We start from the raw sequence: 261296 nt of genomic DNA, 5'->3' as shown, positions 1-261296 counted from the left end.
ATTCGACACTGAAGTTTTACAGTGTCTCTTATAGCAAGAGTGTTATTTAATCACAATGTCCCCTTCAACAATTCAGTTTTAAAATAACTGAATATTAAATTAATTCCCCAGAGAGATCTAAAATACGTAGTTTCTCAACTGATTAATGAGTAAAACTTTTACAATTTTTCTATGACTCTAGCCTCATTAAACTCAAATGAAATGTCCCCAAATGCTTATAGCTATATAATCCAAAGGCTATTTGATGGTTAGAATTGAATATTAATTATATGTGTAGGACCATAGACTGCTGGACAGTCTCTATCCTGTTTTCATAACTGAGGTATTTCTGAATTTAAAGGACAGGAAATGAATCATAATCTGTAATTTTGTGAACATGGGTAATTATGCATTTGTAAGTGGTAGCTCACAATACAATTCAAAGGCTAGGTAGTGGCATTTTTAATGGGTTCTCTCTTAATTTCACATGATAAATTAAAACTTCTTCATCAGGAAAAGAAAATTATATTCTGGTTCTCAACTAGCTACAACCAATTAGACAATTCATGAGACCAACCTGTTGGTTAAAAAAATGGGCAGCTGAAGAATGACTACCTATAAAACCAGGATGACCAAAAAGATGATTTCAGGGATATCTTGAGAACATTTCATCTATCACAAGGCAACAAAACAGCCACCAAACAGATTTAGGTCCTTCTTGCTAGAAAAAGTTATGAAATAACCTCTGTTTTAAGATATAGTCATGGGGGTCGGCGCTGTGGCGCAGCGGGATAACGCCCTGACCTGAAGCTCCAGCATCCCATATGGGCACCGGTTCTAGTACCAGCTGCTCCACTTCCGATCCAGCTCCCTACTATGGCCTGGGAAAGCAGTAGAAGATGGCCGAAGTCCTTGGGCCCCTGCACCTGTGTGGGAGACCCGGAGGAAGCTCTTGGTTCCTGGCTTTGGATTGGCGCAGTTCCAGCCATTGTGGCCAATTAGGGAGTGCACCAACGGATGGAAGACCTCTCTCTCTCTCTCTCTCTTTCTCTCTGTCTCTCCTCTCTCTGTGTAACTCTTTCAAATAAATAAATTTTAAAAAAAGGTATAGTCATGGTGATACGAATAGTAATGTAAGTGGAAAAGTGGGGAGAAGAAAATCTTAAGCAGTAAAATAAGGAAAACAGCCTTCACTTCCCACACTTTAGTCAAAATAGGACTGGGATGGGGCTGGCGCTGTGGCGCAGTAGGTTAATCCTCTGCCCCTGGGGCCTGCATCTCATATCAATGCTGGTTCAATTCCTGGTTGCTCCTCTTCTGATCCAGCTCTCTGCTATGGCCTAGGAAAGCAGAAGAAGATGGCCCAAGTGCTTGTGCCCCTGCACCCATGTGGGGGACCCAGAAGAAGCTCCTGGCTCCTGGCTTCAGATTGGCTCAGCTCCAGCCATTGCAGCAGTTTGGGGAGTGAACCAGCAGATGGAAGGCCTTTCTCTCTGTCTCTCCCTCTCACTGTTTGTAACTCTATCTCTCAAATAAATAAATAAAATCTTTTAAAAAAATAGGACTAGGAGAAGAGTCACATATTATGCTCAGGAAGGAGCTCCAACAAATGGGACACCTTGGGTCCTTCAGCATCTAAGTGATCAAAGCTTTCAATCACCCATAGTAACTTAAACATTAGCTACTTAAGTAACAAAAATCTGGAAATTATCATTTTCATACAAATGTTTGAATATGCATATTCTAATTAGTTATATTGGCTTGCCTGTCTAAAAATAAAATAAAATCACGATAGCTCATTGTCTTTCATTGTACAGGGGAGAATTCCAAATTTACACATGCTTAAAACTTGTACATCCCGAAGTATAATACCAAGGAAGACTTGTTGTGTTGTCTTTTGTTTGAAGGACTTCCTGGAAGAAAAACAAAATTGATTTGGCCTAGCACTTCTCTGAATCCTTGTGGTTGAAGGAACTGAATGGCACCCAGTACAGGCTGCAGTCAGTGGAGTCTATACAGAAGGCGGTTCCACCAGCCAAGCAAATCAGTGAAGAAATTAATTACCCAGCACAGATGAAAGCAGCATAAACAAAAGAAAAAGAGGGGGAATTTCTCAGAGGGAATCCAAGCTAGTACAAGCATAACAAAAACAAGTGTGTCAAATTCAGGGGCTGAAAGTGGATTTCTTTAAGGCACAGTTTAAACTAATCAAAGGGAATTTTTCACGATGTAGGTATAGTGCTGGAAGCTAGAGAAATGGAATAAAGATACAAGGTTGGACTGTATGATATAAAAATTCATTAAATAAATTGTCTGCTAGAGTGTACTGAATGGTATGGAATTAATATGCTGCAAAAAAAAAAAATTCCTAGTCATTTTGTTTACTCTCAAAATGCCACTTCAGAATTCAAGGTCAAGCTTAAATTTGCACTTTTCTTCTCTAAAGCAGATGGAAGGGCCAGATCTTCAGCACCAGTTTGGAATGCAGCTTGTTCAAAAGTCCTGCTGTCATGCTTAAGGAAGTCACTTTTTCAGGGTTGGCCAGCTGAGTAGGCATTTGTCATGCAGAGAGCTGAAACAGAATAGGATCCATGGAAAGAGCATTAAGAGCACAGAATCAGACCATGTGGCAGTAACCATGCCCTGCTGCGAAGCAATAGCAGCACCTGGGAGAAAATGAGTCATTGTGAATGGAAGAATATGTGTCACAGGAAGAATGGGGAAAAGACACTGAACAAACCGTGATCACAGCCTTATCACAGATGGATTCTAAAAAGAATTGCATGAAACAGACACATTGCTTACCCATACACATACATCTGCACAACACATACACAAATTGTTGAATACTGTCACCATAAGCACCTCTAACAGATATCACATACAGAAGAAAAAGCAAGGACAAAAGGCACTCTTCAACAACTATGCCTCATAGCAACATGGCCAAAGAAATCTCTGTTTCAGTGGCATTTTCTCTTTAGGTGTTCTCTTGGATTTCTTCAAAAGTTCAATTAAATTTTAAGTATAAGTTACCTCTCATCAAGGAATTAGAACAGGATTTTCAGTTTATGAGTCTCTATTTCTATGACTAACTAGACAGATAGACAATGAACAAAAGACTTTGTCTACTGTTTCATTCATTCCCTCATTTGCTTATTCATTCAACCAATATTTATTGAGAATCCAGCAGAAGTTGACACTGTGCACACCTCTACATGCCCAGCGATGAGCCTTATAGTTATACTTTCTACCCTCTTAAAATTGACATCCTGGTAGAGAAATATTATCAAGATTAAGAACTAAAAATGGAAAACTACCATGACAGAGAACAACTGGGTATGAGAACACAATGGACTTGATCTGCTCTACAGAGACAGGAAAGGTTTTCCTCAGTAAATGTCAATTTACCTGCACTCCAAAGGATGATATAAGTGTTTTTAGGAACAGTCAGTTTGGCATGATTCCTCTCTCTGAGGTAAGCCTTGCTTTTCTTTTTTTCTAAAATATATAATGTGATAGATGTACCAAAGCAGCAAGAGAGACACCAGCTGAAAGTGTTATGTGCCTTTACACCCTCTCAAATAACAATGATGTTACTCACTGCTTAGAGCTTCCTATACAAAGATGAGATTCTGCTAACGTGTTTAACATGCTGGATATTTCTACAAATGCAGGCACTTCTATGTTGCTTGTGGGCTACATACAAAGGGAGGGATGGGAAAAGCATTCTTATTATTTCTTACTATCTTGCCTAAAGGCTAAAATTACCAGAGTTTGCTGATTATGAATCATATTCTCTTATTTCATCCAGGATTCCAAGGAACAAATTCATACCAAAAGACAAATAAGTATAATCTCTAGGTAGAAAAGGCTTTGGGAATGGCATTCTACAAATATTACACTTTCTCTTCTGGGGAAAAAAAATCACATATCTTAGCATAACTTGCTTAAGAACAATAGAGAATGAACACAATTCTAATTTCACCTTTTTTTCCATAAGAAGAAATCACTTTTCATAGCAAAGAAAGAAGGCCCTTAGATCAAAATAGGGTTATTTTTAAAGTTATCCCATGAACATTATCTATTAGTGAAGGAAGCTAAAATGAGAAATGGAGAAGAATATCCAAGGAATAGGAAATATATTTGCAAATGCCCTGGGAAAGAAGAGGAGCTGAAGAAAGGTAATGAGCAGAGACATAAGAAGACAAATAATAGATAAGGCCAAAGAGATGCCTGGTAGTATAGGGCCTTAAGGAAAATGTTAATGGTTTAGATTATCTCCCTTTATACAATGTATATCCACTGAAGGATATTTTGCCAGAAAATAATAGCAGAAGACTTGTATTTTTTAAAGATCACATTTTCTGCAACTAAGAGAAGAGCAAAAGTAAAAACAGGGAAATTTTTTTTAAAATTTATTTATTAATTTTTTTTTTGACAGGCACAGTGGATAGTGAGAGAGAGAGACAGAGAGAAAGGTCTTCCTTTTTGCCATTGGTTCACCCTCCAATGGCCGCTGCGGCTGGCGCACTGCACTAATCCAAAGCCAGGAGCCAGGTGCTTCTCCTGGTCTCCCATGCGGGTGCAGGGCCCAAGCACCTGGGCCATCCTCCACTGTACTCCTGGGCCATAGCAGAGAGCTGGCCTGGAAGAGGGGCAACCGGGATAGAATCCGGCGCCCCGACCGGGACTAGAACCCAGTGTGCCGGTGCCACAAGGTGAAGGATTAGCCTGTTGAGCCACGGCACCGGCCAAAAACAGGGAAATTTTAAGGAACCATCATAATTTTGGTAATAACTAAAGAGGGAGATAATGACAGTTTGGACTTAAAATAGTGTCATAGAGATGAAAAAAGAGATGGATGAAATTAAGCCTACTTGATTATAAATTGGATTATAGGTAATAAAGGAGATGGGGATGTCAAAGATTAATTCTTTGTTTTGAACTTCTTTGCATAAATGGATGAGTAATGGTGGGATTTTTCAGGAGAGGAAAATCCTACTATCAAAAATGGGCCAGTGCTGGCTGTGGGAAGCAAGAGGTATTTAGCATAGAAATGTTGGATCTAAGTTACTTTGGGGATATCCAGGTATATATGTTGGTTGGGAAATTTCATATTTATCTGACAGGTGAGATATGGGTTGAAGGTATTAAATTAGAATTGTGGTGGTAAAGGCATAAGAATGGATGCAATTAGGGAGACAATACAGAGTGATGCTTTTGGGAGGAGGAAGATAGGTAGGCAAAGGAGACAGAGAACATAAAGAACTAAAAAGAACATCAGAAAAGTGGCTCTATGGGAGCCAGGTTTTCATAGAGGCCTAAAATATGCCTTCTACATTAGTGATATGAAAATTGTTTTCACCATAGAAAGATCAGAAATTAGGTCAGAATGTATTGATGAAGGAGGGAGATGTGGATAAATAAAATAAATGTGGATAGTAAATTTTTCAAGAAGTTGGCTGTAAAGGGAAGGCAACAAGGAAGGCTGTTGGAGGGAAAAGTGGAACTCAGGTAGGTTTATGAAAAATATTAATGAATGAGACTTGGTCACATCTCAGTATTGAGTGGGGGGATCCAATTAAGGAGGAAGAGTTGGAGGGGGCATTTGGTCTAGCAGGTACGACTTCTGCTAGGATACCTGCATCTCATATCAGAGGGCCTGTGTTTAAGTCTAGGTTCGACTGGCTAGTGTTCTGCCAATGTGCACACTGTGAGGCAACAGATAATGGCTCAACTAGTTGCATTCCTGCCACTCATATGGACTCCTGTACTGAGTTCCCAGCTCCCAGCTTTGGCCTGATCTAGCTCCAGTGAGGAGTGAACCAGGGAATAGGAGCTCTCTCTTTCTATCCATCTGTCTCTCAAACAAATAATAATAAATTTAATTTTAAAAAGAGGAAAGGATTGAATATACAAAAGTCAGCACTGGATATTGAAAACATCACTTTCCTGAAGCAGAAGATGAAATTATGATGATATGTCTAAGGACTGAATTTAGAAAGGAGGAAATAAAGAAGGAACTTGAGAACTTTCCCCTTGATGGTTTTTATTTTCATTGTAAAGGCAAAGTTACCCAAGACCATGAGAGAAGCGATGGGAGAAATGGATTGGAAGTTTGTAAGAGCTGTGGTTTGAAATAATCTTTGCAAGGAATTAGTAAACAAATTAACCAGAGTAGCATTGATGGAATTGCAGAACATGTTGAAAGCCAAATTGAAGTTTCCTAATCATGAATTGTAGTGGTTAATATTGGCCCCCTGCAAGATTTTTCCAGCAGTTCTTCAACTACCTGAGAATAGACAGAAAATGGAAAGCTAGGAATGAAATTTTCTATGATGTGTATGAAAAAAGATAGAATCATGCTTCCCGTTGCTCAAAAATAAACGAAAAGGGGAAAATGTGGTGGAATGAGAAGGCCATGCCAAGATGGCCACTGGCAAGCGAGTGTCAGTTACTCAGGAATGGCTTTGAAACCCACCTGGCAACGGAGCCTGCCTGGCAACAGGCTTTGATTGGATGGCTTCGGATACTGCCTGGCAACAGGCTGTGATTGGTTAGGGCATAAACAGCCCCTTGACCGGATTGGCTGTCTTGGCTATTTAAGCTGCTGTACCAACTGAAATAAACGAGTCTGTGGGCTGCTTGCCTCTGGCCTGCTTTCACCCGACTCCCAGGGTCTGTGTGGTGACTCCACACCTCTTGCCCCCACCATGCTCCTCATCTCAGAATGAATCCACAGCAACAGGGGCCAGTGCCATGGCACAATAGGTTAATCTTCCGCCTGTGGCGCCGGCATCCCATGTGCTCGCTGGTTCTAGTCCCAGCTGCTCCTGTTCAAATCCAGCTCTCTGCTGTGGCCTGGGAAAGCAGTAGAAGATGGCCCAAGTCCTTGGGCTCCTGATGTGGGAGACCCAGAAGAATCACTTGGCTCCTGGCTTCGGATCGGCACAGCTCCAACCATTGCAGCCATGTGGGGAGTGAACCAATAGAAGGAAGATCTTTCTCTCTCTCTCACTGTCTGTAACTCTACCTCTCAAATAAATAAATAAAATCTTTGAAAAACAGAAAAAAGTTAGAAGTATGAGGTACTCTGGAAGCTTAAAAATAGATGTGGTGATACCATGGATCACAGAATCTAAGTTAGATTGTGCGAAGATCAAACAGGCTAGGGAGCAGAGAGAAACTTGGGCTATTAATACAGTCAATGTCCATGAGTTTGAATTATAATCATAATACAATAAGTGAATAAGAAATCTGGAAAGATAAAAGGCTTTAATCAAATGCCAGATTTTTTATTTAGAAATAGAGAAATTTGGGATGTTTAGAGCTGCTGAATGTGGCTCATCCAGTGAGTAGTTGAGGTGAAATGAAGGAAAAAGTCACTGGAGTAAGAAAGTCCAAAATATGGGAGCCAGGGTTTGGGGTAGATCATGTATTTATATATGATAGCAGGAACTGGAGAAAGAGAATCACTATTAGATCAACACAATGCTCATTAACAAAAGAGAAAAGAATAGGGAGGTATCCAGGCCAGCAAACATAGTATTTAGTGAACCATAATTTTCAACAAATTGGGAATCAAGAATCACACCAATCCTACCTATTGTCCCAGAGGCACATAGAGTAAGTACACCACTACACAAGGAGTAAACACCATTCCCAATGCAACTTCAAAGTCTGAGCCTTCATCACTCCAGACCATCCACATTTGTTCTTCTAAATCTATCATTGTTCTCTGTCAAAAGCTTCTGAAATGTTGCTACCATTTCTTTAAAAATATAAACACTATTCAGTGTTTGAAAGGTTACATTTTTGTGTTAATTAGCCCAAGTCTAAGACAAAGCAGCTACTACAGACCTGCAAGATAGTTTAAGAACACATTTATGGGGCCAGCGCTATGGCGCAGTGGGTTAACACCCTGGCCCGAAGCACCAGCATCCCATATGGGCGCTGGCTCAAGTCCTAGCTGCTCCTCTTCTAATCCAGCACTCTGCTATGGCCTAGGAAAGCAGTGGAAGATGGCCCAAGTCCTTAGGCCCCTGCACCTGCATGGGAGATCCTGAGGAAGCTCCTGGCTCCTGACTTCAGATCTGCGCAGCTCTGGTTGTTGCAGTCATCTGAGGAGTGAACCAGCGGATGGAAGACCTGTCTGTCTCCACCTCTCTCTGTAACTCTATCTTTCAAATAAATAAAATAAATATTTTTTTTTAAAAAAAGCAGCACATTTATGTAACATTCTAACTTTTTGAGAAGTTGAGATCTGGAGCTGACTGTGTGGTGTAATGGGTAAAGCTTCTGCCTGCAGTGATGGCATTCCATATGGGCATTGGTTCAAGTCCTGGATGCTCCACTTCTAATCCAGCTCCCTGCTAATATGCCTGAAAAAGCAGCAGAGGATGGCTCAAAGTCTTGGGCTCCAGAACTCATGGGGGAGACCCAGATGAAGCTCCTGGCTGAGATTTGCCCAGCTCCAGCCATTGCAACCATTTGAGAAGTGAACCAGTGGGTAGAAGATCCCCCTCTCTCTGTCTCTGTCTCTCTCTAACTTTGCCTTAAAAAAATAAATTAATTACATCTTAAAAAAAAGATAGTAAAGTTGATTTTGAGTTTAATTTTTACAGTAAGACTTTCAAATAATATTTATCAAGGATACATATTCACAATCTATTCAGTTGGTATATTTGAATTATATACTCAGTATGTCTATAATAGCATACATTCACACTTTTGCATTTCCAGTTACAATGTCTTAATCATAATGAAAAATAATGAACTCTTCTTTGGTAAATGAGATTAACATTCTCACATGAACTTGAGATATTAAATTATTAATAGCCTCTCAAGGCTTTTGGTTTTTACTCTGATACCTGCAATGCTTTCATAAATGTTTGAGTATTAAAATAAAATACAGGCTCAAAATATAAAAGTTTTTAAAGCTATGTTTTCTGTTATGGTTTCAATATTCTTCAAGATAAGGAAAAACTAACAACAACAAAAGGCCATCACAAATGTCTCATAAGATAAATATTAAGAGGAGCAAAGAACTTAGTGATAATTCAATGTTAGAAAATCATACTGAAAAAGAACAAACTCTCAACATTTTGTTTTGATTATGTGGCATTTATGGCTCATCAGTACAACTTCTTGACAGTTTGCGCTGCCATTAAAGCAATACTAGTCAATGAAAAGTGAAAAACTGAAGCAACTGTGAATTGTCCCCCAAAGACATATAGGTTGAAAAACTTTGATTATACTGTGGCTTTCTATACAAAACGCTGAAGAATTTATCATGAAAAGAAGAAGAAGGATGGAATGAGTTATGCCATTGTTACCTTCAAGGATGAGAATGAAAACAGAGTCCAAAGGAAAAAAGCCCTAAGAAAGGATTTTCAAGAGATGTAGATTATTTACAATTTTTTAAAATGGACTTCAGGTTGTGATAAGGCAAAAAGAAACTAGCACTACATTTATGGAAGAAACGCAATCAAAAGCACATTTGCCTCAAAAGAAATAGTTCTGCAACTGCTAGAAAAGGAATGACATGAGGTGAGAACATTCAGAGAATCTTAGAGAAAAAAGGCAAAGAAAATAAGACTCCTAGGTCTGCAGTAGATGGAACTCACTTACAAGAGAAATGAATGCCAAAGAGTATAAATTACAGAATGGACATTACAATATGAGCTAAGACACACAGGTAGACCCTAAGGAGTCAAAGTGGGAAACAAAAGGAGGAGCTGGCAGAAAGCCTAGAAGTCAAAGCACTGCCATGCAATCGTTGAAAAAGCAAAACCCCTAGGAAGGAAAAGCAAAATAAGTAGCACAGATGTGTAGATAAGGGGGTGAGAGAAGACCACAAAGCTCAAGACATATTTTTTGTTACAAAATTGTAGACTGATTGTGAAAAGATAAAGTGTGAAGGGGCTGGCATCATCTTAGTGGGAAGATTGTCATAAAAGCACCACAAATTGAGCAGCTTATAATACAATCTGGAGAATAGAAGTCTGAGATTAAGGAGTTAGGTCTACTGAAGGCATTTCTCCTTAGTTGTATATGCGTATCTTCTTTGTGTTTCTTCATATGGTATTCGTTTATGTGTGTGATTGTATGTGTGCCTGGGCTCAAATTTTGCCTTTTTGTAGGGACCAGTCATATTAGATGAGGGGACCCCTCTGCTCCAGAATGACCTCACACTTATAACATAACCAATTTTGTCAGCAGTTACTGTATTTATAAACATCTTCACATTGTGGTATTTCTACATATGAGTTTTATGAATAGGCAATTCAATCCATATCAGTGGTCAACAGAGTTGCTAGCAGAATGCCAAGCAGCAGAAGGATTTTTGTGTAACCCTGGGGTTTCCTCTGCTTAAAGTTTAAATATAATCATACTATATTGCCACCCATGCTTTATGGATATTCAAGCCTCCCTAACATTTCAGTGGCATCTTTGGGGGATTATCTTGTCAAGACCAACTCTGGTTTCTGGTTCCTGTTCCCATGTCCTCTCTGTCCTGCACTGTAATGTCCTTGAAATGCAATATTCCACAGTGAAGTTTCACCTCACCTCAGTTAGAATGGCTTTCATACAGAAATCAACAAACAACAAATGCTGGTGAGGATGTAAGGAAAAAGGCACACTAATCCACTGTTGGTGGAAATGTAAACTGGTAAAACCACTATGGAAGGCAATATAGAGATACGTCAGAAATCTGAATATAGATGTACCTTATGACCCAGTCATCCTACTCCTGGGAATTTACCGAAGGGAAATGAAATCAGCATATGAAAGAGTTATCTGTACCCCCGTGTTTACTGCAGCTAAATTCACAATAGCTAAGATATGGAATCAACCCAAACTGAAGACTGGATACAGAAATTACAGATATGTACACCATGGGATATGTACACTACACAGCGATTAAAAAAAAAATTGGTCGTTTGCAACAAAATAGATGAAACTGGAAAATATCATACTTAGTGAAATAAGCCAGTCCTAAAAGGACAAATACCATATGTTCTCCTGGACCTGTGATAGCTAATAGGGCACCTAAAAGGCACTCTATAGAAGTGAAAATGACACTTTTAGAAGCAATGACTTTGAACAGCCCTTGTCTCAACTGTTGAGGAACATTTTTTATGCTATTTGTTGAAATCTTAACATAGAATCAATCATATGTGTATAAAGTTACTTGAAAATAGATCTTAGTGAAAAATAAAAATGGTAATAGGAGAGGGAGGAGGAAGAGGTGTGGGAGAGTGGGCAGGTATGATAGGAAAAATTGCTATGTTCCTGAGGTTGTAATTATGAAATATATGAAGTTTGTATTCCTTAAATAAAAGGTTTCAGGTGGGTGGGGAGAAGTACAATATGCTCCTCACTTCCTTGGTGTCCACTCAGCTAATAAAAGCATAGATAAAGCCCCCCATTAATATAATCATTTTAAGGGAAATGAATGTCACTAGATATCTGAGAGCCATTGTGAGATGAGTGGGGAGATGAGGTGTTTAGATAGCACAGAGACTTAAACTTTCCTCTCATTAAGAGTGTTTCAGGCCAGTCTACAACCAGACTTTCACATTAAGGTTGCTGCCCCCTGATGCCTGGAAAATCTTCAAATAAACCTTTGCGTTGCCAAATCAACCCTGTATTTCCTGCCATCCTCCATGAGTTGGAGTGAGTTACTGGTGGCAACAGAGAAAGACCATGCCACCCCCACTTAGTCACATCTGTCATCTTGGCACTGAAGCAGGGTCACTTATTGCCCTGTGTTGAAGTGGGCCTCTTGTGATTGCAGCTCTGTTTCTGTTTGAGCTTCTCCATCCATGAAGGTTTATCCATAGGTGAGATCCCATACCAAAGACACAACCCATGCTGTCACCCACCATTTCCTTCTTCCCTTTCTTCAACATATAGGATAAAACATATTTACATCACTTTGTGCAAATAACCTTCTGATAAGTCCACCTATGAGTTCAGACTTGTCTGAATCATAGAATATATTTAACTAGAAACTTCTATTTCATTTATTCAGTAAACTTTCTGAAACGGAAGTTTTGACAATGAAAAGCAAGAAAATTCTGTCAAAATGGAAAGAAATTAAAAATGTAAGAAATGTTCTAGGGGATTGAGGATTTTCCTTTTAATGTGTCAAAAAATAGGGAACCTACTAAAATATAAAATTGAAAAAACTCTCAACAGAGAGTACAAAGCCAAAGATTTTAAAGAGCAAATTGCAAGAGCCCAATTGCAAGTACATGTTAGAAAAAAAAATGAATGTAAACTGGAGTGAAATATCAAAGATAATATCCAAGAGGCAATTCTGTCAACACAGTTAAGACTTGATAAGAAAAGAGAGAGAGAAAAAAAGCAAGATTAAAGACATTTCCTACAGACATTTTAAGTATCCAAGAGAATAAAGGGTGATAGTAGGTTTAGGAACTAAAAATACATTGAAGTTAAGCCAGAAGAAAAGAAAGAAAATGATCTTTAGGAGGAGCTCTGCATAGAATTGTTTCCAGAACAAAGCGTAAAGGAACTAGTTCCAAGGGAGGTGTGGTAGATACTATGATACATTACCCACACCCTCCAGCAAGCAATAACGGGGGCCCTTCACCTCCCCTGCCCAGAGTGCTGTGGGCCTTCAGTTGAGAGAACTGGGAAAAGTGCTTTGCCACAACTCAGACGTCTTCCCAGAGCAGCCCGTATCCAATGGCTATTCAGTTAAAGGGCACAATGGTCCAGCTACTTAGGCACAGCTAATGTCAAATCTGAAAGGGCCATGCTAGTCTCAGAGTTCCCTCTTGGGTTGATGGAGGCTGTCATTGGATCTGCCTCACAGCTTGACTTCTCCATCCACCTTATTCTGCTTCCTCCTCTCCCTTTCTTATGTGTTGATACCAAAAGCATTTGTTAATAACATGGCCACTAAATTCCATCTCAGAATTTGTTTTCCTGGGAGCCCAACTGTAAGGTTAAAAAAACCAAGTGAATCTATATGAGACCTAACAGATGAGTAATACAAAGAAGGTGTTAAGAAAATCCCATGTGTTGACAATCTCACAGATTTCTTCCTTGAAACCTCAAGGATTGTCAATAAAGCTTTTGGTTTTCATTGTCATAGGCAAGAAAAGTCAATGTTTAAAGGAATAAATATATTGTCAATAATTTTTTAAAGAGAGAAAAAGGTGATTAGTAGTTGGGGCTATTAACCTTGCTGATGAATCTCTTATACTATTGTGAAGACTGGTGTCTGGGGTAGAAGGATGATGGAAAAGACATGGTGTATCATGAAGAGGGGAAGCATGGCTACCTAGTGTTGCAAGAGAACTAAAGAAGCAAGATATGGAATGTGTGGTTATATACTAGAGGATATATGGGACCCAAGAGCTGAGGGCAGCCAAGTTTCATAACAAGGAGCAAAGAGGAAGGGATCCCTGGTTTTATTTATTTAAAGATTTATTTTACGTATTTAAAAGGTAGAATTACAGAGAGAGGTAGAGAGAGAGAGTTTCCAAAGGCTTCCAAATGGCTACAACGGCCAGGGCTGGGTTGGGCCAAAACCAGGAGCCGGCGGGAGCTTCTTCCTAGTCTCCCACGTGTGTGCAAGGCCCACACACCTGAGCCATCTTCCACTGCTTTCTCAAGTGCATAAGCAGGGAGGTGGATTGGGAGTGGAGCATCCAGGGCTCGAGCCAGCACCCACATGGGATGCTGGTGTCAGAAGCAGCAGCTTAACTCTCTACACCACAGCACCAGCCCCTTGAGCCCCTGGTTTCAATTTATTCTTTTATCTTTTCCAAATTTTTGTTTATATAAACAGTTTATTTTTTAAAGATTTTATTTATGTGAGAGGTAGAGTTTCAGACAGCAAGAAGGAGAGACAGAGAAAGGCCTTCCATCCACTGGTTCACTCCCCAAATGGCTGCAATGGCCAGAGTTGCGCTGGTCTGAAGCCAGAAGCCAGAAGCTTCTTCTGGGTCTCCCACGTGTGTGCAGAGGCCACTTGGATCATCCTCCACTGCTTTCTCAGGCCATAGCAGAGAGCTGAGTTGAAGTGGAGCAGTGAAGTGGAGCAGACTAGAACCGGTACCTATAAGGGATGCTGGCACCGCAGGCAGAAGGTTAACCTACTGCACCATGGTGCCAGCCCCAAGAAACAATTTGTAAGGCTAATTTTCTCTTCTATGGTTGGCTCTGACTGCCACTGAAAAATGTGTTGTATCTGTGACAAATTAAATTCAGATATTAAAAGCATATTTGTTATTAATTATTAATCAATATGAAAAAATAAATGACATGTTGTCCAATGAAACAATATGTTAATGACCTCATTAATATAAAATGATGGGGGCCAGCACTGTGGCACAGTGGGTTGGGGCCCTTGCTTGCATTGCTGGCATTCCATATGGGTACCAGTTCGAGTCCTGGCTGCTCTACTTGCAATCCGGCTCATTGCTGGTGCCCCTGGGAAGGCAGTGGAGGATGGTCCATGTCCTTGGGCCCCTGCATCCATGTGGGAGACCTGGAGGAGGCTTCTAGCTCCTGGCTTTGAATCAGCTCAGCTCTGGCCATCAGGGCCATTTGGACAGTGAACCAGAAGATGGAAGATCTGTGTGTGTGTGTGTGTGTGTGTAGCTGCCTCTCTCTGTATCTCTGTATCTCTGTATCTCTGTATCTTTCAAATAAATAGAATAAATCTTTAAAAAATACAAAATGATATATCACTATGTGTGGACATATGGACAGAGTTGCCTCTTGATATTGGGATTTTCAAGAATTTTTATGCGCTTTTATGTAGTTGAATTTCTATGACATGACACATAACCCATATACTTTTTTTAACTTTTATTTAATGAATATATTTTCCAAAGTACAGCTTATGGATTACAATGGCTTCCCCCCCCATAACTTCCCTCCCACCCCCCGCTCTCTCTCCCCTTCCATTCACATCAAGATTCATTTTCAATTCTCTTTATATACAGAAGATCAGTTTAGTATATATTAAGTAAAGATTTCAACAGTTTGCATCCACACAGAAACACAAAGTGTAAAAATACTGTTTGAGTACTAGTTATAGCATTAAATCACAATGTACAGCATATTAAGGACAGAGATCCTACATGAGGAGTAAGTGCACAGTGACTTCTGTTGTTGACTTAACAAATTGACACTCTTGTTTATGGCGTCAGTAATCACCCTAAGCTCTTGTCATGAGTTGCCAAGGCTATGGAAGCCTTTTGAGTTCGCCAAATCTGATCATATTTGGACAAGGTCATAGTCAAAGTGGAAGTTCTCTCCTCCCTTCAGAGAAAAGTACCTCCTTTGATGACCTGTCTTTCCACTGGGATCTCACTTGCGGAGATCTTTTATTTAGGTTTTTTTTTTTTTTTTCCACTGTGTCTTGGCTTTCCATGCCTGAAATACTCTCATGGGCTTTTCAGCCGGATCCAAATGCCTTAAGGGCTGATTCTGAGGCCAGAGTGCTGTTTAGGACATCCACTATTCCATGAGTCTGCTGTGTATCCCACTTCCCATGTTGGATTGTTCTCTCCCTTCTTTATTCTATCAGTTAGTAATTGTAGACACTAGTCTTGTTTATGTGATCCCTTTGACTCTTAGTCCTGTCATTATGATCAATTGTGAACAGAAATTGTTCACTTGGACTAGTAAGATGGCAATGGTACATGCGACCTTGATGGGATTGAATTGGAATCCCCTGGTGTGTTTCTAACTCTACCATTTGGGGTAAGTCAGCTTGAGCATGTCCCAAATTGTACATCTCTTCCCTCTCTTATTCCCACTCTTATATTTAACAGGGATCACTTGTCAGTTAAGTTTCAACACTTAAGAATAATTGTGTATTAGTTACAGATTTCAACCAATAGTATTAAGTAGAACAAACAGAGAAAAAAATACTAAAAGGGATAAAGTATTAAGTTGTACATCAACAGTGATGACAAGAGCTGATCAAGTCACCATTTCTTACAGTGTCCATTTCACTTCAAAAGGTTTTCTTTTTGGTGCTTGGTTAGTTGTCGCCGATCAGGGAGAACATATGATATTATATTTGTCCCTTTGGGACTGGCTTATTTCACTCAGCATGATGTTTTCCAGATTCCTCCATTTTGTTGCAAATGACTGGATTTCATTGTTTTTGACTGCTGTATAGTATTTTATAGAGTACATATCCCATAATTTCTTTATCCAGTCTACTGTTGATGGGCATTTAGGTCAATTCCAGATCTTAGCTATTGTGAATTGAGCTGCAATAAACATTAAGGTGCAGACCGTTTTTTTGTTTGCCAATTTAATTTCCTTTGGGTAAATTCCAAGGAGTGGGATGGCTGAGTTTTATGGTAGGGTTATATTCAGGTTTCTGAGGAATCTCCAGACAGACTTCCATAGTGGCTTAACCAGTTTGCATTCCCACCAACAATGGGTTTGTGTCCCTTTTTCCCCACATCCTCTCCAGCATCTGTTGTTGGTAGATTTTTGTATGTGAGCCATTCTAACTGGGGTGAGGTGAAACTTCATTGTGGTTTTGATTTGCATTTCCCTGATTGCTAATGATCTTGAACATTTTTTCATGTGCCTATTGGCCATTTGGATTTCCTCTTTTGAAAAATGTCTATTGAAGTCCTTGGCCCATCTCTCAAGTGGGTTGTTTGTTTTGTTGTTGTGGAGTTTCTTGATCTCATTGTAGATTCTGGTTATTAATCCTTTATCTGTTGCATAGTTTGCAAATATTTTTTCCCATTCTGTCAGTTGCCTCTTCACTTTCCTGACTGTTGCTTTTGCAGTACAGAAACTTCTCAATTTGATGCAATCCCAATAGTTAATTTTAGCTTTGACTACCTGTGCCTCCAGATCTTTTCCAAGAAGTCTTTGCCAGTGCCAATATCTTGCAGGGTTTCTCCAATGCTCTCTAATAATTTGATGGTGTCGGGTCATAGATTTAAGTCTTTAATCCATGTTGAGTGAATTTTTGTGTAAGGTATAAGGTAGGGGTCTTCCTTCATGCTTCTGCATGTGGAAATCCAGTTTTCCCAGCACCATTTATTGAATAGACTGTCCTTGCTCCAGGATAGTTTTAGATCCTTGATCAAATATAAGTTGGCTGTAGATGTTTGGATTGATTTCTGGTGTTTCTATTCTGTTCCATTGGTCTATCCATCTGTTTCTGTACCAGTACCATGCTGTTTTGATAACAACTGCCCTGTAGTATGTCCTGAAATCTGGTATTGTGATGCCTCCGGCTTTGTTTTTGTTGTACAAAATTGCTTTAGCTATTCAAGGTCTCTTGTGTCTCCATATGAATTTCAGCATCATTCTTTCTAGATCTGTGAAGAATGTCTTTGGTATCTTGATTGGTATCGCATTGAATCTATAAATTGCTTTTGGGAGAATGGACATTTTGATGATGTTAATTCTTCCAATCCATGAGCATGGAAGAATTTTCCATTTTTTGGTATCCTCTTCTATTTCTTTCTTTAAGATTTTGTAATTCTCATCGTAGAGATCTTTGACGTCCTTGGTTAAGTTTATTCCAAGGTATTTGATTGTTTTTGTAGCTATTGTGAATGGGACTGATCTTAGCATTTCTTTCTCAGCCGTGGCATTGCCTGTGTATACAAAGGCTGTTGATTTTTGTGCATTGATTTTATATCCTGCTACTTTGCCAAACTCTTCTTTGAGTTCCAATAGTCTCTTAGTAGAGTTCTTTGGATCCCCTAAATAAAGAATCATATCGTCTGCAAAGAGGGATAGTTTGACTTCTTCCTTCCCAATTTCTATCCCTTTAATCTCTTTTTCTTGCCTAATGACTCTGGCTAAGACTTCCAGAACTATATTGAAGAGCAGTGATGAGAGTGGGCATCCCTGTCTGGTACCAGATCTCAGTGGAAATGCTTCCAACTTTTCCCCATTCAATTGGATGCTGGCCGTGGATAACCCATATACTTTTTAATATTGAATACATAATGAAATCAAAGAAGATTAAAAAGCAATGAATCAATCTTGGAGTAAAGATTCAAGAATAATAGAAATATGAAAGGAAGAGAATTTGTCAAAAGTGAAGAAATTGAGTTTTTCAGAGGAAAAAATTAAATAAATTTTCGAGAAAGTAAAGCTGTTGAGGACAATCTTTTACAAATATGTTGCATTCCTGCATGGCTAAGGTATTCTGAACAAAAGCTCTTTTGAAGAATAACCAGCTCTGGAAGCTAGAGATGGTGTCATGGAGAGATTTAGAGATGGGCCCTACCAGAGACATTCTAGGGCAATAAAGATAAAAGCCTCTGTTGCAGGTCAAATGGCAGAGAAAGATGACTTCATTTCTTTGTCTCACATGAAAGAATTTCCACGCAGACAAGGCAGAAAGAAAAGCAAGATTTATTTAGATTAGAAACCTCCTGCTGCAGCAATGGGGAGGTGGGACTCCAAGAGAGGCAGACCCCCTGAACTGTGAGCATACAAGTCTTTTAAAGCATACTTTTGGGGAAACAAACAAATAAACAACAAAAAAGCAGAACAGCAGCTAACAATCGGTTAGAAGGTGGAGACAAAACCATCAAAAAGCTGGATTTGTAATCTTGCTTGTCCTGTCTAGCTTGCTCATAAGACAAAAAAACCATCAGAGGGGTGGGATTGGTGACTTCTGTTTTTTACAGTAAAATAGAAACTCAGAAGGGTGGAATTTCCACTCCCTTAATATTCTCATTATAAAACTGGAGGCCCCAAGAGTGGGATAGGCACTAAACATGCAGTGAAATTTGGCTCCTTGATCTTGCTAAAGATAACTTTTGGGGAGAAATAAGCATTTTGCACAATCTCAAGGAGATTTCCCTTTCCTGATTTCCATATAGATCAACCTATCCACCTATTTACTTGTCTGACTCCTCATATCTCTTCTCCAAGTTGGGAGTTGTGACTCAGTGGTTTAACAGCCCCTTTGAATGCATGCATCCCATATCAAAGTGCTGGTTCAAAACAGGCTGCTCTGCTTCTGACCTAGTTCTCTTGCTAGTGCACCCAGGGAGGCAGCAAATGATAGCCATTTTGTTTGTGGCCTTGTCCAGATACTGACGGAGTTTTGTGGATTGAAAAGGCTTCCATAGCCTAGACAGCTCATGTCAAGAGCCTTGGGTGATCACTGATGTTATACTTAAGGGTGTTGATTGTTAAACTAACAACAGGAGTAACTGTGTACTAACTTCCCATGCAGGACCTGCATCCTCAAAGAGCTACAGTATTAGCATTAATGGTATGTTTCCAAAGATTTACCTTGTTCTGGTATGTTATATTCTTATGTACCATAAGTTTTAGTTATGTCTAAGTGTCAGACTCCATTGTCTATATTCTCAGGTGTATCTTCAAAGTTTAAGTGTCTCAAGTGTAAACTCTTGGATACATGTCTCTCTATGATATTCCTATCTCATGTTTTAACATAATGTCAAATACAGAGGACGGAATGGTTAAAAGCCTCAGGACTACTAATGAGACAGTTGTTTCAATGCATCTTATGGTGTGCTAAACCTTTGCCCAAGGGATAATTTCTGCTGCATGTCATCATACCTGGAATCTGGGAGGGTGAGAATACAGAACTACCTAAACAAAAGTCAGGTTTCTAAACTAGAGATAGATTACCTGGGATATGTTCTAACTCTAGGAAAGTGTGCTCTTTCAGTCAAGGGAAGGGAAGCTATTCTATATTTAAAAGGCATCTAAGGATATTTATGAGAATGACAGATTCTGTGGAGTATGAATTCCACAATTTGGATTGCAAGCTTTTGTATATGCTTTGAAAGGTCCTGACGCAGGCACTGTGCTGGACAGGGTAGCAACAAAAGTTGTCCCAAAGAATTAAGGAGCTTCTAACAGAAGCTCCAACATAGGAAATTCCTGAACAAGCCATTCATAGAAAGATCCTCTTCAGATCAGTTGCAGCTTAAATGAAAGGGACCTTGCCAGCGCTGTGGCTCAATAGGCTGATTCTCCGCCTGCGGCACCGGCACACCGGGTTCTAGTCCCGGTCGGGGCGCCGGATTCTGTCCTGGTTGCTCCTCTTCCAGGCCAGCTCTCTGCTGTGGCCCGGGAAGGCAGTGGAGGATGGCCCAAGTCCTTGGGCCCTGCACCCGCATGGGAGACCAGGAGGAAGCACCTGGCTCCTGGCTTCAGATTGGCGCAGTGCACCAGTCGCAGCGCACCGGCCGCAGCTGCCACTGGGGAGTGAACCAATGGAAAAAGGAAGACCTTTCTCTCTGTCTCTCTCTCACTGTCCATTCTGCCTGTCAAAAAAAAAAAAAAAAAAAAAAAAGGAAAAAAGAAAAGGACCTTACCAGGTGCTACTGAACACGACTACCTCAGTGAAATTAGGATTAAACGCCTACCTCTTAGTCTCAGGTGATGTGCCTTCCTATTCCTGTAAGCCAATCAGAGACCTTAAGTACCTCTTGAAGGCAAAAAGGATAAGTAAAGCCTTTATTTTCCTCACATCAAGACCACTGCACGGTAAGGCAGACATGCTGTACCTGCCTCTTTTGATTCTCTCTGGGAATTGTTACTGATAATAAAACCCTTAATGGGTTCTTCTATCATAATTCTCTGTGCTCAAGCTAAACGGGTTTATAATCTACATAAGGGTAGCCAATCACCACTCACTATTTGGGAGTCTGTAAGATATGTTCTTTTCATCTTATAGGGGCACTCCACTTACAATTGGTCTTGTTCCAGTTTTGCTTATACTAATTAACAGACTTATATGTTTCAGAATTCAACAACTTCTAGGAGTAACTGAAAAATACAGGAGACACAGACATTGGTGGTGACCGAGACTGCTCCAGCTCACAAAGTGAATTCCTTAGATGAGATAGGCTGAGACTTCCAGAACCAAGACAGGCAGGGCCTGTACTATACCCTCTTAAGCAGGAAGCAGCTATAGAAGATATGATGATTCTATGCCCTTCAACATCCCTTAGGATTAAGGGAATGGAGTCTCAGGGGAAATGATGTAGGCAGGCATACAGGATAAAATTGATTAGGTTTGTGAGCTGGAAGACCACGCCTTCACCATGTCCCTGTGTGACCTCATGCCCCTACCTGGCCACACCTGTGTGCTTACCTGCAATCAGACTAATTAACCACTCCCCTTTGAAAGTGGATTAAATGTCTGAAGCAAGTAGGCCCGGCCCTTTTTTTGCCCTTTTGCACCATTGCAGATCCTTGCTGCCCCTGCGCCTTTGGGGCTTGTGCCTCAGGCCACCCACTCGGGCCATCCACTCCATGCTCTCCGGCCTGTATGCTCCTCCACAAGGCTGGTTCCTGGTGCTCGGTATGAATCCAGATTTCCTTTTCTTTCTTAGACGGGGCCCTCACTCTCCTATGCATTTCTCTCACTAAATAAAAAGCTTAAAACTTAAAAAAAAAAAAAAATGACAGCCCAAGTACTTGGGTTTTCTGCCATTCTCATGGGAGTCCCGGGTGGAATTCCTGGCTCTTAGCTTCAGCCTGGTCCAGTCTTGGCTGTCGCAGCCATTTGGGAAGTGAACCAACAAATGGAAAGTGTCTCCTTTTCTGTTCTTTTTTGTCTCTTCCCCTCTCTCTGTCATCTGCCTTTCAAATAAATACATATATATTTTTATATTTATTTTTTAAAGGTCTATTTATTTACTTGAAAGTCAGAGTTACACAGAGAAAGAAAGGCAGAGAGAGAGAGGTCTTCCATCTGCTGGTTCACTCCCCAGTTGGCCGCAATGGCCAGAGCTGTGCTGATCTGAAGCCAGAAGCCAGGAGCTTCTTCCGGGCCTCCCACGTGGGTGCAGGGGCCCAAGGAATTGGGCCATCTTCTACTGCTTTCCCAGGCCATAGCATTGAGCTGGATCGGAAGAGGAGTAGCTGGGACTTGAATCGGTGCCCATATGGGATGCCGGCACTGCAGGTACAGCTTTACCTGCTACACCACAGAGCCAGCCCCTATATATATATATATTTTATATATATATAAAAGCTTCTTCTCCACCCAGAAACACTGGCTTATATTTCAGAATAATGATGACTCTCTGCCCCAGAGGGGAGTATGAGAAGATGTACAAGCAGCTCAGTTTAGTTAAAAGATGCCTAATTTGGTGGTTTCTGTCCTGACATACCCTGCTGCACACATGGGTAGCAGCTGGTCCTCATCACATGAATGTGATGTATGTTGAAAGGAATATGGTAACTGATACACAATGATACATTGGCTGCTGATTTTGCTCTGAGTGATAAATGACCTCTTTCTCTTATTCAGGGTTCTTGTGTCCTTCTATCAGCATATGAGGGTACTTCTAAAAGTTTATGGAAAAGTGAAATAAAAACATAAATTTATTTGGGTGCAAAATATTTTAAATCTATGCAGAGTAGTTTTTCATAATATTCGTTTTCCATGAACTTTTTGAAGACCTTTTGTATGTATATAAAATTGGGACAGGCTAATTTGTTATCTTTCAGAAGTAAAATCTTGAGTTTTTTGCAGTTTTTGACTTTTCAGAAACAATGAGCAAATATTGTTGATTTTGAATATAATTATGATGATTCAAGTTAAGTACTGAAGTTTCAAAATCCTCTGTAGCTATTAGGATAAAGATTCAGTAACTCATAGCTATAAACTTAAACTCAAATATAATGAACATTGGCTGCATTATATCTTTCAGGTGTGATATATACTTTAACCATGATTATTCAATAAATAATTATCCAATTTTATTTTTACATGCAGAAAAAATCCCATATATGTCTACATTCTAGTTTATGATAATATTTTTTTCCTCCAGTCTTCTTACTTTCTTTGACCAGCCATGACTTACTTTATTTTGCCCTCGCCCTTCCTGCCCAGTGTCTGCCCTTGATTTTTCTCTCAGTGAGTGTGTTGTGAATGTTGCCTTAAGGGTGTTTGGTACTTTTCCTGCAGCTTTGAGTGTTGGGGTGTTCAGTGTGCTTTATTTTTCTATGACGTGTATTTTTTCAGCCCCTGAAGTTTATCATCTTTGTTCTGTTTCTCAGAAAGGCACAAAACAGCACCAACCAGCACTGACTAATGAGAGTAGGGACTGTCTGTCCCGTTTATCTTCCAGGGCTCCTTTTTCAATCTTGCACTGTGACCTTACTCCAGAGATTATCTTAACCTTTAGAATTCCTCCCAAGTACATCAAGAGAAGGACACATGTTGGGAACATGAATTAAATGTCAAGAATAGCTCTCCTGACAATGTTTCAGATACTCTAACAATGAAAGTAAGCTGTCGAAATTGTCTGTATTCTCCTGTTTGGTCAAGCTGTTCCTTCTCATTTGCTAGTTTTCTTCAAGTTGTGGTCTTACTGTCCACTGTCATAACAAACATTTCTGATTGCCTTATTCACAAGTTCTAAATCAAAATCTACCATAAAGACATTTCCTGGAAAATTGACTATTGTTGCTTAAATGCACATTTATCACAGAGTTCTAACGAACTCCTAGTAAGTTTCTACATTTACATAAGATTAATATGCATCACAACTGTTGCAGTTTCAATGTCTTTGTTTTTTCTTTTCTAGTATTAGTTTTTCTTAACCTCTTCTCTTCCCTGCATTATTTTAACCCTCCAAGTGCTTTTCCTTTGTCAGTTATACTAGTAGGTGGAGTCTTCATTAGATACTATGGCATTGTTTCTAGAACTAGGGTGGGGTGCCCTTGTCTAGTTTGGATCTCTTCCATTGCTGATTCTCATCCTACTCACACTAAATAGTCTAAAACCCAGCATCCCCTTCCATTTTGCTGTTTAACTCTTTCTGCCACCCAGTCAAGTGGGAAAAGGGAAAGTTGTGGAGCATGGAAGTGAGTTACTCACTTCAAATTTCAAGATATTTGAAAGAGATGTTATCTAGATCAGGATAACTCAGACAACCTTCTTTGAAATATCTACTCAAATTTGGTAAGACAAATTTGCCTGTGGCACACATTCAGTGACCCAATCAGTAATTTCTTCTCATCTGATGCTCCATGTAGAGGAGAGAGTGGGGGAAGCAAGTATCTCAGGAGTAATGATTAGCATTGGCCAAGCACAGGAAAGGTGATGTGGAAGTCAGTCCATCGAATCCTAGCTGAGAGCTAAACAAGAACTTCAAGGTGAACTGAAATGGGGATTAGAGGGTCAACAAAAGATGGGAGATAATATAGGAGGAAAATGAAATTCAAAGTGCTTTTGTGAAGGCTGGTTTGGGATAGATCAGTTTGGGTCTTAAGGTGGGAAAGATAAAGCATAAAATACAGATAGATAACCTATGTGGATATGAAAAAGAGTGGCTAGGCAAGCAGGGGTCTTTATCCTGCTTTGTTGCTGTTAATATTCATCTAACTTATTTATTCCCACCTGCTTTTCTCCCTGCACAAGTGTTATGGGAATGGACCCTCAAATTCTGTTGTGGGAATCAAAGTCCTGACTGGGCTCAGAAAGATCCCCAGTCAGACTTAATCCAGGTTCTTGTAAAAATATATCTGAGAGACATAAAGATTGTAAGAAAAAGGGACACAGGACAGAGAAGAGACAGGGTATGAACTTGCAGCCAGAATGAAATTTATTCAGGGAACATAAATTCACAGAAGCGGGTGACCAACTACCAGTGTGCACACAGACCAAACATGTGACAGAGGGTCCAGTCTTCAATGAGCCAATTTTTACATCTTAGGGTAAACTAGTGGTCAGGAGGATGGGTGGGTGACCATAGACAGAGGTGAGTTTCTCCACACAGGTTTTTCAACTTTGGCACCAGCTTTCAAACCTGGAAAGCATGCAGGAAGTGGGGTGGGGAACAAATACTGAAAGGATTTAGGAATAAGGGGTAAATTCTGGATTTCAACTGATGCAGGTGTAAGGAATAAATTCTGATTTTATCTATTTTGGGGCACAGAGCTAGAATGGCTGAGGCTTATGCCATTGTTCCATCAGAGGTGAACAGAAGAGCAGGATTTTTTGAATGGCAAAAGGATAGTTCATACTCAGGCTTGAGTGTGGACAACCTCAACAGAAAGAATTACCCCCACTCATGAAGGGGTGGTCCTTTTTATAGGATGGTCCTTTTTATAGGATAAGAGGTGGTCCTTTTTCTAGGATAAGGGGTGGGGCTGCCAGTTCATGGTGATCTCCAAGAAGGTGTCATGGCACCTGGTCCCTGATATATAGCGAAGCTTAGCTGTAATGATGAGATGTGAGTGCAGTCATGTCGAATCAACATGGAAGGTGACAGGATTAGGGAAGTGCACTTGTTTTGGAGGCTGGAAATCCTTAGCTCCTTGTCCCTAACTGCCTAGCCCACATCACAGTACATATCCCTCCTGTAAAGGAGGAATTTTATTAAGGGAGGGGTTTATAGGATGTACAAGGCATTATACCATGTGACACACAAATCCGATAAGACAGTATTCCCATTTTAGGAATTACCCTATTATAAAGCTTTAGAATCAAGGGCCTGTATTTCCCAAACTGTATGTGTGAAGATCATTACAGAGACAGATCTATAATTACCATGGGTTAAGAATTAAATTCTCATTATTTCCACAGCAAGGGATAATGATTAGAAAGTTCATGAATTAACCTTATGTTTATTGTGGGATTTCTACTTAATTTGTGCTTTAGGCTTTAATTATAAACGGTTTCATATGTCCTATTATGGAATGTTAGGTTGCAAGAAACAGAAACCATCTAGAGATAGCTAAAGAGCAGAGGAATTTTTTTTATATAGAAAGAATCAGAAATTTTCATGGAAACCAAGTACTGGGCTTGAGCAAGGCCTCTGGAGACTGAGAGTCAGAAATACTGTCCACAGCCAAGCTCACTCCTTCCATCTCTCTTGGACCAATGTCTTGGATTCTCATCTCATCTCTTCTATCTGCACATTTGCACATCTGCTTTATTCTTTTCCTTCTCCCAAAAGACCTGCTTTCTCTAGGTCAGTAGGCACAAGGCCACTACAGTCCAGGATTCATTTACTTTCTTTGTAATCTTACAGAAATAAATTAGTGTTTCAGAGACCCTGTTTCAGATTCCCACCAAAGTGATTCCTTTGGACAAATTTGGGTCAACTGTGAACAGCTGGGAAAAATAGCTGTGCCCAGGGGGCAGTATTATGTGGTTCCCTTGCTACCCACTTAACTGGCTACATGGGAACTTACTCTAGAAGGAAGTGGGTAGTAAGGACGGGGCTCTAGGTTATGGAAAATTTAACTGTATAATTATCTGTAGTAGTATGCTTGGGATGCCATAACAGAGTATCATAGTCTGTCAGCTTAAACAATAGAGATTTATTTCCTCAGTTTTGGGTACTCAAAATCAAAGAACAAGATGAGAGTAGGGTTGGGTTTTGATGAGACTTCTCTTGCTGGCTTGCAGATAACCACTTTTTTTTTTTTTTAGCAGATTTTATTTGTTTATTTGAGAAGTAGAGTTACAGACAGAGAGAGGGAGAGAGGGAGAGAGGGAGAGATGGAGAGAAAGGTCTTCCATTACTGATTCACTCCCCAAATGGCTGCAATGGCTGGAACTGGGCAGATTCAAAGCCAGGAGCTGGGAGCTTCTTCCAGGTCTCCCACATGGGTGCAGGGGCCCAAGCACTTGGGCCATCGTCTATTGCTTTCCCAGGCCATAATAGAGAGCTGGATTGGAAGAGAAGAAGCTGAGACTTGAACCAGAACCCATATGGGATGCTGGCACCACAGGCAGAGGCTTAGCCTAATATGTCACACTTCCGGCCAACCACTTTCTTACAGTGTCCTCACAAAGCCTTTCCTCTGTGTATGCTTACAGAGAGAAAGAAATTTCTGAGGCTGGAGCTGTGACGCAGCAGGTTAAAGCCCTGGCCTGAAGAGCCGGCATCCCAAATGGGCACCAGTTTGAGTCCTGGCTGCTCCTCTTCCGATCCAGCTCTCTGCTATGGCCTGGGAAAGCAGCAGAGAATGGCCCAAGTCCTTGGGCCCCTCAACCATGTGGGAGACCTGGAAGAAGTTCCTGGCTCCTGGCTTCAGATTGGCTCAGCTCCAGTCATTGTGGCCATCTGGGGAGTGATGGAAGACCTGTCTGTCTGTCTCTACTTCTCTCTGTAACTCTGTCTTTCAAATAAATAAAATAAATCTTTAAAAGAAAAGGAAAATTTTTGTTGTTTTTTCTCTCTTCAGTATACCAGTCTTAAAGGACAAAAGTTCCACTCTTATGCCCTCATTTATTTTGTTTACTTCTTTAAAGGTCCTATGTTCAAATACAGCCACACTGGGAGTTCGGTGAGGTGGGGAGGGTGACACAGTTCAGTCTATAAAAGGATGCCTTTAGTTTAATTTCTGAGTATGATGCACACTGTTTTACTTACTGGTCACTAATGTTCTAGAACAGTTAAATACTTACTAAACACTAATTCATGGGTTAGTTTTTCTTCCTCCTGACATATTCACACATACACATAATACACACATAGTACTTACTGTCATGTAAAGTCACTTTTCAATTATCCACACTAAGGAAGCTGTATGGTAGATATTCAGACTGCTCAGAAATCAAGAGAATTGTTGCAGTTGTACTATTCTAGTAATCAAGTATCCTCAAGGAAAAAGCAGTATAGCTCAGATAACCTAGAGCTTACCTTTTCCATGCTTTTATATAGACTTACAGTATTTTAATTGAGTAGGAAAAGATGCTCTATTGGAGCCATGTAGATATCTCCACCCTATTTATTTAATAAGGGCAAGTGATACAGACAAGAAAGCATGAAACAAAGCAACAGCAGTGAGTACATATGGTAGGAAAAACTAAGAGAATTCTGTAGTATGTAGAAGTCAAATAAAATATGTCATATTTATCATACCACTCAGAGGACTGCAGCTGAGTTTAACTGGAACCAAAAAGAATTCCCCTCTAAGAAAACACTGCTCAACTTTGTCACTGAAATCCATTCACTCAATGCCCATGATTTATCATTCAACTATTATTTGAATTCAATTCTGAAAACAAAAGTCTCAAAGTATCTCAAAAGATAGTTACTTTATTCTGCTCTCAGCAAATAGTTCTGAACACTTTTGGTCCTCTTAGACCCAGCAATATGGAAATAGTGTCAAGCCGTGTGCCATTCAAAGACTGTCCTATGGAATGCTAAACCAACTCTACTGTGCACATCTGGCTGCCATTGAGAAACTAACATTGACTGAGAACCTACTATTTAGACTTACATTGTTACATTATCTATGCAGAACATTTTTATTTCACATAAAACTATTAATTGACTTCTTCTTAAATATAGAAAAAAAGGAGTAAAGTCTGCTATTTTGTCAAGAAATTACTATAAAATATAAGAAAATAGTGTTAAAATGTTCTCAATTACTCTTTAGTGTGATTTTTGCTGAGAGATAATTCTTTTCAAAAATATTTTTATGTCTATTTATCTTATTTGAAAGGCAGAGTGATAGAGAAGACAGAACGATCTTCCATCTGCTGGCTCACTCCCCAAATTTCCACAATAGCTCTGTCTAGGCCAGACTAAGGCCAGTTTCCAAGAATTCCATGGAGTCTCCCACATGGTTGGCAGGATCCCAAGTACTTGGGCCATCATCTGCCACCCGTCAGGAACATTAGCGGGAATGACAGGTTGGAAGTGCAGAGTAAACAGAACTCAAACTGGCACTCCTATCTTGCAAGTTGGCATTCCAAGTGGTGGCTTAACCCACTGTATCACAGTGACTTCCCCAATAGACAGTTCTTTAAAGCACTGGTTATCATAAAACACATACGAGATTGGTCCAAACTTAGCTAATGTGTTCATTGATGCATTGATGATCATTAGTCCCTTGCCTTGATTCAGTTTTGTCAAAAAAAAAAGTAACTATTTTTATGAACAGCCTACATGTGAAGGCTCAATGGCATCTTTCTCATATTACCTCATTTAATCCTCACAAAACCAACGAAAGGTGAGTACTATTACTTTCATTCCACAGGTCAGAACACTGGTGCTCTGAGACTGAACTTCTTTGCCAGGGTCACACTTGGCTACTTTAAATTCTCAAAACATAACAAAAAGCCACCAGTGATTATGCCCAGAGATGTTCTTTATACAAATAGTGTATGAAGACCTCCAAGATGTTATTCCTCATCTTTCTTCACTTCTGTCACCTAGGAAATGGTAGTACATCAAAGACTATTCGATCTATTTTTCTCTGTTGGTGTTGCAATCGAGGCAAAGCACACACTGAATGGCAGTGCTATCCACTTTGTGTCCTGTCTTAGAGAACATCTTCAAATACAGCTACATCTGAAAAAAATTAGATAGAAACTTCAATAGCTCTGAGTCAGGCCAAATGTTATTATTATAATTTGCAAAGAAGCCTCCAAAACATTTTTTCTGCCTATGTTTAAGGCTTAGGCAGAAACAGAGCTAAGATTTATACCCAAGAATACCAAGTTCAAAATTATGGTTCCCATGACAGTCATAACTTACCCTCAAGCACACAAGTAGTATTTTTAGCTGTTAGGTTATAGTAGGAATGTTACAGCCTAAAATATATGTGTGGTATGTTCAGATTACAGCTAATACAAGATTGGTTAATTTAGGTTTTCTTTTTTCTGTTTGTATTTACACATAAGCCGATTCACTTGAGTGTGACTTTTCTACTTAAAGATGTGTGCATTTCAAATTCAAGTAATTTGCAATTACTTGAAAATTTTAATTAAATTACTTAGAGCTTAAAATAGGAAGACTATGAGCTCAGCACTCCCTGACAGGCAGTGGGAATATGATAACCTCAAGCACATTCGAATGTTTAAGTTAAGGAGACTCAGGAGGAAACAGAGCTATCTTGTTTACAAGGGAGAGAAACATCAAGGTTAAAGCAAACTACACAGGCTAATAAGTATATTTCCTGTCATTGTATTTTATGTTCTAATGATCCTGGTTCATGCATATAAGTAATTCTTGTGAATGTTTTCCCACATTTAGTCATTTTCTAAGTGCATACAATGAAGTTGATGCGGACATTTGATCTTGAGTGCTAGAATGTGCTCATATGTCTGGGCCTGAAAATGGGTTCTAAAGAAGAAATGAGAAAGAGGATATGGACTAAAGGAAGCAATATATATTTAACTTCCCTCATCTATTCAGATTCTTTAGGTACCAGTGGCTACTTTGGGAAAACTGAGTGGACTGGCTTCCGTGAATGATGAAATTATCTGAGTCAGTAGAGATGTACTTGATACATGCCACTTTTTTAAAAAAAAAATTCCTTTTTTAAAAAAATTTACTTATTTATTTGAAAGTCAGAGTTACCCAGAAAGGAGGAGAGGCAGAGAGAGACGCCTTCCATTCACCGGTTTACTCCCCAGTTGGCTGCAACAGCCAGAGCTGTGCCGATCCAAAGCCAGGAGCCAGGAACTTCTTCCGGGTCTCCCACGTGGGTATATTGGCCCAAGGACTTGGGCCATTTTCTACTGCTTTCCCAGGCCATAGCACAGAGCTGAATTGGAAGTGGAGCAGCCGGGTCTCGAAGCGGCACCCAAAACATGATGCCTGCACAGCAGACGGCGGCTTAACTCACTGTGCACCTCCACTTAAATAAATACTGAAGTGTTTTTCAAATTGCAGTTCCCAAGATCAACAGCATTAGCATCACCTGAGAACATAGACATGTTGATTTCTCCAGTCTTTCCTGACATGTACTGAATCATTTAGGGTGGGGACCAGAATTTTGTTTTAAGATGACCTCCAGGTAATTCTGATGCCAGTTAAAGTTTGAGAATTCCTGATTAAAAGAATGAATCCTGAGTATCCACAGAAACATAGAATGCCTATATCAGAAAACTTTTTTGAGATATTTCTGAGAAATAGAAAGCAAACCAGATTGGATTCTCAGAGCAACTTTGTTAGAAAAAAAAGTATAACTCTTATGTGTAAGAGATAAAGTCTTCTAGGAAAAAAGCAGTTTGGGAAAAGGATTATCTTTTCAAGAAAATGGTGAGGTGGTGGTAGAGTAATAGGAGACATAGTGTGGAGAAGCCCTTGGTGATTAATTAGGTAGCTGCATTTCATGTCAGGGTTGACCATTCTCCTCATTTGCTGGTGCCTCCCCCACTCCAGTAATGGTTGCAAGATAACTGCTGAATCTCCAGGCCACTTACTGCATCCCATGAAAATAAAAAAAGAAGTAATAGAGAAAATATCAACAAACTTGGCTAGAGCCACAAACCCATATAAGATTTTATAAATTATAACACCACATAAGTGTACTTCTTATATTTGGAGAGACTTAAGACTATGTTGCACTGGTGAAAGTTTTAAAATATAATTAACAAAATGAAAACTCAATTGATGGACTGAGTAATAGAATGGACAGAGCTGAAAACGAGACTACTGAGTTAGAAAACCAACCTGTGGCCAGGTTGGTGGCATAGCAGGCATACCAGCAACACTGGCATCCCATATGGCCAAATCCTAGCTGCTCCACTTCTGATCCAGTTCCCTGCTAATGGCCTTGGAAAGGCAGAGAAACATGACTCAAGTGTTTGTGCCCTGGCCACCCGTGTGAGAGACCCAGATAAAGCTACTGGCTCCTGGCTTTGACCTGGCTCAGCCCAGCTGTTGTGACCACCTGGGTAATGAACCAGCAAATGGAAGATCTTTCTCCCTCCTTTTCTCTCTCTCTCTCTCTCTCTCTCTCTCTCTCTCTCTCTCTCTCTCTTTCTATCTCTCTGTAACTCTGACTTTCAAATAAAATAAGTAAATCTTTCAAAAAATCAACCTAAAATTATTAGAAAATATTCCATAGCTTAAAGTCTTTATAAATTTCAAGAACGAATGGAAAAATAGCCATGGAGGAATATCTAAACACCAAAGATAAAATTTTTTAAATCCAAAAAACTTTCTGGAGTGGATGTTTAGCCTGATGGTTAAGAAACCCATATCCCAGGGCCAGGCACTATGGCACAGTGGGTTAAAGCCCCTGCCTACAGTGGTGGTATCCCATATGGGCACCAGTTCGAGTCCTGGCTGCTCCACTTCTGATCTAGTTCCTTGTTAATGCACTTGGGAAACCAGCGGAGGATGGCCCAAGTCGTTGGGTCCCTGCACAGGAAGCCCAAAAGAAGCTCCTGGCTCCTGGCTTTGGATCAGCTCAGCTCCAGCCACTGTGGCCAATTGGGGAGTGAACCAACAGATAAAAGGCATTCCTCTTTCTCTACCTCTCTCTGTATTTTATTGGCAAGACCAATAAAATAAGCAAACTTTTGATAATAAGATAAAAGACACACATAAAAATAGCGTTAAGAGGGGTCAGCACTGTGGCGTAGTGGGTAAAGCTACCATTTGCAGTGCCAGCATTCTATATTGGTGCTGGTTTGAATCCCAGCTACTCCACCTCCAATCCATCTCCTGGATAATGCACCTCGAAAAGCAGCGGAGGATGGCCCAGATGCTTGGGCTCCTCACCCACGTGGAAAACTTGGAAGAAGATTCTCTTTCTCTCTCTCTCTTTCCCCCTCTCTGTTGTTCAGACTTATAAGAAAATCATAAGAAATTAAAATGGTGCATGCCTAAGATAAGGATTTCTTTGTAATTACCAGAAAAGATAAAAAATAATTCTGCACACAATAAATCTAAAAATCTAGATCACATAGATGATTTCCATGGGAACAAATTGGACTAAAATACAGACAAATATCTTAATATATCAGTAACCAAAAAATAATTTTGAGGATTAAATTTTAAAACACCCCTACAAGTATACCAAGACTAGATTATTTGAAGGCAAACCTACCAAATAAAGAACAGATCATTTTGTACCATATAAACCAAGCCAAAAGATAGAAAAATTCGAAAAACCTGGCATCCAGTTTTGATATCAAAGCTGAAGTCATAATACAAATAAAATGGGAGGCTTATTTCACTTACAAATATGGATTAAAAGTCACAAATAAGATATCAGCATATAAAATCCATCCCTCTTTGACAAAACATGGTTTACACAAGGAATTCAAGCATGATTCATTATAATAAAGAAGAATTTGGGAAAAATAATGATTACACTTGGAGCTGGAAGGCCTGTGTTCTAGCGTGAGATCATGCAGATCAGTGAGCCTGTCTGCACTGTGGTAATGTTTATGTTTAAAAAACAAATTATGAAAAATAAGATTGGCTGCTCCTCTGGGAGACCACCAAATGCCGGAGGATGCCGGTGCAGCAGGAGGGCCCTGGAATGGGAGGCCTCTGCAGCGGCACGCGGGGCTGTGGTCAGGCCCCCAGCAGAGGACAAGGAGTGGCTCCCCGTCACCAGGCTGGGCCGCCTGGTCAAGGACATAAAGATCAAGTCCATGGAGGAGGTCTACCTCTTCTCCCTGCCCTTCAAGGAGTCTGGATCACTAACTTCTTCCTGGGGGCGGCCCTCAAGGAGGATGTTTTGAGGATCATGCCAGTGCAGAAGCAGACGCAGTCCAGCCAGGGGACCAGGTTCAAGGCATTCATTAGTTGCCATCAGGGACTACACCAGCCATGTTAGCCTGGGCGTGAACTGCTCCAAGGAGGTAATCACCACCATCCAAGGGGCCATCATCCTTGGCAAGCTCTCAATTGTGCTTGTGCCCAGGGGCTAACTGAGGGGAACAAGATCGGCAAACCTCACACCGTGTGTTGAAAGGGGACGAGACGCTGTGGCTCTGTGCTGCTCTGAGTCACTCCTGCTCCCAGAGGCCCTGGCATCGTCTCCATTCCTGTCTCCAAGAAGCTGCTAATGATGGCTGGCATTGATGACTGCCACAGCTCAGCCAGTGGGACACAGCCACCATGGGCAACTTAGGCAGGACCACCTTCAATGCTATCTCCAAGACCTACAGCTAGCTGACCCCCGACCTCTAGAGATTGTGTTCACCGAGTCTCCCTACCAGGAATTCATAGACCATTGTGTGAAGATTCACAGACACTGTGTACAGGATCCAGGTTCCAGCTGTGGCTACAACACAGGTTTTTACACAAGAAAAATAAAGTGAATTAAGCCTTTTTTTAAAAAAGATTGCATGGAGTGGGGATTTTTTTTTTATTATATTACGCTGATCAAGCAAGGGTCATTCAGTTAAATGTCTTAGATAGACACACATTTTTACAAAGGAGAAAATGCCTCCTGAGTCATATTTGTAGGGCCACTCCTATAGTGACACATTAAGATTTCTGAAGTGGAAGAAGAATGAGGATCAAACAGTACTTATGATATGGTGATTACTCAGAACGTGGTTGCAGAAGATAAATAACTAGGGTGAACCTATAGATTAGTAATTGCTACTCAAGCACATTTAATTCTTAGTAGTGAATATACAAATAAAATGAGATAAACCTGACAACCATTAGGTCAAGTAGTTTAGGTCAAGCACTGAAAAAAATGTCTTTACTTTGATACCTTGCAATACTTCCAAAGTATTCCTCTGTAGTTGACCTCTAAGAGATGTTAGTAACAAAATGTTATCAAGCAACTTTACAAAGTATTGTGACATCTATGAATGGAATATCATGCAACCAATAAAAATAAAGTTTATAAAGGATAAAACATATCATTAGAAATAATACCATTAAAATGTTGATTTTTAAGAAGCAGAACATAGAATTGTGAATATAGAGTAGTATCATTGTATTAAAAATATAGATAATTATGTGTAGTTTACATACATATAAAATGCATAATATATGTAAGTGTTCAGTCTTCAACATTTACAGCTATCTGAATTCACTCTTTCCCTGAAAACCAATATAATGCCCTTTTTAATTTTCCTAAACTAGCCAGCCTTTCTCTAATCATCCATTTCTGCATAATCTCTCTCTTTTGACACTACCTTCTTTAAGGGTAGATGTCTTTAGTCCATCACTCTTCAGAGTACCACCAACCTAAAGCTGTTGGTGTGAAGACCTTTGCTAAAAGTTGAGGATTACGGGAGCAATTTCTATAGCACATACAAGAAACTAAAATAACTAGCAGAATAAGGGGAAATTTCCCCATTAAGTCTACTGTAAAGCTACTAAGATTAAAGCATTATGGTGACACATCTAGAATAAAGCAATAGGATAAATATTGTATCTAAATATTAAATTCAACATATGTAAAAATTGAGCATATGATAAGAAAAGTGTTCTGTAACAGTAGGGAAAGAAGACACTCTTCAATGGTCAGCAAGAAAACTAGCAAACTATTTTCTTAAATTAGATGCCAACTCATGTTATATTTCAAAATAAAGTTGGGTTAATATTGATACTGAAAGTGGTAACATTCAACATTAGACGTTAGTAAAAGTGAACATCAGTAAAATCTTGGAGTAAAGGAATTTCTGGGGCTGGTGCTGTGATGCAGTGGATTAAAGCCTCGGCCTGCAGTGCTGGCATCCCATAGTGGTGCTGGTTCAAGCTCCGGCTGCTCCACTTCCAATCCAGCTCCCTCCTAATGTGCCTGGAGAAGCAGCAGAGGGTGGCCCAAGTCCTTGGGTCCCTGCACCCACTTGGGAGACTTGGAGGAAGCTCCTAGCTCCTGGCTTTGAATAGACCCAGCCCTGGCTGTTGCGGCCATTTGGGGAGAGAACCAGCAGATGGAAGATTTCTCTGTTTCTCTCTCTGTTTCTCTCTCTCTCTCTCTCTCTCTGTCTCTGCAACTCTGTCTTTCCAAATAAAATAAATAAATCCTTTAAAAAAAAAAAAAGGAATTTCTGAAACCCAAGAGTAAAACTAGATGCCTTAGAAAGGAACTAGCCAGTACATGTTTAAAAAGCTGTTCAACTAATTAAATAAAAAGACACAAATTTACTTATTTTTTATGTTCATAACATCTAAATAACTGATCGGTTTAAACACCCATCAAAAGAGTTTAGTCAAGTAGTTGTGTTCCTGCTACCCATGTGAGAGATACAGATGGAGTTCCTGGTTTCTAGCTTTGGCTGTCTCAGGCATGTTAGAGTGAAACATTGGGTAGAAGATCTCTTTCCATCTCCTCTCTTGTTCAAATAAACTAAAAATAGATAAATGCAAATTTTAAAATAACTATTATATTTGTACAATTTGACTTATTTTTAAAAGCTCTCAAAAAAGGAAATAGATAAATCTATAGTTGTCTAGTTTTTTTTGTTGTTTTTTTTTTTACTAAAGAAGACTTAGTAGAAATAGAAAATAGTAAGCAAAAGTGCCTCATAATTTCACCCTCCAAGACAATTTCTATTAAGTATTCAGTATGAGGACAGGCATTTGGCTTAGGAGTTTAGATGTCAATAACAATGCCTAGGTCCCACATCAGAGTACCTAGGTTCAACTTCCAACAGTGGCTTCTGATTCCAGTTTCCTGTTAATGCAGACCCTGGGAGGCAGTAGTGATTGCTCAAGTAATTGAGTTCTTGTTGCCCATGAAGGAGGCCTAGATTGAGTTACTGGCTCATAGCACTGAACCCAGCCAATTTGGGCATTTGTTGGTGGACCAGAAGACAGGAAATCTCTCTCTCTCTCTCTCTCTCTCTCTCTCTCTCTCCCCCTCTCTCCCTCTCTCTCCCTCTCTCTCTCTCTGCTTCTCAAAAAAGCATAGTAGATACATCCTTTTGTAATTTGTTACATGTATACATTATTTCTCTAAAAAAATAGCATCATGTCATCAAAATTTTCATGAGATTGGACAATCTCTAGTCCTTCTGATCAGAAAAGTGTAGAGTATTGATTTTCATCAAAATTTTTTGCTTCTTTCCCAGATTAGACCAAGCATTTATTTGCTTTTCATTTTATTCAGCTCTACCTATTTTTTTTTTTTTTTTTGACAGGCAGAGTGGACAGTGAGGTGCTTTCAAGATAAGCTGGCTGTAAGTCATGATACCTTGGCTGGTCTATCCAGAGCTGTCTGACTCATTCACCTAGTCTTGGCTAGGCTCATTTCTGGGATTACATGGTCCAGCACATATTACTGAGGTATACACGGAAATCACTCTATCACTGCCACTAACTGGTTTTGGACTTTAAACAGATCACTTGTCTCTCTGGAACTGTTCTTTCATGCAATCAATTATCTATCAACTTCTGAGTGTCTTTTACACATACAACACTGAATAAATATTGGGAATACTATAGTTAATATGACACAGATCTGCCTTTCAAGAGTGATAGAGAAAGGCAGAGAGGCAAGTAAGCACAAATATAAAATGTGAGAATGAAGAGAAAAGGCAGCCCAAAAGAGTTTGACCACAAGGTTGTCAAATTCCTTTCAAACTTTAAAAATTATGGCTTACCTTAAAGAAAGGAGCTAATTTTCCATCATGTTAGAAATTATATAAGTTTATTCCTCAAAGCACTGAAAAATGGAGATAGAATTTATAAACATGTAACATAGGTTGCCTAATACCTTTTCCAAAGATCCCTCCCAAGGGGTATGAAATTACAAGCAACAAACAACAAAGGCAGAGCTGCCATTGCTAGTCCCTGGCATGTGGGAGGCTCATTGAGTATCTGGTGAAATAACTAATTAATGCCTAACAGGCATAATGCCTTTGGCAAAGGCTAAGCCACAGGAAATGTGACTGATTTTCCAGCGATATGAAAATAATAACAATGAGAACTCCAAAGAATGGAGATAAGTACCAGAGCTCATAGATTTGTAGATGAGTGCTTTGACCTATAAACAAATAAAAAAAAATTCCAAACATGAAATACAGGTGCTTTTCAATTTATGATGAAGTTACATTCCAATAAGCCTATCACAAATTGAACATATCATACACTGAAAATGCACTTGAAACACCTAACCTACTAGCAACACAGTATACTGCGGAACATGGATTTTCCCCTTTGTGATCATCTGACTAACTAGGAGTTTTGACTTGCTGTCTTGACCCAGCATGAAGAGAAGGAATCATGTCACCTATCCATAGCCTAGAAAAAGATCAAAATTCAAAGTCTGGAGTATAGTTTCTACTGAATCCATATTGGTTTGGCACCATTGTAAAGTTGAAAAATCATAAGCAGAAACCATCTGAAATCAACATCTTTTTAAATGTTTATTATTTATTTTTATTTCAAAGTGTGTGTGTGTGTGTGTGTTGGGGGTGGGAAGAGACAGAGACAGAGACAGAGAGAGATCTTCCATTCATTGGTTCACTTCCCAAATGTCCACAACAGCCAAAACCAGGAATTGTCCTGGTCTCCCATGTGAAGGGCAAGGACCCAAGTACTTGAGCCATCATCTGCCTCTCAGGGTACATATTAGCAGGAAGCCGGATGAGAAATAGGGTGGGACTTTAACCCAGGCATTTCAATATGGGATGTGAATGTTCCAACCAGTGGCTTAACTGCTGGCACCATGCCTGCCCCTGTCTGTATCTCTTTACCATTAAGGAGGCATATCACAGACCCCTAATCCAAAGTAGCCATTCATATTTTGCCAAATGATCTACAAATGTCTTTAAGTTAGAAATTTGTGTAGGAACTGACAACAGACTTTTCTGGGTATGCATCACCTTGTTTGGTCTGTCCCATGAATTCCTGGGCTTCCAGGTGTGGGAACCAAGCAGGAAAGTGTTCTGGAAGGGCGGCATACACACGGCAGCTGTCAGGGGAGCAGATTCAGAGCACAGATGTTCAGCTCAGAGCGGCAGATAGAAAGACTGTTTCTGTCTGCCACAGAAATCAGCTGGGATATCTGCTATTCTTGCAAATTGGTCTATATTAAATTTGTAATTCAGGGGCTAAAATTAAAACTAAAACTAAGCCACAATTTCTGGAACTATCTTCAAACATTCAAGTCACAGCAGTACTTCTTTTAATACAGCCAGCCATTTTCTGAGGCTAAAAAGGAATTTCCTCTAAGCAGAAAAGTCTGAAGAGAGTTCTTCAAAGATCCTTGAGGGAAATTTGTCTGAGAGCAAGAAAGGAAAGTTCAAGATGCTTTAGAGACTACACGTACGGAAAAATACTGTAGACTGCCAAGGTGAGGGGAGGTTAGCATAGACAGTACATGAAAATGCACTATTGAGTTAGAAATCCCGCTCAAAACTAAAAGAGCATGAGTGCTATTAAAGATAGCCTTGTAAAACACAGACACAGAACACACACAGGTGCACACATAATACATTACATGAAGGTGAATTAGGCAGGCAAATAGGTTAAAATTGATTAGGTTTGTGAGCTGGAAGAATACACCCTTGCTACGCCCCTGTGTGACCTCATGCCCCTACCTGGCCACACCTGGGTGCCCCCCAGCCAATCAGGTTAATTAACCACTCCCCTTTAAAAGTGGATTAAAAGCCTGAGACACGGTGTGTCCGCCCTTCTCTTTTCCCTGGCCTCTTGCCAGGAAGGGGCTTGCTGTAGCCCTGTACCTCCAGGGCGCATGGCCTTCGGGACACCTGCCCTAGGCTTCCTGGCCTAGATGCTCCTCCACATGGCTGGTTCCTGGTGCTCGGTATGAACCCAGATTTACCTCTCTCTCTTAATAAAGCTCTTACTCTCCTATGCATCCTTCTCACTAAATAAAAGCCTAAAATGTACCGTGCTGCCTCTGATCCAGCTCCCAGCTAAGACGTCTGAGAAATCAGCAGAAGATGGCCCAAGCCCTTGGGTCCCTGTACCCACGTAGGAGACCCAGAGGAAGCTCCTGGCTCCTGCTGGCTCCTGGCTTCAGGCTGACCAGCTCAGGCCATTGTAACCTTCTGGGGAGTGAACCAGCTGATGGAAGATCTCTCTCAGTCTCTCCCTCTCTGTAACTCTGCCTTTCAAATAAATAAAATCATCTTTTTCAAACATAGAAAAAGCTATGCATGGATTTCAAAATTTTATGCACCAAATTCAACTTACCTTCTATTTTCATTTTCCACGAACTTTTAAAAATCCCTTGTGTATACATGTGCATACATATTAATGCAGGAGTGAGAATCAAAATTTTTTAAACTATGGCTGTAGCAACATCCGTTGAGCAACTGTCCTGGTTTATCTGGAACTTAGGGGATCTTGGGACATGGGACTTTTAGTATGAAAATGGGACAATCCTGGGCAAATAGGATGGTTGGTCACCCAGTGTAAGCGTACTATCCCATTGGAAGAGATCCCAGTTGTGTACAACTGAGATAAACTTACTGACACTACACCTGATCTCTAATCCTTGCTATCTGAGAATGTTTGTACCAAATAAGCCCTGGGAGTCCCATGCTTAGTTCCCCAGGTTTCTTATACTTTCTCTTGTCTCTGAGCCTTTACACACACTGCTTCCTCCACCTAGAAAATCCCTTCCTGGTCTAGCTAACGCCTATTACATCCTACAAGAAGACTTCTTGGGGGGGGGGGGTGGTAAGTGGTCAGTGTTGTGACATAGTGGATTAAGCTGTGGCCCACAATATAGGAATTCCATATGAGCACCAGTTCTAGTCCAGCTGCTCCACTTCCCAGCCCAGCTCCCTGCTAATGTGCCTGGGAAGGCAGCAGCAGATGACCCAGATGTGCTAAGATTGAGTTCCAGGCTCCTGACATCAGTCTGACCCAGCCCAGGATGTTGTTGCCATCTTGGGAGTGAACCAGCAGATGGAAGATCGATCTCTCTCTCTCTCTCTGTCTCTCTCTCCCTCCCTCTCTCTCTCTCTCTCTCTCCCTCTCTCTCTGCAACTGCACTTAAATAAATAAATAAATCTGTTTAAAAAAAAAAAAAAGAGGAAGAAGAAAACTTCTTGGCCTTTCAAAAAACTGAATTAGGTAGCTTGCTGAATTTCTTTCCCAGGCAGGACTCCCAAATTACTTATGTACTCCTAGATTTAGGATTTGGGGCGTGGGGGGTGGGGGTTAATCAGAAAGAGGATTCCAAAGAGGCAAGGCTGCTATTCCCAATTTACTTATGAATGAGAAGGAATTGGAAAGCAGGTCTCCAAATTCTAAATCGAATTCAGTAATGGTTGGTAACATTCTCCATGGAGCCACTAAAGCTACCATGGCCTTTTGTTCATGCTTCCAGCCCCTAGGCAGAGCAGAAAAGAATCTGAATCCTATGATTTTAGGCACAAGAATGGGGACCTACTGTTTCTGCAGGTGTGAGCCCCAGCTCTTCTTGTAAAGAAATATTTTTCTTTAGGTTAGTCCATGTTATTTCTGAGAAAATAATTACTGTAAGTCCTCAAGAGCTGTAATTAGTCAATAAAGCACCAGCAAACCTCTAGCCCTTCCAGGTGGGAAGAATGAACCAGAGCAGGAGGACCCCTTGCCTCGCTCCCTCTCTCTCTAGACCCACCAGACCAGGAAGAGTGTCGCTTGAGACTGCAGGATTCAGGAAAAGATCAAAGATGTGACTGCTCCCCTCTGTGGAAAGGAGAAGAGTCACGTAGGAGCCAGGTGAGGCACGGGTGCTAAGTGGGGTAAAACCAGGTCAGGAATGGAGCAATACTCAAAGGGACTGTATCAATTACAGCCTGGGCAGAAAACATAACTTAAGCATACTCACAACAGGAAAATTCAAGAAGACTTGAATGAAGGCCTTATTTACAAAGGTCTGGGCAGGGTGTAGAGAAACCACAAGGGATTAGTACAATTTTGGGGCTGGTACAGCAGGCGTTACTGCTCCTAGGTCTGCCCCTAGAGGCAGAGAGGGCAGCACGAGACATAAGCTTAATCTTTGTGGTAGCAGAACTCAGCCAGCAGGCAGTGACATGCAGAAGGGAGTGGAACTCACCCTCCTTCTCCTTAATCCCCTGCAGATGCTCTCCTAAGCCAAAAGGTATGAAACCGTTCATATAATACAATGTTCTCCTGGTACCCGAGGCTGAGTAGAAAAATGCAGTAGAGAAAGTCTGTATGGCAGAGGATGACCGGCATATGAACATACTTACTATGAAAGGCCAACCGCCTCTAATTTAGTTGTACCAAAAAAATTCAAGATACTTAGGACTTGAATTTTGGCAGTGGTTAAAAGTATTGGCAAGACTGCCTACATCAACATTCTTGTTCTACCATTAACTAGCCAAATTGCTTCACCCCTCCAAAACTTAGCTTACTCAAGTAAATAGGAAATAAGCACAATAATCGTACACACTCCTAGGATTATTGAGGTTCAGTAAAGTACTCAGTATGGTTAGATACATAGCTTGTGCTCAACAAATATTCATTAATTTTCCTGTTATCTCTATTACTATTTCTGATAAATAGTATATACCCTGGGCCACCTGATGTTTTCCTGTTGAAGAGGCTAAAAGTCAAGGGAACAAGGGAAAAAGTAAACGAGTCTTTACTATCCCATTCCTTCCAGCACCAAGCGAAGAAGAGAGTGCTAACACACAGAGGCTGTTGTGGAAGCCAGGACACCCAGAATTCCAGTGATGTCAGAGGAATATTTGCAAGAGAGATGGTGTCACATGCAGGTTAAAAGCTTCCATCTCCAGAAAAGGGTTGAGAAGTTCGCAAATCTCTGTTGAGAAATGAGAACTGCAGCAATTCATTAGTAACCTTAGCATGTGCCTGACAGAGGGAAAACGTCAGATACTTTTAAATCTGTGTAAATTTTGCTTTATAAAACTGGTCTTAATTTAAGTATATTTGCAGAAAATGATGCCATTCGATTTTGTACTTGTGAAGCCAGGATTTTCTCCCTCTTTCACACCATAAGCATAATTCTTTATAATAAAAATTCCTGTTTTGACAACCTGACATAGCTAAGTTTCAAACCAAAAATTAAAATTGGTAAGTTAATAGGATTCTGTGGATCCATGAGCCCTAAGTTCAGTATCAGATATGAATGCAGAAGCAGTGGTGGGGGTTTGGTGCAGTGGTTAAGGTGTCTTGAGATGCTGCGTCCTACATGAGGGTGCCTGGCTTCAGTTCTGGCTCTGCTTCCAATTCCAGCTTCCTGCTAGTGTGCATCATGAAAAGCAGGTGCTTCGGTCCCCGCTACTCATGGGGGAGACCTAGATTGAGTCCCAGTCTCTTTTTTGCCTTGCCCAGCCTTGGCTATTGCAGCCACTGGGGAAGTGAACCAGGGCATGGAGAATCTCTGAGTGTGCCTCTGTGTCTCTCTGCTTTTCACGTAAAAATAAATAGATAAATAAAAATTTTACAAAGGCATGCAAAACTAGAAAACACAGAACGCAATTTCTCCCAGAGGAGCCATGGTTTGGGATGTCCATATCCCACACTGACGTACCTGAATTTGAATTCCAGCTCTGCTCCAGATTCTAGCTTCCTGTCAACTTATTTCATGAGTGGCAGCAAATGATGGCTCAAGGATTTGGGTCCGTGTCACCCACGTGGGAAGACAAAATTGAGGTCTTGGCTTTTGGGCATCTGGGGAGTGAACAAGCAGATGAGAGGTTTGTTTGTCTCTGTCTTTCTCTCTGTGTTTCTCTGCGTCTCAAATAAACAAAGTCAATAAATTAAAAAAAAAAAAATGAGTTGAGGGCAAAGGACTAACATCCAGGATAAGTATAACACATTCCTTGTGCTTAACATTGAAGTCTTTGAATTTTTTGCCTGTTTTAAGAAACTTGAACAGACATTTGTAGGCATTTTTTTTTTTTTTGTGGTTGATTGGCTTTGGGCTTAAAAAATAGCTTTACTGAAATACAATTCACATAGCATATAATCCACTCAATTAAAGTATAAAATTAAGTCATTTAGTATTATGGTACAACCATTACCACAGTCAATTTTACAACATTTTAATTTCCTCAGAAAGAAGTCTTGTACCTTTTAGATATCACTTATTTGTTCCCCATCTTTTCCCCACTCCCAGTCCTAAGCATCCACTAATGTATTTTACCTCTCTATGGATGTATCTACTCAAGACATTTCATACCCATGGAATGATATAATGTTAAGATCTTTTGTGACTGTTTTCTTTCACTTAGCATACTGTTTTCAAGGTTTATCTATGTTTTAACTTGTATTGCTGGTTTATTATTTTAATAGCAAAAAAAACTCTATTGTATTTTGTTTATCCCTCATCAGTTCATGGAACCTGGGTTGTTTCCATCTTTTGGGTAAGATGAGTAATGCTGCTATAAACATTCATATATGAGTTTTTATACGGCCACATGTCTTCCTTTCTCTTGAGTAGATAGCTAGGAATGGAATTGATCGATCATGTGGTAGATCTATGCTTAACTATTTGAGGAACTACCAGATCATTTTCCAAAGTGGCTGCAGCACTTTGCATTCCATGACTCCTTCATTTTTTCCTCCTAGGCTTAGAACTGCTAGCATGGTGCTCAGCTTAATATCTAAGTCAAACAACAAAATATGAGTAGGTCTCTACAACAGTCATATACATAAATAATTTTTCTCCAAAACAAACATTTAGTTCTCACTTCTCCATCCGTTCCAAATGTATATTGACCATTTACAACCAGTCTCCGTGTATCTTGTAAGGATTCAAATAAGAACTGTGTAGCCCTTTGTAGTAGCTCTGTGAGGTACATTCACTTTTTAATTTTATTATCAAACAACAAATGAGATAGGGAGCAAGACCTTGAATATCTCAATTCAACAGATGGCAAAACAAAAACAACACAGGAAAATGTGTAACTTGCCTTAAGACATGTAAGTGAGAGACCAGGAATAATATCACATATTTCAAATATATTTCCTTATTTTCATTTTATTTGAAAGACAGAGAGACTGAGAGAGACAGAGAGACAGCCAGAGGTCTTCCACCTTCCACCTGGTAGTTCATTCCTTAAATGACTACAACAGCAAGAGCTGGGCCAGGCCAAACCCAGGAGCCCAGAACTCCAGCTGGATCTTCCACATAAGTGGCAGGCATCCAACTACTTGAGCCATCATCTGCTGCCTCCCTGGCACATTAGCAGGAAGCTGGATTAGAAACAGAACCAGGACTCAAACCAGGCACTTCAGTGTGGAATGTAAGCATCCCAAGTGGCATCTTAACTACTGCTCCAAAAGCTTGCTCTTATCTCATATTTCAATCTCTTCCTTCAGGAGGTTACAGTTCAGTAGGAATGATAAGATCTTAACTTAAATAACAATGCAAGATGCCTGTGCTATGAGTCAAATGGGTAATGAGCCAAAATGTAGTAAGAAGTTAGTAAGAGGCAATGGCAAATGAGGATGAGGGTATAGTGGAGAGAAAGGAGGAATATGCAAGAGAGACTTTCTGAAGGAAAACAGAAGGTGGCACCAGAGTTGGGCCTTACAGGATGCATAGGAGTTTGATTACAGATGCCACATTTAAAAACAAAACAAAACTGTTTTTTATTCAGTAGCAATAAAGATTGGCAGAGTTTTTTCCAAGGATTTTTGTATTCAATGCAGTGCTTTAGTGACACTCTTACAGTGTTGTATGGAAAAAAGTTAAAAAAAAAAAAAGAGATAATGGAAGTGGAAACATCAGTTTAAAAACTAGAAAAAACAACCCAAGTGCAAAATAACGGAGGTCTAAATCAGAGGTTCTTACCACTAGGTACTTTGTCTCAGGAGACATTTTTGGCCATCATATAGGGGGCAGCACTTCTGGCATCCATTGAGTAGCAACCAGGAATGTAGCTAAACATAGTATAAAATACAGGAGAATATAGCAAAGAATCACTTGGCCCACAAGAAAGTTGAGGAAACCTGTTCTAAATTAAGGAGGTGGCAGTGAAAATAAAAGCAAGTGACAGATGTTAGAATTATTTTCAAGGAAAAAATAGTAGAATTTGTTGATGGATTGAGTCTGTTTGCAAGAGTTAGGGAGTAGATGATTTATAACCTGCATGATTGACAAAATTATAATAATAGCTAAAAATATTTTAAGCTACTTGATAGTAGGAGGAAGAAAGAATGTTTTGAATATATGATGCACTTTTATTTTTAATGTTCTCAGTATCCTTTCTTTAAAAACAATCTCTCCCAAAACTGGCATATGATTTGGGAAGGGAATATGATGCCCTCAACCTCACCCTGAGAGATAAACTCTTTACCTAGTTCTGGCCAATCGGAATCCACCATAGACTTGGACTTAATGATTCTGTAGGGAACATATGTACAAGCTGACCAATGAGAGGTCTCCCTGAAATTTGACATTTGTTTACACATGAAGCCAGAATGTCTGAGAAGGAAATTAACCTAAAGTAGACAGAGCAGAGTGAGAGAATGAGAGCAAGAATGAGAGCAAGAAAGAGAAGCAGAGAGCAAGAGAGAATTGTAGTGATAAAGTTTAAGTGGCTAGATCCAGCTAATGCCTGAAATACTAGTTACATTAAGCCATTACATTTCCTGTTTTAGTTAAGCTAGTTTGAGTTGGATTTCTATTACCTAAAGGAAAGTTTCCTTTTATAACAAAAGGATGAGTTTAGCTTTATATATATGTCAGATGGAAAATCCCTTGAATAGGTATAAATGGTAAAGCACCTAGAATTTAAGGGATTAGATTGTTAGGAGATATATTTAGAAATTATTTCTTTAAGAATGACAGAGTTCAGAGGAAGGAGAATGATTGCAGTCCTTTTGAAATAGGTCTAGTATAGAGAAAAACACTTACAGGGCAGGTTTTTAGTGCAGCAATTAAGATGCTGCTTCGGCTCCCTACATCCCGTACCACAGTACCTGGGTTTGATCCCCAGCTCCACTTCCTTTTCCAACTTCCTGATAACATGCATCATGAGAGTCAGCAAGTGAGGGCTCAAATAGTTGGGTCCCTGCAACCCATGTGGGAGACGCATATTGAGTTCCAGGTTCCTGACTATAGCTTTGCCCAGCCCTGATTGTTGTAGGCATTTGGTGAATGAACCAGTGAATGAGAAATCTCTTTCTGTGTGTTTGACTTTCGACCTTTTAAATAAATAACTTTTAAAATAAAAAATGCAATACTTTATTATCTGTAATAAAATAAATTATAAATTATTAATAATTCTGTTATAAATGGTGATCATTCAGAAATAGTAATCCTAATAGAGACAGGAAATTGGCCATGTGTGAGTTATTTTGAAATATTCATGAGCTCATTATATGTAGAGTAGTTTTGAATTTGTTCACTTGTAATCTATCAATGTGCTCATGCTTTGCGCATATGTACTTAGATATCTTTGCTCTGTTTTCCCTGTTCTGCTCCATATCACAGAGGGTTGGTTTGTGCAAGACACCTTGTCCAGACTTCTTTGCCAACCAGTTAAGCGTCATTGGCAGGCGTTTGGCGTGAAGGAGTTGGGAGAAGCCAGGGTGTGTCTCATCTTCCTTCCTTGCTTTGGCCAGTGTTTCTGATGACCCGCTGCTAAATTCTGGTGAAATCACCTTCTCTTTTTGTCAGTTCAACCCTGGAGGTGCTGGCAAGTGCCTGCTTTTGCTAATCCGTGATTTCACTATTTGCTGTTTGCCCTTTTAGCTGTTCCAATACCTTTGTAACCAGTTCTCCATGTTAAATCCTCTCTTAATTACTTGGTTTGAGTTCTTTTTTCCTGATTGCATTCTGGCTAATCCATTTTGCTCGGTCTCCAATTCAAAATACCAAAACTGAGATGATAAACAGAGGAACAAAAAGAACTCATTGACAATTTTTGAACTTTCAACTCTTTTCTTAAGACTTATTTATTTATGCATTTATTTCAAAGGCAGAGTGACAGAGAGTGAGAGACAGCAAGATGAAGAGAGAGCTCTTCCATCCTCTGGTTCCTACCCCCAAATACATGTAACATCTGGGGCCATGCCAAGCTAAAGCCAGAAGGCTGAAACTCTATCAGGGTCTTCCAGGTGGGTACAGGAGCCCAAGTACTTGGACCATCTTCTGCTGCTTTCCCAGGCACATTTGTAGGAAGCTGGATCAGAAATGGAGCAGCTGGACATGAACCAGCACTCCAGTATCTAATACCAGCATCCCAAAAGGCAGCTTAACCCACTGAGCCACAATGCCAGTCCCCAGACCTTTTTTTAAAAGAAATTCTTCCTTTCTTTAAAAACTATTTATTTTATTTACTTGAGAAGCAGAGTTACAGACAGAGAGAAGGAAGACAGAGAGAGAGAGAGGTCTTCTATTGCTGGTTCACTCCCCAAATGGCCGCAATGGCCAAATCCGGGATGATCTGAAGCCAGGAGCTAGGAGCTTATTCTGGGTCTCCCACACAGGTGCAGGGGCCCAAGCACTTGAGCTATCTTCTACTGCTTTTCCAGGCCATCAGCTGGGAGCTGGATTGGAAGTGGAACAGCCAAGAAAGACTCAAACCAGTGCCCATAGAGGATGCCAGCCTTGCAAGCAGTGGCTTCACCAGCTGCGCCACAACACTGGCTAGACCTTTAATTCAGTTGAGATACACAGAACTATTGTGTTTTACTGATGGATATAGACTATATTTCATAATGAATAAGAAATGTAGTGCCATATATAAGTTAAAAATAACAATATAAAACAGTGTAGATATGAGTTTCAGAGTTCAAAAGAGGGAGATTGATATAAAGCAGATATCAAGAGAAGGCTTAATGGAGGAAAAGAGACCAAAGCTGGCCTTTAAACGATGGAAAACCAAATAGCAGCAAACAGAATTACAGATAACACTATGTGAGCAAAAGGCAGAACGTAAGCAAAGAAGCAGGAAAATGCACTGCATGTTCACGGAAGGCCTGAACTGAACTGAAGCAGAGGCATCAATGGGTAAATTGGTTCACATACTTATGGAAAGGTGACGCTGTGGAGGACTTTCAATTGTAGGAAAAGAACTATGAAATCTAAGGGATGACAGAAACACTGAATGGAAAGACCATGTTATCTAGAAGATGCTGTTGTTTGGATATAGTCTAAGTGTATCCCCCAAGGATTAGAGGCTCTGTCTCCAGTGTGGCAATGCTGAGAGGTTATGTGGGATTTTTAAGAGGTAGCAACTATTGGGAGTTGTTTAGGTCACTGGGAGTATTGCCCTCAGAAGGGAGTAAGTATTTTACATGGGACCCTGACTAGTTCTCTCAGAGGGGTTGTTAAAAAAAGAACAAATGTGTCCTCTGATTCCTGTGCTGACTTCCTGTCTCACCATGTGATCCCTTCTGTACATGCTTCCTCCACTGTGATGCCATGTACATTAAGGCCCTCACCAGAGCCAAGTCAGTGCTGGCACCATGCCCTTAAACCTCCAGAACTGTGAATTAAATAAACTTTTTTTCTTTATGCATTACCTAGCCTCAGTTATTTCATTATAGTAGCAAGAAAATAAACTAACACTGAAGATTTGGGTTTTAGTCCTTCATCCCCTTATGGAACAAGGAGTATAGTACCTACTTTGTAATCTTAAAAGCTTTAGGGTACCAGTTGACTAATTGCAGAGGAGATCATAACAGTTGTCTAAAAATTTAAGATTTTTGCTGTTGTTTTTCAGATTGTTGAATATTTCTTAGACACTCCTATGAATGCAACTTTGTGTTAGGTCTTAGATTATGAGGTCAGTCTAATTTTTTTCCAAGGTCTGATTTACTCCTTCAAAATAAAAAAAAAATGACTCTAGGTTGCATAAGAGTAACCAGAAATGACAGTATTTTTCCCAGCATGTAGTTCTAGAACATGCTTAATTGGATGTAACTCTAACCTAACTAAAATGGGAAAAATGAAGCAATATTTTTAATACAGCATATCAACTGCTTTTAAAGTAAAAGCATACATAAACCCAAGAAAGAACATGCCATTTGAAATTTCATGTATTTTTTGAGAAGGAAAATGAAACATGAATGCAAAGGTTAAAAGTTATTTTAGAATTTATAAATGGGTTAGCTTGACAGATAGCTGATGAAATAAAATTCTACAAACCATTTTATATTACAGTGAATTTGTTTTGTCATGTGTATTATAATTCACATTAGAAAAGCTAGTAATCATTCTACTGTTACCTCAAGGTTTATTGTGGGAAGAATCTGGAGAAGCAATTGCTTAGCTCTTATCCACTGCCAGGAATGAATTACAGTCAGAACAAACAAAAGACTTAATTATAGCCTTTCAGTGAAAGCAGGTACAGTACACGTGGAACTGAAATCTTATCCAAGTCAAATTAAAAAATAATAGTAAGAGAGGGAATAAAAGAAGTGAACTAACTGGAATTTTAGCATTTGGAAGAAAAAGAAATCAAAGTTAATTTCTACCTTTCTATAAATTGATATTGGTAAAAATTAGTGTGGTATTTTGAGTCTTTGAAAGGATTTGCAACTAATTTTGAGTCTATTTTGTTAACTTCCTCCAAAATAATATTTCAGCACTGATAATAAAAAAGGATTATAGTCTATACAGTACTGTGAAATAAAGATATATGTGACTTAAGCATAGATTATACAATATGTAATTTCATTTATGGCGTAAGCTGGGGGTATGGGACTTTTAATAGAAAACACATAAAAAATAAGCCTCTTAACATAAGGTTAGTCAAAGCTTATCAAAGTCATATAATCAGGTCACTTAGTAAAATGAGTAGGTCGGGAAATGAGGAAACATTAATCTAAGGGGCGTTTTCAGTTCTGAGTAATGTCATGGCAAAGCAAGCCAGCTTAATTGTTGTACTTCTACACGATGGTGACACTGAGCCATCCCCTGGGTTTAACAAGGTTTTCAGCTAACCCTTAATTGTTAAGTCATTATAACAACTACTGATGTGTCATTCCTGCTATAATTGCTTTAGGATCTTTTCAGCACTTATTTTGCATTTACTGTTAGTATTAAGAGATGATTACTTCTGTCAACTGCATGTATACATTTGTTGTAAGACATTTTTAAACGCAAGCACAACATGATGGAAATAACCTTCATCTCTTAGTGCTGTGCTAAGGACATTACCTCTTCGCACTCTGAAGGTCAAAAACGACAAAAACAACAAAAGGAGCACATTCAGTCAGTCTGAAAGCAGTTTCATAAAAACCTTGCGAAGAAAAGAAAGCAACAATTTTCACATAGCCAATATGTTGTTAGGAAAGAGAATTTATTTACCTTGGTAACCACTACATCCTCCACCCCTCCTAAAAAAACCTATTCCCCATGTCACTTACATGGCCAAGCTTCTTTCAGCTCAGTCTCATGGCCCACACAGGCTGAGGAGCTGTGGAAAACAGTATCCCTGGAAGGAGGGAGTCACTTCCCTAGCCATATTGGATCTTTCTGTCCTACATCTTAGTAACAAGGGGGCAGCTTGTAAAAAGCCCTTGACAATTACTTTTTCCCCTTCCTACACCTTCTTGAAAAATAATAGTGGTCTTTACCTGGACGAACTTAAATTGAAGTCAGGTAATTTGCATAAATATCTTGATCTCTCTGATTGAGTAGAAGTTTACAGCATCTAACTACAGTTCTTCAGTTGTCAAAATTAAAATACCCATCATCCATAGCTTCTGAGTAATTTATTGCCATGGTAGACTTAAATATAGGTGACAAGATGTAACTGTGAGCTCTACATACTTTGAGAACTTTTCTCTCTTTTTTTTTTTTTGGACAGGCAGAGTTAGACAGTGAGAGAGACAGAGAGAAAGGTCTTTCTTCCGTTGGTTCACCCCCCAAATGGCCGCTACGGCTGGCGTGCTGTGCCAATCCAAAGCCAGGAGCCAGGTGCCTCCTCCTGGTCTCCCATGTGGGTGCAGGGTCCAAGCACTTGGGCCATCCTCCACTGCCTTCCCGGGCCACAGCAGAAAGCTGGCCTGGAAGAGGAGCAACCGGGACAGAACCGGTGCCCCAACCGGGACTAGAACCCGGAATACTGGCACCGCAGGCGAAGATTAGCCTAGTGAACTGCGGCACCGGCCAAGGACTTTTCTCTTATCCATCTTTGGAGGGACTAGAAAATGTCCTCACTCTGACTGCTGGTCAATGCAAACTCACAAACCCCAGGGCTTGTGACAGCACTTCTGGAAAAATAACAAGTTAAATTTTGGCCACAGTGATATATATGTGGACCAGCAGACTGATGTCCCCAGTGAGGGTGTATACCTCTCTCTACAGAGAGGGAAGCTTTTGAAATCCTTTTGATATCAACACTACGCAGTGAACAGTTGGTCTCTTCAGCCTAGAGCTGAAGTTATCTTGTTTTATGGCTGATGTTTCAATTCTTTCCTTAATATGAAAGCAAAATGGATCAATAGAAGTTTTGAAAATTTGTACACAGACATATTTATCAACTAGTCTATTTTATCATCCCTATGAAAGAGTTTAGAAGGCATGCCTTCTCTGATATGAACAATCCAGAAAAGAATGGAGTTAAGATAAACTAGTTGAGGGGCTGGCACTGTGGCATAGCTGGTGAAGCCACCGCCTGCAGTGCTGGCATCCCATATGGGCACTGTTTCATGTCCTGACTTCTCTACTTCCAATCCAGCTCTCTGCTATGGCTCCCCACACCTGTGTGGGAGACCCAGAAGAAGCTCCTGGCTCCTGGCTTCGGATCTGCACAGCTCCCAGCTGTTAGGGCCATCTGGGGAGTGAACCAGTGGATGAAAGACTCCCTCAAATAAATAAATAAATCTTAAAAATAAAATAAAATAAACTGCTTGAAGAGACTTTACATTAAAGAAAAACATAAAGACCTATACTGGCTACCAGGATCTATTTTTTTTTATATCAATGACAAAAAATAATGTGGAATAATGTCAGTAGCTAGCAGAGTGAATACATAGGGACTAAAAAATGAAACCACAACACGGAACTGATGATATCTGAAAGTAAATTAATTTGTGATCCATTTTTTTGAAGAACTTTAAAATTCTCACTCAAGAAAACACCATGCTAAGAGAGTTCCAAAGATTTGTTTCTGTTCCTACTGTAGTAGATCAAAGGCCCTCTATATTTTAAAGAAAGAGAATCAACTTGCAAGACACCAGGAGAATAAGAGAACATTCAGAGATTACACAGCAAGGTCATTCTTGATTGTCACACTTTAAACACACCATTCTAAACACACAATTGTTTTAGACATCATTTTATATGAGAGCAGGTTTTTCTTTTATTGCAAAAGGAAAATAAATTTTTTAAATTCCAAAAATACATTGGAGCAAGTGTATGTATTAGAGGGGGGAAAAATCACATATGGTTTATTGCACTTGACTAAATGCTCTATGAATTTATTTTCTTAACACTACAAGCCAATAAAATGTTTTACTTTGCACCTTCTGGGAAGTCAGTTCAAAGTTAGCAGATGGTTTCACAACAGCCTTGATAGGCACTTTTTCTGATCTCTAACTTTGTGATGGATGAGGTATAATTTTTAACACAAGAATCTTACAGCAGACTGTGACAATAGAAGAAAGAAACAGGTGTTCAGTGACACAAAGACACATAAGATCAAGTTAGACTTGAAACACCATTTCCTTTTTTTTCCTGACTTGAAAGCCAAGAAAGAGGCTTATTCCATTCAGAGGGGAGATTTTGAAGATGAAAATGCAAAGTTAGGAATTTCAGGCTAAACCTGTCTCTCCATCACAGAAAAAAAAAAAAATGAGTTTTATGGCTCTCTAAAAAGATTAAGGGACAGATGAGTTTTTGAGAAAGGCCTGTTAAGGATATGAATTGTAAGGATAGAATACTGTAAGTGTGGCAAATTCTTTTGCTTTTTGTAATGGCGTGGAAAGAGATATATAATTGTATCTGTGGACTGAAAAGGTATTCTAGAGAGTTATGACTGAAGATGAATGTAAAATGTGAGTCTAGCACTGTCTGCTCTTTGCAGCTTCTGCAGGGTTTGATTTGCAAATGCATTTGATTTGGAGAAATTGTACTTTGTAATTTATCACATTGCATAATAGATGATCCAATATTGATTTAGTCGCGTCCCCCATGCTGCTAACTAGATGCATTATGATTTAGTAAAATTACCTAGATTTGGGACAGCAAGGAAGCTGGGATATTAGGGGTAAGGATTGGTTCTATTATAGAATGATGTCTTTGAAGAAAAAAAACTTTCCCTAGAATAATATAAAATGAGCAATGAGTGAAGGCAGTCATAGAATATCTCAGATTTTTTTTTCTTTCATTTGAATCCAAAAATACTTGATGATTGGCATTATCAGTATTACACACATTACTATATTGCATTTCCTGTGGTTTTACTCTCACTTTATTTAATATTCCTTTATAACTTTTAACTCAAAACACAGCATGGAGATGTAGAAAGAAAATCATATGGGTGCATACATAATTCATACCCACCTGAAGGCATAAAAACCATGCTAGATAAAAACAAGTAGTAAGAAAGGTGAACAAGAAGTTAAATTTAAATGTTGTTCAGGTGTGGGGAATAATGCATCCCAGTGGAAATCTAACTGAAGGAGTCTGAAAACTAATACAAAAAATGACATCAGTTTCTCAGTAAAGATGTATGTGACCTTGCTCTTTGGCCAATACAGGGCAATTGAGCTAATTCATCAGGGATTATTATGAACTTGAATAACTTTAGAAACCGGAAGATTGTTAATGTTAGCATATAGAACTGTCAGCTCCATACAAAGAGATTTCCAACTCCATTTACATAGTATTCTTCTTTACCTTCTGGGATAATATTCTGAACTATGCCCATGCTTTTTAAAATTACTTGTCAATCCACTTGCTAACTTCAGTTACAGTGACATTTTGTCTCCAGACTCCAGAATAACAGAGGTTCCCATGCTCAATAAGAGACAGTGACTGTACTTTTTAAAGATAGTGGATGTATTTAAAACACTAAAAATATTTTTTGGGAAAACATTTAATTTGTATTTATTGTCATTTTATTTTGAAAGGCAAAGAGAGACAGAGACACAGAGAGATCTTTCATTCACTGATTCACTCCCCAAATGCCTGCAGCAGTCAGGGCTGGGCCAGGTGAAAATCAGGGGCCTAGAACTCAATCGAGGTCTCCCACAGGTAGAAGGAACCCAAATACTTGAGTCATCATTTGCTGTTTCCCAGGAAGAAAGCAGAGAAGTTGCAACTCAACCAAGTACTCTGATATGGGATGCATATGTCCCAAGCATATGCATAAGCAATGCATATGCCAAATGTGCACCCTGAGAAAAAATTACAAGTGGCTTAGATTGCCATCTTAAAAAGCATTGAACCATTTTGTATGTATTTCTATAGAATTATACTTAATAGAATAGAAACTAATAGTTTATTTCCAAAACATTACACAGTAATCTCAAATTTGAAAAAAAATTACATACATAAATATGAAAGAAGCCAATTTAGTTTTTTCATTTATTAGTTTACACTTCCCTATGTATGTTATCATTACACTATTTATTATATGATAGATTAATGGTAATAATAATAGTTAACATTCATTTAATACTTAGAATATGTCAGGCACTATGTCAAGTACTTTACAAGATTTGTCCCATTTAATCCTTCCAACAACCCCATTAGTTGTCCAAATTTATAGATAAGGAAATGTAGCATAGATGAAAGAATATGTCTAAGAAACCTGTCCAACATGGTTCAATCTGGTAAGTGATGGAGCTGGATTCTAGCATTCTGAATCCTAAATACATATTCTTAAACACTTTATTATTTTCTGAACTATTAAAAAAATTGTCACTGCTCCTATTATTATGAAGCAAAATTAGGTATGTATTGAATCTGTCTCATGTATAGATCTATTGTACTGTAAAAACTTCTATTTTAAGAACAGTTTCACTTATCAAGCCATTGCCTGAAAATATGAATATCAAACACTATGACATTATAGTTTTCCATGCCATTGTCTCCTAATCATAAATCTTACTTTTTTATTTAGCAAATATCTATTGATCACATGTTATGTGCCTGGCTTTTAAGAAATACTAGGGAGGATGATACCGGAAGTAAATTATAGAGATATTTTATCTGGGTAGATGTTTTGGCAAATTTCACTGATATTTGCCAAATAATGTTATTAATAAAATTATATACAATCTGTATCCACTAGTTTTTTCCTTGGACTTCAATCATTCTTCCTTATAGTGAAAAGTGCTTTTGCTCAAGAAAAAGGAAGATCATTTTCAAGTGATTGAAAACTCACATTCCTGTCTAGAATTTCCCTCCCTAAACAAGCTTAGGTTTGTCTCTTAATCACCTTCAGTTTAAGGAATCAATAACCAAGGTGAAAGCAACCATGAGTCCAAAGTAATTTCAGACTCCTCACTGAGGTCCAGTGGGGCACCAACTGCCCTGGCCTAAGGGAAGTGAAAAGGAGAAAAAAAGAGAAGGCGCCAAGGCAAGGACAACAATCATGGCGAGCAACATTAATGCTGCTGAGCGCCACAATTTCCTTTTTCTTTTTTCTAAAGATGTGTTTATTTATTAGAAAGGCAGAGTTACAAAGAGGCAGAGGCAGAGGGGGAGAGAGAGAGAGAGAGATCTTTCCTTCACTGGTTCACTTCCCAAATGGCCACAATGATTAGTGCTGGGCAGATCCGAAGCCAGAAGCCAGGAGCTTCTTTCTCTCACATGGGTGCAGGGGCCCAAAGACTTGGGCCATCTTCCACTGCTTTCCCAGGCACATTAGCAGGAACCTGGATTGGAAGTGGAGCAGCCGAGACTTGAACCGGCGTCCATATGGGATGCCAGTGCTACAGCTGGTGGCTTTACCTGCTATGCCTCACCTCTGGGCCCTCCAAAATTTCTTGCACTGTTCAGTGGCCAACACTTTATTTTAATCCTCCTTTACTCTGTCAAGGATGAAAATACTCTTCCTAGATATTCCTTAATTTGTAAGAGTAGTCTATTCTAAAGAGAAGATGGAAGTGTATCTATGAAAGAGGTTGTGGGAAAATTGGGCGTTTCTCCCCCTAAAAAGGCAATAAAACACAGGAGAAAAACACAAGACAAATAGTCTTTTTCTTTCACACAAAGCAACAAAATCATGTTAAGAATCAAGAGTTCACAAAGTAGTAAAATGTATAGATTCTATGATTTCTTTTCTTTTTAATAAATAAATCAATAATTTGAGAGAGAGAGAAAAAGCGCTCATCCACTGGTTCACTTTCCAAAGGTCTGCAATATCTAGGATTAACCCAGCTAAAGCCAGGAGCCTGGAATGAAATCCAGGTCTCCAACATGAGTGACAGGAATACAAATACTTAAGCTTTCACTGCAAAGTCTGCATTGCTAGGAAGCTGGAATCAGGAGCTGGAGTGAGGAGTTGAACTCAGATAGTCAAATATGGGAAACAGGTGTCTTAACTGCTGGGCCAAATGCCCACCCCAGATTCTAAGCTTTCTTGCTAATTGGTGTCCATTTACTTCTTTGGGAAGGATTGAGGAAAATAACAGAGCCTCTTTGTTCTATTCCATTCCTGCAGATAATGGAGGTTTAAGACTGTGTTTTTTTGTTTGTTTATTTGACAGGTAGAGTTATAGACAGAGAGAGAGAGACAGAGAGAAAGGTCTTCCTTCCATTGATTCACTCCACAAATGGCTGCCACAGCCAGCACTGTGCCGATCCGAAGCCAGGAGCCAGGTACTTCTTCCTGGTCTCCCATACGGGTGTAGGGCCCCAAGCACTTGGGCCATTCTCCACTGCCTTCCTGGGTCACAGCAGAGAGCTGGATTGGAAGAGGAGCAACTGGGACTAGAACCCAGTACCCATATGGGATGCTGGCACCACAGGTGGAGGATTAACCAAGTGAGCCACGGTGCTGGAAGACTGTTTTGATTTTACAGATGAATGTATTCTGACCAGGTCTTAGAAGCTCCAAAATAATAGGTCAGTCTTTGAAAACAAGGACCTTATGGCCGGCGCTGCAGCTGAATAGGCTAATCCTCCACCTGCGGCGCCAGCACCCCGGGTTCTAGTCCCAGTCGGGGCGCCGGATTCTGTCCTGGTTGCTCCTCTTCCAGGCCAGCTCTCTGCTATGGCCCAGGGAGTGAAGTGGAGGATGGCCCAAGTGCTTGGGCCCTGCACCCCATGGGAGACCAGGAGAAGCACCTGGCTACTGCCTTCGGATCTGCATGATGCGCCGGCCGCAGCGCGCCGGCCACGATGGCCATTGGAGGGTGAGCCAACTGCAAAAAGGAAGACCTTTCTCTCTGGCTCTCTCTCTCACTGTCCACTCTGCCTGTCTAAAAAGAAAAAGAAAAAGAAAAGAAAAAAGAGACCTTATAAACACTTTGGAGAACTGTTGAACCTTTTTGTCTTGGAAATGAGCTTTTTGTCCACAAGAAATTAGTCTAAAATACAAATCCCTCCTGACAAAATGAATATGAAAGGAACAATATTCCTAATGTAATCTTTTAAAATTAATTAATTAATTTGAGAGAGAGAGAGAGAGAGATCGTTCATCTGTTGATTCAGTAGGGACTGAAGCAGGCTGGAGCCAGGGTCCCAGAACTCCTTCCCAATCTCCCACATAGGTGGCAGGAATTCAAGCACTAGGGCCATCAGTTCCTGCCTCCCAGGATGCATTATCAGGAAGCAGATCATGAACAGAGGCAGGACCCAATCCCAGGCACACCAGTATGGAATGTGGGGGTCTCAAGCTGCAGCTTAACCCACTGTACACAATGCCTTACCCCCCTCCACCAAAGAATCTTATCATGTTTTTACTTATTCTAACAACATGTTTGCAGTTGAAAGTAAAGTCAGAGGTCATCCAAGGAGGAGTCCACTATAAAACTTGCTAAAAGTAGTCATTTGCTAAACACCATTGATGGTAGGGAATTATAATGCCATAGTCATTTCTTCCTTATAATGAAATAAAGTCTGCCTCTCTTCTTGATTCCACTCAGAGGTATAAGATTGACCTCTTGAAACATCAGAAACTTCTAATCTCTCTGCTATACAACAGTCCTTTCACACTTGAAGATAGCTGCGCAAATATAAGCCTTTATATCCTTGTTTTGCAGAGAAAATAACATGGGTATTGGGGTCAGTCCTAGACACAAAAATCCAGCTCTGTCACAAACCACTTATGCAGAACTGCATATAATATTAAATGTCTTTAAACCTTGTTTTCTTAATGAAAAATGGAGAGAAAACAAAATATTCATCTATATAGTGAGTAAATGGATTAAATGAACTAATATATACAACATACTTTACATTAGAGGTGCTGAATTGTATCTGGTATAATTATTAAAGCTGTAGCCTCAGGTCCCCTCCTCTCATCCTAGTTGTTTTTCTCCTGACACAATAGAGTAGAGCTCTCCGTGCCAATATATTATCATTTTCTGTGAGTTTCATGGACCTACTGTGAGAAGAAAAGCATCACATTGATTTTTGTCTTCTCTCTGGAGTACTGTAGCTTTTTAGAATTAAAAAACTCTCTCAACATATAAGTATTGCTCCATTTTCAGCATTTAAACAGTAACTTGTGTTAGAAAGAAAAGATTCTATAAAAACATTGTTAGTTCTTGACAGTGTTACAGACCCTCAGCCCTAAGTGTGACCCAGAAATGCCTGTACTTACCATTGTATCTTGCTAATATTATCATTTCCTGCAGTCGAAGTGATGTAAGAAGGTTAAGGAAATATGACAATAGATCTTATCAATATCTGTCCTTATGTGTGGTGCTATATTTAACTAACTATTATACTCCAACAGGCTAAGAAGAGTAGAATGAATTACATTATTCATTTGTCCTGGACTGCTACTCCTATTATTGGAAAGTAAAATGGCATTTGGGTTTTGGGAGAGCCAAATCAGATGGTTAACTTATTGACCTTGAAGCTAATGAAAATGTCCAGCAAAAGTACAGATGCATCCATTCAAAAAAAATACTTATTTGGGGGCTACTTGTTATTTGCATTACTCTACATCCTAGGGATACAATTTGAAACAAGACTAACAGGATTCCCTCCCTGAAAAATAAAATTAATAATAGAACTTTAAATAAAGTCAATAGACTCTATAGTGTCCTTTGGTCCATTTCTTTCTTTTAAAAATTTATTTTATTTATTTGGAAGGCAGAGAGACACATGGAAACAGAGGAATGGAGACAGACAGATCTCCAACCACTCCCTAAGTGTCCACAACAGCCAAGACTGGTCTAGGCCACAGGTCTAGTGCATGGGTGGCAGGCACCCAGGTACTTGAGTCATCAGCAGCTGCCTCCCAGGGCATGCATTATCAAGAAACTGGAATCAGGAGCAAAGCCAGAACTGAACCCAGACACTCTTATTTTTTTTAAGATTTTATTTATTTCTTTGAAAGTCAGAGTTACACAGAGAGAGAGGGAGAGGCAGAGAGATAGAGAGGCCTTCCATCCACTGGTTCATTCCCCAGTTGGCCACAACGGCTGGAACTGGGTTGATCCAAAGCCAGGATCCAGGATCCAGGAGCTTCTTCTGGATCTCCCATATTGATGCAGGGGCCCAAGGACATGAGCCATCTTCTACTGCTTTCCCAGGCCATGGCAGAGAGCTGGATCAGAAGTGGAGCAGCCGGGACTCAAACTGGCACCCATATGGGATGCTGGCACTGAAGGCGGCAGCTTTACCTGCTATGCCACAGCACCAGCCCCCAGATACTTTAATATGGGATGCAGATGTCACAAATAGAATCTTAACAACAGCACCAAATGCTTGCCTCCTTAACTCAATTCTGATCAGGAGAATAAATCCAAGAGTCCAAACGGAATGGGAATACACTTTTTTTTTTTTTTTTTTTTTTTGACAGGCAGAGTGGATAGTGAGAGAGAGAGACAGAGAGAAAGGTCTTCCTTTTTGCCGTTGGTTCACCCTCCAATGGCCGCTGCGGCCGGCACATCGTGCTGATCCGAAGCCAGGAGCCAGGTGCTTCTCCTGGTCTCCCATGCGGGTGCAGGGCCCAGGGACTTGGGCCATCCTCCACTGCCTTCCCGGGCCATAGCAGAGAGCTGGCTTGGAAGACACTTTAAAAAAAAATAAATTCATATTTTCCCTGCTCATTTAGTATAAATAAATGCAGAAAAATACACAATATGCAACCTGACATGACTAGATTCTTTCAGCTATTGTGAGGTATAATATGCACTATTTATCCTACTTCATCAGGCATGTCTTTGTAGTATTCAAATTAATGGATACAACTTTAGATATCTTTCTCAAATACTAGTGTTCCTTTGCCAAAGCAAAGCAGTAGTGTGACAAAGACTGTCTTTACTTCACTCTTAATGATGATGTCCAAGAATCAATTCTTGTATACTTTTGTACATGGTATTGTGACAGGGTAGGCTAGGTTGTGACACAGTGGCAAACTCTGAAATCTCAGTGCCTTAAAGCACAAATTTTACTCATTTCTGTCTATGCCATATTTCTATTGCAGGTTGGAAGCAGGACTCTGCTTTTGATAACCACTCATGGATCTTGGCTGGCTAAGAAACTGCCATCTTAAATGTTGTCAATCACAGTGCCAGAGGGAAAACAGGTGTGGTGAGGGAGACACTGCCACTTAAAAGCTTTCACTTTCTCCAGCCTGAGAAATTATTTGCCATACCTAATTCCAAGTGCAAAGGGAAGTATGATTTTACCATGTGTTGAGAAAAAGAAACAATCTGGGTTTTGTAAACCACCATAAGAACAGGAGCATTATCTACTATAGTCTTCCCTCCCAAGGTAATATTACTTCCAGGTGTTCACAGCCTTACTTTGACAATTATGCTCATTGGTGCAATTTATAGCAGTGAGTGCATTAGGAAGTTCTGATGTTATCTGTCAGGCATCATAATAAACCTCTAATGAAACACTTTAGTTCTCTAAACATTAAATATTGGATATTGTACTAATTACATATTTTCTCTGATCATCTATTTTACTTTTTTAATATCAGAGAAATAATTCATTTTATATTTTTGTATTATAGTAATATTGATATAAAATACTTAATTTGGTCTCTGAGAGGTATGAATAAGTCTAAAATCATTTGGGTTTTTCACCTCTGGTTGGAAATTTCTCAACAGCAAATGTGACATTAGTTAACTGCAGTAAGTGATTACTTAGAAATGTTTGGAATTTTTCTAATAAATCCTCATCCATTATCTATCTCATTCATGTTTTTATGAGGAAAAAGTATGAGGCAGACATTGATTTTAACAAGTTAGGATTCAGGAGACTGGCACTTAGCCCAGCATTTTAAAATGCTGCACTGTGGCGTAGCGTGTAAAGCCGCTGTCTGTAGTGCCGCCATCCCATATAGGCGCTGGTTTGAGTCCTGGCTGCTCCACTTCTGATCCAGCTCTCTGATGTGGTCAGGGAAAGCAGTAGAAGATGGCTCAAGTCCTTGGACCCCTGCACCTGCCTAGGAGACATGGAGGAAGCTCCTGATTCCTGGCTTCACATAGGCCCAGCTCCAGCTGTTGCAGCCAACTGGGGAGTGAACCAGCAGATGGAAGTCCTCTCTCTACCTCTCCTCTGTGTAACTCTGACTTTCAAATAAATAAATAAGTCTTTTTTAAAAAATATACTGTTTTGGACGTCAGCATCCCATACCAGAGTGCTGGGTTCAAGTCCCTCCCTCAGTGCTGACCCAGCTTCCTGCTAATGTACACCCTCAGAGGCAGCCAGTGATGGCTCAAGTACTTGGGTCCCTATCACACAGGCAGGAAACCTGGAGTGAGTTCTGGCTCCTGGTTTCAGCTTGGTCCAGCTCAGACCATCATGGGCATTTGTGGAATGAACTAGCAGATTTGAGCTGTCTCTTTCTCCGACTGTTTATTTCTCTGTCTCTCTGCTCTCAAATTAATATGGATAACTAACTAAATACATTTAAAAATGCATTACAATTTAGGAATTTATCGACTGTGGATTATTTTGGTTACCATGAATAGTACATTTCTGTGTACTCTTCTGCTTAGTGTTGAATATGGTACTTACTATTGGAGTACTTATAAATTGAACCACTGCCTGTAACTGTTTGTGAAGTGTCTGGCTAATAGTCTATTCAGGTTTGTCTTTCTTTGATAAAATTTCTGCTGCAAATACCACTGTTTTCTTTATGCTGCTCACCTCTGAAGAACTTGATTTTGATCTTTCTTCCCTGGATTCCAGCAGGCTTTCTGGCTTGTGCCTGTTTTGTTTGCATTGATGCCCTATTGCTCTCATGTTGGATATAAGTGAGTATTTTTCTCTTATTTTTGTTTAATATAGAAGGCTGCACTGTGTACTCTCCTCTGTTCCTTGAACGCATTTCAAACAGTCTTTCAGAACTCCCACATGAGGACGACAATGAAAGTAGTCAGTAATTGCTGATGAAAGCTTTGTAACTTCATCACATAACAAAATTGAATTGTGAAGAACAAAAGCTGGTCCTTTATCTGCCTTTGTATTCTGAGAAGGTTTACAGGGAGCTCAGGTACAGTCAAGTATATTGCTTTTCGAATTCAGTGATTATAAGACAGAATCTGATAAAAATTAACAACATAACATAACAAATTGAATCCTTAGATGACTACAAAATACTATCTTTTATGTATATTTGGTATTCTGTCTCTGAAAGTATAGGGTACTCAGATATTTCAGAACTGAGTTAGTTGAAAAGATTTATCCATCTTTGTACTCATTACCTCCATAAAGTCTCCATAAATTATTCATTACTTATTATGAAATGTTTATATATTTGTGAAGGCTTGAATTATAAGCACTTATTTTGGGGCACAAAGACTGAACTTACATCAACTTATGATTTAGTCAACTTATTTAAGTATTACCTATTACCTTCATTTTGATGCAACTTATACAAATACCATAGGATAAAAAGAAAACAGGGGCTGGTGTTGTGTAGCAGGTTAAGACCCTGCCGGAATCCTATATGATGCTGTTTTGAGTCCTAGCTACTCCACTGCTGATCCAGCTTCCTACTAATGTGCTGGGAAGGTAGCAGAATGATGACCCAAGTACTTGGGCCACTGCCAGCTTTATAGGAGACCAGGATGCAGTTCCTGGTTTCTGGCTTCTTCCTGGCACAGAACTGGCTGTTTCAGCTATGTGTGGAGTAAACCAGTGGATGGAGTTTCTCTCTCTCTCTTTCTGTCACTCTGTCTCTCTCTGTCTCTCCCTCTCTTGCTGTCACTCTAGCTTTCAAATAAACAAAATATTTTTTGAAAAAGAAATATGAAGGAGAGAAATGTCAATTAATATCTATAAAAAGATACAGGAATTATTTGCAAACATTACCCTGAATATGTTGCGACCATAACCATTTCTAAAATGTTTTATTGTGAAATATATTATACAAAGTATTTAGTACACATATAGCTTAAAGAATAGCGATAAAATGCACATGCTTTCTTCTCTACTACCCAAGTTAAGGGGGTGTCTTCAGAAACTTGGACTGAAACTTGAAACTTCACCATTCTTTCTAGTTCTAGAGCTAACCAATATGTTGAAACTTGTGCTAAGTATTCATTTGCCTCTCCTCAAGATTTTACCATGTTTCTTGTTAGGATGTCATCTCCAAATAACATATTGCTTAATTTTGATTGCTTCTTGTACCTAATGTCAGTAGATACAACTATACTATTGGGACAAGTTTTATTTGTTTTGCTTTATGTTCATGACAGCCATCCATGACAACATGTGATTGTGGTGGAACAATTTTTGTTACTTAATAATTGCCATCATATGACTTGGCCACAGACTATTTATCCATTCTCCTATTGATGAATGTTTCTGTTTTCTACTATTAGGAATAATGCCCTATCAACATTCTTTAGCATTCTGTATTCTTGGTCCATTTGTTTAATATAGGATATGCCTAAATGTAAAATTAATAGGTCGTGGGTTATGCACATGTACAACTTTATTAGATAATGTAAAATTGCTTCATTGTACTAGTTTATACTCATGCTAGTAATGACAGTTACTGTTGCTGTATTTCCTCAGTAACTCTAGTAGCATAATACTATGTTTTTTAGCTTTATTGATACAATAGGCACATTATTGCCTTTCCTGTGCATCTCCCTGAATCCTGATGTGGCTCAACATATTTCTTGTTTATGGCCATTTGTTTCTTATCCTCCGAAATGTCTACTCATGTCTTCTCCTTGATTTTTTTATTGTGTTGCATGCATTTTTGAGTATTCTTTCTATTCTAGATATTATTCTTTTTGTCAGTTATATGTATTACAAAAACCTTTTTTCTAGTTTGTCTTTTCATACTCATTAAACTGTATTTTAATCAAAGTTTACAGTGTGAACTAATATATTCCCTTACATCTATTTCACACAATAAATAAATAAAATCAATTCCTTCAACTTTAATTGATGACATTGTTAGTTGTTCATCCACATGGAAATATTAAGGAGTTTCTAATATGGAAAATAACCTTGACTTGTGCTATGGTTACAAATGGTTTTCCCCTCTAAAACTGATGTCGGATTCTAATCCCTCTTGTGAGGTATTAAGAGCAGAAACTTAATTGGACTATGATGCTTAGAGTGGAGCTTTGGGACACGTAATTAGGATTAGACAAGGTCATCAGGGTAAGGCCTCCAATGTTGAATACCAGTGGCTCTATAAGAAGAGAGAGACCACAGACACACATTCTGTCTCTCATTATTGTATGCACTGCACTGCCTGGGGACACAGCCAGCAATAAGACCGTCAGCACATGCGGCCCCAGACCAGAATTGTGAACCAAAATAAACCTCTTTCCTTTACAACTTACCCAGTTAAAGAGTATGTGTGTGTGTGTGTGTGTGTGATATTATCATATTAGCAACAGAAACAGACTAGTACAACATGTTGGGGGGTGGGGAGGAGGCATATTACCCATGCTCTGCATAATAGCCATGACATTATTCTGATTGATCTTCACTTAATGCAGCAGAAAGAAATATGTACCAGGTTTTTAGCATAAGGCTTTCTAATGTGACTGTAAAGATATCACCCCTAATTCAGGTAATGCAATCATTGTCTTGAAATAATCTTTTGTTTGTTTGTTTGTTTAATACCTGTTCAGAGGCCTCAATTTCTCTTTCAAATATCATCATAAATGTTACCATCTTAGTCCCTCCAATCCTTTCTATCATTATCAAATTCAGCAGAACCAAGGTTTACATGCAGAGAATTTCTAGCCCTTACTGTGTATGTTAGAAAGTATATCTCCACTTGTTCTTCCACTCCATTCCTTCCTCTATGCCTCCACTTACAACCCTAAGAATCAATCAATCCCACCAATCAATATGCTCTCTCTGTTAGGTCAACTCACCCATTCATCCTAGTTAAGGGAATAGAATTATTTGAAAAGTAAAATTAGCATCATGACTAAGATGGAGACAACTTAGTACCAGAAGCTGAATTCCAGCTTCAGAGAAGCATGGAGAACATGGTGGTACAATTCCATCAGGCACCCAAACTGCTTAGAATTTTTACCTTCACTCCTAACTTGTTATTACAGCCATTATGGTTCCCTTACACATAATAAAACTTCATTAATCTGGCATTTCACTAATTCGAAAATTATTAGAATTCATGCAGGTGAAGTCTATTCTACTGAAGTTTAATTGTATATCAAGAATAATGGCAAAGATTACAAACAGTATTTCTAGTGTAAAGGAGAATGTTCATGGGGAGGAAAGAGGACATGTTACTGCAAAATTGTTTGTTTATTTATTATGTGCTGAAAATATATGTTAAAGTCAGTCTACCTCTTAGGAAACTCTACTAAGCAATTGTTATATCACTAGAAATAAACGATGGTTTTTAGACTAATTTGATGTTTATTTTCTTCCAAAAATTCCAATATAATTTTTTTAGTTTATTTGAAAGACAGAGTTACAGAGAGAGGTAGAAACAGAGAGAGGTCTTCTATCCGCTGGTTCACTCCCTAGATGGCTGCAACAGCCGGAGCTGCACCAATCCAAAGCCAGGAGCCAGAAGCTTCCTCCGGGTCTCCCATGTGGGTGCAGGGGCCCAAGCACTTGAGCCATCTTCTACTGCTATCCCAGGCCACAGAGAGAGCTGGATCGGAAGAAGAGCAGCCGGGACTTGAACCGGCGCCCATATGGGATGCCAGCGCTCCAGGCCAGGGCTCTAACCTGCTGCACCACAGCGCTGACCCCAACATAATTTTTAATAGACACAAATCCACTGTAATACTCTTTAGTGAATTTAATAAAATGGAAAATAATGTGTTACTTTCAAGATCTAACTGTTAATGTTTTTAATATCCTATGGGTGACCACTCTTAACATAGTTTACCCATAGAAAGTAATTGTGTGAAACTTAAGATGGAAACAGAAATGTCAAAATTTCTCTGATTACCTAATTTACTAGTAATTGATCCTATATTGATTTGATTGCTTTTGTAAGCTATTCTTTTTCATTGTTAATTGTGTAACAAATTACCCAATACTTAGCAGCTTAAAACAACATCTTACATAGTTTCTGAGAGTTAGGGCTCCAAGCAACTTAGCTGGTGATTCTGGTCTGCTGTCATTTAAGTTGTTGTCTCATCTGACTGCCCAGCTGGGGGAGAAGCCACTTTCAGGCTTGTTCACATTGTTATTGGCAGGCCTCAAGTGCTTGGTGGCTGTTGGCTGGAGTCCCTGGTTTCTTGCCACATGAGACTTTCCAGAGGCTGAGTGTCTTCAATATAACAGCTTAATTCCCAAGAGCAAGTGACTCAAGAGAGAAGAGTGACTGTCTAAGATGGAAGACAGTCTTTGTAACATAAAACAATGCGACAGACCATCATTTGTGTGTTCTGCTCAAAGAGACCAACTCTGGAACAAAGTGGAAGGGGACTAAACAAATTAATACTTGGAGGCAGAGATTATCGGGAGTCATTTTGGAAGATTTGCTATCACACTATTTTATCTTTTCAAAAAAAGAATATAAGAGAGGAAAGGGAACATAACATAAGGTGAAGATGTTGGCCGGCGCCGTGGCTTAACAGGCTAATCCTCCGCCTTGCGGTGCCGGCACACCGGGTTCTAGTCCCGGTCAGGGCGCCGGATTCTATCCCGGTTGCCCTTCTTCCAGGCCAGCTCTCTGCTATGGCCCGGGAAGGCAGTGGAGGATGGCCCAGGTGCTTGGGCCCTGCACCCGCGTGGGAGACCAGGAGAGGCACCTGGCTCCTGGCTTCGGATCGGCACGATGCACCAGCCGCAGCGGCCATTGGAGGGTGAACCAACGGCAAAAAGGAAGACCTTTCTCTCTGTCTCTCTCTCACTATCCACTCTGCCTGTAAAAAAAAAAAAAAAAAAAAAAAAAAAGGTGAAGATGTTTACTCAAATACACTGTCCACACACTTATTGCAAAACAATAAAAATATGGTATACAAAAAGAGTGGTTTCTATATTCTTGACTTTGTTTTGGGTTTTCTATTCCAATCCATTGGTCTATCTACTGTGGCATCACCATTATTCTATTTTTTAATTATTATAGTATTCTCCTTGCCAAATCCATTAATTTTAAAAAGTTATCAAAAATTTTTGAAAAATAAAAAATCATTTTCTTTTAAAATTGGGAATGAAATGAAGGATAATGAAGGAATAATCAAGGGAGACATTTTGTGAATGGCAGAAACGAGCTATTTATTCCTAGGGGGCAACTTAAGGGATAAATGTTTGTGGAAATATGACACAGACATGCAAAACTTGCCTGAAGGAAAAATGGATGTGATAGCAAGGGCTCAATTGCATTTGAAACTTAATATATTGGTTTGTTAGCTTTCTGTTTATATCTGGCACTTATATCATATGGTTTTGCTACTGCTATATTTATTTCCACACAGAGTAATGTGACATTATGTGGCAACCTATAAAGTGAGGGTATTTGATTCTCCATTCTCCTATCTACCATATTCCTTTACCAACTGAATTATTCACCATGTATTAACTGCTATGATAAACAGCCTCAAACCCCACGGGTATAATGCAATATGGGCTGATTTCTTGCTTAAGTCACACATTAAATGCAAGTGCAGTGATTGGAAAAAAGAGGAGAGAGGATTCTTCAACCCATCCTTCAGAGTGCCTTTACCATGTCCTTTACTGTAGTCTTTCCCTGAGTTCTGTGCATCTGATGATAGACAAGATAGAATGTGAAAGGCTATGTAAGATGAGTCTGAAAGGCCACTCCTGCATGTGGTATACAAAATTTCCATGGGCTACAACTCAGATCCCATCAAGAGCTTCTAGGAAACAAGCTAAAGCTATGTGTCCAGGGAGGAAAGGAAATGGAGTTTGGTGAACACAGAGGGGTTTCTGTTAAGACCCCATTAGTCTACCTGGAGGATATGAACGCAGAGTCTCATGAGACCTTGCCCACAAAACCCTAGTTCAGTTCTTTGATTTATAATTTTCTTCTACTTCTTTTGCTTTGAAACAGTTATTCCTCAAATTTATATGAATGAGAAGGGATTTTACTAAAGCTTAAAGCTACTCGACAAACCCTAATAGGGTTTGAATGAAGAGATAGGACTCACGCAGAGCTGCTATGAGTTATTGAATGAGGTTGTGGTATTAATAAAATCACTTGAGCTTAAAATCCGAGTGGTCAATAAATGCAAGCTATGGCAAAGCTAAATGGTAAAGTTCCTCTTTGATTGAAAGTATGAGAAAGCATATTTACATTGATGAAGTTTTTAAAAGTCTCTACTTGTACTGGGTAAGTGGGAATTCTTAGTCATAGCAACTTCTATCTATGTAATCAATGTTTTAAAAAACATATCAAGTAAAACAATCTGTGTTGTACAATTTACATATATGACTGAATTCAAGAAGTAGTCACTAGACCACTTAGAGAAAATGTAATGAAAAATCTGATTTCTAATATTGAAATTTAAATAAGGAGTGAAATAAAATCAAAACCTTAAAATCAACAGATTAGAACAATTATTTTCTTCACTTGATTTTTTCTTATTGAGCATTAAATGACTCTTGAAATCAGGTATCACATATTTCTTTGCAATCATGTATTTGACTTATTTCTAGACAAGAGAAATAGTTCTAGTCAGTTGTTAGGCTTTCTATGGGGAACTGGTGACTTATATTTAATGCTGAATTAAAGAATTACAATAAGTTATTTCCTCTTGATAACATTTTGATATGAGATTTTTCATCTTCTCAATACTTAGATATTTAATTGGAGATTTTGTTTAGATTGCCTTGGCTAATTATTAACCTCTTGCTTTACAATTTGGATTTAAAATAATTTTAATTTGTAGTCCAATTCTATCTACATTTCACTTTTCCTTTCTGTACTTCCAAATTGCTGATTCCCCAAATTTTTACGTAATTTTTGTTCTTATTACCTATCTTTCATAAAGAGTTTCAAGGGTAGCTATGTCAATGTGCCTGCCTGCCTGCCTGCCTGCCTGCCTTCCTCTTCACTCATGTGTATATGTATGTGTGTTTAATTCATTGTTTTTTTTAAAAAAAGATTTTTGTTCATTTATTTGAGAGGCAGCGTTATAGACAGAGAGAGGAAGAGACAGAGAGAAAGTCTTCCATCTGCTGATTCACTCCCCAAATGGCCACAACAGCCAGAGCTGGTCCAATCTGAAGTCAGGAGCCAGGAGCATCTTCCAGGTCTCCCACGTTGGTGCAGGGGCCCAAGGACTTGGGCCATCTTCCACTGCTTTCCCAGGCCATAGCAGAACTGGATAGGAAGAGGAGAAGCTGAGACATGAACCGGTGCCCCTATTCTTTATTTGAGAGTGTGAGAGAGATAAAAATGAGAGACCCTATCCTCTGGTTTACCCCTCAAATGCCTGCAAGGAGCAGGGAATACAATCCAGGTCTCCCACCTTACTTGAACAATCACTGCTGCCTCCAATGATCTGTATTAGCAGGGAGCTGGAGTCAGGAGCTAGAGCTGGGAATTGAACTCAGGCATTCCAATGTGTGATGCAGGCATCGGAATAGCTAGGCTAAATGCCTGCTCCCTTTCCTGTGTGTTGTTCTTTTTTAAACATAAGAATTCACCAGGGTGAATCATGGCAGTGGACGTCCTTGGTAAGTTAAAGCCACTAAAGCATAAAACTAAATGAAAGACAGCCCAAAAACATTTTCACATAATTATAATAAAGAGATACTTGAAAATACTAATGAAATGTGACCTTAAAATTTGTATTAAAGGTAGTAATGAGAAGAATAGCCAAGCAAAGAAATACTTCCTGTAACAATTAATCTTTTTATTCAGATTTTGCAGGCTGTAAACTTTAAGGGCAGGCCTTCATAGCTTTGGTCTGGCACAACCAGTCACTCAGAACTTGTTGAATAAGCATGCCAGTGAAATCATTCGTGAATGGTTAGAACTGTGATACCTTTGCCTGAATGACTCAAATAAATCCAGAAATCTTTTCATGTTGAGCTATGCAAATTGTTGTGCAGCATAGAAGAAGAAAGACTTATAAATGAGTTTAATATTATGAATGAAATTTTTTAAAAAGGAAAGAAAACTTGGCATTCTTAAAAAGTTTTCTGGGGTCTAGACCACCTGTTAACTTTATATTAACTGTATTGATAGGAAACTGTCCAATCACACTGATTAAAACAGTTTCACTTTTGGAATGTGGTTTTCTACTGATGTTTTTCTGATTACCAAGATTCCTCAAGAATGAAATAGTTTTCTACTTTTATAACATGATCAGACATCTTACTCTATTTGGCCTCTATTTGGAAAATTTTAGAAGAGAAATGTGTTATATTTCAATCATTTTATTTAAAATTGTGTCAATAGAAAAAAATGCCAGAAATGCATTCCTCTCATTTTTGGAATAAGAGGGAACAAATTAAACAGGTTTACAAAATTGCCAATATTACTTGAACCTCTATTCTTTTGATAAAGGGTTTATTTAGTTAATTTTATTTACTTGAAAGGCAGAAGGAGAGTGAGAGCACACGTGTGTGCAAGGCAGAGAGAGACAGAGACAGAGAGAGGGAGAGATTGATTTTCCATCCACTGGTTCACTCTGCAAATGCCTGCAACAGCTGGGATTTGGTCAGACCAAAGTCAGGAGCCGTGAACTCATTCCAGGTCTTCTACATGGGTGGCATGGTCCCAAGTACTTGAACCATCAACAGCCAGCCCCTCTGGTATGCCTTAGCAGGAATTTGGAGTCTGAAGGGAGCTGGGACTTGATCTGGCACTCTGATCTGGGTTGGGAGAATACCAAACGGCAGCTTAACCCATGGTATCACAATGCTGTGCATAACTCCTTTCCTGCACATTTTAACATAATGTGTTTGTTTGTGTATCTACAATCCCTACACCTTTGTAAGTTTCTCAGGGACCAGGAACAATGTCTTCAATTTGGATTTCAAGTATAATGCTTGGTGCATGGTATACACTTATTTTTAAATGAAAAAAAAAGTCATTTTGTTAATATGAAGTTCATTTTAATAGGTTATTCTTAAAAATAACTTTAAAAACTGAAAACTCTCTTATCCTTAAATATAATCCTGGGATCAACTTGGTGGTTTATTAAAATCTTATACCGACTGCCTCAAACCTGGTTTTAGACAGGCCCAGCTGCTTCCTTTTTGTTTTGTCCTATCTTCCCATCAGATCACTGTAAGCAAGACTCTCTACTTCATTTATAATTACTCCAGCTGTGAGTGTGTAATGGGCAAGCCAACACTCAATATTTACTCATTTGCTGAAACTTCAATGGTACCGGGAGGTACATGTCCCGGAACATAGCAGATACCCAACAGACTCTATTGAACAAAGTGAAGGATAGCATCCCATCCACTTTTAGGAAAATAAATGTATGTGTATTCTTAACATTATCAGGTGAGGTGAGGGACTCTAACATGAGCCATGTATATTCCAAAATAATTAGCTAATGTTAATACTCTTTGTGTTCTAAGTACACACTGACAGTCTGTTTCCCTCCTCTGCCCATTGTCTTTATGATTACCTTTAAAACTCTTGGTTGAGCTGTTGCCCACCTGGAACACCACTCCCATCCTAAGGACTTCTTTATATTCCTCTCCCTCACCTCAGGCATCCTACACATTCTGTTTCTGACACATGCTCTCACTTGGGTAAAGAATATTCATCTGTCAGTGTCTTCCGAAACATTACTTCTTCAGGATTTTGTGAACCCTCTTTGATGCCTCCAGAGCACCCTGGACTGGATCATAAACATCTCTGAAGCTCTACCTGTTGGGGATGTGCAAGCCTAGTGTATCCTCCTGCTCACTGCATGGAGGAGGCTAAGGGGTGTATCTGTTAGTTTCATCAGCAATCCAGAACCATTTCTATTATTTTATTTATGATTTCTACATTATACTTCCATGCCAAAACAACCAAAATGTACATTTGCAAGTCTCTATGGTTCCCATTTAATATCTAATGAGGTCATTCAAAACTGAGGCCAAATTCACCATCTATTATTTATGATTTATATCCAAGTTCAAAACAGCTGACACAGTGTACAGTGGTGTACACAAGAAGCAGGTTGTTTAAATCATTTTTTAAGAAACTGTTAGGGAGAACTGTATACTGGGATATTTGATACTGAAACTGTATGATAGAGGTCAGACTGCAAGCATATGAAAAGCGGGGCAAGTGGAACATTTACCACAGGTTTTTGATCCAGAGTTTAATTCTATTTTCTTGCTCCGTATCGTGTAGATGTATAAATATTTATTTTTATTTGTTGATTTTAAAATTTTTATTTACTTATGTATTTGAGAAGGAGGGAGCGAGCAAAGGAGCACTCCCATATGCCAGTTCATTCTCTAAATGCCTGAAATGACCCCCACCTGGGGCTGACCTTGACTAGCTTGAATGCCACCCAAGTTTCCCACGTGGATGACAGGAACCAAATTACTTGGGCTGTCAGTGCCACCTCCCAGGATCTGCATTAGTGGGCGTCTGGAGTCAGGAGCTGGAGCTGGATACTGAACCAACTCACTCTGATGTAGCATGTGGGCACTTTAACCAGCATCTTAACTGCCAGGATAATCGCCTGTCCCCTATTTATTTTTAGGTATCAAAAGGGAGAAAAAAAGCAATTTATGGTTCCTCATTGACAGGACAAAATAGACTACAGATGTCTTCTTAGGCGTCTTCCTTTCCAATTATTGTTTTCAGTTCAATAATTAAAATACACCCAAAGATTGAATCACATGATGGAATGACTATATATAATAGAAACTCAGTCACATCTAATTCATAATAATAATAAATAGCTTAGCTACTGCGTTTATGGTTATCAGTATTCGGGAAAGGGATTATTCCAAAATCTGTGCCACACAATGAATGCTAATGGTCATTAGTCAGCTGTTTTGTGAGATTTTCCATGGACTTTGTAGATGCGGTTTGTGCTGAGGATTTTGTTTTTAAAACACAGAAGAAAACCTTATGGGTTTTCTAACTTACCCTACCTAATGCAAAATACAAAGTCTTCTGGTTTAATAACTACTTGGGTATGGATCTCAATTATTATATTGCTGACTTCACCCTGCCCTGCCTTGCTCCCACCCCTTTCTTAATATGTAGCTTAAAATTTCAAATGAAACTTAATCATAACCACAATGCCAGAAATAACATAGAACCACATTCATAGTTTCAGAAAACCCATAAATTATTTCAAACACATCTCTTTCCTAAGGATTTCCCCAACCACATTCTTTAAATTTCTCTGTATTTTATTCTTCACATGATTTAAAAATCAAAGTTTGGCTTTTGTTTATCATCCAAAGAGAAACCTTCATCCAGGGGCCAGCACTGTTGCTTAGCGGATAAAGCCACTGCCTGCAGTGCTGGCATCCCATATGGGCGCCCGTTCGAGTCCTGGCTGCTTCACTTCTAATCCAGCTCTCTGCTATGCCTGGGAAAGCAGTGGAAGATGGCCCAAGTCCTTGGGCCCCTGCACCTGCATGGGAGACCTGGAAGAAGCTCCTGCCTCCTGGCTTCAGATCGGCACAGCTCCTCCGTTGTGGCCTACTGAGGAGTGAACCAGTGGATGGAAGACATCTCTATCTGCCTCTCCTCTATCTGTGTAACTCTGACTTTCAAATAAATAAATAAATCTGAAAAAAAAGGAAACCTTCATCCAATGTGTAAAATTTATAATTCATTTTCTTCCCCCTTATTTTGTTTTCTTACTTAAAAAATTGAATAGGTAAATATAGCATAGTTATCCCCAAAGTGTAGTAAACCTGAGGGTAAAAAGAAAACAAGAAAAAATATTTAATTTTGATAATTATATATTTATTTTAATGTATATAAAAATAATATTATAATCTCAAGAAACAGTAGTTACTTCTCTATTTTAGTCACCCAAGCTATGTCCAAAACATAGAATTCTGGATTTTGAAAAATGTTCCATATTTTAGCAAGTTTATTTAGTTTTGCCATTGAGCCATTCTGTCATCTAGCAGTGGACTTATACTGAAAAATGGGTGGTGGGTGAGAGACAGATTGTTGATTGTTTAAAAAGAAAAAAATAAAACCATGGGCAAGCGCTGCGGCACTGAAGGTTAAGCTGCTGTCTGCAGTGCTGACATCCCATATAGGCGCTGGTTCGGGTCCCAGCTGCTCTACTTCCAATCCAGCTTTCTGCTAATGTGCCTGGGAAAGCAGTGGAAGATGGCCTAAGTACTTGGGCACCTGTACTCACATGGAAGACCAAGAAGAAGCTCCTGGTTCCTGGCTTCTGACTGGCCCAGCCCTGCCCGTTGCTCCTATTTGGGGAGTGAAACAGTGGATGAAACATCTCTCTCTCTTTCTCTCTCCCTCCTTCCTTCTGTCTTTGTATTTCTGCATTTCAAATAAATAAATAAATAAATAAATCTTTAACATAAAATAAAATAAAACCTAGCAGGTTGAAAAAAAGAGGTCAGCTTTCACAGTGCCTGTTGAAACATGCAGCTTTTGGTACCTATACATAAACATAAATCATGACACTAGATGCTAGCTAAACAAACATATGTTCCTCACATTCCCCAAACTCATGGGAAGCTGAAGCCTAAATGTTAGATAAGTAAATATAACATACTATAGTCCATTATTCACAAAGTGTGGTAAACCTGGGGGTAAAAGTGATGAATAAGTAGAATACAAAAAGATAACTATTTTTAATTTTGATAATTTTACATTTATATTATTTATTTATATAAGCACAGACTAATACCACACTTTTGTGATTCTACTGTTATCATAATTTTGCAAAAAGCTAAATTTGAATTTAGAAAATGTAATTTTAAGGACTTTTTTTAAAAAAAGAAGACATTTATTTGAAGGTCAGAGTTACACAGAGAGAGGAGAGGCAGAGAGAGAGGTCTTCCAACCGCTAGTTCATCCCCAATTAGTCACAACAGCCAGAGCTACGCAATCCAAAGCTAGGAGCCAGGAGCTTCTTCCGGATATTCCATGCTGGTGCAGGGGCCCAAGGAGTTGAGCCATCTTCCACTGCTTTCCCAGGCCACAGCAGAGAGCTGGATAGGAAGAGGAGCAGCCAGGACTCGAATGGGTGCCCATATGGGATGCCGGCACTGCAGGCAGTGGCTTTACCCATTATGCCTCAGCGCTGTCCCCAGTATAATTATGTTCTCAGAATTGTGTCTATGCACCACATTGAATCTGTTTTCTTTATATTAACATGAAAATTGATGAGAATTGTATTGTAGTAATTATGCATTTCTATGATCCTTAGAATCTAAAGCATTAATAAATTACTTAAATTTTAAAAAGCTAAAAACATCTTAAGATTAGGAGAAAAAGTAAAACAAAAATAAAAAGTTTGAGATACACTAATACTGTTAACATATAGGCTAGTATTGGTATCATAACCATTGATTTGATTTAAATGTTGTAAATCTGAAATCAAGGTATTCATAAAGAAAGTATGCTAATTTGGCCCAACAATTACCACATTTTAGATTGTGTCACTCAGGAAATGATAGTTTCTTAATGATTTGTTCTTAGTGGCCTTTTTTTTTTTTTTTACAGGAAATGATAGTTTCTTAATGATTTGTTCTTAGTGGGTTTTTTTTTTTTTACATTTAATTACTCTGTTCAATAGTATATTGAATAATCAATATTTATTAAGTATTTACTATGCACAAGGTCCTCTGATAGGTAACTTGTAAAAATATAGAAATCTTCTAAAACTACATCATTTTCTTTATATAAAAATGTTTGGGTAATGTTTGTTTCAAAAAGTATAGTTTCATTATTAATAATGTAAGTAATACAAAAAACTCAACTATTCAGATATAAATCAAAATGCTAATGAGTCACTTCTTCAAAGTCTTTTTAAAATGAAAGTTTATATTTTTCATTAATAGAATCACAAGTAGATTATATTTAGTTTTGTATCATTTGTTTTCCTCACTGAATATTCTATTGTCTCCACTCTCTTCATGTTACTAAATATTTTTTGAATATTTGAAGGACCAAATATACTGTTTAACCCACGTATCAATAGACATGTGACACGGGGCCGACGCTGTGGCACAGTGGGTTAAAGCCCCAGCCTACAGCGCTGGTATCCCATATGGGCGCCGGTTCAAGTCCCAGCTGCTCCTATTCTGATCCAGCTCTCTACTGTGACCTGGGAAAGCAGTGGAAGATGGCTCAACTCCTTGGGCCCCTGCACCTACCTGGGAGACCTGGAGGAGGCTCCTGGCTCCTGGCTTCGGATCAGCACAGCTCTGGCCATTGCGGTCATTTGGGGAGTGACCCAGCAGAATGGAAGACCCCTCCCCCCTCTGGCTCTACCTATCTCTGTAACTCTTTCAAATAAATAAAAATATTTTTTCAAAAAAAAAAAAAGACATGTGACAAAGTTCTGGTCAATAAAATCTTCTCAAAAAGGATGTTCACTGCCTTCAGGCCTGGCTCTTACAACCTGAGTATGCTTTTCCTCCCAACTGCTAGCTGGATGCAAAATTCCCAGTGGAAGACTCTGACTCCCCTGGGGTGGTAGATCTACTAAGAGGAAAGAGTCCTTCCCTGCCCCTCAACCAATCCCAGAGAAAAAGGGACTGTGTGACAAGCATTTTTACAATATTCAGTCCCTGAAAATGCAGGGTGGTTTGTCATAGCAATTAGCCTATACTAATTCACTTATGTTCTTCCTTGATTACTTAAAAACATCCAAACCCCTGTTCTCTTGTTTTGTAGCAATTTTTCTAAGAAGTTTATTTTGATTTTTTTTTTCATTTTATCTCAGACAAAGTCAGCTATCATTTTGTTTTTATTTATTTGACAGGTAGAGTTATAGACAGTAAGAGAGAGTCAGAGAGAAAGGTCTTCTTCCGTTGGTTCACTCCCCAAATGGCCTCCACGGCTGGCGCTGCGCTGATCCAAAGCCAGGAGCCAGGTGCTTCTTCCTGGTTTCCCATGCGGGTGCAGGGGCCCATGCACTTGGGCCATCCTCCACTGCCCTCTGGGGCCACAGTAGAGAGTAAGTCAGCTATCTTGTAGCTACTTGGTTGTCTGACTATACTTGATTTCACTTACTGTCACTTCTCAAATCCAAAGCAGGAGAGTAGACTTCTATAGATTGCCTAAGACAATTTTATCTGATATGATCTTACAGGATCTTTTCCTTCTCCACCTCTACCTACTTTTCTAATACTCTGTATCAAAAAGTCCATGAAAACCTATAATATTACTGACGTGCTCCCACCAAGTATCTGACACTGTGTGTCACAGCTTTATTTGAGGAAACTGTACTTTCCAGGATGCAATAAATTACCACCTGTAAGAGTGAGCCATTAGAGGTTTTGGCTCAGGGAGTGTTATGGTTGAACTTATATTTTAGAAAAAGAAGTCTGGCCGGCACCGTGGCTCAACAGGCTAATCCTCCGCCTTGCGGCGCCAGCACACCGGGTTCTAGTCCCAGTCGGGGTACCGGATTCTGTCCCGGTTGCCCCTCTACCAGGCCAGCTCTCTGCTGTGGCCCGGGAGTGCAGTGGAGGATGGCCCAAGTGCTTGGGCCCTGCACCCCATGGGAGACCAGGAGAAGCACCTGGCTCCTGCCATCGGATCAGCGCTGTGTGCCGGCTGCAGCACGCCAGCCATGGCGGCCATTGGAGGGTGAACCAACGGCAATAGGAAGACCTTTCTCTCTGTCTCTCTCTCTCATTGTCCATTCTGCCTGTCAAAAAAAAAAAAAAAAAAAAGAAAAAGAAGTCTGGTTGTGTGATAGGAATTGTGGTTTTAAGAAACAAGAGGTTAGAAGATGAAAGAAATTGAGATACTGAATCACATAAGGGGATAGATGCAAAAAGAACTATCAAGGATAGAGTGGCTACAACTTAGTAACAACTAAATCTGAAAGGAAAAAAATACAAGAAACCATGGAAGATGTTTTAGAAATTTCTTAAGTGCCAATAGCAAAATCAGTAGCCTAGGAAAAAATGGAAGATTGGGTGGGAAAATAAATGAATTCCACCTGGACAAGCTGACTTTGAAGTGCCAAGTGGGAAGTGTCCAGTGGGTGTACATTCAGAAAACAACCTATGCTAGGAGAGTAAGTGTGGGAATTATGACCGTAACTGAAACCTCCAAACGGGTTAATCCAGGAAAAGATTGAAAACTAAGGAAAAGAAATAGAAATAGAACTGACTGAATTCTAAATGATGCCTTCTTTTTAGAGATAGTTGAAGAATTAGTGAAAAGGACTGAGGAGTAGCTTGAAATACAGAAAAAGAACCAGGGCCCCAGAAGTCAAGAGATAGGGAAGTTACAAAATAATAATTTCAATATGCATTTTAATCCCATCCATTCTTCATTCTTTCATATTTTAATTATACTTTTAATTTCTGGAAATTAAGTTTATCAATTTTATTCATATTTTCAGGGCTCTTTTCCTTTCTTGAAATGTATTAAAAATACTTATTTTATATGTCTACAATAACTGCAACTGTCAATTTTTTTTGTAATTATATTCTGCAGTTTATTGTTCTGGCTGGTTCTTGTGTGTTCAGTGATTTTCAACTATAAGCAATTAAATTTTTTTAAAGATCACACAAAAAGAACATGTTTCCAAGCATGAAGTAAAGGGAATTCTTTCCAAATTGATTTGTATTTGCTTTTCAGATATTTTGTGACATTATGGTTAAGGGACACTTTTCAAACTTTTTTTGTTTTATTTATTTATTTATTTGAAAGGCAGAGTACAGAGAGAAAGAGATCGAGAATGAGAGCAAGAGTGAGAGACATCTTCCATCCAGTTGTTCACTCCTCAAATGACTGCAAAGGCCTGAGCTGGGCCTGTCCAAAGCCAGGAGCTAGGAGCTTATTCTGGCTCTTCCACATGGGTACAGGGGCCCAAGCACTTGGGCCATCTTCTGCTGCTTTCCCAGGTGCATTAGCAGGGAGCTGGATAGGAAATGGAGCAGCCTGGACTTGAAACGCCCATATGAGATGCTGGTGCTACACCACAATGCCAACCTCCAAACATTTTTTATTTATTTATTTTCACTTTATTGGTGGGGAGGTGGCAGTACTGGCATTGTCACATAGCAAGTGAAGCTGCTGCCTGCATTGTTGGTATCATATGGATGCCAGTTCAAGTCCTGGCTGCTCCACTTCTGATCCAGCTCCTTGCTAAATGGCTTGGGAAAAGAAGATGTCCCAAGTCTTTGGGTCTCTGCCACCCATGTGGGAGACATGGAAGAAGCTCTTGGCTCCTGGTTTTGGCCTGGGCCAGCCCCTGACATTGCAGCCATTTAGGGGAGTGAACCAGTGGATGGAAGATCTCTCTGTCTCTGATCTCTCTCTCTCTCTCTCACTCTCTCTCTCTCTCTCTGTAACTCTGCCATTCAAATAAAGACAGAAATCTTAAAAAGATCATCTACCCCCACCACACATGCATGCGTGCGCGCACACACAACACACACACACACAAATAGGGAGAGAGAGAGAGAGAGAGAATCTTTCACCCACTGGTTCACTTCTCAAATGTCTGCAACAGGAATGGACAAAGCCAAAGTCGGGAGCCCAGAACTCAGTCTGGGTCTCCCACATGGGTAGCAGAGAACCAAGTACTTCAGCCACCACCTGCTGCCTCCCAGGATGCACATTAGCAGAAAGCTGGATAGGATGCTGAAATGCTGGACTCAAAGCAGATGCTCCAATATGGGAGGAGGGCATTCCAAATGCCATCTTTAAAAAAAAAAAAAAAAGATTTATTTATTTATTTGAAAGGTAGAGTTAGAGAGAGGCAGAGGAAGAGAGAGAGGTCTTCCATCTGCTGGTTCACTCCCCAAATGGCCACAACAGCCAGAGCTGAGCCAATTTGAAGCCAGGAGCCAGGAGCTTCTTCTGGGTCTCCCATGTGGGTGCAGGGGCCCAAGGACTTAGGCCATCTTCCACTGCTTTCCCAGGCCATAGCAAAGAGCTGGATTGGAAGTGGAGCAGCTGGGGCTTGAATCAGTGCCTATATGGGATGCTGGCACTGCAGGCAGTGGCTTTACCTACTACATCACAGGGCCAGCCCGTCCAAATGCCACCTTAACTGTGGGACCAAATACAAGACCCTGGTGCCACCTTTAACTAATTCTTGGCTTAAGATTTTTCTAGCCATCCAGGTAGTGTGAACTCTGGTTGCAAACCAGTATGAGTGCCTTATACTTAGTATAAGTATAAGGAAACTTGTCTTTAAAGGGTAAGGGGGATAGATTAATTAATTTTGGTTCTTTCTCATCTTGGAGATGGAACCCTTTTTTACAGTCTTACTGGGCTTTCCATTTTGAGGTGGGCTCTGAATTTGCTTTTTGTTCCCAAATCCACGAACTCAGAGTATAACTGATACTCAGGTACCTCAGGTTTGGCCAAAACCTTTAAAGGGAAAAGTCAGCTTTGGTTCTCAGCTTATCCTCCAGCCTCTGTATTTGACCTCAGTTACCTATAGATGCATTTAAAAAGATTTTTAAAAATATTATGTGTGGCGTGTTTACTTATTTTCATCAGATCAGTTGATCTTGGTGCCTAAACTGCCACTGTTGCGTTAAGATTTAATTTTCAAATACAGAGGGTTCTGTGTGAAAATATACTGCTTTGTATGAAAATCTAGACAAAAGATGTTAAACAAATTGCTGAGTAATCACTTGTACAGTTTCTTTAAATAATGTGTATTGCCACAGCATTTAAAGAGTTTGCTTTACAGGTTATTAATTTAACTACTTACAGAGTACAGAAACAAAGCAAGTTAAATTATTTGTAACCATAATAGTTGAAGAATAACAAACATATCCATATTTCAACCTATTAAAATCACCTCCATTATTATAACCATGATCTAAGCTACCACAATCTTTTTTAAAAGAGATTCATGTACTATCTATTTACGCTGATCTAATAGTGCAGCTGATCCAATAAATTTCTAACACAGCACACTTACAGGGGTTTAACACTTTACAGAATTCATTGAGGAAACACATTAACCTAGAAAATAGCTTTGAAGACCAGGAATAAAGAATGTAAAGAAATTCCTAAATATATTTGGCAATTTTCACTCTTCACAATGCATTTGAGCCATAGCATAATCAACAAAGGACCACAAAAATTCATTCATTGTATGAACTGCAATGTTACACTTGGCACTCCAAAATTTCCAGTTCATAAGCCTAGGTGAGATGATACATAAAAAACATGCATGTTATTTATAAAATATCAGCTTTCTAGTTCAAGTTGGTGCTCAGTAATTGCATTAGGTGCTTAAGATGCTTCAAATAACTTACACCTCGCTAGCACAATTTTTTACCTGCATTATTAAAGTAGCCTTCTGACTGGCCCTTGTTTTGTCTTTGTTCCTTTTCAACCAAACCCAGAAGCCAGAGTCTGTGATCCCATTCAGATGTAAATTAGATCGTGCCACGCCCTCCGCACTGAGCCAGGGTTCCCATCTCCCGCTGAATATAAGCCAGTCACTGCTATCCTCTACTGCTCTCCCTTTACAGCTGCAGCTCTCCTTCCGTCCTTGCTTTCCCTCAAAGGAGCAGAACTTTCCTGCGTGGGACCTCTGCACTTGCTCTCCTGTCAAGTTCATTTGGCTTGATCCCTCATCCACTTTAGGTCCTGTTTAAATGTTATCTTAACGAGCTCTTCTCTGGACATTTAAAAATGAAATCTCCTCAGGGGCCTGCATTGTGGCATACTGTGATACCTGCATCCTATATGGATGCTGGCTGGAGTTCCTGCTGCTCCACTTCTGCTCCAGCTCCCTGCTAATGCATCTGGGAAAGCAGCAGAGGACAGCCCAAGTACTTGGGCCCCTGTACCCACGTGGGAGACCTGGAAGACGCTCCTAGCTCTTGGCTTTGGATTGGCCCTGCTCCAGCCTTTGTGGCCATTCGGGGAGTGAACAAATGGATAGAGGATCTGTCTCTCTGTAATTCTACCTTTCAAATAAATTTTACCAAAAAATGTTTAAAAGTGAAACCTCCCCTCAATCCACCTAGCACTCCATATTCCATTTCCCTGCTTTATTTCTCACCATAGCACTTATCTTCTAATGCACTATCTAAAGAAATGAGCTTATCTTTGTAAACTCTTAGAACAATGCTTGGCACATAGGTGATATAGCAGTTTATTCAACAACAATATATAATAATTTACATATTTGGTTTGACTCCACTAAGAGAGGGATTTCTGCTTTCAGTTAACTCTGTATCCCAGCATAATGACTAGCACATCATACCTGCTCAAAAAGTATGCTGATGGCTGGCTCCGTGGGTCAACAGGCTAATCCTCCGCCTTGCGGCGCCGGCACACTGGGTTCTAGTCCCGGTCGAGGCGCCGGATTCTGTCCCGGGTGCCCCTCTTCCAGGCCAGCTCTCTGCTATGGCCCAGGAAGGCAGTGGAGGATGGCCCAAGTGCTTGGGCCCTGCACCCCATGGGAGACCAGGAGAAGCACCTGGCTCCTGCCTTCGGATCAGTGGGGTGCACTGGGCGCAGTGCGCGGGCCACGGCGGCCATTGGAGGGTGAACCAACGGCAAAGGAAGACCTTTCTCTCTGTCTCTCTCTCTCACTGTCCACTCTGCCTGTCGAAAAAAAAAAAAAGTATGCTGAAAAAATAAAGATCTATAAAAATAGAATAAAAGCTGCTAGAATTCAATTTGTTAAATTTCATTTTATATGATTTGAGAAAAAGAAGTCATCTCATAAGACGAAGTCCTCAAAGACCACTCTTCAAACAGAAATGTAATTAAAATTCAAATTCCAAAACAACTCACAATATGCCAAAAGGTACTTTATCTAAACGACAGTATTTTGAGCTCCCCTGAAGATCAGCACTCTTGGCTCACAACTCCCTGGTGTAGCTCTCCAAATAGTATTGAATACAGCCACATGTTCAAATAAGAGAAAATGGACTTGTTCGTTGTTCAGTTGTTAGGAACGAACTAGAAAAAAGACGAAACTTCCAGATATAATAAGATGCAGCATGGTATAGTTGGAAAATTAAAGGTTTGGAATTTTAAATAACCTAGTCGCTATGCAGCTGCTAATTCCAAAATCATCTGGAATAGACTCTCCGTAGTCCGTACCAGTTTCTGAACTTGTATGTAACTTTGCATACCCTTCCTGAAATGTCTAAAGAAGCTCACAGGCATAGTCCAGCATTTAAAATAAGCTAATCTTATTTAATACAAATATTTTCAGAAGACGGTGCTAAGCACTTCTTTGCTGTTCCCATGATGTTGCCGTTTAGGCTCCAGATCTCGTCCTAAGGAACAGGGACATCCCTTCTTCCCTGGCTCCTTTCTCCAGGTCCACACATCTCTGAATTCTTCCAGGATTGTTTATCCAGTTACACTGTGGCCTAGTGACAGCTCTCATTTTATATACAATAGCCTGGGTTCTGTGGCCCTTTTCAACATGGTTTGTTTCCGTTCCATACTTCATCCAAGTTATGATCTAAGTAATTCTTTTTTTTTTTTTTTTTTTTTTTTAGATTTTGTTTTTTTATTTGAGAGGTAGAGTCACAGAAAAGAGGGAGACAGAGAGAAAGCTGCCATTGGCTGATTCACTCCCCAGATGGCTGCAATGGCTGGAGCTAGGCTGATCCAAAGCCAGGAGCCAGGAGCTTCTTCTGGGTCTTCCACATGGGTGCAGGGGCCCAAGTACTTGGACTGTTCTCTGCTGCTTACCCAGATGCATTAGCAGGGAGCTCGGTGGAAGAGGAGCAGCCAGGACATGAACCAAGGCCCATATGGGATGCCAGCACTACAGGTAGAGGCTTAGTCTCTTATGCCACAGCAATGACCCCTTCTAAGAGATTTTTAGTAAGAGAGAGGCTAACTTGTCTTGTTAGGTTCCAAATTCTGACATTAAAAAGTGTGAAGTTCTGGACGCAGCTGGAGAAAGGAGGATCCCTGGAGGGATGTGATAGTAAACTGACAGCTGTTTGAAACTACTGCTTGCCGACGCAGAGTTTTATATACAGACTGTAATAGGACTTACAGTACACCTTGATAAATTTCAGTTTTGAAGAAATTCAGGTCATTTAACCACTCTACTGAGAACTTGAGAGTCCCTTCCGTGAACTTCAGACCTTAATTTTATGAAATTTCAGCACCTGAAGGAAAATTAGAAATTTGGGCCAAATCATACTTCATTTCACATGTCAGGGTGGGTTCTCTGCCTGTTTTACTGACATAATTTCTTTCCATTGCACCTGTGTTGCATCAGTTAGGGCTTTAGAGATAATCAATATTACCTCTAGATAATAATAGAGGCTAGTTTGTCTTATAAAGAACAGGTTCCTAAGTTAAAGATGTGAGGTTCTGAGAAATGCATTTTCCCTCCAGTGAGCAGGTAGGTAGTTTCAAATAGCTATTGTTTCATTATCCAGGAACTAAATAAGAGCAAAGCAACCTACTTGAAACATGCTTCTGCAAAACCACTTAGAAATTATGGCTTCTTAAGATCTGTTACTTCATAATTACTAATGGACTAAGGCTAATTACTTAGCCCATTTTCTGTTGCTATAACAAAATACTTGAGATGGGGAAATTATAAAAATGGGTCTATTTTGGCTCAGTTCCAGAGGTTCAGAAGTCCAAGACTGTGTGGCCACATCTGATAGGCTTCTTGTAGGCACTTTATGCTGTCAGCTCATGGCAGAGAAGGAGAAGAGGAATCAGGTGCATGTGGAGTGCAGCATGTGGGTGAGAGAGACCCAGCGGTGGTGTCAGGCTTGCTTTATAAAAACCTGCCCTTGAGGTAACTAATGCAATCCCCAGAGACCTCACTTACTCACAAGAGACCCAATTACCTCTAAAAGCCCCCTGCTCCGTAATGTTCCATTTAGAATCAAACCTCAAGATGAGTTTTAGGGGGGACAAACTATGTTCAAACCACAGCAGGATGCTTCCAAACTTCTGTGTGATGACAACAGTGAACACATGAATTGTATTTTTACTCCCTCATTCTCTCAAATGCTGAGCGTTTCTTTTGTGACAGTCATTGTATCTAGGAGTAGCAATGATAACATAGACCTTGCCTTGAGAATCCTGGTCTCACAGAGGCTATAGACAATTGAATAATGATTACAGAAAAGTAGAGTTTGATGTGCTCTAGAGACTTACTGGGGACCCCTAGCCTAGCAAGGTGGTGGGGTCTGAAGAAAATCACGTTTCTGAAAGAAGAAGGGTTAATAGAACTCTGAAGGCTCATCAGGAGTTGGGGGGGGGGGAGGGTGGTGCAGAAATTACAGCTATGATTTGGATAAGGGATAACATGCACAAAAGTCTAAAAGTGAAACAGAACTTGGTCTTTTCAAGATAGTTATAGTTTCAGTTTGTAAAAGGGAGGAACTGTCTAGTCATGGAGCTGTGACCAGCAGAGGCAAGCTTCCAAGAGCTTGTTATAAACTGAGGAGTTTGGGCTCATTCTAAGAGCAACTGGAAGCTGTTAAAGAAGTTTGAATTGAGTGGTGAGGATAAAATCTGTTTCAATCACCTCTTTAATAAATAGTTAAATTAGAAGAGCACTTCTGAATTACGAGAGACCAAAAACAGAACCAAATTATGAAGAGGTGGTGTTCTACAGTGTGAAATCTAAGAGAGCTTTTAAATAAGCATTTTTGCCTTCAAAACACTGTAGGAGACCATTAACCTCATCAAATGAAAGCCCTTGACAACAGTCTTTTATTCCAGATGAGTACAACTCAGGAATTATCCATTAGGCTTATGATAGAAATAGTCCGTATCAGGAAGAAAATTACAAAGGCGGAATTTGACTTCATAGTATTCCATGTGAGAGTACACATTTAAAATCTCAAACGTATATATAAACATCATAGGTCAATCTCAGAATTTTAGTATTGGAATGGAAGTTAAACATTATTTTGACCCAACATCTTAGTTTTATAGATGAAGAAAAAAAAAAAAAGAGTATTCAGAGTATTTCTTTGTAAGATAATCAGAGGTAAGCAATTATTTGAAACCAGGATTCTTTCTGAACATTTCCGCTTATCTTAACAGTAACTGAATTACTCCAATAAATGAAAAAAATAAAAATAGTGTTCTGACCCAGGTAGATTACTAGCACTGTTCTTAAGCCTCTAAAATAATATCCACGTTTTAGTATTCACACTCTTGTGCAGCCCCCCACTACCACCCCAACACTGTACCAGAAAGTGGGGTCCATCTTGAGTTCTCCCTCCCTCAGATCTTTCATACTGGGGAAAGTTTGTTTGCCCTGTCTTGAGTAGCCCTACAGAGAGGCCCACATAGTAAGGAACTGAAGTCTCCCATCACCTTCCAGTGAGGCTCACCTGCTGTCCATGTGCGTGACCTTGGAAGCGGATTCTCCAAGCCCAGCTGAGTCATGAGACTGCAATATCAGCTGATAGCCTGGTAAGACCCTCACAACAGACCTGAGCCAGAACTACTCACTGAAGCCACTCCTAGATTGATGACCTTCAGCAAGTGTGTGAAATACCAAATATCTGTTGTTCGAGAGTGATAATTTAGGGTAATTTGCCATGAAGAGATAACCACTAAATACTATACAAAATTAATACATTTTTTAATAAACTGTACTTTTCTTGATCTCTACATAGTATTTCTTTTTCTAAACAACATATCAAAAATATTACTATTGGTAATATTTTCCTTCTAGGAAAAGAGGTGATTAAATGGTTTATGAGATAGGTAATAGGGTAGTTAACCCATAATTTATAGGCCACCAATTCTAATTTAACCTCAGTACTTGGCAACTAGACATAGTCAAAATGTGGTTGCAGATAGTAATTGCTCATAGCTGCTGCATGTTCCCATTTAATACTTGAAAGAAAGATTAAATCTCAGTGGATACAAGTATCTGAATTTAAATAAAAACGATCATTTCTTCTTAATCTTGAATAGCATTAGTAGGATGCTGAGTCAGGAGGAAACAATAGCATCTCCGTTGATGATGCAAAATAATCACTTTTCTAGTGAAATAAAACCTTGAGAGTTTCTTCTTGTAAGGAGAACATCCAGCTATAGAAGTGGCAGCTGGGCAACCCCTGACCTCTAAGTTTCTTTTTCCTTTTATATTCTCAACCCAGTTATTCTGCAATCCATCAGAAACTATTTATTGAATTCTCTCTCCACACCAGCCACAGCGATATAATAGGCTGTACCTTCATGTACCTTTTTATCTAGGAGCAGACAAAGGGTTACAATACAGTGGTAATTAAGAGGGAAGGAGAAGCATAGGTGCAGAGAAAGCACCTAGCAGGGTCCCCATCCTGGCATATGGATGGGAAACAATGTGAGAAAGTCTAGAAAAAAGCTCTTTTATCTGACATCTAAGCTTAATGTTTAGGTGTCAGAAGGTATTTCAGATAAAAAAAGAACTCCCTCCACAAAGGCCTGGAGGTAAGTTGAGTTACATTTAGAAATTTAGGAAGTTCAGCTTGGCTGCAGCATAGAGGAAGCTGGGAGAACCCCAGGGGAGTACTGTCCATGAACGGGCACAGTTCCTTACTGTGGGTTCTCCTTCTCCTTCAGCAGAATTAACACAGAAAAGAATTAACAATAACAAAACAAAACCAAACCAAAAATCCTGACGTTTTGCATCCTATCTGGGAGCACTTACTTATACTGCAGGCCCAGACGTCTAGTCCACTTTGGCAAAGAATAGGGATATAGTGGTAAGAATTCTGAGGTTAGCAAAACTTACTTTAGGGGCAAGTGTTTTGCTTAGTGGTTAAGATTCCCTCATTCCACATCAGAGTGCCTGGCTTTGATTTCTGGCTCCTGACTTCGGCTCCTGCTAATACAGGCCCTTGAAGGAGGGAATAATGGCTCAGTTAGTGTGGCTCTTGCTTTGGGTGGGAGACCCCCATTGTTTTAGACTCCTGGCTTTGGCTCTGGTCCAGTCCTGGCTGTTGATGGCATTTAGGGAGTGAACAACTGGATAGGAGCTCTATTTGTCTCACTTTCTCTCAAATAAAAAGGGAAAAAAGAAAAACCTGATTTGAATCCAAGCTGGAGAACAGCTGTAGTTAGTATCAACCTTAGGGTGTGCAAAGGTTGGATGAAATAAAAAATGTGAAGCATCTTACACACATTAGGTGCACAAAGCATGTTTTCCTTCCCCATTACCTTGCTTCTAAGACCCTGGTTGGCTGCCAAGCCGAAGGTACCACGTGACTTTCCACACGTGACCCCATTACCTGGCAGAGTACAAAGGTTCTCTAGGCTACAACCTACATCCATCCCTTCAGTTCTAGCTTTTACCCTCTGGCTCTGAACGTTGCCCTTAGTTTGACAAACCAGAAGTATTTCAGTCTAACAATCCCTATCACATAGTAGTAAGTGTAGCACTCATAGACTCATTCCATCACACTATCTGTACTTTATATTTGCATATGTACTTGACCCCAATATTCTTTTAGATAATATTGTGAAGTGAGTCCTGTAATCACTACTTGGAAGATAAGAACCCTAGGTTCAGAGTACTCCTCATTTCTTAAACAGTCCTGTCAACTCCACAAAGTCCTTCCAAGCACATGTTGCGATGGGCATATATTTTATAGTGTAATTTCAATGTCTTTTAAGTATTGTTAGGACTCAGAGAAACACGGACTTTTACAATGACTCATCTTTTCATCAACTTTACCTCTGAATCCTTCACGTATTTTGAATTCTCTGTGTGCAAAATTAAAGAAAAGGGTAGTGGTAGCAGGATCTTCTCAGAATACTATGACTGTCAAAGAACAATTCCCATCACTACTTAGTGGTATTACCTTCCATTGGCCTACCTGCTGGTTATGCTCATAAAAGTAAAAATGTTTCCTATTTTCCTAATAAGAAACTGTTCTCTGACCAGGAAAACAAGAGCACAAATGAAAGGTTTAATTATTCAGGTCCACTTCAGCTCCTGATTTAAAATGAGATTGCTTTCATGTGATCAGCATAAGATCCCTTGCAGATCACCTGTTTCATGCCAAACCTCTGCCTAGACAATGGTCTACTTTGCAGAGGGGGTACACCTCACTTCTGAAGGCCCATAAAAAGCCCATTCCTACCTTCAAAGTTACCTGAGTCTTTCTATGTGCCCCTCCTCCAACTCCCTTCTTGCCAGTGTTTGTCTGGATAATTATTAACAGGAAATTCCTGGATCCCAACATTGATCTAAATCATCACCCAGGAATGGGGCATTAGCTCTGTTAGCATCTTATTATTACTCAGCGGATTCATTCTTTGTTAATTACATGTTCCAGGTCTTTTATAACCCAAAAATTGGCATGAGTGAAGTCTCCCTCATCTTGTGCTTCAAGTAACTGAGTTTTAATTAAGTAGATGAAAAAAATGCTGAGTCAGACAGTGATTTGTATTCAACTCTGCACAGCCCCTCTTCCAGGTGCTCTACCTTGTGAACACGTTTTAGAAAACCGAAATCCAGTCCGCATTTCTGGAACTGTGTTCTTCATGAGGACATTACTTCAAATGTTTTGTGGAAATCCTGAAAAAAAAAAAAAATGACATCTACAGAATTCTAGAATATACTAGTTGGTGTTCCCCAAACAGTGAACACAACAGTTTGGTGTAATTCTTTATCTTGGTGATTCAAATTCCTTATTTCACGCTGAATTTTAAACAGCCAGCTTTTACTTGTTTTAAAGTAAAAAATTTGCAGGTGGGAAACAGTATCAGGAAAAAGATCAACTTTCAACATCGTAAGATCTAGGATAAAATCTTAAAAAACCTTCTGTTCAACTTAAATGAGGCAGTTTGAGTTAACTGTACTCCACCTCACAACATGATACAAAGCGACTGACGTTTTTATTTGAAGAACTGGACGCAACAACTATTTCCTCAGGGTGTGGCGTTTGGTCAAACATTTGCCAGTACCCTTTCCTATATAATTTAGGTGTCACTGGCAGAAAAGGCATCTGAGAAACAGAAATTAAGAAACCTCCATCAAGTGGCTAAAATCAAGGCTGAGGAAGGCACTAGGGGTGAAGCATTGTTTCGAAATCTCCTGTCTTCAGAATATAAACTTATCAGCTCGTGAACAAGGCTGGTATTGCCTGTTAGCTTAGGGCGACTGACTTTCCTCTAATGAACGCAAAAGAAACGCTGGCTTTCCTAAGGAGCGCCTCTGGTCCAGTGATATTTGCACATCTCACCTGGACCTTTCAGTTACAAATCCACCTCCTTAAGGAGTCGTGTGAAAAAGCAAGAACAATCAATAAAAAAAAAAAAATCTTCTCGGCTATAAATCAGCCACGTGGAGCTACTGCTGCGACAGCGGCAGCCCCGACTTCCTGGTTTGCTTCCTGCAAGCGGGTGGGCGAGGGGCTCCGGGCAGGGGGCGTGAGGCGGCGAGGTGCGGCCGAGAGCGGCTCCACGACCGCCGGAGGGGGCGGTGGCCGGGGATCCTGGACGATTCAGGCGTAGAGGACCGAGTTGAGGTCCGCAATTACAGCAAAAAGTTTGGGGAGCCTGGAGGCTTTTAAGCAGCTGAACTGTAGGGCAAAGGCTAAGGACCAGACGTGGGGAAAGTCTAAGTTAGTTAGCAGCCAGGTAGCCGCGGGCTGCGGCGCGGAGAGGGAGGAAGCTCGCGAGCGCGAGGACACCGGGCGGCCCGGGCTCTGCGGAGGCAGCCGCAGGGGAGGGGGCGGCGGCGGCGGCGGTCCGAGCCGGCGGGCCGCGGGGAGGGGCCGGAGGGAAGAGCCCGGGGGAAGGTAGAGCCGAGGGGAGTTCCGGATCTGAAGCTGAAAAGGGCAGGCAGCGCGGAGAGGGCGGCCGCCGGAGCGGCAGGGGTGGGGGAAAGAGAAGGAGGAGGCGAGCCGGAGGAGGGGGCAGGAGGGAGGGGAGAGCAGTGGCGGCGGCTGCGCCGGGCTGTGTGTCTCTCGCCGCCGGAGGAAGATGAGGCTGAAGATCGGGTTCATCTTACGCAGTTTGCTGGTAGTGGGAAGCTTCCTGGGGCTGGTGGTCCTCTGGTCTTCCCTCTCTTCCCGGCCGGACGACCCGAGCCCGCTGAGCAGGATGAGGGTGAGTGACCCGCCCGGCCCCCTCCGGTGGCGGCGACCCGCAACTTGTTTTGTTCGCGCGCGCGTGTGTGTGTGTGTGTGTGTGTGTGGCGGGAGCGGGGGGCCGCGGGGTCGCGGCGTGGCGTTGGCGCCGCAGCTCCGCAGGTGGTGCGGGCGCAGTGCAGGCACGGAGGGGGCGCCGAGCCCCGCGCACCCAGGCCACCCTGGCCGCTGCCGGCCCGCCCCCTGGCCGCCCCTTCCTCCCTCGCTTCCCCGCCCCGGGCGCCGCCGCCGGCACCCGCGCCGCTCCTGCTGCGGCTGCCGCGGTGGCTTAGGCGGCTTCTCCTCACACCCCGGGAGAGACTGCCCTGAGGAACCGAGGGAGACCCGGTTCCCGGGGGCCGCGGCCGCCCAGCGTCCGACTCTCCGGTGCCGGTCGTGAGGGGTTAGGGGGAGACGCGGGGTTGGTCCAGGCTGCGGCCTGTGGCTCGTGCAGGCCTGGCGGAGGCGAGATGCCGCCGCCGTGGGGCCGGGGCAGCAGGCCCCTTGGTCCAGCCTTCCCCCCGCCACCGCCCGTCCGGGGGTGCTCGCTGCCGGGGCTCCCCAGCTCGTCCGCCCGCCCGCCGGGGAGTGGGAGGGCGATGGCGCCCCGCCTCCAGCTCTCACGGAGAGCGCCGCCTCCCCCTCCACTCGGGTGGCGGGGAGACCGGGTGCGATGGGCGGCCGAGGCCTCGCCCTGGACCGGCCGTTCCTCTCGCTTCACTGCACGGAGGGAGGAGCGGCTGGCCGGGGGTGGCTGGCAGGGGCGTCCCCGCCCCTCTCGGTGCGCGCCCAGCGCCTGGGGAAGCCCCTTCCCTGCGGGCGGCGCTTCGGGGCTCTCCGGGGGACTGGGAGCCAGTTCCTCTTCCCGGGCTGCGGCTGGGCTGTTCGGGCCGGAAAACTAACTTGTGCCGGCGCCTGGCCGCCCCGCGCTGGCTGTCGGCTCGCTCAGTCCCGCTCGGCGGGGCGCGGCGGCGCGGAGCTCCCGGCGGCTCCTATGGGACGCATTTGTCTGCCACCCCGAGACGCGAGTGTTAGCCGTGACGCTCCCTGGCTTTTGAGGGTTTAGTCGGGCGCCTCGGAACATTAGTTAACCGCCAGCCGCGCCGCGCGGGCCGTGGGCCGCGGCCACTGCGGCTCCTGCGCCTCAGCAGTGGGCGGTGTCCCGGCCTCGTCCCCCACCCTGACCCGGCTCCCCGAGCTAGGCTGTTGCAGCCCCGGCCTTCCTCCTGCCGGACCTGGGATGCTCCCCGGGGCCAGCTGTGTGGGTGGAGGTGCGAGGGGGCGTGAGGGCTTCAGGGCCACAGGGAGGCGGGGGAGCCGCTCTCTGCTGGGATGTGATTGGCGTTGCATCTACGTGAGCCTTTTTTTTTTTTTTAATTTTTATTAACTTTTCATTTTGGAAAGTTAACGTTGGGAAGTTAGGTTGAAAGGCAGTGTCGTCTTTTCAAGAGTAAGAATCGTAGGAGGAGGGCACCGTATCGGTTCTTGCCTGCATTGTCATTTAATATGTAAATTTCAGTATTTGAGGTCATTAATATTGTGCAGTCCCTTTGTAATATCTGGGACAGATTCTCATCCGGGTCATCTAAGTTGATGCTGATTTTTTTTTTTTTAAGTTTTTCAATATGTTTGTGGTTTTGAGCCTCTCATCTCTCCTGGAGAGGTGGTGACCTTTTTATGATTTCGCTTTCAAATGATTTATTGGCAAAGGAAAACTGAATATTGCAGTTATCTGAGAATATTTAAGTCATCAAGTAGAAATGTTAGCTTCTCGTTTTCTGGTAGAAAATTTGAGGAAAAACTGACAAAACCATTCGTTTTGAGAATACTCCCTAGTTCAGCTGGCTGGGGGTCTTTTAAAAGCTCTTGAAATATTTTATTAGTACTGATAAATAAACCATCGTTTTCATTCAGTAACTCATGACAGATGTGGTGACATCTTGAATTTCTTGGTCTGATTTGATAGTTGGTGGATCTATTGTATTTTCTGTCATTGGCCAAAGACACTCAATTTTTAAGACTTATTAACATGATTAATATTAGGAACATTTGGATATCAGAAAAGCAAAACGCTTAGCTGTCCATGCAAATAGTCATCTAAGCAATTTGAGCTATGGTTTATAAGTCTTAAGAGCATAAACAAGGGTCTGTTACCTCCCCTTAATGAAAACTAACCTAGGCACTTTTGAGATGTAGCCCTAGAATATCCTATTTAAAACACGTATTTATCCACTCTGGCTAAAAAGCCCATGAGAATTTCTTAGGCATGGAAAGCCAAGACACTGTGGCAAAAAAATGACCTAAAAGAAAGATCTCTGTGAGTGAGATCCCAGTGGAAAGAACCAGGCCATCAAAAAAGGAGGTACCTTTCTCTGAAAGGAGGAGAGAACTTCCACTTTGACTATGATCCTGTTGGGATAAGATCGAAGTCGGCGAACTCAAAAGGCTTCCATAGCCTTGGCAGCTCATGACAAGAGCTCGGGTGATCACTGATGTTATAAATAAGAGTATCAGTTGTTAAATCAACAACAGGAGTCACTGTGCACTTACTCCCCATATTGGACCTCTGTCCTTAGTGTGTTGTACTATGCGAATTAATGGTAAAACTAGTTTTCAAACAGTACTTTATACTTTGTGTGTCTGTGTGGGTGTATACTGTTGAAATCTTTACTTAGTATATACTAAGTTGATCTTCTGTATATAAAGATAATTAAAAATGAATCTTAATGAAGAATGGGATGGGAGAGGGAGTAGGAGATGGGATGGTTTACAGGTGGGAGGGTGGTTATGGGGGGAAAAACTGCTATAATCCAAAAGTTCTACTTTCCAAATTTATATTTATTAAATAAAAGTTTTCTAAAAAAAATATTTATCCACTTGACAGGCAGTTATAAAAAAGGAGTGAGAGATAGAGATATTCTATCTGCTGATTGACTCCTCAAATGGTTGCAATGGCCAGGGCTAGGCCGGTCCAAAGCAAGGAGCCAGGAGCTTTTTCTGGGTCTCCATGTTGGTGCATGGGCCCAAGCACTTTGGCCATCCTCAGCTGCTTTTCCAGGTGCATTAGCAGGGAGCTGGACCAGAAGTGGAGCCACTGGGACTGGAACCTGCCCCATATGGGATTGCGGGGCATTGCAGTGCCCCTTGCAGTTATTTTGTAGATACTGCCTCCTTTTGTGAGACCTCTGCTTCTTTTGAATGCTAATCTACACTGGACTGTTCTGGATCCCTTTAAATCACCTAAGATAGGCTAAAGCACTCCAGTTTACCAGATGTAGGGTGTGCTCTACTCCAACCACCCTGTGGCACTTTTTGACTTACACTGTCAGTATTTCAGACACTGAAGCCCAATGCAATCCGTACTATCTTGCTTTAGATCTGCCCACTTATAGAGTCAAGAGAAACATGTTTCTTGTCTCTCTCCTGTTTCTGATGCTGGCATTTTATCTGAGATGAATGGTGTGAAAAATGACCCTACTGTTCAATCTATTGTGATTTTTTTTTCCCATTTATGTAGTCAGACAATTTTGAGTGCTTATTGTATACCAGGTACATTGCTAGTGGTTAAAGAAGCACTCCTGGGGCTGGTGCTGTGGTGCAAGCGCTGCCTGCAGTGCCAGAATGCCATATGGGTGTCTGAGTCCCGGCTGCTCCACTTCTGATCCTGCTCTCTGATATGGCTTGGGAAAGCTGTAGAAGATGGCCCAGGTCCTTGGGCTTCTGTACCCTCATGAGAAACCCAGAAGAAGTTCCTGCCTCCTGGCTTTGGATTGGCCCAGCTCTGGCCATTTGGGGAGTGAAACAGAGGATGGAAGACCTCTCTCTCTGCCTCTGCCTCTCAAATCTTAAAACAAACAAACAAACAAACAAAAAACCCCACTCCTTGTCCTTGACCTTATGGATGAATATTTGTCTAGCAAGAAGTATATACATAAAAATACACATCAATGAAGGCTCCATTGATTTATACATAATTGTACATAATTTATACAAAATTGTGCTTCATGTCATGTAGGAAATATAGAAAAGCCATGAGTCAGGGAGTGAGAAAATGGAAGAGTTTGGTCATAAAAGCCTCACCTGAAGAAATAACTTTTGAGTTGAAGGATTTGAAGCAGAGTTGTTATCCGGATGTAGGAGGGGTATTCCTGAGAGGAAACAGTATGTACAAAGGTCCTGAGACAGGGAGGGACTGGAAGGAGGTCAATATAATTGGAGCATGAAGGTATGGAATGATGTTGCAAAGGTAAGTATGGCTCCTGTAGACATGCTAAGGATTAGGTTTTAAGGGCATGGGAAGCTACTGAAGGTTTTTAAGTAGGGAAGACATATGGTCCAATATGTTTTTTGAAAAAAACCACTCTGGCTTCTTGTAGGAAGTGTGCATTGGCCTATAGAGCATATAGTAGTAGTCCTCTTGGAGTTTTTAATAGTTCAGGTGGCACATGATGTTGCTTGGATTGGGAGGGTGAAGGCAGAGATGGAAAAGTAAGTAGATTGAAGACACTGTTAAAGATTCCAAATATCAGGATTTGGATGTGGGAGTGAATGTTTCAGGAGGCCTAGAATGATAGATTATTTGTTACATTATTAGAAGTTCTGAAAACCAAATGTATATGTTCTTATATTGTATTTTATGGTTATGGGAAGCCTTATGTCTTTAGGCTTTGTCCCTTGGATATTTTAAGGTGAGCACTTACTAAGACCATCTATTGAGATTTGTGAAGTGTAGAAAGTTCTTTTAAGTAAATTATGGTGTGTCTGAAACCGACACTATTTATCTCAAAGTGTTTAAAGTTGAATCATAGGTCTGTGAAAATAAAGGTTTGTAATGGAAATGTTTACAGATCTTTAGCTTCGGTGGTTCTATTAAAATATTCAGTACTGGTGAGAAGTTGTATGTAATTTGATGATTCTCTGTAGGTGCAAGTGCTACTTTAGTCAATCCGTAATGCTACCTGGGTCCAGGGCGTATATTGTAGGACTCGTTTAGGAGCACTTCTTAGGTCTACAGCTGCTGCTTTTTTTTTTTTTTTTTTTCTGACAGGCAGAGTGGATAGTGAGAGAGACAGAGAGAAAGGTCTTCCTTTTTGCCATTGGTTCACCCTCCAATGGCCGCTGCGGCTGGCGCATCTTGCTGATCCGAAGCCAGGAGCCAGGTGCTTCTCCTGGTCTCCCATGCGGGTGCAGGGCCCAAGCACCTGGGCCATCCTCCACTGCCTTCCCGGGCCATAGCAGAGAGCTGGCCTGGAAGAGGGGCAACTGGGATAGAATCCGGCGCCCCAACTGGGACTAGAACCCGGTGTGCCGGCGCCGCAAGGTGGAGGATTAGCCCGTTGAGCCACGACGCCGGAGGTCTACAGCTTCTATGTGATGTGTAAGCTGACAGGTTTGAAAGGAGTATAGCTTAAATGAGGATTAGTGACTGAATTGATTAGCCTGTGACATTCCAGAGTGCTGATGAGTTGTAACCTGAAAAATTCTGCCCTTGACTGTGAGGTTTTATTTCAAGTGGAAGTTCATGTATGCTAATGGAGATGGAGCACTAGACTTGTTGCAAGTATAGTGCTTGAACTGCTTTCTCAGTTCCCCAAATCTACATAAGCCTCAAGATTGGGTTTTGTTTTCTTTGCTGTTCCCAACCCCTCCATTTCCTCCCATCCCTTCACAATCAATAAATCTCATACCACCAAGTTAAGAAATCTGGAGTTTTTAGACATGAAGTTAATGCAAGTCTTTGTATACATTCCAACTTGAAAATCTGAAGGCTTCCTATTTCCTAAAGGTTCCTGCAAATCAAACAAGGCCTCATCCTACCCATTGTGAGTGCTTGAGATGGAGGATTCATGTTGCCACTCTTGATGTATCTCCTCTGGTGCTGAGTTTACAGAATGTATATATTGAATGCTAGTTTAGTCTATCCATTAATGCCACCAGGGTCCAGGGCATGTGTTGTAGGACTCCTTCTCTCTCCTGGTGCTGAGTTTACAGAATGCATGTATTACATTTTTTCTCAAGTAATATAAAATAAAGTACATCCACTTATGCTTCCTCCATAGATTGGGACACTGAAAATGTTTGGTAAATCCCTAAGAATTGCCCTATTGGCTGTGCAGCTGTTTCCCAGTCAGTGGTCTAAGTATGGTTTGGCATTTGCCTTGTTACCATTCATCCCTGTTTTGTTCCAACTGCTCCAAGAAGGCCCTGTGAATATTACTGAGAATATTGAAGTAAAAGTCCTTGCTTTCATGGGCTCACGTTCTAGTTGGGAGGTAAAAAAAAAAAAAAAAAAAAGCACTTCTTAATCCTACTGCAATAAAAGGAAGTAAAAGGAAGGTTATCACAAGGATATGTTTTGTTCATGTTAAAACCAGTAGGTGGAGAAAGTTTAAAAATAGCCATTTGGGGAGTGTGCAATTATTAATAAAGAGAATGAAAACTGTTGAACAGCAGTTGATTTGGATCATTCTTTTGTTACTTTGGCTGGCTGGGTGGATTGGGGAAATAAAATATAGAATATCATTTATGTTCATATCTAAGCTGTGTTAGATCAACTAATTGAACAAGGAGGGGGAGAAAATAATGCATCTTGAATGAAATGCAAAATGCTGAGCTTGTGCCATTTGTAAAAAATATTTGTAAAGTCTTCAGAGTTAACAAAAAGAGTTTGTCAGCAAAATTTCAGTAGCTATTTAATGCAGGAAAATGATTATTCAACATCAAGCAAGGTATTTGAATTCATATTTTGAATTCTGATTCTCATTCCTGGAAATGAATGTTATGGTCTGACAGGAAGATAGTAGCTATATTAAAGATTTAAAATCCTTAATTAAAGGCTATGAAAGAAAGGATTTTACAGATGTTTGGTGTGAGGTAAAAGAGGGAATAAGGTAGGAAGCTAGAATATACATAAATGTGGACAAAATTCTTTGTAAGAACTGAAAGATGTATTGATATTCTAAACATGGCACCCTTTAAACAAGTATTTCAAAATTTGTTGAGTGTTTACTAATGGCCATCCATTGCTCCAGGCAATGGAGATAATGCACGGTGGAGGAGATGGAAAGTTTTGACATAGTAAAGATGTTACTCAGTTCTTGATCCTATTAGCCACAAATGAAATGTTGTGTATATTACAATAGTAATTTTTAAAAAATTTTTGAAGATTTTATTTATCATTTACTTGAAAGGCAGAGTTACAGAGAGGCAGAGGCAGAGAGAGAGGTCTTCCATATCCGCTAATTCACTCCCCAGATGACTGCAACAGCTAGAGTTGTGCTGATCTGAAGCCAGGAACCAGACGCTTCTTCTGGGTCTCCCATGTAGGTTCAGGGACCCAATGACTTGGGCCATTCTCTACTGCTTTCCCAGACCATATCAGAGAGCTGGATTGGAAGAGGAGTAGCCGGGACTCGAACCAGCACCCATATGGGATGTCGGCAGTGGAGGTGGAGGATTAACCTCCTGTGCCATAGCACCAGCCCTGACAATAGTAATTTTCTTTTGAAATATAAAGCCAAACCATTTTACAACACCTCTCAGCCCAAAACTTTACATTCAGTCAAAGTTACGTGTTTAGAACTGCCTTCCTGTGACACACAGGACTGGCCTTGGAGATACAAAGATGTCAAGGACACAGCCTCAGATCTCTCTCTCTCTTCTTAAGTATTTTATTTATTTGAAAGGCAGAGTTAGAGAGATAGAAACAGAGAGAGGTATTTCATCTGCTGGTTCACTCCCCAGATGGCCACAATGGTCAGAACTGAGCTGATCCAAATCCAAGATCCAGGAACTTCTTCTGGGTCTGTCACATGAGTGCAGGGACCCAAGGACTCGGGCCATCCTCCACTGCTTTCCCAGGCCATAGCAGAGAGCTGGATCGGCAGTGGAGCAGCCGGGACTCAAACTGGAGCCTATATAGGACACTGGCACTGCAGGCTGGGGCTTTAACCTGCTGCGCCACAGCAGGGGGCCCCGGCCTCAGATCTCTTAAGTGAGATCAGCTGCCATATAAAGGAGGTTTTACAGAGCAGTAGGAGATGGGTATTCAGAGGGAAAAGGGAAGGGAATGGTATTTGGAAAACAGAGCGTCAGTGGGATTTGGCCAGGTAAAAATGCAGGGAAGAACCTTCCAGACTAAAGGAATATAGTGAGAACTGAAAGAAATCCAGTTTTACTGGAAAAATTGGTGGAATTCAAGATTGGTGAAGTAAGCTTGGACCACATTTTGAGGGGAATTAAAAGGCTAATGGACTAGGTTGGCGTTTTATTAGTTCAACAGAGAAGCTTTTTAGAGGTAAGGGAGTAGTGACTTATTAACTCTTGATTCAATCATTCACTCAGCAAATATTTCAAGGATTGAGTGTCTACTAGTACTGTCTATTGCTCTAGGCATTGGATATACTATAGAGTAGTAAATAATTATGGCAGTAATAGTTTACACATATTGAATTAAGGTTAACAACAACCTTCTAATGCAGGTCTTATCTAATTCCCACTTCACAGATGAAACTACTGAGATACAGAGAGGTGAACTCTTTGTCCACAGTAGTGATTCAGCCAGGATTCAATCTCAGGTGTTTTAACTTCAGTGTTATGCTTTATGACCCAACACTACAGATTTTAACAACAAAGACAAGTTCACATGAACTATGTTACAAGAGGGATATTTGGATAAAAGGGTAATTTCACATAAATCCTTGAGATTGGAATGAGGCTGGAATGTTTGAGGAGTAGAAGGAAGGCCAGTGTGATTAGGAAGGGTATAATACTTGATAAGCCCAGGGTGCAGTCAGGACCCATATGATGACGTGTTTGGCTCCTGTGGTCTGTTATTAGAGTAATTATATTAGTTTACATCTGTTGCCCTTTAGCCATTATTATCCTTTCACTCTCAAAAGTGCCCTGGGCTTGATAGCAAATTTTATGGTCATCTCGCTATGTGTGGTTCTAGAGAAACAAAATGAGTCATAACCTTTTCTGCCCACAAGTTTATGGGCCACATAAATAAACAATTGCAGTGGGTAAGACAAGAAGTGTATTAGCTATGTACACTGGACCAAGGAGCCACAGAGAACACAGCATCTAGTTTATGGGGCTGGGTGCTGTCCGAACTTGTCTCAGAAAAGCATATGTGGAGGATATGTGCACATGAGGGCCGAGGAACAGTGTATTCAAAAATATGCAGGACCGTGACTAATCCTGGGGACTACATGGCTGGAAGATGGGATTAGGGTGGGGAAGAATGGAAGAGAGGACTCTAGAAAGATAAATAGGTTCTGAGCCATCAAAGACTTTGAATTAGTTATGAATAGTCTGTGCAATATGCATTAACCTGGAAACAGAATATTAGATATAATCAAGGAAAGAGAGAATCACCTCTTAGGATATAATAATGCCTAAACTAGGAGAGGGACCCAGAAACTGAATACAAAGAGATTTTGCAAGTAGACTTGCGAAGTGTCACTGGTGAGAGGAGGAACATGCTTGATGGAAAGGGAAAGGAAGGATGTTGATGCCTTGAGAAGGAGTGCTCCTGCTTTGGCATCAGGATCACCTAGAGGATGCATTCCAATGCAGATTGGTCAACTTCATGGCCAGAATTTCTGATTGGATAGATGTCAGTAGGGTAGAGAATCTGGAGTGCCTGTCTAGAGGACAAGTTGTTTTAGGGGCTCCAAGAAAAAACATTTGCTTTGGGCATATACAATTTTATAAATGCAGATCAGTCAAAGGAAGGTAGAGATCAGAATAGTAACCAGAAATGTTTGGAAAGTGCAAATCACACACAGGAGCGTGATGTCAGGGAGTGGACTGTAGCTTGTGGATGGACAAAAGGTATAGGTAGACAGGAAGAGACATGGAGAATGCCTTCTTTTAGGCTTCAGGAGGAGAGTTGAAAGAAGGCACAGGCAGAAGTAAAATAATTAGAGAATATTGCCCTATAAAAAACAAGCAAAAATAACTTGAGGGCAGGGCTGTCAACAAATCCAAATGCTACACTGTCTGAGCAAGAGCTGAGAAAGTTGCAGCAGAGAGACTGTGAAACTTCACTAGAGAGGGCTGGACTGCAGGAGCATCTGTATTGGTTTTGCAGTAAACACAATGACTCAAGACAACTAGCTCACATGTGAGGCATTTGAGTAGTTAATAGTCATGCTTGCTCTGGGAAAAATACAAATAAAAGAGCAACAGTTTATTAGAGAACTGTAACTATCAAAAGGGAACTTAATTCCTGTTGGTTATATCTGTGCTACATACTGGGTGCCTCTCCACCTCCCCCTACCCACCACTGTATTTGTATAGACAGATGTATATATATGTATTTTAAGTTGAACTGTAACCATGTAGTTGTGATTATATGTAATACCAAATATTTTACGTATTATGATTATACAGCATATTTGCCATTGTACTGTTTTAGTCTGAAGTCTAGTGGACTGTAAAGCCAAGACTAGAAAAAGCATTTAATATTTGAAATTGGAGAAGAAATTTCATCCTGAGATTGTTTATCTAGTTTTTGATTTCTAATATATTAACATGGCTGATGTGTGTTTAAAAAATAGAATCGCAAAACTGTATACTCAGCATTTCAGTAATCTTAGTTTTTAAAAATGGGGTTTACCATTTAATTCTAGTTCAGCCCTGTGATTCAGAATGCAACTCTGAGACAGCTTGAACTGCAATTACCCTGGGCTTCAGTCTTTTTTGGACAGGGGAGAACTAACTTTCAGTTGCTTCATTTGCTAGGAATCCTGAATATTTCAAAATGAGAAATGTTCTCATTTCTGCACCATTATAAATTCCCTCCTGGGCTCCCCAGCCTTCGTGGCATTTTCAAGTGCTGCTCCTCAGAAGTATTTAAACATGCCAACAGGGAGACCTGATCCAGTTCACTGACTGCAAGAACCTGGCACACTAAAACTTGTGGAAAAAAATTAACGTTACGTGGTCTAATTAGGTTTGTAGAATTGCTGCAGAGCAGCCTGGTTCCCCAAATCTAGAAGGTGCAATTAACTGCAGTATTATATCAATACCAGCCAGTCTGCTAATAGGTTTCTAAGCAAAGCAATTGGAATTTGTTATTAGCAAGAATATCTTAAACCAAATGAATTAAAATTAAATCACATACTATTGGGAACTGTTTTGTAAGAGTATAGAATAGATGACCGAATAATTTTTCCATCTTTAATTTTTATTGATTCCCTAGGTTTAGGGATTCATTTGGGCCCCAAGAGGTGTGCTATTCTTTTCCATAGTATTCTTACATACTTAATGAGTATCTGGCTTAAACATCATTTTAGTATTTGTAGTTATTACCTTTATTAAATTATTTTACAATATACCTTATTGTTTCTGTATTGAGCTACTTTGAAAACTATGTATTCATTGGTAAGTTGTATACCTTATAAAACTAATTGGTATTAATTAAATGGGAATTAATTGAGAAACTGCCCAAACTGTGTGTGTGGTCATTCTTATGAAAAGATGATCAGTATTTCTTTCTCTTATTCAAATTTTCATTTTTATTTTATGTAGAGAGAGAGAGAGAGTGAGGTCTTTCATCCACCACTTCACTCCCCCAAATGCCTGCAACAACCAAGGAGGAGTCAGGTCAAAGCCGAGAGTTCAGATCTTAATCTGAGTCTCCCACCTGAGTAGCAGGGACCCAAGTACTTGAGCCACCTGTTGCCACCCCGGGTGTGAATTTGCAGAAGCTAGTCGGAAGCCTGGATTCCAACAGTGCGGTGACTGTTCCTAGCCACCGCCAGAGAATTAGGTAGGCTGCCCACAGCTTGCCTTGTCCGAGGAGGGGAAGTGCGCCACCCGCCACTCAGCCTTCCCCAAACCCGGGGGACAATCAAGCGTGCTGTGGAGCCCAGTCGAGGCAGGGTCTCACTTTATTGTAAAAGGGAGGTGTATATATAGCTGAGGTACAGAGCCAATGAGCGGATGTGGCCCAGGGGTGGTGTGATGTGATGCAAAAGGGTCTTAGCCACTCCTATTTACCACCTTAATGATCCTTAGGCAAAGGCGCCCTGGGGCTGGGGTGTTTGCCACCAGGGATTTGAAACTTAAAGACAGGTTTTCAAATTTGAGGCAGGCTCAGGAAGTTTCTTCTAGGCCTCTCTGGATTCAGCCTCCCCCACACAACAGTTCACTCTGATATGTGATGCAGGTATTCCAAGTAGTGACATCATTGCTATGCCAAATGCCATCCCCAGCATTTCTATTTATTATTTTATAATATGCTTTAGTGTTTGTAATTCTTTTTTTTTTTTTTTTTTTTTTTGACAGGCAGAGTGGATAGTGAGAGAGAGAGACAGAGAGAAAGGTCTTCCTTTTTGCCGTTGGTTCACCCTCCAATGGCCACTGCGGCTGGCGCATCGTGCCGATCCGAAGCCAGGAGCCAGGTGCTTCTCCTGGTCTCCCATGCGAGTGCAGGGCCCAAGCACCTGGGCCATCCTCCACTGCCTTCCCGGGCCACAGCAGAGAGCTGGGCTGGAAGAGGGGCAACCGGGATAGAATCCGGCACCCCGACCGGGACTAGAACCCGGTGTGCCGGCGCTGCAAGGCAGAGGATTAGCCTGTTAAGCCACGGCGCCGGCCTGTAATTCTCCTTTGATTTCTGGTTTTTCCTTTTAATAAAAATGCCAAATAAAACCTGCTATAAACTTCTCTAATGTGAGTAAGGTTTGCAAGTATCTTTTACAGTTTTATGAATACCTGTATACTCTAGCTGGAACCCTTGGTTTAAAACTAACCTATTAATTGTAGTTATTGAAGTAAAACAGTAGTCTCAGATTTAGAATGTAGTACAGCAGACACTTTTGAACACTTTTACAGAGTTCTCAGAATTAACACTTTTTGAAGAAGTATTTTGACAACATTAATGCAATATCTTTATACTTCTGTGAGAAATTTTTTTGTGATATATTTCTGAGAGGCTAAACAGTAAAAGACTAGAATGATAAGATACAGTTGCACATTGCAGGACTAAAGTCCCTAAACAAGAATGCTTGAAGTGCTCTAGAAGTTCTTTAGTTGTCAGCACTTACTATTACACTTCACTTTTTTTATAGTGTTTAATTCAAGGTAAATATTTCATATTCATTTTTATTAACATCTATTGTTGCAAAAATAGTTCCCTTTCAACTCTAGCATGAAACAAAATTAGCAGTATATATAAGTGAGTCATGCCAGTGTCATTTTGCCAGAATATGTCAAAGATCTGAGTAAAAATGTTCAGGTACAGAAAATAGGAAGGGAGAATGATAAGGAATTGGTATTTTTTTTTTTTAATTTATGTCTTTGCAAGGCAGAGTCTCTCTCTTTCTCTCTGTCTATCTCTCTGTCTCTCTCCACACACACACACACACACACACACCTTTCATTCAGTGGTTAATTCCTCAAATGGCCACAACATCCAGGGCTGAGCCAGGAACCAGGAACCAGGAACTCCATCTGAATCTCCCATGTGGATGATAGGGACTCAATAACTGGACCCATAATCTTTGGCTTCTTAGATATATTACCAGGGAACTGGATTGGAAATGGAGTATCCAGGACTCGAACTGAAACTCAAATATGGGATGTGAATGTCCTAGGTGGCTGCTTAATCAATCCACTGTGCCACGATACCCTTCCCTATAGGGAAATTCCATTTAGATTTGTAGCTGATAGTTTTATAACATCTCAGCAGTGACTCAGAAACAATCTGGTGAGGTTCAATCAAATAAGAGATTTCATTTACTTGATTGTTAAATTTGGCAAGGAAAAATATTTCTTTGTGGCTGGCGCCATGACTCACTAGGCTAATCCTCTGCCTGTGGCGCCGGCACCCCCGGTTCTAGATCCAGTTGGGGTGCCGGATTCTGTCCCGGTTGCTCTTCTTCCAGTCCAGCTCTCTGCTGTGGCCCCGGAAGGCAGTGGAGGATGGCCCAAGTGCTTGGGCCCTACACCTGCATGGGAGACCAAGAGGAAGTACCTGGCTTATGGCTTCAGATCGGCTCAGTGCGCTGGTTATAGCAGCCATTTGGGGGGTGAACCAACGGAAAAAGGAAGACCTTTATCTCTGTCTGTCTCTCACTGTCTAACTCTGCCTGTCAAAAAAAAAAAAAAAATTTGTGTAGCAAATTATTTACCTAGAAAAATTTACCCTTCGATACAGTGTACTATACTGGAGTTCTTTGTCAGCAGTCTGTGGACCTACAAAACCAAAGGCCACTTTGTGTAGCTGTGTCAAAACTAATTTTAGGCATTTTCTAAAATAGCTATCTCATTAGGTATAGATTTTACCTATGGTTACTTGGGATGACTTAGCCCCAGCAAGTTTTTCTTCTGGCAGTTTAGCATTTTGCCATGTAATTCTTATGAGACTATTTTATTCTTCAGATCCTACTCGTACAGAATTAATCTTTTAAGCAAGGTATACCATGTGTCTTAGTATTTGTTACCCTTGTGATCTATTTGCAGGGTTTTACATCTTTTCTTTTGAAAGGAAGCATTAAAAACTTCTTGTTCAAAAGTCTACTAATTCTTGCTAGAAGATTTGAAATGAATAAAAAATCCATTATAATTTTGGCAAATGGGCTCTCAATTATAGGATGGAATAAATGACTACAAAGTGCTTTTAGAGTAATGGAATAAAAATGATGGAAATCTTATTACTTTACATGTGTAGATTTTTCTACTTTGGTAGATACTTTTTTTAATTAAAAATCACTGTCAAGATTGGAAATTTTGATCACTTGAAATGTATGATTATATTTTAACATTTAAGTAAAGGATTGCTACAATGAGGAAACATAGGCATGCAGTTTCATTAATAGTTGCTCCCTGTGTGGTGGCATCAGAAAATTCTCAGTCCACAATTGGAGGATTCGGAGAAGGCTGACAGAGAATGTCTCTGTGATGGTGATCAATTAAAATAAACTTGCATTCACCCCAGGGAGATCAGGGTGGTTGATTTTTACTTTTTTTTTTTTTTTTTTTTTACAGGCAGAGAGGATAGTGAGAGAGAGAGAGACAGAGAGAAAGGTCTTCCTTTTTGCCGTTGGTTCACCCTCCAATGGCTGCTGCGGCAGGCGCATCGTGCCGATCCGAAGCCAGGAGCCAGGTGCTTCTCCTGGTCTCCCTTGCGGGTGCAGGGCCCAAGCACTTGGGCCATCCTCCATTGCACTCCCGGGCCACAGCAGAGAGCTGGGCTGGAAGAGGGGCAACCGGGATAGAATCCGGCACCCCGACCGGGACTAGAACCCGGTGTGCCGGCGCTGCAAGGCAGAGGATTAGCCTGTTAAGCCACGGCGCCGGCCAATTTTTACATTTTTTAAAAACCTTTTGACAAATTTCTGAAATTCCCTTCTGAAAATATACTAAAAAAGATAACTTCTAAATACCTTCATATTTTTTAAGATTTATTTATTTATTTATTTGAAACCTAGAGTTGGAGGGAGGGAGGGAGGGAGGGAGAAAGAGAGGGAGAGAGAGAGGGATCCTCCATCTACTGGCCCATTCCCCAAATAGCTGCAGCAGCTGGAACTGGGTCAATATGAAGCCAGGAACAGGACCTTCTTCTGGGTTTTCCACATGGGTACAGGGGCCCAGGTACTTGGGCCATCCTTTTATGCTTTTCCAGGCACATTAGCAGGGAGCTGGATGAGAAATGGCGCAGCCTGGACTCAAACTGGTGCCCATGCAATGCTGGCACTGCAGACTGAGGCTTAACCCACTATGCCACAGTGCTGGCCCTAGTATCTTAGTATTTTACTTTATTTTTAAAAAGATTTATTTATTTATTTGAAAGGCAAAGTTACAGAGAGGCAGAGGCAGAGAAAGAGAGGTCTTCCATCCACTGGTTCACTCCCCAAATGGCCGCAATGGCTGGAGCTGCACTGATCTGAAGCCAGGAGCCAGAGCTTCTGGGTCTCCCATGTGGATTCAGGGGCCCCAGAGCTTGGGCCATCTTCTTCTGCTTTCCCAGGCCATAGCAGAGAACTGGATCAGAAGTGGAGCAGCTGGGAATTGAACCAGTGCCCATATGGGATGCCAGGGCTTTACCCCACTATGCCTCAGTGCTGGCCCCATACCTTAGTATTTTAAAGAAATATTGTCAAAATGTCTGTACTACCAAAAGCAATGTACAGATTCGATGAGATCCCAATAAAAATACCAATGATATTTTTCTCAGATCTACAAAAAACAATGCTAAAATTCATATGGAAACACAAGAGACCCTGAATAGCTAAAGCAATCTTATATGAAAAAAACAAAGTTGAAGGCATCACAATGCCATATTTCAAAACATACTACAGGGTAGTTACAATCAAAACAGCCTGGTACTTGAAAAAAAGAAAATAGATGTATAGACCAGTTAAATAGAATAGAAACAACAGATATCAATCTACACACTCTACAACCAATTTATCTTTAACAAAGGAGCTAAAATCAATCCCTGGAGCAAGGACAGTGTCTTCAACAAATAGTACTGAGAAAACTGGATCTCTGCATGTGGTAGTTTGAAACAAGACCCCAACCTTACACCTTACACAATACTTCAGATGGATCACAAAGACCTAAATCTATGACTCAGTACCATCAAATTACTAGAGAATATTGGGAAACCTTACAAGACATTGGTATAGGCAAAGACTTCTTGGGAAAGACCCCAGAAGCACAGCCGATCAAAGTCAAAATTGAAAAATGGGATTATATCAAGCTGAGAAGCTTCTGCATTGCAAAAGAAACACAGCAAAGTAAAGAGGCAACTGACAGAATGGGAAAAAATATTTGCAAACTATGAAACTGATAAAGGACTAATATCCAGAATCTATAAAGAGCTCAAGAAACTGAACAACAAAACAAACGATCCAGTTAAAAAATGAGCAAAGGACTTGAACAGGCATTTTTCTAGAGACGAAATTCAAATGTCAAACAGACACTTGAGAAAATGCTAAGGATCACTAGCCATCAGGGAAATGCAAATCAAAACCACAATGAGGTTTCACCTCACCTTAGTTAGAATGGCTCTCATACAAAAATAGACAAATGATAAACACTGGCGAGGATGTGGGAGGGAAATACCCTAATCCACTGCTGGTGGGAATGTAAATTGTGCAACCACTGTGGAAGATAGTATGGAGATACCTCAAAAATCTGAATATAGACCTATAGTATGACCCAGCCTTCCCACTCCTGGGAATTAACCCAAAGGAAATAAAATCGGCATATGAAAGAGTGATCTGGGGCCGGTACTTCGCGCTTCGGTTCACTAGGCTAATCCTCCACCTGCAGCGCCGACACTCCTGGTCCTAGTCCCAGTTGGGGTGCCGGATTCTGTCCCGGTTGCTCCTCTTTCAGTCCAGCTCTCTGCTGTGGCCCAGGAGTGCAGTGGAGGATGGTCCAAGTCCTTGGGCCCTGCACCCGCATGGGAGACCAGGAGGAAGTACCTGGCTCCTGGCTTCAGATCGGACAGCACACCAGCCACAACCCACCGGCCGTAGTGGCCACTAAGGGGGTAAACCAACAGAAAAAGGAAGATCTTTGTCTCTCTCTCTCTCTAAACTCTGCCTTTAAAAAAAAAAAGTGATCTGTACTCCCATGTTTATTGCAGCTCAATTTCAAAATAGCTAATATGTGGAATCAACCCAGATGTCCATCAGCTGAAGACTGGACTAAGAAATTGTGGTATTCATACACTATAGAATATTGCACATAAGTAAAAAAAAAAAAAAATTCTGTTTTGCAACAAAATAGGTGCAACTGGAAGCCATTAGACTTAGTGAAATAAGCCAGTCCCAAAAAAACAAATACCATATGTTTTCTGTAGGTGTGGAATTGACATTTTTAGATTTGATGAGTGTTTATAGCCCTTGTCTTGACTGTTGAGGAACAGTGCTTTTTTTGTACTATTTGTTGAACTCTTTACTTAGTATAGGGTTAATCTTATGAGTATAAAGTTAACTGAAGATAGATCTTTGTCCATAGGAGAGGGGAGGAAGAAGGATGAGATTGTGGGTGAGAAGGAGGGTAAGGTAGAAAGTATCACTATATTCCTTAATCTGTATATAGGAAATACATGAACATTGCATACCTTAAATAAAATTTACAAAAATTAAATATTTTATGGATCAAATTAAGAGAACTCTTCTTGTAGCTTCTTGAGACTCTAAACCATGGCATATATAACTCTTCTATTTGGAAGAAAACATAGGGTTTGTGAAAGCATGGTTAACTTCAAAATATTGAAGAGTGGTATTCACTTGCAAATATGATAGAGTCAAAAATATTGTGCCCTTCCCAGTTTTGCTGGGTCTTTTTTAGCTGGAGAAAAGAATTGTTGATATCATTCAAGGCAAAATATATAAATATATACTCCATAGTTCTCAGATTATTTTTTCCAACATCCTATTTGAAAACCTAAAGAAGGTTTTAATGAATGTGGCTTTATTTTATTCTTCATTGATTATTTTGCAGGAAGAATGCCAGCCATTCTTATTTGAGCCGCCTATACATCTGTGACTAAATTGAAGGAAAGCCCAGCCAGAAAGTCTTATAGTCTTATAGTGGTTTTATAAGAGTCCATAACCTCTGCTCAGTTAATGTGACATAAAGAGAAAAGTAAATATTAAGACTTTTTGTTATACCTTGGCAAAAATCACTTACTAAAATGAGGGGCTGGTGCTGTGGCATAGCAGCTAACGCTGCTGCCTGCAGTGCTGACATCCCAGATGGGCGCTGGTTCGAGACCTGCCTGCTCCATTTTCAATCCAGCTCTCTGCTATGGCCTGGGAAAGCAGTAGAAGATGGCTCAAGTCCTTGGGCCCCTGCACTCACATGGGAGACCCAGAAGAAGCTCCTGGCTCCTGACTTTGGATCAGCACAGCTTCGGCCGTTGCGACCAATTGGGGCCAGTGGATGAAAGACCTCTCTCTCTCTCTGCCTGTCCTCTCTGTGTAACTGACTTTCAAGTAAATAAATAATTTTTTTAAAAGTAAAGTGAATGGCTTTGAAACATTTAATCTGATTTATTTCTTCTACTTTAGCTTAAATAACAAGTTCTTGTATTTAAAAGTAAACATATCTTGTGTAATGATTTATGACTTAGATGGGCTGATTAAATCCAAAAAGAGTAAGAAAAAATTATTTAAGTAACACTTAAGGAATATTTGCCTTTTTTGTTGTTAGTGTAGAAAATCAAAAAAGCTAATAGCATAAGTCATATATATTGTTGAGTATTTTTTGTTTTCTAATGAATGGAGATACCTTTCCCACTTTTCCTGTAATTCTATTTAAAAATAACTGTCTCTAACTTTTTTCTCCCTCTTTGGGACATGCCTGCCATGTGTTAGTGTTTACCTTATCTTTGATTCCTAGTTATGCTAAATGTGAGAATGATTTTTTCTTCTCTTTTTTTTTTTTTTTTTGACAGGCAGAGTGGACAGTGAGAGAGAGTGACAGAGAGAAAGGTCTTCCTTTTCCGTTGGTTCACCCTCCAATGGCCGCTGCGGCCGGCGCACCGCGCTGATCCGAAGCCAGGAGCCAGATGCTTCTCCTGGTCTCCTATGTGGGTGCAGGGCCCAAGGAGTTGGGCCATCCTCCACTGCCTTCCCGGGCCACAGCAGAGAGCTGGCCTGGAAGAGGAGCAACCGGGACAGGATCGGTGCCCCGACCGGGACTAGAACCCGGTGTGCTGGCACTGCAGGCGGAGGATTAGCCAATTGAGCCGCGGCGATTTTTTCAAGTTTACAAATGTCAGTCATGCAGTAGACTTTATGTTGCAGCAGTTTAAGCCACAGCTTGGAATGCCTGCATCTCATATTGAGTTTTAGTTTGAGTCATGGCATCTCTTTTTCTGATTCAGCTTCCTGCTAATGCATCTTGGGAGGCAGCAAATGATGGCTCAAGTATTTGAGTCACTGCCACCCACATAGGAAAAATCCCTCATGGAGTTCTTGGCTTGTCCTGGACCAGCCATGGCTGTTGGCAGGCATTTGTGGAGTGAACCAACAGATATCTCACTCTCACTCTTTCAAGTAGGTGAATATATTTATTTTTATAAGTTAAATTACTTTTTTTCATAAATGAAAAGATAACCTACAAATAACACCTTTAGCAGAAGTAATATGTTAGCTGTCACTGCTTGGTACCAAATGCAGTTAATACAAACAGTTATATCTCTCTATAATTTTCACACAACTTTACATTTGATTTCTCCAAATTCCCAACACCATGTCAGAAAGCATTAAATATGATGGGATGGGGTATTTTAGTTACAGTATTACCTTTGCTGAGCCAACAGAATGTTTAATTACTGTTTTAAAGTAATACCAATATTTACTAGGTTCTATAGAAGCACTGAATATAATACATGTTTCCATTTCATGTATGGTATGGTAATAGAATCCACAAAAATGTCAATGTGAAAATTTAGTAAGTAGATTAATAGGCTCTATTACCTAAGAAAAATAAGTTTTATAGGTAGAAAGAAAAGAGCTGTGTAGTACTGTGTATGATTTTGTCAGTAAATGGCTTACAGCAAAGATAATGATGGACTTCATAATGGGGATCACACAAGATATGGGGAAGTTTAATAAATTGTTTTTTCCTGTAGACAGCAAAATAAAACTAAATGCTTATTTGTTATTACTCCACTTACTCTGGAAACTGCTGTTTCAAATATTAAATATCATACTGTAAGCAGAAATTAGCGATTCTGTATATTTAAAAAAAAAAACAAAACCCCAACCCCATACTGATTAGCTTTCCTAAGGAGTGTCTCTAAGCAGTGTAAACCACGATACAGGATTAAAGTAATCACTCATCTGATGACAATATTGACTTGGGCATATTCTAGTTATTCTTCATAATGAAATGTACATTACTACCTTAGCACTTTTTGCAGATTTTATTCATTCCTCACAGGGCTGTTCTGTGGAACTAATGGTTTATTTGTGTAACTACTCAGCACAGTGCCTGGCAAACAGCAAGTTCTCAATACACACTACTATTTCTTTTTTTTTTTTTAAGATTTATTTATCTATTTGAAAGGCAGAGTTGCAAAATTTTACTTCAAAAAACATTTTCCATTTGTACTGTCTTCTATAAGAAACATTAAAAACCGTTAACCAAAGTTATTTCTCTAAGTAAAAAACTCATTAGAAAAGGTACTTGTAAAAATCAACTTAGGGTTATTAAAACAGAATGAAACATAGGGCTACAAAAGTAGAGATACATTCTTAAAAGAGTCACCATACCTATAAACACTGATTTTCAAGTAAATTATAGATTCTAATCTATTTAAGGAATTTGGTTTGAAAGTGTTCTGATCTTTAAGTCACTGTTTTTCTACCAGAAAATATAAATGACTCGGACCATTTTAGATCTGTATTAAAACAAATACAGTGGTGAGGGGGAAAAAAAACCCTATCTTTGTTAAAAACTAATTGCTGTCATTCTTCAGGTATCAAATAAGGAGGAACATAAACTTTTTTTGTTAAAACATTGCTGAATGTGAAAGTTACATGATTTATGCCCATAATATATTAATCTGAAATTATTATCCAGAGTTCAAAAACAGATTAATCCCCAAATACACCCTTTAGGGGCACAATAAGATCTTTCAGGCATTGTCCTGATTAAAAAGGAGAATCTGGAAACAAAGCATGGAAGCATCTCTACTTTATCAAAACCAAGAACAAATAAACTGGAGGCAGGTTGCCTCTGAATGTAATAATTCAAAAAGCTTCAGAGAAATCATTTTAAGAAAAATGAACTGAAGATCCATGGTTTATCTTATCTACTAGCAGTAAATTTTAGTTGCACATCTTATTCCAGGAGTATGTAAGGATAGGTAGAAACTAGTAACCTTTTGAGGTTTGATATCTGGTTCTTTGAACAGGTTTCACATCTTCTGGTTTGAGTTTGGCACTATCATCCTTGGGTCTCTTGGTGAGATCAAAGGCAGCCAATATTTCTGGTATCCAGTGAGTACTTGTAGGAGGAAATTCAAAAAGTACAGGTTCTACGAGACCATAATTTGCTTTGAGTTCCAGTTGCGGAGTTTCAGCTGGCATTTTTTGAAAGTAAATAAAACCCATTTTTCTCTCTGACATTTTTCTAGTGTATTCTTCACAAGGTTTCCAAGTTTCCTGAAGAACAAGTATCTTGATGGTTTGACTGTCCAGGTCCTTTGGTTTCTCCATATTCTTTGCATAGTTCTTCTGCTTTAGCATAAAATTTTTCTGCTTCTAGGAGGGACCTGATTGTTTCACCATTTATCACTAGCCAACAAAGTCTGACCATAACAGTAAGCATAAGCTGTGTAGAAACATTTTCAAGTGAAGATATTTTCTCCATTTAGCAGAGTTTGCAGGCTGGATAAAGTATAATCAGCTTTTTGATAGGAATTGGCTGTTTCATATGCCAGTGCAGCAATTAGTCCAGGTGCGTATTTTAGTTCAATTGCTTGAGCAATTGTTACTTCTGAAGCTTCAGCCTGACACTGAGTATCATAAGCGTCAATGAGCCGATCCTCCAAATCCCTTGCCTTTTCTGCAGGTGTGACAAGTTTTGGGATGTGACTTTCCTTCAAATGTTTGAAAACCCCAGCTGCAATTTTTAGACTTCGATGGGCATCTTTTGCTTCTTCCTCTGTTACGTTTTCTTTTCCAGTGATTCTTGAAGCCTAGTTGGTATACCATAAAGCTACATTAAATCCCGTCAAGTAATTTGAAAATAGCATCCTGCTGAGCACTCAGAACCTGTCCTTATAATGTAGCAGTCCACTTCAAATTTTGAATATATCATAACATGCTTTCTTGAGTAGACTCACCCAATGAATTTATGAAACTTTGAAAAAGTGAAGAAAAGAAATCTGCATTCTTCATCATTTCTGGATTACAAGCTCAAATCAGTGAACAGTTCAAGGAGTCTTGCCCTGGTTGATCTCAAGTCATTGCAAATTTTTGAAGCCAGAGGGCCAGTGATTACACCATAGTAGTCAAAAGAGACAGGAGCTGTGGCTTTTATGGGTTCCTATGAAACCAGATGATTCTTCCAGATGATTTTGGATTTCTGAGTCTGTCAGCAGTGCTTCTAAGGAAAGAAAAGCAGGATTGTGGTCCACAAGCGAGAAAAGGGAATTGGTGAACCCAGACTACAAGAAGCCAGGCTGGCACCTTGCCAGAGTCACATGGCCCGGCGGCCGTGACAGGTCCCGAGGTGGCGGTGTGTGTCACTTGGGGGCGGGAGCAGCCACACTCCTCAGAACGGTCGGCCCAGCAGTCCCACCCAACTTCTTCTCGGTCTTTCCTCATGGCCGGCAAGCACTAACTCAAAGAGGAGGGGCCTGGTCCTTCAGGTGGCGGGAGCTGAGGCAGGTCTCCACAATAGCAATGGTGGCCCACAGTGGAAAACTCAAATATAAACATTTAAATGAAAATGTCAGTTGTATATTGACTTCAAGGTAGCTAGAAAAACCAAACCTGCCATTTGGGCACACAGCATGTTGCCTCTGAATGATGATGCTATCACGTTACTCATAATTCTCAAACACAGAGAAATCTTTTTGGAATACACCTGATTCTCCTTAATTAAAGATAACTGAACCTTGGAATTCTTGTGTGATGAACTAGTGCTAATGAGAAAATAAAATTTCATTTCTAAAATTAGATATAATGAACCTTTAAATTTTTTTTTTGCTCTGTATAATCTCTGTGCATCCCTTCCCCCACTACTCTTACATGTCTACATGTCTCACTTTGTAAAAAATCTGCTTTAAAAGGCTGTTGGTTCCTATGAAATGCCACAGATTTTCAGATATTCTGAAGAATGAATGATGAAAGTTAAAAACTCTTTAGGTGACTAGGGATGGAGAAAATGTTAGGTTTTTTTTTTTTTTTTTTTTTTTTTACACAGGACTCCTTTCTGTTGAAGGACTGCTGATTTTCCTGGGTTAACATGGGTTCACTTTTATGACCCAGCTATCCCACTCCTGGGAATATAGTCAGAGGAAGTTAAATCAGTGTATGAAAGAGATACCTGCACTTTCATGGTTATAGTAGCTTAATTTACCATATCAATGATACGGGACTCAACCAAATGCCCATCAACTAATGATTAGGTTAAAATGATGTGTATATATAAATGATAGAATATTACTCAGCCATGAAATAGAAATTGCAACAAAATGGATGAACTGGAAATCATTATAATAAATGAAATAAATAGACCCAGCAAGATAAATCACTTTTTCTCTAGAAGTTGAAAGTGTAACTATTGTGGGATGTCATATTATTTAGTATATGTTTATAAATATTACTTCATTGAATCATTCCATATACATGACAGTATGCCCTTCTCTCCCCATGTTATGATCACTGTCATGAATCCTCCACTTTGTGATACTAATATGTATGCTTTCAAGAAAAAAAGTCGACATATGAATTGAATAAGGCAAAATATTTAAAAATTGTAAAATTTTTTAACTAGAAAAATAATAAACATATTAAAAAACTGTCATAGGCTAGACCATTAGCATAGAACAATATATCCATGTTGCATATTGGAATTCCTGGGTTTGATACCCAGCTCTGACTCCTAACTATAGCTTCCTGCTAATACAGATCTGGGAAGCAATGGTAATGGCTCAAGTAATGGGAGCCTGTCACCCACATGAACCACCTGGATTGTGTTCCTGGTACCTGGCTCTGGCCCTGGCCTAGCCACATTGTTGAAAGATTTGGGAAGTGAACTAGTGACCATGTGCGCTGTGTGTGTATGTGTCTGTCTCTGCCTTAAAAGTAAATAGAACTGCCTTAAATGTGCAGTGATGAAAATCAAATCTACTAAGTAGAAGATCTTCCTGATAGTGTTTTAAAAACCTTTATTTAGAACAATATTGTTTGTCTTTGAAATATTAATAATCTGAAAATTTAACATTGAAGTTTCAAAGTACTTCTCTCCATCCTACTACGACTTGTGAGCCAACTATACTCATTGATCCATGTGTCAGTTTTACATAGTAACCACTTTTTAAAAATATTTATTTATTTGAAAGAGTTACAGAGAGAGAGTGAGAGAGATCTTCCATCTTCTGGTTCACTCCCCACCTGGGCCAATCCAAAGTTAGGAGCCAGAAGCTTCTTCTGGGTCTCTCACGTGGGTTCAGGGGCCCAAGGACGTGGGCCATCTTCTGCTTTCCCAGACCACAGCAGAGAGCTGGATCAGAAGTGGAGCAGCCAGGACATGAACCTCTGCCCACATGGGATGCTGACACTGAAAGTGGCGGCTTTACCTACTACACCACAGTGCCGGGCCCCATAACCACTTTTTGAAAATTTTTGAGGGATTGAATTAACATGGTGGAATAGGGAGGGAGTTTACTGCTCTAGGTTAGGAGAAGATAGTTTTAAAAAAGTGAGGAGAGTGCAGTCTCAGGGAAGAGTTAGGGAAAAAATGGCAGAGGAAACTCCACACAAAGTAGAGGGAAACTGTGGACCTGCATGGAAGATGTGGATATGCACAACTCAGGACCCCAGCAGCCAAAAACCTCAGCAACAGCTCTCAAGTGAGTTGAGACCAGTCTGCAGCAGCCCAAGCCACTGGCGATAAGTCTGCAGGAAGAGCCAGGCAAGAATCCAGCTTGGAGCCCTGTGGAGGACAGTGTACCTGACAAACTAGAGGAGAAAAGAAAAGGGGGGCTCATATCTCTCTCCCTGAGCACCCTGCAACTATAATCAGGCAATAGAGAGTGGGTGCCATTTTAGACATACATAACAGTTATGCCAGCTTGTGTCTGTGTGCCCAGCAACCATCTAAGTAGAGATGCCCGAGTCTGGATGGGAGAACTGACAGGGGGTTGGGTGCATGTGACTGTGGGAGACTTGTGTGCCAGGATTGTGAAAACACTGTGGCTGCATGGGAGGGCTCAGGGTGTGGCTGGGACTTTGGGTAGTCACTATGGGTGACTCCATATACTCAGGGATCTCTAATTCCCTGGTGAGGGTCATTGCTACAGAATTTATGCTTACAGTGAAGATTGCAGAGATGCTTTGTGTGGATTTTGTGGCAGTGGGAACAAGTATTAGACCCACTGGTGCTAGTTCCCAGGCACTGATCTCCTTTGAGGAGAGGAGGTGAGTTGAGACAATACCAACAGAGGTGAACAAACCTCCCCTCTGATTTAAAAAAAAAAAAAAAAGGATTTACCACACCCAACTTGGGTGTCATCTTGAATACTCTCTTCACCCTGGAGCACTGAAAAGAGCTCTCTAGCCATACCCAACACACACCTCTAGGTATTCACTGGGAAAAGCAGAAACTCTGCTAATCCACAGAGGCATAGTTAAAGACTAAAGCCATCACAGGGAAAAAACAAAGAAGAAACCAATGATTATCTCCACAAATGTCGAATAACAAACTTACCAATTCAAGAAACAAGAATAAGGAAACCAACATGATATCCCCAAAAGAACACAACACTTCAGTTCTAGAACGTGAAGATGAAGAGACTGAAGCAATGCCAGAAATGGAATTCAAAAAATTGATTTTAGGATTACTTAGAAGTAGTCCGGGCCAGTGCCGTGGCTCAACAGGCTAATCCTCCGCCTAGTGGCGCTGGCACACCAGGTTCTAATCCCGGTCGGGGCACCAGATTCTGTTCCGGTTGCCCCTCTTCCAGGCCAGCTCTCTGCTGTGGCCCGGGAGTGCAGTGGAGGATGGCCCAAGTGCTTGGGCCCTGCACCCACATTGGGAGACCAGGAGAAGCACCTGGCTCCTGCCTTCGGATCATCGCGGTGCGCCGGCAGCAGCATGCCGGCCGTGGCGGCCATTGGAGGGTGAACCAATGGCAAAAGGAAGACCTTTCTCTCTGTCACTCTCTCTCACTGTCCACTCTGCCTGTAAAAAAAAAAAAAAAAAAAAATCAGAATCAAATCCACGAACTAATGAAATTTGTACATGACATGAAAGAAAATTTCTCCCACAAAATTGAGATCTCAAACAGAAAGAAAAATGAAATCTAGGAAATGAAGAATTCAATAGAACAAACAAAAAGTGGAGTAGAAGTCTTAAAAACAGAATTGGTGAAGCAGAATAAAGATTATCTGATTTAGAAGACAAATTGCAGGAAATTTTACAGTCAGACTGAATTTTAAGAAGAAATTAGAAAACTAAAAATATACTGTTGGAGACCTATAGGATACTTTCAACTGACCCAACATATAGGTCTTAGGAGTTCCTGAAGGCGTGGAAAGAGAGAAAGGATTAGAAGGCCTTTTTAGTGAAATAATAACAAAACTTTCCTAGTTTGGAGAAAGAAAGGGACATCCACTACAAGAAGCACATGAAACTCCTAATAGATGTGGCCAAAAAAGATCTTCACCATGACTGACACATTGTAGCAGACTCTCCACAGTAAAACATAAAATATTTTAAAACTTGCATGAAAGAAACAGCAAATTAATTTCAGAGGATCTCCAATTGGACTCACAGCTGACTTCTCATCAGAAACCTTAAAGGCTAGGAGAGAATGGCAAGATGTATGCTAAGTCTTAAGAGAAAAGAACTGTCAACCCAGAGTACTATAACCTGCAAAGGTCTCATTTATGAATGAAGGTGAAATAAATACCTTCCATAACAATCAGGCATTCTTATAGGGAATTACAGGCATTATAACTAGCATCTAACTGGTAGGCTAAACACCTACCCCATAGTCATTTTTTTTTTTTTTGAGAAAACTTTAATATAATTTTCAAAAATACAACTCTTGGATTATAGCAGTTTTCCACCCTCCATAACTACCCTCCCATCTGCAAACCATCCCATCTCCTACTCCATCTCCCATCCCATTCTTCATTATGATTCATTTTTTAATTATCTTTACATACGGAAGATCAACTTAGTATATACTAAGTAAAGATTTCAACAGATTGCACCCACACAGACACACAAAATATAAGGTACTGTTTTAATACTGGTTTTACCATTAATTCACATAGTATAACACATTAAGGACATTGACCCTACATGGGGAGTAAGTGCAGAGTGACTTCCATTGTTGATTTAACAATTGACACTGTTATTTATGTAATCACCCGAGGCTCTTGTCATGAGCTGCCAAGGCTATGGAAGCCTGTTGAGTTCACAAACACCAACCTTATTTAGACAAGGCTATTATCAAAGTGGAAGTTCTCTCCTCCCTTCAGAGAAAGGTACCTCCTTCTTTGATGGCCCCTTCTTTCCACTGGGATCTCACTCACAGAGATCTTTCTTTTAGGTCATTTTTTGCCACAGTGTCTTGGCTTTCCACGCCTGAGAAACTCTCATGGGCTTTTTAGCCAAATCTGAATGACTTAAGGGCTGATTCTGAGGCCAGAGTGCTGTTTAGGGCATTTGCCATTCTATGAATCTGCTGTGTATCCTGCTTCCCATTTGGATTCTTCTCTCCTTTTTAATTCTATCAATTATTATTAGCAGACACTGGTCTTATTTATGTGATCCCTTTGACACTTAATCCTATCATTATGATCAATTATGAACTTAAACTGATCACTTTAACTAATAAGATGGCATTGGTACCTGCCACCTCAATGGGATTTGGATTCCATGGCATGTTTCTAGCTCTACCGTTAACCCCATAGCCATTTTTAAGTGGTGAAATAGATCAGTGCCTTAATCAATGTCCTAATTTATTTCTAGTGTTTTCTTTTTAGATAATTCATTTACTTTTCCTCTGAATTCTTGGACCAATATTGATATACAAGTATACTTTTAAAGATGTATTGATAATAGATGACTGACACCATAAAAGTAGAAATCAACAAAACCCACCATGCTTTGTCTGATTTGTGGTGAAACAAAATCCCTGAGAGGTTTACTGTGTGTCAGTCAACTTGTTATTTTTCAGCAGTCACCTTTGCCTTGCTCAGAGAAGACTTCAATTGGTTGAGTTTACTACTCTATGAAAGTAGTGGGTAGTGTACTTAGTGGCCACCTCAGATTTTGAAAGAGCAGCATTTCATGAATACCATTTATGTATGAAGATCAATTAGTCTTGAAAAGAAGTGAAGAAATTTCATCTTGGGGAGAGGAAGTTAGTATCACATTCAGGATTTTGGTTATATTCTAGTAAGAATATAAATATAGCATTTACATGGTCTTATGGTGCTGCTTAAATGCTTCCTGTCCCAGTCTGAATGATGAATTAAATTATATCAGGCATTTAGTACAAACAAAAGGAACGCAAAGCTCAGAAATACTAAATTTAGAATTTTGTATTGTATGCAAGTTACCAGGAAGTAGTAGAGGTTAAATCTAGGCTTCTGTAGAAGTTTTTATATTTCCTTGTATAACCTTTGAGCCTGCACATTTCCTGCTTTAGCTGTTATGTAAACACTATACTAGTTAAGCTAGAAAGATATAAGCTCTGTTTAGGTTCTCAAGATTCAGTGGCCTCATGATAATCTGGTAGTCTAGTGGTAGTTTCATGTCACTGTCTCTTTGGGAGTTTGAAGAATCCAAACATACCCATAAATAATTGAAAATTTTTCTAGGAAAGTAACTTTCAATTAGATTATAGTATTTCTTACTGGACCTAGAGGGTAGAGCAGGGAGAGCATGCTTTAAGGAATAGGAAAATTGTTTGTGTGTGTACTACTCAGAAGGAGGAAGAGCTTTGCTGAATGGTGTAAGTTCATGGTTCAGGCCAATCATTTTATTTATTTATTTATTTTAGATTTTTATTTTATTTATTTGAAAGCATTACAGAGAGAAAGAGAGAGAGGTCTTTTACCCTCTGGTTCATTCCCTAAATGGTAGCAATGGCTGGAGCTGAGCCTCTCTGAAGCCAGGAACCAGGAGCTTCCTCTGGTTCTCCCATGTGGGTACAGAGGCCCAGGGACTTGGGAAATCCTCCATTGCTTTCCCAGGCACATCAGCGGGGAGCTGGATGAGAAGTGGAGCAGCTGGGATTGGAACCAATGCCTATATGGGATGCTGGCGCTGCAGGCCCAGGCTTTAGCCTGCTGCGCCACAGTGCTGGCTCTAAGGCCAAGTCATTTTTGTATTGGAGTTGGGGAGTAGGAAGGAAGAGGGGGTATAAACTCCATGTATTTTTATAAATAATTGGGTCAATATCCTGAATATTAATCACCATGAATACTAAATGTCTTGGAGAAATTATACTGATGTTTAATTTCCCTTACTGTGTATAATATGTAGCTCCCCAAGGACAAGCTAACAGATGGTGAATTAAAAATAAAGCTGACATCATTATACAGTAAATGTACACATGGACTCTGACATGGATTAAACTCCCAGTGCAATCATTGGCCTAGTGAGGTGACCTTCTCCTGTCTTCCTTTTCCTTATCTGTAATTAGGTAAGTCTGTTGGCACTTTTAAACAGAGTTTAGCTAGCAGTTTTATACATGCTGTTTTTCCTTTCTGTTCTTTCTTGGATAATCATAAATTGTACATAATTTTAAGAATGCTTAACAGCATGAAAATACTTGTTATTCAAATATGTTAGGAATTCATTATTTTAAATTTTAAGTGGAAAGAGGTAGAAGATTGCCACAACTTTGTGGATTGCTTTTTTTATCTCACTATAGAAATTTTAATTGTTTTTAGAATATATACTACTTTGTAGACTAACCTTTGTTTAAAATATGGTCATTTTAGCATTGGGAAGTTTTTAGAAAATTTTATATATTTAAAAGGCAGATTGAGAGAGAGAAAGAGAGCTTCCATCTACTGGTTCACTCCCCAAATGAATGTAAGGGCTGGGAACTTAGCCTGGCTGAAGCCAGGAGCCTGGAATTCCATCCTAGTCTCCCATGTGAGTGTCAGGGGCCCAAGTACTTAGATAATTTTCTGCTGCTTTCCTAGGTGCATTAGCAGAAAGCTGAAAGTGAAACAGCTGGGACTCTAACCAGTGCTAACATGTGGGATGTAGCTTAACCCACTGTGCCACAGTACTGGCCCCCATTGAGATGGTTTAAGGAAAGAGAACATTGTGGGGGAACAAGTAAAGACATACTTGTGTGTTGGGAATTATAGATCCTAAATTACTATGTATATTACATTTGTAAAGATTTCTTTTGCTCCTTTAGATAAAACTTAGGGATGAATCTGAGTTTTATACTTTTAAGATTTCCTGTATAACATAGGTTGCTTCCTGGCTCACCCAACAATAAAATGAAGAAAAATGCAAGTGATCTGAGGAACAATAAAACTGGAAGAACAACTATTTTATGGAACTTACTTATTTCACTATGTCTTCCTTATTCTCCCCAGTATAACCCCACAGTTTATTTCATTTCATTTCATTTTATTTATTTTTTGACAGGCAGAGTGGACAGTGAGAGAGAGAGAGACAGAGAGAAAGGTCTTCCTTTTCCATTGATTCACCCCCTAACGGCCGCTGTGGCCGGTGCACCATGCTGATCCGAAGGCAGGAGCCAGGTGCTTCTCTTGGTCTCCCATGCGGGTGCAGGGCCCAAGGAATTGGGCCATCCTTTACCGCCTTCCCGGGCCACAGCAGAGAGCTGGACTGGAAGAGGAGCAACTGGGACAGAATCCAGTGCCCCGACCAGGGCTAGAACCCGGGTGCCGGCACCACAGGCGGAGGATTAACCTATTGAGCCGCGGCGCTGGCCTAACCCACAGTTTAACTTTGAGTTGTTGTTACTTTACACTCCAAAGCTTTACAACTTCTGCCTAGTGTATTAGCTTAAGAAAGCTGAGGTACTGATACTGGGTTCATTAAAAGGCTTAGTAAATGTATTATTTTCTTATTTGTGTTTGTCTTGTTTCTGTTTTTATGTTTGAATAGTTGCTGTTTTTAATTATTCAGCTCAGCAACTTCAGAATTTTCTCAGACATTTTTCTCCATATTATGAATATCTAAAAATAAAAGGCCCTAGTGCTCTTTTATTTGTTTCAGAGTTGGACTGCAACTGTTATACTGTGCCATGTAAGAACTGTTCTTTTTTTTTTAAACTTTTATTTAGTAGATATAGATTTCCAAAGTACAGTTTATGGGTTACAATGGATTTTTCCCCCCATAATTTCCCTCCCACCAGCAACCCTCCCATCTCCCGCTCCCTCTCCCATTCCATTCACATCAAGATTCATTTTCAATTATCTTTATATACAGAAGATCAATTTAGTATTTATTAAGTAAAGATTTCATCAGTTTGCCCCCACACAGAACACAAAGTGCAAAATACTGTTTGAGCACTAATCATAGCACTAATTCACATTGAACTACACATTAAAGACAAAGATCCTACATGAGGAGTAAGTGCACAGTGACTCCTGTTGTTGACTTAACAAATTGACACTCTTGTTTAAGGCGTTAGCAATCTCCCCAGGCTCTAGTCATGAGTTGCCAAGACCATGGAAGCCTTTTGAGCTCGCTGACTTTGATCTTATTTCAGCAAGGCCATAGTCAAAGTGAAAGTTCTCTCCTCCCTTCAGATAAAGGTACCTCCTTCTTTGATGGCCCATTAAGAACTGTTCTTTTCCATGTTCTTGAATTATATATTGAATCCATACATTCAAATATACTTTATGTATTTTTCCCAGAACTTTTACTTACGGTATACAAACTTCATGAATTTCATAAATACAATTTATGAAATACATGAATTTTATAAATACCTAGGAACATAGTGATTCTTCCCACCATATCTATAGTCCCACCCATCTTTCTCCTCCCTTTCCTAATCCTATTCTTATTTTTTACTAAGATTTATTTTCAATTAACTTTATACATATAAGATTAACTCTATACTAAGTGAAGAGTTTAACAAATATTATGAAAAATGTTCCTCAACAATTGAGACAAGGGCTGTTCAGACACCTCAAAGTGTCACTTTCATTTCTATAGATTATCATTTAGATGCTCTATTAACTTCCACAATCAAGGAGAACATACGGTATTTGTCCTTTTGGGACTGGCTTATTATAATTATGATGTTTTCCAGTTTCATCCATTTTGTTGCAAATGACAGGATTTCATTTTTTTTTTACTCCTCTGTAGTATTCCATGGTATACATATCCCATAATTTCTTTATCCAGTGTTCTATTGCATCTATGGGACCTTATAACTTAGATGCCCCTTTGCTCTTAAGCTACATCACATTCTTAGTTTGTTGTCCCTACCCACGGCTTGGAAGGAACAACTCTGTTCCATGGACACCGTTGATTGAAATGGAAGTGTCGAAGCTAGATCAACTGTATCCTTCACCTGGGGTTTTTGAGGCATATTTAGAGATAGTACAAAGTTGATTGGTAGATACAGCATCAGAGTCAAAACTACTTAAGTATCAGAGTCACACACAAGGCAAAGGTATTTGGGAAAGGACAATCCAAATGTCTTTCCAAGGAAAGGAATAAACTTTTCAGAGACAAAGATGAAGGATGATATGGAGAAGGACAGACAGACAAAAAGACTATGCTTCTGCCTGACAACCTTTTAATTTCCAGGAGACCTACCTGTTCTCCCTGCAGATTAGATTCTGTGACAGTGGCCTCAGTTCTTATAATAAATAACATTTTACTTAAGCTAGCTTAAATTGGTTTCTGTACCTTGTACACAAATCATTCTTGAGTAACATAGACCTTCTAGAAATAATCTGATTTAACCTAAAGGCATTTTCTATTATAGAAGCTTCATATGTAGGTCAGGAATGGAGACTTCTGGGCATGCGCCTCAGGTCTCATGCAGAAAGTCACTGCCCAGCCCCCTTGTTTATCTCTGTCATTATTTGTTTTCCGTTTTCTCTGACCTCAACATTTTTTTTTTTTTGATGTGGCTGTCAAAGATGATAAAGCATGTTTCTGTATAAGAGTAAAATTCATTTTTGTAGATTTATTTTTATGTCAGGTTTTAGTTCTCGTTTGACAATAAGGAATCCTTATCTGTAATGTATAGTATACAATTTGCAGAAATTTTGTATAAATGAATGATAAACCAGAAAGACACAAAAGAGAGAAGGAAATTACTAACTTTATAAATTATTGGCTTTTATTTAATATAGCTAATGAATAGTGTATTCATCTTAACCAAAATACTGAAACTTTTATTTTAGGGGAGCAAGGGTGAAGGAAAATAACATTTTTAAACTTTCTTTCTAAAGAATATGAATTTAATGAGTTTGAAATCCATCATTTACTAAGCAGGTATCTGTGTAGCTTATAAAACAAATGATTATACCAAAAATATAGATTAAATTTAATAAAAGGAGACTCAGTATATTCAGTCATTGACAATACTAATAATTTATTGCTTTATCACACTGAGTTTTTAGTTAATATAAATTTTGTTCATTTACTATGTAGGTATAGTTAGTGAAAGCAATTAGACTTTAGTATTCAACTTTCCTATTTGTAAATGGATTTCAGGTCTTTTTGATGGTCTTAGCCAATCAAATAGTTCTTGAATAGTTTAACTAATTGCATCATGATTGTTGTTTATTGTGTTTGCTTAGGATACAGAATTAAAAGAATTAAGAGATAATCGAATATTAATAATGTAAACTAATTGGAGTTCTTATTGTAAGATTTGAATGACATGTTAATACATAGCATTTATACTAAAGCATGTTTTGGAATGTACTTTTGGTTATTTAAAGGGACAGTTTAAATTTAAATAGACAATTTACTTCTCAACTTGGAAATTCTGTCTTACTGCCTAAGGGCTTTTATACACCATATTGCAACTTTTAAAAAATGTTTATAAAGCTGTTGAGAAGAGAGAGTGTGTGTGTGTGTGTGTGTATTTTGCCAGCACTTCCCCATTCATGGAAATACATTGTGGCTTTGAATGTAAGTTTAGCAATTCATTATTATTTATAACTAAAGGCGAGATGATGCTATTTGCTGATAATTCAAAACTAATACAAGTTTTTTATCCTAAGCACTTATTTTGGAAGTAGTTTTGTGTATCTTTGATTCAGATTTATCTTCTAGGAGGTAAATTTTATCTGTTTTTTAGCCATAGAACTGTTTAGATTGAATCTTTTTTTAAAAAAAGATTTATTTTATTTATTTGAAAAACAGAGTTACAGAGAGAGGGAGAGGGAGAGAGAGAGAGAGAGAGAGAGAGAGAGAAGTCTTCCATCCGCTGGTTTACTCCCCAGATGGCTGCAACAGCCAGAGCTGAGCCGATCCAAAGCCAGGAGCCAGGAGCTTCTTCCGGATCTCCTACGTGTGTGGGCCATCTTCTACTGCTTTCCCAGGCCACAGCAGAGATCTGGATCAGAAGTGGAGCAGCCAGGACTAGAACTGGCACCCATATGGAATGCCGGTGCTTCAGGCCAGGGCTTTAATCCACTACGCCACAGCGCTGGCCCCCAGATTGAATCTTAAAAGTGTTCTTTTGGGGGCTGGCACTGTGGCGCAGCCAGTTAAAACCTGCAGTGCCAGCATCCTGTGTGGGGGCTGGTTTGAGTCCCAGCTGCTCCACTTCTGATCCAGCTCCCTGCTAATGCACCTGAGAAAGCAACGGAAGATGGCCCAAGTGCTTGGGCCCCTGCACCTGCGTAGGAGACCTGAAAGAAGCTCATGGCTCCTGGCTTGGATTAGCTCAGTTCTGGCCATTGCGGCCATTTGGGGAGTGAGCCAGCAGATAGGAGACCTCTCTCTGTGTCTCTACCTCTCTCTGTGTCTCTTGAACTCTGTTTTTCAAATAAATAAATCTTCAAAGGAAAAAAAAGTGTTCTTGGCATTTTTTGTTGTGGTTGCTATTGGTCAATGGAGGATTTTGTAAACCTGAAAACCTCTGGCTTAGTTTTCTTTCCCTATATTTATACATAGATAAGTGGCAGGTATTAATTTTCAGTGCTGTAATAACTCCATTTGTTCATAAGATTTGGTTTTGAATACACATATTTATAAAGCCAGTTCTTTAATTTCAAGACCAAAATGCAAAGAATTTGGAGTTAATATTGAGAGTTGGTACTTGATGAGGTATCTTTAAACAAATTTGATAAGACTTTTGTACTATTATTGTTTTTTATTTCTTCATTCTCTTCTTTAAGTATGTGTGACTACTTCATTTGTTACTAAATTTGGTCATTTCTTAAAAGATACTAAAATGATCTATAAAAATGGCAGTATAAACCTCCAAAGAATAAAAGGGACTTAAGTGACTGGTAATAGTTTTAGGCTAACTTTAAAGTGTGTTTCATATTTAGAACAATTCTCTGAATCCAATACCATTAATCCAAAAGACTTTTAAATGCTTGAGTTGATTTTCTGAATTCTCTGGAGTAAACTTTACTATATAACTTTTGTAGGCTTTTTTTTTTTTTTTTTGACAGGCAGAGTGGACAGTGAGAGAGAGACAGAGAGAAAGGTCTTACTTTTTGCCGTTGGTTCACCCTCCAATGGCTGCCGCGGTAGCGCGCTGCGGCCGGCGCACCGCGCTGATCCGATGGCAGCAGCCAGGTAGGCTTTTAAGATGAGTCTGCAATGAAATGAAGATGGCCTAAAAACCTCCTCCACTCCCTGGTGCCTTCAATGCCTGAGTGTAACCCAGAAACGAAAAATTTCTTCTCTAGGAACTCTAGTTCTGATGCAGGAGCAGAGTTATCCTTGCCCTGGATAATCTCTTTGGACAATCTGTAATTACCATTAAGCACTTCTGTTGTATTCCATCCTTACAACACAGGTTGTTCCTCCAAAGCTATTCAGATAAGATGGCTTAGATGAGATAGGTAAAGGAACTTACCTTTTGTTTGGTTTACTCTGGCATGTGGTCTCTAGTGAAGAAACTAAATCTGGCATAGAATCCAAAGAAACTTTCAAAAATGCCATGTGGGGTTTAATAATGGGGGAAAACTACAAATCATGTTTTGGCTTCTATTGAATTAATTTAAACCCTAAAGTTAAAGTATGCCCCAAGGATAATCCCAATTGCTCCTTTTACTTACTTTCAAAGGATATACTTACTTGATAATTGTCTAATTAATAGGGGATAAAATCTAAGTCTTGGAAAAGGCGAAATTACATTAACTTCTTGGCTTATATTTTAGTAGTGAAAGGAGTCTTAAGTTAGGATGTATTTAAGTTGTTTAAAATGGTGATATATTATATGTTCCCAATTTTTTGAAAAGAACTTATATCAAGGATAAGGCACTATATTTTGGTAATATGAAGATTATTGTTTGCTTATCATGAAAAGAAATTAATTTGGTGTTCATGGTGCAATAGTGCAATAATGACCTAACCTCAGAACTGCATCTATAGTTAGATTTTGCTTTGTTTCCTGAGTATTATCTTCATTAATTCCTGTTGTTTAAATAACAGGCTTATGCATATAAATGCTGGGTTCTTTGCCTAGACATCTAGAGATACATTTGAAAGATACATGTGTTTCAGAGAAGGTGAAATTTTTAGGACATGTTTATTCTGCACAGAAACATAAGTAATTATATAATTTGTGGTTATCAATATGTGGATAGTAGAGATCTAATTCCAGTGAATGCTTTCTCTCAATAAGTTCTGGAAAGTAGCTGCATCATTTCAGATTTATCACTGAAATGATATTTCTTTCTTAAACAAAATGATGCTGCAAGATTTCTATATGTTAAATTTTTTAAAAAATTGTATTGCATTAAGATGACAGTGTCTAGAGCATATTATAACATATTTTATAAAACATAAAGAAATTTTATGTATATAAGGGAAAGAAGGGATAATCATATGTGTTTGATTAAACCATGCACCAGTCTTTTTTTTTTTTAACTTTTATTTAATGAATATAAATTTCCAAAGTACAGCTCATGGGTTACAATGGCTTCCCCCTCCCAAAACTTTCCTCCCACCCACAACCCTCCCCTTTCCCGCTCCCTCTCCCCTTCCAATCACATCATGATTCATTTTCAATTCTCTTTATATACAAAAGATCAGTTTAGTATAAATTAGGTAACGATTTCAACAGTTTGCCCCCATATAGCAACACAAAGTGAAAAAAAAATACTGTTGGAGTACTAGTTATAGCATTAAATAAGAGTGTACAGCACATTAAAGGCAGAGATCCTACATAATATTTTTTTAAAAATTAATTACTTTTCTATGCCATTTCCAATTTAACACCAGGTTTTTTTTTTTTTTCATTTCCAATTATCTTTATATACAGGAGATCGATTCAGTATATAATTAGTAAAGATCTCATCAGTTTGTACCCACTCAGAAACACAAAGTGTAAAAATACTGTTTCTGTACTAGTTATAGCATCACTGCACATTAGACAACACATTAAGGACAGATCCCACATGGGATGTAAGTACACAGTGACTCCTGCTGCTGACTTAACAATTTGACACTCTTGTTCATGGCGTCAGTAATCTCCCTAGGCTCTAGTCATGAGTTGCCATGGCTATGGAAGCCTTTAGGGTTCGCTGACTTTGATCTTATTCCGATAGGGTCACAGTCAAAGTGGAAGTTCTCTCCTCTCTTCAGAGAAAGGTACCTCCTTCTTTGATGGCCCCGTTCTTTCCACTGGGATCTCACTCACAGAGATCTTTCATTTAGGTCTTCTTCTTTTTTTCTTTTCCATGGTATCTTGGCTTTCCATGCCTACAATGCTCTCACGGGCTCTTCAGCCAGATCCGAATGCCTTAAGGGCTGATTCTGAGGCCAGAGTGTTGTTTAGGACATCTGCCATTCTATGAGTCTGCTGTGTATCCCACTTCCCATGCTGGATCTTTCTCTCCCTTTTTGATTCTATCAGTTAGTATTAGCAGACACTTGTCTTGTTTGTGTGATCCCTTTGTTTCTTAGACCTATCCAAGCCATTGAATGTGAACTGAAATTGATCACTTGGACTAGTGAGATGGCATTGGTACATGCCACCTTGATGGGATTGTATTGGAATCCCCTGTCACATTACTAACTCCATCATTTGGGGCAAGACTGATTGTGCATGTCCCAAACTGTGCATCTCCTCCCTCTCTTTTCCCACTCTGAAATTTAACAGGGATCACTTTTCAGTTAAAATTTAAACACCTAAGAATAATTGTGTGTTAATTACTGAGTTCAACCACTAGTACTAGAACAACAACAACAACAACAAATACTAAAAAGGATAAAGTATTACATTGTACATCTAGAGTCAGGACAAGAGCTGATCAGGTCATTGTTTCTTATAGTGTCCATTTCACTTCAACAGGTTTCCCCTTTGGTGCTCAATTGTCGCAGATCAGGGAAAACAAATGATATTTGTCTCTTTGGGACTGGCTTAATTCACTCAGCATGATGCTTTCCAGATCCCTCCATCTTGTTGCAAATGACTGGGTTTCATTGTTCCTTACTGCTGTATAGTATTCTATGGAGTACATGTCCCATAATTTCTTTATCCAGTCTACTGTTGATGGGCATTTGGGTTGGTTCCAGGTCTTAGCTATTGTGAATTGGGCTGCAATAAACATTAATGTGCAGATGGCTTTTTTATTAGCCAAATTAATTTCCTTTGGGTAAATTCCAAGGAGTGGGATGGCTGGGTTGTATGGTAGGGTTATGTTCAGGTTTCTGAGGAATCTCCAGACTGACTTCCATAGCATGCACCAGTCTTTTATAATAAAAATAATTTATTTCTTAGGGTTGATTTGTGGTGTAGCAGATAAAGCTGTGACCTGAAATGCCAGCATCCCATATGGGTGCCAGTTCATGTCCTAGCTTCTCTACTTCTGATCCAGCTCGCTGCTAATGGCCTGAGAAAAGCAGGGAAAGAGGTCCCAAGTGTTTGGACCCCTGCCACTCATTTGGGAGACTCAGATGAAGCCCTCCACTCCTGTCTTCCGCCTAACCTAGTCCTGGCCATTGTGGCCATCTGGGGAGTGAACCAGTGGAATATAAGATCTCTCCCTTTCTCTCTGTCTCTGTCTCTCTCTTTCTCCGTGTAACTCTGACTTTCAAGATAAATAAATAAATCTTTTTGAGAAATGTAATTTACTTCTTAATTAGCTTAATTTAGCAGTGGGGAAAAGAACTTTCAGAAATCTTACACAGTAAAAGGGTGAGAAATGTTTGTGTTACTAGTAATTAGACATGTCCCCACCTTGTTTTGCTATTAACATTCCATAGTAAAAATTAGGGGATAAAAATCTCAGTACAGTTTACTCTTGGAATTATTCAAGCCACAATGTAAGTGCCTATAGAGGAAGAGAAGATGTGCTGACTTCCATTTCTGTTCCAGCTCTACTTGCCACACCTCATTCAGGGTCATCCCAAAGCCCAGACCCTAGCTTGTCCAGGCTATTGTTGGAGATAGTAGAGTTAAGAAAAGGTAGAGCATGCAATAGTAGAAGATGCGCTTTGGAGACAAACAGTTATGAACTTCAATACTGATCTACATCTTGGGTGAATTGAGGCATATTACTTCATTATCCAGAGCCTTACTCTCTTTGTCTGTAACCTGGAGATTGTGCCAACCTTGCAGAGCTGCCTTTAGGGGTAGGAATTATGCACTATAAACCATGCATTATGCTGCCTTTGATTCTTGTAGCAGCCTTGTGAGGGTATGCAGCTTGCTTTACCTGGTCTTAGAATGTGTTTAGTGAAGAAAAAACCGGGTACAAGGGCATGTCTTAAGCAGTGTCAGTAAGTCCTCATCTAGTTAACATATCTCTGTCTGGCTCTTGTCAGAGTGTTCTCCTTTGAGGAGATTCATTAAACATACAAAAATTTCTCATGTCCAAATTAGTTCTGTGACCACGTAAGGTTGGTAAATTTAGTTTATTACACATGCCTCTTAGAGATTGACAAGCTAGAGATATCTTGAAAAATTTATTTAACTTTCTTTAACCCAAAGTTCCACAATCTTATTTGAAAAAATATTTACTTAGTATGATAACTTATGAACAATGCATTTACTATTTCAATAAAAAAAATTGAGAATTTGCTATTTGCTACAGATGCTGTCATAGGCTATGTGAAGTAGGGCTAGAGTAGGCAGGAAAAAAACTCCACTGATGACCAGATAATGATGATTAATTTGAATGTAATAAATCAATATATAAACCGTGGGTGTGAAGTAAAAGCTATTTTAGACTAGGTGGTCATAAAAAGTCTCTCAAAAATGTACTAATATTTGGAATCTGAATCATGCAAGTGACCTGGTCTTGCAAAAATCTTGGAGGATAAAACATTATAGACAGAGAGAAAAACAAGAAAGAAATTAGTATTCTTTGGAGAACACTTTGAGGAAAGATGTTATAATAATAGCAAAGAACTTACCACATAAGAGCAAGAAGTATTTCCTAGTCAAATTTTTATAAATAGTAAATACGGGGGCTGGCACCGTGGCTCACTTGGCTAATCCTCTGCCTGCGGCGCCAGCATCCCACATGGGCGCCAGGTTCTAGTCCCAGCTGCTCCTCTTCCAGTCCAGCTCTCTGCTGTGGCCCGGGAAGGCAGTGGAGGATGGCCCAAGGGCTTGAGTGCCTGCACCCGCGTAAGAGACCAGGAGGAAGCAGCTGGCTCCTGGCTTCAGATCGGCACTGCTCTGGCCGTGGTGGCCATTTGGGGGGGTGAACCAACGAAAGGAAGACCTTTCTCTCTGTCTCTCTCTCTCTCACTGTCTATAACTCTACCTGTCAAATAAAAAAAAAAAAGTAAATATTCATAGAGCATTATGTGCTAGATGTTGTGTGCCTCAGACTCAGGGAATACAGATTTAAACAGTACAGTAATTCAAAGGAGAAAGACGATATTTAGGGGACTGAGTGGTAAGTTTTATTGTAGAGGTAGTATATCCAATTATTATTGGATGCTGGAGCTAGACTGCCTATGACCAAATCACAGATGTGGGGGTAGGCATTTGGCATTGTGGTTAAGATGCTGCTTGGGACACCTGTATTGCATGTTAGTGCACCTAACTTTGAGTCCTGGATCCTTTCCAGCTTCCTGCTGATCTTTCTGGAAGGCAGCAAGTAGTTTAGTCCTTGCCACCCACGTGGCAAGACCTGGAGTAAGTTGCTTGCCCTCACTCCATCCCTAGGAGATGCAGCAGGAGTCCCAGCTGCTCTGTGTCCAATCCCCTGCCTGGGAAAGCAATGAAAGTTGGTACAAGTATTTGGGCCCATGCCACCTAAGTGGAAAACCTGGATGGAGCTGCAAGCTCCTGGCTTTGGCCTGACTCAGCCCTAGCCATTGAGGCCATTTGAGGAGTGAACCAGTGATGTAAGATTCTTTCTCTCTGTGTCTCTCCCTCTCTCTACGTCTTTCTGCCTTTCAAAAAAATAATTTTTTTTAAATTGTTGACTCCTGGCTTCTGCCTGGTCCATCCCTGGCTGATATGGGCATTAGAAAGTGAACCAGAGGGTAAGAGCACTTGCACATTCATACTTGCTCATTTTCTCTCTCTCTCTCTCTCTCTCCCTCTCTCTCTCTCTCTCTCTCTCTCTCTTTCTCTCTTTCTCTCTCTTTCTTTCTTTCTCTCTCTCTCTCTCTCTCCCTCTCTCTCTCTCTCTTCTCTCTCTTCTCTTTCTTTCTCAGAGTTACAGAGATGGAGAGACAGAGAGAAAAAGAGAGAGAGGTCTTCCATCCTCCAGTTCACTCCCCAAATGGCTCCTGATCTGGAGCCAGGAGCCAAGAGCTTCTTCTGGGTCTCCCACATGGGTGCAGGGGCCCAAGGACTTGTGCCATCTTCTACTGCTTTCCTAGGCCATAGCAGAGAGCTAGATCGGAAGTGGAATAGCCAGACTCGAATCAGCATCCGTATGGGATGCTTTACCCGCTGCACCACAGCACTGACCCCTCATTCTCTTTCAAATAAATAAATTTTGTTAAAAATAAAAAAAAACTTAAAGGAGAGAAACTTACTATATCCCAGATCTGCCACTTACTTTCTTTATAATCGTGATCAAATTATTTTACCTCTGTGAACATTAGAGATGTTAATAGTGCCTTGTTCAGTGGATCATTAGTATATGCAGAATTCTTGCAACCATGCCTGGAACATAGAGGCCACTTGTTAAAATAGATGATGGTGATGGCTGCGGTGGTGGTGATATTCTCATCATAATCATTGTCATTGTTATGGTCGACTTCACTGTAATCTACCTGATGCCATGACCAAGCCCAGATGCCTAGATTTCCTTCATCTCCTCCCATGGAAACCATGTTTGCCCATGAGAGTTCTATACTTGATCAGCCACCATGCAAGCATGATCCTTACCCTGCATAAAAGAGAATAAAATTTACTTCATCTGTTTTCTACCCAAATTAGCTTTGTTTAATCCCCCTCCCACAGTTTTGAAGGATGTCTTCTGTTTTGGGTGAATGGATATTAGAGGGTTGAGGGTAGGATATAACAAGTCAGAAACTGCAATGATCCACTGTTTTTTTTTTTTTTTTAAGAATTATTTATTTGAAAGGAAGAGTCAGAGGGAAAGACCGAAAGATCTTCCATCTGCTAGTTCACTCTCCAGATGAGTGCAGTGGCTGATGCTGGTCTGGGCAGAAACCAGGAGCCAGGAACTTCATCCAGGTGTCCCACATGGGTAGCAGTGGTCCATGCACTTGGGCCATCTTTTGCTGCTTTCCGCAGGTGGTGATTTCACTTCCTATGCCACAACTCCAGCCCAACTGAGGTACTTTCTGAAAGGATTAAATTTGATAAGAACCACAGTTCTATACTAATAATGGATCACCGTAACAGTGACCTGCAGCGCTAATGGACTCACCATTTGCCTTTTGAATCAATGAAAGTTTAAATTTATCTGGAATAATTTTAACAGACTATTGGTTTCTAATTCTTAGAATATTGGCAACCCGTGTATAAAAATGGAAAGTCTTATTCACTGCAGTGTTCATGACCTGAAAAACCTCTTCTCTAATCATTTTAGATGAGGTTTTTCTAAAACTAAAGAAATTATTAAAATTATATTTGTGCATGCAAGAAACCATCTAGTTGAACCAATTATCTATCCAACTTCTGTAGCAGCCTTTTGGAATTAATGTAATTGCACTCTATTGAAAGTCACCTTTTGCAACGTAACAGTTTTATGCCAAGAGAATGTTAGGTCTTTCTATTTCAGAGAACTATATTTCCCTTTGATTGTTTAAGACAGAAACAAAGTTACTCAGATTAACTTGTTTAGAACTATTTAGAACTACAGTTACCTGTAGATGCCCTGTGTCCTTAGACCACTTTTTTCTTAGATACTGCTTTCCAAAATCTAGAAGATTCTAGTCTTTAAAAGAAGGAAAAATTAATGTCTCATTTGACATTTTTATTCTGGTGAAACCTGATTAGCACACTAATACCAGGGAGTTGACAACCTCCTGTGTATAATTTTAGGGTTCCATGTGCAAAACTATGTTTGTTATTCTAGTTACTTGAATAGCACGTATTCTCCACAGTTTCTAATAGCACTTGAATTCATCCTTTTTTTGTTATTATTATTGTTTATGTGTCTCTGGTCTTTAGGGTTTCTAGGGAGTGGAAAGTGAATTTGTTCTCATAAAGAATGTTTTAGCAAATATATCCCACAAGATACAGTTATTTCCTTTTCTTTTTTAATACAAAGATTCTGTAATCCTGAAATTCTATATGGTAGATTGTGTTATGTGTTGTTTTTCCTTTCAGGAAGACAAAAGTAATATTCTGAATGAGAAGCAGATTACAGTAGAATTCTCAAATATTAGCTTAAAATAGAGATATCAACGAAAAGTTTAAGAGAAAGGTAAGAGAGGCTGGCTGGTACTGTGGCGTAGTAGATTAAGCCTTTGCCTGTGGTGCCAGCATCTCCTATGGGTACCAGGTCATGTCCTGTCTGCTTCTCTTTCAATCCAGCTCCCTGCTTGTGGCCTGGGAAAGTGGTAGAAAGTGGCCCAAGGCCAGCGCCGCGGCTCAATAGGCTAATCCTCCACCTTGCAGCGCCGGCACACCGGGTTCTAGTCCCGGTCCGGGCACTGGATTCTGTCCCAGATGCCCCTCTTCCAGGCCAGCTCTCTGCTGTGGCCCGGGAGTGCAGTGGAGGATGGCCCAAGTGCTTGGGCCCTGCACCCCATGGGAGACCAGGATAAGCACCTGGCTCCTGCCATCGGAACAGCGCGGTGCGCCGGCCGCAGCGCGCCAGCCGCGGTGGCCATTGGAGGGTGAACCAACGGCAAAGGAAGACTCTCTGTCTCTCTCTCTCTCTCACTGTCCACTCTGCCTGTCAAAAATTAAAAAAAAAAAAAAAAAAAAAAGTGGCCCAAGTGCTTGGGCCTCTTTACCCAAGTTGGAGACCTAGAAGAGAAGCTCCTGGCTCCCGGCTTCAGATAGGCTCCGCTTCAGCCATTGCGGCAATTGGGGAATAAACCAGCAGATGGAAGACATTCCTCTTTGTCTCTCTCTCTCTCTCTATTACTCTAACTCACAAATAAATAAATAAATCCTTAAAAAAAAAAAAAAAAGAGGCCGGCGCCGTGGCTCAACAGGCTAATCCTCCGCCTTGCGGCGCCGGCACACCGGGTTCTAGTCCCGGTCGGGGCACTGATCCTGTCCCGGTTGCCCCTCTTCCAGGCCAGCTCTCTGCTGTGGCCCGGGAGTGCAGTGGAGGATGGCCCAAGTGTTTGGGCTCTGCACCCCATGGGAGACCAGGAGAAGCACCTGGCTCCTGCCATCGGAACAGCGCGGTGCGCCGGCCGCAGCGCGCTACCGCCGCGGCCATTAGAGGGTGAACCAACGGCAAAGGAAGACCTTTCTCTCTGTCTCTCTCTCTCTCTCACTGTCCACTCTGCCTGTCAAAATTTAAAAAAAAAAAAAAAAAAGAAAAAAAAGACCATTTATTGAACAGTTACTATATACTAGAGATTATAGCAGGTGTTTTCATATATTAACTTAATTCTTACAGTAAACCTTTAAGAGTTGTGATAGTATCCATCATAAATTTATTCAGATTAAGTATGTTTCCTAATGATTTTATAATTTTTTGGTTTTGATTTTGCTTTAACATCTGTGAAGTTCAAAGCCAGTTTTCCACAGTTTTTACTACTTTTCACAATTATTTAGGACCTTTTAGAATAATTTTGCATGTATTTTTGTTCCTTCCCTTTTTCTTTTCTCTTTAATTTTTTTAAAGCATTATTTATTTATTTGAAAGACAGAGTTACAGAGAGGCAGAAGCCGAGAGAGATCTTCATCTGCTGGTTCTCTCCAGAAACTGCTGCAACTGCCACAGCTGGACATATCTGAAGACAGGAGCCAGGAGTTCTTGCCAGTCCCCCATGTGGGTGCAGGGGCCCAAAGACTTGGACTAGCTTCTACTGGTTTCCCAGGCCATCAGAAGGGAGCTGGATGGGAAGTGGAGCAGCCAGGTCTCTAACTGGTACACAAATGGGATGTCAGTACTGCAAGCAGCAGCTTTACCCACTACACCAGAGTGCCATAGTACTGGCCCCTCACTTTAATATTTTAAAAATGGTATTTTTACTATGTTTTTAGATAAGTCACCTTATGTCATTTTCAGTATGTTTCATGCAGCAATGAGGATGAGTTCCAAGAAATGAGTCGTTAGGTGGTCTTGGCATTGAGTGAACATCAGATTATACTTACATAAACCTAGTATAGGCCAGTCATTCAACAGGGTAAATTAATGCAATCAGGAGCTGGGCTAAACACAGGATGTATGAGGCTCTTGCTGGCATAACATGGCATACAAACTACCAAACAGTAAAGTTCCTTTTATAAGTAGAAGGATTATACCCCACAAGTGTAGGGAACCTTTTTTCTGCTACCGACCCTTTGGATATTTATGACATCATTCACAGGCCAACAAAATTATCAACTTAAAAATTAGCCTGCTGGGGCCAATGCTATGGCATGATGGATAAAGCTGCCACCTGCAGTATTGGCATCCCATATAGGCGCCGATTTGAGTCCTGGTTGCTGCACATGGGAGACCTGGAAGAAGCTCCAGGCTCCTGGCTTCGGATTGGGCCAGCTCCAGCCATTGCTGCCATTTGGGGAGTAAACCAGCAGATGGAAAACTTCTCTGTCTCTTCCTCTGCCTCTCTGTAACTCTGCCTTTCATGTATATAAATAAATCTTTAAAAAAATTAGCCTGCTACAGATTTATTGAATTTCAAGTCCTGCTTGTGGTTACCTTGGCAGGGCCAGAATGAATGATTTAATGGGCTTTACATGGCCCACAGGCTAGATGTTCTCTACTCCTGCCAAAATAACAAAAGTATTGTATGGTAAATATATGAGCCAGTAACAAAGTCATTTATTATAATTATCAAGTATTATGTACATATATAATTGCGTGTGTTACACTTTTATATAATTGTGAGTGCAGTAGGTTGGTGTATCCGAACATTACCATAAACAGAGGATTGTGATCCGACTTTGTATAGTCCCTGAGTGATAGGAGTTTTTCATCTCCATTATGATCTTACAGGACCACTGTCTTACATGTGTTCCATCATCAAGCAAAATGATATATAGCACATGACTGTGATTTAATGAATTAATTAATAACAAAAGTTACACAGCAGGAAATGAAGGAGGTAAATATTAACATCCACACAAATATGATGTATTCAAAGCAGTGTTCTCAAAGCACCTTGCTACCTTATGGAGGCAAGATGAAAATAAACGAGTGTAAGTACTTTAAAGGAGTTCACAGATATTTGTATGACTAGAATATAATCTATTTTGAGCAAAGAGAACTGGGTTATATGCTGTTTCTAGATTGAGCCAAACCAGTAAGTCATTTTCAGTTTATAAGTTTCAATTCAAAATACATTAACATTAATAAAAATGCCAACTCCCATTTAGAGCAGATGATCAACAGGTGATATCAAAGAAGATATTTTAGAAAAAGCCCTTTATTCTAGTAATTACTGATTGTGTCCTACAACATTTCTTGTAAATCGGCCTCAGTATTGCTTTAGCTGGGTTGTTCAGACCTCACAAATATTTTTCATCAACCCCATGTGGTGACCTTCCTTAATAGGAAGACCTCTGACAGTCTTACCATAAGTGAATGCCTGGGTTTCATATTTCTGATGAGGAGAAAATCTTCCCAAAAGAAAACACATCAGATCTTATCTTTATGAATTGCTTATTAGGAAATTTAGTTTTGCTTAAGGCAGCTGTGCTGGTCTAGAAAGTGCATAATATTTATTTTTTCTTAAGATTATTACTACCATTTGATAGCAATCCTAATACTGTTTTTATTTTGCCAAAGGATAAGACTAATGTATTTCTGAAAACTGAGAAGTAAACACTGAAATGTTTTTTCTGGTTCATCTCCAGTCTGGCATATGGCATGGTCCTAAAGAAGGCTGTTTATATATATATACCAGGAGAGTGAGTATTCTCTGAAAGAGAAGTCCAGGTCACTGTGGGTCCAGCTCTGTACCAGACATTTAGAAGGCAGAAGCCATTGCTACTGGCTCCTAAAGTCTGATGGACACTGAGGGAGAAGAGCCCGGGAAGGTGATTTCTAATGTAGGTCTTTTCATGACCATGGAGCTGAGAAATTGCAGAAGTCAGGGCAGGTGGATTTGTCTTCCGTGTTTTGGTCATGCTATTGCCATATCCTGGATGACAGTCTTCATTCTTACCCTTCAACCTTTATGTAGCTCTCCAGGTCTATACTCAAATCCTTCTGCCTCCAGGAAGCCTTACCTGCTCCTTCTACCTCAAAATAATTTGTATTTTTCCTTGCCCATTTATACCATTTGTTTGACTGCACAATGTGGCCCTTAGTACTGCCTGGTATGTCCTAATAAGTTAGCATTTTGTTGAATAAGACTTTTATTTCAGACTACCCCCATGAGGTACATGTTATAGTCCCCAAGTTTGTATTACAGTCTTTCTCTCCCTTCAATTGTAATTTATATTTGCTTTATGTATTTAGGTACTCTGATGTTGGGTCCATATATTCAAGTTGAATATCCCTCATCCAAAATGCTTGGAACAAGAAATGTTCTGGATTTGGGTGGGTTTTTCTTTTTGTTGTTTGGGTTTTGGAATATTTGCATACACTTTACCCATTGAGTACCCCCATTCAGAACAGAAATCCAAAATGCTCCAGAATCTACAGCTTTTTGGGCATCATTTCTGTGCTTAGAACACTTCAGATTTTGAATCATTTTGGATTATTATTTTTGGATTAGGGATACTTGTGTTTTTAGTTGTTCCATCTTCTTGATGAATTGCCCCATTTATCACTATATAATGACATTCTTTGTCTAATTTTTCAGTTTTTTAAATTAAAGTCACTTGTATCAGGTATAACTTTGGCTATCTCTGCTCCATAGTTGATTGGGCTTCCTGGTAATGTGCCTGGGAGAGGAAGACATCTTCCACCCACTAGTTCACTCCCCAAATGGCTACATTGGCCAGGGCGGGGCCAAGCCAAAGTCAGAAGCCTGGAACTCCATGGTCCAACCACTTGGGCCATCTTCCCTTGTTTTCCCAGGTGCATTAGCAGGGAGTTGAATTGGAAGTGGAACCATGAACTCTCCAGCAGTGCTCTTATGGGATGGTGGTGTTGCAGGCAGTGGAGTAGCATGCTGTGCCACACTGCCAACCCTGGTGTCAAACTTAATAATTGTGATTTCAGAATTCATTTAACTACGAGGAAGGCAAATCTCCACGTCCTAATCATTGTTCTTTTTCAAAACGTCCTTAGTTGATGTGATGTTCTTTCTTCCCTACTGCAAGAAGAAAACTTCGCTGTAGTATATAGTACACTTTGAATGAGGCTGAGTCCACCCATCTTTAAGCTGTATCAGGATTTTTTTCCAGCTAGGCAGTGGGAGTAAACTTCTGTATTATACCAGTTCCCGTTCTACCTCAGTTTTGTTCTCACTTGCTTCCAAATCTCAGATTGAAAGTGCAGTACATGCCAATAACTCTAATCCTCTCTGGTCTGTGAGCATATACCTTCACTGACCTTTGTGTATAGTTCCTTGGAGCCAAAGTGAAAATGGTCACTTAGCCAGATTTCACTCTTAACACTGAAGGTGTACTTGCATGCCTAGCACGTGGCAGTACCTCTCAATCACGCAATCTGATCTCCCTATTGGTGGCAATTTCACCCAGCCTTCATTGACTCCCTCAAGAATGTGTAGATGCCTTCAGGCTCTTTTGTCAGGCTCCCTCTTTTCCACCACATTTGCCAACCCATCTTTGGATTTCCTTTCTAAGGCATCAGCATAGAACCTTCCTGACCTCAGGTGCTTCCATGCTTAGGCAAAGCTGGGCACCTAGCAGTTCAGGAAATACTTATTGAATTATGCTGACATAGAAACATTACTGCATAAACAAGACTGGTTCCTGCCAGAAGAATGAGCACTTGTTTCCTGGCAGGAAGGATGCCAAGAAACCTATGCCTCAGAGTCTCTGTGGGCATGGATCCTGTGTTAAAGGTAGATAGGATTTCAGTTGTCAGAAACTCAACTTCATTGACTCTTTCATAAACAGAACTAAATGAAAAATGGACACCTTTGCACAAGCCTCTGTCAGAAGCCAAGGAAAACAGATAATCACTTTTACAACTCCTTTTTTTTCTTTCACATTTACTGTATTAGTCCCATCTTTTTTTGTGATTCTTCAACACAGGAATTAAAATGTTGGGGGCTGATGTTGTGGAATAGCAAGTTAAGTTGCTGCCTGTGATGCTGGCATCCCATATTGCAGTGTAGTTCAAGTCCTGGCCGTTTTGCTTCTGAGGCAGCTCCTTACTAATGTGCCTGGGAAATCAACAGAAGGTGGCTCTAGTACCTGGACCCCAGCCACCCACATATGAGTCCTGGATATTCTAGTCTACTGGCATTGACCTGGCTCACCCTTGGCCTTTGCAGCCATTTGGGGAGTGACACACTGGATGGAAGTTCTCTGTCTCTCTTTCTTGGTCACTCTGCTTTTCAATAAATAAATTAAATCTTAAAACAATTAAAATGTTAAATATCAAATATTTTCTGTAGAAGATACTTTATTGAAGTTCTGTTCTGTGTTAAAAAGAAATGAACACATTATATTACTCTGTTATCTTTAATTTTAAATTTTCTCATAGCCACAATAAAAATGACTTAAAAACAATATATACACTAGATACAAAATAGTCAACATATAGTCAGTATTTTAAAATAGATACTTTACGTTCTTTTCACTTTAAATCTGATATATCTTTTACGTTTATCTCAATTTGTACTAGCTACATTCCAAATACTCAGTATGAGATCACTTTACTTTCAAATTCTGGATTATTTTATTCTGTCTTTATATTGTAAATAACAACATTTAGGAGTTCTTACCAGGGGTTTGTGTTACCTGGAAGCATAAACAATAAATCTAAGGTAAAAATACTCTGCATGTCAGTCTGGGCATGTGTGTTTTGAGAAAAGTGCAGAGTTGATTCTAACAAGGACATTTAATTTAAAAACCCATAATCTAGTCTACTTTCTTCATTTTATGTATTAAATATATCCAGTGTGATCAAAGAGCTTTCCCACAGAGAGAATGATGATGGACTTGAATCTTCCAGTGACAAGGCTGGTGTCCTATTTGCTGTATCATGCTCCTCATGTCTAAGATACGGAATAAGAAAGCAGATTAATATTGTATGCAGATCTTTTAGTAACAACAAAAATTGGCAACAGAAGGAACTTTCAGGCTAATATTTAGGTTGTCAGGAAATTAAATGACAGAATCTATACATCTAACATTTTTTGTATGTGTTTGTGCATGGATTTACACACATGAGTATGCATTGCTTTAATAGTCTTGTTAATTGAATTTCCATTGGGATGGGGATGATTCTGTAGAATGTGTAGATACTTCCGTCTTATAGATTAATGTAATTTTTTGAAAATTTTGAAAAAAAATACATCAAAATGGCAATCAGGAGCTTAATGTAGCTTTGGGCATCATGTCTTAATAGAAAAGTTCTTCATTCTGTCAGTTTTCAAGTGTGAACTATGGAGTTTTCAGGTCAAAATGACTTGTCTTTAATGACAAGACTGCCAGATATAGCAAGCTTCGTGGATGACTAGTCTGTAATTTTATGGGAATTCTTTACACGGTGAATCACAGTGGCTTTCTTTTTAGTCACATAGAGCTAACAAGGGCAGAACACAGGCTACACTGAAAGATAAATCTCAGAAAGGTCATCCAAAGGTGATTTGAGGATTATATCAGATGACTTAAAAAATGGAGAAAAATTTTTGCTCTTTAATACTTTGTATTGATTAAACCCATAAGACTGTCCAGTTATGAGGCTGGTGCCGCGGCTCAATAGGCTAATCCTCTACCTGTGGCGCTGGCACACCGGGTTCTAGTCCCAGTCGGGGCGCCGGATTCTGTCCCGGTTGCCCCTCTTCCAGGCCAGCTCTCTGCTGTGGCCCGAGAAGGCAGTGGAGGATGGCCCAAGTCCTTGGGCCCTTCACCCGCATGGGAGACCAGGAGAAGCACCTGGCTCCTGGCTTCGGATCAGCGAGATGCGCCGGCCGCAGCGGCCATTGGAGGGTGAACCAACGGCAAAAAGAAGACCTTTCTGTCTCTCTCTCACTATCCACTCTGACTGTCAAAAAAAAAAAAAAAAAAAAAAGACTGTCCAGTTTTGTTTAAAACAAGTGAATTTTATGTTAAATTTTTCATAGTTCTATAATCTATACCTGTTTTATTAAAAATCACTTTAAGTCTATGGAGGTTTCAATGATTAACAAGTCCTGGTAAATAAAGTGATGATATCCATAGGATCCCACAAATAACTACTAGGCTTTTAAAATAATTTTAAATGTCCAAAATGTTAACCTTATTTTTGCCAGTAATCAGGGTGGTTATATGGCTACCAGCTTGAAAGAGGCTTCAGTTTAGAAAATCTAGACTAACTCTCTTCTCACAAATGGAAAATTTCAGAGTGAGATCCAGAGGGATCTTGGCGGGGCGGGGGGTGGCAGCATTGTGATGTAGTGGGTAAAGCCGTCTCCTGTGGTGCCAACATCCCATATGGCTGCTGGTTCAAATCCTAGTTGTTCTACTTCCAGTCCCGCTCCCTGCTAATGTACCTAGGAAAGCAACAGAAGATAGCCCAAGTCCTTGGTCCCCTGCACTCATGTGGGAGACCCATAGGGAGCTCTTGGCTTTGGATCAGCCTATCTTAGGCCATTGTGGCCATTTGAGGAGTAAACCAGTGGATGGAAGACCTCTCTCTGTCTCTCTCTCTCTGTTTCTCTTTTTCTCTGTAACTCTTTCAAATAAATAAATAAATCTTTAAAAAATAAAAACCAGTATTCTGTGGCAAGCAACCAATAAAAAAGATTATTAAAACCAAAAGCTGGTTCAAAGAATAGGTTAATAAGTTACACAAATTTTAAATGAGAATAATGAATTTTTTTTTTTTTTGACAGAGTGGACAGTGAGAGACAGAGACAGAGAGAAAGGTCTTCCTTTTGCCGTTGGTTCACTCTCCAATGGCCGCCGCGGTAGCGCGCTGCGGCCGGCGCACTGCGCTGATCCGATGGCAGGAGCCAGGTGCTTATCCTGGTCTCCCATGGGGTGCAGAGCCCAAACACTTAGGCCATCCTCCACTGCATTCCCTGGCCACAGCAGAGAGCTGGCCTGGAAGAGGGGCAACCGGGACAGGATCGGTGCCCCGAGAATAATGAATTTTTAAAAAGAAGATGAAAATATTAAAAAGAGAGAGTGAGAACAAGGATCGATTGGCTCCAGGTCACACAGAGATTCCTTCCAGTGCTGGTTGGCCTTGTCTTCTGATGTACTTGACTGATTTTTCTTTCTCATAAGCTGTGATACTTCTTCTTTTGCTAGAATGTAATAGCATATTTAGGTTTGGTGATTTCCTATAATAAAATGATTAAAGATATTTTGACATAAATCTATTGGATTTACCAGTACAAGAGAACAAAGACAATAGCACATGACTTCAGTGCTTCAGAGTTCTTTGTGTCTTGCTTCTGTTTGTGTATTATAGGGCATTAAATAGATAATGATCATTTCATCAAAAATAGATTTTTTTTAGTTCTGAATACATGAGCTAAATTTTAAATAATTGTGGAATGGAAACTAAAACTTGGTACTACAGTTGTTTTTCACTTTTAACATACTTGCTAACTTCAGGATGAAAAACCCACTTTGGTCAAGTAGATATAATTATATGAGATGGCTCCCAGAAGTTCAGGAAAATGCATGCTGTAAAAATCTGAGTGTATTTCAGGCCGGCGCCGTGGCTCACTAGGCTAATCCTCCGCCTTGCGGCACCGGCACACCGGGTTCTAGTCCCGGTCGGGGCACCGATCCTGTCCTGGTTGCCCCTCTTCCAGGCCAGCTCTCTGCTGTGGCCAGGGAGTGCAGTGGAGGATGGCCCAAGTCCTTGGGCCCTGCACTCCATGGGAGACCAGGAGAAGCACCTGACTCCTGCCATCGGATGGGCGTGGTGCGCCGGCCGCAGCGCACCTACCGCGGCGGCCATTGGAGGGTGAACCAACGGCAAAACGGAAGACCTTTCTCTCTGTCTCTCTCTCACTGTCCACTCTGCCTGTCAAAAAAAAAAATTATAATAAAAAAAAATAAAAAAAGATGTTTCTTTCTGTGTAAAAATCTCAGTTCCACATAAAAAAACTTAAAAAAAAAAAATCTGAGTGTATTTCAAAAAAAAAAAATTTGTACCAAAGTGAACTTATCTTTTATTTTCACTTTTCTGAAAACATTTAGATGTCTCCTTGTAGCTGAGAAAAAAATATATATTTATTAGTACTTTTGAGTAGATGATAAATAGAAAACTCCTAATTTGGAGTTTTGATGTATTCTTAATATTTGTTAGTCAAGATCCTTAATCTAAACAAGAAAAAATACAATTTTTCTTTTTACATTCTCCTCCTTCCTGGTGGTTTTTTTCCTTCTCCTGCAAAACAATGTTTTTATTGTGGAATTGAAACTGAAATTTCTGACTCTCAACTCTGTGTGCTGTTTAAGTTATCGTACTCAGGAACTGCTTCCCATAAAGGCAAGAGTTTATTAGAAGCTTCGTTGATAAAGAGGTTATCAGACTTAAGCAATTGCCATTCAATAGAGGTATACTGGAAACTGATAAGAAAAAAAAAGTTATCATTTCTATGCCAATGTTTGTAGAACTGGCTAAGCAATAAGATAGTAGTCTTTAATACAATTGACCTGTGATGGATAAATATGAATAAACACACTTTGTTCTATAAGAGGACTAGATTGATGTTTTTCTAGGGTATTATACCTTGCAATCAAAGGATCCTGTTTGCACAAGTCTTAAAAATTATAATTTGATAACTATATAGTGTTTACCTCTTAGTAATTTTTGAAGGCCTGTCAATCTTTGAAATAAAATTGTCAGGAAATTTAAAAATAAATTACAAAAATGCAACAGTTTAAGTAAATATTAAGACACTGATATGTATATAGCACATAAAATCTACTTGTTTTTATCAACTTCAGTTTTTTGTTTGCGACAGGGAGAGCTCCCATCTACTGGTTCACTGCTTAAATGCCCACAGTAGCTAGGGCTGGGACCAGGCCAAAGCCAAGAGCTGGAAATGCAATCCAGGTTTCCCATGTAGGTGGGCAAGAACCCACTTACTTGTGCTATCATTGTTGCTTACTGGGGTCTGCATTGGCTGGAAGTTGAAGTCAGGTGCCAGAGCCAGGAATTGAATCAAGCAAGGCAGTCCAGTGTGAGATATGGGCATTTTAACCACCAGGTTAAATGCCTACTTTTGGTCAAATGATTTTAAATTATTTATTTGTTTGTTTGTTTATGCATTTATTTATTTATTTTGAAAGGGAGAACAGAACTCAGGAGAGCTTCTATCCACTGGTTCACTCCTCAGATGCCTATAGTGGCCCTAGATTGGGGTGAGGCCAAATCCAGCTCTCCCATATGGGTGGCATGAACCCAGTTGCTTGATCCATCACCACTGTCTCCCAGGGTCTACTCTGGCAAGAAACTGTTTTTCTCCTTAAGTGAATTACATGAACATGTTTCTTATCATTACTGAAAAGAATCCTTCGTAACTTTTGATACCACCTTTGATTTTTGACTGAGGACTTTTAGATAAGCTTAAATGGATTCTTCCACTATGCAATTGTGAAATGTTGACCATCACACTTCACTAATACATCTTTGTCACCTTATTAAGTTAACATAGGGGCTTTTTTACTCTTTAAGGTAAGATTGGTAAACCTCAAATAATCACTGGCTTGCAGAAAAGATCAGGATGCTTCTGAAAAAACACACAGCTCAATGTTACTTTTTTTTTTTTTGTAAGATGTAAGTGGACACATGATCACTAAACTCTGTATTCTTTAATGTCAATGATTTAACAAAAGTTCAAGTGTTGTGTCCTTTAATAATAAGTAAGACAGTATAAATGCAAAGCTCATTTTTTAAAAAAATTTTTTTCAGGGTACACTTTGTGATAGCACTTCAACCTTTTGATTTTGATAATGGTAAAACTTGTCTTTAAAGAGTACTTTATACTTTGTGTGTCTGTGTTGGTGAAACTGTTGAAATCTTTACTTAGTATAGAGTTAGTCTTCTGTATGTAAAGATAATTAAAAATGACTCTTAATGAAGAATGGGATGGGAGAGGAGTAGGAGGTGGGACGGGAGTGGGGGTGGGAGGGCAGGTATTAGGGGAAGAACTGCTATATTCCTAAAGCTATAACTATGAAATTTATTTTTATTAAATAAAGCTTTCTAAAAAAAAAAAAGAAAAAGAAAAATATGGGCTGTCGCCGTGGCTCACTTGGTTAATCCTCTGCCTGTGGCACCGGCATCCCATATGGGCACTGGGTTCTAGTCCCGGTTGCTCCTCTTCCAGTCGAGCTCTGCTATGGCCCGGGAGTGCAGTGGAGAATGGCCCAAGTGCTTTGGCCCCTGCACACGCATGGGAGACCAGGAAGAGGCACCTGGCTCCTGGCTTCGGTTTGGCGTAGCTCCGGCCATAGCAGCCATTTGGGGGGTGAACCAACGGAAGGAAAACCTTTCTCTCTGTCTCTCTCTCTCACTGTCTAACTCTCTGTCAAATAAATAAAAAAAATAAGAATAAAAATTAAGTTGTTAAGTATATTTTGTGAGATAATACTGGAAAGCACCCACTAGCACGTGTTATTTGGCTCCTCTATTTGGCAACTTTGTGATGGAACTATGTTTCAGGGATTTAGTTGTAAGGGTTCCTCCTGGTTGCAGTTACCATGTTTCATGGTTTTAGTAATTGGGTTTCTTGTGTGCCTACTTACTATACTCGTATATTGATGTATATAGTTTAACAGATTTAACCAGAAAATATGATTTTCATGATTTGACCACATTTTTAGATCTTTCATCCATCTACCATGAGGATATTAAACAAAATATATAAATTAGCCCTGTTAACCAGGGAATAATGCCACTGGAAAAAAAGGATGTATAAAGATGTAAGCATGATCCTCATGTTGATTAGTTTTGTTAGTTCCATGGCCACGGATCAGATCCTGAGCCATTGCTTTTCTTAGAAATGTAGCCTTTGCTTATAGTGGGGACAAGTTTGTCAGTGAGGATAACTTTTCTTTTAAAGTTCAAAATAGGAAATCATGCATACTACTTGAATCAAAAAATTCTTTCATTGCACATAATAATACATCATTAAACTGATAAGAACAGATACTACACTTGATCTTAGCCAAAAGGCCGAGAAACGATAATAATACATTATTGACACCTACTAAAACCTAAGGTTGAAATGAAAGCATTTTAATTAATTTAATTGGAAAGGCAGAGAGCGAGAGAGAGAGACACATGATCTTCCTTCCACTGGTTTACTCCCCAAATGTAAACAGTCATGGCAGGGCCAGGTGAAAGCCAGGAGCTGGAAACTATCTGGGCGTCTATGTGAGAGGCAGAGACTCAACTTTTTGAGTCATTTGCTGCCTGCCAGTATACATTAGCAGGTAGCTGGACTGGAATCAGGAGCCAGGACTCAAATGAAGGCACTCCACTGTGGAATGCTGGCATCCCAAGTGGCATCTTAACCACTATACAAAAACCCACCCCAAAAGCATATTTCAGTTTGTGCTTTTTCAAATAATTTGCTGCAAAAGTAAAAAAAAAAAAAATTACCTTGCATAACCTTCTAACTTAGAGTTAATATCTATATTGCCTCCAAATTCAGGTATTCTGTGTTTATTTGCCTAAGTGATGGTAGGTGATTTTGTCATTCATAATTTTCCTTAAACTTGAAAACCCGTATTTATTCATATACACTTGGATACACACAGGAAGATGAAATTTAGTACATTTGACTTCTGTGCAGATTTAATAATATACAGATATGAATATTCTGCAGCCTGCTTTTACTATGCCAGACATGAATGGGGGTGAGTTAATCAGTGTATAACCTTGCTTATAGAGGATTATGCCTGTTGGAGCCAGCATTGTGGCACAGTGGGTTGAACTACCACCTGCAATGCTTATATCCCATATGAGCACTGGTTCGAATCTCAGCTGCTGCACTTCTGATCCAGTTCTGTGCTAATGTGCCTGGGAAAGCAATGGAAGGTGGCCCAAGTGCTTGGACTCCTGCTACCCATGGGGAGGACCTGGATCAAGTACTTGGCTCTTGGCTTCAGCTTGGCCCTTACAGCCATTTGGTAATTAAACCAGCAGATAGAAGATTCTCTCTCTCTCTCTCTCTCTCTCTCTCTCTCTCTCTCTCTCTAACTTTGCCTTTCAACTCTCTTAACTCTGCCTTTCAAATAAATAAAATCTTTAAAAAAATTTCAGAAGATTGTACCTATTGTGATGCTGTCAGTTAAATGAAAAATATGCTAAGGGTGCTGACAGTTGTTTATAAGATACAGTCACAAAGCCATTGAACTCCTGAGAGTTCTCTGATTTAATTTTGTATTAACTTTAATTTCTCTGACTGAATCGTTCCATTAAATTTCCTCCTAGCTTCTGGAGACAGGGTAGAAAGACAGATCATATTTCACTACCTTATTCTGTTCATTGGGCTTGGCAGAGTTTCTTTGAAGTTTAAATGATAATAAAGATAGATTAGAGACCCTGGGTTTATCGTCAAATCTTAGCACAGCCATTTTTTCATTTTTTATTGATTAGAAATCACTTTATTTGTGAATAAAATATGGTTTCTAATATTTGAGGAAAAAAAAAACACATTTTATTCAATTCCCTGAGGCTTAGAAGTGATTGTTGGAACTTGAGAGTTAGTTGGAATTTGAGGGTTGAGTCTGTGGTTTTGTACTTACTACTACTATAGTTAAATAAATGTAAAAAGGTTTTCTGACAAGCTGAAAAATAAATTTGAATTTTTTTAGTGGAGTACAAGATAGTATCACACTTAACTAAAATTCTCTCTCAGTATTTTGTTCCTTTTGCAACTGTAACAACATCCAGTATCAGTCAGTGAAAAGGGTGTATGTGTGAATATTAATGGAGATTTGAAGGAAATTTAATGCATGTACTCCATAAAAGGCAGCTCAGGCAAGGTCCTAGACTTAGATATCTTGTTTCTTTTTAGTTTAAGCATTACTATTCACATTGAGTTGCTTGTGAGAGGATTGGTAGCATCCAGTAGAAACAATAACAAAATTTCATGGTTAATTATAAATATTAGAGCATCTTAAATAAAGAGTCTGATTGAAATTATGTAACCACCAATAGTGAGAATAAAAATATATTCTGGGTGGGCATTGAGATGCTTGCATCCCATATTGGAGTGTCTAGTTGAGTCCCATCTACTCTACTTGTGATCTGAGTTTCTGCTGAAGTGCATTCTGAGACGCAACAGGTGATAACTCAAGTACTTGTGTCCCTGCCACCCATGTGGCAGACCCACATGGAGTTCTGGGCTCCTGGCTTCATCCTGTCTCAGCCATGGATGTTGTAGGTATTTGGGAAATGAACCAGCAGATTGAAGAATGAACTCACTCTGTCTTTGTCTCTTTCTCTCTCTCTCTCTCTGCCTTTCAAGTAAGAATGAAAAAAAAAAAAAAAAAACCCTGCATTCTGAAATTGCAGTTTCTAAACTCAGACGTTAGAAGTGTCTTTAAATTAGCATTTCATATATTGAGAACTTTAATATTAAATTTCAGTGGTATTAAAAATTAAATAGTTACTAAATTAACTATTTTAATTTTCTTTGAAAGAATTAAAAGGCAGATATTGCTAGTTTTTAAATCCAGATCTGAGTTAAATATTGGTAAATTTGCTATCACATAGGACTTACTAGATAAAAATGTAAGCCAATTTCATTTACCTCAATGGTGTGTTATTCAAATTTATTTAACTCTATTCACTTTTTAATTACCATTATTCAGTCAGATTGGTCCAAAGGGAGATATATTATTTTTAAAATTTTATTTAAGGAATACAAACTTCATGTATTTCATATATACAAATTTAGGAATGCAATGATTCTTCCCATCCTACCTTCTATCCAGCCTGTATTTGTACCCTTCTTTCTCCTCCCTTTCTTGTTTCCATTCTTATTTTTTAACAAAGATCTATTTTAAGTTAACTTTTTATAGTATAAAGATTAACATACACTAAGTAAAGAGTTCAACAAATAATATGAAGAAAAAAAAAACATTGTTCCTAAATAATCAAGCTAAGGATAAGTGTTGTTCAAAATCATCGTATCTCAAAGTGTCAATTTCACTCCTTATATTACCTTTTAAGGTACTCTATTAGTTACCACAGATCAGAGAAAACATGTGGTATTTGTCTTTTTGGGATGGGCTTATTTCAGTAAGTATAATGGTTTCTGGTTGCATCCATTTCACTGCAAATGACAGGATTTCATTTTTCCCCATTGTTTAGTATTCCATTATATATATATATAAGCTTCTTTATCGATTGTTCATTTGATGGACATCTGAGTATCGTGAACTGAGCTGCGATGAATATAGGGATATAGATAACTGTTTCATATGCTGATTTCTTTTGGATTGGGTAAATTCCCAGGAGTGGGATGGCTGCATTATATGGTAGGTCTGTATTCAGATTTCTTAGGTATCTCCATACTGTCTTCCACAGTGGACGTACCAGGTTACATTCCCACCAGTAGTGGATTAGGGTACCTTTTTTCCCCCATATCCATGCCAGCATTTGTTGTTTGTTGATTTCTGAGTGAGAGCCATTCTAAGTGGGGTAAGATGAAACCTCATTTTGGTTTTGATTTGCATTTCCTTGATGACTAATGATCCTGAGCATTTTCTCAAGTGTCTGTTGCCATTTGGATTTCCTCTTTTTTTTTTAAACTTTTATTTAATGAATATAAATTTCCAATGTACAGCTTATGGATTACAATGGCTTCCCCCTCCCATAACTTCCCTCCCACCCACAACCCTCCCCTCTCCTGCTCCCTCTCCCCTTCCATTCACATCAAGACTCATTTTTAATTCTCTTTATATAAAAATAGCTGTTTAAGTCCTCTGCCCACTTCTTAACTGTATTATTTGTTTTGCTGTTATTGAATTTCTTGATCTTTATAGATTCTGGATATTAATCCTTCAACAGTTGCATAGTTTGCAAATATTTTCTCCCATTCTGTTGGTTGCCTCTTTACTTTGCTGAGTGTTTCTTTTGCAGTGCAGAAGCTTCTCAGCTTGATGTAATTCCATTTGTCAATTTTGGCTTTGATTGCCTGTGCCTCTAGGGTTTTTCCAAGAAGTCTTTGCCTGTGCCAATGTCTTGCAGGATTTCCCCAATGTGCTCTACTAATTTTATGGTGTTAGGTCACATATTTAGCTCTTTAATCCATTTTGTGTGGATTTTTGTGTAAGGTGTAAGGTGGGGGTCTTGTTTCATACTATCTCAGCACCTTTGTTGAAGACATTGTCCTTCCTCTGGGGATTGATTTTTAGCTCCTATTTCAAAGAAGAGTTGGTTGTAGAGTGTGTATATTGATATCTGTTGTTTCTATTCTGTTCCACTGGCCTGCACATCTGTTTTTTTGCCAGTACCAGGCAATTTTGATTATAACTACTCTGTAGTATGTCTTGAAAGCTGGTATTGTGATGCTTCTTGTTTTGTTTTTGTTGTTTAAGATTGTTTTTTTTTAATCATTATTTTTTCTAGATGTGAGAAAATTGTCATTGGTATTTTGATTGGTATCACATTGAATCTGTAAATTGTTTTCAGTAATATGGACATTTTGATGATACTGGTTCTTCCAATCCATAACACGGAAGATTTTTCAATTTTTAATGTCTTCTTCTATTTCTTTCTTTAGTGTTTTGTAATTTTTCATCACAGACATCATTGACATCCTTGGTTAAATTTATTCCAAGGTATTTAATTCTTTTTGGAGCTATTATGAATAGGACTGATCACAAAAGTTCTTTCTCAGCCATGATATTGTGTATACAAAGCCTATTGATTTTTCTGTGTTAATTTTATATCCTTCCACTTTACCAAATTCCTTTACGAGTTCCAATTGTTTTGAAATAGCTTGAGAAGAGTGGGAATTAGTTCTTTAAATGTTGGGTAAAATTCAGTAATGAAATCTCAGTGGAGTCTTTTGGATCCCCAATATAGAGCAGCATGTCATCTGCAAATAGGGTAGTTTGATTTCCTCCCTCCCAATTTGTGTCCCTTTGATTTCTTTTTCTTGCATAATGGCTCTGGCTAAAACTTCCAGGAGTCTATTGAATAGCAATGGTGAGAGTGGGCATCCTTGTATGGTTCCATATCTTAGTGGGAATGCCTCCAATTTTTCCCCATTCAATAATATGCTGCCTATGGGTTTTTCATAGATTGCCTTGATTGTGTTGAGGAATGTTCCTTCTATACCCAATTTGCTTAAGGTTTTCATCATGAAAAGATGTTGTATTTTGTCAAATGTTTTCTCTGCATCTATTGAGATATTCATATTGTTTCTGTTCTTCAGTTTGTTAATGTGCTATGTTATATTGATTGACTTACAAATGGTGAACCATCCCTGCATACAGAGATAAATCTGACTTGGCTGTGGTGAATGATCTTTGGTGTATAATCTTTGGTTAGCTAGTATTTTGTTGAGGATTTTTGCATCTATGTTCATCAGGGAAATTGGTCTATAGTTCTCTTTTTCTGGTTTAGGAATTAAGGTGATGATGGCTTCTTGGAAAGAGTTTGGGAGGATACCCTTTCTTTCAATTGTTTTTGAAATAGCTTGAGAAGAATTGTAGTTAGTTCTTCTTTAAATGTCGGGTAAAATTCAGTAGTGAAGCCATCCCCGTCCTGGGCTTTCCTTTGTCAGGAGGGTCTTTATTACTGATTCAATTTCTATCTTGGTTATTGGTCTGTTTAGGTTTTCTGTGTCTTCATGGCTCAATTTAGGTAGGTTGTACATGTCCAGGAATTTATCCATTTCTTCTAGGTTTCCCAGTTTGTTGGCATACAGCTCTTTGTAGTAATTTCTGATGATTCTTTTTATTTCTGTGGTGTCTGATGTTACCTTACCTTTTTTATCTCTAATTTTATTGATTTGGGTCTTTTCCCTCTTTTTTTTTTTTTTGGGCCAATGATGTGTCAATTTTATTTTTTCAAAAAAAAAAAACTCTTTGTTTTGCTGATCATTTTTATTTTTTTGTTTTAATTTTGTTTATTCTCTAATTTTAATTATTTGTTTTCTCCTACTAGTTTTGGGTATGTTTTGCTGTTGTTTTTCTAGGTCCTTGAGATGCATTGATAGCTCATTTATTTGATGCCTTTCCAATTTCTTGATATAGGAACCAGTTGCTATAAACTTCCCTCTGAATATTGCTTTTGCTGTTTCCCTAAGATTTTTGTTTTAAGATTATTTATTTATTTATTTATTTGAGAATCAGAGTTGCAGACACAGAGAGGGAGAAACAGAGAGAAAGGTCTCCCATCTGCTAGTTAACTCCCCAAATGGCTTGCAATGGCCAGAGCTGGGCCAATCCAAAGCCAGGAGCCACGACCTTCTTCTGGCCAAACACTTGGGCAATCTTCCATAGATTTTTTAGACCATAAGTAGAGAGCTGCATTGGAGGAGGAGCAGCTGGGACATGAACAAGTACCTATATGGGATTCTGGCATTACAGGGGGAGGCTTAGCCTACAACACCACAACACTGGCCCTTTCCATACATTTTGATACATTGTATTGTCATCATTTCCAGAAATTTTTTATTTCTCTTTTGATTTCTTCTATGACCCACTCCTCATTCAATAATTTGTTTCAGTCTCCATGTGTTTACATATGTCTAGCAGTTCTTGAGTTTTTGATTTCCAACTTCATTCCATTGTGGTTAGAGAAGATGCATGGTATGATTTCGGTGTTTTTTTCTTTTTTTTTTTTTTTTTTAATTTGCTAAGACTTGCTTTATGTCCTAATGTATGGTCTATCCTAGAGAAAATTGCAAGCACTGATGAGAAGAATGTGTATTCTGCAACTGTTGGATGAAAAATTCTGTAGATATCAGTTAAGTCCATTTGGTCTATAGTGTCAGCTAACTGTGTTCGTTGTTGATTTTCTGTGTGGTTGGTCTGTCCAAGAAAGTAGGATGTTGCAATCCATTACAATCGTATTGGAGTCCTTGTCTCCCTTTAGATCCGTTCACATTCCTTTTAAATAGCCAGGCACACTGTAGTTGGATACTATACGTTTATAATAGTCACATCTTCCTGTTGAACTGATCCCTTAATCATTACATAGTGCCTTTTGTCTCTTTTAGCAGTTTTTGTGTTGTAGTCTGTTTTGTCTGACATTAGGATGGCTTCATTTGCTCTTTTCTGTTTTCCATTAGCATGGAATATCTTTTTTCATCCCTTCACTTTCAGTCTGCAGGTATCTTTATTTGAGGGTTTTTTTTGTTTGTTTGTTTGTTTGTTTGTTTTTTTATTTTTGACAGGCAGAGTGGACAGTGAGAGAGAGAGAGAGAGAGAGAGAGAGAAAGGTCTTCCTTTGCCATTGGTTCACCCTCCAATGGCCGCTGCGGCCAGCGTACCGCGCTGATCTGAAGGCAGGAGCCAGGTGCTTATCCTGGTCTCCCATGGGGTGCAGGGCCCAAGCACTTGGGCCATCCTTCACTGCACTCCCTGGCCACAGCAGAGAGCTGGCCTGGAAGAGGGGCAACTGGGACAGAATCCGGCACCCCAACCGGGACTAGAACCCGGTGTGCCGGTGCCGCAAGGTGGAGGATTAGCCTATTGAGCCGCGGTGCCGGCCTGAGATGTGTTTTTTGTAAGTAGCAAATGGATGAATTTTGTTTTTTAATCCATTCAACTAGTCTGTATCTTTTAACTAAAGAATTGAAGCTATTTATATTCAAGGTAACTCGATAACTAAAGACTTGCCCTACCATTTTTCCATAATTATTCCTATTGTTTTCTTTGGATTTTTTTTCTACTTTTAATGGGAGATTTTCTGCTTTCACATTAGTTCATGATGATGAATATCTTTCTGTGTTTCTGTGGGTAGCACATCCTCAGGCATTTTTCGTAAGGCTGAACATGTGATGAATTCTTTCAGTTTCTGTTTGTTATCGAAGGTCTTTATTTCACCTTCATGCATAAGTGAAATCTTTGCAGGGTACAATATTCTGGGTTGACTTTTTTTTTTTTTTTTTTTTTTCCACTTAAGAGTTGGACTATTCTCTCTTACCTGTAGGGTTTCTGATTATAATTCAGCTGTGAGTCTAATTGCAGATCCTCTGAAAGTCATCTGGCATTTCTCTCAAGTACACTTTGTTACTTCTTTTTTGTGTTTTACTGTTGAAAGTTTGACTACAATCTGTCATGATAAAGGTATTTTCTGGTCATGTTTATTAGGAGTTCTATGTGCTTCCTATAGTTTGATGTCTCTTTCTTTCTACAAGTTGGGGAAGTTTTCTGCAGTTATTTCACTAAATAGGCCTTCTACTCCATTCTCTCTTTCTGTACCTTCAGGAACTCCTAAGACCTATATGTTGTGGTTTGATAGAGATATATTATTTCAGTAAGAATTACAAAAGTGGCCAGAAACTTTTTAATTTCTTTTTTTTTAAGATTTTAACAATTTAACTTGAGAGGTAGAGTTACAGACAGAGAGATGGAGAGACAGAGAGAAAGGTCCTCTACCTTCTGGTTCCCTTCCTTAATGGCTGCAACAGCTATAGCTAGGCTGATGCAAAGCCTGGAGCCAGGAGATTCCTCTGAATCTCCCACATGGGCACAGGGGCCCAGGCACCTGAGCCAGCCTCCGCTGGTTTCCCAGGCCACTAGCAGAGAGCTGGATAGAAAGAGGAGCAGCCAAGGCATGAACTGGCACCCATGTAGGATGCAGGCACAGCAGGTCGAGGCCTAGCCCACCATGCCGCAGTGCTGTATTGTTAAACTACTCAATCTGTCGTTAATGAATGGCCGGCGCTATGCCGATCCGAAGCCAGGAGCCAGGTGCCTCTTCCTGGTCTCCCAAACTGGTGCAGGGGCCCAAACACTTGGGCCATCCTCTGCTGCCTTCTCGGGCCACAGCAGAGAGCTGGACTGGAAGAGGAACAACCAGGACTAGAACCCGGCACCCATATGGGATGCCGGCGCCGCAGGCAGAGGATTAACCAAGTGAGCCACGGCACCGGCCCCTCCATTCTGTTAAATTCCATTCTGTAGTCCTTCAAAGTTGTTCCAGTCTGGAGCAGAAAGACTGGCCTTTAAATCTCTGCATTGAGCAGACTGGGTCTGGAGGGAGGCTGGACTTTGGGAATGCAGTTTCTCAGCAGGGGTGATTATTAGCAGAGCTGCCAGGAAGAAGCCACTTCTGCCAGCACTTATTTAGCAGGGACGAGGTGAAGTTCTGCAGCCCTGAAGTAGCTTCTGGGGTGGTTATCACATGTCCACTGTGTATCTACTATAAATTTGCTGTAGTTTCTCCAAAAACAAATTGATCTGGACTTTTTTTTTTTTTTTTTTTTTTTTTTGTCCTACTGGCTATCCTTTTTTTATTTTTTCTGTTGAAGAAGGGTATGTTCAAAGAAATTGCTCTTATGCTTTTCTCCGAAAACCTTTATTTTACCCAGTTTTGTCAGGTTTTTTGTTTTTTGTGTTTTTTTTTATTTGACAGATAGAGTTAGACAGCCAGAGAGACAGAGAGAAAGATCTTCCTTCTGTTGGTTCACTCTCCAGATGGCCACCACAGCTGGAGCTACGCCGATCCGAAGCTAGGAGCCAGGTGCTTCCTCCTGGTCTCCCATGCGGGTGCAGGGCCCAAGCACTTGGGCCATCCTCCACTGGCTTCCCGGGCCACAGCAGAGAGCTGGACTGGAAGAGGAGCAACCGGGACTAGAACCTGGTGCCCATATGGGATGCTTGGCGCCACAGGCGGAGGATTAACCAAGTGAGCCACCCGGCGCTGACCCACAGTATTGTGGGGTTTTAACACCTTGCTTTATACTACATTGGATGGACCAAATGTTTACATGCAAATAACTCTTTGCTGTTTTCTTGAACATCCATTGTTTAGCATCTTTAATTATTCTCCTTTTTTTTAATAATCATGCTGAAGGGGTTCCTAAAGAGAAAATGCAAGAGAAATTCATTGGATTAATCCATGCTTAGGACCTCCTAAATTTCAAACCATTCTTTGTTAAAGTATCTTCTTTGTCATTCAGCATCAAACTTCACACTGGGATTTTCTGATGGAGAAGTCACTTGCTCTGTCAGCCTGCTCAGCATCTGTCCCTACAGGCTGTTCTCTCTGTTAACACAGAGGCTGAGGACTGCAGGCTATGTTGCCCCCAGGGGAGGAGAAAACCACCTCCACCTGTTTTTTTGGACCTGTGGATGAAAGAGCTGAAACATGGTGTCATTGTGTAGCATATGCCTTCTTCCAGGTATATACTTCATCCTTTGCTTATGAGGTATGTGCCCCTCATCAGAAGAAACACCTGATTTTTTCATACAGGTATTTTTTTATTTTTCAATTTCAACCTGAGTTATGTCAGGCTGAGTGTTATAAATGTGCAGTTTGTTACCTTCTTGCTTTGGGTGCATTTCTGGTCTTCATTTTTACTGGAGGAACTTGAAATACTTCCAATATGTCTGTTCTGTAGTTTTTAAAAATAAATCATTTCTGAGTCTATTGAAATTCAGCACCCAGAAGCATAATTTCTTGCTTTACAGTATATTCTAAACTAGAAATTAAATGCTTAGGAATTATGCCTGTTTCAAATGCATTTTAATATGTGGCCAAAAGATGTATAATAAGGAAAAAAACTAAAAGTTAATGCCAAAATCCTACCACTTCTTTTAATTATTTTTTTCTAATTTACTATTTATATCTACTGCTTTGGAGAGGAATCAGGGTAAAGACTTTTAACTTCTTTAATTTTTAATTTAATTTTAGAAATTTAAATTTAATTCCCTGTAAAGAAGTATCTTGAGTAAGATTGAAACGGGAGCAGGTAGTAGTAGAGAGATAAGTAAACAACAAAATGAAATACAAAGCATTTTTCCTTTTTTGGCTATGTATTTTTAAAAAGATTTATTTATTTATTTATTTGAAAGAGTTACAGAGACAGAGGAAGAGAGAGAAGGAGAGAGGTCCTTCATCCACTGGTTTACTCCACAAATGGCCCACAATGGCCAGATCTGGGCTGATCTGAAACCAGGAGCCTAGAATTTCCTCCAGGTCTCCCACGTGGGTACAGGGGCCTAAGGACTTGGTCCATCTTCTGCTTTCCCAGGCCATAGCAGAGAGCTAGCCTGGAAGTGGAGCAGCTGGGACTTGAACTGGCACTCACATGGGATGCTAGTACTGCAGGCAGCTTTACCCCCTACACCACAGTGCTAGCCCCAAAGTCTATGTATTTTCACATAACACATTATATTATATAGAACTTGGGTTCCTACCTCATGAATGTCTCATTTTAAAGTTTTATTTTTTATTGATTTGAATGAGAGACAAGGACTCACAGACAGAGATCTTTCATCTGCTAGTTCACTCCCCCACTTACTTGCAATAGCCAAGGCTGGGCCAGGCCAAAGCCAGGAGACCCAGACCTCCATCCAGTTCTCCCACATTAGTGGCAGGGACCTAATTTCCTGAGCCATTGCCTGCTGCCTCATATAGTGTGCATCAGCAGGTAGCTGTATTAGAAGAAGTCAGCACTCCAATATAGTATGTGGCAATCACAAGCGTGTCTTAACTGCTACACCCCAGTGATGATTGGTCAGTGATGACTGAGTCATTAATAATTCATTACATCCTCTGTTTTTTAATGTTAAATTTAAAAAAAAAATTTATTTGAGAGGCAGAAAGAGAGTTCCCGTGTACTGGTTTACTCTGCAGATGATCACAATGGGCAGGGCTGGGCTGGTCTTAAGCAGGGAGCCAGGAACTGAATCCTTGTCTCCCACAATGTGGCAGGGTTCCAGTCACTTAACCTGTCACCCACTGCATCCCAGGATGTACAAAAGAACCTGGAATCAGGAGCAAAACCAGCATGGAAAGCTGACATTCCAGTCTGGGATGCAGATATACCAACTGGCATCTTATTATATTTTTTAAGATGTATTTATTTATTTGAAAGGCAGAGTTATAGAGAGGACTAGAGAGAAAGATCTTTTGTCCACTGGTTCAGTCCCCAAATGGTCACAATAGCTGGGGCTAGGCCAGGCCAAAGCCAGGAGCCAGGAGTTTCATCCAGATCTCTCTCATGGGTGACAAGGGCCCAAGCACTTGACCCATCTTCTGCTGCATTCCCAGGCACATGCTAAGGGAGCTAGATCAGAAGTGTAGCAGCCAGGACATGAACCAGTACCCACATGGGATAATGGCATTGCAGACAGTGGCTTAGTCTGCTGTACCACAAAGCCAGCCCCTCAACAGGCATCTTCACTGCTTGGTCAAATACTTACCACTGGTTTTTTTTTTTTTTTTTTTTTTTAACACTACTTAAAGGTTGTGTTCTCAAATGAAAAGTATTAGTAGCTGTGCTCCGTGTGAACTTTCAGCCTAATCTATCCTTTTGTGGTCATTAGTGTTGTTTCTCAGAGCACTTTTTTAGCTATGCTGTAGTGTTGTGTTTTCTATTGGATTATTAAATTATCTATGATGACCTCTTTGGCAATCAGCAGTTACAGTTTATTGTGATGAAGAACTTCCTTATGGGGGCTGGTATTGTAGCTGAACGGGTTTAGCTGCTGCCTGCAACACCAGCATCCCATATGGGTGATGGTTTGAGTCCCAGCTGTCTCCTTTCAATCAAAACTCTCTGCTAATGTGTCTGGGAAAGCAGTGGAAGATGGCCCAAGTGTTTGGGCCTCTGCCACCATTTGGGGAGTGAACTAACAAAGGGAAGATTTCTCTCTCTCTCTCCCTCTCTCTCTGTAACTCTGCCTTTCAAATAAATAAATTTTTTTTTTAGAAAAGAATTTCCACATGGAAAATCTTGTTATATATACTGTTTTGTAACATCCATTTATTTCTGAATAAATAATAACAAATTTATCAGAAAGCACACTTAATTTTTTTTTAAAGATTTACTTATTTACTTGAAAGGCAGTTATATATAGAGAGAAGGAGAGGCAGAGAGAGAGAGAGGTCTTTCATCCACTGGTTCACTCCTCAATTGGCCACAATGGCTAGAGCTGTGCTGATCTGAAGCCAGGAACCAGGAGCTTCTTTCAGGTCTCCCTCGTGGGTGCAGGGGCCCAAAGTCTTGGGCCATCTTTGGTTTCCCAGGCCATAGCAGAGAGCTGGATCAGAAGTGGAGCAGCTGGGTCTTGAACCGGCACCCATATGGGATGCTGGCACTGCAGGTGGTGGCTTTACCTGCTACCACAGTGCCGGCTCCAGCACACTTGTGCTATTAGTAGTTTTTGCATATTTGAGTTCATATGATATAAGCATTGTACACATTCAATACATATCCTACTTTTAAAACCAAACAGTCTGAATTTTCCACAAAAATTATTGTTCTTACAGTTTTTATACAGTATTCAGTTGTGTTCCAGAGCATAATTTTTTCTGAACATTCTCTCACTATAGATACTCTGTTTGCTTATAGTGTACTTGCTGGTATATGCTGTAGTGAGCATTTATGCATAATGTCTTTTCTGTAATTAGAATTATCTCCCTAGAATAAATTCCCAAGTCTGAAATTTTGTAGTCAACAGGAATGAATGCACTAAGTTCTAACTTTGACAATATTTGACACCTGTTGGCATGCTATCTTCTGTGTGTTCCATAGTAATAGCATGATTCATTTTCTATGCATTCATAGATACCAAGATAGATGTGTTGATTCCCTTCACTAATAGTAGCTAAAACAAGGGAATCTTGGGGCTGGTGTTGTGGCATAACAGGTAAAGCTGCTGCCTGCAATGCTGGCATCCCATATGAGTACCAGTTTTAGTCCCTGCTGCTCTACTACTGATCCAGCTCCCTGCTAATGTGCCTGGGAAAGCAGTGGAGAATGGCCCAAGTGCTAAGGCCCTGCACTCACACAAGAGACCCAGAAGAGTCTCCTGGCTTTGGCCTGGCCCAGGCCTGGCTGTTGAGGCTATTTGGTGAGTGAACTGGAGGATGGAAGACTTCTCTTGTTCTGTCTCTCCCTCCCTTTCTCTCTCTCTAACTTTGCATTTCTAGTAAACAAACCTTTAAGTAAAACAAAACAAAAATTCAGAGATACTAGAAAAACATTCTGTATTTTTAAAATTTTTTAAACTGTATTTATTTATTTGAGAGGTAAAGTTACAGACAGTGAGAGGGAGAGATAGAGAGAAGTCTTCCGTTGGGTCACTCCCCAAATGGCTGCAATGGCTGGAGCTGCACTGGTTGGAGTCAGGAGTCAGGTGCTTCTTCCTGGTCTTCCACATGGGTGCAGGGGCCCAAGGACTTGGGTCATCTTCTGCTCCTTTCACAGGCCACAGCGGAGAGCTGGATTGGAAGAGGAGCAGCCGGGACTATAGCTGGTACCCACATGGGATGCTGGCGCCACAGGTGGAGGATTAAACTGCTGTGCCACAGCACTGGCCCCTGTATTATTTTCTGTGGAAGTAATGTCTTGACAGGTTATCTGTAATCCTCCTTTGAATTTCATAGTGAGCATCCCCAAGTATCCTAGAGAGCACACTGTTGTGTGCATATATGGATGAGCACTGAGTAAGGGATTTTCTCCACTTTCTGTAATTGATACCTCTTGTATTATGGCAAGAAAAAAAATGGAACTCTGATCAGGTATGTGGTTAACATGTCCTGAGATATATGGTGTCTTTTTGGAACCAAGTATCTAATAAGGTTTGACTTGGAGTAGAATATCAATGAAGCTATATTTATAGGCTTGATTGAGTTTATTCTATGGCTACAGCAATACTTTAGGTCACCATTCTCTAGCAGTGATTTGAACAGCTCAAAATTCATAGTAGTATGTCTGTCAGAACTGTCAGCTTAACATAGAACCAAACCAAACCAAAACAAAACAAAAAATCACTTAGTCTTTACTTATGAGAGAGACTAATTTAATTCGTGTAAAACTCTTCAAAACTTGTTCCCCCTTATTTCACATGCTGTCAGGGGAAATCATAGCCTAACACACTGAAGGAGCACAAAAGCCTTTGAGGAGGCAGATCTCATTATACAGAGTGTCAGAATTGCTGGCTACTTTGGTGTAAGCAGTTGCCAAAGACTTTACAATGTGATTTAAAAAACAAAGAAACATTAAAGTGTATATTAACTGGACATTTTTTTTTTAATTTTTTTTTTTTTTGACAGGCAGAGTGGACAGTGAGAGAGAGACAGAGAGAAAGGTCTTCCTTTTGCCGTTGGTTCACCCTCCAATGGCCGCCGCGGTAGCGCGCTGCGGCCGGCGCACCGCGCTGTTCCGATGGCAGGAGCCAGGTGCTTATCCTGGTCTCCCCTGGGGTGCAGAGCCCAAACACTTGGGCCATCCTCCACTGCACTCCCTGGCCACAGCAGAGAGCTGGCCTGGAAGAGGGGCAACCGGGACAGGATCGGTGCCCCGACCGGGACTAGAACCCGGTGTGCCAGCGCCGCAAGGCGGAGGATTAGCCTGTTGAGCCACGGCGCCGGCCTAACTGGACATTTTTAAAGGCCCCTAAATTTGCTTTTGTAAATTTTTGGGTTCCTAGAAAGTAGAAATCATCAAATAGTGCTTTTTAGCATTGTGGCTAAATGCTCAGGATTAGGAATCAAACATTCCCTGGTTTAAATCCATCAGCCAGTTACTAACTGTGTGGTATTAGAATGGCATTTAGTCTTTCTAATCTTTGCCTTCCTAAACCACAAAATGTGAGAATAAAATTATAAGATCAATCTTACTGGCTAGTTGTGAGGATCAGAGCATGTAACGTACTTAATAGTGTCTGTTTTTTTCGTATATTTTTAAAAAATGTATTATTTGAAAGGCAGAGTGACAAGGAGGGAGAGAGAGACAGGGTGGAGGAGGGGAGATGTTTTCCATCATCTGGTTTACTCCCCAAATGCCTACAACAGCCAGGACCGAGCCAAGCCATAACCAGAACAGGAACTCCATCCTGGTCTCCCACATGGGTGGCAGGGGCCCAACTCCTTGGACCATCTTCTGCTGCTTTCCCTGTTGCATTAGAAGGAAACAAGATGGAAAGCAGAGTATCTGGGACTCAAACTGGCACTCTGATATGGGATGCTGGTGTCTCAAGCAATGGTTTAACCCACTGCGCCACAGTGCTGGCCCATGATTATTTCATAAAATCAAACCTTGCATTGTTGTCTGCCCAAAAATCCATCTGAAAAAAATGGAAGGCAGACCCTACTTTAGAAACATTGGGGGCCAGGAGAACATCATTGAGTAGGTGTTATTATTTTGTATATGGCAGCAAGAATAAGGAAAGCAGAAAAGGCAGAGAAAAGGAAAAAAGAAGATACACCGTTGAAACATTATGCAAGAGGAACTGACACTCTAAGACTCTTAATTGAACTTTTAGTCCATTTTGGGAAGACAGACTAACATACAGGATGGTTACTGAATTATAAAAGTATGGAGTAGAAATTCACAAGAGGAAAAAAATTCACTGGAACTAGAGCAGATGGTGGTGCTGGATCTTTATAAATGGAATTGGAACTGAACCTAGAACGGAAGGAGGAGAAAAACAGGACAGTGCTGTAGGCTAAGGTTGGTAACATGAGCCAGACCCTAGAAGCAGGACTAAGAATGTTTTGTTATATTTAATGTTTTTAATGATCTACTGAAGGAACATGACTGACTAATGAGTAAGGGGGACAGCTTGAGTGAGTATACAATGGGTGACATCTGAATGCCAAGCAAAAGAGTTTGAACATTATGTGTAAGAAAAAAAAATGGGGAGCCTTTCGATCTCTCTCTCTCTCTCTCTCACTCTCTCTCTCTCAACATTTATTTATATATCTGAAAGGCAGAGTGACAGAGAGAGGAGGGAGATCTTTCATCTGCTGGTTTACTCCCCAAATCCCTGCAACAACCAGGACTAGTCTAGGCTGAAGCCAAGAGCCAGGAATATATCCAGGTCTCCCACATGAGTGACAGCAACCCAAGTTCTTGACCCACAATAAACTGCCTCCCAAGCCCACTAGCATATAGCTGTAAAGAAGCACAGAATAGCTGGGACTTGAATCAGGCATTCAATATGGGATGTGCATGTCCCAGGTCATTGCCTAACCCACAGAATGTCCTTCATATGTAGTGGGAGGCACCACTTAAGAGGTAAGTCTACACTGTGTAGAATGAATTAGGCAGGAAAGACTAGTAGACTAATTTAGACTGGAGTGGCAATCTGAATCCCAAAGAAAAGAAAAGCACCAGTTCAGAGCCTGTTTCGTCTTTTCTAATACAGCAGAGGGGCTGTCCTCCTCCTGACAAGGCCAGTTCCCACACTTGTTTGGCTTTCATCCTTTCCACATTCTCAGGAGCTGACTGATCTTTAAATAAATAAATAAATAAATAAATAAATAAATAAATAAATTTATTTGAAAGGCAGAGAGTCAGAGAGAGAGAGAATCTCCCATCTGCTGGTTCACTCCCCGAATATTCACAAAAGCCAGGGCTCCTCCAGTCTGAAATCAGGAGCCCAGAGCTACATTCATGTCTCCCAAGTGGGTGGCAAGGACCCAACCACTAGAGTTATCATTTGCCACCTCCCGGGGTGTGTTAAATTACCAGGAAGCTGGGATGAGGAAGGGTTCCAGGACTAGAATCCAGGAATGCCCATAACATTTTCAAACCAGGAGCATGGGTTTAGCTTAGCTGTCAGGATGCCTAAGGCCCGTATCTTAGGACCTGGAATTTAATTGCTGACTCTGGCTCTTGACTCCAGCTTCCCACCAGTGCAGGCCCTGGGAGACACCACTGGAGGCTCAAGTTCTTGGGTTCCTGCTACCCATATTGGAGATTAGACTGAGTTGTTGGCAGCCAGCTTCAGCCTGGCCATTGTGGGCATTTGGGCAGTGAACCAGCAGGTAGAAAATGCTCTGGTTCTGGCTGTCACTCTTGGTCTCACTCTCGCTCTGTGTGTGTGTTAGCTTCTTTAAAAAAAAAAAAAAAAATTCTTCCCTAACAGGCAAATGTTCACAAATGCTATCTATTCTTACTTGGCACCGTTTCCACACCTCCCAACTGCACACCTCTACTGACTCGTCTTGGGCTGTTGATATCATTACATCACCAAAACAGCTCAAATTCAAGTTACTTATCATTCACCTTCAACTTCATGTTATCAAATGTAGTTCTCCTCTTACTTGGCTTCTTTATTTTTTGAAAAAAGATTTATTTATTTACTGGAGAGGCACAGTTACAGACAGAGAGAGGGAGACACAAAGAGAGTTCTTCCATCCACTGGCTCATTCCCCAGATGGCCACAACGGCTCAAGCTGAGCCAATCTGAAGTCAGGAGCCAGGAGGTTCTTCTAGGTCTCCCATGTAGATGCAGGGGCCCAAGCACTTGGGCCATCCTCAGCAGCTTTTCCAGGCTATTCAAGGAGCTGGGTCAGAAGTGGAGCAGCCAAGACTTGATATGGCACCCATATGGGATGCTGATGCCACAGGTGGATGCTCAACTTACCGTGCCACGACACCAGCCCTTTACTTGGTTTCTAAACGGCATTTAACACTGTTAACCATTCCCTCTTAGTTTGAGGTCTCTTCTGACATATTGGGACAGTCCATTATCTCTCATTGGGCAGTTAAGTAATCCTTTAAGGCTGAGTTTGAGGCCTTCTCCCCTTCTCACTTTATAATCTCCATCATTTATCTTATCCAAGTCCTTATGTCAATTATGTACATAAAAATATCAGCCACATTTATATTCTCCAGTCCAAATCTCTTCCCTGAGCTATAAATTCTGTGTTTCCATCTCCTCTTGAATGTTTCAGCTGTACTTCAAACTCAGCATATCTAAAAAGGAACTCATCATCTTCAATTCCAATTTTTTTCAGTGTTTCCTCTCCCAGTAGCTGTACCAATTAGAATTCTTAGTCATTCTTTAAGCCCCCCTCTCCTTTACCAAATTTTTACTTTTTACTTCTCTATTAATCTGTCTGCTTTTCTCCTCCAACACCAAGATGCTCATCCAGGCTACTCTTATGTGTTCGCTGATCTGTCATTGTTCACTCTGGCCTTACAGTCTGTTCTGCTACTGCGCAGTCCCAGTGTTTTTTCAAAATGCTTGTGTCCCTTCATGGTGCATTGGCCTATTTTCACACTTTCCGCTGCTGTCAGAGTAGGACCACATCTGTTCCTGTGGACACCACACTCTGCTCTGCCTGACTAGTGCTTATCTTCAGCCTCACCTGGCACCAAGACCCTCACTCGTTGTACTCCAGCCACATTTTGTCCTCCTGACTTGCCATAGGCCTTCCTGCTACATGGACTATATGCAACACGTTTCCCGCCTGGGAAACCCTTTCCTCCTCTCTTTACCTGGTTCTCATCCTGCAGCTTTCTGCTCAGTGATGTATTCATCTCAAGCTATTTCAAACTTCTTGGTTAGATTAAGCCTTCTTCCAGGCTCTTAACAGCACAGTATTTGTATGAGTATTTGATTATCTGTCTCCATCACTGCACAGAAAGCTCCAGAACCGCAGGGATGTATTTCCTTGACTTTGCATCCCTGTAACCTGGCACATAGCAGATACTCACTACGCATTTGGGAATCTGTCAGACATTTCAAAGGAATGTCTGGAGAACAAGAGGATCACAGAAAAGTGTTCTGTGCTCTAGGTGAGAGAAGAGAGTGTACTAGTTCCATCCATTGCCGAGTGAGGAGATGAGGGTGAGGAGTCCTAAGCCTCTTGAGATCCATGCTTCTGGGGCCTTCACCAGTGTTGTGTCTTCTAAAGCTGGAGAGTGAATCACACCATTGCCTGTAACTTCAGGCCCTGTAATTCTCATTAATTTAACATTATGTCTTCAGATTTTAGCCCTGTTGACCACTCCGTTCTTGCGATTCTCTCCTACAATGTATTCTGTAGTATTTTATTCATACTGAACCTTTTGGAAGTTCTTAAGAGGCACTCTGAGTATCGGCCAGTATCTCAAGTCTTCTCTCCTGCCACCTCTGCTAAGTCCCCTGCACTTGTTATATCAAACCATTTTGAGCTCCCTGAATGCTCCGTGTTCTTATGCTTGTGCCTTTGCCTTAGCCTGGAGTGGTTGCCATGTCTCATGTTTTATCCAATTCTGCCATGCCGTCTGTTTGCTGGGGATCCTCTACTGTCTGTCTCAGGTCACTTACAGCCTTCTCAAGCGTCCCTTTCCCTCAGACTGTGACGCCCTTGGAGGTGAGGCCTCTGCCAGTAACACAGTTTCATATAGCCTGGCATATAGCTGACCTGTAATAAGTATATAGATAACTAAAAACACTATTTTTTTATGTTTTTAGTACTTTTAAGATTTATTTATTTATTTGAAAGTCAGAGTTACACAGAGAGAAGGAGAGGTAGAGAAATAAAGGTCTTCCATCCAATGGTTCACTCCCCAATTGGCCGCAACAGCCAGAGCTGAGCCAATCCGAAGCCAGAAGCCAAGAGCTTCGTCTGGGTCTCCCATGTGGGTGCAGGGGCCCAAGGACTTGGGCCATCTTCTACTGCTGCTTTTCCAGGCCATAGCAGAGAGCTGGACTGGAAGTGGAGCAGCTGGGTCTCAAACTGTTGCCCATATGGGATGCCTGCGCTTCAGGCCAGGGCATTAACCCACTGTGCCACAGCATTGGCCCCAATTCTTTTATGTTTTAATGATGCATATAAATACTAAGCTAAATGCCAAATAAAACCCATGACAAACTAGAGTGTCATTGGATAAGCATTCTCTCTTGAAATCAGGTCTGTTAATAGCTGAAAAGTAGAATGTCAAATAGTGTGTTATATAAATACCTTGATCTACCTTCACATATTTTCTGTATCACATCATCACACCTTGGCACACATTGCTAAAATAGAGTTCTAGTCTTGACATGGTAGTAAAATGTTGTTCCATGCTTCAAAATGACATACCTGCTCTGAAAACATTGAGATATATTTTCTTTGTTGGGGTGGTTTCGTTTTTCAGATTTGCAAGAAGAGATTATCTTGTACCAAATCAAAATGTATCCGTTGTAGAGCTTCACAATGCAATACTTTCTTTATGCACTGTTATGAAAGCCTGGCTTCAGGGCAAAGTGAGGAAGCACAAGAGGAAAAACGGTTTTATGCATTTCCAGCTGCAGAAAGTAGTAACACTTCATGTGGGAGTGCTGTATTCATTCTTGAATTTCTCCCCTAGAGGGATAATAGGACATTGCTTTTTTGGCATTTAAAAGCATATTAAACATTCTCTCCCAATGCGAATGTCACATTGACCTCATTCTGCCCTCTCTCAGTAAAATGTTTCCCTTAATGCCTTCCTTAATAATTGTTGATGATTCTGTTGGTGACATAATTCCCTATAATGTTTTCAGGAAGACTTGGAAATCATTCTGTGGTTTCACTGGATTTGCCAGATGTGAAGGAGGATTAAGAATTAAACTATCTACTTGGCTTTGGCTAGTATGAGATTATAAAATGTATTGTTATATTGGAAAAAACAATCAAAGGATAGACTGAAAAAAAAGCTACTTCCTTGGATTAAAAAGAACAATGTTAACAATGTGGTCCTGAGGGATTGATGTTGGGAATATTTAAAAAAGATATTTTAAAGATGAACTAGGATGAGTCTGAAGAAGGATTCCTAGGTAAGAAAGTAAAGTTGATTGGCACAAGCTGAAAGAAAAGTTCCATAACATGATGTGAGTGGGCAGAAGAGGAGCAGATGTGACCTCATTTTCAATCCATTTAGTTTTTAAGTAGTTCCTCCTTTCTCCACCTGATGAAATGCTGTGATTGTTCTTTTGAAAGGTCTATTCAGCAGGGTTAATTTCTTATTTCTTATCCTGCTAAGCCATTTGGTGTTTAAATGTATATTTCCTTTCTCTGTGTGTATGCATAATATATATATTCATAATAAATTATTCATGTATTTAAAAATCTTCACAGATTTTTATAATCTTTTTCTACTTGCCTTGCTTTCTTCTCCTGTTTTTTTAATCTTCACTCTTTCCTGATACCTTTCTTAATTTAGACAGGTTATTTTGTAGGAAAAATATGGCAAGATACTCATTAAAAACACTGACAAGTTTATTAAAATATTGTATGTATCTTTTGTTTAGATGCTATTTTAGAGCTTTATCTTTTAACAAATGTTAATTATTTGAAACACAGACACAGATAGCCCATGGGCCGATTCATTCCCCAAATGCCTGCAGTTGCTGGACTGGGCCTGGCTGACAAAGCCAGGGGCCTGGAAATCAATCCAGGTCACCAATCTGGGTGACAGGGACCTAAGTGCTTGAACTATCACTTGCTGTCTCCCACCGTGCACATTAGTAAGAAGCTGGAAATCGAACCTGGCACTGTTACAGGAGCTTTGTTTTGTTGTTCATTTAAATAATTCAAGGATTGCTAAGTTCCCAAACACAGAGAGTTAAAATCTACTCACTATGACCTTTTATGATTAACTAGAAGTATTATATGCCTTTTACTACCCATCGGTAATACGGTGTTCAAATAGCATGGTATGACTTGTATTTATAGACCGGTCTTGCCATATTGCTCTGACTCCCGAAATGACAGAATGAATTCTGACAAATATCACCTTTTTTTTTTTTTTTTTTTTTTGACAGGCAGAGTAGATAGTGAGAGAGAGAGATAGAGAGAAAGGTCTTCCTTTTTGCCGCTGGTTCACCCTCCAATGGCCGCTGCGGTCGGCACATTGTGCTGATCCGAAGCCAGGAGCCAGGTGCTTCTCCTGGTCTCCCATGCGGGTGCAGGGCCCAAGCACTTGGGCCATCCTCCACTGCCTTCCCGGGCCATAGCAGAGAGCTGGCCTGGAAGAGGGGCAGCCGGGATAGAATCCGGCGCCCCAACCGGGACTAGAACCCGGTGTGCCGGCGCCACAAAGCGGAGGATTAGCCTGTTAAGCCACGGCGCCGGCCAAATATCACCTTTTTAAATACACTACAGAGTGATTTATTTGTTAATACTCATGTTTGATTCTTAAAATTCAGTTCAAATCAGTAGAGTTAATATATAATATTCACAATAAGATGGATATTTTAAAAACCTATAATGCTTATTTATGATTTAGTTCATGAGCTAAAGCAGATATTTTTATAAGGTCTCTGAAAGATAAAAATTCCTTGGATTTCATAAATATTTTTAAAAGATTTTATTTATTTTATTTGAGAGGTAGAGTTACAGACAGTGAGAGGGGGAGACAGAGAGAAAAGGTCTTCCATCTGCTGGTTCACTCCCCAGATGGCCGCAAGGGCCAGTACTGCGCTGATTTGAAGCCAGGTGCCAGACACTTTTTTCTGGTCTCCCACACGGGTGCATGGGCCCAAGGTCTTGGGCCATCTTCTACTGCTTTCCCAGGCCATAGCAGAGAGCTGGATTGGAAGAGGAGCAACCGGGACTAGAACCGGCACCCATATGGGATGCTGGTGCCACAGGCAGAGGATTAACCTACTGCACCACAGCGCTGGCCCCTTCATAAATATTTTTAAATTTCATGTTTTTCACAGGCTTCTTGATTAGTTGTCTATGATAATAACTTTGATCTGGGCCAATTATTCAGCCTTATGAATAAAAGGGTTTTTTTTTTTTTTTTGTAAAAGGATAAGCAATTTGTTTGTTATTTTCCTATTGTAAAAATTAACCTGTACTTTGTTCCTTTAATTTCCCATTTTTAACAAATTATTCTCCCTTTATTTTCTGATATTTATATTAACTGATTTAGAATCTATCCTATTACTGTTTACAGCAAAGATCAAATTTAGCAGGAAACCATTTCCAAGATAAAGTGGCCTAGAGGAATAAAGCTAACATCAGATTTACTTTCTCATGATTAAATAAAATAAAGTACCAAGTTTCACTTGCAGATATGAGTTATCCAGATCTCAAGAAGAGCAGTAACTAAAGAAAGGATTTTTCAAATTTTAGATTTGCGGGGAAAATAATTTTTTCAGTTATCTCAATTTTGTTTTCCCAAAATTCTAGTTGAAACCAAGCCAAGCCATACCATAAAATTATGCATCTAAAGTCAGTTTATGGTCCAGCAAGGTAATAATAGATGGTTCATAGCCAGATGGTCCCCATTTACTCAGTCCATGAATAAACATAACAGTACACTATCTACTAGGTGTTTGGGACACACAAATAAGTAATATATTCTATCATCAAAGAACCATCAGTCCAACTGAGGAGAAGTGTAAACCAATACTAAGGCAATGCAGGAAAGCAATATTAGAAATATTCACAGGACTGTGAGGTGGACACTGTGGTGCAGCAGGTTAAGCTGCTGCTTGGGATACCTGAGTCCTATACCAGAATGCCAGTCTAGTCCCAGCTGCTTTGCTCTGATCCAGCTCCCTGCTGAAGTATCTGAGAAGCAGAAGGTGATGGCTCAAGTATTTGAGTCCCTGGCTACCCACTTGGGAAACCAAGATTGGGTTCCTGGCTCCTGGCTTCAGCCTACCCCAGCTCTGGCCGTTGTGGCCACTGGGGAGTGAACCAGCAGATGGAAGATCTTTCTCCCTCTTTCTCTCTCTCTCTCTCCTTTTCTCTCTCTCTCTCTCTCTGTAACTCTGCCTTTGAAATAATAAAAAAAAAACCTTTACAAGAATTGTACCGGCCGGCGCCGTGGCTTAACAGGCTAATCCTATGCCTTGCAGCGCCGGCACACTAGGTTCTAATCCTGGTTGGGGCGCCAGATTCTATACCGGTTGCCCCTCTTCCAGGCCAGCTTTCTGCTATGGCCCGGGAAGGCAGTGGAGGATGGCCCAGGTGCTTGGGCCCTGCACCCCCATGGGAGACCAGGAGAAGCACCTGGTTCCTGGCTTCGGATCAGCGCGATGCACTGGCCGCAGCGGCCATTGGAGGGTGAACCAACGGCAAAAAGGAAGACCTTTCTCTCTGTCTCTCTCTCTCACTATCCACTCTGCTTGTCAAAAAAAAAAAAAAAAAAAAGAATTGTACCATAAACGTCTGAATGAGTGTAATGGAATTAGTACCCACGGTTACTAATATCACTGCCAAAATCAGTTGTCACATACCTAATCACTGAAATAATTTAGAATTCCAGAAAGTCAAACTTAAAAATTTGATTTTTTTATATTTCTGAAGTTTTTCTTTTTATCATAACCTCTTATCTCTAAAATATTTTGAGTAAGAATATATCCTATGCAGGGGTGGGAGGAGGCAACTTTTTTCTGCATAGCACCATTTGGATATTTATAACATTATATTTTTGCTATGCAAAAATAGCAACTTAAAACTAGCCTGCTACATATTTATTGAATTTTGAGTCCCACCTGTGGTTGCCTTGGCAGGACCAGACCAAATGATTTCATGCACCGTATACATCCTGCAGGCCAGATGTCCCCCACCCTTGCAGGAAATTCACACTTGTTCTTTAGAATTGGGTTCTAGTCAGATAAAGGGAATATTTTTTATCAGTTGAAGAACGATTTTTATAAAACCTGAATGAAGAGTTGCCTCCTAACACCAAAAAAAAAAAAAAAAAAAAAAAGGAAACTCACAATATCCAATGATATGAATAAAGTTATACGTCAAAAACTTCCTAACATTTCTATCTGAAATGGAGAAGGCCATGGACATTAGATATGGACTAATTTAAAACTAGAGATACTATCGGTGCATAATTATCATTCAAAGACAGAACATATGGGACTGATGTCAATTTTTCCTGTATATACTAAGCTGAAAGGCATTAACTTGGTGGGATGAAACCTATTAAACCTTTGTTTGGTTTCATGGATGATTTCAAATGTGGTAGAAAGAATCAAAGTTTTCTACTCTGAGCATCCAGGTTTCAACATTTACCTGGAGGAAGAAGCCTTGTGTGGATTAGAATAACAGTGAGGATGGTTGTGCATGCCTTTGTATGCTACTTAAAAAGGAAATTCAGTTTGTAGAGCAAGGGTACTAGAATGAATCCTTGGACAGGAATCAGGAAATGTAAATAATTTTAGATAACCTTCATGTGGTTATTGATTAAATAGCTCAAAACAGTTGGTCACCAAAAAAAATAGTTGGTACATTTCAACCAGGTGCATATTATTTTTAGTATATTTGGTTTTTTTATTAAGTCAGGCAAATCACAAAGTTATCCAGTCTCATCTGATGATGGAGAAGAGGTTGTATGAAAACTGGAAGAATAGAGACCAAGATATAAAATTCATCATTTCTAGATACTCTGTAGTTGGCCATAATTATTCTGCAGGGTTCACAGAGATCATTAGAAAATAATTGTGGCCGGCGCTGCGGCTCGCTAGGCTAATCCTCCGCCTGCGGTGCCAGCACCCCGGGTTCTAGTCCCGGTCAGGGCGCCAGATTCTGTCCTGGTTGCTCCTCTTCCAGTCCAGCTCTCTGCTGTGGCCTGGGAGTGCAGTGGAGGATGGCCCAGGTGCTTGGGCCCTGCACCCGCATGGGAGACCAGGAGGAAGCACCTGGCTCCTGGCTTTGGATCACAATGCGCTAGCCATAACGGCCACTTGGGGGGTGAACCAATGGAAAAAGGAAGACCTTTCTCTCTGTCTCTCTCTCTCACTGTCTAACTCTGCCTGTCAAAAAAAAATTAAAAAAAAAAATAGAAAATTATTGTATGGGGCCAGCACTGTGGCATAGTGGGTAAAGCCACTAGCTATTCCACTTCTGATTCAGCTCTCTGCTGTGGCCTGGGAAAGCAGTAGAAGATGGCCCAAGTCTTTGGGCACCTGCACCCACATGGGAGACCCTGAAGAAGCTCCTGGCTCCTGGCTTCGGATCGGCGCAGCTCTGGCTGTTGCAGCCAATTGGAGAGTGAACCAGCGGATGGAAGACTCTCTCTCTCCCTCTGCCTCTCCTTCTCTCTGTGTAACTCTGACTTTCAAATAAATAAATAAATCTTTTTTTTTTTTTTTGACAGGCAGAGTGGACAGTGAGAGAGAGAGACAGAGAGAAAGGTCTTCCTTTGCCATTGGTTCACCCTCCAATGGCCGCCGCAGCCGGCGCACCGCGCTGATCCGATGGCAGGAGCCAGGTGCTTATCCTGGTCTCCCATGGAGTGCAGGGCCCAAGGACTTGGGCCATCCTCCACTGCACTCCCTGGCCACAGCAGAGAGCTGGCCTGGAAGAGGGGCAACTGGGACAGAATCCGGTGCCCCGACTGGGACTAGAACCCGGTGTGCCGGCGCCGCAAGGCAGAGGACTAGCCTATTGAGCCCGCGGCACTGGCTCAATAAATAAATCTTTTAAAAAATTATTGTATAAATACAGATGGATACCTCTTTTAAGAATACCAAATAGTATGAATGAAAATCCAAAGTTAACTAGTTACATAACCTTGCAGTTTATTGGAAGGCTCTTAGGTCATAAAAATCTTCCTTTTATTTAGATGACTAAGTGTCTTATAAATGTGCTATTGCTGACTTTTAGGGAGACATCTATTAATTTAAATATCCCCTATAGTACAGGCTAGATCTGTATTATTACTTGTACTCTTATATTTTGCTTATTTGGTTGAGAAAGGGTGGTATTTAATTGCCTCAAACTGCCCCCTTAGAAACCTGATAAAACCTTTCGGTAGCATCAACTCACCTGCTTATAATCATGACTGCTGTAGTGTACTGAAAGTTTTGAGAGAAAAATAAAAGGAGAACCCATTACTTATTATATAATAGCCTCTGTCATAAAGAATCTTACTGTTTTAGTCTCTCTATGATATATTTGGGTCAAATTGATTGCTGTGTAATAGTCAGCCTGATTATCCTGCCCAAGTATACTGTGTAGTATTAGTGTTGTTGACCTGGATTTCTCTAGGTGGAACCATTACAGTGATATCACCCATACTCTTCTTCATTCTACTACTTTTTGGTTTTATATCCTGAAAATTTTTAAGGAAGGAAGGAAGGAAAGAAAAGAGTCTTCTTTTCAGAGTGGTATGCTTTGTCTAACTAAGAACACCCAGAGCTTGCATAGAATGTTTGTATTTACATAAAGTTTCCTAAATGCACATTTTCTTCATTTTCACTTCTGCCTTAGTTGCTAACAGAGTTCTTGCCATTAAAAAGCGGCCTTGAATCTCTTTCTGTTTTGGAGGTCTTATGATATGCTCAGAAGCAGGGTCCTTTCTTGTATGGAATGACACCCCAGATATTCAAGGATAGTAAGGTCTCTGTTTAATCCTGGGTTTATCCATTTTTAAGCTCTGTTTAAGTACAGACAAATTACTTGACCCCTGCCCTTCTCCACCATGCCCAGCTTGGCCACAGCTCCCAAAGCAGTCAACACTCATTGCTCTGAAAGGAGCAAGACTGAAGGCTTCAGTCAGCACAGAATGTCAGATGGGTTATTCAGACGGGTTAGCTTAGAGTCCAGCTGTAGCTAAGCAGAGAGGAGCAAGGGTGCTGAGGCGAGAGCACCCCACATTCCACCGCATGTCGGTGAGAGTCGAGAGCCCTGGCTTCCAAGCACACCTTGTCCCTTCTGAACTTTGGTGCCTGCTTTATTTTTACAACACCTCCGTCCCTCCTCTCTTTGCCCCTGTTCCTTCTGATCCTTCTAGATGACTAAGTGCAGCCAGAGAAAGGATGCTAAGGTGATTTTTCAAATTAAAGGTATTTTTGATTAAAAGTGTTTTAAGATCACTGAATTAAAGTTGGCTTCTCATGCTTTTAAATTTTGTGGCTTATGAAGAATGATAACCAAATAATGTGTAAGTTGTTCAGTCATAGACATTTCCTACAGGTAAGACACAATATCTCAAGAGATCTTGTAACTGTCTGAACTCATCATTAAATGCTTAGTTTTCTAGTTCTCAAATCCAAACAAACCTGCATTACTGGCATTTGCTCTAAAGACCATTTTTCTAAATCCTTTTGGATTCATATAATTTCTAATAAGGCTTAATCAACTTGTGAGATATTATATATATATATAGGTAAGATTTAGGGTTAAAGGCTGGGGAGTGCTTTGTAAATTGTAAGGCAGATAGTGAATATTTCAATTCTTTTGGTGCTATTATATAGCATTATTAGGAGAGTTATATCCTTGGTGAATTCATAAAGTATTGCTAATAAGGAAGGGCCTTTGTGATCTAATACCCTCTTTCCCATATCATATTCATTATTCATTGTATCTTTCCCTTTTCTTCTCTGAGTCTCTTTAACAACTAAAGCAGAGATTTTAGGATTCGTTCATTTATTCAATAGATATTGAATAGTTATATTCCAAGATAAGCACTGAGAATGCCATGGTACCTATGGCAGACACAGCCCCTGCCCTTTCATAGAACTTAGTCTAGTACAGGAGTTAGGAAGCAGGAAAAATTAGCCTACCACCTGTCTTTGTAAATAAAGTTTTGTTGGAATACAGCCATACCCATTCATTTATATATTGTCCAAAGCTGCTTTTGCACTGAAATGGCAAACTTAAGTAATTGGAACAGAGATGCTGTGGTTTGCAAAGCCCAAAATGTTTATAAATTGACAGCTTGTGGGAAAAATTAGTTCCCCTTGCTGTCACGGGTAATGATGGAGACATTACATAAATGTAGGCTACAGCCTGGAAAACACTGTCAGTGTTGTTAAAGAGTATATACTCTCCTGAGGGCAGCAGTGGGTGAAATACTATAAACGAGGAAAGCAACACAGTCACAATTGAACTTCAGGAGAGTCCCCGGTTTGGAAAGCTGTTGAAGAGAACAGTAAATACTGTATTAACATGGGAAGCACTAAGATACAGTGTGATTAAGAGCACAGACTCTTGAGCCACCCTTTGTCTGGGTTCAGATTTTGACTCCACTGTGTGTTGATTGATCTTTGTAACTTCTATTTCAGATTTTCTGTCTATAAAATAGGAATAGTAATCATAGTACCTAACTCACAGGGCTAAATAAGTTAATTTGTGTGAAGCAGGTAGATTTATGACCATCACTATAATTACTATTGTAATAATCCTATTCAGAGGGGAGGGTGGTGCAGATTAAGGCAGTAACAAGTGAGGACAATAAAAGTGACCAAAGTCAGGAGCCATATACATAACAGAACTGGCAGGGATTCCTGACTGATCAGACGTCAAGAGGGTAAGTAGAACATGAAGTTGAAGATGAAATCCAGATTTTTCAACTTCATCAGTTGAGTGGATTTTGATTCCAGGCCCTAAAGTGGGAAACGCTTTTGGGATGTGAGGTGGATGATAAATTCATTTTGGGTTATATTAAATTTGGGTACCAGAAAGGTACAAATGGAAATATTAAGGAAACAGTTGACTACAAATATAAGTTCTGGAGATCAGAAATATGATGTAGGATGAGGACATGGATATAGGAATGATCTGTATAAAACTGGTCCCTGAGCTTGTAAGAGAGTGAGATAACCTGCAATGTGGAGGGCATGACAAGTAGACTTCTAACAGAACCCTGAAGAATACCAACAGTTTAAGATTAGAACAAAGAACAATTAAGTCTAAGAAAAGATCAAAATAAACTTTGGAGGAAGATAAACATGAAGCTTGTGAATCTGTTACAAGTTTTGAGAAATATTTAGGCCGGCGCCATGGCTTAACAGGCTAATCCTCTGCCTTGCAGCGCCGGCACACCGGGTTCTAGTCCCGGTCGGGGCGCCGGATTCTATCCCGGTTGCCCCTCTTCCAGGCCAGCTCTCTGCTGTGGCCAGGGAGTGCAGTGGAGGATGGCCCACGTGTTTGGGCCCTGCACCCACATGGGAGACCAGGAGAAGCACCTGGCTCCTGCCTTCGGATCAGCGCGGTGCACCGGCCGTGGCGGCCATTGGAGGGTGAACCAACGGCAAAAGGAAGACCTTGCTCTCTGTCTCTCTCTCTCACTATCCACTCTGCCTGTCAAAAAAAAAAAAAGAAAGAAATATTTAAATTTATAATTTTTATGTTATAGCCAACCTCAACTATAGCATGTGTTTCATAATTCAGGTAGCTTGATTTCACCTGTTACACTATCATATTCCATGTTATTCTAATAAATTCCATGCTTCCTCCCTACAGAACATTAGGTAACTCAATGTATGATATGGCTATGGGTGACATCTAATGACCTGTTCATAGTACTCTCCTGTATTTAATGACATTCCCTTTCCCTCATTCTTTACTTCTGTATTTTCCAGTTCACTGATACGAAAAATTGAAGGAGAGAATCTCTCTCTTTTTTGTGTTAAACTTGGTTCAACATCTACAACTTGAGTCCAGTATCTTACAGCATTTTATAGTGATTTCTCCCTAATTTATTTATAACTCTTCCATAGGGAATATAATTTTGGAAAGATCTGGACACATATTGGAGAATCGGATACTTTTTTCATCATCAGAATCACCCCTCAGCTTCGATACTTACCTCTCTGTTACAGAATCAAGCTTAATTTACACTTTTCTTAAGAGTAGTTAATTCCCAAGAGAATCCTTAGTTGTTCATAAATATAAGGTTTCTGGCAAGACAGCTGTCTACCTATTTACCTCTGATACTTATTTGGGCCCAAAGATTTGAATATATATGACAGAAGCCTGATCAACCTATAACACTGTGTCTGAAGAAAAGAGTCACACTGATGTGCAGGTTGTGTTGCATTTTAAAATTGGTATTATATTATGGGGGTATTGGTATTGTACTATGGTATTGAATTATATGTGCAAAACTATGAAATGACCCAAAGGGGTGACTGAGTATAGCATCTAACTCAGCTTTCCAGGCTGTTTCACCCTGTTGTTATACTTGAGTTGTTTCACAATCATGTGAATTATAGAAAACTTATAGTAATGAAAAAGATTTTTATATATTAAAATTAAAACTGTGTCTGATGGAATGCAATTGATTATTGTCTTATGTATTTTGACCAATTTAACATCTGTTTTAAGTTCTTTGCAGTATTCTTGATGTTTGTATATTTTTTCTTTGGATTTATCTTTGCATCAGTGGTAACATCTTACAGGTTTCCTTTCCAATGTGTTAATTAAAATCTATGTCCCATGCTCAAAAATGTCTCATGTTATAAGCATGTATACATGCTTAAATATCCATATAACATTTCTTTTTTTTTTTTTTTTTTTACAGGCAGAGTGGATAGTGAGAGAGAGACAGAGAGAAAGGTCTTCCTTTTTTTTTTTTTTTTTTTTTTTGACAGGCAGAGTGGACAGTAGAGGGAGACAGAGAGAAAGGTCTTCCTTTTTGCCGTTGGTTCACCCTCCAATGGCCGCCGTGGTAGGCGCGCTGCGGCCAGCGCACCGCGCTGATCCGATGGCAGGAGCCAGATGCTTCTCCTGGTCTCCCATGGGGTGCAGGGCCCAAGCACTTGGGCCATCCTCCACTGCACTCCCTGGCCATAGCAGAGAGCTGGCCTGGAAGAGGGGCAACCGGGACAGGATCGGTGCCCCGACCAGGACTAGAACCCGGTGTGCCGGCGCCGCAAGGCGGAGGATTAGCCTACTGAGCCACGGCGCCGGCCCATATAACATTTCTTTTTTAAAGATTTATTTATTTGAAAGACAGTTACAGAAAGAGAGAGAGAGAGAGAGAGAGAGAGAGATCTTCCATCTGCTGTTTCACTCCCCAAATGGCCATAACAGCCAGAGCTTAGCCTGTCCTAAGCTGGGAGCCAGGATCTTCTCCTGGGTCTCCCACATGAGCACAGGGACCTTAGGACTTGGGCCATCTCTCTGCTGCTTTCTCAGGTGCATTAGCAGGGAGCTGGATCAGAAGTGGAGCAGCTGGGACTCAAACCAGTACCCATATGGGATGCTGGCACTGCAGGCTGGGGCTTTAACCCACTGCACCACAGCACAGGCCCCTACATATAACATTTCTAGGAAAATTCACAATAAATTGATAGCTGTGACTGCCTCTACAGAATGGAAGGCAGCAAAGTTGGCTTTTCATGGAATGCCCTTTTGGGTCTTTTACATGTGCTTGTGTTACCTAAACAGTTAACTTTTTAAAAATCTATTCTGATAGTATTAACTAGAACAAAAAAAAATACTAAAAGGGATAAAGTATTAAATTGTACATCAACAGTCAGGACAAGGGCTGATCAAGTCACTGTTTCTCATAGTGTCCCTTTCAATTCAACTAGTTAATACTATTGGTTGAACTCTGTAATTAACACACAATTATTCTTAGGTGTTTAAATTTAACTGAAAAGTGATCCCTGTTACATATAAGAGAGGGAGGAGATGTACAATTTGGGACATGCTCAATTGGACTTGCCCCAAATGGTGGAGTTAGAAATGTGCCAGTGGATTTTAATACAATCCCATCAAGGTGGCATGTACCAATGCCTTCTCACTAGTCCAAGTGATCAATTTCAGTTCACAATTGATCACACTGATAGGTCTAAGAGTCAAAGGGATCACACAAACAAGACTAGTGTCTGCTAATACTAACTGATAGAATCAAAAAGGGAGAGAGTGATCCAACATGGGAAGCAGGATACACAGCAGACTCAGAATGGCAGATGTCCTAAATAGCACTCTGGCCTCAGAATCAGTCCTTAAGGCATTCGGATCTGGCTGAAGAGCCCATGAGAGTATTGTAGGCATGGAAAGCCAAGACACTCTGGCAAAAAAAAACAAAAACAAAACAAAACAAAAACCACCTAAATGAGAGATCTCTGTGAGTGAGATCCCAGTAGAAAGAATGGACCATCAAAGAAGGAGGTACCTTTCTCTGAAGGGAGGAGAGAACTTCCACTTTGACTATGACTTTGTCTAAATAAGATCAAAGTCGGTGAACTCAAAAGGCTTCCATAGCCTTGGCAACTCGTGACTAGAGCCTAGGGAGATTACTGACGCCATAATCAAGAGTGTCAAATTGTTAAGTCAACAACAGGAGTCACTGTGTACCTACTCCTCATGTGGGGTCTCTGTCCTTAATGTGTTGTCTAATGTGAATTAATGCTATAACTAGTACTGAAACAGTATTTTACACTTTATGTTCTGTGTGGGTGCAAACTGAAGAAATCTTTACTTAATATATACTAAAACGATCTTCTGTATATAAAGATAACTGAAAATGAATCTTGATGTGAATGGAATGGGAGAGGGAGTGGGAGATGGGAGGGGTGCTGGTGGGAGGGAAATTATGGGGGGTGGGGAAAGCCATTGTAATCCATAAGCTGTACTTTGGAAATTTATGTATGCTAAATAAAAGTTTAAAAAAAGAGAGAAAAAAAAATCTGTTCTGAATTCTCTAAATTCAGTCTTTAGTGATTTCTTACCTGTTGGATTCACATCTGCTAAAACCATCAGTAGAGAGTTTTCTGTCTGAATAAACTACTAACAGATGAGTAAGTTACTCATCAACATCCTACAGCAAGTCTTACCTCAATAATCTTTAAAACAAAATTTTAAATTTTATTTTTTGAGGTAGTCCTAACACTAGAAGAATTCTGGTCAGATGGTGTTAATGCTATTACTAATCTGTTAAGATATCATATAGTCCTAGTGTAGAGTTAAGTGGCATACATTTTAGCCTGTTTTAATCAAATATCCTGGAATCTCATTGCTCTAACTCTTGTTAACAATATTCTTTACTACAATATTCTTTACTAAGAGATCTTTGATAGAGTCAAGTTTATAAAGGGAAAAGGTAAAAAATACATTTGTCAATTTATTTTGGAATTGCAAGGCAAGGAAATAGCCTGTTTCATGCTATCTTCTACCCTGAATGTTATCTTCTAGTGGGAAGTCCTGATTAATGACCTGCTTGTTTTTCACATTTTAAACTTTTTAATTTTTGTTGCTTCTGTCTTTTTTTAAACATGAAAATTGGTATCATAAACTCTACTCTGGTAGTCTACCTTCATGTACTCATTATATATCCCCCATCCCTTTTGTATAGGAAGACAGAGATGTCAATAACCCGGTGCCTAACCGAGGAGGCAATGGATTAGCTCCTGGGGATGACAGATTCAAACCTGTGGTACCATGGCCTCATGTTGAAGGAGTAGAAGTGGACTTAGAGTCTATTAGAAGAAAAAACAAGGTTAAGAATGAACAAGAGCATCATGCTGGAGGAGACTCCCAGAAAGACATAATACAGAGGCAGTATCTCACATTTAAGCCTCAGACATTCACCTACCGTGATCCTGTGCTGCGCCCAGGGATCCTCGGTAACTTTGAACCCAAAGAACCTGAGCCTCATGGAGTGGATGGTGGCCCTGGAGAAAAAGCCAAGCCATTGGTTTTGGGACCAGAATACAAACAAGCAGTTCAAGCCAGCATTAAAGAGTTTGGATTTAACATGGTGGCAAGTGACATGATCTCTCTGGACCGCAGCGTCAATGACTTACGTCAAGAAGAGTAAGCACATATCCTCTTCTTTCTAAAATTGGGGGAACTACTGTTTTGGTGGACATTTAGAATTAGTTAGAGTGTTACATAGAATTAGTTAGATGGTTAGAGTGTTAGAATGGAGAAAATATTTATAGCTTTATTAAGGATCTTTGGCCTGCAAAATGACCAGAAAAAGGAAACCTCTCCTTGTATGCCATCATATTAAAGGCAAGATGTAGAAAATTCTGGGGTCTTCTGTGTCAGTGCTACTCAAAATGTGGTGTCCAGACTGGTATCAATCTATGAATTTTTGGTTCACACTGGAATGTAAGTCAACCACACTTTATATTAAATGCTTCATTTAGTTCAACTGACAGTTTTTTAGTAGTAAAGGTGTCTTGATATTGTTGCTTTCCATTCTGGAATATGTTCCTAACCTTGTTGGAGAGCAATAGCAGACAGTAACATTGTACTGGGCATCTCATATAATTTGCTAGATTTCCTTTACTTTTTTTCCTCAACATTGAAACTAGAAATTGAAACACTTGAGAATGTGAAAAAGGAACATGCAGACATAATAAAAATGTGGCTTAAACTTTCATATTCTTTTCAGATAGTATGATTTTAAAATGAAAGATTTCCAGCTCTTGACTTCTGATAGACAGTAATTATTGAATGAGCTTAAAGCTTTTCTCTTCCAGCTTATTCAATAACTGTTCTATTAGTTTAGGATCTAAACAGCTTTTATTAATGTGAGTACTAATTCACTGCCACTACATCATTCCTGGTGATGTATTATTGGCATAATCTTCATTTTAAAAGATTAACACAGCAGGTGCATGCCTTCCCACATCCACCCATAAGCATACACACATATATATACACACATGCTAGCATTCTTCATGTCCACTAAGTAAAATTCTGTGTCTTTATCATGCTACTCTATAAAAATTAAGCATTCATGCATTCATTGGTAGGAGTGAGAGGGAATAAATGAAATATGCAAAGAAAGTACAAATGTAGCACTGTGGTGGTAAGAGACATACTCTTTTATTCAGAGAAAAATTTGAGTATCCCAAGGCATCTGAAGGAAGAATCTTGAACAGTTTATCCCTAGTAAAGGGATACATGCCTAGACATAGAGTTGCCAGATTTAGCACAAAAAAAAAATACAAGAAAGGGCAGGTGTAGTGGTGAGGCAGATTAGGCCATTGCCTGCAACACTGACATCCCCATATGGGTACCTGTTCGAGCCCCGGCTGCTCCATTTCTAATCCAGCTCCCTGCTAATATGCCTGGGAAAGCAGCAGAAGATGGCCCAATTACTTGGGCCCCTGCTACCCATGTTGGAGAACCAGATGACGCTCTTGGTGTCAGCCTGGCCTAACCCCAACCATTGAGGCCATTTGGGAAATGAACCAGCAGATGGAAGATCTTTCTGTCTCTCCTTCTCTCTCTGTAACTCTGTCTTTCAAATAAATAAATATTTTTTAAAAATACAAGAAATTCAGTTAAATTTGCATTTCAAAAAAACAGTGGAATAAACTGATTCCAAATACGGCAAAGAACATATTTTAAATTGTGTTAACTTACTTAAATCCAAATTTAACTAAATGTCCTTTATGTTATCTGATAACTCTTCTGATCAAGAGGGTAGTTGTTATTGGGTAGAACCCTTTAGGACCCATACCAGGACCTGTCTTCATTCATCTAGAGTAGGTGCCAGTTGTGTTAAATATAGCCTTGGTCATGCTGCTCACCTCCGTTGCAGAGGTACTGTGATACTTTGATGGGTGGCATCCTCATCACTGCAATGGGGATGTAGTGGGGAGAAGGAATCTACTTACTGACCTTCTAACATGAAAGGACTTACTGAAACTTAGACAGGCAGTTCTCACAACTAAAGTATGAGAGAGTTCTCTGACTTGGCCATTTAAAATCTGAGGCTCACAGCTGTGATTTCTTTGTAATTACCCAGCAAAATGGTGAAGTTCCTATTAACCCCTGGGTGGTTTGCTGTGAAGAGCCTTCTCTTTACACCATAATTAAGGTATGTCTCTTTCTGGATGGTTTCTTCAGTGCTGTTGCTACAGTCAGAGGGTAAGCCTAGCAGTGTGTGAATGGAGATTTTAGCACATGAACTACTTATTTTAAAAAATCAAATAAAACACCAAAATATAAATTGCTAACTTTTCTATGTAAAAAATATGCTTTAAAAATCAAATTACATACAAAGTTTAGAGCAGTGTGCTGAGTCATCCTCTGTGCCTCCCGTTCCTTCCCCTCTCACATGGAAGTTCTCAGCAGGGCTCTTGTTTCTACTACAATATCGCTCAGACTATTTCTGAGTCTATTTCTTTCATCTCCACTCCCACCACCGGAGTCCTAGTAATCATGATCTTTCCTGGAATCCCTGCAAAAGCCTCCTTGCTGGTCTTTTTATTTCTGTTCTTTCTTCTGATTGCTTATTATCCACGTAGATAAACCCAAACGTAACCTATAGAAAACCATTCTGTTTCTTTCCACTGCCCTTAAAAGAAAGCACAAATTCCAGATCTGCAGCAGCCCCTGTGCTGTGACCCTGCAAGGCAAGATGTGTCTTGCAGGTCTTCTCTTGAGGCTGCTTCTGGTCCACCTTCCTTTAATTGTTTAGCCATTCTTGAGTCCTTCGGGTGTGCTCATCCCTCTTCTGTGGTGCTTTTTCTTCCCTCCTGTGGCTGGCTCCTTCCCATCCTTTAGGGCCCAGTGGAACTTCTGTAACCATGCTGTCTAATTGGATAACACCTCTTTATTCTCCATCACTGCTCTCTGGCCACTTCATTCATAGTATTTATTAAATTTTATTATTAGATACTGGTTTATTTGGCTGTGTATTGGTATCTTTATCACTGGATGATAACTCCTGAGAGCAAGGACTGTGTCTATTTTCTCCCACAGGTACTCCTAGTAACTGACACCTAGGATCTCAGTAGTTCCAACTTGGTGAATGTCTGCTGAGAGAAAGAATGAATCAGTGAATATAGTCTCTCAGGTTCAAACCTTGGCTCCCTTACAGATATGAGATCTTTGACCCTCAGTTTCCTATAATCTTTAGAATGGGTCTAATAGACCAGTCTGTCAAGAGTAGACCAAAAGTCTTTTATTACAGGCCTGCTGGTTACAGACTTAAGTATCATTAACTGCTTTAACTGCTGTGGTACTTTCTTCAGTACTCTCATGTTCAACCTTTGACTGCTTTCAGTTGCCATTTAACTTTGATATTGTCTGTTGCTTTTTGGAACCCATAAATGTCACATACTGCCTTTATATCATCTTGCTTCCACTTGTACCTTCTTTGATGGCAAGCCTTCCTCTGCTTTTTTTGAAAATTTTAGGCATACCAGCAGCCATCTCAACCTCCCGCCTTTCTGAGTCCTCCTTGCCAGCCTCCAGTTTTCTTCCTTTCTATCTGTCTCTCCTGTATCTCCCTCTCACTTCCTTCATTTTATTTGCCTTTCCTTTCCTCTTCCTTTCTTTGTGTTTTTTTTTAATCTTCCTTTCTTCTACCAAGCTGTGCATAGGCAATTGTTTTCCACGTTCTTTTCTCTTACAATTGGAACAGTACCTAGAAATAGGATGTGGCATGTTTTTGCATATATCATTCCTGTAAATATTATGTTTCCAATCAAACAACTGTCCCAAGACAAATGTGGCAATATGTTTAAATAAGTTTAATATGTCAAAATACTCTAGTAACACCAGAAACTTTGATTAACTAAATTCAATTTTTTTTTTAAACTGGATTCTTTTTCACACTTAAAAATGAGATAGGATCCATCTATTTTTGGACACTTAAAATTCAATGTAGAGTGTAAAACAATAATTTTAAGTACAGTTTTTCATAAGTTAGAATGGACAGTCCTCAGAATTTCCTCTAAAATAAAAAAAAAATACCCCTACCTAACATTTTGGATATTGTGTAATATGCAGATTAGCACTTTTCTCCTTTCACTGGCAACATACTGAAAACAAACCATACATCCATATCACACACAAACACCCTCCCTCGCCTTCATCCCACATGGGAAATGTGCTGGTGTTGTTGGCTTTCTGCAGCTTTAGACAGTAGGCCTTAACAACCTTGTTCTTTTGCCTCTATCAGTCATACAAATGAGCCACCTGCAAAGCTAAAAATAAACTACGCTTTGGGCTGTTCATCAAACTGTACATCTGACATTGTGGTTAACTTGTTCGTTCTTGTGGCTGTTCCGTAGTCCTTTCAGATGAATGTTCTCTACTCTGGAAGTAGGAGAGGACTGCCCAGCTGCAGCATGACTCATGCTTATGTATATGATGGCTTTTATTACATTCACTAGCTGAGTAATTTACTGGCTGTTGATTGCTTGTTAAAAGGGTGAGCAATAGTATTTTGAGTGAACTGGAGACCTACTTCTTTTTTAAAGACTTGAGCCAAAAATGACTTCACCTGCCTTCACACTTATTTTCTATTTTAAAAAGTGTATGATTTATATCGCAGTTAAACAGATATTAATTTAGTATTTCTAGTGTGCAGGGCACTGTGCTAGAATGCCAAGGGGTACTTCAATGAGAAAATGTAGTCTCTACCTTTGAGGAGCTCACCATCTACTGGTAAGGAGAAAGGAATGAACACTGCAATATAAGGTGGAATCTAAGAGCCATAGGAAAGGTGTGAGAAAAATTATGTGATTCAGAGGATGTAAAGGCCACATCAAGTTACAGAAGAATCGGAAAGGGATTCATGGAGTGTGTGCTAGGGAAAGGCACTAAAGGATGGACAGGGGCACCTAGGAAGAGGGCACAGAATAGAAGAGACGTTGGCGAGTGTTATTTATATAGATCAGAAAGTGTATGTAGAGAGACAAAGCTGGTAGACAAGCAGGGCATTGGAAGATCAGTAACTATCACAATGTCTGTACTGAATTTGGCAGCCAGAGAAGACCTGTTGAAGGGTTATAAAGAGAACTTGGGGAATATCTGACTGATGGAGTGTCTGGAGGGGAGTAAAGGGCAGAGACCTGTTATGGGGTTGGTGGGTTAGTGGCATTAGAAGAAAGCTTCAGTGGAGGTTGTAAAACCAGGAAAAGGAGACACAGTGTAAGAGAAAAGAAGAGTTAGAATCAGTGGGCTGTGCCAGGTGATCAAGTGAAAGGAGGAGTCAAAGATTAATCTAAGACTTTGGAGATCAGCCACATGAAGAAGAATGGAGCTATTATCAGACATAGGACAGTTAGGATAAAACAGACTCTTCCACCTAAAGCTCACATATCTAAACCAGAGTCAGTCAGGAAAAGCAGCCCGTTTGTAGGAAAGAGGTAGAAAGTTCTGCTTGTGAATATGTTAGATTTTCTTCTAATAAAGTTTGGGATTTTATTATTTTATCTCCTTCCCTGTGAACTACTGATGTAAACACATGGAAATTATTTTTGCTTTTTTTCTGCCCAAGAAGGTTGACAGTCAAACTTACATAATCCAAGCTGTTTTATTTCAAACAAGTGAATTTTTAAATATTTTGACTTGATCAAATTCATCTTCTCCTAATATTTAACCTTTCCTCCCACCTATACACCTTTTTATGTTTCTTATTGTAGAAAGCTCTTAGTCTCATTTACAAAGTGAAATAATAGACATAAAAGTGCTTTGAAATTCTCAGAGCTATACAAATGTTAGTATGATTGTTAATAACTTTCTTAAACTTGCCTGAAAGAAGTAAAAGTTCTTTAAAAATATACATTTTACATTTACATCCATACTTTATATACCAGATAACTCTTTTTACCTAATTCCAAAAAGATAACTGATTTTTTTTATACTCCAGTTTTATTTAAAATGAACTGTAGCTGTTAGCTTTTCTCAGTCTCTGTCCATTTTAAAGGCTGTCTTTGATACTAAGTTGTTTAGAAGATAGTGCTGTAATTTATGAAATAGTTGCTTTCATAAAACATTGATTTAGTTGAAATGTTATAGCTTTTCTTCTAATTTCAGTTTCTATGTATCATGTCCCATAAATTTCAGCGAGATCTAACTAAAACCTTAGAACTTCTCATAAGAGATTCAAACAAATAATTAGAATAATCCATCAATCATGTATACACATACATATATGAATCATGTATCTGCATATACATTTCAGTACTTGACCTCAGGTTCCATTATCAGAATATATGGTGTTTCTAAATGACCCTCATGAATCCATGATAGTTGTTAACACACAATCTTTTTCTCTCATAGATTGCCCAAAATCTTTCTTACTTTTCAGGCTATAATTTGCATAGATCTAATCTATAAGAAGCACATTTGAAAGTGGTTTCAGAGGACCCATGATAGAAATGTTGTTTCTTTAGGTCCAAAAAGTGGATTCTAACTGGCCAGAAAATTTTGACTCATGGAAACTTTTCTTGAGTTCAGGGGTTTTTCACATTAACTTTAAAAATGAGTTATGTTCTGATCCCTGGTTTCTTTTCTTGTTTCTCTTTTATACATATTTGTGCAGATACACACATTCACATTGCACTTAGGGATTTTCTCAGTTATGGTAGCAGAGCTGATTTTTATCTAAGGTCCTGGCTAGCTAACAACAGGAGATATATTCATACAAACTGAAATTATTAGAGAGATCAGGGGATAATATATGTCACCCCTATTTCCATAGCATTTTAGAGTGGACCACTTTCACAACTGAGGCTGCAGGAACCAGAAATGGAGATTTGTTGCTGTAAGCCTCCGTTAGTCAAGAACCAGCATTCTGGAATCCCTGTCTCCCACAAGCGCCCTCTTTCCACTTGCCAGGGTTCTGGGATGACTCACTTCCCTTTGTGGAAAATACTCTTGGAACTCAGGCTTCATTTGGTTCATGAGCTCGTTCCCGCTCTGGTCATTATCCAAGGAGCTCCTCTAAGAGGGGAATTAGCTTCATGTCTCCACCCTTGATCCCCACCTCCAACTCCTACCACCAGTCTTAAAATCACAAATTGTGTTGTTCTGTATTAGAAGCCAGTGTCTTCAAAGATCCACAAAGAGCAAAACATGAGCCCCTGGGTTTTAAGGCTACAAAGGATGGACAGTGATACAAAGTACAAATGTCAGTGGTGATTTTGCACTGATTGATTTGTTTTCTTTCAGACTCTGGTCCAAAGTCCCCTAAATTTTAAGGGGTCTGTTCTTGTCCCTATTTTTCCCTCTGTTTTCTTTAAAAAAAAAAAAAAGGTTTTGCAAAGCAGAAATTTACTTGGAATATGCTGAAAATATGACATTATAAGAAACACTTGACTATACTTAAAAGGGCAGTCAAAACCAAACAACCATACATAGGGTGACAGTAAGACTGCAAAGCCATAATAATGAGGAAGAAAGGGAGAGATTTTCCACATTTAAGATTAATAATTTACATGAAACTGTTAAACTAAGCATAAATCAACAATGAAGGAAAAGACTCCTAACCTCTCCATTTATTCTAGAAACTCAGCACCATTTTAAAATATAAACAGCTCTCAATGAGCATGTATTCCCATTGGACCACACACCTGGGTGAAACTTGGGCCAGTGTAAAGCCAGGACTTCCTCTTGCCATGCTAGAATGTAAAGACCCAAGATGACAGCCTCACCCTTTTCACATATACAAGCGGGTCTCCACCTCCTGAATATCTGGCAGAAAGACCAGTGTTGGAGAAAAGACAAGCTTTAAAAGTCACTGAGGGGGTTAGGCTTTGTGGCATCTTGATTGAGTTAGGCTCAGCTTACAGTACCTGCATCCCATATCAGAGTACCTAGGATCAAGTCCTGCCTCTGCTTCTCATCCAGCTACCTACTAATGCACCTGGGAGGTAAATACTACCACCCACAGGATAGAGTTCCTGGGTGCTGGCTTCAGCATAGCTCAACCCCAGCTAATGAGGCAGGTGGGAAATTTCTCTCTACTTCTCTCCCTCTCTGTCACTCTGCCTTCAAATAAGTAAATAAATAAAACTTTTTTTAAAAAAGAGTCATTGTGCCACATCAGAGCCAACTAGGGAGCCTTGCCTTCCTCTCAAATTATGGCTGACATCTAGTCCTTAACCCAGCAAGGTAATGTGTGATAGCTCCCACACAGTAAAGCAGGTTGTTGAAGAGTGCTGTAAGGAAAGACCATCAACACCAACCTTGTGTTTGTTGGCAAGGATTACGGAGGTAGTAAAATGTGTAATGTGTTACACAGCTCCTTGCATGCACTTATAAGTGACTTAATTGTCTTTGCTCATTTTAAGATAAATATATAAAACATGTACCTGGTCTATCACAGATAGACTTGTCATTTCATCCTTCTTGGAACATATGAGGTGAGTGTACTAAGAAGTAAAAAGGGTTTAGCGGCCGGCACCACGGCTCAATAGGCTAATCCTCCACTTGTGGCGCCGGCACACCGGGTACTAGTCCCGGTTGGGGCGCTGGATTCTATCCCGGTTGCCACTCTTCCAGGCCAGCTCTCTGCTGTGGCCAGGGAGTGCAGTGGAGGATGGCCCAAGTTCTTGGGCCCTGCACCCGCATGGAGACCAGGAAAAGCACCTGGCTCCTGGCTTCGGATCAGCGCGGTGCGCCGGCCGCAGTGCGCCAGCCGTGGCGGCCATTGGAGGGTGAACCAATGGCAAAAGGAAGACCTTTCTCTCTGTCTCTCTCTTTCACTGTCCACTCTGCCTGTCAAAAAAAAAAAAAAAAAAAAAGTTTAGCATCAAAGCCAGGCTAATCATATGACTTAAAATTGCATAAGTAATATAGTTTAATTAAATGCTGCCCTTTTAGTGTATCACTGGGAAATGGCCCATAGCTTTGCTTTCCTCTTCCCTGAATCCTGGGGGAGAGTCCATCCTTCAAAATGCAGTTAATGTGTAGGAGGAAAATCGCATTTTTAATAACCTAGTAACATTCTAGAATGAGCACTGCCATCTCAATCAAATGAAAAATATCTGCATTTTCAAGAATAGAAAGTCCCGATGAGCAAATTAAAAACCAGGGTAAAGGATTCTGGATAACAATCTTTTTTTTTTTTTTTTTTTTTTTTTTTTTTTTTTTTTTTGATAGGCAGAGTGGACAATAGAGGGAGACAGAGAGAAAGGTCTTCCTTTGCCGTTGGTTCACCCTCCAATGGCTGCCGCGCTGCGGCCGGCACACCGCGCTGTTCCGATGGCAGGAGCTAGGTGCTTCTCCTGGTCTCCCATGGGGTGCAGGGCCCAAGAACATGGGCCATCCTCCACTGCACTCCCTGGCCACAGCAGAGAGCTGGCCTGGAAGAGGGGCAACCGGGACAGGATCGGTGCCCCGACCAGGACTAGAACCTGGTGTGCCGGCGCCGCAAGGCGGAGGATTAGCCTGCTAAGCCACGACGCCGGCCCCTGGATAACAATCTTAAAAACTGAAACTACACATTCTTTAAACTCTAGAGGTGCACAATTGTCATTTAAAGCAAAGAGCTGTGAAGTATTCTGTAAAAGAGAACTTGACCTGCTTCTGGGCTTCATCTTTTGTGGGGCAGGAGCTCCCTCCAGAGCCTAAATGCACCAACCTGCAGCCTACTGGTGTGGCTCCCCATCCAAGGAGGATTTCTAATGCTGATTTCTTCCCCAAATGAGAGGGAGTGAGGTGGGGAGCAGTTTTGAAGCAGAACAGAAGAAAAATCTCTCTGAAAGCTTTTGATGAAATCTGTGTGAACCACAACTACTTAAGAAAACAGCACTGGCTAATCTTACTTAAACACAAAGAAGAATCTATAGAGTTTGTCTGGTTCTTGACCTCCTATCTTGTGTCACTATGGTACTTGACTTTGCCTCTGTAGTTACGGGGCTGACAAGAAGAAGGACTGGAACTAGCAGTGTAGTAGGGGATGTACACCAGAGATGTAGAATAGCCCAGAAAGACAGATTCCAGCCTGGATATTTACACTTGTGCATGTGAGTTTTCAGGAAGATTTCTCAGTCACTTTCAGTGATGTGTGAGCTGTGTCTTCCACTTGCACATAATTAGCCCTGTTGCTGTGACTGCGCTTCTTTCCCTTGTTCCTCTGTTGCAGCAGCTAATGAAGACAGTCCTCAGTAAGTGACAGTAAAGATCAACAGCATCATGTCCATTCAATGAACATCTACTTTATGTCTGTCAGCATGCTAAGTTTTTTTTTTTAAAAAATACACAAATCATCTCCAATCCTTATAACCAGATGGAAACAGTGTATTTTTGTTTTCACATGATGGAAATGAGACTCAGAGACAGATAACTTGAAGGTCACATAGCTAGAAGATGAAGGAGCTGGAATTCAAATTCTGGCTTACACACCACATTGCCTCATTAGTGATGCTGAACTAACAGCTGAAGGAAGATGTTACAGTTTGCTAAATGATGATAGCTCTTTAAAGAGAAAAGTGAAGAATGTCAGTAGAAAGTAAGAGGCAAAGACTTTGCATCTCATTGCAAAATTTTTTCTTGCCTCTAAAATAGTCTTAGTACTGTTGACTTTGGGGGCTGTCCTATGCGTAGTAGGATGTATTTGGCAGTATCTCTGGCATCTACCCACTAGATACCAGGAGTGCACTCACACAATTCTGTTATCTCTACTTGTGATAGCCTTACCTCCAGACTTTCCCACATGTTCTCTGGAGGACAAAAATTGCCCCTCAATTAGAACCACCACTATAAGATCTCAGGGCAATGTTATGGGGAAAGGGGAATAATACATGTAAAGAACTAAGATAAGATTTGTTGAATTGAGAGAAAGAATGGGGACAAATTAATGAGAAGACTTGGTCCTAGGCAAGATACAGTTAGTTATTAGAAGGGGCGGGTTTAATAAAGAGTTGTTATACATTCATAGATACATAGATATTTCTTTCTCTTTTAGTCTTATTTTTTTTAAAGATTTATTTATATATGTATTTGAGAGGTAGAGTTAGAGAGAGAGGGAAAGACAGAGAGAAAGCTCTTCCATCTGCTGGTTCACTCCCCAAATGGCTACAATGGCCGGAGCTGAGCTGATCAGAAGCCAGGAGCCAGGACTTTCTTCAGGGTCTCCCACGTGGCCCCAGTGCCATCTTCCATTGCTTTCCCAGGTCATAAGCAAAGAGCTGGCTCAGAAGAGGAGAAGCCAGGACATGATCTGGTGCTGTAGGCAGAGGCTTAGCCTGCTAGGCCACAGCACCACCCTGTTATTTTGAAAGACAGAGAGGATGGCCGGCGCCGTGGCTCACTAGGCTAATCCTCCGCCTTGCGGCGCCGGCACACCGGGTTCTAGTCCCGGTCGGGGCACCGATCCTGTCCCGGTTGCCCCTCTTCCAGGCCAGCTCTCTGCTGTGGCCAGGGAGTGCAGTGGAGGATGGCCCATGTTCTTGGGCCCTGCACCCCATGGGAGACCAGGAGAAGCACCTGGCTCCTGCCATCGGATCAGCGCGGTGCGCCGGCCGCAGCGCGCTACCGTGGCGGCCATTGGAGGGTGAACCAACGGCAAAGGAAGACCTTGCTCTCTGTCTCTCTCTCTCACTATCCACTCTGCCTGTCAAAAAAAAAAAAAAAAAAAAAGACAGAGAGGAACCCTCAATCTTTCCTCCACTAATTCACTCTCTCAGTGCCTGCAACAGCCAGGGCTGGGACTGGCAGTAATCAAGAGCCTGCAATTCAATCTGGGTTTCCCACACAAGCAAAGGTGGCTAAAACTGCCAATGCCTTAGCACAAATCAAGGCAATGGTACCAAGTGCAATTTGGGTTTATGATACTCTTCACCACCACATGCAAAACATAAAACAAATGCCATTTACACTGAATGTCCTTGATGAAGATTTATTAATTTTATTAAATCTTGCCTTTGAGTACATGCCTTTTTAAGATGCTGTGAGATAAAATGGGAAGTATGCAGTAGAATCTATATTGAGGTACAATGGCTATGTCAAGGAAAAGTATTTGTGAGGCAGAATATGCTGATTTTTTTCACAGAACGCCACTGTCACTTGGAAGAGGCAGTGAACAAACTGTGGTCATTCTGCCTCAGTTGTCTGTCCTTCCCTTGAACATGAATGAAAGAGTCTGTCACTTGAAGGACAACCACTGACATTATTTGTTGTCAGTAATAAAATTTGATCTGTCAGGCAAAACTTAGTATTCTGGAAATATGACAGCCTCCCAGGAGTTAAAGACTCTTCTAATGAAACTGTTGTTGCTGTTGTTGTAACTATTTAGTGACACTGTCAGAACTTGGGAGATCTGCGTTACTCAGGAAACCAGTCTTTTCCAGATGGCCAACACATGATGTCACAAGAACACACAAGGGCAAAATAATCCCTCAAAGTGCAGGCCAGACTAAGGATAGAGTAATAATGGTTCATTTATTTGGTTCCAGATTTGACATGGCAACTACTTAAGAAAACCCCAAAACTATTATTTGTTGAGTTTTGATGAAGTATCAGAAAAGAGGTTCTACAATTACTTAAAAAAAAAAAAAAACTATTGAAATACTTTTCACTTTTCCAATTGCATATCCATGTGAGAGCAGATTTCCTTTAAATACTTCAATGAAAACAACATATAGACATAGACTGAATCCAGAAGTAGATACCAGAACCCAGCTGTCTTCTATATGTGACATTAAAGAAATTAATAAAAATCCAAAACAATGCCACTCTCATTTTTTTTTATTTTGGAAAATCTAGTCTGTTTAAAATAAAATATACTGGCTGGCGCCGTGGCTTAACAGGCTTTATATGTCTTTATATTATCATGAAAATATTTTGACCTATCCAAACCCCTAAAAGCAATCTTGGGGAACCCAAAGATCTATGAAACTTGAGAATCACTACTGTAGAATTTTTGAATAAACTGGATGAAGAAATAGGACTGTTCCAAAAACATTTGTCAACTTCAATCTTCCAGTTTGATCGTTCACAAATACAGTGTTATTGTATAATGTTGAATGAGATCTTTTATACCTGATTCATTGATAATTTCACTAGGCTCTAAGGTTAGTGGTGATTGAGATAATTAAGATGCTTACTTAACCCAAAAGCATATTGAGCCTTTTTAAAATTAATTAATAATGAATGAGATCTTGAATTTATACTGCAGAAACTCTAGAACATCTTCAGAAAGGTAGATTACCTGTTAGTATGAATCTTATCTCTAAACTAATTACATAGAACTGATGGATACAATTAATAGCAAAAATTGGTCAGCTTTAATATTCCTGGACCAAAAGTGGTATCAAATGGTACAATGCAACCAGCATCCAGATTACAAGGAATAATTTACTATCAAAATAATTAAAATTAAAAGAACTCATGGAAGCAAATAAGAATTGAAACCCAGGGATTTAAAGTTCTATAACTTGTTAGTTGGATATTTTATTTAAAATATAAATATATCAGAATTTTGTAATGATTGCTTTTGTTATTTCATAAACTCCTAATGGGTGCTCAAACAAGATCAGTATTCCCTAAAGTGTAAAGACAGTGCTAGTATCAGTCTACTATGTAAACACATTATAAAATAAGGTAAATAGTTTTTACATAAGGAAAACCTTTGGTCAAGAAGCTGCCATTGTGGCACAATGGGTTAAGCTGCTACCTGCAATGCTGGCTTCCCAAATGAGTGCTAGTTCTGGTGCCAGCTGCTCCTTTTATCCAGCTCCTGGCTAATGTGCCTGGGAAAGCAGCTCCTGGCTTCAGCCTGGCCCAGCTCCAGCCATTGCTGCCACTGGGGAGTAAACCAGTGGATGGAAGATTTCTCCCTCTCCTTGCTACCCGCTGCTTCTCTCCATCTCCCTCTCCCTCTCCCTCTCCATCCCACCCCATCATTTGAGAGTAAGATACAAGTGATTACGATACCAGACACAATGCTATATGGCAAAACTTACCTAGAAGATGATGAATTAGTTTTATTTTTCCTGTTAGTGTCAATTGTAATATGTGGATATACATGCTTCTGGTGTTGATTCTTGTGTACCTGTTCTAGTATGGTGGTGTGAGTTCTGAGTACACAGCAGGATCTGGTGGAGTATTATCCTCCCATTCTCCCCTCTGAGTCTTAGTATTCTAATCTGAAAACATACAAACAAAAACAACAAAAGAAAGAATTGTCAGTGTTCTCAGCTTATTTAAACCACAGAATCCTTTCTTCAAATGACTTCCCAGGCAGCTCTATGCTTTTGTTCTTGTGCCTTCTTGAAATCCCTGGGCTGCTCAAACCAGTTTGGAAACCACTGGCCTACATGTCCTCTAAGGTATCTCCTATTTTAAAATTATTTTTTTCTGTGTCTCTACAGTCTCCCCTGGGTTTTCCACAGTGCTTTTATACAAAAGGTGAATAGCACCAGCCAGCAAGCAGCTGATGTGCAGCTGTTATCACTTGAGCTTAGCAGAGTATTTTCTGTATTGGTAGTGCCTCTTCCTGAGTCCTGGAAAGGCTGTGAGGCCTGGAAGCCCCTGGGCCGCTGCTAGTTGTGACAGCTCTTTTGGAAAGTAAAAATATATGTGGTGTTTATTAAACTTGACTATGCAGCATCTCTGCAAAGGCTAGTGCTACTTGGATTCAACACTTCAGCAATTTGTCTTGTTTGGCAGAACTTGCACTTGGTGTCCAGCCACTCATCACTGTGCCCAACCTGGCAGAGAGCATTAGACTGGCAGCCAGGGTACCAGGCTCACCCTTCTTTGGTTTCCCCAGAAGCAGGCAGGGGACCAGTATGGATTAGCCAAGAGACAAGCAGCCACTTGATACTGCCAAGCTCAACTGTGCTAGCACTTCCAGGATATCATCCTTTTATGAGAGTGTCTCCTGTTCAGCTTTGCATGTCTCATCTCCAGGGCAAAGGAAAACCATCTTGCCACATGAAAGTCTCCTTTCTCCCTTTCCAGAGTCAGCTTCTATTTGGTGAATATTTGCCTTATTCTTTTCCCATATCGCTATATTCATTCATGATTTTTAGAACATAGAAAGCTATTCTGTCACTCTGTTGTCACCCCTCTTTACTTTTTGTGCTTCATCATCACCAGCCTTCTCTCATGATTTGAGGCATGTCCCACGGTCAGCATACTGCTTAGCACTTGGTAAGTAGCAAGTATCTGCTAGCTATTTTTAATAGTAGTGATGGGGGCATAGTACCTATTTCTGTGTTTTGCCCTTCCTCCCCTTCTCCTAATCTCTATCTCTTCCTTCTTTTTCTTATTTGCAGTAATCTGGGAGTGCCTTGAATTCCTTCTACACTCCTTTTCTGAATTTTCCCCCTTTTTCATCACATTCCTCTAAGTGAGATCTTTGCTTGCTTCTCACTCCTCAGGTGGCCCAGATAAACTAACTGCTGGTCAGAATGGATGAGAGCCTGGTGCATTTTTGGAGTCATGTGGTAGCTTGTAAAGTGGATGGCTTGTGCACTTCAAGATCCTTACTTGTAATAGATTAAATAGGCTATAGACTTACAGAATTTTAGAGTTGAAGGGGGCCAGAGGGAGTCCTTGGTATTCTTCCCTCATTTTGTATTGGGTCTCCAGTTTCAAAAGTGTAGGCCATGGAAGATGAAATGGTTGCCAGGTATGAATCCTTGTCTTTTTTTTTTTTTTTTTTTTTTTATTATTTGACAGGTAGAGTTATAGACAGAAAGAGAGAGAAAGATCTTCCTTCCATTGGTTCACTCCCCAAATGGCCGCTATGGCCGGCATTGCGCCGATCTGAAGCCAGGAGCCAGGTGCTTCCTCCCGGTCTCCCATGTGGGTGCAGGTACCCAAGCATTTGGGCCATCCTCCACTGCCCTCCCAGGCACAGTAGAGAGCTGGACTGGAAGAGGAGCAACTGGGAATACAACCCGGCACCCATATGGGATGCCGGTGCTGCAGGCAGAGGATTAACCAAGTGAGCCACAGCACTGGCCCCCATCTTTTTTTTTTTAAGATTTACTTATTTGTTCAAGAGGCAGAGAGTGACACACACACACACACACATACACACAGAGGTGGGGGTGAGAGAAAGGGAGAGATTAATCTTCCATCTACTGGTTCACTCCCCAAATGTCCACAATGGCCAGAGCTAGGCTGATCCAATGCCATCGATCCCGATGTGGATGTATAAAATCCCAACTATTGTGATCCAGGGAGTTACACCACTGCTTGCAACACTGGCATCCCATATCAGAGTACCCATGTGAGTCTGGCAGTTCTGCTTCTGAACCTAGATCCCTGCTAATGTGTGTGGGAACCCAATGGGGGATGGCCCATGTACTTTAGCTCCCTGCCACCCATGTGTGAGATGCAGATGGAATTCCTGACTCCTTTAGATTTGGCCTTAACAGTCCTATTTGTTGCAGCCATTTTGGGAATGAAACAGCAATAGAAGCCCCTTTTTATCTTTCCCTCTGTGTCTGTATCATTCTGACTATGAAATAAATTAACAAATGAATTTTTTAAAGTCCCAAATATATGTAGCATGGCCTCTGCTTAAATCTAAGTTGGAAAGTGTCATGCCAAGAAGGCAGCAGAAAAGCACCTCAATATGGTTCAAGAACAGAGGATCCATGTTGAGGGAACAAATTTTACTGTTGTACCATGCCTTTCACTTAGGTCATCCTCCAGCCTGGCTCCTAAAACTCATACCCCAATGGTACAGAAATGCTATGAAAGAACTTTTCATTAAAAATGTCTATCAAACCCTGGCATGGCAAACTATACCTGAGGATATGTCAAAGCGTGTGGGCACATAACCAGCCAGCTGGTTCTGCAACATCACAAAACCATGGCCTTGGCATACAGGAGCAAGTGTCTCCTGCAGTGACCTTGCCTCGGGATAGCACAGCAGAGGTACAGGCTTCACTGGAGCGGAGGCCCTTGGCAGCAGAACTCTACCAGTACGAGCCTGAACTTGAGGGACTGAGGAACGTAGCCTGGTGTCTGGGAGTGCTATGTTTGTGAATACATAGGAGGTGCACCTTGAGGAACCCTATGCAGAGTTGAAAAGAGTTATAAGCATTATAACTAACATACAGGCAGCTTTAGTTTCCACGTCTGGCACACTCAGAAAGTTATTGTAAGGAACAGAGATGATGAAGAACATAAAAGTCATGATGGGTAGTTAGTAATGTGAGCCACACTGGTTGAAGGTCACAGCTGTTGGAGGCTACCTGTGTGGTATTTAGCTTTCCCTGTGAATACATTACCCTCATCCTGCGTGAGAGGAATCCTACAGAAAATAAAAAAGTACAAAGATTATAGTGTCTAAGGACAACCTAAGATAAACGCTTGTGTGATAGTACTGGGTGTTTTAATTTATAATTTGCATCAAGAGAAGTAAAGAAAAACACATCAGGGCCATAAGGATTCATATTTGAATAAACACTTCATACTATGAACTCTTAATACTATGAGCATTTCTAAAAATACAAATCTGTCTTCCAGTTCTGCCCTGTAATTCTAACTAGAATGTCATCCAAGCAAGAAACAACTTTGTACTTTCAAGGAAGGGTAGGATTATCTTAATACAGGCTCATTTCTCTGTGGCTGACTTTGGGTTTCTACTACTGCTAAGTGGTGAAAACCCTTCTCTTCTGGTAGCTTAGTGCAATTTTCAGGGCACGTTTTCATATAGTGCACCCTGGCTTTTTCTGATTTTTTAAGTGACTCTATTGATTAAAGTTCTATTCTGTGGCATAATAATTTTTTTCAAAGCATATATTTAATTTTAATTGAAAAAATTGATTTGCTCTCCATCTCTTAGGTCTCACAACTTATTTTGGTAGCTGCAAACATTTGCCCATAGAAAGGAATTTCATTCACCTAATATGCTTCGCCCTTAAAATGGGCAGTCCAAGAGGTAACAGACTTTATTGCTGACCTTTTAGTTATCAGTGTATTTATCAGTGAAATGTAATTTCTATGCATCTGCATTTTGACACCCAGTCAATCCTCTTTATTCTCGATAGTTCTGTCAACTCACTGTGAGTTCCCAACACTGGTTCCTAAGGGAGTTACAGAGTTAGGTTCTTGCAAGCCATGGGTCCCAACATTTTCATCAACAGATCATTATATGACTTTGTTATGTGTGTGTTTCCATTTAAAGACACTTTATTTTATGCACACTGTTGACTGATTACCACTGAACTCAGGGCCTACAGCACTGTAACTCATGCCTGAGCAAAACTTACAGGACATGGATTTCCTCCCCAACACACACCACAGCCTTCTGTGCATAGGAGCCCTGGTCAGTCCATCAGCACTACACTTGGGGGCCGTTTTGAACAGCCAACTCACCAACAAAGTGCATGACAATTAGAAAAATGTGGCAGCAAATAGACTACTATATGAGGATAGAAATAAGCAGAAAGTCGTCTGTGTGTGCTCATCAGGCCATTCCAATTATGGTACTCATTCACAGAGACCAGACTCGTGATAATAAGGGTCAACTACATTTTTGTATATATGAGTATATTTGAGGTTAATCACAGAAATACTTTGTATATAGTTAATGGGAAAACTATATACTAATAATAAACTAATAGTAACCTGAGCTTACTAATGGTAAAAATCTTCAGTAACACTAAAAATGGTAATTCTAATAGAAAAATATCTTTTACCTCTTAATTTATGCTGAAAATAAAATCTAATAATGGCTTTTAGAAATGTTAAACTGGGGCCAGCACTATAACTAGTAGGCTAAGCCTCCACTTGCTGCAGCTGCATCCCACATGGGCACCAGTTCATGTCTCAGCTGCTCCTCTTCTGATCCAGCTCCCTGCTAATGGCCTGGAAGAGCAGTAGAAGGTGGCCCAAGTACTTGGGTCCCTGCACCCATGTGGGGGACCTGGTAGAGGTTTCTGGCTTCAGATTGACTCAGCTCTGGCTGTTGAGGCCATTTGGGGAGTGAACCAGTGGATGGAAGATCTTTGTCTCTCCCTCCCTTTCTAGTTCTACCTCTCAAATAAATAAATAAATCTTTAAAAAGATATTATGACCACAAAACATAGAATATTAAGTTTTCCATTCAAGGAACAGAAATAAACTGCCCTACTTATTATTGTAATCAGCCCCATAATTCAGCATTCCTTCCTCCTTCCCACCCCTTCTTCCCCACCTCTTCCCCCACCTCCTTTCACAGATGTCTTACTGCTAAAATGGGCTTGGAAGGCAGCTGGAACTGTGCCAAGATGTGCTTTGCAGAGGCTGCTGCAGTCAGGGACATGAGCAATGGCACACAGGAGATTTTCTGCACTGTTTGGAATATTTATTAGATACACTGCTGAAATAGTCTCTGTTGATCTGCAGACCTAATCTGAATGTCAAAGGTACTGATGATCATGTAAATGTGATAGCATCATACTTTCAGGCCCCAAGTGAATCACCTTTCCTAAATGGTTACGTGTTAAATTGAATCTGTTTAATTTCTTGGTAACTGGCCTTGACTTCTATCAGGAATACTTATTAATTTTAGATTTTCATCTCTTCTCCTCTTTCAAGGGAAGTAATTTAAATTCTTTCCAAGTAGCACATACACTAAAGAGCATTGCACCTATTTCTTCAATCTTGGTTTCAAAGAAACATGCAACAAAGTCTGATACACCATGCCCTGAAGTCCTGTTATAATAATGCAGGGAGGGGCCGGCGCTGTGAGGCAGCGGGTTAATGCCCTGGCCTGAAGCGCCGGCATCCCATATGGGCGCTGGTTCAAGATCCCGGCCATCTGAGGAATGAACCAATGGTTGGAAGATTCTCTCTCTCTCTCTCTCTCTCTCTCTCTCTCTTTCTCTCTCTCTATGCCTCTCCTCTCTCCGTGTAACTCTTTCAAATAAATAAAATAAATCTTTAAAAAATAATAATAATGCAGGAAACCTCTCCTCTCTCTGTGTAACTCTTTCAAATAAGTAAATCTTAGAAAAAAGTAATAATAATAATGCAGGAAAATAATTGACCAAGTTTCAGGGATCAAAAGTTGCAAGCATGATACTAACTAGGAGAATTCACATGCTCCAAAAATTAGATACCTCGCGCCTAGCTGATTGTAGGGAAGTTGTCTAAAAAAAGTCTTGACCAGAAGGAGCAAAATGATACAAATATATTCCTATTTCTAGAATTTGGAAATGTAACATGTTAATAAAGTATACTTTGAAGTATAACTACTGGTATTAGCAATTCTGCAGGACTACAAAGCAAAGCAGTTGTTATTAGCAACATGTAAGGATGTGGATAATTTCATGATGAAATCTTTGAAATTAAGGAGACAATAATTTGGATGTAAAAACAGAGCAAACTATTTCTTTCCTTTAAACTGTGACAGTTGCCCTCATAATTTCTTGCACTCCCCAGAATAACAATTTATCAGATTGATATTAAGCTTCAGAAAATGAAACATTAGGTAGCCAAGGGATTAAATCAAATTGCGCCCAAGTTCTTGAGTTTAAAAAATTGAAAACATTTCCTTTGAGTATATGTGGATGAGAACTGTTTGGAGGAATAAAATTTAAATCCATATTCTGTGTTCTAATATCTTAGGTAATGAGGAAGCTGTAGAAACAGCTTCATTTTTCTGTGTAAGCTTTGGTATAAAAGATCTCCATGGAGAGCAGGTGTTTAGCTAGTAGTCAAGATGCTGGCATACCACATTGGAGCACCAGGGTTCAATTTGCAGCTCTGGCTCCTGACCCCAGCATCTTGTCAATGCACACCCTGGGGGCATCAGTGATGGCTCAAGCAATTGCATTACTACTACCCGTATGGGAGACCTAGATTGAACTCCTGGCTCCAGATCTAGCCAACTCCAGTTGTTGTGGGCATTTGGCGGGGAGAATGGAGGGGTGAATCAGCAGATAGGAGATCTCTGTGTGTGTCTCTATATATGTCTCTCAAATAAATAATTAAAAAAAAAAACATAGAAATCAATGCTGTGATGCTCATCTCAGACTGTCAGGAGTTGGCCTGACATATCAGGTGAGAAAATAGCGGAAGCACTGAGAAGTCAGTTAAATGCCTTTAAATAGATACAGTCCTTCAGATTTCTGCAGTTATGTCTACTTACAGCTAATTAAAGGAAAATTTCTTTACTCTGGAGAAATAATTGAGCCCAGCTCAGTTACTTCAGAATATCTAGGATTTCTAGGGATATGATGGATTTTTCCATTGAAAGGTACCATTTTTCTATCACATGAAATACTTTATTTCTAAAATGGTGATAATGACAGTTAGTTGTACTTACTCAGTAATGTTTGGGACATTATACGAACTCAGAAGTTCTGACTTTCCTAATTTGGATTTACAAATCACCAAAAGTTGTCAACTGGCCCTCGTAAAATACTCCTTCTAACAGAGCTCTTATATCTTTGATTATTTTTTCCCCCCCACTTAAGCATCATCTTTGCTTCTAGCCACTCCAGCGCTCTGAGAAGCAGTAGTCTTTATGGCAGCCATGTTCTGGGCAGGCTATTGCTCTGTCAGCACTATTATTCCAAAGGTCTCTAGAATGAGATGAAATTAAATGGAATAGTGCTGGCTCTGGCAGCACATATACTAAAATTGGAACGAAATTAAATAGAATAAACAGCTAGTAACAAGATGGGAAAAACTGGCAGAAATGAAGTACACAGGTACCTTAAGCATGGAAGTAAATATAAATAGTAGTATTTTTTAAAATGTGCCCCTGCTTCCTAGAATATAAGCCATGTGTAAAGTGAGTAGGAAAGTTTGACCTAATTCTGTTAGGAAGGTAAGCACTCTTGCTGTGGGGAAAGCCTTAATGTAGTAGTTTTTATGAGAAAAGAGAAATTAGGGTACCTCCTTTTTTTAAAAAAAATAAATGTTCAATGCACTTTTCTCTCATTAATTTGTCTTTTTTTAAAAAAGGCTATTTATTTTAGAGGCAGAGTTACAGAAAGAAAAGAGAGGGAGAGACAGAGAGAGAGATCTTCCATTTGCTGGTTCACTCTCAAAATGGCCACAATGGCCAGAGCTGGGCCATTCCGAAGCAAGGAGCTAGGAGCTTCTTCCAGGTCCCCTTTGTGGGTGCGGGGGCCCAAGCACTTGGACCGTCTTCCACTGCCTTCCCAGGCCACCAGCAGGGAACTGGGTCAGAAAAGGAGCAGCCGGGACTTGAACCAGCACTTGTATGGGATACTGGTACTACAGGCAGAGGCTTAACTTACTATGCCACAGCCCCGGCTCCTGGGATACCTCTTTTACCCAGGGATATGCTGATTACTAAGCTGTCAGAGGAGTAATGTTATATTCACTTATAGATATCTGAAGTAGAAATTTTGTTTTTAAAGATTTTGAAAAAAAAATGGAAGGGAGAAAGCGTTTATATTTAGAAAATTTAGAAGAAAGTGAATGTCTGCAATCTTGCCATCCTCGTAGTATTTGTTATAAAGATGAGGTCAAATGGTACATACTATTTGATAAGTTGAATTTTAAAATATTTTACTCATTTTTGTATCCTCAAATGTGTCTTTCACAATAGCACTTACTAGCTGTGCCGTAGGTGTACCACCTACTTAAGTTCGTGACAACTTAGTTTACTAACCCATTATCTGGATACGTTTGGGTTGTTGGTAGTTTCTCCTTGTTATAAATAATGCTGTGATGAACAAGCTTGTGGCTCGGTCTTTCTGCCCATCATTGATTATTTCATAAGATAGATTCTTAGTGGTATCATTAGTTGAGAAGATTAGAACTAGTTTTTTTCACTTGGCATATTTTTTCAACTCTGAAATTACTCCTTTATTGTCCACCATATCCCGTCTTGCATTGCATTCATACAGAATACCTTTGTTTTAGCCTTTGCTCCTTTTTTAAAAAAATTGATAACAGTCTCCTTCTCTAAGTGGGCTATCTGTAGACCCACTAGAAATCCAGATGTGATCATTTGGCCTAGTGATTAAGACTAACATGTCCCATGTTAGAGTGCCTGGATTAAGTACCCAACGCTGCCTCCTGATTCCAGCTTCCTGCAGCTATTGCAGATTGGGAGGAGGCAGTGATGGCTCAAGTAATTAGATTCCCATCACCCATGCAGGAGACCTGGCTTGAGTTCCTGGCTCTTGGCTTCAGCCTTGATCCATCCCCAGCCATCAAGGTGTTTGGGAAGTGAACCAGCAGATGGACTCTGTCTCTCTACCTCTCAAATAAATAAATAAAAGCATAAATGGGGGGATGGTGGTGAATAAATCTAAGGACTCCAAACAAAGAATTCAACAAACTAATATACCGTTTCAGGATGACAGTGTTAAATCCTCATGTTCCCTGCCAAGTTTTATTTTTTGGTTTTTTTGGGCAGGCAGAAAGACACAAAGAGCTCCTATTCATTGGTTCATTCTTTCAATTCCCCAAATGGCTGGGCATAACCAGGAGCTAAGAACTCCATCTGGATATCCCATGTGGGTAGCAGGGACCCAAGCACTTAAGCTAGCACCTGCTTCTTCCTAGGGAATGCATTAGCAGGAAGCTGGAGTTGGACACTCCAGTACAGGATGAGGTGCCCTAACAACTGAGCCAGTACACCAGATTTCATTCCTGATTTTAAGTGAACGAAAATATTTCCCCAAATTTTGGTATGTGATTTCCCAGCATCTGCTTTCTTCAGGGTGAGAGGTAACATACCCTCTCAATTCTTGCTTTGTAATTCTAGGGATGATATAAACCTGTTGATAACTAAGTTCAAATCACTCTTGCTAACTTGTTAGCCTCAGAGGCATTTGATTTTCTGGAAAATTATAATGAAGCAAAGATGTAAGAGAGATGTAGAGATTACTCAATGCCAGAAGATAGGTAGACTAGTGATTTCTTGAAATACTATTACCAGATTTTCTCCTACACAATATTTATTGACCATCTCATATATCAATTATATTATATACTAACTGAATTACCTGGTCCCTAATATTTTTAACAAGATAAATTACTAAATCTAGTTAATATATTCTTATTAGATCTAGAAACTGCTTGTTCTGTGAATTAATAAATACTAACTTGTTCATTATATACTCTTTTCCATATTTGTAATCAAAATGTTATGGTTGAGCGGCGCTGTGGCTCAACAGGCTAATCCTCTGCCTTGCGGCGCTGGCACACCGGGTTCTAGTCCCAGTCGGGGTGCCGGATTCTGTCCCGGTTGCTCCTCTTCCAGGCCAGCTCTCTGCTGTGGCCAGGGAGTGCAGTGGAGGATGGCTCAAGTGCTTGGGCCCTGCACCCAATGGGAGACCAGGAGAAGCACCTGCCTCCTGCCTTTGGATCAGCGTGGTGCACCGGCCGTGGCAGCCATTGGAGGGTGAACCAACGGCAAAGGAAGACCTTTCTCTCTGTCTCTCTCTCTCTCTCAATGTCCACTCTGCCTGTCAAAAAAAAAAAAAAATGTTATGGTTGAGAGAGTCTTTAAAAAATGATATAGTACATCTCCTCATTTTGCTACAGGGACATTAGTTATCAATCAGTGTTTAAGATTCCCATAAGCTCATATTATACAGCCTATCTTATTAACTTCCACAATATCTAACAATTCTCTGTTAGAAAATTATTTACTAACTCCAACCTAAAGTTACCCTTCTACTACTGTAAGCTTATACCTCTTCTTCAGTCATTAACAGTGCCAAAATTTGCTTTTGGAAATGCAAGTCCTCCATATGGTCTATGTGATTTCCTTATTGTAATTAGAGTACATTGAGAAAGCACATAATCACTCACTGAGTGATGAAACTCGAATAGAAGATGACTCAATAAACATTTTAAAGAATGTTTTCAAAGTGTGATTTTCAAATCTGTGTTGAACTTAAATTCCAAACTTGCTCTCTGCACAACTGTTTTTACTGACTTGCACTTTGGTATGATGCCACTGGTCTCCATTGAAGCCTTCGTGAAAAGCAGTCCAGCAAAACTCATTGCTGCATTTACCATAAGGAGTCCTCCTGTTTAAATATATTTTTTAAGATCCCATCTGGTCTTCACACCAAGAATATTGTACTTCTTCAGAACAACTGGTTTGTTAAACACAGACCTGATTAGGTTTTCCTACTAGAAAATTCAAGCCAAATTGCGGCTCATCCATAAGAAGTGTCTGAGGTAGAGTATGTATGTACGCCCACCATGTTGCACAACTCGGGCTGGTGCCATTCACAGTGTATCCTTTGTGAATGGTGCCCTAGAACTGTGCACACAGAGCCCTTGGCCCTCTGATGTGCACTTTGTAAAAATTGCTCTTGGCTTTCCTTCTTTTCCCTTCTTTATCTTTTATTCTTTATCTTTTTTCTCTTTATATTTTCACTCTGTGTACCTTTGTAAGCTGCCAGAAGTCCCTTTTGGAAGAAAGTACAGTGTAAAGTAAGTAAGGCAAAGATGCAAACCTTCATTTTCTCCTGCCATTAATGTCTTTAATTCCATCTGTGGCACCCTGTGTTTTTATCTTTATCCCTGTCAGTGGTAGTTGTTTCTTTTCAGATACATTGATGCTTGATAAGCTGGCACATCTATAAAAGCAGAATATGGTATGTAAGTTTATATTTGAAATGAGAGTCCAATATAGCTATAACCATATGGCTCATACAGTGAAATGTTCTTTTTTTCTTTCCCAGGGAGTTTTGAAGAAGTGTACAAGAACATATGTCCAGTCCTACAACTCCCTGCCAGATTTTTTCCTCCTAAATTGTGGTTTCAGATTTCAGATCATTAGCTGGACACATCTGTCTAGTATGTTTTCTTTTCACAAAAAGGAAATCTAAAGACAGGTACCCAAAGACATAGTTCTGCATTACTAATTTTCTATAACAGTATCCACAATCATTAAAGTCAGGCAGAAGCCCTCCAAGCTGTGTTTAGTCATTTTGGTAGTGGCCATGCATTCCCAGGGATTTGGATGAAAATAAGGAGTTCATTTTGTGTTTATTTTTTAGGCATATATTTATGGGTAAAGCTGGATTATAGGGAAGAACCTTGGAGTTAAAGGAGTAGTTTTTAAATCTCAATTCTGTCACTATGTGACATGTATCTTGATAGAGCTTCAATTTTCTTATGTGAGAAATGAATAATATTGCCTGCCTTCCCACCTCCCAGGGTCATTGTGAAACTTAGATGAGATCATATACATTATGAAAGTGCTTTAGAAACTTTAAGAGCCATTATAACTGCATTTCCCACTCTAGGATGAAATTAGATCACAATAACTAAGAGTGAAACACCATTTATTCAGCCCAAAACCATATATGAGAACTGTCATTCCCTCAAAATCTTTACAACTAATCCTCCAAGTCAGCCGGGGATCTGAACCCATGCATGGGAACAAGTCACCTTGGATTCCTGCTAGTGCCCCTGTTCTTCTCTGTGGCTCACAGCATTAGTTTTCCACTGCTGTATTTGCAGTCAGTGCTCACTGATCCCATGGCCTTAGGTCCTCACAAAAGGGACATACAGTGATTCCCACATAATCACTCTTGACACCTGTCAACTGTGAAATTTTCTCATGGCATATCAAAGTGGAAAGTACACTTGTCACCCGGTTGGACTTGGGACATGACATGAGAAGGGTAGTTCAGGCTAGATGGCTGAGATGGAGGTATTCTGTAAAGCCCTACTCAAAAGGGTCTGCTCCAGTTTATGCACGTTATTTAAGATTGTCTTAGAGACCACCAGCTATGTGGTCCAATAATGAGGACCTTTGGTTCCTCTACTGTTTTGAAGCTCTGAATTCTAAATCATACTGTGACTGTGTTTGAGGATCAGGGTCAGCTAAGCTCTGGGTGGGGGAGCCAGAGAAAGAAAAGGTGGCACCATGGTGAACAACTAGACAGCTCTATCAGACTAGTTATGCGAGTACCAAGAAACCAACTACTTCAGGAATGTTGGAGGAAATAGAAATAAGTTCAAATACAAGCTTATTCACAAGCCCTGGCTCAGAGGGGAACACGTGTGTTCTGAGCAGGTTATGGTGCTTCTCTGTTACATAAGCTATGTAAAGCAATGGTTTTTAGCACCTCTTTTTGTGGCTTTCTAGCCTCTAAAGATTCAGCATGGGAAATTTCTGATCCTAGCCTAGTCATGTTGCTTTGCTAAAAAATGATCGCCTTCCCTCTAATCCATTGATTATTTGAACATGAAATAAACCCATGTATCTCAAGTCTCTGTCCCAGAAAATGAAATCTACCCAGAAGTTTCAGTCTGACTAGAACCAGGGATATATGTCTGAAAACCATGCACTCAGGGCAAACACCGGTGTTTGATTTAGATTGAGCTGTTTGGGAGAGGTGAACTAGATTGAGATGATGCGCATGATGAGTTAAAGCCAACCATTGGCTCTGCTAGCCTGCTTGCTCTGGTCCTCTGCCTTCGAACTGTGGCACTAACAGTTTAATCCAAAGCAGTGATTGTACTAGCAGCCATACCTTCTCAGTTACCTGGCTTCATCCTAAAAGATGTTGTACTTGAAAAACTTTTACAAGCCCAACCCTTAATTCTATGGTAATTGATTTTGATTTTCAACCCCAATGCAGCAAAAGTTGAAGATATGTATTTCCACCTTTATTTAATATTTAATTCATTAATGAAAAAAACAGATGTTCTGTATAATACAATAGTGAAGAAAGTAATATTCCCAGAAATTTTTTCAAATCAAATTAACACACGTGTTGAATATTGATACACTACATGAAAATGCTATTCTATCTAAAAGCAGAACTTCAGGGCCAACACTGTGGTGTAGCAGGTAAAGCTGCCACCTGCAGTGCTGTCATCCCATATAGGCGGCTCCACTTCCGATCCATCTCCCTGCTATGGTCTGGGAAAGCGTATAGAAGATGGCCCAAGTCCTTGGGCCCCTGTGCCCGCCTGAGACACCCAGAAGAAGCTCCTGGCCTCAGATCAGCCTGGCTCCAGCTGTTGCGGCCATCTGGAGAGTGAACGAGTGGATGGAAGACCTTTCTCTCTCTGCCTCTCTGTAACTGCCTTTCAAGTAAATAAATAAATCTTTAAAAATAAATAAATAAATAAAAGCAGAACCTCTAGGACTAGCCTTGCTGACATTTTTACCTTGCAAATGATAAGGAAGGATGAGTTTTGCCCTTCAAGGGAGGACTTATTGATAAAAACATTAGGAACAAGTAACTAGGTCATCTTAAGAGTTTCTGATAGTCAAGGGAAGGAATATAAGTGTTCAAGCAATTGAGGTAGAGCTTGAGAAAATAATTAAATAAAAATAAAACTGTAATCTCTTTTATCATGTCTAGTCAAAAGAAAGAATATATTATCAAGAAGTGACTAGTCTACATAGGCATTCAAATAAGGGAGCTAAAGGAAAGATGTGATCATTGTATCCTAAGCTGTCCATCAGAGTCCGTTCCTGGGTCAGCCTATCTGAAGCTAGTCTGTTGAGCAAACCCCAGTGTAGAGGAGGAAGCTGGGATATTTCAAAACTGCCATTGAAATAGATTCCATGCAGGCCAAGTAATCAGATTATTACCATAATTTGTTGACAAAGTTTCTGGTGCTAACTAGGTTATGTGAAAATTCATTTTTTCCTTCTCATCTCAAATTAATATTTTATATGTCAGGTCTTAATTTGATTAAATACATAATTTTCTTAAGCTTAGTTTTGTATATTCATAAAATTTATTTTTAGGACCTATAAAGTGATACTATCTGGTGAGGCCATCTCTGGCTCATCTTTCTGCAACTTCAGCAATGACCAGGGAGAGAGAGATCTCCAATAATCTTAAATTTTAAGAGATGATAGGGCCCATGCTGTGGCACAGCAGGTTAAAGCCCTGGCCTGTAGTGCCGGCATCCCATAAGGGCTCCGTTTTGAGTCCCAGCTGCTCCACTTCCAATCCAGCTCCCTGATAATGCAAGCAATCAAGTGCATGGGCCCCTGCACCCACATGGGAGACCCAGAACAAGCTCCTGGCTCCTGGCTTCCGATTGGCCATTGCAGCCATTTGGGGAGTGAACCAGTAGACAGAAGACTTTTCTCTCTGCCTCTGCCTTTCTCTGTAACTTTCAAATAAATAAAATCTTTTTTTATTTTAAAGAAAAAAAAAAGAGGACAAGTAGATTGATTAAAAACCAATAAAAAGCTCTAGGTTTAATTCTGTGATGACATACACATATAAACTAAAAATTGCAGAAAATATCAAGAGTAGCATGTTAGACATAGATTATGTGCCCAGAAGCAAATTTATTTTTTTTTAATTTATTTACTTACTTGAAAGTCAGAGTTACACTGAGAGAGAAGGAAAGCCTGAGAGAGAGAGAGAGAGGTCTTCCATCCGCTAGTTCACTCCCCAGTTGGCCTCAAGTCTGAGCTGTACCGATTCGAAGCCAGGAGCCAGGAGCTTCATCGAGGTCTTCTTCGATGCAGGGGCCCAAGGACGTGGGCTATCTTATACTGCTTTCCTGGCCATAGCAGTGAGCTGGATTGGAAGAGGAGCAGCCAGGACTGGAACTGGCACCCATATGGGATGCCAGCACTGCAGGTGGCCACTTTACCTGCTACGCCACAGTACCTGCCCTGCAAATTTATTTAACTAGCTTAATCTTAAAAAGCAAGCAAAGAGTAAGTAAGGTGAGTTAATAATTGAAAGGCATGGGAGTATCTGGTAGAACCCAAGGTCAGAAAGTACATACGATGGCCATGGGTGACCTAGAACCAGTAACTGAGAAATTGGAAACCAATGTCTCATGCTATAGATCTCTTTTTAAGAGTTAACACACTCTGGTCTTCATATCTCTTTTTTACTCTGCTTCTCCATGAAAATAGCTGCCTAGTCGTTGCCTTGAAATGAAGAACCATGATAGAGACCAATTTTGGAAGCTCAGAGTCCAGGAAGAGGGTCTCTGATTGGCCCAGTTGTGTTCAATGCTCATCCGCTCTGCTGGCCCAGGAATGACACCATGGCTTTCTTCTTGGAAACTGCTCTTTCAAGAGATCCTTAGAGAAAGGAACTTCAGCAAGGCTGAATGATAGGCATAGCTTCATAAAGGCAGGGGATGGTCTAGACATGCATCACAAGAAAACCAAAAAAAGATTTTCATATTAAAATTCAATCCGATAGTGAAAAAGCAAAGAGTGGGCAGATTATTAGGGCATATTATATGATTTTAACATTTGAGAAAAAACAGACATATGCAGTACGTTTCCTGTTTCCTTCTTAGCTATCTAATTGCAGGAATGTTGAAAGTTATATTAACACCTTAGGAGTACAATGGATTTATTGAGGTCTTTTTTTAAGAAAATAAACCATTTTTTCCTTGCTTTTTTTTAAAAAAAAAAACAGATTTATTTATTTATTTGAAAGGCAGAGAGAGAGATAGACAGGTGTAGAGGTCTTTAAATCCCGTTATAGCACCAGATATGAAGAACTTGCTAGATGAAATTGAGAGGCAGTGCTGCAAGTAATCCAGAGGTATTAGGGAGAAGAGGGGAGATACGAGGAAACAGAAGATAGGAAACTTATTTTCCAAAGGGAAGAGAAAAAATTGGTTTTGAACACTTGACAGTGATACACAGTAAGATCCTAGGAGAGAGCACTTAGACATACTTTAAAAAAACTGTCACTGGGGCCGACTGTTCCACTTCCAATCCAGCTGTCTGCTATGGCCTCGGAAAGCTGTGGAAGATGGCCCAAATGATTGGGCCCCTGCACCTGCGTGGGAGAACTGGAGGAGGCTCCTGGCTCCTGGCTTCAGATCAGTGCTGCTCCGTCAGTTGCAGCCAACTGGGGAGTGAACCAGTGGATTGAGGACCTCTTTCTCGCTCTCTCTCTCTCTCTCTGTGCCTCTCCTTCTCTTTGTGTAACTCTGACTTTCAGATAAATAAATCTTTAAAAAAAAAAAAAACTGTCAGTGCCACCATGGATCTAAGGAAGAGTCAAACCAGACTCTGCTTTATCTGAAAGAAGAGATGTGCTTACCCTAATGGACCAGGAGAGTGTGTGATACATTACTGCATCTTGATTTAATAGGATATTTGAGTAAAGTATTCAGATCCTTGTGGTCAAAATAAAGAAATGTAGTTAGGCAGTAAAATTAGATGGAATTTGTGAACAGAGTAATATCAGTCTTTCAGGGAAATACATGGCTTTGAAGCACAATATTTGACCTTCTCATGTTCATCCATATAAGCAGTAGACGAAGAGCTATAAACCATACTAATTCAGTTTTGAACATAGAAAATCGAGAGGGATGATTATATACAACAAATTACAGTCATGAAAAAGAGCAGGACCTGCTGACACAGACACCCAAACCAACAACATAAAACTCAGCAAGTGTGAATATGGTATTTTATTCAAAACTAAATTTGGGAAACATTGGATCTAACCATAATTTGGGGAGAAAGTTTGAGGGGCTGGCGCTGTGGCGCAGCCAGTTAACACCCTGGCTTGAAGTGCCAGCATCCCATATGGGCACTGGTATGAGTCCCGGCTGCTCCACTTCCCATCCAGCTGTCTGTTATGGCCTGGGAAAGCAGTAGAAGATGGCCCAAGCCCTTGCACCCCTGCACCCACATGGGAGACCCAGAGGAAGCTCCTGGCTCCTGGCTCCTGGTTCCTGGCTCCTGGCTTCGAATCGGCACAGCTCCGGCTGTTGCGGCCAATTAGAGAGTGAACCAGCAGATGGAAGACCTCTCTCTCTCTCTGCCTCTCCTCTTTCTGTGTAACTCTGACTTTCAAATAAATAAATAAATCTTTTTTTTTTTTAAAAAAAAAAGCAAGATGAATAACTTGCACATAGTATGCAAGTACATACATACATTGCTGTAGATTAATGATAGTATATATGGGTTGCAGGGACTTGGAGCTTACAAATATTAAATTTTGGGATCTATTGAATTAAGTTATATTTATTGATAAAATCTGAATACAGCAAGTCTTCATATCAAGCTGAAGATGTTTGAAAGCATAGCTGATTCAGGGAGAATACAAGTAAATTATTGATAGGCATTTTATTTTTGGTACTGAAATCTACCTTTTTGTATTATAAAAACATTGCTTTGAAAAATCTTTATTCTGATCTTTTCCTTGACACCAAGCATCTGTCCCACATAGCTGCCATGATAGCATTCTGTAAAATTACTCTAAGAATGATTCTGTAGCTTCAATCATTGCAAGCCTATAATCTGAATGTGAATATTTGCAATCAGGGCAGTTCTGCAATATAGCTTAACCACTGCTGTCCTTGATGTTAGAGGATTTGAAAGCTCTCTTGGAAAATGAGATGCCAGAGAGCAAAAATTAGTCACACACACACACACATATAAAACAAGACCCATCCATTTAAATGTGACATTCTTGTTTTACTTGGCCTTCTTTCATATCAGAACTTATTACAAATTCTATACACTGAGGTAAGATAGATGATGCAAAATAAGGAGTTTTACCTCAATGCTATGCTCCTTCTTTCCTTAATAAGCCTTAATATCAAGGCTTTCTTTGAACATTGTAAGCTCTGCTTCCATGTGCTGTACCCAGTGGCTTTATCTCAAAAGAGCAAACGAGAAAAGCTGCCAAAAAGCTAAACTTTTTCAATGACCAGCATTCAGGCTGTTGGTGGCAAATGAAAGCTTACAGCCAAAGGCAGTGCAATCATTGTTGGCCGACAGTGAGTGTCCTATCAGCCCTGAATTCATCCTCCTTCCCTGGGCTTTTTCTGTGCTCCCAAGGATCGCTTTTCTGTCTAGCATCCAGGGGACAGACGGCATAGTGGGCAGGTCTCCTGCTTACCTCCCATCTCTGCTGCCCCCTCGTGGCTCCAAGTGAGATGTGCCCTGTCTTCCCAGTTGTGTTACCCTCTTTTTATCTGCTGCTGAAGGAATCATAGCTCATTTTATATTGCTACAGCAGGATAATATTATAAATAAAAGGAATTTATTTCTCACAGTTTTGGAGGCCCATAAGTCCAGGATCTGAGGACCTTCTTGTAGTATCATACCATGATGGAAGGTGGAAGGGCAAATTAACAGGCAAGAATGAGAGGAGGGAGTGAACTTTTCCTTTTAGGGAACCCGTTCCTGTAATGACAGCTTTAATCCATTGATTCTACCCCCATGGTCTAATCACCCCTTATTAGTCCCCACCTCCCATACTGTTGCATTGGGGTTTGAGTTTCTAACACGTAGACTGTAGGGGATACATTCAAACCATAGCAAAGCCCTTGCTGCAGTAACTTGTGATCAATTCTGCTGCCCTTGGCACAGTGGTTTCTTTCATGCCAGCCCTACTTTGGAGACCCATCTTCATTTTGGCTCATCTCCATTTTGACTGTGAACCCTACTTGTCTTGCAGGTCCAGTCCCTGGCTCAACCTTTCCACCTCATAGATTCATGCGTTCCTTCTTACTCTTTACTACTGTGACCTCTGGCGAGTTCTCGCTCTTCAACTCTTAGGTACCTTCCATGTTCCTACCTTTAAAAGCATGGCGAAGCATCTTAGCTTCCTGGCTCCATCTAGAACCAAGGGAGACTGCAAAGAAGAGGTATGAAGGGACGTTGTCTCTATCCCTGTCATTTTTTCAACATAGTTTCTATTCTGCTTTGCAGCCCCTCTTCACTGGGTAGTCTCTTCCCTAAGTTTGGAAAAGGATGTTAGGCACAAGCTCCTTTCTTCATCTGCTTTTGTTGTATTTGTTATCTCGTTTCTTCCAGATTTTCAACTTCTCCCTACTAGAAGAGCTCCTGCTTCTCTCTCTGCTGTGAAATAGTAGTATCCCCTGCTGCACAGAACATGGAGCCATGTGGTGTTGTACTTGAGAGCACCACAAAATGGATTGTATGGTGGAGACTGGCCATTATTCAGAGAAGAAAATCTGTCAGGAGGCATTTCATAGTATTATCCTTAAAGCAAATAGTAAATAATTATAGGGAAGATACTAGGTATTAAATGCTGGGAACATAGAAAAATACATAGAAAAGGTTCCTATCTTTTATGAGCTTATTCTCCTGAGCATTTTTTAGAAAAAATTCCTATGCAGGAGCTTAAAGATATATGCATAAATACGATCATCTAAAACATTATTTATAGAATCAACTGAAATGTCTGTAATGAAGGAATTTGTGGAATAACCACTTTTCTACCCACTTCTGCTGCTTTCTGCCTAATGGTTAGAGTCAAAGGAAGAAAGGTGGCCTACATCTCCATCCAGATTAATTTGTTTTCTTGGGATTATTATCCCCACTCATCTCAAATTAGACATGCCTTGCTCTGCCTGTGTTCTTAACAAGATCTGCACTTCTCTAGCAGTGTATTTTTGAACTTGTTATTCTGAAGGAACATTTGGACACTCTTAATTTTGGATTATGCTTGAAAGTCTTCTCAAAATCATGCTTATATGAGACTCGCCGATCCTTGCCTGGCTCCTTGAGTCTATTTTTTTTTTTTTTTTCCTAGAAGACATGAAGACCAGCCCGCACCTCCCCCCCCCTTTTTTTTTTTCATTTTCATAGGTAGCTTTATTTTGGTTTTAGAAAAATACATACAATAATCAGAACCTCAGTTCTAATAGTTTTAAATTAAGTATGCAAGTGAAAGGACAATTCCGCAGTCAGAACATCAACGCTGCTTCATCAAGTAGTCGACAGGCACTTGATCATCAAGTAGTCGGGCCACAGTCGGCAGTGTGTGCAGGAATGGGAGCAGTGGAGCGGGAGCAGCTCAGACAACACACAGGGGAGGGAGGGGCTGTTCTGGTTTCTTCCAGTTAGGAAAACGCTTCTAGCCACTTTTTTCCTGCTATAGTTGTTTCAAATAGTTTTGTATGGAAGAGCTTCTTTAGCCAGTTTGCTTCTTTAGCCAATCTAAAAGTCCTAAACAATATTAGAACTTTTTTTATTCATTCAACAGTAAGTTCTTTAATATCTACTAAATGTCTTGAGTCAACTAGCTTAATTTTTATGAATATTTAACGATATTAAAACAAGACAGCTTTCAAACACAATAACATAGGGGTTTAGTCACAGCAAATGGAATAGATTAGCACCAAAATCTCAATTTTCAAAAAGGAAAATAAACTAAGATCTAAATCATGAAGAAAAAAAAAATCCCTGAGCACTATGAACAATATCTTGAGTTTTCTCAGCATACATTAGTTCGTTTTATCACATTGAAAGTGTTGGTTATGAAGTAGCTTTATCTAAGTGTACATTATTCATATCAGCTTCTCCTGTTTCACATTTCTGTTAAGATAGAAACAGCTGTATTTCATTCACTTACCCTGGTTAAGTCACCAATATTTAATCCAATAAGAAAATCCAGTCACAGTAAGTTTGGACCCAGGCATTGTGTATGGCCCCTAAATAAATATGATGAAATTTTCTTTTGCAGATGCAAATATTGGCATTATGATGAAAACCTTCTCACTTCAAGTGTCGTCATTGTCTTCCATAATGAAGGGTGGTCAACACTCATGAGAACAGTTCACAGTGTAATTAAAAGGACTCCAAGGAAATATTTAGCAGAAATTGTGTTAATTGATGACTTCAGTAATAAAGGTAATTCGAAAAATGTTATGTCAAAATAATTTTTAAAAATTAATAGCTAGCATCTATCATCATCAACAGGTTGGCACTGTGCTAAGCATTATAGATGAATTATTTTGTTTGATCCTGATAGTAATCCTTAGATTACATATTGTTGTTATCTCCATTTTATATCTAAGGCTCAGAGATATTAAGTAACTGGCCAATAGTCACAGAGTGTTAAAAGCTGTATCAAAACAGATAAGATCATGTATCTGTATCTTTTTTTTTTTTTTTTTTTTTTTTTGGACAGGCAGAGTTAGACAGTGAGAGAGAGACAGAGAGAAAGGTATTACTTTTTCCATTGCTTCACCCCCCAATGGCCACTGCGGCCAGCGTGCTGTGGCCAGCGCACCGCAGCTGGCACACTGCGACAATCCGAAGCCAGAGCCAGGTGCTTCCTCCTGGTCTCCCATGTGGGTGCAGGGCCCAAGGACCTCCACTGCACTCCCCAGCCACAGCAGAGAGTTGGACTGGAAGAGGAGCAACTGGGACAGAATCCGGCGCCCCAACCGGGACTAGAACCCGGGGTGCTGGCGCTGCAGGCGGAGGATTAGCCTAGTAAGCTGCGGCGCCGGCTTTGTATCTGTATCTTTAACCACTTATGTTACACTGAATCCATTCTTTAGGGCTTGAATTTTGTAAAAAATTGAGTCACATCAAGAAACAATTTTTCGAAATCCTGAAAAACTGCAATTGCATGTATTTTGTGATGGCTTCTGAAATTCCATCCAGCCTTCAAACTGAAATCCATATACATATTTCATAGTCTGTATTTAATATTTGAATGATGATACAGATATTAAATTGAACAGGAAGCCATGAACTAGTTTTATTTAAAATAGAAAGCATCTTCTAAAGTGTATTTTGTTTGTATTTTACCAAGAGTATTGAATAAAACAAAATTCTAAAGAACTAGCTCTTACAACAGTTAGGCATTGTTTAGTCTTGGTTCCACTTGCCACAGGGTGATTAAGCAGTGATTTTACAAGATTAAGGTGTCTGTGAAGTTTACTTATTTTTTTCTTTAGATATTACTGATATATTGAATGTATGTTCTTGATTATATAAATACCTAATACTGTAGTTCATATCCTAAGCACATTAAGTAAAAATGTAACTGCAGTTCTAGAACCCAGATCTAGATATTTATTTATCCTTCTTTGCTTGTCACAAAACAGAATTGAAACTTTTGAAAACTGACCAAAGAGCTCAGACTGCTTAATGACAACAGGGTGTTTGTGTTCTGGTAAATAAGGTCTGTGGTGAATTTCTGTGTACAAGTGGTGATACCACTAAGTATATGGGTAGCATGCAAATTGGTTTCAAAACGTCTTCATAAAAGCTTCCTGTCTCCAAAATTTAATTAGCACTCTTATAGTCTAGATAAACCTTTGCTATTTTTGAAAGGACGTGACTAGAATCTTGATCATGCACACTTAACGTTAGTGTGTAGAAGAATTAGGAAGATGGTGTATTTTCCTTTCTCTTCATCTTGATGCAGCTGATTACTTTCTTCAGCTCATCATTTTAAGTGACAAGAGAATGTATAGCATTAAAATTTTTAGGCAAATCAAATGCTTCTAGCTTAGACATTTTATTTTGGTTATAATTTTCATGACAAGAATGTTTTCATAAAAATATTCTATCTGTCTCAAGATAAATGTTTTAAAATATGATTTTAAGTAATATTGTTGGTACCAGTAATATTTTAGATTTAGAAAAGTCTTAATCCACAAAATAATTGAGAAATCTCCTGTCTGTTATTGTGTTGGCTTTAAGAACACCTATACTATTTTTGTACTTTAAAATAATTTAACAATAATTGTACAGATTTATGGGGCAATAGTGTGATATTTCAATACATCTATGTAATGTGTACAGATGAAAACAGGATAATCAACATTTTTTCTGATATAACGTTGGAGTCTTGGAACTTCTGTCCTCATAAAGAAGGCTATTGTGAAGTATAGTCTTCCCATCATGCTGCATGACACTAGGAACTTAGTTCTTTTAACTGACTTGCATTTGGCACCCATTTTCCAAACTCCCTCTATCTCCTTCACACCCTTCACCTCTAGTACTCATGATTCTGTGTTCAAAATGAGTTTTTTATTTTTATTTTTTAAATTTACTAGGGTGATTACTGACGTCATAAACAAGAGTGTCAATTGTTAAATCAACAACAGGAGTCACTGTGCACTTACTCCCCATGTAGGACCTCTCTCCTTAATTTGTTGTACTATGTGAATCAATGGTATAACTTGTACTCAAACAGTACTTTACACGTTTTGTTTCTGTGTGGGTGCAAACTGTTGAAATCTTTACTTAATATACACTAAATTGATCTTCTGTATATAACGATAATTGAAAATGAATCTTGATGTGAATGGGATGGGAGAGGGAGCAGGGGATGGGAAGGTTGCGGGTAGGAGGGAAGTTAAGGGCGGGGGGGAGCCACTGTAATCCAAAAGCTGTACTTTGGAAATTTATATTTATTAAATAAAAGTTAAAAAATAAAAAAGAGTACACAGAGAATGTGAAAGACACACACAAAGAGAGAGAGAGAGATCGTTCTTCCATCCACTGGTTCACTCTCCACATGGATGCAACGGCCTGGGCTATGCTAGGCTGCAGCCAAGACCTGGAACTTCATACACGTTTCCTATGTGTATGCAGGGTCCCGAACACTGGGGGAATCTTCCTCTGGATTGGAAGTAGAGCAGCCAGGACACGAACTGGCACCCATATGGGATGCCAGCATTGCAGACAGTGCTTTTTATTTTTTAAAAGATTTATTTATTTTTTTGAGCGTTACAGTGTGTGTGGGGGGGAGAGAATCTTCCATCCACTGGTTCATTCCCCAAATGGCCACAATGGCCAGGGCTAGGCCAGGCTAAAGCCAGGAGACAGGAGCTTCATCTGGCTCTTGCACAGGGGTGCAGGGGCCCAAGCACTTGGGCCATCTGCTGTTGCTTTCCTGGGTCATTAGCAGGGAAGTAGATCAGAAGTGGAGCAGCCAAGACTCAAGCTAGTTCCCACTTGGGATGCTGGCACTGCATGCAGTGGCTTTACCCACTATACCACAGCGCCCACCCCTCAGGCAGTGGCTTTACCCACTACAGAACACTAGCCCCCAGATGAGTTTTTTTTTTTTTTAAATATTAATACAGGTAAAATTTTAACATATCCAAAAAAAATTAGTGAAGACACATCAAAGATGTTTGCCATCCTTAAATAATGACATAGACCAAGACAAGGAGAATGGAATTTTGAGGCTGAAGATTTTTGTGCCTTTTACTTTAGTATTGTTGAGATGTGTTTTGTTGTCACAGATTCCCAGTATTCAGTTCCCTGTGGCATGAAATAAAGGCAGTCATGCAGAGTCTGCTTAGCTTAGAGTGTGTCAAGACAATTGGTCTTCCCTTGAACAGAAGTACAGAAGATCTTTAGTGGTATACCTCAGTAAAATTAGGTAGCGTTTGCTAATCTGAGTTCAGTGAAAATTTGGTTTGTATTTATTCAGAAACTAAAACTCTGAACTTAACAATTTCTCATTTAGAGACAAAATACTTCACTATATAAAACTTTATAAAAGAACTAACTGCTGATAATAACACTTAGGTTTCTGGAAATTACAATGTCTCTCTGAACAAGATTTGGAGCCTTTAAATATAGTATACTCCTCCACACACATGTGCATCAGCCTGCTGAGGCCAAGTCAGGCGGAGGTGAAGCATGAGCCCACGCTGGTATCAGCTTACAACAAAGGAGCATTATCTCCTGCTCAAACTTCATGTTCCCTGGGGGACAGTGCTGGCTCTGCGCCCCATCTTCTTCACTTCATGGCCCAGGCTTACAGAGCAGTCTCCAATCAGAAAGCAGCTGTATAGGGCAGAGGGAAAAAAGAGATGTAGTAACCATATAAGTTAGCCTCCTAACATTTCTGCTCACAAGTGACCCCCATCATTTCTGCCCACATCTTCTTGGCCACAAGTCACATGGTTCAGCCTGATGAAAGTGGGATGGGGGAAGATAATCTTCCTCCAAAGAGAGCAGTGACTGTTTGAACCCTAATACAGTGTACTGCAGCGTGAATTCCAAAGATTCTCAAAGAAGTCAGAAATCACTGGATGCACCACTTTGCCTTTTGGACCATCCTAACTAAGAATCTAAATTTGAAGAACAGGCCATCAACTCATTACTGTCTGTAAAAAATGTATTCCAGATGTGTTTACCTTGCATATCCAAAATAGCATCTGATGGAATTCTGAAAGACTTTTTAAAAAATAATTTAGGATTATATTAGACTTTAAAAAAGAAAAAGGCTTTCTGAGGAAAATTATTATTAAGCTGAGAATTTTATTTATAACACTAATCATTAAGACTGATTGTTGGGGAGGTCATTTAGCCTAGCAGTTAGTATATCTGTGTCCCACCCACATCAAAATATTTTGATTCAACTCCTGGATGTAGCTCCTGATTCCAGCATTCTGCTAATACAGACCATGGGAGGTAGTGGAGATAGCTGAAGTAATTGAGTTCCTACACCCACGTGGGAGACCTGGATTGAGTTCCTGCCTCTAGCTTTGTCCAGGCACAGTCCCTGCCATCATGTTTGGGGAGTGAACCCATGGATAAAAACAGTCTTTCTGTCTGACTCTCTCTCTCTCTTTCTCTCTCTCTGTCTTTCACTCCCTTTTTTTCTCCCTCACTGCCTCTCAAATAAAATTTTATAATATAAGAAACAACATGTTTTAATATATCTTAAATCCTCACCTACCAAAGTCATCATTTATTTGTTTACAGGAATATTTGATTATTCTTAGGGTAACCGCTTCTCTGTAAGCATATTAAACTCAAATTTTAATTTAAATAATATACTTCAGGTTCCATTCTCAGTCAATTAAGCATTCAGTGTAGCCCATGTAAAATTATTGACTGCTCAGTGTGCTGTTTTCTGTACTTTTTTTTTTTTTTAAGAGAGAGAGAGAGAGAGAGAGATCTTCCATTTGCTGGTTCATTCCCCAAATACTCACACTAACCAGAGCTGGGCCATGCCAAACTAGGAGACTGGACTTTCATTTGAGTCTCTCACTCCCAACTACTACAAGGTAGCCATCTCTGCTACCTTGCAGGATACATTAGGAAGTTATATTGGAAGCCCAGTAGCCAGGACTAGTACCTGACATGCTGATATGGGATGCCAGTGTCCTGCAGCTTAACTTGCTGTGCCACAATGCCTATTTCCTATTCTTGTTTCTTGAGAAAAGTAGTAATTAATAAGTAATAATATAAGTCTAATTTTTAATGTTAATTGACCTTTTTTATTCATAGAACATTTAAAAGAAAAACTAGATGACTATATTAAGATGTGGAATGGCCTAGTAAAGGTATTTCGAAATGAAAGAAGAGAAGGTTTAATTCAAGCACGAAGTATTGGTGCTCAGAAGGCTAAACTTGGACAGGTAGGAAGCATTTGATATCTACCATGTCAACCATGTCTACCATTTGACAACTAAAAAATCATATACATTTTTAATCACCCTTTAGGTTCTTTTTTTAATTGAAATGAGATGCTGGGTTAAACAAGTTATTTATCAAAATGGACTATAAAGCTAATTTTAAAATTAGCATCTAATTTTAAATTGTGTGTAATATATGATGTACCATATTTGAGGAGTATTCTTTCACCCTGCCTCTTTTTTTTAAGGTTTTGATATACCTTGATGCCCACTGTGAGGTGGCAGTTAACTGGTATGCACCACTTGTAGCTCCCATATCTAAGGACAGGTAACATGACCTTGCTTTTATTTTTTATTTTTTTCTTTCCTAGTTGAAAAATTAAAGCTTGTCCTAGAAGGATGAATAATATTCTCATTCTTTAATTACACTTACATTTAGTGCATCAAGTGTTGTGTTTGAACTGTATATTTCAGCTAATTGTTTTCCTTGGTTGGAGCTAGCCTGAAGCTTTGGTCTGATTCACATTTATGCAGTCAGCTATTTGGGAGAAAGCTAGGATATCCCATTTGACAACTGGCTTGTGATTAAGTTATTGAGACTTACTCTGTCTACAAAAAATTCCTCTTAAGACTAATGTTAATTGCTTCTTCTAAAATGGGATGAATTCCAAAGATTTGAAGAAGCATGCTTTGAAATTGTTCCTATTAGTTTTTGTGCCCTTTTCAATTATTAGTTTAGATACTAAGGACCAGCTGTTACTTACGTCAAGCTTTGGATTCTGCAAAAACTTTTAAGTTTAGAAATAGACAAATATTCCATGTGGTTATGAATAGAAATATGCTGATCACTGTTAAATTTCTAGAAGTGTCTGAAACAACAGAAGGTTGCATCAATCTCCTAGTTCCAAAACTCTTCCTTGCTTTAAGTCTCAAATTCTAACTATTGCAGAATCTAGGAAAATGAAACATATCTCAGTGGTAAATGATATGAGTCAGAGGCAGAACTTTGGGAGATCTAGTCATCAGAGGATTTGATATGAAGGCCTGTCGTAAATATTTTTCACATACAGTCTGCCTTAAGCCTCACAGCAACCCTGCGAGACTGAGAGTTCCATCTTACTGAAAATGATTTTGAGGTTTAGAGAAATTAAGTAATTTTCCCCAAATCTGGTAACCAATAAACTGTCAAACCAAGGTCTCTCTACGATACTGCACACTGTACTGCTGATTTAGAAATATGAAAATTCTGAGAAGTGAGGAGAGAGAATGTACCAGGTGTCAGGTAGCTCTCTTCAAGTGAACAGTCCTGGCAGTCCTCTGGGCAGCAATAAAGTGGTTTTCTGCAGATTCCAGTGGCAACCCCATGTATCACAATGACCCTACATGATCCATTCAACCTCTGGAGGGGATGGAACACCCTTCTAGAATCTTCTTCTACAGTATTACATTTCTAAGCCCCATATGGTTTTTGCCCTTTTTCTAAACATCTTGGTTTCCAGACATCTAAAGAACACCATAACCCACTTATGAAAAGTTGCAATTTTCACTTTAGAAGAAACATTTTGTATATTCTTTCTAGTGAGACAAGCATTATCTGTGTAATGTCAGCTTTCCATTCAATCAGTTATACAAAGCTAACGTCATAAAGTCTAAATACAAGGGATTTTTTTTTTTTTTTGCTTCAAATTCTGAGTTCATTTCTTAAGAACTTGAACAGGTTTTGAGGGATTTTAGGTTTTGCTTATTTTGTAAAAAAGGAATCATAGTATAATATATTTTATTTTGATAATAAAAGGAGTAGGAAAGATCAAGTAAAAGTAGAGAAGCTCATTTTCATAATAACTGCTTCTACAGAAATAGAAAACAACAGTGTTACAGAACTGCTAAGAATATGGCAAGTACTATCAGTACACACACACACACACATACACACATTCACTCTTTTTAATGAGAGATAAGAAAGGGAAATTACAGGCAGGAAATTCGTGTAAATAATATAAAATTACCAGGAGTAAGATTCCCTGGAGAGTTAAAGTGAAAAAGAGTAAACACTACTAAGCTCAATGACATGACTCCTTGTCCCTGATGTTTATCTGTTTTGCCTAGAGGAAAGTCTCCTCTATCAAGAACAGACTTTTTGGCTTTTCTGGGACATTCATTTACTCTGTTTCCCATTAGATATTAAAATCCCTTAGCACAAAAACAAATCAACAACAAAAACATATGATGTAGTTAGGCATTCTAAACTAGTCAGTTTTTGGATTCTTAAATGCTTTTTCATTTTCTGTGAATGTTTCAGAACTACATGTACTGTGCCTCTAATAGATTACATAGATGGGAATGATTATTCCATTGAACCACAGCAAGGTGGGGATGAAGATGGTTTTGCCAGAGGGGCCTGGGACTGGAGTTTACTATGGAAACGTATCCCTCTAAGCCACAAGGAAAAGGCCAAAAGAAAACATAAAACTGAACCTTATCGGTAATGATTATTTATTTTTTTTTATGTTGAATGTTTACCTAAGGACTTTTTCTTTTCCTTCCCCATGAACTCGTATAACTATGTGGGCCCATACATACGTTTCCGTTTGATCTTTGCTGCCATCATCAACATAATACAGAACCATTTGCACTGTGCCGCTTATAGATGTCATAAATGGCAACACATATGAAATTGTACCCCAAGGGGGTGGTGATGAAGATGGGTTTGCCCGAGGTGCATGGGATTGGAGTATGCTCTGGAAACGGGTGCCTCTGACCTCTCAAGAGAAGAGACTGAGAAAGACAAAAACTGAACCATATCGGTAATCACTAAATCACTTACATATTTTTCTTTTCTTCAGGTGTGCTAACTTACTAACCTCTTGCCAAGCTGAAATTTTGTATTTAAAACTATAGATGCTGTCTCCAATTCTGAAAGAGCTTCTTTCTCTACACTATTTGAGAGCTTCTAATTCACATTTGCTTCTTTTTAATTGGTTTACCATAAATGCAAGTTCTATTACTGAGAATTCCACTCTTTCAGTGAGAAAAAAATAGTAATGTAGAAGACACTGGTTCCAAGTACAAGTGAAAAATAGGAAACTTTGCTATCTTGCAATAATAGATGAGACACCAAATTCTGTTGTTTTGATGGTTAGTGTCATTCTATAAATTTAAAATACCCAAATTACATACAATCCAAGACTATTATTTCTGTTTTTGATACGTTGGGTATAATGTTAACAATGAAAGACACTAGCTCTTTTTTTTTTTAAAGATGTATTTATTTATTTGAAAGAGTTACACAGAGAGAGGAGAGGCAGAAAGAGAGAGAGAGAGAGGTCTTCTATCCGATGGTTCACTCCCCAATTGGCCGCAATGGCTGAAGCTGCGCTGATCCAAAGCCAGGAGCCAGGAGCTTCTTCCGGGTCTTCCACGCAGGTGCAGGGGTCTATTGACTTGGGCCATCTTCCACTGCTTTCCCAGGCCATAGCAGAGAGCTGAATGGGAAGTGGAGCAGCCAGGACTTGAACCGGCACCCATATGGGATGCCAGCACCTCAGGCCAGGGCATTAACCCACTGCGCCACAGCGCCAGCCCCTATATGCTAACTCTTAATGCTAATTTTGTGCCTGTTGAATCTGATGAATAAAAATAAATGATTTTAGAAAATGTTACAAATAATTTCTTGCTTCATTCTCAGAAGATGCTTGATTAAAAGAAAACTGTATCCCCAAATCAGATTTTGTCCCTTCTCGTGGTTTTTTAAGTAGAATAGTTTATGTCACTTCCTTCTTTTGATATGTTTGTTGGAGCATTTCACCGTCTTTCATAAAAGTGAGCCCAAATGAAATGTTTGCTCAGATGTTACTGTAGCCTTCTCCTGAATGTGTCTAATTTTTTGTGTCTGATGCTATGGTTCTGCTTTTGGTCTCTCTCTCTCCCTGTTATACTGCTGATAATGTGAGAACTCTGTTGGGAAGGTGCTTCTAATGGAAATGCTTATACAGTCTGGGCATCTCATGATATCCAGATACTGAATGCCAAACATGAAGAAATTATAAAAGTTTGAGTTTTTTGGGGAATTTTCCAAATTTTCATTTGAAAATTTCTTATTCAGAATATTCAGGAATCTGCTGTTTATCTGGTTAAATTTGCCTAACAAGTAATTCTAAGAGAAAAAAATTAAAGGGTGCTGAGAGCATTTATATTTCTGCTAATTCCAACAGCTAGTCAGGAAATTTTTTTAATTGAGCTAGAAAGAGTTAAGGAAAGCTCCCCTTTGATTAACTCAAAAGTTTCCATGTTAAGATGTATTTTCAAATATATACCAAGAGGAATGAGAATATATTTAAAGATCAAAAAAGCACAGTTACAATGGAGTAATTTTGAGTGACAGTTAAATAAATGTGACATGAAAATATAATAAAAAATGTAATAGTGCTGTTGAATGAGTTAGGCCATGTACTTTAAGATATGAGAAAATGACTTTCTCCTGGTGTGAAAATATTACTTGACTCATTATTTATCCACTCAACAAATACTTATTGAGTACTTACAATGTGCCAGGTACTATTCAGAGAAAGATAAATGTAAAAAGGTATGCTCTCATGCAACTTAAAATATAGTGAGACAAAAATGGAACAGATATCTGCACAAATAACTCTGAAACAATGGCTACAACAAATAATATGAAAAACAATCATAGACACATGGAGCTTATGGGAAGGAGAAACTAATCCAGCAAGGAACATCGGAAAGAACTTTCTTACAAAGTGTCATTTAGGTTGATAGCTGTAGGATGAAGAGGAAACTGTGGAAAAGGAGGAAGAATATTTCAATAACATGAGTAGCATAAGTAAAGACCCAAGACAGAGGTGAGCTTGGTGCATTCCAGGCAAGTGCAAAGCAGTGAAGAACGCATGGGGAGAGAAAACCAGGTGAGGTGAGAGAATGAGGAGAGCCGTTCATGCAAGGCCCCTGTTCTGGAGTCTGCTTTGGCTGCTGTGTGATGAGATGTGAGTAGGAAGAAAATAGGAAAAAGGACACCAATTCTAGGAGATACTACAGAGCCCAGTGTTTGTATGCTTGTCCCAGTGTGCTAGCAGTAAAACTGGAAAGAAGTAGACAAATTCAAAATAGATTTTCAAAGTAGAATCAACAGGACTCAGTGACAGATTGACTACTATGTGTAATGATGAAGATACCCTACAGTGTTAAGTACCCTAAAACTTAAGAATCATGATGCATTAATAATGATTCCCAAGGAGGAATGATAGTTACTCCTCAGTCATTTTTCCCAATAGGAAATAACCTGTCCCTAAAAAGCTACCAAAGTAATCTTTTTGTCTGTTGCCCCTAAAAAGCACCCAATTTAAGGTGCATTCAAGAAGCACTACAGATCACCTACTTGCATTCCTACCTCCTTGTATAGTAAATAGCTAATTCTCCTGTGTCATTTCTTGTGCTATGTTTGCAAATTCTGAATGAACTGTGGCTGTTCTGTGATTTGGCAAGCCCCTGAGCTATAAAATTTAAAAATGACAGACTACTTCCATGGTGTATAGTTTTGTTCATCCCAGAATGACTCATAAATCATTACAGGAGCAGGTAGCAGAACATGGCTCTATGACTCAATGTTTTCAGGAATGCAAGAGAAGATTATCACTGAGACTAAAGCAGAATCTTTATCAACAAAGGAACCTAGGTGCCCTCTAATGGCAAAAGGACATAATGCTCCAACTTATAATGAATCTTAAGTTGCTTTCAGTTAGAAATTGTGGTGAGTTCAGTAATTATGAACAGACTGTTTTGTGAAGGCTTTTTAATTTCTTGGTGTTTGGCCATCAGTTTTGTCTTCTCCATGCATTATTTAGGCTGTGTTCCAAAGGCTTATTGTCTGTTGGTGAGGGGTGTTTGGGGTTTGTCTTGAATGGTTATTGCAGTGTTTCTTTTCTTTAGGTCCCCAGCCATGGCTGGTGGATTATTTGCCATCGAACGAGACTTCTTCTTTGAACTGGGTCTGTATGATCCAGGTCTCCAGATTTGGGGAGGTGAAAACTTTGAGATCTCATACAAGGTAACATTTCACTTAAATAAATGCAGTTTTCTACGTAGTAACAGACTTTTGTGACTTTCTGATAGAGCTAGTTTATTTCTAAATAGGAATGACTTTAAAAAGGTAAGTGGGGGAAAAAATCAAACAAAATGCAAGCTCCAAACTTACCATATATTTATAGGGTTCAGCTCAAAATTGTGGCCAAGAAAACTTCAGAAATAAAACACCATCCTCTGACCCCAAGCTTTCTGAATTCTGGAGCTTTATACTATAAAGCCCTTTGGAAAATCTGCAGAGCCACTGTGCTACATGGACACTGTAGGACATAACGATTGAAGACAGAAGTGGATCCCCACGATGACTGTGCATCCTCAGACTGGCACTGCAACTGCTTTCCTGCAGTATCTGCCCTACAGCTGAGGCAGCCCTTGAGCAGTAATACTTTCCATGCCTCAACCCCCATCTCAACCTGCACTCCTATTCCTAGTTTCCAAGGCGGGGGACATGGCAGGGGAAGGTAGAGAGAGGTAGCATGAGCCTGAGACCGTGGGAGAACACTGTCACAATTTGAGTTAAACAGGTATTCATACCTCCTGTCTTAAATACCCTTCACTTAGTACTGTGAAGGACAGAAGAGGAGCAAACTCAGTCTTTGGTCTCAAGGGACTTACAATGGATAAGAAGAGAATAGAATTATACTTATAATGTATAATAACATAGCATAAAGGTAGAATTGCATTCATTTTGTGAAGAACATCATGCTGGAGGTAGAGGTTGAGGTGGAACTAGAAAAACGGTCATGATACCAATGAACAGAGACACAAGAAGAGGAGGACTTCTAAGCAGGTAAAATGGGGGAAAGCACAAAGATGAGAAAGTGAAGAATTCATTCAAGAAATAAAGAGCACAGTTTGGCAGAATCAGGCAGCATGAGTAAGGAAGATATCTAAAAAGATAAAGTTGATAGTCACATTAGGATTATATTGAAGAAAACTTTTAACGTTAAGAGATTTTTACCTAATTTGAAACTACCAAAGATTTTAAGTAAGGGAGTAATATGACCCAAACTTGTCCTTCATCTGTTATGTGGAGAGAAGCTGAAGGTAAAGAAGCCAGTTAGGACACTATGAGAAACAATGACTTGATCAGCCCTTATCCTGACTGTCGAGGAACAGCTTACTGTTTTATTCTTGTTAGTATTTTCTTTTCTACTTAATACCATTGGTTGAACTCTTTAATTAACAGACATTTATTCTTAGGAGTTTTAATCTAACTTAAAATTGATTCCTGTTTAAAATAAGAGTGGGAATAAGAGGGAGAAAATGTATAGTTTGGCACATGCTCACTTGGACTTACCCCTAAGGGTAAAGTTAGAAACATGCCATGGACTCCAAATTCCATTAAGGTGGCAGGTATCAATGCCATCTTACTAGTTAAAGTGATCATTTTTAATTCAATTGATCATAAAGATAGGATTAAGTGTCAAAGGGATTACATAAATAAGAACAAGTGTCTGCTAATAATAATTGATAGAATTAAAAAGGAGAGAATGATCCAACATGGGAAGCGTGATACGCAGCAGACTCATAGAATGGCAAATGCCCTAAACAGCACTCTGGCCTCAGAATCAGCCCTTAAAGTATTCAGATCTAGCTAAAAAGCCCATGAGAGTTTCTCAGGCATGGAAAGCCAAGATACCATGGCAAAAATGACCTAAATGAAAGATCTCTGTGAGAGATATCCTGGTGGAAAGAACAGGCCGTCAAAGAGGGAGGTACCTTTCTCTGAAGGGAGGAGAGAACTTCCACTTTGATTATGGTGGAGTTTCTGAACTCAAGAGGCTTCCATAGCCTTGGCAGCTCATGACAAGAGCCTCGGGTGATCACTGACATCATAAATAAGAGTGTCAGTTGTTAAATCAACAACAGGAGTCACTGTGCACTTACTACCCATGTAGGACCTCTGTCCTTAAAGTGTTGTGTTATGAGAATTAATGGTAAAAATAGTCTTCAAACAGTTCTTTATACTTGGTATGTCTGTGGGTGCAAACTGTTGAAATCTTTGCTTAGTATATTCTAAGTTGATCTTCCATATGTAAAGATAATTAAAAATGAATCTTAATGAAGAATGGGATGGGAGAGGGAGTAGGAGATGGGATGATTTGCAGGTGGGAGGGTGGTTATGGGGGAAAAACTGCTATAATCCAAAAGTTGTACTTTTGAAATTTATAAATTTATTAAATAAGAGTTTTATTTAAAAATTTTTTTAAATTTTTTAAAAAAAGAAGCCAGTTAGGAGGTTATTACAATAATCACCTAGGTAGGAAATATATTAGCAATGGAAGCGATGAGTGATGTTAGGAGTGAAAAATCTGCAGTACTTTGCAAGATTTTATCAGGAAAGGGTTGTTAAGCACTGCATGTGTTCAGGAAGAGGCCCCCTAGTAGTAGTTGATTGCTATATTCCCTATTGCCTTCTTTATTCTATATGAGTTTTTAAAACAAGCAGATTATGTTAGGAATTTGTTTCTTCTATGAATTCCATGTAGACTAATTTGTTTCTAATTTGGATTTTAGAATAACATTTACAGGACAAATTTTCCATTACAATTTGTTTGCATTTGAAACAACTTCCAAAACATGTATTTTTCTTTGATAGATATGGCAGTGTGGTGGCAAATTGTTGTTTGTCCCGTGTTCTCGTGTTGGACACATCTATCGTCTTGAAGGCTGGCAAGGAAATCCTCCACCTGTTTCTGTAGGGTCTTCCCCAACTCTAAAGGTGAGGTTTTTTTTTTTTGACTGAAAGTGGAGAAGAATAGAGAACTAACATTTATGTACCACATGCTATAGTAGTTGCATAACAAATGTCAGCTCATTGACTGGGATAAATCTCTTAAGCAATCACCTTAAACCTAGGCTGAACTTCTTCATGAAATATCTTAAAATTATTCATTGTACTCATTCTTTTTTATATATTTTTAATTCACAAGTAAAAGTTATAAGTATTTATGGTGTACAATAATATGTTTTGAGATTTGCATGTGTTGTAGAAATCAAGCTATTTAACATACATGTATCATATACTGACCACAATTTTGTGAGAATATTTAGAATTTACTCTTAGCAGTTTTCATATGTACAGTGCATTTTTATTAACTGTAGTTACCATAATGTGCAATAGATCTCTTGGATGTATTCTTTCCTGTCTAACTGAAATTTTGAGTCCTTTGACCAATATCTGCCCAGCCCCACCCTCACCCCTTAGCCACTGGTCACCACCATTTTACTCTGTATTTCTATGAGTTTGACTTTTTTACATTCCACATATAAGTAAAATCATGTAGTATTTGTCTTTCTATGCCTGATTTATGTCATTTAAAATGATTTCCTTTTTTTTTTTTAAATATTTATTTGAAAAATGGAGATACAAAGAGGGAGAGAGGCAGAGGCAGAGAAAGAAAAGTCTTCCATCCACTGGTTCACTCCCCAAATGGCCACAATGGCCAGAGCTGGGCTGATCTAAAGCCAGGAGCCAAGAGCTTTTCTGGGTCTCCCACGTGGATTGAAGGGCCCAAGGACTTGGGCCGTCTTCTGCTGCTTTCCTAGGTACATCAGCAGGGAGCTGGATCAGAAGTGGAGCAGCCAGGACTTAAACCAGTGCCTATATGAAATGTGGGCACCACACGCAGCAGATTAACCTGCTGCGTCACAGTAGCAGCCGTGATGTCCTTAGTGTTTAAGACTAAATAGTAAGGCCGGCACCACGGCTCACTAGGCTAATCCTCCACCTGCAGCACCAGCACCCCGGGTTCTAGTCCCGGTCGGGGCGCTGGATTCTGTCCTGGTTGCTCCTCTTCCAGTCCAGCTCTCTGCTGTGGCCCAGGAGTACAGTGGAGGATGGCCCAAGTGCTACGGCACCGGCCTTAGTGGCAACTGGAGGGGTGAACCAATGGAAAAAGGAAGACCTTTCTCTCTGTCTCTCTCTCTCTTACAGTCTAGCTCTGCCTGTCAAAAAAAAAAAAAAAGACTGAATAGTTTTCTGAAATGTTTGTATGTATGTATGTATGCATGTATGTGTGTAACTAGTAATAGGATTACTGAATCATATGGTAGTTGTATTTTTTGTTTTAAAAATATTTTATTTTTGAAATTTTGATTAACATGTAATACTTGTATATTGTTATGCAGTATAGTACAATGTTTCAACACATACACAACATAAACTGATCCAACCTGGCACTTAGCCTTTCCATTTCCTTTTCTTTTCTTTGAGCTTGGGATCTACAGCTATATTAATGTAAACTGTAGTCACCTCCACTGTGTTATGGAACGCTAGAACTTGTTCTCTCACTGTATTTTGTTACCCACTATCCAACCTCTTTTCTTTTCTCTTCTTTTTTATATTTATTTGACAGGTAGAGTTATAGACAGAGAGAGAGAGAGACAGAGAGAAAGGTCTTCCTTCCATTGGTTCACTCTCCAAATGGCCACCATGGCCGGCGCCGTGCCGATCCGAAGCCAGGAGTCAGGTGCTTCTTCCTGGTCTTCCATGCAGGTGCAGGGCCCAAGACTTGGGCCATCCCTCACTGCCCTCCCGGGCCATAGCAGAGAGCTGGACTGGAAGAGGAGCAACCGGGACTAGAACCTAGCACCCATATGGGATGCTGGCGTCACAGGTGGAAGATTAACCAAGTGAGCCATGGTGCCAGCCCCCCAACCTCTTTTCAAAACCCCTTCCAACCCACTAGTAATCACTATTCAAAGTTCATATTGAGGGCTGGCACCGTGGCTCAACAGGCTAATCCTCCACCTTGCAGCACCGGCACCCCGGGTTCTAGTCCCGTTCGGGGTGCCGGATTCTGTCCCGGTTGCCCCTCTTCCAGGCCAGCTCTCTGCTGTGGCCCGGGAGTGCAGTGGAGGATGGCCCAAGTGCTTGGGCCCTGCACCCCATGGGAGACCAGGAGAAGCACCCGGCTCCTGCCATTGGATCAGCGCGGTGCACTGGCCGCAGCGCGTGGGCCTTGGCGGCCATTGGAGGTGAACCAATGGCAAAGGAAGACCTTTCTCTCTGTCTCTCTCTCACTGTCCACTCTGCCTGTCAAAAATTAAAAAAAAAAAAAAAAATTAAAAAAAAAAGTTCATATTGACTTTTTTTTTTCTACTTCCACCTATGAAAGAGGATGTATGGCATTTGTCTTTTGTATCTGGCTTATTTCACTTAACATAATAATTTCCAGTTCTATCTATTCTGCTGCAGATATCAGGATTACATTACTTTATGGATGAATCATATTTCATTGTGTATATAGACAATATTTTCTGTATCTATTCATCCATCAGTGAACACCTCAGCTGATTCTGTACCTTTGCTATTGTGAATAGTGCTAAAATGAACATGGTAGTGCAGGTACGCCTTTCATACTGATTTCATTTCCTTTAGATATATACCCAGAAATAAGTTAGCTTGCTCATATGGTAGATCAATTTTTTATTTTTTTAGGAACCTCCAAACTGTTCTCTATATGGCTGTCCTAATTTGTATTCCTGCCAGCAGTATATAAGAGTTCCCATTTATCCATATCCTTGCCAGCATTTGTTTTGTTTTGTCTTTTTGATAATAACCATTCTAACTGGAATAAGATGATACCTCACTGTGGTTTGGATTTCCATTTCCCTGAAGGTTTGTGATACTGAACATATTTTCATGTGTTTGTTGACCATTTGTCTTTGAAAAATATCAATTCAGAGCGTTTACCCATTTCTTAACTGGATTATTTGGTTTTTGTTGTTGAATTTTTGAGTTTCTTATACTTCTGAATATTTTTAATTTCTTTAGGAATTTCATACTGTTTTTCCATATTGACTGTACCATTTTGCATTGCCACTAATACTGTACAAGGGTTCCACTCTAGCCCTCTCCGTCCCAAATAACTAAATGATCCTTCTTTTTGATGCTATAATCTTATATATGTAGACTTAATTCTTCAGGTTCATTAGTAACTAGAAGCCATTAGACTATGTCGGATTTTATATGGATTTGTAAGAATCCAGAATTCTTAGTGGTATTATCATGTGTTCTTTTAAGAAACTGCTGCTAATAGGATTTTTTTTTTTTTTTAAAGACTTAGGCTTTTGGGGCCTGCGCTGTGGCGCAGCGGGTCAACGCCCTGGCCATAAGCACCGGCATCCCATATGGGCACCGGTTCGAGACCCGGCTGCTCCACTTCCTATCCAGCTCTCTGCTATGGCTTGGGAAAGTAGTAGAAGATGGCTCAAGTCTTTGGGCTCCTGCACCCACATGGGAGACCTGGAGAAAGCTCCTGGCTCCTGGCTTTGGATTGGTGCAGCTGCGGTTGTTGCAGCCAATTAGGGAGTGAACCAGCGGATGGAAGACCTCTCTCTCTCTCTCTCTCTCTGCCTCTCCTCTCTCTGTGTAACTCTGACTTTCAAATAAAGAAATAAATCTTTAAGAGAGAGAGAGAGAATGAGAGCTCTTGAGGGCTCTTAAAAAAAAAGACTTAGGCTTTTGGAGGCCAGCATTGTGGTTCAGTAGGTTAAGCTGCCTTTTCCGATACCTGCATCCCACAATGGAACACTGGTTTGAGTCCCAGCTGCTCTACTTCTCATCCAGCTCCCTACTAATGTGCCTTTGATAGCAGCAGAGGGTAGTTCAGGTGCTTGAAACTGTGCCACCCACATGGGAGACCTGGATGGAATTCTGGGTTCCTGGCTTCAGCCTGAACCAGCCTGGACCAGCCCTAGCCACTGTGGCCATTTCGGCAGTGAACCAAAGAGTGCTAGATATCTTTCTCTCTGTGTCTCTCTCTGCCTCTCTCTCTCTTTCATTCTGCCTTCTAAATAAATATATCTTAAAGAAAAAAAAAGACATTGGCTTTTGCAACAGCATGCATTCAGGGACATACTTGCCTTTTATAGTTATAGCCTAGAAAAAAGTTAATCTGAATACTGGGCATTCTTGTTCTTCAAATAAAGCAGGAATCAGAAACTATGACTCACAGACCAAATCCAGTACTTTGATTTTTTTTTTTTAATTCATTTGATAAACAGAGAGAGTGCACTCACTTGCTGGTTCACTCCTCAAATGCCTGCAACAAGCCAGGACAAAGCCAAATTGAAGCTTCAAGCTAGGAATTCAAACCAAGTCTCCCACATGGGTGGCAGGAACCCAATTTCTTCAGTCATCACCTCCTACCAAACTCAGTCATTCTGATTAGGCATCCCAAGTAGTGGTTTAACTGTTGCACCAAACACTGCCCTAAGCTATTTTGCTCTAACCCCAAATTAACTGGATATTTTCTCTAGCTGGTTCACTTTAAGAAAAAAAAGCTTTAGAGCAATAAGATAAGTTGACATTGCAATAAACTGACAGAGATCTAAGATTTTACTGGATGAATGAATGCATGCAAGAATAGACATGATTGAATTAGCCTATACACAATCTGGTCCCTTGATCTTCTATCATGCACTGTTGTCTCAGAGACTTTATGGCCACAGAGCCAAAGATACTTACCATCTGGCCTTTTATAAAGATGGAGTTCCAGGTTCCTGGCTTCATCCAAGGTGCAGTTTTGGCCATTTGGAGAGTGAACCAGCAGATGGAGCATCTTTGTCTATTTCTCTTTATTTAATTCTGCCTTTCAGAAAAATATGGTTTAAAAATTGAGTTTTTAGTGGTGGCTCAGCAGGTTCAGCTATGGCCTGCAGCATTGGCATCACTTATTGCTACTGAATTGACTCTTGCTTCTGCACTTCTAATCCAGCTCCCTCCTAATGTACCTGGGAAAGGAGCAGAGGCTGGCCCAAGAGCTTGATCCTCTGCACCCATGTGGGAGCCCTGGAAGAAGCTCCTAGTTCCTGGCTTCATTCTAGCCCAGTCCTGGCTGTTGTCACCCTTTTGGGGAGTGAACCAGCAAATGGGTAACACCCCCACCCCCACCCTCTCTATCTGTAACTCTGCCTTTCAGAAATATAAAATAATTCTTTGGAAAAAAATAAAGAACTTGTAAATAGTGGGAAAAGATATGTTTTTAAATAAATAAATAACTTCCATTGTTTTTCATGGTGGTTTCTGAAATGAGACTTTTTCTCTACATGTATCAGGGGTGTGGATCTAACAGAAAGATTGTTCTGGGGCCAGCACTGTGGCATTGCAGGTAAAGCTGCTGCCTGCAGTGTTGGCATCCCATATGGGCTCTGGTTCGAGTCCTGGCAGCTCCACTTCCAATCCAGCTCTCTACTATGGCCTGGGAAGGCAATAGAGGATGGCTTAAGTGCTTAGGTCCCTGCACCCATGTGGGAGACCTGGAAGAGGCTCCTGGCTCCTGGCTTTGGAGTGAACCAGCAGATGGAAGATCTCTCTCTCTCTCTATCTCTCTCTCTCTCTCTCTCCACTTCTGCCTCAATGTAACTCTGCCTTTCCAATAAATAAATAAATCTTTAAAGAGAGAGAGAATGAGATAGAGATTGTTCTGGGAATAGGAGCTCCAGTGTTCAATCAGGCTCCCATAAATTCTTTCTGCACTTCAATATATGTCTCTTAGCTGAATATATTATCTTTGAATACATGACCTTATACTCAGAATTATCAGCTTCTGTGTATAGTACTTTTTAGTTGAATGTCATAGCATTTTTATCCTTGGAAAACAGCAGTCAGTAGCTCACTTGCAGTTGTTTAACTAGATGCCAGGTCCTGCTGAAATAAGTTTGTTATGTGTTGGTCTTATTGTCTAAGATAAGCTATTTATGACATTAAAGTTATTTTTATTTTTCATAATATTTTCTTTTTTACAGAATTATGTTAGAGTAGTAGAAGTTTGGTGGGATGAATATAAAGACTACTTCTACGCCAGTCGTCCGGAATCAAGGTCATTACCATATGGGGATATATCTGAGCTGAAAAAATTTCGAGAAGATCACAACTGCAAAAGTTTCAAGTGGTTCATGGAGGAAATAGCTTATGATATCACCTCATACTATCCTTTGCCACCCAAAAACATTGAGTGGGGAGAAGTAAGTACCAGTCAGTATTCTAATCTCAAAGTGTTTATGTTTAGAATATGAGTTTTGGAGAAGGCAGAGAGAGGAGATGGAAATGTGTGACAGAGAAGCATTCTTGGGGGAAAAGTGGGTACAAACTGTCTGGGAACATCTGCTACTGTTCCACTAGACAACTCTGGTGGCCTGATCACCTAGCCACTGTGCTGTCTTCCTAGCCTTTGCATACATGGCTCTCTAGCTGGGAATATTATCTGCTCCTCTCCTCCCATTCCTGCCACTTCCTGCCCCTCACTCCTGCTCCCTTTCTTGTCTAATTCCAGCTTATTCTACAGCTCCCAACTCAGAGGTCACCAATATGGAGAAGGCTTTCTTCTTCCCCACTCCATCAGAGAGACATGGCTATGATCATGGCCATGGGTTCTCAAAACACCAAACTTACCCATCTCCCAACCAGTCTAAGTACTTCAGGACCTTAATCACCATTGTATCTCAGTGAATTAAGGCAAAGACTCCATACATAGTAGGTACTCAAGCAATGTTTGGCAAATTAATTAATTAATGCTAACTAAAAACACATAAAATCAGACAACAGCATTGATCTATGTTAGCATTTGTTCCTTGAAACTTGCCATTATAACCTCATTTCTGATGGCACTCTTGTGCCTCCTGCTACTGCCTCACAGGTGTCCTAAACATGCCAGGAACTTCCCAGTCTATGTGTATTTGCTTAATTATGTATTCAGCAAATATTGATGAGGGCCTACATATGCCAGTCATTCTATACAGAAAACACAATAAGTAAGGTTTTCCATTTCTTCACATTCAGTGAAGAGGAGAATACAAACAGATCAGAAAAACAAGGATAATGACAGGTATTAGTAAGGGCTATAAAGGAAAATAAGCAGTTAATACTGTAAGAGAACTTAGGGACAGGGTATGGAAGGAGGCCTCTGAGATCTGAATGATAAAGAGCCAGTCATTCAGAGAGCTGCTCTAAGGCAGCCAGTCAGATAGTATTACAAGTAAAGAAAATGGTGGGTTACAAGGCTGTGAGTCAGGAAGTACTTTGCATGTTTGAAAAGCAGAAAAGTAGAGAGTAAATGAGGGTGGTGGAAGCAAAGGGAAGATTTTTAAACAGAAAAATAATTTGATCTGTGCTTTTGTTTTTAATCATCTTGCTATGAGGATTTGGAGTAGAAACAAGGATACCAGTTAGGAACTGAGTAGGGTGTTTCCAGAGAGAAGTAATGGTGGCTTGGAATGGGGTGGCACGGGTGGAGTTGTAGAGAAGCAGACAAATCTAGGATATCTGGTTCCTCTGAAGGTGAGTTAATGATGGATGGTATATGAAGGTTAAAGGCCAGCTTGACATCTAGGTTTCATTTTTTTTTAAAAGACTTATTTGTTTATTTGAAAGTCTGAGTTACACAGAGAGAGAAGGAAAGGCAGAGAGAGAGAGAGAGAGAGAGCTCTTTATCCACTGGTTCACTCCCCAGTTGGCCACAATGGCCAGAGCTGAGCTGAACTGAAGCTAGGAGCCAGGAGCTTCTTTTGGGTCTCTCATGTGGATGCAGGGACCGAAGGACTTGGGGATCTTCTACTGCTTTCCCAGGCCATAGCAGAGAGCTGGATTGAAAGTGGAGCAGCTGGCCAGCGCCGCGGCTCAACAGGCTAATCCTCCGCCTTACGGCGCTGGCACACTGGGTTCTAGTCCCGGCCGGGGCGCCGGATTCTGTCCCGGTTGCCCCTCTTCCAGGCCAGCTCTCTGCTGTGGCCCGGGAGTGCAGTGGAGGATGGCCCAAGTGCTTGGGCCCTGCACCCCATGGGAGACCAGGAGAAGCACCTGGCTTCTGCCTTCGGATCAGCGTGGTGCGCCTGCCACAGTGTGCAGGCCACAGCGGCCATTGGAGGTGAACCAACGGCAAAAGAAGACCTTTCTCTCTGTCTCTCTCTCTCACTGTCTACTCTGCCTGTCAAAAAAAAAAAAAAAAAAAAAAAAAAAGTGGAGCAGCTGGGACTCTAACCGGTGCCCATATGGGCTACCAGCACTGCAGGTGGTAGCTCTACCCACTATGCCACAGCGCTGGCCCCTGGGTTTCTTTTTTTTATTCGAGTAGCTGATTGGGTGTCAGCTGAGACTGGGAAGATGATAGAAGGAGTAAATGAGGAGGGACTGGGGAATAGCAAGTTCCTTATTGGTGTTCTGGACACATAAAATACCTATTACACATGCAGGTAGAGCCATAAAGTCCTGTTGACTATAAATTGAAGGCTATGTGGTAGTGGAGCTAGAAAAGAGGCCACTCAAAAAATGTATGTTTGAGGGCTAGCAGCATGCAGGTTGTTTGCTGGGACTGATTGATGCTACCTAAAGAGAAAAAATAGATAGGACAGGACCCTTCCTTAAAAATACCAACATTTAGAATTTGGGAATAAAAGAAGAAATCAACAAAGACTACTTAATGTTACTTTCTCTGTACATCTTGTTTTAAGTACTATTCTTCTATACCCTTTTTCCACCTGTCCCGCTACAGCAAATTGTGTTTAACTCTTAACTAGACCATAAGCTCCTAGGAGCCCAGACTACATTTTGGTTAGTTTTCAATCTCACAGAATACCTAGTTAGTAAAATGTCTTCTTCAAAAAAAAGGAGTGATTTTTCTTACTAATCTTACCAGTCTTATGGCTTTAAAACCACCTTTGTGCAGGGTCAAGTATATCTACCTGCATATTTGACATCTTCATGTAAATGTCTAACAGAATGCAGTATATCCAAAGTTGAACTCCAAATCCCTCCTCCCCAACCCGTCTTTGCTGATTGCTCAAGCCAGATTCTTTGGAATCTTCTTTAAATTCTGTTTGCTCACAGTCAACATTCAATTCCAGAATCTGAACTTTTCTTTCCTGGCCCAAGTCATCAAGGTTTCTCACAGGCTAACTTTTGTCCCTCCTACAGCCAGTTCTAAACATAGCAGAACCATCTTTTTAAAATGCAAGTCACGTCACTCCTCTATTAGAAACCTGGAATGACATTCCATTCACTCAGAATGAGGACAGACTGTTTTTCTGGTGGCCCTCAAGGTCTGTACCATTTGGCCCATTCCTTTCTGGCCTTATCTGCTTCTACTGCTCCCCTACTCGACTGCAGCTCCAGCATACTGAATGGTCCTCAGACTTCCAGACATGGTTCTGCCTTTGTGATCTGCCCAAAGTGCTTTCCTTCCTTCAGACTTCTGTAAGCAGAGGTTCTTAACCTTCAAGTCTGCTCAATACTCACCTTCTCAGTGAGATCTGCCCTGCTACCCCCAAGCCCTAACCCCTTTAACTCGATCTGTTTCTTTTTTCCATGGCAATTCCCACTTTCTAACATAACAGATAATTTGTCTGTTACGTTTTTTGCTTATACTTTGTCAGTTCCCTAGAATGTAACTTCACTGGGGGCTGAAGTCTATTTTATTCACTGGTAGATCAGAGCCTACAACAGGCCTGACATACACAGTTGGTATTTACTTAATAATGGATGAATGAGTAAACATATGAATGAATGCTAGAGTGGATAAATGAATTAATGGAATTTTCTTTTTGCCTTTTACTGCCTCACCCTGAATACATCTTCAGTTTAATCTCTCCCCATTCTGGCACCTGTACTTGTCACTTCATTTCTTAGCATTCCCTGAAAATTCCAGGATAAACATACCTGAAATCCATCTCCTTAACCCAGTCTTCAGAGCTCAGGAAGAGGTTCCCTCCTTTGTTCACTCCCACCACCATCCTCACTGACAACTACCCTTCTGTCTCCCTACAAACTAGTCCTGAGGACCCTGACTTGTTCCTCTTTATATCTTCAGAAGCTTTTATCATCACAGATACATAGTCAATATTGATTGACTAAATGAATAAATAAAATGTTATCCAAATACTATAATGGTTTATAATAGATATAAACATATCTACCTTAACAACCTTAACAACAGTAACCCCCCCAATTTTTAATGTACTTTCCAAAAATGGATATCTGTGTTTACTTTTCACCCTCATTGTCCATAATTAGTGAAAAGCCTCACTACCTGGACCGGGCAGCTACCAAAAGTGCTGCATAGTCATTTTGAAGAGGTACTTACAAATCCAAATCTGTTCCAGATATCTAGGACCAGTGTTCGTTACCACTGAGGTTAGCTAAGTGCATTCTAGTTGCTTCTCATTCACAAGGGTGTAGTGAATGGTTATGTTTTTATTCCTTCTGTGGTATGTTATGGAACTCTGTAGGCCCTTTGTTGAAATAAGTGTATTCCAGAGTTGACTTCAAGACCATAAATAACTTCAAAAATGAGTGGTACACTCAAAAATACTTCACGATTGACAAAATAGTAATGACCTATTACTGCCCACATCCATATTTCCCCAGTGAACTGCAGTATTTAACATGATTAAGATTTTAATCTGGTAGTAAGAGCTTACTAAAAACTAAATTGGTACTTGCTTTTTGGATTGTTTGTTCTTTTTTATCTTTTTAGATCAGAGGCTTTGAAACTGCTTACTGCATTGATAGCATGGGAAGAACAAATGGAGGCTTTGTTGAATTAGGACCCTGCCACAGGATGGGCGGGAATCAGGTAAACCGCCATACTTTCATATTTAAATTGATCTGCTTTGAGAGCGTTTCATCTGGCTTTTAGATGGTTTTTATTTCTTTATTTGAGAAGCAGAGAGACAGACAGACAAAGAGGTCTCATTTGCTGGTTTACTCTCTAAGATACCTGAAATGTCTGGGGCCGAGCCAGGCTAGGCAAAAGCCAGGAGCCAGGAACTCAATCCAGGTCTCCCCAATGTGAGTGGCAATCACCTGCTTGAGCCACCGCCTGCTGCCTCAAAGGTGCGCATTGGCAGAAAGCTTGAATCAGGAGCAAGGCGAAGACTTGAACCCAGGCCTTCCAGTGTGGCATGCAGGCATCTTAACTAGAGTCAACCACTACTCAGAATACCTGCTGCTGGTTTGGTTTTTAATCTGGTAACTTTGTTTCAGTAAAATAAAATATTCTGTAAAAAATTGACAGTGCTAAAACTAATTCACTTAAATGAGAGCAATAATAGCAGTATTGGTCTTCATATAAGCAGTCAGAATCTAAAATTGATGTATAATGGAAGAGACTAAACTATACTCCCATGGAAGTACTACATAAACCTAGGTCCCTAACTATATTTTTGTAAATATTGGTCAGTAATCCACATTTTTCCCAATAAAGTGACGTGTTACTGCTGATAACGTGTATTTCACTAAAGTGTTTTCTCCTTTATTGTTTATTGTTCTTGCATCAAATTTAGATTGTGAAGCGTTATGAAGTCTGTTACTACCTTTTCATTTTCTTAAATCATTGGTATATGTAATTATATGTTAATGATCCATTCTGTATTTAGAGACTAAAAAACATCAAAATTTAAGTATTAATAGGGGTCTTCACTAACATTAAAATAAATATAATTCCTTTTGTAGATTTTTAGTTCTGAACACACAGAAAAATTATGTAATAAAAAGTCATTCACTTTAATTATAATAGGAGTAAGTTTGTTCTCTTTCTTTAAATGGATATCATCAGGAGAGGTACCTGTGTTAATTTTTTGTTTCTTTTTTTTTTAAAAAAAAAAAGCTTTTCCGAATCAATGAAGCAAATCAACTCATGCAGTATGACCAGTGTTTGACGAAGGGGCATGATGGATCAAAAGTTATGATTATACACTGTTATCCAAATGAATTTAAGGAATGGCAGTACTTCAAGGTATTATGCATTCCAACTCCTAAAATAACATTACATGCTATTTCATTGTCAATGACACCTCACACATGGAATTTAGATGAATTAATATTTAAATCTTCATTCAAATTGATTTGCATTTCCCCCTTATGTCGTCGTTTGTGGAGGTTTTCCTGAACACTAAGTGAACCCCTCTTTGTGTCACAATGATGTCCTTGAAGACCCATGGCTAGTAATGTAACAAAATCAGTGTTCTGTGAAGGAATCATTTCTATCGTTCTAGTATCGTAGCAGGTGATTTGTAAAATCTGAATTATTCATTAAAGTAAAATACATTTATTTATACTATGAAAATGTGGTTAATATTTCAAGTTGTCCAGCAGGTGGAGATAGAGACAAACAAAACATGGAAACCTAAACCTTCACAACTTCCTTATTTTTTGCCAAACATAGCCTATTAAATGTAGACATTGCTTGCCTTAAAGTCAAATTTAGTTATTCAGGTGACACTGCTGGGGAAGTTTTTAGTGTTTCAACTATTAAATATTTAAAGTTCCGTGGCAAGTTAAGGATTCTAACATATTAATTTATGCATAGTTTTCAAGTCAGCTTATAAAGCATAAAGATTAGAAAAGCTGCCTCAAACTGAAAGACCCCAGAAACCCTCCCTTTATTTATATAGTTGTTGATATCATACCCATCTGTCATGCAAGCATTTGTGTGCTTTACAGTAATGATATGGTGACCCAGCTTAATATTCCCAGTTATCATCAAGTATGGATAATTACCATGAAGTGGTAAGCATGTGGCAGCTGTTGATTTTTTTTGTTGTTGTTGTTATAACAATTTAGCCAGGGGGCAGATGGGAGGAAGCATTGTAGCGGGTAAAGGCACTGCCTGCAACAACAGCATCCTATATGGGTTGGTTCGAGTCCTGGCTGCTCCACTTCCAATCCAGCTCCCTGCTAATGTGCCTGGGAAAGCAGCAGATGCTGGACCAAGTGCTTGGGCGGGCCCCTTCTCCCATGTGGGAGACTTCGAAGAAGCTCCTGGCTCCTGGCTTCGGACAGGCCCAGCTCTGGCCCTTGCAGCCATTTGGGGACTGAACTAGCAGATGGAAGATCTCTCTGACTCTCTCTATCTCCCCCTTCTCCCTCTGTAACTTTGCCTTTCAAATTTAAAAAAAAATTAGGAAGGAGAAGATTAACATTAACCTTGAAGAACAGAACATTTATATTTAAAAAGAAAAATGAATAATAATAGCAATAAATGATGGGGGTCAATGAGAACAATATTAAAAACTTACCATCAAGGCCGGCACCGTGGCTTAACAGGCTAATCCTCCGCCTTGCGGCACCAGCACACCAGGTTCTAGTCCCGGTCGGGGCGCCGGATTCTATCCCGGTTGCCCCTCTTCCAGGCCAGCTTTCTGCTATGGCCTGGGAAGGCAGTGGAGGATGGCCTAGGTGCTTGGGTACTGCACCCGCATGGGAGACCAGGAGAAGCACCTGGCTCCTGGCTTCAGAACAGCGCGATGAGCCGGCCGCAGCGGCCATTGGAGGGTGAACCAACGGCAAAAAGGAAGACCTTTCTCTCTGTGTGTCTCTCTCACTATCCACTCTGCCTGTCAAAAAACAAAACAAAACAAAACAAATTTACCATCAAGAACCATCAAGAAATATGAATAAAAAAATGTAATACGTGTATCTTAGATATTTTAAAACACATTATTTTTAGACACAGCACTCACTGAATATGTATTTATGAATCAGACTTGAATAAATATCCACTGGGGCTCAATGCTGTGGTGGACTGTATAGCAGTGAAAAATATCTAAATCACACTGTATTAGAATCCCATTGGACAACAAAAAAGGATTAATAGGAGAAATTATTTCTGATGAGTTTCACAGAGGAACCATCATGGCCCCAAGTCCATGATAGTTAGGAGGGGTGGGTTGGGGGGGACAACAACTTTCCATGGAAAATGAATGAGGAAACTGGATGAGTAAAGTTATAGCATGAAAAATACATAGAAAATTATAAGAAACACATTCAGTTTGATATCGCTAATTTTGTGCTCCATAGACAAGAACATTGAACTTTATTTTGTTAAGTTTTGGAGAATATACAGCATTTGAGGAAGGTATTCATGGGAAGCAGTCAATACTTTTAGGAAAACAATCTGGAAACATTGTGAAGTATGGACTGATGATGCAAGATCAGTTAAAGTAGCAGTTCTCAGACTCAATGGTCTCTAGGTTCCATTTACACTTTTTTTTTTTTTAAAGATTTATTTATTTATTTGAAAGGCAGAGATACAGAGAGAGAAGGAGAGGCAGAGAGAGAGAGAGAGAGACACATCTTCCATCCGCTGCTTTACTTCCTAAATGGCTGAAATGGCTGGTGCTAGGCCAGGCCGAAGCCAGGAACATCTTCCCATTCTACATGGGTGCAGGGGCCCAAGCAGTTGTGCCATCTTCTGCTTTTCCCAAGTGCATTAGTGGAGAGCTAAATCAGAAGTAGAGCAGCCAGGACTTGAACTGGTGCCCCTTTAGGATGCCAGCACTGCAAGCGAAGCTTAGCCTATGCCGCAGTGCCAGCCCTCCATTTACACTCTTAAAAAAAATTATTGAAAGTACCTCCAGCTCTTGGTTATATGTTATTGCTAACAATATTTCTATAATTAGAAATTAAACCTGAGAGGTTATAAAATGTTTATTCATGTAAAAATAATACTATTATATGTTAACAGAATTTTAACCTTGTAATGAAAATTATCTTCTCACACAAAAAAAGCTAGAAGAATAGCATTGTTCTATATTTTTGGAAATCACTTTAATATCTGATTTGTAGAAAACAACTGGATTCTTATACTTGCTTTTGTACTGAGTCTGCTGCAGTGCTTTAGCTGAATTATATGAGCAAATCCAACCTCACACAAACACTCAGAAGACAGAATAATGACTTTTTCAGATTGTTATGGCTTTACTTCTTTATTACTACATCACAGCTCAGCAAGTGGCATTTTCTTTTTTTTTAAGATTTATTTATTTATTTATTTATTATTTAAAAGAGTTAGAGTGAGGCAGAGATAGAGATCTTCCATCCACTGGTTCACTCCCTAAATGACCACAGCGGCTGGAGCTGGCCAAGCTGAAACTGGGAGCCAGGAGTTTCTTCTGGGTCTCCCACGTAGGTACAGGGGCCCAAAGACTTGGGCCATCTTCTACTGCTTTCCCAGGAAACAGCAGAGAGCTGGATCTGAAGTGAGCAGCCGGAACTGGAACCAGTGCCTGTATAGGATGCCAGCACTGCAGGTGGCGGCTTTACCTGCTACCCCACAGCACCAGCCCCAGCAAGTGGTATTTTCTTAAACATTATTTACATTGTAGAATCTGAGTGTTCTTATCAGTAAACATTCTATCCTATTTTATGTTAAAATCCATTGGTCTGTCTGACACTTTGAATGGCTCTCTTATCCATGCACTGCTTGTTTAGAAAATAATGTTCACTAAATCATATAAAGATTTATTTATTTGAAAAAGTGACAGAGAGATACAGAGAGAAATTTTCTATCTGCTGGTTTATTTCCCAAATGCCCACAATGGCCAGAGCTGTGCCAGGCAGAAGCCAGGAGCCATCCTGGTCTCCCATGTGGGTGGCAGGGAGACAAGAACCTGAGCCATCATCTGCTCTCTCCTAGATACATTACCAGGAAGCTAAATCAGAAGCAGAGTAGCCGCAACTCAAGCCAAGCACTCTGATACGGGATCTGGGCCTCCCAGGTGGTGGCCCAACATACCTATGCCACAACACTGCCTCTACTAAGTTCATATATCTATTTTTCTAAATGTTGAAATAGTTCATTATATCATATCCAAGAAGCACAGCTATAACCATCAGTTTCATCAGAAAAGTCTTTAAATATTGTGAAACTATTAAGTGTTTGTGGTGGTGATTATAAGTTTTCTAAAACTTTAATTTTTTCTTGAAAAGTCAAATTTTGTCAATGGCAACAAATACTGTCAAATATTTTGCTTCTTAAAGTGACAGACTCCATTTTTGAGAAAATCTTTACCCATAATCATAGTTTGTCTATGAAGTGTTCTTTGTTTGTTTGTTTGTTTGTTTTTAAGATTTATTTATTTATTTGAACGTCAGAGTTACACAGAGAGAGAAGGAGAGGCAGAGAGAGAGAGGTCTTCCATCTGCTGGTTCACTCCCCAAATGGCTGCAATGGCCATAGCTGCACTGATCCGAAGCCAGGAGCTGCTTCCAGGTCTTCCACATAGGTGCAGGGGCCCAAGGACCTGGACTATCCTCCATTACTTTTCCAGGCCACAGCAGAGAGCTGGATCAGAAGTGGGGCAGCTGGGACTCAAACCTGTGCCCATATGGGATGCCTGCATTGCAGGCGGCAGCCCCACCCGCTACTCCACAGCATTGGCCCGAGGTGTTCTTTCAAGAAAAAAAAAAATGACATTCCATGAAAAAAAGCAGCTCGTTCATTAAAAGGACTTAGAAGGCTAACAATCAAAAGAAACCCAGAATCTGAGATATGGTTGGTAAGAGCTTCAGTTTGAATTATCTGCTTATGAAAGCCAGGTAATGACTTCTACTGTTACTGATATCAAAAGAATACAAATTTGAAACTTTTTTTTCCTTACTTTGTTTTCCAGAACCTGCACAGATTTACTCACATTCCTTCAGGAAAGTGCTTAGATCGCTCAGAGGTCCTACATCAAGTGTTCATCTCCAATTGTGACTCCAATAAAATGACTCAAAAATGGGAAATGAATAACATCCATAGTGTTTAGAAAGAATTTTTAAAAAACCAATAATCTACCTGCTGACAAATTTATACAGGACTGAAACCTGCCTGAAACCTGCTGCAACTATTACTGTTAACTCTGTACAGCTCCAAACCCAGAACCTCCTGATCAGTTTGAAGGACAATGATAAACTGTGATTTTACAATGACATTATCATCCGCAGTTACTGTTTACAAAACTGCTTTTACCTTAAACTTTGTAGATGTTTACATCTTTTTTGTTTTGTTTTAAGATGATGTTGGTAATTTGTGCCTTTAGCTCTGTTTTACTAGAACAGAGTTAAAAGCATTTGTCTTCTTTGGGACTACACTCAGGGGTATGAAAGGCAGTTTGATTTTTTTTTTAACACACTTGAAAAAAGGTTGGAATAACCAGACTTTCATATATAATGTGGTGATTATCAACCTGTTGTGTCTTTATTTAAGTTCACATCTTTTTGAAGCACTGCCACAGGTTATTAGACAAGGTGGCCTTCTTTCACAGTCATGCTGCTTTTTTGAAAGGTGAATTTCAACACATTTAGTGCCTCTTTCATTTCTCAGTATATATCTCAAGAGCTTTTGATGAAATTTATAGGATAGTAATGATGGAATTGTCACCTATATGAGAATACTCTTATTTCTCAGAAATGAATTGACATGCTGCCATTTGCTATGAAGTTAAATGCTATAAGGCTTTAAAAAGAAATGACAACATGGAACATCCCAAGGCTATGCCATAGGGTTTGAAGATTGCACTGTGTTAACTCCCTTACCTGCTGGCATTTCCAATGCCCTCTGTCCTTACAAACCCCGAGGATGGTAAAGGGGTTTCCCAACTAGAGCAAAATTATCCACTGACATTTGGGATTCACTTTTCCCTACTGTCATTTTAGAAAACTATAAATCTCAATTTTGAAACTTGAGAGTAAAATGAGAAAACACCACTATAGAAAAGACAAATGTTCATTCTGAGGTAAAAATCTCCAAGCCCTTTTTAGATTAAGCCTTACAAAACTCCTGTGCATTATAACCTAAGCTGTGCAACCTATAAAGCCAAGAGTGAATTGATGTTTCATTTATACCATCATTCAAATGAAATTCCCTGTGCATTTTTAAAATAAAAAAAAAAAGACACTTAAGAATACATTTCTTTAACAAATGGCAACTACTTTCTGTTTGATTGGGTGTTAGTTCCCTTATGTTTCTTAATTTCTTTTTAGGAAGTATATTTTTATTAGTATTTTCCACTGAAAAGAAGATTTGTTTGGATTTAAACATTTGTTAACTATAGCAGAACCAAATACTGCAAATGGTCAATTAGATTTTAACTGCTAAACCAATAGTCTTTTTTAACCAAAAATATTTAAATGCCTAAATTGAGTGCTAAAGAGAAAATATGATGAGGTGAGAATTTACAAGTATAGTAAGAATTGTGATCTGTAATCATGATATCAGCTACCATGGAAAGAACTCACAATATACTGCCAGAGGGAAATATTTTTAATTACAATTTAAAAATAAGAGAAAAAACCTGTACTCGTTTAAAAGAGCTTATGAAGTTTCTTCCAGACTTAGTTAGCTCTTAATTGAGACCCAAACATCCTAAACAGTTTTATTTATAGTTTTGAATTGTCAATTTGTATTTTGCTACTGATCTGTGGTCAATCATTTTAACTTTCATTCATCTCTAGGAATATTTGGAAAGAATACATTTATATGCTTATATAATTATAAAATAAATCAACTATAAAAAAGAAACAAAGAATTGGTATTTTAATTACTTGTGTGTTTGCAAATAGATTCCATTTTCCATGTTGAATAAATTATAACCTTGTTAACTATGCATAGGCCTAAGAAAGGTGGCACATGAACTGTACATGTAAATTTATGGGTAAATTAAATGGATATTTTGTGCAATTCATTTAAAGAATATACTCTATGAACATGATTCTATATATTCAAGTCAAAACCTTACCAAACATGATAAAAAACATCAGAAGCTGCTGCCATAATGACTATTTTCTACTTTAGGCTGCTTTGGAAATAATTCTCATATCCTTGCTTTGTAAGTTGATGATATCACTATGCATTTCTACACATTTTATAAATTTGATTTATGCAGATTTTGATACACTGTTTCTGTAGAAATTGTATAAATATTCAGAATTTTATTAGGATAAATTTGAGAAACTTATGTATATCTTAATTCTGGGTTGCTTGTTTTTTAGGTGAGAGAAAAATAAAATGTTGTATTTTAATCCGTGGGTTTTTTTTTTTTTTCCAGTACTTGTAATCATGTCTAAATCCGAACAGGACACACTGGAAAGAACGACCTGATTTTGTTTACAAAATGTGCTTAATGGCTAAAGTATTATAAACCATGGTTATTAACTGAGTATGTACTTAACTGATGGTCAGAATCCTGCTACACATGGTTAGGATACTCAGAGCTAATGGAGCTGAAGGAAACATAAGGTTTCCTTTTACAGAACTTCTGGTTGCCAATGTAGTGCAAATTTTGAAGATAACCTCTTCAATTATAAAAGATAACCCCAACAATATAATCTTTCTTGGCAATGTATTCTACTGTATAATTGCTTATTGAAAGAAAAAAAAAGTCTTTAAATCAAAATTCTTCACAGAAACAAAGAAAAAGAAAGCCTAACAAACAAAATGAAACTTAGAAATGGTCTTTAGGACTATGTGGTATAAAACATGACATCTCAAGAGAAGATATGGCTGTGAACAGATTCAAGTAAGTGGCTGTATTGATTTGAGAAACTTTCTCCCAACTGAATTATCTATTGTCATCCCTTTCCATTCTTACTTGCCTAAGAGATAGTTAGGCTAAGAAATTTAATAAAGTGACAAAGCACCAGATTAGAATAAATGGGGGCTCACTCATTTCTTGAGATTTTCTCACAGGGATCTTGGAATATATTTCATTTCAGTATAAGATGTAATTGAATGAAATTCACACATAATTCAATGGAAAATATGATTGGTAACTAATCACAGCCAGATACCTGGTAGGCCAGTAGTTTAGATTTTTGAAAATATTAGGTACCATGAAAATGTTTATTATTCATTAGAATCAATCTATTGGAAGGAAATGGACAAAAGTTATAGAGGGCACTGGCACTGTGATGTAGCAGGTAAAGCCACCGCCTGTAGTGCGGGCATGCCACATGGGTGCCGGTTCGTATCTCAGCTGCTCCACTTCCAACCCAGCTCTCTGCTATGGCCTGGGAAAGCAGTGGGAGATGGCCCAAGTCCTTGGGCCTATGCACCCACGTGGAAGACCCAGAAGAAGCTCCTGTCTCCTGGCTTTGGATCGGTGCAGCTCCGGCTGTTGTAGCCAATTGGGGAGTGAACCAGTGGATGGAAGACTTCCCTTTCTCTGCCTCTGCCCCTCTGTAACTCTGCCTTTCAAATCAATCAATACATCTTTTTTAAAAAAAAAAAAAAGAGAATGGTTTTGGGAGACCACTATCCCTGGAATTAGAGATTAAAGGAAGGACTTTCCCTAAATTAGATTTAGTAATTGTTTTGCAGTCTAATTTTTTAAGATTTTGAAATGCCCATAATTGAGCCTTTGGACCTACATCTGAGATGTGGGATGGAGGGATCCTTAATTTTCATAATAAATACATGTTAAACTATGCTAATCTAAAAGAATGTAGGTATAGTTTGATAGATTCTGAAGTCTATTTTAATCTCTGTTCCCCTACAAGTTACCCTCGTGACCTTAAATTATTTAATCTCTGTATATCAGCTTTTCATTTGTAAAATGGGAGAAATAGTGCCTATTTGATAGGGTTGTTATTAGGATAAGTTAGTATATTACTAGGTACTTAGAATATTTCCTGGTCACAATCAAAGTAATATAAATGTTAATTAGTATATCTGCTTTAAAGTGTTAAAATCTGTCCCTAATCAGAATAAGACAGCTACACTGAATACCTCTACAAAAGCTATGTGTTGTATATGCATGTGTTTCATATCATTACCACTATTCTACAAGTGAAAAAAAATGCTCAGAAGTTAAACTGGAGGTTAAAATTACTCTAAGGAGAAAAATTGTTCTCTCTTCCTCATGCCATTCACATAACATGTGTAAAATAGAGTTTTGGGTGATCTAATTCAATCCTTGGGTAGAAATAAGTGCATCCTGAAGAATGTCTAAGTATATCCTTTAAATTATCTTCAAATGAAATTTCACCTGGGCTTTTAAAAAATTCCAGCAATATTAGGATTAAATGTTTAAAACAAACAAAACTTTCAGTAGAAAATGTCTGGCTATGACGGTCATTGGTATTGGATTTATACCACTATCCTCAAATATAAAACTGGACAAAATATATGGGGCAAATGTTTTCAAGAATTCATGGGTAACAGGCAAGGCAGGCTCCTATTTTAAAGAAGGGAAACATACAAGCAGAACTTCGGGTCCTTTTTTTTTAAAAAAAAAAAAAAGGTTTATTTATTTATTTGAAAGGCAGAGTTACAGAGAGGCAGAGAGGTCTTTCATCTGCTGGTTCACTCCCCAAGTGGTGCAATGGCCAGAAGCTGAGCTGATTGGAAGCCAGGACCCAGGAGCTTCTGGGTCTCCCACGTGAGTCTAGGGGCCCAAGACCTTGGGCCATCTTCCACTGCTTTCCCAGGTCGTAACACGTTGTTGGTTCGGAGGTGGAGCAGCCGGGACTCAAACCAGCACCCATATGGGATGCCAGCACTGCAGGCAGTGGCTTTATCTACTACGCCACAGTGCTGGCCCCCTTCGGGTCATTTTGACTGTCTATCTGGGAGAACTTTCTCCTCCATGATGCAGTAAAAGAAGCTCAGAATGTTAATATTGCTGAGATGAGAAGTGAACTGGAGGTGTGGGTTTGCTAAGATAGCTGGAATTTACAAGGAAGATTACCAGAGGAGCGTGCACTTGATTACTAGGAGACTTATACAGGACTTTTTATAACATCATTTGCAATAGCCAAGACCCTAGCAACAATCAAATGCCCAATGGAATGGATGAATTGTGATATAATAATAATGCAATGATACACAGTAGTGAACATGAACAAATCCTAGTAACAGTATACTTATAAACAAATCCTAGTAACAGTATTAAGTGAAAAACACAATTCCCAAAAGACTTCATTCGATAAACACTTCATAAATTCCTAAATGACTAAAATTATATATACAGTAAGTTGCACATTTAGAAATGATAGAGATTGAATAACATATCCAAATTCACAAATTTAGTATTGGGGTCAGAACATAATCAACCTCTACTCAATATCTCCAGAACCCTGTGGGAGGAATTTCTATTTGGTGCTGGGAAAAACCCTAAAGAACATCTGCCTTCCATGTTAATGCCTTCATTTTCCCCTCCATCTCTACTGTCAAACCTCAGAACGGAATCATACCTTGTATCATAGAATCCATATTATCCCATACGTACTGGTATGTATACTTTTAGCTATTGATTGAGCATTTACTGTTTCTTGCCACCAAGATACATGTCTTAAATGTATTGCCTCCTTTAATCCTTAATGACAATTCTAATTCTACAGATTGGAAAATGAAATTATGTGACCTGATGTTACCAAACCAGTAAACACTGTTTTCCAAGAGTAAGCTCCTCACCACCTCACTCTTCATTTTTCATAAGCTTATTTTCCTCCTTTGGTATGTATATATTTTGGCTTTTTTCTTCATATAATCCATCTCATCTTTTCTGGAAAAAATATGGTGAATCATAAAAATAAATATGAATGAATTATAATGCTTTACTATCTCTTACTTGACCTCTAGGACACTGTGCAATGGTGATTGTCATGTCTTCCTGAAAAATGGCAACTGGGCCCAGGCACATTGGCAGGGAGCTAGATCATAGGTGAAGCAGCCAGTGCTCAAGTAGTGCAGGCAATGGCTTGACCTGCTGTGCTACAATGCTGACCCCATGAAACCCTTCTTAACTACCCAAGTCTACAGAAGTAGAATTGTTGAATCATAGGGTAAACCCAATGTTTGTTTTTAAAATGACAAATTCTCCAAAGTTTTGGGATACCCCTGCTTAGCAGGTAGCAGAAGAAAGCAAGTCTGAATAAGTGACTGCATTAGCCCCAACATGTAATGAGTAAAAGAGTGAATTAGTGAAGAATATATTCTTGGAGTCAAGGAAACCCGGGTACTAATCATGTCCCAGTAAATTGCTGTGTGACCATTGACAAATGCTTTAAAAAAAAAAAACAAATAGGAGACTGGACCAAATGATATAAAGGCCATTTCCAGTTCTAAAATTTGGTGCTATATACTGTTTAAAAGTTTTTTTTTTTTTAACATAAGTGCAACTGTGTATTTCATAGATGTGCTGACACCTAGTATGAGCTTCACTAAAAGAGAAGTCTGCCCTGTTAAGCCCTCAAGGTCAAAGAGCACATTGAAGTTCCACTGAAACCTCAGAAACATGTCTATATTTACAGTTACCAGAGTGAGAAGTTGAGTTTCCAATAAGGATGAGAAGGGATTCCTAACTATAAAAATAATGCATAGCTGAAAGGAATACATAACCTTGAATCAACACACCTGACTCAAGTAAGCATTATTATTATTATTATTATTATTATTATTATTATTATTATTTTGACAGGCAGAGTTAGAGAGATAGAGAGAGAGAGACAGAGTGAAAGGTCTTCCTTTTTTCTGTTGGTTCACCTCCCAAATGGCCGCTGCGGCCGTTGCACTGCGCCGATCCGAAGCCAGGAGCCAGGTGCTTCCTCCTGGTCTCCTGTGCGGGTGCAGGGCCCAAGCACCTGTGCCATCCTCCACTGCCTTCCTGGGCTAGAGCATAGAGCTGGACTGGAAGAGGAGCAACCGGGACAGAATCCGGCACCCCAACCGTGACTAGAACCTGGGGTGCTGGTGCCGCAGGCAGAGGATTAGCCAAGTGAACTGTGGTGCTGGCCCTCAAATAAGCATTATTAATGATCTTACATTTACCTATATATTATAAAAATGGCAAACTGGTAGCCCTTGAGCACAATCTTACCTATAGATAGGTTTCTTTTGGCCCTGAAATTTGATTTCATTGCCAGTATTTAAAATTCAGATTTTACCTTTTCCAAGACTTCTGGTACCACTTGAGAATTTAGGAGACCTGGAAATCCTAGACCTACTTGTCCATACAGAGTACTAAACCAAATAGTGGCAGTCTCTTTTATCCTAGGCATTTATGTGTTCACAAATGTGCATGAAACATTATGTTTCTGGTACTAGGGATAGAACAGTATCCAAAAAATAAATCTCACTGACCTCACAAAGCTTACTTCCTTGTGTGCTCCTCATTTCACCATATCCCAGCCATTTTTCTTATCAGGTCTCTATGGGTCTTGGGATTTCCTGTCAATAATTATCCAAACTTTCTTTAAAAATATGTTCCCAATAGGAATCTCAAGAACTAATCAAAAATGGCTTATTTCTAGGGAGGGATATATATTAAAATGGCTAGATCTTAGACATTGGTACATCTCCTTTTGCTTCCTTTTTGCTATTCCCCAAGAAATGAAATCTTTACTACTTTGTAAAACATTCTAGTGGCTTATGTAGTACTAGAAAGTCAGATTTAAGACAGTGCCATAGAGCCAGCACTGTGGCATAGCCGGTGAAGCCGCCACCTGCAGTGCCAGCATCCCATATGGGTGCCGGTTCCAGTCCTGGCTACTCCACTTCCATTCCCGCTTTCTGCTATGGCCTGGGAAAGCAGTAGAAGATGGCCCAATTCCTTGCGCCCCTGCACCCACGTGGGAGACCCAGAAAAAGCTCCTGGCTTTGGATTGGCGCAGCTCCAGCCATTCCAGCCAACTGGGGAGTGAACCAGCGGGTATAAGACCTCTCTTTCTCTGCCTCTCCTCTCTGTGTAACTCTGACTTTCAAATAAATCAATCACTAAAAAAGTGCTATAATTGTTCTATTCTAAGATAAGCTATGATTTACTATTTACAATAAATACTGTTAAAAGGTAAAAATTTGCCCCTCCTCCAAAATGTGAGCTATTGACCAAACTTGCACTGAGTGTTTTCATAGGTAAGAGACCTTAAGACTAAGTCAGCATGCTTTACGGATTAAGACAAAAAGTAGTATCGAATATTGGTTAAGAAATAAACAAGCTCTTACCACCATTCTTGTACAAAAATTCCAGAGAATCAAAGATTAAAAAAAATTCTTTTTAAAGAAACTAAAGGACAAATTGTTATATTCACAACTTTTGAACAAGAAAGGCATCCTAGGGGTGGATATTGTGGTAAAGTAGGTTAAAACAGTTTGGGACATCTGCATCCCACATCAAAGTGCCAGTTTCTTTCTCCTGCTAATGTACATGGGAAGGTAGCAGATAATGGACCAAGTTCTTAGGTCCGTGCTACAAAGGGAAAGGCAGCAGATAATGGCCCAAGTACATAGGCTGCTGCTTCCCATGTGTGAAACCCAAATAGAGTTCCATGCTCTTGGCTTCAGCCTGGTTCAGCCTTGGCTAATGTGGGCACTTGGGGAGTGAACCAGCCAATAGAAGACCTGTTTCTGTCTCTCAGCTGCTTTCAAATAAATAACCTTTAAAAAAAAAAAAAAAGCATCTCAAAGCCATTAAAGACCTGATAAACTTGACTGACAAAAGTACTACAAAATCAAGACAAATGAAACAAAAATATGACAAAGGATCATTTTCCTTAATATATAATGTTCCCACAACTATGAATAAAGACCAATGAGATAAAAGATCATAGGAAAGAAAAGAGTCATGTCTTTTAAACATAAAAACAAAAACTCTTAATGGGAGAAACCATTTTTATAAGGGTATATTAAAAAGTTCATGAAAAATGGAATTGAAAAGATATGTTTCAGTACAAACTTTTTGAAATTCATGGATTTCATACTGTATATTTTCCAAAAACTTTTGGAAACATGCATGGATTTTAAAATCTCTTGTGCTAAAATAAACATTATAATTCTATTTTCCAGGAATTTTTTAAGTATCCTTGTTTAAATCAGAATGACAAAGACTAAGAAGTTTGAGAACTATTATGTTGCTTAGATGAGAAAACATACACTTTACAACATTCATTGCTGTGTATCTATTAGTACAACTTCCATTAAGAAAAATTTTAGCAGGCTTCAGTAAATCAACAAAGCCAAGAGCTGCTCCTGGTACATATTCATGTTTGTTATTGTAAATTACAAAATTTTAAAATGCCTGTACCCTTTGGCCTAACTACTGCACTTAGTGGACCTGTTCTTACATGTGAAATTGTGTACAATCACAATTATACTGTCCTTAAAGATAATTTTAGGGAACTGGTTAAATTATAACATATTCAATGGGAATGTAGATAGCTATTTAAAATAATGTGTCAGCTTTGTACTGAGAATAATCTCTAAAATGATGAGGCTAAGAACTATAGATAGTAAGATTCCACTTTTAGAACACATATACACACATACATGATTAGGCTCACATCTTTCTTGAAGGATAATTATTGCAATATAGGGGTTACCTCCTGGGAGAACATGGTAGCCAGGAATCAAGAAACTACTCACTATATATCCTTACTTCCTTTTTTCTTTCTTTCTTTTTTTTTTTTTTTTTTGTTAAGATTTACTTATTTGAGAGGTAGTCAGAGAGGGA

The 261296-nt window shown here is 39.9% G+C and overlaps 1 protein-coding gene and 2 pseudogenes across 2 annotated transcripts; 1 reads left to right on the top strand and 2 right to left on the bottom strand.

The window, feature by feature from the left end:
* Positions 1 to 92004: 92004 nt before the first annotated feature.
* On the top strand, positions 92005 to 253835 carry GALNT7 (polypeptide N-acetylgalactosaminyltransferase 7). Of its 2 annotated transcripts, none has more exons than XM_062212831.1 (12): positions 92005 to 92203; positions 184615 to 185075; positions 220331 to 220497; positions 225862 to 225992; positions 226238 to 226317; positions 228611 to 228793; positions 231933 to 232050; positions 234688 to 234810; positions 240843 to 241061; positions 245564 to 245662; positions 246695 to 246823; positions 251481 to 253835. In XM_062212831.1, exons 1-12 carry the CDS (start codon positions 92078 to 92080, stop codon positions 251616 to 251618), a joined length of 1974 nt encoding a protein of 657 aa, XP_062068815.1. In that variant the 5' UTR covers positions 92005 to 92077; the 3' UTR covers positions 251619 to 253835. The 2 variants fall into 2 exon arrangements, with proteins under 2 accessions (XP_062068815.1, XP_062068813.1); XM_062212829.1 differs by lacking the exon at positions 228611 to 228793 and adding an exon at positions 228289 to 228471 and having other exon boundaries at positions 251481 to 253834.
* On the bottom strand, positions 114023 to 115248 carry LOC133775441 (BRO1 domain-containing protein BROX-like; annotated as a pseudogene).
* On the bottom strand, positions 149763 to 149912 carry LOC133775524 (U2 spliceosomal RNA; annotated as a pseudogene).
* Positions 253836 to 261296: the final 7461 nt, after the last annotated feature.

Source organism: Lepus europaeus, chromosome 16 (assembly GCF_033115175.1).
Source record: "Lepus europaeus isolate LE1 chromosome 16, mLepTim1.pri, whole genome shotgun sequence".
NCBI classification, from domain to species: Eukaryota; Metazoa; Chordata; class Mammalia; order Lagomorpha; family Leporidae; genus Lepus; species Lepus europaeus.
This window is presented reverse-complemented; position numbering and strand designations above follow the sequence as displayed.

Bases quoted from the DNA above. Each gene is read 5' to 3' on its own strand.
- GALNT7 (XM_062212831.1), top strand. From the start codon at position 92,078: ATGAGGCTGAAGATCGGGTTCATCTTACGCAGTTTGCTGGTAGTGGGA. The intron at 225,993-226,237 runs GTAGGAAGCATT...CTTTTTTTTAAG, and splicing joins AGAAGGCTAAACTTGGACAG to GTTTTGATATACCTTGATGC. The intron at 241,062-245,563 runs GTAAGTACCAGT...TTATCTTTTTAG, and splicing joins AAAACATTGAGTGGGGAGAA to ATCAGAGGCTTTGAAACTGC.